Here is a 266,421-nt window from a genome sequence, read left to right as displayed (position 1 = left end):
AAAGCCCAATTGCAACTCTTGAGTTGGTCTCTCTGGCTTCCTCTGTGTTATATCTTGATTCTGAATGTGCTTTTGCTGTTGTCATCTGCCACGATGTGATGCAGTTAAAAGTACCAGAGTAGAGCTAATGCCAGTGCCCTGACCTTGAATCTGCAAGACTGACCTAAGGGCTAGGAGTATAGCTCAGTGGTAGAATGCATGCTTAGCATGTACAAAGCTCTGGTTCAATCTCTAGCACCAAAATCAAAGCAAAACAAAAAGTTGTGAGCTAAATAAGACTTTTTCCTCATAAGTAGGATGATTCATGTATCCTTATAGCAATGAACAACTGACTAATACACAGTGGCATTAAAATTTCATGGGGCAGATTTCAATTAGGAATAACACATCTAAAAATACTTCATGGGTGGGGGCAATAGTATACAAAAAAATAATAATAAAGGACTGATTTAGGGCTGGGGATGTGGCTCAAGCGGTAGCGCGATCACCTGGCATGCGTGCGGCCCCGGTTCGATCCTCAGCACCACATACAAAAACAAAGATGTTGTGTCCGCCAATAACTAAAAAATAAATATTAAAATTCTCTCTCTCTCTCTCTCTCTCTCTCTCTTAAAAAAAGGACTGATTTAGTGGGATAGAGATAGATGCAAGTTTAACTCATAAAGAAGACGAATGTTATAATTACTATTTGCCAGTCTCTTTAGGACTCTCAGTGTTTCTTACAGGTGGTACCCTCCCTTTGATTTAGACACTTTCACAATGAATAGATTTGACCTGTGTAGTTGGGATATTGTAGAAATGACAATGTATAACTTATTTTTCTTTTATTCATGTTTTATTGGTACATTATAGTTGTATATAGTGGTAGCATTTGTTGTTACATATTCATGCATGCCCACAATATAACAATATAAATTGGCCAGTATTATTACCCTTTTCCCCATTTATTAACTCTTGCATCATTTCCTGAGCTTCTAGAGTCCTACTGAGAGAGTCATTGCCTGTCATATCTCTCACCTTTATCCTTTCCTCTACTCTGGTGATCTCCCTTCAATTTTCATGAGATGCCCCCTCACCTTTCTTTTCCTTTTTCCTCTTCTTTTCCTTTCCATGTGTGAAAGAAAATATATTGGGACTGGGATTGTGGCTCAGTGGTAGAGCGCTCACCTAGCATGTGTGAGGCCCTGGGTTCGATCCCCAGCACCACATAAATATAAATAAATAAAATAAAGATATTGTGTCCAACTACAACTAAAAAATAGATATAAAAAAGAAAACATATGACCTTAGATCTTCTAAATTTGACTTATTTTGCTTAACATAATGTTCTCGAGTTCCATCCATTTTTCTACAAATTACATAATTTTATTCTTTTTTATGGCTGAACAAAACTCCATTGTGTATATATACCACATTTTATTTATCCATTCATCCACTAACAGACACTTAGATTGGTTCCATAGTTTGGCTACTGTGGATTGTGCTGCTATAAACATGGGTCTGCATATATCACTGTAGCATGATGACTTTAATTCATTAGGATAAATACCCAAGCTGGGTTATGGTGGTTCCATACCTAGTCTTTTGAGGAACCTCCATACTGATTTCCATTTTAGTTGTATTAATTTAGAATCTTCCCAACCGTGTAAAAGTGTTCTTCTTTTTCCATACCCTCTTCACATCTTTTCTCCACAACTTTGTATTCTTGATGGCTGTCATTCTGGCTGGAATGAAATGAAATCTCAGTGTAGTTTTGATCTGCATTTCCCTAGTTGCTAATGATGTTGAATACTTTCTCATATATTTGTTGGCTATTTGTATTTCTTCTTTTGAGTGTCTCTTTAGTTCATTTGCCCATGTATTAATTGAATTATTTGTTTTCTTGTTAAATTTTTTGAGTTCTGAATATTAATCCTCTGTCAGAAGAGTAGCTATCAAAGATTTCCTCCTATTCTCTAGGTTCTCTCTTCACATTCCTAATTTCTTCCTTTGCTGTGCAGAAGCTTTTTAATTTGATGCCATCCCATTTATTAACTCTTGGCATCATTTCCTGAGCTTTGGGAGTCCTATTGAGAGACTCATTGCCTGTACCTCTATGTTGGAGTTTTGAGCCTATGATTTCTTTTAAGATTTGCATAGTTTCTGGTCTAATTCCTATGTCTTTGATCCATTCTGAGTTTTGTGTAGGGTGAGAGAGAAAGGTCTAGTTTCATTCATTTATATATGGATAACTAATTTCCCCAGTACTATTTGTTTAAAAGGCTTTCTTTTCTCCAGTGTATGCTTTTGGCATCTTTGTCAAAGATCAGATGACTTTATCTGTATATGTTTGTCTCTGTGTCTTCTATTCTGTTCCATTGGTCTATATGCCTGTTTTTATGCCAGTACCATGCAGGTTTTGTTATTATAGTTCTATAGTATAATTTGAAGTCATGTATTATGATCCCTCCAGCATTGCTTTTGGCTTAGAATTGCTTTGGTTATTCTGGATCTTTTATTGTTCCAAATGAATTTTAGGACCATTTTTTCTAGCTCCATGAAGAATTTCATTGGTATTTTAATAGGAATTAATTGATTCATCCATGAACATAGGAGGCCGTTCCATCTTCTTGTGTCTTCTCCAGTTTTTTCCTTCAATGTTCTAAGTTTTCATAATAGTGGTCTTTTACTTACTTGGTTAGATTTATTCCTAGGTGGGTTTATTTTATTTTATTTTTTTTGAGATTATTGTGAAAAGAATTCTTTTCCTCATTTCTTTCTCAGCAGATTCATTGTTGGTTTATATGGAAACTATTGACTTTTGTATGTTGATTTTGTAACCTGCTACTTTGGAAAATTTGTTTATTAGCTCTAACAGTCTTTTGGTGGAGCTTTTTGTATCTTCTAAGTATAGGATCATATCACAGCAAACAGTGATTGCTTGATTTCTTCCTCTCCTATTTTTATCCCTTTTACTTCCTTCTTTTGCCTAATTGCTCAGCTAAAATTTCTAGTACTGTTTTAAATTTTAGATAGCTACAGTAAGAGTGGACATCCTTGTCTTATTCCAGATTATAAAGGAAATGCTTTCAGTTTTTTCCCATTCACCATGATGTTGGATTTGGGTTTTTCATATATATTCTATGAGGTAGTTACCTTCTATCCCTAGTTTCTTCAGTGTTTGTATCATGAATGGGTGCTAAATTTTGTTGAAGTCTTTCTCTGCATCTATTGAGATGAATAAGTGATTTTTGTCCTTAATTCTGTTTATGTGATGGATTACATTTTTTGATTTGTGTATGTTAAATCATACTTTCATCCCTGGGATAAAAACATGTGATCGTGTATGATCTTCTTAATATGTTGTTGAATACAACAATGTATGATTCTTTTTTATCATAGTTGGACATAATACCTTTATTTTATTTATTTATTTTTATGTGGTGCTGAGGATTGAACCCAGTGCTTCACATGTGCTAGGCAAGTACTCTACCTCTGAGCTACAACCCCAGCCCCAACAATGTATGATTTTTGAAGCTTGATCATAAAAGACTTTTTGGCTTCCATCTTTTATCTTTTAGATCACTCTGAGGAAAGCCAGCTGTCAAGCAGAACTGTAAAGATGTACACATGACAAGGAACTAAGACCTTCTGCCAATAGCCTGTACCAATTTGCCCACCATGTAGGTAAGCCATGGAGGAAGCCTTCTGCCCCTCAAATGATATAAGATAACTGGAATCCCAGCTGACATAACCTACAAAAAAACAAAAAACTCTGAGAAAAATCACCCAGTTAAACTACTCCCAATGTCCCAATCCTTAGGAACTGTGAAAAATAGCAAGTTCTCTATTCTTTTAAGTCACTGAGGTTTTGGATAATTTGTTATATATCAATCTATGACTTACAAAATTGTAATATGAATAAATTATTATGCAGTGGTAGAGTCTAATGACCAACTGGGAATATTTGGAAAGCTTGGAGGCATAGAATTTGAACTGGGTCTTGTGAAAAGAGTGGAAGGGCTACATAAAACAAAGGCATTCTGAGTAAAGAGAATACTTAAACAAAGGTAGAAAGAAATAAACAAGTGCTATGGTTTTGATCTTAAATGTCCCCCAAAAGCTCATGTGTTGAGTCTGATCTCCTGGCACTATTAGGTGCTGAGGGCCATTGCCAAGTAGGAATGATGCATCGAAATTTCCTTGCCAGCGTACCCCATGTTAAATGGACTTGCCTTGGAAATTCGCTGTGACATTGCATGTGTGTTTGAGAAAGGTGACCCTGCTCAAGGACGAGGGTGGATCCAGGTTTAGGGTGTATCCTGCAGGTTTTAGGAAGTATCCCGGTTTAGGATAATTTGGGTTTAAGGCGTTCGGGGTTTAAGACAATCTGGGTTTAGGGAAGTTCCAGGTTTAAGGTTATTGCTGCCGGGAATAGGGCGTATCCTGCTGCCTGAGTTCCTGTTGAGTTCTCGTGGAATTGAGAAAGTATTTTGGGACGTGAATTGTGCGGCAGAACTTGGATTTCCCCAGAACGTGTGTATAGAGGCCGGTGTGAGTTCAGGAATAAAGAATTGCTGTTTGAATCTACAAGGTGTGTGGTGGCTCGTGATTCTGTGCCCAGCCAAGACTGCGGCAATTAGGAGGTGTGGAAACTTTAGGGGGTGGGGCCTAGTTGGAGGAGATAGGTCAAGAGTGTGTGTGTGGGGGCAGTTTGAAGAATAAATTGGGATTCTGGCCCCTTTAACTCCCTCACTTTGCTTCTTGACCACCATGAGGTGAGCAGTAACCTTCTCCACATGCTTCTACCAACAGGGCCAAGTGACTATGGAGTGGAGCCTCTGAAATCATGAGGTAAAATAAATCTTTCCTCCTTTAAAACTGATTTTCTTTTTATTTAAAAAATTTTTTTTATTTGTAGTCGGACACAATATCTTTATTTATTTATTTTTATGTGGTGCTGAGGATCGAACCCATTGCCTCACATGTACGAGGCAAGCGCTCTACCACTGAGCTATAGCCCCAGCCTTTAAACTGATTTTCTCAGGCATTTTGTCACAGCAACAGAAAGCTGTCAACACACCAAATCATAGCAATATTTTTACATGATAAGAGACAAAGGGACTTCAGTAATAAACCAAAACAGACTAGTTGGAGCTAATTTAATAAGAATGACCCATAAATCACTTCTGCACTTTAAACCCTTTGATGGTTCTTTTTTTACTTCAATAACTCTTATAAACAAGTCCAAACACTTTATTGTCTGACTCCATTTTATCTTTTTAGTCTCATCTCTAGTCACTTCTCCTAGCTTCTTTCCTATCCCCTTCCAATGTCTGTTATCACAATTCAACCTATAAGTCCCTTTTTTTCACTGACTATTTTATCCCCTTTCTTCAAAGCACACAAACACATACACACAATTTAGGAAAACATTCTGAATGTTCTTATTGTGCACTATATATTCTCTATTATACCATTTATCTTATTGTACTATGATTACCGACTTACTTGCTAGTCCCACACTAAACATTTGTTATGGTTTAGATGTGAGGTGTTCCCCCAAAAGCTCATGTGTAAGACAGTACAAGACAGTTCAGAGGAGAAATGATTGGGTTGTAAGAGTCTTATCCCAATCAGTGATTTAATCCCATGATAGGGATTAACTGCGTGGTAACTGAAGTGTTAGGGTGTGGCTGGAGGAGTTGGGAATTGATGCATGGCTTTGGGTATATATTTGTATCTGTAGAGTAGAAATTCTCTCTGTTTCCTGATCATGATGTTTCCCTCTGCCACACTCTCCCACCATAATGTTCAGCCTCACCTTGAGCCCTGAGGAGTAGAGCCTGCCTTCATGGACTAAGACCTCTGAAACTGTGAGCCCTCAAATAAACTTTTCCTCCTCTATAGTTGTACTATTTCAGTCATTTAGTTGCAGTAGTGAAAAAGCTGACTAAAACAACGTTGAACTGCCTGAGGATCATATCTGTCCTATCCATCAGCATATCCCTTCTCAGTGCTTGATGACACATACTTAGTATGTAATAAATACTTGTTAAAGAACCAAATAAACCCTTTGATAGGACAGAATATGTGACTCTGTCCTTTGATTCTAGCATGCATAATATCATGTCAGATTAAGGCAGGTCACTGACCTCTACAACAGAGGTTAACCAGAGGTGGAGCACAACATGAAGTCTGAATTACCACAGCTTATGGTTTAATCCATCAACCACATATCCACTCAGAAAATGTACTGAACATCTGCATAGATCACATGTGGCTCTAAATTACTCCCTTGCATGACTCAGATGTTGTATGATTGTGTCTCTTTCCTGAAATGTTTTGTCCTAAACCTGATGGACTAGTTTAGCCTTAACTTCTAAGTATCCGATTCTAGTGAATATGGTATAATAGGGACAACTATGATGTATTCCCAAAGAAAATGAAAGTAAGAGAAATATAAAATTAAAATTTCCTATGAAATCAATCCCTTAAATATCAGTTCTCTTAATAATTTCCTTATCCCTTGGAAAATCTTCATAAATCACCATGGTATATATATCCCAGTTTGAAAACATGGCCTTAGAAACTAATCACCCCTCTTCACCTTATTGCCTCAGTATACTGGAAGATGCATAATTTTGTTGTAGAAAAGCATCACAGTATGGTCAATAATTTTCAATCAAAACTTTTTATTTGGATAAAATCACAAAGGAAAATAAACTATTGAAATTTGAAATTAAAACACAATCTCATTTACATTAGAACCAAAAATAAAACACTGAGATATAAATCTAACTAAATACATAAAAGATTTATACGAAGAAAAGTACAAAATTGATAAAAGAAGTCAACTCTAAATAAGTGGAGAGATATTCCACCTACATGGATCAGAAGGCTCAATAGTGTGAAGATATTTTTCCCAACTTGAAATATGGATTCAAAACAATCTCAATTACACTCCAGGCAAGTTATTTTGTGTATATCAGCAAACAAATTCTAAAGCTCAAGTGGAAAGACAGAATTCATAGACTAGCTAACAATATTGGACAACAACAGAGTTAAGGACTGACATATTTCCAGGTTTTAAGATTTAACTATAAAGTTACAATAATGAAGACAGTATATACTGACAAAATAATGGACAAAGTAATCAATGGAATAGAATATAGGACCAAGGAATAGACCCACAAATATAGACAATCAATCTTTGACAAAAGAGCAAATGCAATTCAATGAAGAAAGGATAGTCTTTTCAGCAAATGATACTGAAACCATTGAACACCCACATGATCAAAAATTACCCTAGGCACAGGTCTTCCACAGTGAACAAAAATGTACTCAAATGTAGATAAGACAAAAAATCTGAACATACACTTCACTGAAGTATACAGATGGGAAGTAAGCATATGAGAAGATATGCAGCAACAGATGCCACCAGGAAGTTGCAAATTAAAACAACACTACACACCTATTAGAATGGCCAAATGCAAAAGCCAACACCACCAAATGCTGGCAGGGATGTACAGCAACAGAAACTCATTTATTACTGGTGAGAATGCAAAGGAACATAGATACTTTGGAAAACAGAATGGCAGTTTCTTATAAAATTAAACATGCTTTTATGATACAACACAAAAGGAACACAATTGCTCTTTGGCATTTACTCAAATGAGTTGATAACTTAGGTACACACAAAAAACCTATACACAAATGTTTATAAAGGCCTTATTAATAATTGCCCCAAATGGGAAACAACAAGGATGTCCTTCATTAGGTGAATGCATAAACAAATTGTGGTATCCACCCAGGGGAATATTATTCAGCAACATAAAGAAATGAGCTACCAAGCTATGAAAAGATAGGAAGAAACTTAAAGTTAAAATACATAAAGTTAATTAAAGTAGTCAATCTGAAAAGCTATATATGGCATGATTCCAACTATGGAGACAAAAAGATCACTGTTTGCCAGAGGATGTGGGGAGGTTGGAAGATTTGAATAGGTGCAGCACAAAGTATTTTTTTTTCAGTATTTTTTAAGTTGTTGATAGACATTTATTTATTTATCTATACGTGGTGCTGAGAATTGAACCCAGTGCCTCACACATGCCAGGCAAGTGCGCTACCGCTGAGCCCTAACCCTAGCCCAGCACAAAGTATTTTTTTAAGGCAGTGAAGCTCTGTGAAGAGTTCAGGACATGTAACCTCCCCAAATGCTTTGGCATATTGGTTAGTTTGAACTAAAGGTGCTTGGAAAACAGTAGGTGCAGTAATGGCACTCTGACCTCCTCTATTTCTTCCTGAAAGCAGAAGGTGAAACTCCCATGTGAAAGATGCCCTTTTATACCTGGGAGAAAAAAATATTCTAATCAGGAAAGACAGAGTTGAGGCTGAGAGAAATCTGTACGAACAAACAAAACTAAACCTTATCTTCCTATTACTTTGCCACAATTGCTACTCTTACCTCAACCTAAGGTATAAGCACTTATCTTTGGATGTTCATTTTTCTTGTGATAGTTTCATATACCTATAAATAAAGTTTATATGCCTTTTTCCTGTTAATCTGTTTTATAACAGTCCCAGCTAGAGACCCTACAAGGATGGAGGAAAATTTAACCTTGCCTACATGATATTATAACAGTAAATATATGTCATTATACATTTATCAAAACCTAGAGAATAGGGCCTGGGGTTGTGGCTCAGTGGTAGAGTGCTTGCTGAGCGCATGTGAGGCAATGGGTTTGATTCTCAGCATCATATAAAAATAAATAAATAAAATAAAGGCATTGTGTTCATCTACAACAAAAAAGAATTTAAAAAAAACAGAAAATATACAACACAAAGGTAAACCCAAATGTGTATTATGTACTTTAATTATTTACACCAATATTGCCTTATTGTAATAAATGCACCACACTAATGCAAAATGTTAATAGGGAAAATTGCCTGTAGATAGGAAGTCAGAATATGAGAAAGACATTAATTGAAATTTTCTGCTTGATTTTTTTTGTAAAAGTAAAATTCATCTAAAAATAAAGACTATTATGACTATTAATTGTTTTTTAAAAAATCATACTGGAGGCCAGGAATGGTGGTGCATGTCTATAACCCCAGCGGCTCAGGAAACTGAGCCAGGAGGATCAAAAGCCAGCTTCAACAATTTAGTGAGGCCCTAAGCAACTCAGTGAGCTCCTGTCTGTAAATAAAATACAAAAGAGGGCTGGGGATGTGGCTCATTGGTTAAGTGCTCCTGAGTTCAATCCCCCATACCTATAATCCCAGTGATTTGGGAGGCAGAGAAAGGAAGATAATAAATTTGAGGCTCCCTCAGCAATTTTGCATGGCCCTCAACAACTTAGTGAAACCCTGTCTCAAATCAAAAAATAAAAAGGGATGGGGATGTATCTCAGTGTTAAAGCACCCTGGATTCAATCCCCAGAATCTCACATACACAGACACAGACACACACACACTCACTCTCTCTCTCTTTAATACTTGGAAAGTAGAATAGAACACAAGGACAAAAGAAGAATGATATAAATTTTCCATTTATTTATACTGGGGATTGAACCCAGGGGTGCTTTACCACTGAGCTACATCCCCTGCCCATTTTTATTCTTTTATTTTGAAGCAAGGTCTTGCTAAGTTGCTGAGGCTGGCCTCAAACTTTCTTTCCTCCTGAGTGTTCCAAGTGGCTGGAATCAAAGTGTGTACCACTGTGTCCAGCAATATTTCCTATTTTATTTTTAATATTTTTAAGTTGTTGATATACCTTTATTTTATTTATTTATATGCAGTGTTGAGAATCTGAACCTAGTGCCTCACACATGCCAGGTAAGTGCACTACCGCTGAGCCACAGCCCAAGCCCCAATATTTCCTATTTTAAAGGATAGTTCCTTAACTTTCTTAAATGAATAATGATGAGTATTGAATCATTATGGTATTTGAATTCTAAGTGATAAAACTTTTATTTTAAAAAGTATAAATTTGTGGGCTAGGAATGCAGCTTAGTGGTAGATTGTTTGCCTAGTATATGTGAGGCTCTGAATTCAGTCCCCAAACACACACACATACACACAGATTTGTAAATTTGAAATATTCTAGTAATTATATTCCTTGCAAATATTTTAAACTATGATGAAAACTATGAGGAGGTTAAAAATAGTTTCTCAATATTTTTTTTTCTTTCTAGTACCGGAGATTGAACCCAGGGGCGCTCAACCACTGAGCCACATCCCAGCCCTTTTTTATATTTGATTTTGAGACAAGGTCTCATTGAATTGCTTAGAGTCTCCCTGGTTTTGAACTCATGATCCGTCTTTCTCATCCTCCTGAACCACTGGGATTTCAGAAAGATATTTCTGGTCTTTTTTGGTGGTACATGCCTTCAATCCCCACAGCTCCACTCAGGAGGCAGAAGGAACTCAAGTTCAAAGCTAATCTCAGCAAATTAGGAAGTTTCTAAACAATTTAGCAAGACCCTTTTTCAAAATAAAAAGCAAAAATAGTTGGGGATATAGCCCAGTGGTAAAGCCTCCCTGGGTTCAATCCATATCAAAAAGATCAAAAAACCAAAAAAGCAGTAGCAACTAAAATCTTTGTGAATGATTATTGTCTCTTTCATTAGACAGGTTTTATAACTTTCCACAATTATTTAAAATGTGCTTCAAAAACTTTGACAATATAGAGTTTTACATTCAGATAAGTAAAACGGGATTCGTAGTAAAATGATTTGAAAGCAGGAAGATCTTTCTGCCTTTACATTGTATAGATGGTATTTATTGTGTGGTTTCTACTTGCCAGCTGTTGTTCTGTTCACATAACATGTACTGACTCATTAAGTCCACTCCACTCTATGCACCAGATACTATTATATCCCCATTGTACAGAGCAGGAAATTGTACAGAGAGGAGAGCCAGGTTTTCATTGTAGTCTAATTCCAAAGTTTGAGTCCTTAAGCCTTGTACTATATTACTTCTTGGACAGAAAGACATAGCACAGAAATGTCACTAATGATAGAAAACAGATTATATATGATTCAATCTTTCACAAAATCTTTTCTAAAAGTTGTTTAATCAGCTAATCAAAGATCCCTGTTTACATCAGTAGGGCCAAATTGTTGGCTTGTGTGTTTGTTTCCACATTAATCATGCCACTCACTTCTCTCTAAATGGATTTGCCACCAGTATGAGTCCATGGGCAACTGAGAGAGGGACACTGTATCTCAAAACTGAAAAGGAATGGCTAAAATGCTGGCAACATTAAAACAATTAAAACTGATTATTGCATCAAAGCAAAAAAAAAGTCAATATATGAAATGTGCATTTTATATAACATTCTTGGTCACTTAAAATTTGACATTCATAAATATTTGGCAAATTGTTAGAGAATGCTTTGTTTATATAAACAGAGGGTGATTAAACCATTTCCAACAACTTTTACTGTACTTTGAATAGAGGATTAATGGATTTTTTTTTTCTTTGACACTTTTTCAAAAGAATTAACCTTGGTCACAAGTGGAAAGCTTATAAAATGCCAACTAAAAAATATCTGGAATGTTTCAAATATTAATCTTTAACACCAGTACAGTGCCAGGCATTTCATAAGTAGTCAATAAATATTTCTTGAATAGTCGAAAAGATGAAAATCAGTCTTCTTCAACAGTACTATATGTGACAATGCTAATTAATTATACAACATATGATTAAAAGTATTTTTATAATCTTTTCTTTTGGTTCCAAATTATTTTTAAAGGGGAACCAATGTTTCCTCCTAATGTTGGGTGTTTATTCCTTTTGGTGCTGGGGATCAAACACAGGGCCTGGGCACATGCTAAGTATATGCTCTATCACTGAGCTACACCCTTATTCTTCTCCCTAAAGTTTTAAGTCCTCCTCTAGTGGGCAAAAGCTAAAACAAATTAACGGTAACCATAGAGAGAAATTCCCCTTTGAATTTAGTAATTTTTTCTTGTATTGAAGAATGTTATTGCTGGAGCTGCAGAACTTCTCTGAAGTGAATGTGAGTGTAGAATGAATGAATTCCTTTGGCTGGATACAGAGTTCAGAGGGGTTTAAGAATACATGTATAAAACTATGATAAGCAATGACATTTTGCTAATTTTATTAATTAACTTTAATTAACCTCAATGATGTAGCTATTCCTAAGTCTTGTGATTCAATTATTTTCTGAAAAACAAAACAAAACAAACAAAATTGATGTTTTCTTTTGTTTTCTTGTTGTACTGGAAATCAAACCCTAGCCTGCAGGGCAAGCACTTTGTCAATGAGGTAGCCCTGAGCTCCTCATGCTGTTTATGTAAAAAATTAATTCCTAAATTCCAGTCTCAGGCAGAGACTTAACCACTTAAAACTGTGGGATAAATAATCATATTTCACACATGAGTGATTTTAGATGTTAGGAATCATGAGACTGTGCTATTGACTTCAATTTTTATTGTCTATTTTAAATTTTTAATTGGTGGTACTGATAGTGAATTGTTATTTATTCACACTGACACACATTAATGTATTTGAATAAACCCAAGTAATAATATACATAAAAAGATAAATCTGCTTAAACTTGATTATCTGATTTGACACTTAAACTGTTTGCTCTGTAAGTTACTCCAGAGTGTTTAAAAAAAGGTTTTCTTTATCATGAGATATTAGTAAAAAATTAAAAACAAGGAATCTTAAAGGAGGTCTGGGGCCAGGTGTGGATCTCAGTGGCAGATCTCACAATTAGCACACTGGGGGAACCCAATTTCACTCCCAGCATTAAGGTTAAAAAAATTCTATAATGAATATCATTATTTCTACTATATGTTAATATTTTTAGCATAGATCATTTAATAGCAATTTATCAAGATTTTAACACTGTAAAGTTAGCTGATAAATATCCTAAAATGCAAACGAATGACATTTATTCGGAGTTACTATATTTATGTGTTGATGTGTATGGATATGTATGTACTTGTCTCATTATTCTTAGGAGATGTTTGTCTTGTTTCATGAAGATCTCAAAGGGATAATATGCAGGTAGCTAATCTTAGCTTGATTATATTTTAAGATCATGAAAGCCAATTACACAACATATAAAACTCTAAGTAAAACTAAAACATGTAAACAATAAATAGCTAAGCAACCAGCTAATAACTGGAGTATTAGCTCTGTGCTAAATAGTATTGAAATACAAGTGCTCAGTAGCAAAGGATTATAAATGTATAGCTGAAGTAAAAACATAAAGAAAGATGCAGATTTGAGGTGAATTAGATGCATATCTAGTTTTACTCTTTTCTGAAGCTCCATAAAACAAGTTTCCAAAGATGTTTTAATGAAATTTTTTTACATGTTTAAGAGTACATACACCCATAATCTAGACTCAGTGATTATCAAGACTTTACTGCATTTGCTTTCATTGTTCTTTTTGCCCCCTTTTCTTATTTTCTTAGCCAAAAGATTTAAAAGTGAATCAGACACCATCTCATTTTGTTCCTGTGTACCACAACATCAATCTGTAAGAAAGGACATTTTCTCGCAGGGGTTTTGTTTTGTTGTATTTTTGTGGTGCTGGGGATCAAACCCAGAACCTCACATATTTACACATGCTCTATTTTACTGATGTAAACCCCCCAGCCTAAAGGCTATATATAAAACAATGATGAAACACATATAGAATTGAATTATATATAATATCATATATACATATTTATACTGTGTGTTGAGTATATTTTAGGACATGTTTATACTAAAGGAATATTTGAGAAAAGAATTTATCATTTATTTGAAATTCAAATTTACATGGGCATTCTGTGTTTTATTTGGCAAACTTTCATCGATCTTGTCTTTACCAATAATGGTAATTCCTCAAAATTTCAATATCTAACAATCTACCTCCCCATCACTGCTCTTATAAGCAATTTCTTCCATCCAAACCAAATAATCATTCAACCCCATGGGGACCAACAATGCTCTTATCCTCAACACCTTTACGATATCATGCACCCCTCCCCCAAATCCTCATGTGCCTTCTTAACCATTTTAAATTTCATGGTCAGCCATTTATATTTGCTACCTTACATACATTATAAATTTCTTTGCTTCTCTTTCAACTTTCTTGAACTTGGCTGACTAAATCACAGTTCTGGTTCACTCCCATTTAGCACCTCTGTAATTGACTGTGGTGTGTATATACCGATATATTCAACCAATAAAAGATTATTTTAATTTTAAAATCATAAATGTCACAATGGGCCGGCCCTTGTTGCAACCCATCAATCATGCTGTATTTTGTTAGACTAGTAGTTCTCAAATTTTGGTGCCCAGAACAGCAGCACTAGCTATCTGGCAACTTCTTAGAAATGAAATACTTGGTTAAGCCCCACCTCAGACCTGAATTAGAAAATCTGAGAACAGAGTAAGGAGGAAGAGCATGAGAAGAAGATTAACATTAAACAGGGATGAGAGGTGGGAGGGAAAGGGAGAGCGAAGGGAAATTGCATGGAAATGGAAGGAGACCTTCAGGGTTATACAAAATTACATACAAGAGGAAGTGAGGGGAAAGGGGGAAAAAAAACAAGGGGGAGAAATGAATTACAGTAGATGGAGTAGAGAGAGAAGAGGGGAGGGGAGGGGAGGGGAGGGGGGATAGTAGAGGATAGGAATGGCAGCAGAATACAACAGACACTAGTATGACAATATGTAAATCAGTGGATGTGTAACCGATGTGATTCTGCAATCTGTATATGGGGTAAAAATGGGAGTTCATAACCCACTTAAATCAAAGTGTGAAATATGATATATCAAGAACTATGTAATGTTTTGAACAACCAACAATAAAAATTAAAAAAAAAAAAAAGAAAAAAGAAAATCTGGGCTTGGGGGCACCAGGGATGTAGTATAGAGATAGAATACTTGCCTAGCATATACAAGGCCATGGGTTTGATTCCCAGCAATGGAAAGAAGGGAGGGAAAAAACAGAATCTGGTCAGGCACAGTGGCACACACCTATAATCACTGATTTGGAAGACTAAGTTAGAAGGATTACAAACAAACTCAAGGTCAGCCTAAACAATTAGTGAGACCCTGTTTTAAAAAAATAAAAAGAGCTAGAGATGTGGCTCAGTGGTAAAGCACCCCTGGGTTTCATGTCCAGTACCAAAAAAAAAAAAAAAAAAAAAAAAGGAGGAGGAGAAGAAAAATCTATGCTGGAACCTAGCAATATATGGTTCAACAAATGCTCCATGTGATTCTTTTACACTGGGTCTCAAATATAGCATGTGACAGGATCACATGAAAAGCTTAAGAAACAAATTGCTGCACCCAGCTCTCAGAGTTTTTGAGTCAAGTTCAGGGTGGGACCAAGATTTTGCATTTTTAATAAATTCTCCAGTGATGCTGTTGCTGATGGAGTTGTACTTTGAGAACCTGTAGACCAATCATGCATTTCTTTTTGGCATACTTTTAAAAGTCAAACTTTTAATATCCTTACTGCTCCCTTCAAATGTTTTGTCTATTCGCAAAATGGATTCTCAGCTGATGACCCTGTTTGGTACCTCATTGTCAGAAAATAAAAGCAATCAGAATAGAATTTCCCATGTTCCCACCAGAAATATCTGCCTCATCTGAGCTCCTTGCTCATATACACTATTGAGGTGTATTCCAACACTAACAACCAATTCTTCCATTTTCTGCAGACAGTAATTCATATTCTATAATTCAATTCTGATACTAACTACCTGGAGTTAGTTTTATGTCTTATAAATTAAAGGGTTCAATTCCATTACAAGCCTCCTCTCTAAAGTGGAGGCTTGTAATGGAATTGAACCCTTTAATTTATAAGACATAATATCTTATCAATATATTGTGACAGGGAGGTAGATTGTTAGATATTGATAATAGATCCCAATTGCAAGTCCCTAGTTGCCATTTGTACTTCTGACTGACTGACTGGGACAAAGATCAAATACAGTATATTTCTTATACTACAAGTAACTTATCTCCAGATGCTGGAGATGACCCTTCTATTTTCCTATCTAATGACACCTCTTTCAGTTGGACACTGGATCCTGTCACCTCTGGGCTACACAGGAAATGAATGTAATTAATTTTCCCATCACAATTTCACATCATGAAAATTTCCCTTTCTGCTGGATCTCCCTCAGCATTCACATATGGTATTATTTCTCACTCCTGCAAAACAAACAAAAAAACTCCCCAAGGCCATAATCTTATTTCTTAACCCTATTTCCTCCCTTTAGTTCCAAACTCATTTCTCTCCTTTTATTATAAAACCCCACAAAGGTATTGTCTGTACTTGTTCTTTCCATGTTCATTTCTCTCTATTCCAATCAATGATACCTAAATTGATATTTGAAGGGTCTGTATAAAATTTCTGAGTGGAAAGGGGAGACTGGGCCCAGCAAAGTTACGCAGGAAGATGGGTGCAAGGGGGAAGAATGAAGCAAAGAAATATGATGGGAGATTAAGCTGGAAGTGAACAGGGACTAAACTGGTCAGGCCTTGTGATATGAAATATATTCAGTGATGCACTGCATAGCAATATTTCTGTCAATGATGATCTAAATGTATAAGAGTGGCCCCCATAAGGTTGAAGTATAGTGTAGGTATGTAGTAGACTCTCCCATCTGGGTTGTATATGTCATTATAATATTTGTGCAATGATGGTATCAGCTACAACGCAGGCCTATCCTAAATCCCCTTTCCTGATACACAACTCCCAAGTCCTTGGAATCTTCAAGGTAAGTGTCTTTGTATGCCAATGAGTTGAAGTTACCCTAGATAGCTTCAGGGTGGGCCAGTCACTGGAAAGACCAAGGCAAGATTAGAGGACTGGAACCTTTAGCCCCATCTATCCCCAACATTCAGGAGGGAAGAGGGACTTACAGTTGAGTTGATTACTAATGGTGAATGACTTAATCAATCACGCCTAGGTAAAAAAAAAAAAAAAACAAGAAGACTAGGTTTAGAGAGCTTCTGAAGAGCTAAACACATGGAGATTTCTGAACACATGATTTCTGGAAAGTAGCATATGCAAAGAGGAATGGAGATTCTTTTCCCCTTCCCACATACCTTGCTCTATTTCTTCTGTATCCTTTGTAATATATTTTATAATCTTCATCTGTATCCTTTGTAATATACTTTACAATAAGCTGAAAAACCTAAGTTTACCTGAGTTCTGTGAATTGCCCTATTAAATTAATGGAACCCAGGGAGGGTGTTGTGAAAACTCCAATTTATAACTGGTTGGTCAGAAGCACAGGTAAAACAACTTGGGGCCAGCAATGAGTATTGGAAGTGTTTGGCGGGGGTGAAACTGAGCCTTCAACTTATGTGATCTGATGGTAATTCCAGATGGATAGTATCAGAATTAAATCGAGTTTGGGGACACCCTACTGATGTCCATGGCTGAAGGACGACCTGCTTAGTGTGTGAGGAAAACCCCCACATAATTGGTCATAAAAGTTTTCTATGTTGATTGTTGAGTTTGAATGGATTTGTTTTTTCTGAACTACTTTTAGATAAATTAGGTACTATAAAGGCTTTTTCTGAAGTATTGATGCTGCATAAACCAATTTTAATTTTGGAAAAAAAAATCACTGGCTCTGAAGTAGAAAGGGAATTGATAATAAAATTAGTTCCTGGAAGACCAATTAAGAGTTTGGTACAGTAGAGATGGGTTAAATGAGTTAGTGACAGTGGGGATAGTGAGTCCTTGGAACTCTTTTGAGAGACGTTTGAAAGATAAAATGGTGAGAACTTGGCAATTGAATTTGTTTATTTCTCTGCACTGAAAGGAGCTGGAGTCAATTTTGTAGAGTAAATAATTGGTGAAGCTTCAGTTGAAAAATGATTATATAATTAATAAAAATTCATTATTTTATTATTTACAAAAATGACTTGGGTCTGTGTAGTGTTAGACATCTATAATCCTATTGACTAAGGAGGCCGAGGCAGGTGTGTTGCAAATTCAAGACCAGCCCAGGCAACTTAGTGAGACCTTGTTTCAAAATAAAAACCATTGGGGGGCTGGGGTTGTGGCTCAATAGTAGAGCACTTGCTTAGCATGTGTGAGGCACTGGGTTTGCTTCTCAGCCCCACATATAAATAGATAAATAAAATAAAGGTTCATCAACATCTAGTAAAATATTTTTTAAAAAGCACTGGGGATGTAGCTCAGTGGTAGAGCCTCCCTGGGTTCAATCCTCAACACCTCAAATACACACACAAATAAACAAACAAAAAACAACTTGGTGGTTACACCTTTTGCTTTCACTATCATATCAAAATTTCAAGTATTTTGAAAACTGTATTTTCCTATTACTTGGTAATAGAACCTATTCATAGAATAGGATCTAATTTTTAACTTTTCTTACTTAATCTAGAGATGTGATGCTCTAATCTAAATTGTAAAATTGTTTTTAACATAATGACATGCCAAACCATAGGCTTTTCTTTCTAGGTAAGACTAAGAACTATTTCTCTATAACCTCCTAAAACAATTGTATGAATTAGTTCCTACTGTGGTGTGAATTGTCCCCTAAAGTTCATGTGTTGGAAATTTAATCCTCACACATGCTAGGCAAGCGCTCTACTACTGAGCCACAACCCCAGCACCCCCCCACCCCAAGTGGTTTTTATTTTATTTTGAGACAGGGTCTGACTAAGTTGCCTAGGCTGGTCTTGGGAGATAGGATCTAATAAGAGGTGGTTAGTTCATGAGGACTGATTTCTCTTGGATTAATGGATTAATGTTGTACTCTTAAGAGTAGGTTAGTTATGGTGAAAATGGATTTTTTATAAAAGCAAATTGAGCACTAGAAGTACCAAAAAGGCTCTTGTCAGTTGTGGGCCCCCCAACACCAGACTTCTCAGCCACGAAAATGCAAAATGGTAAGAAATGAATCTCTGTTCTTTATAAATTACCCAGTTCTAGGTTGCCGCAGTCTGGCTGGGCACAAATCACTGAGCCGCCACAAAGCACTTGTATGTTCAAACAGGAAACTTTATTGCCTGAACTCCAACAGCACTCCACGCACACTCCCCGGGAACTCTCCCGAACGCCACCCACGTGGCTCCTCTCCGGGGCACAGCACACCAACCGGAACTCCCTCCACCAGAACTTCCCCAACCAATGCGAAATCCCCAGGAAATCCCCGGGAGAACTCCAGCATCATCTTAATGGCTCACCTCTCAACCATTACTTCTGGCAAAATGCCAGGGGCCATTCCAACTGGCTGTGGCTCTTAACACTAGGTATTGTTTCAGCAGCCCACATAGACTGTGAGAGTACCTCACTACAGAGCTCTCTCTTCCAGAACTCTTTTAAGAAGCCTGGCTATTGCTGTAAATGCAAAGCCTCTATTCAAAGAGCTCATATGCAGGTAGTTGGGATATCCAAATTCTTTTTAGGAAGGATATCTTATCATTAGTGTTGCCTAGAATGGGCTATTGTTTTCATTTACTTGTATAAATGCTTTTATGGGATACAACTTTTGGTGTGTGTGGTGCTGGGGATTGCATTCTTTGTACTTTTGCTGCTGTTGCTCCTTCTCCTTCTCCTTCTCCTCCTCCCCCTCCTCCTCCTCCTCCTCCTCCTCCTCCTCCTCCTCCTCCTCCTCCTCCTCCTCCTTCTTCTTCTTTAGTTTTGAGAATAGAAGATAGTGTTAAGCAAGTACTTTACCATTGAGCTATGCCCTTAGCCCCTATTTTTATTCAATTTGTTATGGTCATTTGGTTAAGGGCCATGATAAAGAAAAGAAAAGAGAAAAAGTTAAAAACTACATAGGATTAGAAAATGGAAATAATGTGAAATTTAGTCCTATTATCGAAAGGAGAGTGAGGAACCAGGAGATAGGCAAGTGAGAAATGAAAGACGGAGATCAGGCAGAGATACACAGGAGAATTTATTTGTCAGAGCTGACAAATAAAGGCACATCTCTCCATAGATGGAGAGAGGCAATACAGGCTTGGGTTCTGCAACTTTTATGGGGCAGGCTCAGGGATTAGAGCCTGGTGGGTCCTAATGTGGTTGGTTAGGGTTGGGTTGGTATGAGGGAGTGGTGAGACTTTCTCAGACATGCCCATGGGCGGGAAAGTGAAATTTTTCTTAAAATGGCGACTGTCACTTAAGATGGCCATCCAGGTGCTAAGCAAGGACCTTACATTCCTCCCTTTTTTGTTTGTTATTGGGCTCCTTAAGGTACAGGGTGTAGGTCAATCTTCTGTAGCCTCTTCCTGCTGGGAAGGGGCAGCATCTGGACCTTGTTAAGTGCGTGTGGTGGTGTATTGAGGCAATGGTGATGGTCAGGAGGTGTCAAGCAATGCTGACTCCAGATGACCCAATTTTGGTGAGGGGTTAGAAGTTCTGTAACAGAAGCTAGTTCATGGTTTGGTTAGAGATCCATTGAACCTGGTCTTGAATAAATATAATGATGCAGGGGGCAAGCATTAGCAAAAGGCTTATGACAAGGAGAGAGGTCAGGAATGGAAGTGCCCACTGGAGAAGGCGTTACTTAGTTGCCATCCTTCAGTCCCAATGGCAGTGGGAAGCCTTGAGGCTTGAAGGAGATCGGAGATAAAGGGGCATTAGTAATTGAAGTTCCCTTCGGGTTAGGAATCCGCAGCCGTCCAAATAGCAGAGTGGGAGAGAAGTATGTGGAAAGCATATTTAGAATCAACGTAGACATTGAGGGAGGCTTCCTTTGCCAAAGTGAAGGCTCTGATGAGGGCAACAGGTTCAGCCTGCTGATTTGATGTATTACTGGGGAGAGGAGCCGCTTCCACAACTGAGGTTAGAGAGACTATAGCATACCCTGCCCCAAGGAACTCCCTCCTGATAGAAGGAGGAGCCATCTGTGAACCATGTGTATGTTGCCTGGAGCAAGAGGCCTTCCTGTATGTTGGAGGGAGTTTCAATGCAGGAATGGGTAAAAGGAGAAGAGGTGGAAGAGTCCTGAGGAGCACCGAGGAGAGTAGCAGGGTTTAAAGGTGAGCATGTGTGGAAAATAAGATTGGGATCTTCTACCAGGGAAACCTGAAGAGATAAAAGGTGACAGGGGGGTAAGGAATGTAAGCCCTTGGAGGTGAGGAATTCCTTTAGGTGGTGGGGAGCCAGGAGGGTGAGTTGGGCCCCAAAGGTGGGTTTCTTTGACTCCTTAATGAGTAGAAAGGCTGTGGCCAAAGTTGGTAGGCAAGGGGAAAGTTAAATTGATACTTTTTCCCCCCTTAGGCCTCTTATCAAGCTTGCTGAGTCTGTCCTTTGTATTTCAATGTTAGCTTCAGGGTCCCTTGTTTGTTTGGAAGTATGTCTCTGGAGGAATACAGAGCTTTATTGGCAAGTAGAAGCTGGGAGTGGGGGCAAGAGGAGCAAAGAGAAGGCGTAGAATGGAGAAAGGAGAAAGCCTGAATTTTCCTGAGAGCTCTCAAAAATTATGAAGATTGGAAGGTTGAATTGGTCGATGGGCCTTTAGATCAGGAGCCAAAACAGAGTGGGGCTAAGTGGTCGAGGAGGCAGCCGAGAGGTGAGTCAGATGGGATTTGGGAGTTCCCCATGCCGAGTTGGAGTCTGGGACTGAGAGAAGGGAGTCACCTGCTACTTCCCTAGTCCCAGGCTTTGCCCGTAGAGAGTCTTGGTTGCTTGGCCAGGGCTTTCATGAGCTCTGCTAAGGAGCTGAAAACCGGAGAGTGAACTTGCCAAGGGGAAGGGATTGGGAGCTCCCCATGGCGAGTTGGAGTAGACTTGCCAATGGGAAGGGATAGGTGAGAATCTTGGTGCTGGGCCAAGATCTAAGTCTAGAGAGGAGACTTGTCACTGCCATCTCTAGGGAGTAGACTTGTGAGGAGGAGGGGAAGGGAAGGGCAAAGTCACTTACCTAAATCAGTCTAGAGTGTGGATGAAGAAGAGCGCTAGGTGAATGGAAGAAGGTGTGTGGTGATTGTCCTGGGCCCTAAGGCCAGGATCCCAAAGCAGCTCAGATTCTCGGAGGGGACAGCAAAGCTGATGGCAGAACGTAATTGAGTCACTGGCATCAATGAAAGAAAAGTGGCACAGGACTAATCACACACACAGCTGGATAAGAAGCAGGTTTATTGTCAGGAACCTGACAATACTGCTCTGCAAAAAGAAAGGGACAGCAGCAGCAAAGAGGGAGAGCAGGTATTGTGATTGGGCCAGAAAATAGAGGAGTTTTTTGAGATGGATGTAAATGGGCTCATGGTGAGAGGCGATAGAAGGACTTGAAACATCCCAGACAGTAGGATCCACCTCTGAAGCGGGTAATGGGAAGGCACTGGCAGACAGAATAGGGGATGGTCCTAAGGTAAGGGTGAGGATCAGGGGAGCGGCAGGTGAGTCTGGATGAAAGCATATATGAGGGGAGAAGGAAAGCATAGCCCCTGACTTTGCAAGGATGTCCCCTCCCATAAGGGAAACAGGGCTCTGTGGAATGACCAAAAAGGAATGGTAAAAATTAGAGAGCCAAAAGCGCAAACAAGGCTAAATATCTGTAATGTGTTGGTAGCAGGCCCCCAGAACTAGTTGAGGACTAAATTTGTAGCCCCGGTGTCTAGGATGAAGGAGACAGGCTTACCTGAAATACACAGAGTTACCATGGATTCCTGTGGAGTGATGGTAATGCTCAGGTGATAGGGACTTGGGCCTCGTCAGTCCTCTGCAGCCAGTCCTAAGAGTTGAAAAGGGGAACCAGAAGGGCTGGATGGCTGGGGGGCCACTATGGGCTCAGAGACAATCAATTGCCCAGTGTCCTTCCTGATGGCACTTAGGACAAGGGCCCGGAGGCTTTCAAGGCTTGGGACATGTACAAGCCAGTGACCCATTTGACTGCATTTAAATCAGGGTCTGGGTGGTCCCAAGAGTCCCTTCTACAGGCCAGTAGAACCAGGGACAGATGCTGAGGCCAGACGGATGGCTTGAGTGAGCATCTGATATTTCTGCTTCCAGGCCTTCTTGTCTCTCCCATATACACTTTAAAGGCCACTCTCAGGACTCCGCTTGGGGAATTAGGGGCCTCCTCTCAAGGCACCTTAGTTTGGCCTTAATATCAGGGAAACTCTGGGAGAGAAGTAGGTCATTAGTAGTTGTCTCCCATCTGGAATCTCAGGGTCCAGATTAGTATATTGTAATAAAGCCTTGGTCAGGTGAATGGTTTTCATTTTTATCTTGGATGACTTCCTGGAGCTTTTCATAATTGATAGCCTATGGGCTGCCTTTCTAAGTCCTGCCATGAGATAAGTAATACATTGGTTTCTACTAGTTATCCTCCAGGCAAATTATAATCCCAATTGGGGTCCGATCAGGGACTGCTTCAGTGCCAAACAGATGGGCAGGGGAGGTCTGATGTACCTCATCAGCGTAATTTCTAGCTTGCTCCCAAACTTGCCTGTGCTCCTCGGGCAGGAGCGTGTTAGACAAGATCATATGGACATAATGGAAGGTCAAATCATATGATTGGGTCAAACACTGAAATTCTTTGATATATGTGGTGGGGCTTGAAGTATAGGACCCAAGCCACTTTTCTATCTGTGAAAGACCTGACAAAGAGAAAGACACGTGAATCCGGATTATACCATCCACCTCAGCCAACTTGAGTAGAGGATACAGAGATGCTGATTGGGCAGTGGCAGCCTATGAGCATGTGGAGGGAGGAGAGAAGGGTGGTGAGGCAGAGGGGCCAAAGGAACAGTTTCTGGGGAGGCTTCATTAGAAAGAGAATCATGGTTTGGTGGGGGCTTATCTGCTGGGATGGAGTCCTGGAGGAGGAGTCCTGGGTAGGATCTTCTGTCCCTTTGGAAACAGGCATAGGGGATGTGAGAGCTAAGAGGACTTGTGTGGGAGAGCAAGAGTTGCAGAGAGGGGGCTTAGAATGTAGAGGAGAAAGCCTGAATGTATGATATCTCTTTTCATTTTCCCTAATGCTCACAATAGTTGAAAAGATCCCAGATAATATTGGAATCTAGAGTGCCGTTAAGCCGCCATTTAGAGTTAGGCCAGATCTGATTGCACAAACAGATAAATTTTTGGGGGGGGGGTTTAGGTCTGGGTTAAGGGAGAGAGAACTTAGGTTACCAGGAGGCAGCCTAGAGGGCTATGGGTGGGAATGGATGAGGAGCCGCCCATAGTAGGAGGTGAATTTAGAGGTGGGGCGTTCCCCAGTCTCTAGTATCACCCAGTCAAGAGGATGGTTATGCTCAGGGAGTCATCACCACCGCTGGGTAAGTGTCGGGGGCAGGGCCCGTAGAGGTGCTTGGGCACCTGGCCAGGACTATGTGGGTGCAGAAGCCATAGAGATTTATCTAAGGCCTAGAGATCTCACCAGGCACAACTCCCAATCACCCACAGTGGTTTTTCTCAAAACCCAGGAATCAAATAAAAGACCACCTATAGACCCAGTCGACAGTTGGGATCAGCCACAGCTGTGAAAGCTGTGGCTGGGAGTGCCAGACGATTGATGGTCACTTCCCAGGACCCATAGGTTGTTTAGGTTGACCGAAGACAGGTGTCTTACCTGAAATGTCCAGTGGTGGGTGCAGAGAGGGCATTTAGCATAATGGAGGGCCTGGTTCCATGATGGAATCTGGATTGGGGCCTGGGGACGCTCAGTGACCCTTGAAGTGGGGCTCGGGCACACCTGGGAACCTGATCCTGGGTTTCAGCACCAATGAAAGGAAAGCAAAGAATTGGGAGACAGGTGAGAGAGAAATGAAAAATGGAGACCAGGTAGAGAGATACACAAGAGGAGAGTTTATTTGTCAGAGCTGACAAATAAAGGCACATCTCTTCATAGACAGAGAGAGGCAAAACAGGCTTGGAGTTTGGGACTTTCATGGGCAGGCTCTGGGATTAGAGCCAGGCGGGTCCTAATGTGAGTGGTGAAGGGTTGGATTGGTATGAGGGAGTGGTGAGACTTTCTCAGAAATGCCCTTGGGTGGGAAAGCAAATTTTTCTTAAAATGGAAACTGTCACTGAAGATGGCTGTCCAGATGCTAAGCAAAAACCTTACTATTATTTTCTAGCAAAAAATGAATTTCAAGGCAATAAATGTAACTTTAGACAAATTAATTTTATTTTACAAAAAATTTTGACGGTTGGTTAAATATTTCTCTCTTTACACCTACCATACACATTAGGTTATTTATAAGGCTCACTGTATAGAAAACGGTATTGGGGCTGATGCTATAGCTCAGAGGCAGAGCACTTGCCTAGCATATGTGAAGCACTGGGCTTGATACTTAGCACCACATTAAAATAAACAAATAAAATAAAGGTATTATGTCCATCTACAACTAGAAAAAATTTTTTAAAAAAGAAAATGATATTGGGGCTGGGGATGTGGCTCAAGCGGTAGTGCGCTCGCCTGGCATGCGTGCGGCCCGGGTTCGATCCTCAGCACCACATACCAACAAAGATGTTGTGTCCGCCGAGAACTAAAAAATAAATATTAAAAAAAATTCTCTCTCTCTCCCCTCTCTCTCCTCTCTCACTCTCTCTAAAAAAAAAAATGATATTGATAATGAACAGGTAGAGATGGACAGTGGGAACATGGAAAATGAGGGGTTAATTCTAAAGACTGAGCCTATGTGCTGTCAATATGTTTTTAAAGAAACAACTTACAGTCATTCTGATCCTGCTATCACTTAAGATAATAGCCCCATAACACATTACTCAAGGGTTGAGGAGTGTTTGCCTAAACTCCTCCTTTGATAAGAAGACAGATTGCCCTTACTGGAGGCTGGAATACTCAATAGCCTCAAGGTCTGCAAAAGAAAGTTCCAGATAAAATCAGTCTGTGCAATCCAAGATGATCAAAGTTGCCTTCAGATTGTTGGCACATTATTTAATCTTATTGTAATTATAAATTTTCACACCTCTGTGTTTCACTTAGACCCTCAGAGTATGACATATGCAATAAGGATTTAGAAATCTGATATAATCCAACTGTCAATCAAGAGCTAGGAGGTGGTACTCAAGTGGGACCCTCTGGAAATTTCCTCTCCTACTCTAAAATAACTGAGTTCACAAAGAAGTGAGTTGTTGATTCTTTAGATGATCCATTTCTTCCTTGAGAGTGCCCCTGTCCTTCTTCTCTCTTCTACTAAACTTTCCTACACCTTCACTACACCTCAGGTCTCCCTTGAAATCTCGTGAAGACACAAGAGCCAAAAGCATAACACAACTTTGGGTTAATATGAATAATCCAGCAGATAGCATGAACACTAATTAAAAGTAGAATGATTAATATTTTGTATAATCATTTGTATTTTGAATGCTTAATAAAGTATGTAATAGCAAATGCAGAAGATACAAGATTATACAGGAGAAAGAAGTCTCCTTCTCATCCCTGTGCCCAGCCATCTTATAATTTCACTCCCTAGATACAGTTCCTCTGTATCTTTGCAGATAGATGGGTCTGTGGGATGAAATAAGGTTCCTTTGCATCAGGGCATGCAGGGAAATAAAGGACTTTCTCATCATACCATCAAGATAAACCATAGACACATATTTAGGCCAATCTCATCTAGGAATATAGCTCAGTGGTAGGTAAAATGCTTGCCTGGCATGGGTGAGGCCCTGGATTTGATACCAAGGTTAAAAAAAAAAAAAAAAAAAAGGCAATACAATGGCAATAAGGAATTTGGTAATTTGTGGAAACACATTTGCAAAGCTGCAAACACCAGGAATATTCCTCACAATTGATTAATACTTTCTTTAAAAAAGAAAAAAGTCTATACATATATTAGTAAATATTTATTAAGTGCTAATATGTAACAATATAAATTCCCACCACCCTCAGATTGTGGATTTTAAGGGTAGTTTGTTAGACCTAAGTAAACACACTATTTTGTAAGAGTTGTTATATGTAAACACGGTCTAGTAAACTTTTGGTTCATTTTCAATTATTTTTCACTACATAAAATAAAACACATTCAGTTTTTATTTTAAAATAGAATTTATTAAATACTATAGTGAATTCCATACATTAAAAATGTTTTTCTTGTCAGTATTGGTACATGATGAATAATTTTAAGGTACTGGTAAATTAACACTTCAAAAAATCTTAAACTTGAAATCATGTTCCATTAGAAAATAAAGCCTAGTAGTGTTATAAAAGTATTGACACTTACATATCAAAGTGTAAAAAAAATTTGAGTGCTTAATAAAGTATATACTAGCAAATAAAATATATAATAGCAAACCACATTACTTTTTCATAAGGTTCTCATTTCAGCAAAATACAACAGAAGGTTAAACAATAGGCAAAAGCCAACTCATTTACATTGACTTGTCTGCCTTACTGGGAAATATTGCAATGTAAGTGGATGAACTATAGATATTTTAAAAATAAGTATATTTCAAAGGAATAGAAAAGCTGTTTACAATACTTTTTGTTTAATCAAAGTACCACATGATGACATTAAATATTCTGCTTTATTTTAGTTGTACCTTATTTGCCACTAAGGTACAACTAAAATAATTTACCCCCCAATGAACATTTTCATATATAAAGGCTGTCCTAAGTATAGAAACACTAAACATGTTAATTTATATTTCCAGTCTTTGCTATATTAAGGCCTATATATTACTGTCAATTTTTTTACCTTAAAAATTCAGTGATCAAACACAATACTCATATTTTAAAGGTTGAATAATTTGACTCAGATCTTTTGAAATTCACAGAGTATTTTTCTTCCAGGAAGCATAAAGTGATTTATAGTCAGCATTTTATTTGCATTACCCTCATATAACCCCCTTTAGAATTATCTTCTAAGGTAAACAGGGCACTGAAAATGAATTTTTTGAACTGTAAAATTGATCATTTATCATCATCTTGAATAAATTCAACTTTTAATCTTACCAATGGAAAACTATAAAGCCTCTTTAAACCAGTACCTCCCACTAGTCTGAAATATAATTCTTATGTTTCTGAAATTTCATTTGGCTATCAGGCTAAAATTGGAGGCCAAACTTAATAAATTAGTTCAAATATTTTTTAGTTAAATATAAAATATTTTTCGGTTATATTTAATGCAGAAATTGAAAGAATGAAGAAAATTGGAAAATACCTTTGTATTTATTATAAATGTATCATTCACCAAAATCTCTAGAGACATGTAACTCAAATATACAAATGACAATAGCAAAGGGGCCCAAATTCTATCAAAAGGGTAATAAACTGCAGTCTCTTACAAGGAATTGTTGATGTAAAAAAAAATCTACAAGCTAGAAGGAAATAAAATATATTAGGATACCAACAAGGTCTTTCCTCATAAGCCTATTTATTTTTGCTGACTTAACTGTATATAGTTGAGGCTTTTGAATATCATAAAGTTTGGATAATTTTGCTTAAAAAGCTGTATTTTGGTAAATATTTTATTGACATTATAAATGAAAATATAGTGGGAGTTTTAAAATGCCACTTAATTTGTTCTTCTCTTTATCAAATGTGCCAAATAAATTAGATTCCTTTGAAAAAATCCAAACTTGATATAAAACAAAGGCAAAATTAAGATCAATTCTTACTTATAAATTGTCATAAATAAGAGGACTCATAACTGTATTAAGTAGAAAGAAGAGTTGACTATAAATGGAGTTTCTCTATTTTCAATTTACTAAGCAAAAGTTAACAAATAAAAGCATCTAATGCTAAATTTAACGCAAACATCAAAGGTCTGATCCATTTTGAAAGACATTAATTTTATCTTTTAATAAGTTAAATTGGTCTTAGAATGAGAGAATAGATTTCTTCACTTTTTTTTAATGTGAAAGGATTTTGCTACGCTGTCCAGGCTAGTCTCAAATACTCCTCTTTCCCCAGTCTCCTGAGCATCTAGGACTACAAGTGTGTGCCATCATGCCTGGCTTCTGTTCACATATTTTGTGTATTATTTCACAGAAATGCAAAATCCTGTTGCTTTTGCAATCACTTGTCATTTAGAAATTTCTTAGAGAAAATAAAAGAAAATGGAAAAACAATGTGCATTTCCAGGAAAATGTTCAAAGCCCCACCTGAGATTTTACAAAGAATGAGAAAAAAGATTTTTCCAAGTTGGAAGTTACAGAGTGAATAACTGGTTCAACCCACTCATTTTGTAGGTGGAAAAACTGAGATACAAAAGTACACTTGTACTTGTATGCTTCCAAGGTTAATAGTTGTTATTTATGGGGAAAAAGTGAAAATTAGAAAAAAGGTAACAGGGAGGGGAAAGGATGTTACACATAGTGAGCCACATATATTAATATATAATTGGATCAGAATTTTTTTTTTAATGATCAAACCTTAACAGCAGCAAAACCAAATTTCAAAGATCAGAAATACCAGCTACATCTTCAAATAATGGTGTACCACTACAAACTAGACTTCAGTTTTTGTGTCCTTTAAATAACTTCTATGTTTCTCTATATCTGGAAAAATATTCTAACACACATTGCAGTCTGAAGTAATTTAGTTTCTCAAGTTTAAAAAAAGGGTTGTAATTTTTTAAAAAAGTATAAAAATGTTTATATTTATTCCCAAATAATATATTTCTAAACTTGGTATGATATGAGGTCCAAATTTTCACTGTTATCTGCCTTCTTGCATGGTCTTAAATACTTTATTTTATAGAGGAGATAAAATATGCCTAATCCTTTAACAAAAAATCTTGCTTTGATAGTTACACTTTGATCTATCATTAGAGTTGAAAGAAATATATTTCACTAAGGAAAATACAGGGATTAATCAAGATTTTTTTTTAGAAAAATATACTGTATACAATACATCTTAGAAATTACACAGACCATATACTTTTATTTAATTCGAAGGCACAACTTTAACATAATTAAAAGTAAATGCGTTTTAATTATCTATGAAATAATTGTCTGTATCAGCTCATAAAAATATATATTTGCAAACACATCATTGAAAATGCTTTTGGATTGTCAATTCAGGAATTGAATTAAAAAGTCAAACTCTTATTTGTAGAAAATCAATAACATTATTGCAGGTCCATATAATATTATTGTTGGGCAATCTGTTCATCAGTAGTTGCTGAGTTTTCTTCATTTGTTGAACAGTCCAGATGGTCCATCATCTAGGCATGAATAAATAAAAGCTGTCAGAAAATGAAAACTTTTAACTTGCCTCCTATATTCAATAATTCAACAAAAGGATTCCTAGTTTCTATAAAAGACACAGTGGGCATACACAGAGGGCTCCATGGAACTAACATTCCTTTTGTAATACTGTTCTGGTTCAATATCCATGCTCATAAGGAGATGGTTAGGGTAATAACAAATTTTTCAGGAAGCCTAAACATGTGACTCAGTGCCAATTTGATAACTGTTTTCTTTGGACCTTCTATTACTTTCATTTTGCAATGTGAATACTGCCCTTCATGGCAATGAAAATTCCACCACAAAAGGAAGATATTTCTGATGCTTATTCTAGGACATAATTCCACTTTATCTACCCATATAAGTGGAAAATCTAAAACTAGATCCAGATGTCACTGTGAGAATACCTACTGGCTCTGGGACAGTGTAATCTTATTGACACCTTGAACTGATCTTAAGATAATTTAAGAATGATACATGGAATTTTTGAAACATTATATAACAAAAATTTCTACTAAAAAACAAACTTGCAGGTACTTAAAGGTCAAATGATACTTGCAAACAAAACCAAGACTATGTTTGCTATATAGACTATTTTAAAAGTATTACCTTTAAGCTTTTCTCAGTTGGTCTTTTCAGCTCTGCCCATATTCCCATAAAAATCGTTTTATATTTGGGAATAAAGGAGAAGAAATTGCTTAACATTTTCAGCAATTTTTACCCTGTTCTTAAGATAAAACTACTTAAAAATAGAAAAAAAAGTATTTATTGTCTTTGGGCTGGAGATGAAACTCAATAGTAGAGCATTTTCCTAGCATGCATAAGGGCCTAGATTTGATCCCCCACCACCATCAACATTAAAAAAAAAAATCTTTATTTTTCGTGAAGATCCTCGAAGACTTTTAGGCTAGCGATTAAATTTTAGTAATGTGATACACTATTTTTGTAAACTGGTTCTAAAAGCTTTAGAACACTAAGTTTTTTTTGAAAAGTAAGAAATGGGGGTTTTCTAAATGGGGGTTTTGGATTTGCCAAATAAACAGAATACAACATGAACTGAGGCTTTCAGTGACAATGTCTCAACCAATGGAGAAAACTTAAAAAGCCCAGACCTGTCAATTCTCTGGGTCATATCAAGTCCCCAGTCAGTTCTGTGGTCCTTATTTGCCAAAGATGTCCCCCGCACCTCCAGATTAATTTAGTTACATGTACACAGGAATTATAGGGAAGAAGGGGGAATAAAGAAATTGGGATGTAGCTCAGTAGGAAAGCACTTGCCCATTATGCATGAAGTCCTGTTTTCCATTCCCAGTATCACAAAAACAAACAAACAAAAAATTAAATACAGGGCTGGGGATGTGGCTCAAGCGGTAGCACGCTCGCCTGGCATGCGTGCGGCTCGCCTGGCATGCGTGCGGCCCGGGTTCGATCCTCAGCACCACATACCAACAAAGATGTTGTGTCCGCCGAGAACTAAAAGATAAATATTAAAAATTCTCTCTCTCTCTCTCTCCCTCTCTCTTAAAAAAATAAATTCATATTAAAAAAATTAAATACAATAAAAAGTTTGGAATTATAATACCGTAGTTCAGAGATATTTATTCTCTTACATATTTCCAGGTTTGTGGTGTTTAAAAATAAATAAATAAAAGCAAAATTAAGACAGGTAACACATATTAAGCACTTCACTATTTGAAATATAAGATGAAACTGCTGAACAGTTAATATTTTTTAAATTCTTTTCATTGTCAATAGACCTTTATTTTATTTATTTATATGCACTGCTGAGAGCCGAACCCAGTGCCTCACACATGCTATGCAAGCTTTGACCCAAGCCCATGAACAGTTCATTTTAGTCACAATTTAAATGAAGAAAGGAAAGGAGAAACATGTGAGGTATATATATATATATCTCCATCCATCCCTTGGGAGAGAAAACTGAAGCAGCACTGAAAGTATGAATGGTGGTAAAAGTCTTTCTTCCACAAGACCTGCTTACTCTCACAACCATCCCTAAAGAAATAAGGGCTTCCATATTCTATGTTATAAAATGTCTCTTCTTCCTAATCCCCAGGCACCTCACCAGCATTAAAATCTTATCACTAAATATAGAAACACGAAGTAAAACACTTTTCAAAGTCAATTTCTTGAGAAGTAAGCATATCTATCCCCTATTCACTTTTCTTTATTGAATTTTCAATAAAACCAGTTTAGAAACAAATAGCAAACTTAAAGTAAGCTTTTAGTAACACATCAACATAGATAATAAAGTTAATTGGCAAAAATGGTATAAATTTTCATAATATTTATACATAGGCAATTTGTAGTTTGGAAAGGTGTCCCTTGAAATTGTGTCAGTTAACCTGGCACTTTCTGATAGCTCTACTTACTTAGAATTGAACCAATCTCCAGAAACAGTCTAACAAAACTCACTGAAGTAGGTAACTGGAGTTGTTGATCCTCAAGCAGAGTCATTCTAAGTATCTCTGTACTCTGACTTTTCAGTTACAGCTTGTGACTTCTAAAAATAAGTAAAGTACTAATGACATTTAACAGAGACAAACTCACTATTTCTTAGACATCAACAAACTGAAAACTTACTACCTACCCAGAGCAGAATAGCCCACCGGAAGTTATATAAATCTAACTTCACTGATTTAATATTAGAAATAAAGAAACAAAAATCCCCTAAGATGGTTCCTCTTAATTGTTCTACATATATCAAAATAATTGTGACTCTGCTTGATTTTTCTCTTTAGAGAAAAATATATTTATTTACATTAATTAGAACTAAGGCTTTGAGTAAAATTGAACCAATGGAACTGAGTCCTGTAGTTCTTGAACCACTTCAGAAAAGGGTCAAAAGGGAAATATAGTATAACTAACTTTGGGCTGTAGAAAAAATAGTTAATATTTCCAAATCAGCATTATTTTAATGATAACCCTATAGAAACATTACTTCTTCTGATGTGAGAAATTCACAGAAAAGGATGACTGTCCTGTTTTCCTCTCCCTCTCTATTCTCACTCACTCTCTGTGAATGCCAATGACATTGTCACATTTCTGTCTGCATCCAGGTCTGTCTCCTGCCCATCAGACCCATTTATTCAACTGACTGTTCTTTCTTTCTTTCTGGTGAGTCTATAAGTACTCTGAAATGTCCAACACTGAATTCACGTCCAGCACTTAACATGTCCAAAATTGAATTCATCATCTTCTTCCCCAAATCTGTTCTGTCGTCCATTCTTTCAACTCTACTTCCTATGCCTCTCCTCATACTGAATCTATCACCAGACACCAATAATTTTGCCTCCAAATTTCTCTTGACATTGTTGACTTTACTTTAATGTGGGTTACAAGACTTTACAGACTCTCACCCTTGCTTCCTTCTCCAGATGTCACCTCCTGTAGCTCCCCTAACCTCCCTCAACATTATAGCCATCCTGAACTTCAGTTCCTAGCATGTGCCATACTCTCTCCCCTCCAAGCCTTTGAAGATTTGGTTCCTTCAAGTTGAACACATGACTCAGCCTTAAAGTTTCAACATAAATTTAACATTCTTTAGAAAACTTTCCCCAAATTGCCTGTGGCCCTGTCCTGACAACACTGGATGTGTTGTCCCAACTCCTTATGAAGTAAACTTCGTTTAAAATGAGAAATGAATTTTGAGACTGACATGAGCCATTCATAGTTAATAGTCCTAAGTCCACATAAAAAATAGTCCACATAAAAAATATTCTAACATGCAGATATGCCTAAATAACATTGATAGAGCATTCATTTCAGGTTAAATGGGTCAAGATTGGCCTTTCTTTAAAATTCCTAGAACAAAACCTTGACACCACAATGTTATGTTTAAGGTTTTTTCTTTATGGAAGTTCCTGATATTCCAGTAAAGTCTGTTTGCATTGAAATTAAGAAGTGTTGAGAAACTCTTTATCTACTGAGGTCAGGACCATCGCACTGAACCCTTAGTGAAGGCACTTAGTGGAGCAGTTACCTCTGCTTTGCCCTATCACAGCAAACTTCCCTCCTCCATCCATCCTTATGCCTGTGTATCAGTGGTCTCATGAACAAAATGAGAGAAATTCTGAGTGGCTGAAATTCTATCAATAAAGAAACAGTTCAAAGTTCATGTCCATCTTGTGGTTGGTCTATAGTGTCATTTGTACTGTTATTTAACAAGAGATAGTTAACACAGGCTATTATAATTAGAAAAAGCACTGGTTTAGAATTCTTCTGGTTAAATCTTGTAATTTCTTTTGAGATTTGGATAAATAATACCTGTGTTGCTTACTTCACAGTGCTGTTGTCTCAATTTATATTAAACTACTTAGAATATGTTTATGGCCACAAGGTTCTTGACTAAGCTAGTAAAATAACTTTTAATTTTTCCATGAAGATGACCCCCACACAGTTTTTTTTTGAGTGTGCGCTAAGGATTAAATCCAGTAACTCACACATACTAAGCAAGAACAGATTTTTTTATTTTTAAAGATTTAAAAAGAAAAAATAAAAGTATATCCTGCAATACATATTCTACTACTAATCTTTGAATGCCACATCCCCCCAAAGAACCTCTTAGCCTTTATTTATTTATTTGTTTATTTATTTATTTATGACAGGATCTCACTGTGTTGCCCAGGCTGGCCTTGAACTGGGCTCAAGTGATCTTCCTGCTTCAGCCTCTTGAGTAGCTGGAACTGCTGGTGTGCATGAGAATACCCTGCTCTTTTTTTTTCCTTTTCCCTGGTAAAAAAGAATCATTGGTATTGACAGAAAAATCATTAGCAGTGTCTGGGATTGAAGCCAGGGCACTTTACTACTCAGCTACAATCGCCAACCCTTTCTATTTTTTACTTTAAGACAGAGTCTCCCTAAGTTGCTCAGGCTGGCCTCAATCTTGCAATCTTCCTGCCTCAGCCTCCTGAGTCCCTGGAATTATAGGTGTTACTGCATCCAGCCTAGCTATAGAATACTATAAGTAGTTTTATATTTCTTTATTTAATAAATGTTTATTGAGCATATCTATGAGATAGGAGTAAGTTATAAAAAGCCTATTCTCATGGCTCCTTGAAAACCAAAATCTTGCCTGGCATGGTGGCACATGCTTATAACCCCAGCAGCTCTGGAGGCTAAGGTAGGAGGATCATAAATTCAAAAACCAGCCTCAGCAACTTAGCGAGATTCTCTCAAAATAAAAAAATACAAAGGGCGAGGATGTCGCTCAGTGGTTAAGCACCCCTGGATTCAATCCCTGGTACCAAAAAGAAAAAAAAAAAAGAAAGAAAGGAAGAAAATCAAAGTCTAGTAGGGAATGCAGTAGTCACTAACAATAAAATGTGATAAATTTATTGGTAATGGTAGGTGACATGGAATCTAGAAATGGGACATCTAGTGCTTGTGAATTCAGGACAGGGCCACAGGCAATTTGGGGAAGGTTTTCTAAAGAATGTTAAATTTATGTTGAAACTTTAAGGCTGAGTCATGTGTTCAACTTGAAGGAACCAAATCTTCAAAGGCTTGGAGGGGAGAGAGTATGGCACATGCTAGGAACTGAAGTTCAGGATGGCTATAATGTTGAGGGAGGTTAGGGGAGCTACAGGAGGTGACATCTGGAGAAGGAAGCAAGGGTGAGAGTCTGTAAAGTCTTGTAACCCACATTAAAGTAAAGTCAACAATGTCAAGAGAAATTTGGAGGCAAAATTATTGGTGTCTGGTGATAGATTCAGTATGAGGAGAGGCATAGGAAGTAGAGTTGAAAGAATGGACAACAGAACAGATTTGGGGAAGAAGATGATGAATTCAATTTTGGACATGTTAAGTGCTGGACGTGAATTCAGTGTTGGACATTTCAGAGTACTTATAGACTCACCAGAAAGAAAGAAAGAACAGTCAGTTGAATAAATGGGTCTGATGGGCAGGAGACAGACCTGGATGCAGACAGAAATGTGACAATGTCATTGGCATTCACAGAGAGTGAGTGAGAATAGAGAGGGAGAGGAAAACACTCAAGAACTGTGACCAAGAAGTTTCTGCCATTAGGGGCACTACTGATTAACTGTGAGGTAAAACAAGACAAGGAAGACAATATGGGGATATTTTGATTAGGGTTGACACAAAATCTTTGTTCAATTTAGAATTTGAACTTGGGGCTGTTAGTGAGAGCAACATCTACTATCTTATAGAATTATATATGTTTCTTGTTATTTTCATCACTGGCCATCTTGTTTTCTTTGATGCCTCCCACGGTTTGATGGTAGTTTTGTCTTGAGTCACCCACCAGGTTTTTGGCATTAGATTGCAATGAGAGGTAAGAACTGATGTTGCAGCAGGTAGACATATATATTCTTCCAGCCAAACTCAGTGAATTATTAAGTATGAGCACATACCTGGTAGCTGCTACCTTTCCAGAATTTTTTCATTTCCTTACGTCTCCAAGCAACAATTGAGGCAGTAATAAGTGTGCAAGGTACTAAATAGAGAAGAGCAGGTTGCCCCCTTTTCATCAGTGTCAGAACAACAAATGTAAGTATCATACCAACAGCATAGGCTGCAAGAAGAATATCAAGCATTAGTTATTTCTACGTGCTACCAAAGGTAGATTTCCTCCATTATAGTTCTTCAAATATTTTTGAGAACACTTTTGTAATGACTTCCTATCATAATTTCACTGTTTTCCTAGATAGTAATGAGCAGAGACAGTCTATAGAACTTTTGAAAAATTTAAAATTGGAAAAATATAATAACTTAAGAAAAAGTACCAATTGTTTCTCATTATTAAGAATGTTGAGTTGTTTACATTTTAAATAACTCAATCTGTACCTATAGGAAGCAAGGGTTGCTTTGAAAAAAATTTTCCTAATACTAAATACATATTTCCTAGGCTTCTTTAATAAGCACACACCAAACATTATGTGAAATTTTCATAACGATTCATGGTTTCCTTATGAACATAAGTTCTCGGACTATTAGAGCTGGAAGGACCTTTGCAGACAGTTTAGTTACTCATTTTAAAAATGAGGAAATGGAGGATAAGGGAAGTAGTGCAGGTGGCTCAGATTTAGGGCAGAAGTGATAAAGCCTCGGGGCTGGGCTCCAGGGGTTGAGCCCTTGCCTAGCACATGCGAGGCCCTGGGTTTGATCCTCAGCACCACATAAAAATAAATAAAATAGGGCTGGGGATGTGGCTCAAGCGGTAGCGCACTTGCCTGGCATGCGTGCGGCCCGGGTTCGATCCTCAGCACCACATACCAACAAAGATGTTGTGTCCGCCGAGAACTAAAAAATAAATATTAAAAATTCTCTCTCTCTCTCTCTCTCCCCTCTCTCACTCTCTCTTTAAAAAAAATAAATAAATAAATAAAATAAAGGTATTGCGTCCAATTACAACTAAAAAATAATTTAAAAAAATAATTGATAAAGTCTCCTATAATCTGTCTCAATGTATTCTTTTTTTTTTTTTTTTAAAGAGTGAGAGAGAGGGAGAGAGAGAGAATTTTAATATTTATTTTTTAGTATTTGGAGGACACAACATCTTTGTTGGTATGTGGTGCTGAGGATCGAACCCAGGCCGCGCGCATGCCAGGCGAGCGCACTACCACTTGAGCCACATCCCCAGCCCCCTCAATGTGTTCTTTAGCCTGTCATGGTCATTAGTACTGAAATCTAACCCATTAATGTCTTTAAGATACCATAATTAGGGGCTGGGGATATGGCTCAAGCGGTAGCGCTCGCCTGGCATGCGTGCGGCCCGGGTTCGATCCTCAGCACCACATACAAAACAAAGATGTTGTGTGCGCCAAAAACTAAAGAATAAATATTGGAATTCTCTCTCGCTCTCTCTCTCTTTAAAAAAAAAAAAAAAAAAGAGTACCATAATTAATGACTGCAGACCAGCTTTCTTATTCCTGTATATTCTTTTCTTTATCTCTAACTTAGGTGTTCTTTCTTGTTGTCAGGATACTAATTCTTAGCAACATCCTTGTCTAGTACTAATATATATTTTTAAAAAAATAAATGATAAAGTATTTTGGAGGGGAGAGTAGAATCTTTATTATTCATTTATTTATTTTTAATGTGGTGCTGAGGATCGAACCCAGTACCTCACACATGTGAGGCAAGTGCTCTATCACTGAGCTACAGCCCCAGCCCACTATATTAATATACATTTTTAGTTTACTGGATTTAATTCCACTGTAGACTTGAAAACTTTGCTAGAACAGCATCTAACTGGCTCTGGTGCAGATCATTTACTTAAGCAAAAAGCGCTTTGGTGTGTGAACTTTAAGATATCCATTTGATATGTTAAGAAATAGTAGGGTATATTTTGGCTTACTTTCTTTTATTAACTCTGTTCTCATTAATAAAAGTAGAGGTTTAAGTGACAATTACCTTTGCTGTTCCAGGTGAGATACTATTGTGTAATAAATTAAAATACAAACTTTGCATACCTTTTTAAAAAAATCTAGTAATAATCAATTTACTGACTATTTGTGTGCCAGGTATTTTAATAAGCATTATACATCTAGTTTTCTTTTTAAGCCACCAAAACCTTGTGATATAAATTGTAAAGTATAATTACCCCTTTTGATAGAAAAATATATATTAATAATTTATGGCAAATAATTAGAATTTGGGACTCCTAAGTTTTAGATCTTTGTCTTTTCTTCAGGCATCCCAATTCAATATATATATATAAAAAGAAGAAACAAAATTTACCAATTATAGAAGAAATATAGTATATAGAAGAAGAACCAGTCTGAACATCAAATCTTCTACAGTATGCAACCAACAGGCCTAAAAAACAAAAATAAAAATTCCACATTATTTCTTTAAAACAACACCAGTAATACAAATTCAATTATTAACTAAGGGGAACAATATATATTGTTCTATATTTCACTTTCCTTTTTGCATTACGAGATCATTAAAGTACCTCAAATTCTGGAAAAGTTTGATATACTGATTTCCAAAATGTAATGCTATATTTTAAAAAGATTCCCTAGGGGCTGGGGTTGTGGCTCAGAAGTAGAGTGCTTGCCTACCATTCGTGAGACACTGGGTTCAATCCTCTGAACCATATAAAAATAAAGTGTGTCCATCTATAACTAAAAAAAAAAAGTTAAAAAAAAGATTCTCTAAACCATTAAACAGTGTTTAAAAACATGATTTTTATTACTTGTTCTTTCATGTTATGGAAAAAAATTTTAAATGTTTCACTACAAAGTATATTGAATAGACAAGTGAGATTACATAAAACGAAAAAGCTTCTGCATAGCCACAGAAATGATCAAGAGTGAAAATATAACCTATGGTATAGGAATACTGAAAATCATACATGTGATAAGAGGTTGATCCAAAATACATGTGGTACTCCCAAAACTCAATGATCAGAAAACATAACCCAATTTTAAAATGGACAAAGGAGGGGCTGGGGTTGTGGCTCAGCAGTAGAGTGCTGGCTTTACACGTGTGAGGTCCTGGGTTTGATCCTCAGCACTACATAAAAATAAATAAATAAAATAAAGGTACTGTGTCCAACAAACTCTAAAAAATAAGAAATATTAAAAAAAATAAAATGGACAAAGGAAGCCGATGTGGCGGCATGTGCCTATAGTTCCAGCTACTTGGGAGGGTATAAAGCAGTATGATCACTTGAGCCCAGAAGTTTGAAGCCAACCTAAGAAACATAGAGAGATTGTCTCAAAAAACAAAACAAAACAAAGGACAAAGGATTTAAATAGACATTTCTCAAAATAAGATATACATGGCCAACAGGTAGATGAAAAAATGTCCAAAATCACAGATCATGAGAGAAATGCAAATCAAAACCACAATGAGATATTACTGCAGAACTGTTAAAATGGCTTACTTAAAAAACTGTGGAGAAAAGGGAATTGCACACTATTGGAGGGAATACAAATGAGTATAGCCATTATAAAAAATGATTATTTGATGTTCCTCAAATAATAGAAAACAGAACTATCATATGATTTAGCAATTCCACTACTGGGTGTATAATAAAGAAAGTGAAATCAGTACGTGAAGAGACATGTGTACTCCCATATTCACTGCAAGATTATTTACAATACCCAAGATGTAAAATCAATCTAAATGTGCATTAATGAATGAACAGATAAAAAATGTGCTATATAGAAAAAAATGAGATATTATAAATCCTTTAAAGAGAAATAAATTCTGTCATTTGTGACAACATAAATCAAACTGGAAGATGTTATGTTAGGCAAAATAAGCCAGGCACAGGACAGATACTGCATGATCTCACTTGCAAGTTGAATCTAAAATAGTTGAGTTTAGCTGGGTGTGGTGGCACATGCCTATAATCCCAGTGGCTCAGGAAGCTGAGGCAGAAGGATCACAAGTTCAAAGCCAGACTCAGAGATCTAGCGAGACCCTAAACAACTTAGCAAAACCCTGTCTCAAAATAAAAAATAAAAAGGGCTAGGGATGTGGTTCAGTGATTAAGTGCCCCCAGATTCAATCCCTGGTATTCACACCTCCCCTCTAAAATTTCCCCAAAACAAAAAATCCCCCCCCCCACACCAAAATCTTGAATTCATACAAGTAGAGAGTAAAATGGGAGTTATCAGGGGCTGGGGTGAGATATTGCTCAAAGGTTAAAAATTTCACTTAAATTGGAGGAATAAAGCTAAGGTTTATTGTACAACATGGTAATGACAGTTACTAGCCCTGTGTTATATTCTTGAAAACTGCTAGGAGTAGACTTTAAGTGTTCTTATCACAAAAAAATTAGTATGTGATGGTGTATGAATTAAAGAAAGACAAAATAAAACTAGTAGTAATTTTAAAAACCAGTATGTGCAGTAATGTATATGTTCATTAGCTTGATTAAGCCATTTCTTAATGCATATGTATTTCAAAACATAAACACAATAAATACATACACATTTTGTCAATTTAAATAATATATATGTAAGTATGTTTAAAAATATACTTAAAAGGCATCAAGGAAGGCAATTTAACTGGGATCAAAAAAGTTTCCTTGGGCTAAAGATATAGTTCAGTTGGTAGAATGCTTGTCTAGTATGTACAAGGCCCTTGGTTCAGTGCCCAGCACAACCACCAAAAATAAAAAATAAAAAAAATAAAAATAGGGCTGGGGATGTGGCTCAAGTGGTAGCGTGCTCGCCTGGCATGCGTGCGACCCGGGTTCGATTCTCAGCACCACATACAAACAAAGATGTTGTGTCCGCCGAAAACTAAAAAATAAATATAAAAAATAAATAAAAATAAAAAAGTCTCCTTCCTGGTACCATAAAATGATTTGGAGTTTTAATATGAAAAATTCAACAATGAAATACAAGCTTTCATTTGTAAACATGAAAATATGCAGACATGATTTATTCCGAACCCATTTCTTATAAGAAATTTATTGAACCTCTCCAAAGAAGAAATCTCATACTGTATTCATTAAGTAAATACTTTATAAAACAACAGAATGACATTTAACCACTTAAAAACCATAGACTAACTGGACTACCTTTACTGGTTGCTTGAATTAATTAGCTTTAGTCTGTCACATAACTAATAAAACAAGTTCTCTGTTATTTTTTACTACATTTGCTGTTTACACATCTCTATGTGTTAAAAAAAAATTGCAACCCTCCTCCTATATTAGAATTCAGCTCTTAACATTGAATCACTGTCAATAACTCTACTCTTGGGGACATATTTCTGTTTGAGATATTTGAGATTTACTGAAAGAATGTGATATTTATATAATATTTTTACCAATTCTATGCCAAAATTTATACATAAAATCTTATAGCACTTAGTATGACACTAAGTCAAAATGATATATTTAAATATCAAGTTTAAAGATATTCAAGAAACTATAAGGTTACTCAATAGAATGTATTCCCTTCCTTATGGATAATATGAATGAAAACTCACTGAACTAAGTTGCTATACTGGACTTCGTCATGTCAACTCATAAGGTATTATTGCTAGCTTTTCTCTCCTGTCTGTACCCACAACCCATACATACACATATGCATAGTTTTAGTAGGTAAACAGAAGGGCTTCTGCAAAAGAAAGCCAGTATTTTTCACTCATTCACAGGTAGTTAGTGCATAAGAAGACTGGAAGAATAGTAAAAAAGGATGAACTTTCAACTGATAGATAAATACTATTAATTACTTCTAAACTATATTATTTTTATGAATATAATCTCAAGATTTTATTCATAATAAACAAGAGATGAATCTTAGACCTGGATCACTGGCCCTTTCCCAGTTCACAATCTCTTAATAGCCAGCATTGTCTTAGACCCACAGATGGGCTCAACACACTCATGCCTCATCACAATCTTGGTAGTTTTAGCCTTCAGAAAATTGGCCACTCTGCTTCCAGTCCTAATACTGCTGTACCTTGGCAGAGAATTTTTGCCTTTTTTGTACTGTATTACTGTATTACTGTTGCTTGTCATAGTTCTTATATAAGTCCAGCAAGTTTTAGGGACATTCACCATATTTGCAAGAGCAGCTATTGGCACAGAAAGCTAAACTGTATCATAACTTGTCTGGGATTAAGTTAATTCAATAAGTAATCCAATAAGGACAATAAGGCACATTTCTGATATCTATAAAGATAAGGTGAGTTCCCTAAAAACTTTCTTTTTATGTTAGAAAGCCATAAAAAATGGTGTTCTATTGTTTCTCCTCTCAAACATGACTTTGTGTAGTATAATTAAACTATTTCCCAAAACGTAACTATTATTAAAAACTAAAAGTAATAGAAAGTGAATGTTTGGCACTGTTATATCCAACTCCTAAAAAGGGTCACAAAATATACTTTATTGGGGAAGGTTAAACTAATCCTAGATGCTTGCTTTAAGATACTTTTGAGCCATGGAAGATCTTACTTGATTTTTACTGTTTGGGCTTTATCTTATATCCCTCAAAATGTTTTTTTCCTACCTTGTTACTGAGTGTAGCTACAGTAGCAGCCAAAAATACTTAATATGGAATAGGTAACTTTTAACCGATACTGTACATGTGATGATTTTTTAACCATCAGTATTTTTTACTAAAATTGTTATAATCACTTACCTGGTACAATAATGTCTCCAAAACCCAATAATGAAACAGGCAGGAGGCACACATGCATTATTGAGAAATAAATCAGCTTTGGTATCTTGATGACTACTGGTAACTGTTGGAAAAAAAAAAGAAAGAAGGAAGGAAGGAAGAAAGAAAGGAAGGGAGGAAAGGAGGGAAGGGAGGGAGAAAGGGAAAACAAGGAAGAAAGAAAGACAGGAAGGAAAACCACCAATGAACCTCTTTCCAATCTTTCTTTCAGAAAGGAAAGACATTAGAATGAAGAACATTTTCAAACTGACATTGAAAAAAAAAATGAAATCAGAGGACATAAACCAAGCACATATATGTGTATGTGTGTATGTATGTATATATATACACACACACACACACACACACACACACATATATATGTATATATATATAAAATATGTATGAGTAGATATATGCATATATGCATATATATGTATGTGTGTATGCATACATATATGTGTAACAAACTCTACATGTAAAGAAAAATTGAAAAATATAAACTTATAGTTTTGGGAAAATGAAATCCAATACTTGTAGGATTAAGCATATTAGTCCACTATACCCACATCTAATTTTTTTTTTTTGTTTTTACCAAGAATAGGACTCAGAATTTGAAATAATTTTTTTTTTTTGGGCAAATCTGGATTTTTTTCCCCCAAAGAAAAGTCTTGTCTCAGAGGGTATGATTTAAAGTCCAATGAACATATCTGAAATACAGTCCTTACTTTCTCATGGGGAGCTGAGGGTTGAGCAGTGGCTTCCTCAAAGTTTCCAACATTCTAGGATGAGACCCAAGTCAATAGGTATTTAATAATCTAGAATAACTAAGAAAAGGGCTACATTTTGTGAGAAATAAGTTTATAATACCTTAACATGCACTACATGACCAATGAATTACACAGGAAGGCAAAAGTTAACTGAATACACATACATTCACTGGACAGGAATTTCTATTTAGTTGCCATTTCTACCTTTTCAGTATTTCCAAAAGGTCCAGCTGCAAGTTCAACCATGATACTCTCACCATTCTAAAGAGAAGGAAGATTAAAGAAGTTTAAAAAGAACAATTTGTCACTATTTACAAATGACTTACACATTATGGTATATGGCTTAAAGTAAAGTAATTGAAAATGGGCTATAGACTGCTTTTTTCAAAACAGTCTCTGTGTGCAAACAGCAAAAATTGAACTAATCACAAACAAAAATCACACTATTACACTTTATTAAACTCAATAATTACCAGAAACTGGAGAAACAAAAAAGGCAGGCACAGATTATTCAAAACTACCATGAGCTCTGGATTGCACTGACATATTAATATCTAACATTTGTAATGGGTTATAAATTTCAAGTATTTTAATCTTTTATTATATAAAAGATTAGTATTTATATTATATACTATGTATTTACATTATATACATAGTATTTATATTATATACTATGTTCTTACTCATTTTCAGCAATATCAGTAAATTTAGTTTTGTAACAAACATAGACCACTTTATTTGAATAAATAGATATTTGACCTTCTGACTATTCACAACAACAAAACAATGAAGCCAAATGTGAAAAGACCCAACCCCACAGAACCTGAAGAGTTTCTCCAGCCTGATGCTGTCCAATTTCAGTGCTGCATGCTATGTTCCAATCAAAACATTTACCTTAGATGAATTTCCCTCCCTGTATCTGGCTAAAGTCTTTTTATGTGTTCTCTGTGAGGAGTTCATTTAAAAGTTTTCTTCTGATAGTCAGGTCTATTGTGAAGAGGGGAAACATTTTGTAGTAGGTTAGATGCATAAAATTCTCACTTTCTGTTTCACAGTATGATAAATATGTCAGCTAAACCTGGTAGATGGAAGATAAATGATGAATTTTAGGAAAATGTGATTGATTAACTATAATATTTTCCATGTGGGTGGGGTGCAAATGAGAAATCACTGGAGTATTTTCAAAGACCTCACTAATAACCTGAACCAAGTAGAAAGATAAAATCCCTAGCTAGGTTTACTTTGGTTCACTATTTACTTGCTATTTAAGACATTTAGTTGAAGATCATCATGGACATCCTCCATACATTCAAAGATATGAGGAAATACTATATGAGAGATACTATAGGGTATATGCTGGTGGATGAAGAAACAATAAGTAAGACAGGCTCTTGGGGAGAAAGGGGAGGGAAGGAAGCATGGGGACAGGAGAGGTAGTGGAATGAGACGAACATCATTACCCTAGATACATGTATGACTGCACATATGGTGTGATGCTACATCATGTACAACCAGAGAAATGAAAAGTTGTGTTGCAAATGTGTACAATGAATCAAAATGCATTCTGCTATCATATATACCTAATTAAAATAAATTAATTAATTTTACAAAAAGACAGGCTCTTATGACTATACACCTACAGCCAGCTGTCCTGCCAACTCACTAGAAAGTCTAGTAATACATGGGTCAAGAACATGTTTAGAATACTGAATATTTAATCCTTCAAATTTACAGTGAATACTACAAAAATAAGCAAACAATTATCTGATTTTCATTTTGAACTACCTATCTATAGCCTTAATAAAAAAAATCAGACTGAGAAGAGTTAATGTAAATCTACAATAGTGAATTCCAAAGATCACTTCAGCTTTTTTTCCACTGTATCAAATTGCTAGAAATCACATTCCTAGTCAGTAGGAACTGAGATGAAAAAAGAACATGAAAATTTTCTTAAGCACATAAGAGAGAAGGCTTAAAGACACCTTTATTATTATACTACACCTTCACATTTCTGAAACCTTGTATACATAGGGAACTGAAATAATTTGCTAGAAGACATGTTTGGCATTCATAAAGTGATATTAAGGTTAAATTGGAAAATTATTTTTAAAAAGTTTACTTATAAGTTACTGTGTGATATACTGTGGGTCCTATAACTATGGACTATCTGCTGACTTATAGGCTTTGTAGAGAGAATGCTACAATTTCATTATAATATTTCTGATGCAGTATCCCATAAAAACATTTTTTAACCAAATAAATTTACACAAATCAGTACAGCTTTAGAAAGACCTGAAGAAGTGTTTCAACAAATCAGCAATTTTACATATCATCCTTAATACCAGTTCTATGCTTTTTTTTTAGATTATTACTGCTCAATGAAGTCAATGAATCAAATGGCTCATCAATAAGGCATGGAAATGTGCTAGTAAAACAGTGTGGGAAGTGATAATTTAAGACAGTTAACTATTATTTGTAACCTAGCTGAAGTTTTAGCTTCCCACAGGGCACATATTTGTCCTTATGCCATCAAAGCAAATATTAGAAGTGCAGATTTTTATAGTGATTTCACAGATGGCAGAATATTTAAAAAAATGATTAAAACCAGTAGGGGCTGGGGAGTGTAGCTCAATGGTAGAGTGCTTGCCTAGTATGTGCAACCTGGGCTGCATCGCCCCCATTACGAATGAGAACAATAATAATAACCAACCACCACCACCTGAGGGGAAGAAAAGAAGTACACATCAAATTCAAAATATGTAAGAGTGACAAAGGAGGAAGAGATGATGTACAAAATAAAATCAGAGAAATTGTAGAAAACTAAATAATAAATAATAACATATTCATGAGACAGGAAAAGGGTCAAAGTAGAAAAACTGGAAAAATAATGGACAACTATATATACCCAATACTTCTTATTTTATTAAGGAGCTAGTTGCAAAGCTAAGAATATATGACCTATGAGCTGCCAGTCATGGCAGCCAGTCTAAGAGAATGGACAAATGGACAGAGGCTAAAAGGATGCTTGTGGCAATGGGTCTATTTTCTCCTGGAGTCAACACTATCCTGGCTTCTAAACACACACCTGGGACCTTTTTAGGCTTAGGTTGGGTTCTTTCAGTTGCAACCAAAAGATGGTGTGGTGGAAAGCTAGCAAGACTTCCTCACATAACGAATTAGGAAATGGAGGCAGAAAGGACCAAGTCACTTACCCAGGGTTACAAAGTTACAGAGTTAAACTCTAGGCTTTCAGACTTCCAGTGCACTGCTCTTTCTTAGAGCTAGGACTTGGGAAATTAAACTAGCAATGACACATTTCTTTCCATACTTCCCCACTGCCTTCTTCCTTCTCTCCTTTCCTTCCCTCACTCCCTTTCTTCCTTTATCCATTCTCCCCTCCCTCTCTCTTTCTCTCTCTTCTTCCCTCCCTCCTTATTGACTATACTCCCTACAGTAGATATTTACTAACTCATGTAAGAAAAATTACTTTCAAAAGAAAGAAAAAATACAAACATTCTCATTATTACATCAGAAGACTTTTTAAAAATCTAACATAAAGAATTAAAGGTTTGGAAATTAATACCCTCTATTAAAATACCCTCTATTAAAAGAGGGTATTTCAGTGACAATTCTCTAAAAAAGAACTGGAACTCAGTGGAAAACATCTGTAAAGTCAATAATCTATAAGCAGATTTAAGATTCTCATGTTTTAACATGCTTCTTCATGGATTAAAAAATGATCATACCTTTGTGATGAATGGTGTTATGAAAACAAAAAATACATCATAGAAGAGGAGAAGGCCTAGAAGTATCACACATGACTGTTGAGGAAAGAAATAAATTTAAAGATCAAATTTCCCATGTCTACATTAAGGGATCAAATTATTTTGCAAATATAAATAAGAACATGAAACACCTTTGAATGCTGTTTTTAAAGGTATATTTTAGTTACTAATATGTGTACTTTTGTTCTACAATCCACATTAGAATCCTTTTCTTCTTTATCCCATTTGTTTAAAAAAAATCACTGAATCAAAGAAATGTTTCCCTGTGACATTTAGTCTGATAAGGATTTTATGAACTGGGCACATTAGATCCATGAGTATTTTAGCTAACAAATCAGTGGTTTCCTTTTCCTGGGGATTAGGATTAATTTCAAAAGGGCATGATAGAGATTTTTGAAAAGAAAAGAGAAATGTTCTATAACTTTAGTGGGATGGTGATTATAAAGTTATACATTTGTAAAATTTCAACAAACAGTATACTAAAGATGGGTGTATTTACTGTTTGAAAATAATATCTTAATAAAGTTGTTTTTTTAAAAGGAAAAATATTTTAACTAGCAAAGTAATATACTTTACCTTGAAGTTGGGTAACTTCAGTGTTTTAATTAAATTCAGACAGAAAGCAATCCCCAAAATATCCTGTAAAATCCAAGCCCACCTAGAATCAAAAGATATTGCCTTATTGTTTTATCCTGCTATGTTTAGATGAAACTTTTCAAAGAAACAGATCACTAAAGTAATATTACTCAATAGCTACGGTTTGACTGCTTGATTATTAAACACCTAGTATGACAGTAACAAAAACCCTGCTTATCCTCTCCATTTAGTAATTCACTGTTCTAGCAGAATAAAGAATACCATTATACTAAGAAAAAGTTGAGGGCTGGGGATGTGGCTCAAGCGGTAGCGCGCTTGCCTGGCATGCGTGCGGCCCGGGTTCGATCCTCGGCACCACATACCAACAAAGATGTTGTGTCCGCCGGGGGAAAAAAAAAAAATTAAAAATTCTCTCTCTCTCTCTCCCCACCCCCCACTCTGTCTTTAAAAAAAAAAAAAAAAAGAAAAAGTTGAAAGGCTACTTCAGGGGAATGTATATAAATCTTTGAGCTTATACATACATTTCTTTCTAGAAAGATAGCTGTTTACTAAGGACACTAGTGTTAGTATACATTCAAACAGCTTGAACATAAAGGAAGTGAGAGCTATGCAACTTTATCAGAAATTGACATACAAAATTATCAATTGGTAATCATACATGAAGCTACCTAAAACTTGTATGAACATTGTTTTCTGAATTTTAAAACATTAAATCTTTTAGATCATTATTACTTTTCTTAGTATGTCATTAAATTAACCTAAGTATATATATATATATTTTTCTGGATTTTCTTCCTGCAAAGGACAGATGTCTTCTACACCCTCTTCTTTCTGCAAATGGACAGGTATCTTGTACATCCTATTCATGTTATCTAACATCAAAGGTACCAAACCATACATATTATTTTGTACCTTGCTCTTCTCTCTTAAAAATATATCTTGAAATCACTGTATATCAATTCATAGAGATCTTCATTCTTTAGAATTATATTATACCCCATTGTGTAGCTATATCACAATTAAGTACATATTTGAAGTTGAGGTACTTGATCATAATTCACATTTCCTTCTCTATATAAACTCAAATCATTAGCATAAGATCTGCTCATTAAAAAGTAGCTTGTTCCCATTGGCTTAGGAGGCTGAGGCAGGAGGATTGCAAGTTCAAAGCTGGCCTCAGTAACTTAGCAAGGCCCCCAAGCAATTAGCGAGACCCTGTCTCTAATAAAATATTAAAAAAAAAAAGGCTGGGGATGTGGCTCAGTGGTTAAGTGCCCCTAGGTTCACCATGTGAATGTAAAAGAAAACAAATTCTATAATAATCATAATGAATAAGTATTATGGCAAGTTACAAAATAATCCATCCTTAAATCTAAAATCAAATACATTGAGTATTCATACCTATCTTCATTTCGAAACACAGCCCAAACAACAGCTACTGCTATGCATAGTCCCGAGAGAAAAATAAGTCTCACTTCAATGCTTTTGCCATGACAAGTAATCCTAAAACACAGATTAAAATATTTTAGTTTGTGCTACCAATGACGTACAATGTTCACTTGGTATAAAAAGTTACCAAATATTAACCAATCACAAGAAGTGACTGAAATAACAATTCAGAAGCCTTTAAACAAATGAGACATAATAGTCAGTGAAAAAGAACTTTTCTGTGGTGATGTGGCTACTGTAGTGGTGACTGTCCACATGTGGCTACTGAATCCTTGAAATGTATGAGACTGGGGAACTAAAACTTAAGTTTTAAAAAATATAACATTAAAATTTAATTAATATAACTTTTTTATTTATAACTTTAATTAATTTAATTTAAACATAAACAGCATAGATCCAACACATATTGGACTACACAGGTTTTAAAATAACACTCTTACTTTTCTATGTATAATATTAAATTACAAATAATAATATAACAACATTTGGCATGAGAGATACATACGTGCATTGTCCACATGGTATATTATGAATTAATGCAGCAAGACAGTTGTACAGACTCATTGCTGATGCTATGCAGAAAATTGCTATCATAACATAAACTAGAAAAAAACAAGAGGAGGTAATGTGAGAAGAAAATATATAAGCAATATTAATTCTTTTGCTTCTTTACTAAATTATGATACTTTCAATCCAGTGAATATATTAGTATCTGAATTAGTTACTAAACTGAATATATTTAGTTCTTGAATTTTAAGAGTGGGTATTTTATGTGTTTTTACATTCCTTTATACATGGATAGGATTGCTTAAAGAGCTGAAGGTGGCCCTGCATTTTTTATCATTTAATAATTAAAGTGACATATGTTAAAGGTTTCTATGAAGTGAGGTATAGATATTTATGAATATTTAATTAAATGTAAGGAATAGAAGAATTAATAAGCCACTAAGAAACATTTTTTTAAATGCAACTTAGAGATGGAAATGAACACTTGCCATAAACACAAACCATGTTATCTACATTTTCCTATGGAAAATTCATCTATAATAACTTGACCTGTGGTAAAACCAAATAGATTTAAACAAAATTCTTTGCTACAATATGATACTCAGGTAGTTAAGATTGATGAGTGTTTTACTATATTATTCATACTTATTTGAGAATTATTTAAAATTAAAGACATTTGTTGGGCATGATGGCACACATCTGTAATCCCAGTGACCTGGGAGGCCAAGGCAGGAGGATTGAGTTTAAAGCCAGCCTCAGAAACTTAGTGACACCCTGTTTCAGCAATAATAAAATAAAATGGGGTGGGAATGTGGCTCTCAATCTCTGGTACAAAAAAAAAAATTATGTATATATATAAAACTTTGCTGATCCTCCTCAAAAATCTCATAATACAAACAAAAATTGCACCTGATTTTTTTGAATTCTACTTAATTTCACAAAACTATAGCTTTATTTGTAAGAGAAAAAGAGAGACTAGTCTAGACACTGCAATTTAGGACTAGCCACTTTCTGACTGGTGATGCTGGATAAATCACTTTTTTAGTCCCTTGATTCTCATGTCTGAAATATAAAATTTAATAATACCTATTTTGGGATTATTGTGAGTATTAGATAACTAATATATATGAAGTGCTTAGAATATTATCTAGCACATAAATAAATTTCATGTTATTATTTTTATTATTGGTTATGTGTGGTAATGTGAGTAGGAAGATAGACTGCCAAGCTGATTTTGGTAAGCCGTCTATCAAAATTGCCTAATCCCAAATTTTAACACACTGGTGGAAATCATGCTTCTTGATGAATTTGAGTGCTTCATTCAATATTGTACTATATCTTAGAAAATGATTAAGTATGAGGAAGAGTTTGGTTAACATAACTCATCTTTGAGCAGCGCTTTGTTAAAACAATGTTTTAAATATAAAATGGCAAGGGCAGCCTCAGCAATTTAGTACAACTCTGTTAGTTAGTATATTAAGAAATGGCAACAATTTTGGCCATAGGAACAATTCTGAGAAAACAAAAACTTGCAACATCGTGACACAAGGTATTGTAAGAGTCATAATTAAATCCTGTGTCCTAGAGTAACTATAAAGCTGAATGATCTTCCTATATCAGAAATTACATTTATAAACAGAATCAACTTTTTAAATAGCAGTGAGTTTAAGAAAATTTCTTACCAAAACTTAAAATGTGCTTTAAGATAGTGTAGAGAATATCTTTCCTGTCCAAAAACCATTGATGTATCAACTGAGGGTCAGACAAAGATTAAAAATTGAAGGCCAGGTATAAGATTACTAAACTCAGCTACTCAATCTCAACATAATATAAAAATAATTTTAGTACTCAATCTCTCAGCAACAGATTGAAATGAGTAATACTTACAATGATTATTTTTTAATCATTGGAATTAATTAATTATGGAATGCTACCAGGCTAATTTTTTATTGTTGTTTTTAATTGGGAATCAAGCCTATTGAATCACATCCCCAGTCCTTTTTAAAAAAAATTTTTTTTTAGTTGTTGATGGACCTTTATTTTTTTTTAATATTTATTTTTTAGTTTTTGGCGGACACAACATCTTTGTTTGAATGTGGTGTTGAGGATCGAACCTGGGCCGCATGCATGCCAGGCGAGCGCACTATAGCTTGAGCCACATCCCCAGCCCCAACGGACCTTTATTTAATTTACTTTTATGTGATGCTTAGAATAGAACCCAATACCTTACATTTGCTAGAAAAGTACTCTACCACTGAGCCACAATCCCAGCCCCAGCCCTTTTAATTTTTTTATTTTAGATAGGGTATCACTAACTTACTGAGACTGGCTTCAAATTTATGATCCTCCTATCTCAGCCTCTGGAGTCACTGGAATTACAGGTATCCCACCATATCCGTCCTGCCTACTTTTTAAATTGCTGCCACAACTCAGGAGTAACTGAACAATAAACTGAAATCAATAGTAGGGCCTCAGTTTTCTGGTCCAGAAATTTATGCTGATCATCTCCAAATAAGCATTTAGTGGTTTTTACAAGGGTTTTTGCTAGTTTTCATCAGGAACACTCCCCTTTTTCCTGGTCTTCCTCCTATTTGTACAGTATACTGGCCAGAAATTGCAAATTTTCACCCTGTCAGACCACTAATATGATTTGTCTAGGGAAAGAGCAAGCTATTTCATTCAGTTCTTACACCTGCCTTCTTAAAGGAAAAAGAGTACCAGTTACTTTCTAGACCATGTAGGCAAGTACCTCTGTGTCTTCATATATGGTATGATCCTAACTGCTTGTGTAAGTAAAACAAAATCTAAGCAATACAGCATCTTGATTTGCAAATTGAAAAAAGGATAAACTACACCTTGGGAGTAAGCAGAGGCAACAAATCAGTAATTTTAATAATCTTTTATTCCATATAGCTAAACATAGCCAACATGAAATCCTTAGTCTGCAACTTAGATAATGGGCTATCATCTCTAATCTGCAGAAAGAGAAATTCAGGAATCAGAGCCATTCTTTCAAGTCATCTATGAACAAGTATTCATATCTCAGAGTAATAGAGATGGAGCACTTTTGGCAAAATATCCAAATTGTTGACTAAAGTTTTTTCAGATAGAATGCTTTAAACAAATAGATAAATCAGGCAAAGTAAATGAAAATAATATATACCAAAAGTAGCAAACATAAAATATAATTTCTTACCCAACCATTTGTAGAAAAAATATAGCAAGACCATCATAACACAGCAGATGACCACAAATATTACAACTGTAAGAGGATTGATAGTTAAATATTCTTCCCTCTTTTTCCTCATTTCTTTATCTTCAGTGTTTGTCACTGCCTTCAAGTTTTCCCTGCATAAACAAACATAGGAACTTTGGCAAAGTTCTACCAAGCACAGTTATTTTAAAAAAAAAATTTTTTAGCTGTAGTTAAACACAATACCTTTATTTTATTTATTTATTTTTATGTGGTGCTGAAGATCAAACCTAGTGCCTCGCACATGCCAGGCCAGTGCTCTACTGCTGAGCCACAACCCCAGCCCCCTTTCCCCACTGAAGTACAGTTATTTTCAAGATCTAACCCCAATTTAGTTTTGATTCTAACTATAAAAACCCCAACATAATTCTACCCTCCAGAGAGGATCTATTCCTAACCACTAACTTTTGAAAAAGCAGCCCCCTCCCAGGCAAAACTATTAAATAGATGATAATTTATTAGATAAATATATTAATATTTGGGGATACAGTAGAGGAAGGGAACTGAGATAGAGAAAGGAGGTATATCATTTGCTGAGCAGTTAAGTGTCATTTGTCAAGTATCATTTGTTGAATCAACTTCATTGTCTCTTCCCAGTTACATGGAACTTACCATATACTTTCCCAGCTCTAGTCCCCTCAATACTGTTCTATTAAACTCTAATTCCCCTTGGATGTGTCCTGGTCCTGCTCTTAAGTCTGGACTCAATACAAACTTTAGGTTAAAAAAAATTAAAGTTTATTTTATCAAACCGCACATTTGCAACTATTTATCTACCAGCATACCACTTTCTTATTAGAAAACTATTTACTGGGATGGCCACCCTGTGACTCCAGGGAGGGTGCCAGGGAAATGGGCAAAGAGAGAGTTGGTACCAAGACACAACAGTACCTATCTTGGAATTGTAGAATTGAATGACAGGGCATTAACACAAATTTCAATAATGTGGTATGTATTGCTAACCTTTGGTATCTGTCATTGCAAACAAATGTAAAGACATTTTTATCACAGAACACATATATATCATAATAATGATTTATACATTCATATTCAGTGTATTAAAAAGCTTTTCTTGGAGCAAAGCTTATACTAGATTTATATCACATTAAAATATTACAATTCACTTTTAAAAAAAACATTGTATTCCCTTAATAAATAATCCTTTTCTGAAACAAAAACAAAAACATTGTACTCAATAAGCTTGAGGGCCACATGCAATAATTGAAGATAACCTTTCTTCTGTGTCATACTGAGGTTATAAAACTTGAGTACTACAATCTCATTGTAATAAGATTTTAACTCTTTGCTAAAAGTCTTTCTTTTTCTCTTTTTATTTCTTTTTTTTTTTTTTTTTGGTGTTAGAACCCAAGACTAGGCAAGTGCTCTACCACTGAGCTACACTCCCAGACCCTCCTTTTATTTATAGGGGGAGGGGCAGGTTCTAAGTTGCTCTGGTTGGCCTTGAACTTGTGATCCTCCTGCCTCTGACTTCTAAGTAGCTAAGACTACAGATGTGCATCACAGTGCTTGGTTTGTAAAAGTTTTTCTATGGAACTAAGGCATCTTTCCTTTTTGCATTAGGTACATCTTTCATTTGGCAGAGTAATTTTGGGTTATGTGGTCTTCTTCTGGTAAATTTCCCCTTCCCTAAGCCTCATTCTCTGTCTTTACTTGATAAATGGTAGTCTGTATGTTTTTAAAAATTCTTGTTATTGGGGTGGGGATGTGGCTCAAGCGGTAGCGCGCTCGCCTGGCATGCGTGCGGCCCGGGTTCGATCCTCAGCACCACATACAAACAAAGATGTTGTGTCCGCCGAGAACTAAAAAATAAACATTAAAAATTCTCTCTCACTCTCTCTCTCTCTCACTCTCCTCTCTCACTCTCTCTTTAAAAAAAAAAAATTCTTGTTATAGAACTTTTTCCTTGATTCAGATTCCCTTATTCCTTATGGCCAGCCCCCTCATATACTTACTTCTTTCTAGCTTTGTTTTGTTCTTAGAATCAGCCCCCTTGATTTTAAAATTCATAATCCTGCAGATATGGGACATCTCTCCCAAACTGGCTATTCAACACAACAAGTCCTTTGTTTCTACCCACTGTCATGTTTCATGAATACAGAAGCTGATATATACTACTCCTCTTCAATCTCCAGTTTTCTTGAGAAGGAGTCTATTCTGACACCTATGTAAGTAAGATTGTTTCTATCTTAAGTACCCCCCAAATGCCAGGTATGAAGGCCTGGTCACCAGCCTGTGGTGCTTTTGGGAGGTGTAGTTCAGTTAGAAGGTAGGCCTAACGGAAAGAAGTTAGGTTATCGAGAGTGTCCGTGTGGGTAATATTGGGACTGGCCACTTCTTTCTCTTTTTCCTCTCTCTCTGTTTCTGGGCCTCTATACCATGTATGTCCCACCATAAAATTTTGCTTTGCCACAGGCCCAAAGCAATAGTACCAAATCACCATGGACTAAAACCTCTGAAACCATGAGCCAAAAATAAATCTTTCCTTCATTTAAACTATCTCAGATATTTTGTAATACAGTTGCAAAGCTAACTAACACAACTTGCTAACTCCAAGTATGGTCCATAGGCAAGCAAAAATCACTGGAGACTTGTTAAAAATGTAGAATTACAGTCCATCCCAAACATACTAAATCGGAATTTGGATTTTAACAAGATATCCAATAGTCAGCATGCATGCTACAGTTTGAGAAATACTACTCTAGAAAAGAAAAAATTTACATAGTAATGGAAGTACAGTGAGAATCTATATAAAATAGTAGGGGCTGGGGATGTGGCTCAAGCGGTAGCGCGCTCGCCTGGCATGCGTGCGGCCCGGGTTCGATCCTCAGCACCACATACCAACAAAGATGTTGTGTCCGCCGAGAACTAAAAAAATAAATATTAAAAAAAAATTCTAATTCTCTCTCTCACTCTCTCTCCTCTCTCACTCTCTCTTGAAAAAAAAAATAAAATAAAATAGTAAAACATGTTTGATCAATCAGTAGCTTTCGGAAAATTATAAAGCTTCATCAAATAATATGGAAGATGATTTTAGAGAGCTTAGAAATATTACATACTGTAATTTATGAAGAAAATTATGAAAAAACCATGCTTATTCACATTAAAAATGTGATATATGTTGAAACAAGCTTTCCAAATATATAACATCAATCTATACATGTTAAACTCTTTTAAGATTTCCCTCTAAATATAAGTTAATCAAATTTTAGTATTTAAGAAATTGCAAATAAGCTCAGCTTCATGTAATTACAAATAAGCCCTTTTTAATAAAACCTATATAGACCAATTCAAAAACTAATATATTATCCTTTATACATAAAATAATATGCTCTTAGCATAGGTTTTCATTCAGAGTTACAAATATGAACTGATCCTTCTATACTGTATTGCCTGTTTTAATCTAGAGCCAAAGGTACAAAAACTGTATGAAGATTGTGTTTAGGTTACTAATAAATAGGAAAATCCAAATTTTATGTACATTTGGAATTTTTATGTGCCTAATATCCTTAGAGTTCCTAAATCAATAAGTACAATGATGAAGCCCTACTGTTGATGACTCAGGCAGAATTAACTGAAAAACTTCCTTTCTTCTCTGCTTATTTTCTTCCAGTGTAAATAAATAGGCACATTAGGAATATTAAGTATTTTTACCTTTCCTGAGAGAGACAATTAAATATATAAGCTGGGTGTGGTGGAGCATGCCTATAATCCCAGTAGCTCAGGAGGCTGAGGCAGGAGGATTTCAAGTTCAAAGCCAGCCTCAGCAAAAGTGAGGTGCTAAATAAGCAACTCAGAGAGACCCTATCTCTAATTAAAATACAAAATGAGGCTGAGGATGTGGCTCAGTGGTTGATGCCCCTAAATACAATCCTTGGTACCCACCCAATACCCCCCAAAACTAAAACCAAAAAACAAATAAGACATGATAGAAGACAAGACCCAAGGTTTTACCAGAATTCAAAACAAATGAATATCCTTTGTGAATGTTGAATTGAGATATTTTGTGCCAAATGAGAGGTAAGTACTTTCCAAAAGGGTTTTAAAAACATTTCTTTTTAGTTGTAGTTGGACACAATACCTTTATTTATTTATTTTTATGTTGTGCAGAGGATCGAATCCAGTGCCTCACATGTGCTAGGTGAGCGCAATACCACTGAGCCACAACCCCAGTCCCCAAAAGAGGGTTTTTTATGTGACTTTAATGTTTCCCTTTCAACAGAAGAGTTAGAGGAAACTATGACTCTCTTCTTCTCAGTGAAAACTTTATATGACTTAAATAAGGACAAACAAAAATCTGGTTTTATTGTCACTATGTTCTGAAGTCAGGGGAAGATTTTAAATGTCATTATATGGTTAAAATAAAATGATTACAATATTTTAAACCATTTATCACAAAACATAAAAGTTTAATTAAACTTACAATTCAATTAGTCCACTCCAGTATCCTCCTAATGCCACAGTGAACACAGCAATTACAAAAATAACCCCTATAGTATAGTCAAAGTTAGGTGACAATGGAGAGTACATTTTTACTGTAATGTCACTTCCAAAAGTCTGAAAGGCAAAAATGACATTTAAAACACAGAAATTCTATTATGGAATATGGCAGCAATCTTCCACATGTCATTTTGGAATGGACACTGTACATCAGTCAAGAAGACTAGACAACATAATATATTTTCTAGCCAAAAATATGAGCATATACTTTGGTTTATAAAATCTCAAAAGTGCAATGTTTCATATAATCATTTTGTTCAGGGATTTAAAATTAAGATACAAAAAAATGACACAAAGAGATTTTAATAGAACTCAAATAAACATTTTTTGTAAAGCCAGCCTTTGAGACACTTTGTGTCAAATGAGAGGCAAGTACTTCCCAAATAAAGACTTCATAGGCTTTTAAGCTTCTTGTTAGCAAATGCACCATAGATAATAATCAAAACTAAGTATCAGAGATTAAAGAGTTAGACCATTTATAAATTTCAGCTACTTTATAATTACTAATGTACCTGTTTCATATCTTTAAAGTCTTTTTTACTTATAAAGGCAATCAGTATTTTCACATCATCAAATTCAGACCTGTTCCCTGAGGGAGGAAACTAAAAGAAAAATACATATTATGAAAACTTATTAACTACTAATATATTTACAGAATAAAAGTGATACAAACTATTCTATTAAGAGTTAACATTATATCTTTCTTTAGCTATAAAACAAAGTTTGGGGAATTCTTTCTTAATATTATGAGTTCTCAAAATAGAATGAATCTTTTTAACGTGAATTTAAGCTAATATATACTATATATGATATCTGTGTATGGTCCATATTCACATACACATGCATATGTGTGTTTGTATATACGCATTCCTAACACAGTCTTTTCTATTCTAAGAATAGAAAACTACAAAACTTTTCAAATAAATGCCTATCAGATCCCAAATGTTTACTGACAAAGAATCCTACCATCAGATTATTTATCTCAGTCTCTAAACCACACACAAGAAAAGTTACTTAATTCCTATAAAATTTCATGTCATGAGCTCCAAAGAAGCCACAGTTTTAAAACTTACTAAGACACTGTTATTGGCAACCAACAATGCTTCGGCACCTCCTTTTTGTGCAATTCTGGCTTTTTCAAGTATATCGCAGGTTCCCCATTGTACCACAACTGCTTTGTTCTTTAGGCCACCAGGTGGAATATCAGAAAGGCTACACAGTGGTGTAGTAGTCAGATTCAGCAAACTAATGGAAGTCTGAAAATAAGAAATGTCTTTAACATGACAAATATCACATATTACCTACAGGCATTCAGTGATAAACACCAGTATCAATTTAATTCAGTGTTCTTTTAGGCACTGGGGTATAGCTTAGTGATGTAGATCATATTCTCAGTATGCATGAGGTCCTAAATTCCATCCTCAGCACTAAGAACAAAAAAGTGCTCTTTTTAATTAGAAATATTTTATGACAAACAATGAGGTTTGGAGGTATTTTAAAATTACACAACTTACTTCTCTCATAGAGAGAAAAACACTTAGCAAAGGCAATAAAATAATAATTATTAATAATGACCCTGTATCTAAATTAGTTCACACACTAAAACGTAATTCTCACTCATTTTCACTTTTCAATAGTTTTATTTTTATAAATAAAAAGTAACTCTGATTTACTTACTGCATTTTCTAGGGTACTTGGAAGCACTGTCCACTGAGGGTTATATAGAATGCAGTAGTCCTTAGATGGTAAATGTGTGCCATTTCCAGATGCATGCAGGACTGCTTCCTGGGCAGCTGTCTAAGACACAAATAATAATTTTCACACTGGCAATAATTGGGCTTTTAATAAAGCTGTTTACATACAGGTTTCACCAAATTTCCTTAAGAGGCTAAGTCTTCCAATGAATTTATTTCTTCTTGGTTTAGAGAATAAAAAGACAGATTGGGAATATGGAAACTATCCACATTTGCCCAGAACTCATTCTTTGAGGAAGACAGGTTATACCAGTCATATTCCAGGGAGGATTCTTGCTATCAGGTAATAACTTCAATCTTGCCTCACAGCCTGAAACTTTCCTCTCCAATCTCCTCTGAGTTATCACTTAATTGTTCATGTTGTATAGAAGAAATAAAAACTTTTTAGTTGTAGATGGACATAATATCTTCATTTTTTATTTATTTGTTTTTATGTGGTGCTGAAGATCGAACCCAGAACCTCATGCATGCAAGGCAAGCGTCCTATCACTGAGCCACAACCCTAGCCCAGAAGAAAAAGTTTTAAATACACTAAAAATCCCTCAACCTATCTTACCTTCTGCATTCTACTACTAACTAGCCTTTAAAAAGTTACATTATTATAAGTACTCTTGAGAAGAGAACCAGCTCAAATTTGATGTAAATTATTTTTATTCAAGTCTTCAAAATTCTGCAGCTCCCTATCCAAAAAGACCAATCCAAAGTTCAAAGTAAGGGAAAGAAAAGGATAAAAGTGATTGAAAAGAATAACTATAGTACGTAGGGATGAGGGACGAGAGAGATTATGAAATGAAGAAATACCCTAAAATGTTTAGAATATCAGGCCACATCACCAATTCTTTCAAACTTGGATCAGTACAGGTTTTTCCTCTTTCCTTCTGTGAGTAAATGTTTCTCTAAAACAATAAGGAAGAAAAAAGAGTGCTTGACAAATAAAGATGATATATCAAGCCTCTGCCATTAATGCCCAAATAGGTTGAATCATATGAAATTACTGATGTTTGACCATTTTTGACCTTGGGAATTTCAAACAAGTCAAACCATTTCAAACTATTCTTAATGAGTATAGAGATGTTCTAATCTATGTTCTCCTACCTGAAATGCTGCTTGAACATTTTTGATTAGAGGACTTTTTGGCATTCTCAGGGCTTCATTTGCTGTTAGTTCTAAGTAAATACAGGGAATTTCTGAGACATAATATCAAACTACACAAGAGTAATTAGATGTTGAAAAGAGAGTTTTTACTCAGCTATATACTTGGTAGCCATGAATGTTATGAGCTGAACCAATGTTATTTTTACTACATGCTACATTTATCCGATTCAATGCCATTGATTCACAAGTGAGGGTTCTGACACTAAAGAAGATACTAATATAACCTACCTAAGGTCATATAGTAGAATTATCTATGAGTCTATCTATATCTGCAGATATACATGAGAGTTGATTAGATTTAGGTTAAACATTTTGGGGAAGAATATTTTATAAGTGAACTGGGCACTTCTTAACTGCATCCAAAAATAAATGGCACATAACATTAGGATTTCCCACCACTAGTGATACTGAGTTTGATTATCAGGTTCAGGCAGTAACTGCAGAATTTCTAAAATGCAAAAGTATTTTTTTCGGGCTGGGGATGTGGCTCAAGCGGTAGCGTGCTCGCCCGGGTTCGATCCTCAGTACCACATACAAGCAAAGATGTTGTGTCCGCCGATAACTAAAAAAAATAAATATTAAAAAAAATTCTCTCTCTCTTTAAAAAAAAAGTATTTTTTTCCCTTTGTGATTGGTAAGTGACCAATCTGTGCCCCATGTGAAGAGTCCAACATCATTTCTCCAGGGTTTTGGCATTCATGATAGGCTTCACCTGAAAATTTTTATATATTATACTAGGAATGGCAAATGGCAAATGATGTCTTTTTAATATTGTTATTCATGAGCTAGTATTCTTCTTCTGTTTTTCTTTTTCTTTTTTAACAGTGCAGGAGACCAAATCCAGAGCCTCACATATGCTAGGCAATTGCTCTGCTACTGAACTAATACCTCCAGCTCTTTTTTGGAGACAGGGTGTCTCACTAAGCTGCCAAAGTTGGTCTCAAACTTGTAATCCTCCTGCCTCAGCCTCCCAAATAGCTGGGATTACAGACAGATGACAATTTGCTTAGCCTTAATATTTTTAAAAGGGCTTTATTGTTCCCCTCTATCACCTTTGTTCAGTATCACCAGAGTCATTTTTTAAAAACAACTCAATGCAGTATAATTAAAATTATTTGTTTGATGTTCAAATTTCCCCAAATTTAGTGAGCTAACTCTTTTAGTTAAGTCTTTATATCCTCTTTAGAAGACCTCATTTGTTTTTCAGGATTTCTTGCTTATTTGGCATAAGATATCCTGGGCTGACTTTGTCCTTCATCTGCTAAAGCCATTCCACAAGTTCCTTTTAGAGAGGAAAGATATTTAGATCAGGATCTGGATTTTAACTGTGCGCACTGTTGCTGAAATGGTATAATCTTTTTATAATTAGTATTCATTAAAAAATATATAGAATCCTGAGTCATATCCTATAGATAAATAAATGCACAGATTAGATTAATGTATAAGGTTATTGACTACAATATTATTCACTTTAGCAAAAAGTAAATCAACAACTTCGACCAGCAAGGGAATGATTACATAACAGTATCTATAGAATGCAGTTATTAAGGGAAACACCTAGATCTATCTCTAGAAACAGATAATGTCCAGTAGTAAGAAAAGCAAGTTCCAGAGAGGCATTTATAGTGCAATCCTATTTTTATGTAAATAATGACTTCTCTAAAAGCCCCTTTATATGTATGTGTGTGTGTATATATATAAATATAAATATATATGCATATATATATCTGTACATATGAATCTGTGTGGAGGAGACACACACACACATCAAAAGAAAAAGTGAGAGGAAAATAAAGGCAAAAGCAAGGGAGAAGGCTGGGGTAGTGAGTACTTGCTTAGCTTATGCAAGGCCCTGGGTTCATCCCCAGCACCACAAAAAAATAAAACAAAACAAAAACCCTAATGATTAGAAGAAGAGAAATTAATAAAAGGAATAATATTCAGGCAAAACAATTGGGTACACACAAAGTTTCTTCCTCTCATCCTCACACTCATTCTTAGGGGTTTCTTTTGTATCTTTCCAAAACTATACATAAACATTTAAGATAAATATATACATATATATTTGTTTACAAATTAGGGTCATGCTATACATACTGCTCTGTAGCTTTTCTAAAATTTAATGTATTGGGTTTTCCATACTGCTAAATATATACTACTCTTGTTATATAACTATAATATTTTGTTTTTTTATACATACAAAACTCTAAAGGATTTTTAAAAAATCTTTAAGTGTCCAAGGAAGAACAAAGATGTTCAAACTGAGTATGATTTACTGCTATAGAGGGATTATTATCTTTTCTATAAGTAAGTGTACAAAATTTGTCAATGATAAATGCAAATCTCATTGATGTATAAATTACTAAGGTAAAACAAATTTTAGTAGAAGACTAATATAAAATATGAAAGTATAAACACATATAATTTTAAAATGGTTAATACTGAATGTGGAGCATCAGTAGGCCTATACAACTTGAGCATTTCCACTACATCTTTAAATATCTTGGTAAAATTTCTCATACATATTGCATGGCTCTAAAAATTCAGTTTGTTACAATAGATATTATGTTATAATATGATAGGTAATGTTATAGAATATATAACATTATAGATAAAATGTTATTTTTTAATATAAAAATAAAAACTCTTGAGGTTTGAAATTAGAGTCCTAGGATAAAATGCCCGTTTCACGATTTACTAGCTATGTTATAAGTCATTTAACTTACCTTAAGTTTCAATATCCTCAGCTTTGAGATGACAATAAACACCTGGACTTCATAAAGTTGTCATAAGGATTAAGATATATTATGCAATTATTTGCAGATATTAAGTTCTTAGTAAATGGTAATTATTACTAATAATACATCTACCACCTAGCCAAGTACTTGTATGATGCAAAAGAAATACAAAAGATTAATGGTTGGAAGATTAATGGTTACTTAGGGCTTAATGAAATGTAAACGTGGAGACTGACAGCTAAAGTGTATGGAGCTTCTTACTTTTTAAATAAGGTTATTTTTATAGCAGTTTTAGGCTCACAGCAAAACTAAACATAAAGTACAGAGTTCCCATATATGCCCTTATCTGACACAAACACAGCCTCCCCTACTATCAACATCCCTCCCATCAGAGTGGTACATTTGTTACAAGATATAAATCTTCATTGACACATCATCACCCAAAGTCCACACTTTGCATTAGGGTTCACTCGTGCTGTTTTTCATTGTTATAATTTGGATCTTAAAGGACTCCCAAAGACCCATATTGCTATATAGGTTTGGTTACCAACCTATCATGTTATTAGGAGGTAGAAAACTTTTAGGAGATGGAAAGAAGCTAGGTCAGAAGGAGTATGGTCTTGAAGAAGATATTGGAACCACAGTCCATTCCACTCCCTCTTTGCTTCCTTGCCACCATGAGGTGAGCAGATTCATTTGCCATGGTGTACTGTCTTGCCACGGGCAACAGGACGAAATGATCATGTACTGAAAACTATGAAACTGTGAGCCAAAATAAATCTTTTATTCTCATAAATTGATTTTTTTTCAGGTATTTCTGTCACAGTCAAAGCTAACACAGAAAATTGGTACTAAGAAGTGGGGTCATTGGTGTTAACTATACCTGATTATGTGGTTCAGAAGCCTTTGGAATTGGTCTACAGGAGGAGTCTCGAAAGTCTGGAGAAGCAGGAAACAGAAAGCTTAAAATGCTGTAAGCTGAGCTTAACTGGTAATTCTGGTGAATGCTCATAAGACCATAATGCCGACAGAAAGGTAGACAGTGAAGGCCAGGTTCACAGGTTTCAGATGGAAATGAGGACTGTACTGCGAATTGGACTGAAAGGTCATTTATGTTACATTTTGATAAAGAACTGGTCTACATGTTGTCCGTGCCCTGAGACTTTGTAGAAGACCCAGTTTAAAGGTTATGGACTAATTAATCTGGCAGAAGTTTTAAAGCAGCACAGCACTGCAGGCTGTGCCATGGGTATTACTGGCTGCTTTTAGCCAAATACATATTTAGAATTGGGAGTAGAAGATAGAGCAGAAAGATTTGAAAAACTTGAAGTTTGGCCAGAAAAGTGTGTTTAAAACTGTGGGGAAATTTAGTATCATTAAAAAGCAGCCAAATAATTTACATAGCAAAGATGCCTGGAGGGCATCTCAGAAATCAGCAGGAACTAAACCATCACAGGCTCAAAGGTGTAAAAGTGTAAACCTTTAACCTGAGAAGTGAGCATTGGAGTACCCCATTTGCACAGGGCCACTAGGGACTATCTCCTCAGGATTCATTTTGTATTCAAGACCTTTGACAGTTCAGCAGTCAGGACACGCTGCAGCCATGATTCAAGACAATCTAGGTATGGCTCCCACTGGCAGCAGACCTTGGCATTGCCCAAATGGTGCTGGTTTTGCTGGCATTGAGAAATGCAAGAGACACGAGGTCACAGAATCTTCCACTGAAATTTCAAAGGAAAGGCTGGGGGCTAGGTAGTGTGTAGTAAAGTCAGGGTCTCTGCAAGCAGCTTGACAGGGTAATGCATAAAGGTGTGAGAGAGAAGCTGAAGATTGAGATGGAGACTCTACGAAGTAAGAAAGACCAGGAATGTGGAATGCCTGCTAAGGAAACTGCAGGCTGAGAGCAGAGCTAGCCCAAGAGAATATTTGTGTTGCAGGGAGCAAAGTCACAGGGGCTGGGCTATCCAAGCCTTTTAGAGCTCATGTATGCTACTGTGTGCCCAGATTCTGAAATTAGACCTAGAGGATTTAATATTTTCCCTGATGGGACCCTTTCTTTCTATGCCCCTATTCTTCCCTGTAGAATGGGACTGTTTATCCTCTGCCACTGTATCTTGGAAATATGTACCTTTCTAATTTCTGTATGTGGTTCACAGTTGAGTTTGCCTTGAGTCTCAGAGGAGATTTTGGATTTGAACTTTTCGCAGTGCTGGAATATTTAAGACTGGGGACTCTTGGAGATGGACTGAATGCATTTTGTGTTGAGAGGGACATGAACCTTTGGAGGCCAGAAGCAAAATGTGATGATTTGGAATTTTTTGCGGGGGAGGTACAAGGGCTGGAACCCAGGGGCACTTAACCGCCAAGCCACATCCCTAGCTCTTTTTACTTATTTTAAGACAGGGTCTCACTAAGTTGCTTAGGGCCTTGCTAAATTGCCGAGGCTGGCTTTGAACTTCCAATCCTCCTGCCTCAGTCTCCTGAGCTGCTGGGTGGTTTGAATCTTAAATGTCCCCCAAAGATCCATATATGCTGCAGGCTTGGTTGCCAACTTGTGGCATTATTAGGAGGAGGAGTCTAGTGGAAGAACATTAGGTCACTGGGAGCATGACCTTAAAGGGGATATATGGATACTGGCCCCTTCTTCTTTTTCTGCTTCTTGACCACCATGAGATAAGCAATTTCTTCTGTTGTGTAGTCTGTGCCAAGATATATTTCCTTGTCAAGGCTCAAAGGTAATAGAGCCAAAGGACCATGAACTAAAACCTATAAAACTATGGCCAAAATAAATCTTTCCTCCTTACAAGATGATTTTTTCTCAGTTATTTTGTTACAGTGATTGAAAGCTACACATCCATTCTATGGGTTTGGACAAATATATAATGACACATACCCACCATTATAGTATTATGCTGAACTGTTTAACTGCTCTAAACAGCCTCTGTACTCTACCTACTGGGTGTCTTTTTTGAAGTGATGAAATGTTCTAAAATTGGCTATGGTTATAGTTATAAATATCTGTGAATATACTAACACTGAATTATATACTTTACATGGGTGAAGTGTTAAGTATGTGGGTTATATCTCAGTAAAGCTGCTACAAAAGGAAATACAAGTCAAGAAATTATACTCTTATTGTGAAGATTAAAAACAATTCTCTAGTTATATTTAACATAATACCCCCTACTCCATTATCCATGCCATCTTTTAGCTCTTCCAGGACTCTACATGTTTTCCAATTTTCACCTGATACATATTAAGCTATTAACCTTTACCCCTGTAAATATTTAATTTCCTCAAAAGCTCTGCCAGATTAGTTATGTATGGTTTTCTTTTTTCTTGAATATTATACTTAGCAATTTGTGTAACCATTTCCTTCTTTTTAGTATACAGATCAATGCTTGCTGAACTTTAATGTTCTTATTAAAGTGTACATTCTGATCCAGCGGGTTTTAATCATGCTTCCTTCTAGCATGATTATGCATTTCTAACAAGCTTCCAGGTGATGCTCTGATGTTGGTCTAAAGTATATGATTAAAGAGTTTATCATGAGTAACAATGAAAGACATTAGTCTTCTAGACAGTACAAGAGTGCTCTTAAGAATTTTTTCAAAAGATGAGAGACACTGCATCTGCAGTTAGCTGATACAACCAAAGTTTGTATTTTGGCAAACAGTTCCCCCATTACTTTCTTTTATTTATTTATTTTTTTTTACTTTTTTTTATTGGTTGTTCACAACATTACAAAGCTCTTGACATATCATATTTCATACATTAGATTGAAGTGGGTTATGAACTCCCAATTTTACCCCAAATGCAGATTGCAGAATCACGTCGGTTACACATCCACAATTTTACATAATGCCCTATTAGTAATTGTTGTATTCTGCTACCTTTCCTATCCCCTACTATCCCCCCTCCCCTTCCCTCACATACTTTCTTTTCTTTTTATGCTGGGGTTGAACCCAGGACTTTGTGCATGGTAAGCATGTGCTCTACCACTGAGCTATACTCCAACCTCCGGTTCCATTTCTTCTATGTGTTCATTTTAAAACTCCTCAGTACATACCACTGGGTCCTGGTGTACCACTCTAGGGTAGCTATCTACTACTCTCATAATCTCAAATGATACCCAGTTCATGTCAAATAAAATCTATTTTCTAAACAAGAATATATAAAGTGGCAATATAATTACTGGTAAATGCAGAGGAGGAACAGTTATATACCCACTACTCTTTAAATGTAGGAAGTATCCTCTTCTTTACAAACATTTTTCTCTTTTACAAAGACATTCATTTTAAATCAATAGCAACAAAAAAAGAATTGAAAGGGGACTCAGAGAAAAAGTAGAGTTGGGACTGTTATGTCTGAATCACACATATTCTAAAATCAGGCCTAAATAACTTTCTGATCACTCTTTCCTCTCTAATAACTTATGTAATCTAGCCAACTTACATTCTTACATTGTTTCCAGTCTTTTTTCCAGTATTCAAGGATTATAAAAATGATGCATTGAAAGTGACCAGACCCAGACACACAGATTATTAAGCATAATCTTAATTACTTAAATAGAGGCTGAGTGGGAGCTAAGGCATCAAATAGAGATTTACAGGGAATCAGAATAGTCTGTGGGCCATGGGAAAAGCAAGGCCAGGATCATTTCTTGCATTTGGAGAATCTGAAACATGTAATACAAAGGCTAAGAGGTACTAGGGTGTGGGGAAGAGACAAGGTAGTAGTCATTCATTCATTCAAGACCCTGCAGTTTATGAGGTGTACAGGAGGCAGTAGAGAACGTCAAGTAAGCATTACTGTAATGGGTATATGTAATGATTAAAGGTAATAAAATTCTTCCTCTCTCTCTCCCTTCCTTTCATTTTAGGAGAAGGGAAGAGACTATACCTGGAGACTTTCTGGCCTAACTTTTGATAAACAGATCCAATTCAGGTGTTTTTATTTATTTGTTTTTTATGGTATCAGCAATCAAACCTAGGGCTTTCTGCATGCCAGGAAAGCTATCCCCCACTAAGCTACATCCCTATTCCTTCTGGTGGTTTTTTAGGAAAAAAAAAATCAAACTTAAACATAACTTTTCCTAGCTTTAAATTTTTTCTTATAAATAAGATTCATAATTCATCGTATCAATCTTGTGTTCTATTTTAGACTCAGAAAAAAATTATAACTGCATAATTCAGTGGAAAACATGTTGAAAGACTTGAGTCTAGTCCCATTTTGGGGGAATTTCTATGATCTGGGACAAGCCAGAATCTTCAAGAGCCTTTTCAGAATTATTTTGCATTTCAAAGGAGATTTACATGTAGCTATTACACTACTGATACACAGCCATGAGTGAATTAGAATGCAGACAATAGGATGAGGAAATTCAGACATCTCAGATGCAAGAAGGTAAGAGAAAAATCATGAAGAACATGAAAGTAAAAGGAGGAATGTGACAAAACCAGACAGCTCAGGCTGCTATAACTGTAGACTGGGTGGCTTAAACAACAGAAATTTGTTTTTTCATGGTTCTGAAGGATGGAATTCTAAGATCAAAGTTCCAGCAGAGTCAGCTTCTGGTGAAGGCTTTTCTCCTACCTAGGAGACAGCAATCTTCTCACAGGGTCCTCATAGTGAGGAGAGAAATTGACTAAACTATCTGTATTTCTTCTTAAGAGGGCATTAATCCTGTCACGAGGGCTCAGGTTCTACCCTCATCTAAACCAAAATTATCTCCCAAAGGCCACACGCCTAAATACTGTCACATTGGAGGTCAGGATTTCAAAAAATTTGGGGGGGACACAATTCAGTTAACAGTAGCTCACCTCTAACTATCAAATTCTTGTCCTCTTACAGACAAAAAATGTTCATTCCATCTCCATAGCCCCCCGAATCTTAACATATTCCAACACAACTCAAAAGCCTATAGTCTGAAGTCTTATTTAAATCTAAATCGGATATGGGTAAGAATCAAGGTATGATACATCCCAAGGTAAAATTATGCTCTAGTTTTGAACCTGTGAAACTAAAAAAAAAAAAAAAAAAAAAAAATTGTTTCTAAAATATAAAGATGGTACCAGCATAGAATTGACATTCTCATTCCAAAAGGAAAGAAATAGAAGGAAAGAAGTGGTGATAGGTATTGACAAAGTCCCAAACTGAGTAAGGCAAATTCTATTAAGTCTTGAGGTTCAAGAATAATCCATGGGCTTGATATCCCATCTTCCAGGCCATGGCTCTCTAGGATGACCCTAACTCTTTAGTTCTGCAGGGAATTGCCTCACAACTTAAGGCAGGTACCTCATGACTCACTGGCTGTTATGCACCCCAAAGACTCTGCGTAGAAGACATCTGACATATTGAAACCAAGGTGACAGACCTAATGATCTCTAAATAGCCTTCACTTTCACTTTTCCCTTTTCTGGTAAAATAGCACATTCATAGCCAAATAGCTCTATTGCATTGTCTTGTCAAATACAAAATGTGTGACAGTCTTTCTTCATTTCATCTCTGTTTCCATCCCCTTCAGTTCAAACCAGCAGTATTTCTGCTTATATAATCCTATAACTCTTCATCAAATGGTTGTTCAACTACATTGTGTTTTTTTCAGAAATATATTTCTCACTTTTAAATATGGATAGGCTAAATATTTTCCAAATCTTCAAGTTCTAGTTCCATTTTGCTTAAAAATTCCTTCTTTTTTTGGAGAGGGTACTTGGGATTGAACTCAGGGCACTCAACCACTGAGCTACATCCCCACTCTATTTTGTACTTTATTTAGAAATGGTCTTACTGAATTGCTTAGTGCTTGGCTGTGGCTGAATCTGGCTCTGAATTTGCAATCCTCCTGCCTCGGCCTCCTGAGTTGCTGGGATTAGAGGCATGTGCGACCATGCCCGGCTAATAATTCCTTCTTCAATTCACTTCTCCTTTCATATTTTACTATAAGAAATCAAGATTAAGCAACCTATTTCTTCATTACTTTAATAAGAAATCTCACATAAATGTTCAATTTTTATCAACATACCTTATAATACAAACAGAGATATGATAAATTGTGGTATAAAAGTGTATTAAGAATTGTAATGCAAAAAAAAAAAATAAGACAGCCCATGTATAATGACATAATTTGGCATGAACATACTTTATATACAGAGATACGAAAAATTGTGCTGTGAATGGATAATTATGATTGTAATGTATTCCTCTATTGTCATGTATGTAAGAAATAAAAATTTTAAAAAATGTTCAATTTTTTCACTCGCTAAGTTCTACCTTCCACAAAACACTAGAACATATCTCAGCTAGGTTCTTTGCTCTTTTTGTCAAAGGCTGCTTTTTATCTACAGTCCAATAACATGATCCTCATTTCCACTTCAGACCTCATCAGAATGGACATTTTGTTCATATTTCTACACACACCTCAAAATTCTTCCAGTGCTTACTCATTATCTACTTCAAAAGTTACTTTTATGTGTTTAGATATTTGTTATAATAGTATCTTTGAGTACTCATTCTTGGCACTAAACGGTGTCTTGGCTCATCCAGCCACAACACAATACCACAGAGTGGTTACATAAACAACAGAAATTATTTTTTCTCCACAGTTTTGGAGGCTGGAAGTATAAGATAAAAGTGCCAGAAGGATTAGTTTCTAGGGTGGGCTCTCCTCCTGGCTTGGAGATAGCCACCTTCACACTGTGTTTTAACATGGTAAGGAGAGAGAACAATATGCTCAGAGCTTCTTCTTAGAAGGGCACTAATTCTATCATGAAGATTCCACCCTGGGGACCCTCACACTGGGGGTTAGGGCTTCAGCATATGGATTTGGGAGGGGTCATATTCATTATATAGCACAGAAGCTTAGCATGTCTTGAGTAACTTGACTGCTTGAGTAACATCTTTCCCCTGGAGATTGGGAGAAGAGGACAGAAAAGAAAGAATTAATTAAAATTATTTGAGTTGGGATAGTGTACAAAAAGAATGTAAATTTTTTTTAAAGAGAGAGAGAAATTTTAATATTTATTTTTCAGTTTTTGGTGGACACAACATCTTTATTTTATTTTTATGTGGTGTTGAGGATCGAACCCAGCACCGCACTCATGCCAGGCAAGCTCGTTACCGCTTGAGCCACATCCCCAGCCCAAGAATGTAAATTTTCAGAGAGATTTTTTTCTTCCTGGGTTCCTAATTATCAGCTCATTTAAGTAGTTCAAACAGCTATGTAATACTTCAAAATCTTTGAAGTAGAGAAAATTTTGATGAAAAACATTATGAGAAATACTGAAGGTTCTTCAGAGAACTTTGAAGCAATTTTAAAAAACAGATACAGATTAAACATCACTTGTTCTCTCTGAAAAAATACCCTATGACTGGGTCCACACTGTGAGATAAAGATCTAATAATTGGGACTGGGGACGGAAAAGCATGAAACAGAATTATGGCAAGGTCAAGACAGAATTAACCACCCAATAGGAACTCTTTTTATTTCTAGACCTAAATGTTTAACATGTTCTAAGATGATCAGAATAAAAGTCAGCTGTGGTAGCTCATGCCTGTATTCCCAGGAAATGCCTGTAATCATAGGACACTGAGGCAGGAGGATAGAAAGTTTGATGCAAGTATGGAGAACTCAGCTAGATCCTATTTCAATATAATAAAAAAAAGGCAGAGATCTAGTTTAATGATAGAGCACTTGCCTAACATGTGCAAGGCCCTGGGTTCAATCCCTAGGACCACCAAACCAACCAACCAAACCAAACCAAATAAAAAAATTAAAACGGCTAAATACGCTATAGCTTAAGTTCAAAATATACAGTGAGATCACTCTGATAGGAAGAAAACAAGATGAGGAGGGCAGGTTAAATGATCTTTAATGGCCTTTCAATACTAAATCCTCTGCCTCTTCTTCAAAAAAGTGGAAATGGTTTTTGAAAATTATGTGCTGTTCTAGATGAAGATGTTGGCCCTGACTAAGGGAAAGAAGAACCAGCTTCAAAAGCCTAGAAAGAAGAAATGAAATGACTGAGTTGGCATCATTAATTCAAATGAACTTAGGCCACCTACAACTATAGTTAGGAAAAAGAAAAAAACAAGGGCTTCAGGGAGAAAATGGTAAAAGACTTCAGATAGTGAGTGCTGGAGGAAAAAACTAGCTATTCATTAAGAAGGAAAGAGAGCTTCTGCTGAGAAAAAGAAAAGGAATGAAAAGAGACCATTTTAGGGGATTGAAGGAAGGAAGCTTCAGGAAGAAAATAAATTCAAAGGCAAACAAACAAGAAAGAATTTAAAATAATAGCTGGAATTGAAAAAGACCTTCACAATTTAAAGATTTTGTCGACTTATTCACAGTCATTAACAGTGCCTGCCATATAATAAACGAACACCAAATACTTGTGGGGTAAAAAACAATGTTACTTAATTCCCACAACAATCTTGGGACTGAAGAGTACAGAACCCAAGATTAATATGGTAAGATATCATACAGAGGTACAATCTTAAATATCCTAAAATCTAGAGTGTGGGAGACACAAGCTAGTTACAATTTAGAACAGGGATAACCTTTAGGTTTGTGAAGCCCATAAAATTGTGAATATTCTCCTTATATTTTTCTGGTGAGAAGTTCAGAGCTTTTGGTAAGAATTTCAATGTGAGTTTATGAGGCTAAATATAGTGGGAATATGTATTATTAGGCTAAATATAGTGGGAATATGAGATTATATCAATATCTACATATAGATATAATCAGCTTAAACAATTCAAATAAAAATTAGTGCAAACACACTTTGCTAAGTTTTATATGTAGGTTTTAAGTTTGTGTACATTTACATACTCTCTGAAATTACTATCCTTTGGATAGATATGATCTGTCTGATTACACAGCAAACACCTCAAAAACCCAGACTAAGGCTGCTACTTTGATATTCATTTTATAATGTATTTTCGCACTCCCTCAAGACAATTTTTATAAGTTCATTCGGGTTTCTAATGTTACCTAGCAAAATTATGAATACATCAAAGGCATTTAACACTTTGTGGCTTAGATTTTCTTAATAAACGTTAAAGCACTTTCATTTTGAATATATTCACTAATTATTATCCTTTAAACTGGAGAGTAGACAAAATATACTCTCAGAGAAGTTACACATTCTAATGGAAAAGAAAGACATACAGCATATAGATCTTATATAAATAACCTTTAAATGTTCTCAACCTGAAACTCCCTAAGTGAAAGCCAATAGGCACAAAATCTGAAACACTGAACAATGACCTCCTAATCACCCACTGAACCTCATATCACTTGATGATTAATTTTAAAACATTATTTTCTGTAATTATGAAAACAAACTTGGGAGCACTTATTGTGTATATTTTCCTTCTCTTAGCTGATATTTCACGCCTTTAAAACAGACAACTGAAAAACCACTAAAGGCATTACTTTGTTATTTTAAGTTATTTTAAATTATTACTATTACAACACAAAACTAAACAAACCCTGACAAAGGAATCACATAGGCCCCCAAAGACTAAGAAGGAACTAAGAGGGATAAGGAAAAACTAAAATAATAATAATAACCAAATAAGCTGAATTAGTGCAATTAAATTAAAAGCGCAGTCCTTGAACCGCTAAGCACTCAGGGGCCTTTATTCACAGGGGAAAGAGGTTAATAGGAGATAAAATGGGCCAGACAATAAAACCCAGATGCCAATTGAAAAAAAAAATGCCTACACAATGAAAAATTAGAGAGGCACCCAGGTCAACGTCGTGTAAGGGATTGCGCGGATATCTTTGATGGGTCGGGAGGGAACAGGGTGATGGAAGAAACAGGGATAAAAAGGAGGCTGGAAGGACGGAATGAGCGGCGGTAGGTGAGGGGAACCAAGAGCGAAAGCAGGCCGCGGAGCGCGGAGCGAGGCCCGGCGGGGCCATGGGGCGGGCGGAGGGGGCTGGGAAGGCGCCCCTGCCCTCCGGGCCCCGCCCCGCCCCGGGGAGGCCCGACGCCCGCCCGCTCGCCCGCCCCACTTACCAGCGGCAGCAGGAAGCCCCACATCAAGGCGGCGGCGGAAGCGGGCAATCTCCCCTGCGGGCCCATCGTACTGGTGGGCGCGCAGCCTCCGCGTCGCTCTGCGGGTGCCTCAGTGGCAGTGTTCGGCCCGGACCGCGCCTGCTGCCGGGGCCGCTACAGCAGCGCGGACTTCCTCTTCCGGCCCCGCCCGGGAGACGCGGAAAGCCCCGCGTGGGGCTCTGAGTCCCAGCGGCGGCCGGCCACGCTCTGCGGGTCTGGGCGTGCCAGTGTCCAGCTGTCTGACCGTCACTCCCGCCAGACCTCGGGCAGGCCAAGGGACCTTCTCAAGCCCTTTCTCCTGGAAGTAACTGCCCAGGTCCTGGAGCCCATCAGTAGTTAGCCCATCAGTAGTTTCTGGCCATTCTAACTCATTAGCCCATCAGTAGTTTCTGGCCATTCTAACTCACACACATACCTCCCAAATGTTCACTCACTCCCAAATGTTGCGACCACCTTATCCAAGCCACCAACGTTTGTCTTTTTCCAAACTGGTCTCAGCCAGCCTCCAGACAGCTCCTTACCCCACGATCCCAGAGTGATCTTTTTAAAAATATAAATCAGATCATGTCATTCTTCATCAGCTTGCATAAAATACAAACTCTAGTTTGGCTGGGCATGGTGGCTTGCACCTGCAGTCCATACATACTACTCTCCCAGCTATTCAAAAGATTGAGGGAGGAGGATCACTTGAGCCCACAACATAGTGAGTCCTCATCTTAAAAAAAAAAAAAAAAAAAAAGAAGCCTAGAAAGTCTACATAATTTGGCCCTGGCCTTCCTCTCCGTTACCATCTTCACTATTTTCCTGTGCATTAAGAAGCACGGTCCTTCTTTGGTCTTTCCTTCCTTCCTTGATCCTTCTGGCCCTATCGCTAGTAGTCCTTTCTGCTAGAATGCCCTTCTCTCTAAAACTCACAATGTATGACTTGTTGGCATTCACTTAGCATAAATGTCACTTCCCCAGAGGGAACTTCCTGACATACCCAATCTAAAGAAGCCTTTAGTTGCGTTCATACCATGATTTATTTTAATTCTCTGCATAGTACTTTTCATTCTCTTACATATCTTTGTTTATCCATCCATTTATTCATTTATTATGTTGCATACCACTTGATAGCAACCAGTGTCCTTACTTTGCTGCTGTATGCCTTACACCTACAAAATCTGGCAAATAGTATATCCTCAAATATTTGTTGGATGACTATTTCATACCAAACACTGCCATCTCCCAGAATGAAGGACACAGATGTGTGAGCCAACACACTTCATAGTGACTCTTTTGTTTGCACAAGGTGCTAAGAAGTATTAAAAGGAGGTATAAATGGGGTGCCAGGAAAGATTCCAGCCTGAGCTGAGTCTAGAAGGGCGAGATAATTTTAGCAAGGCAAAGGGTAGAGGAAGGGGGGCACTTCCAGGAACAGTGAAGCACTAAGGTTAAAGCCAAAAGTGGCATTGGAGGAACTACAAAATTTAAGCTTGGCTGAAGCTGTGACAGATGAAAGATGAAATGTGAGAAGAGGGCAAAAGCCAAATCACAGTAGACTGGGACTGCTTGGGATGTTAGGATTCATCCTGAGTGGTAGAGAGAAAATGAATAGTAAATAGAGCAATGACATACAATTTCTGTTTTGGAAGCTCTCTGTGATTGGCAGGGTGGCAAATGGATTAAAACAAGGCAAGAAGTAGAAGCTGGGAGACCTGTTAGACAACTGTAGAAACTTAACCAAGGCAGCGCAGAGTGAGGATCTGATACAAGAGTATGGCAGAAGAAATGGGGAGGAGAAGATGGATCTGAAAGATCTGGAGCAGATTTTGGTAACTGAGAGGAGGTGGGATAAGAAAGAGGGATGATTCCCAGGATTCTTCCCTGGGCTGTCTATTGAGATGGATTGGCACAAAAAGGGAGGGAATAGCTGAAGGAGGCAAATTACTTCTGGATGTGAGTTTGAAATACTTGTGTAATATTGAAGTGCAAATGTATGTAGGTTATGGCTACTTGGGTTGGTCTGAATCTAGTGTCATGGTAAAGCCAAGAACTTGGGAATCCTGCCTGTCAATCTGGACTCTTCATATGTTCTGGCTTCCAATGGCAAACCAAGTTCCCCTTTTATAAAATGGTTTTGATGAACTGGATGACTTCATCTCTAAATATTCCCTTGAAATGTTTATTCTTGTAGCCCATTGCTTAGTAAGTCTCTAACGTGACTCCTGGAGCTATCTGAAGATTTCTGGGTTTTCTGCTTACATTTTTCTTCACCTTTATTAGTAAAAAATTTGAACTTGCCTGTGTTACAGGCTAGTTTGTGCAGTCTCTCTTTACATAGGTTTTTCATTTGAAAAATGTTGACACCAATATCTGTCCTACCTACCTCATTAGTTGTAAAAATGTCATGATGCCAGGCACAGTGAGTGGTGCATGCTTATAATCCCAGCCACTCAGCAAGAACCTGTCTCAAAATAGAAATAAATAATAAAATTAAAAAGAGCTGGGGATGTAGCCCAATAGCTATGCATCCCTGAGTTCAACCCCCAGTATGAATAAATAAATAAGTAAAAAAAAATCATGAATTATAAAATGTGAATAAAGTTACTCTGAAAATTAAAAGAAAAAGGAGGAATGAGATAGAGAAGGAGAAGAAAAATAGAAGGCTGTGCTCAAAAGTGTTAGCACTGTTGTCATAATTCTTGTTATCAGAATGCTTTTTCCTTGGTCAAAGTCCCTGTGAAGGATGAAGTGAAGAATGAAAGAGTTAATGGAACACTAAAATGTCCTCATTCAATGATTTAACTTCTGGAAAGGCTACTAAGGTTTCTTTGTAGTACACATCTGTTACACATCAATTTCCCTACAAATATTAGAGAGGATGAAGAGTAACTGGATTTTTCTAGTAAATATTTTTCTTCTCTTCAGAAACTATAGAGTAAAATAATATCATTAGATTAAAGATCATTTTGAGCCAACATGGTGGTGTACACCTGTAATCCCAGCTACTCAGGAGGCTGAGGTAGGTAGATCACAAGTTTGAGGCCATCCTCAGCAATTTAGTAAGACATTGTCTCAAAAATAAATAAATGAAAAGGGTGGGCTGGGGTTGTGGCTCATCGGTACAGCACTCGCCTAGCACTTGCGAGTCCCTGGGTTCGATCCTCAGCACCACATAAAAAAATAAATAAACAAAATAAAGGTATTGTGTACAACTAAAAATAAATAAATAAAAATGCTTTCCTCTTTAAAAAAAATGGTAACGATGTAGCTCAGTGATAGAGCACCCCTGGGTTCAATCCCCAGTACCTCCAAAAAACAAAAAATTAGTTGTTTTTTTTTTTTTTTTTTTTTTTTAATTTTTGGTACTGGGTATTGAACCCAGGGGAAGCCTAACCACTGAGCCACATCCCTAGCCCCCCCTTTTTTTTTAGTAGTGAATGGACACAATATCTTCATTTTATTTATTTATTTTTATGTGGTGCTGAGGATCGAATCGGCCACTGAGCCACAACCCCAGCTCCACAAAAAATTAGTTTGATTTGTAAATATACTTAATTAATAGAATTTCTTTTTCCAAAGATAAAAGGATGTTATTTGTTGTCAGAAAATTTCTATTTTCTAGGAAATGAATAAGAAATTTTGGCTTCATTTTACAAAAGAGGAAACTGCCAGGTTGACAGCCAAGGAGAAGGAGCTGAAACCTAGTACCCAGCTCTTCACACTAGATCATTCATACAACCTGTTGTTTGCTAGCACTGAACAGTGTTGTATTTTTAAATTTTTTTGTAGTTGTAGATGGACAGCATGCCTTTATTATATTATTTTTATGTGGTGTTAGGGATCAAACCCAGTGCCTCTCATGTACTAAGCAAGTATTCTGCCACTGAGCTGCAGCCTCAGTCCCTGAATAGTGTATTTTACACAAGGAACACTAAAGAAGAGTGGTAGTAAGCCCCAAATAATTTCCTGGGCAAATGGATAATTACTTTAGTCTAGAACAGTGATTCTCAATCTTGGCTACTTATTAGAACCATACAGGGAACTTAAAAGGATACTGATACTCAGGTCTAGTCCTGCTACCCACCTCCCACCCCCAGATTCAGATCCTAAATTTAATTGGTCTGGATGTGGCCTATGCATCAGGATTATTTCAAAGCTTTCTAGATCATTCTAACACGCAACATTCTAAGAGAAACCGTCTTTTAGCCAAGAATTTTTAAAGTATGACCTCTGGACCAGGTCCCTGATAATGGTGTCAACATCACCTGGGAACTATAAGAAACACAAATTCTTGGGCTGGATCCCAGACTCCCAGATCTCTGGGGTTAGAGCCTAGCAATCTGTTTTAATAAGCCCTAAGTGATCTTAATGTACCCTAAAATTTGAGAACCTTTGGTTTACAGCATTTCCCTATAAGTCTGGCTACATATTAGAATAATCTGAGAAATTAAGATAAAAACAAACCCTATGCTCCAACATTAATGAAACTGGAAGTCAAAATAGATGAATTCATAATTATAGTTAAAGGATTCAATATCTCTCTAAAATTGAAAGAACAAATAGGCAGAAAATCATTAAGGATACAGAAGACTTGGTCTAATTGGCATTTACAAAAAATTTCACTCAACAACTGCATAATTATTTTATTTTTTACTTCTTAGTTGTAGATGGTCACAATATCTTTATCTTATTTATTTCTTTTTATGTGGTTCTGAAGATAAAACTTAGTGCCTCACATGTGCCAGGCAAGCACTCTAACACTGAGGTACAATCCCAGCCCAACAACACATAAATTTGAGTGTATGCAGGACCCTTATTTAAAAAAAAATGTTTTGTTTGGTGTGTATAGGAAGGACCTTTACTAAGTAAATTATTTAGCCATAAAACAAATCTTGATTAATTTAAGAGGGTTCAAATAGTACAAAATATGTTTCCTAACTACAACAGAATTAAATTAGAAATCAGTAACAGAAAAGTAACTGGAAAATCTTCAATTAATTAGAAAGTATACACACATTTCTAAATAACCCATGAGTCAAAGAAGAAATCACAGGGATTTAAGAAAATATTTTGAAGAAAATGTAAACATGACATATCAAAAACTACAGGAAACAAGTAAGGTTAAAAAGTGCTTAAAAACAAATGTGTAGCACTTAACACTTTTAATAGATATATAAACCTTTAAAATCAATGACTTAAACTTTCACCTTAAGAAATTGTAAAAAAAGAGAAAATTGAATTCAAAATGAGCAGAAAAAGTAAATAAAAATATATGAACAGAAATAAATGAAATAGAAAAAAAAAAGGTAGAAAAAAATCAGTGAAGCCGAAAGACCAGCTTTTTAAGAAAACTGATGAAATTGAAGAAACTCTACCCAAACTGATCAGAGAAAAGAAAGGAATAATATCAGTAACAAGAGAAGGGATAGTACTAAAGATCCTAAAGGTATTTTTAAAAGAATAACAAATATCATTAACAACTTTGTGCCAATAAATCTGACTTAAGTGAAATGAAGATATTCTTTTTTTTTTAGAGATGAAGATATTCTTGAAAGACAAAAACTATTGTTTAGGGGTTGGGAGTTGTAGCTCAGAGGTAGAATTCTTGCCTAGTACGTGTGAGGCGCCGGGTTTGATCTTCAGCACCACATAAAGATAAATAAATAAAATAAAGGTATACAAAAAACTAAGGTATAAGAAATAGATATCAGTGATAGTCATATTATCTATAAAAAATAAAATTTGTAATCAAGTGCTGTGGCATGCACCTGCACCTAGCTACCCAGGACACTGAGGAAGGAAGATTGCTTGATCATAGGGGTTTGGAGCCAGCCTTCAGCAAAACAACAATCCCTGTCTCTTAAAAAAACAAAAACCTGCTGTGGTGGTACATGCCTGTGATCTCAGGTAATCCAGAGGCTGAGGCAGTAGGATCCAAGTTCAAGGCCAACTTAAAGCACCCCTGAGTTCAATACCTAGTACAGAAAGAAAGAAACAAGAAAAACAGCAACTTTCCCACAATGAAGGCCCTAGGCCCATTTAACCTCAATAATGAATTTCATCAAATATATAAGGAAGGAAAGAAAAAAACAACTTAAGAGGGAGGAATGTTTCCAAATCATTTTATGAAAACTGCATTACCCTAATGCTAAAACCAGATTAAAAAAAAAAAACTACAGACCAAAATTGTTAATTAGCATAGATGCAAATATCCTTAACAGTTTTAGCAAACTGAATCCAGCAAAACATAAAAATAAAAACATGTCAATTCCAATTAGAGTTCATCCTTAAAATTCAAGATTAGTTCAACATTTGTAAATTAGCTACAAGATCAATATACATATATAGTAGCAACAAACAATAGGAAATTGAAATACCAAATATTTACCAGTACATAAAAAAAATATCTAATACTCAATAATATTTTGGTAAAAGATGTGCAAGATCAAGACAATGAAAACCACAAAACATTGCTTTGAGTAATTAAAGGGGACCTAAATAAATATGGAAGTATCCTATGATTATGGATTGAGAGATTCAGTATCATTCTTTCTAAATAGATTTTTCAAAATAATGCAATCCCAATAAAAACAACAGCTAGCTTTTTTGGTAGGAACTGGCAAGCCAATTCCAAAATTTATACAGAAATACAAAGGAACTAGAATAATCAAAACAATTTTGGGGGAAAAAAAAGAATCAATTTTGAGGATTTAATCACCTGATTTCAATATTTTCTTAAAACTACAGTAATAGAGACAGAGTGGTATTGGTATATATATAGACTACCAAAACAGCAAAGGGAGTCCATAATTAGACTTACACACATGTAGCCAATTGATTTTTTTCAAGAAAGGTGTCAAATAAATTCAATGGAAAAAGGATAATTTTTCAACAAACAACTGCTATTGGAACAACTGGATACCTTCATTCAAAAAAATGAAACTCAATCTTCACCTCTATGTCATATTCTAAACTTCATCCAAAATAGATTAGAGACATAAACGTAAGAGCTAACATTCAAACTTTTCTAAGGGAAAATAAAGGAGAATAAATAATCTTAGTTACCTTAAGATTTCTTTAGTAGGACACAAAAAGAAAAAAAACTATAAAAGAATGAATAAAAATCAATATATTAAACTTCACCAAAATAAAAATTTTGGCTCTTTGGAAGATACTGTTAAGAGAATGAAAGCTCCCCTAGACTGGGAAAAAATATTTACAAAACATGTATTTAACAAAAAACTTGAATCCAGAATATATAAAGAATGCTTATAACTCAGTAAAAAGACAAAAAAAAGAAGAAAATATTTGAATATGTAATTCATCAAAGAATGTGTATGAAGGACATGTAAGCCCATGAAAAGATGCTCAACATTATTAGTCATTCACTAAATACACAGATATCATATACCTGAAAGAATGACTACAATGAGGAGATTTACTTCACCAAGTATTAACAATGAGATGGAGGAATAAAAATTTTCATACACTGCTCATGGAAATGTAAGATAGTATCAGTATTTTGGAAAACTGGCAATTTCGTATAGTTAAACAGATACTTATTATTTGATCCACCTGTTTAATTTCTAGATCTTTTCTCAAAAGAAGTGAGAGTATATGAAATAGAATTATATGTCCATATAAAGATCTACCACGCGGCCTGCACAGTGGTTTCATTAATGAGGTTCTAGGCATAAAGTTAGTTAGAAGAGATCGAAATAAAACACACAAACCAGTTACCTTATTTATATTGCTAGGTCCGAGACGGCTCACCTCTCTGGTTCCCACCTCTAGCCGCCCAGCAGGGCAGCGAGGATTACTCAGGGCTAGCAGGAGAGAGAGAGAGTGAACACGCTGGGGAGTAACCTTTTATTTGGGGAACAAGAGATTCAGGGGAGAATTCCATCCAATGAAGGTTGAGGGGGGGCTGCACTCCAAGGTCAGGGTCAGTGATTGGGTCCCCGGGGTCAGTGGTCAGGCACACCCCCACATGGATGGGCTCTCTCATCAGGAAAGGGTCGGGAAAGCTTTGACACAGCCAGAGCGCCTCAGGCCCTTAACGGGAGTCACCCAATCACGTGTCAGAATGGCTCCCCACATATTCCCCCTTTCTTTTCTTAACAATGAGGCGGCAGTTCACTCTCTGGAGTTCCTGGATTCTTGATTGGAAGACTCGCCATCCTATAGTTACAATACAAAAGAGAATTAACAGCAAAGAGAATAATCCAATAATGTACCAAGCAGAGTGTTTAAGAATATTTCCAGGGTTGAATCCATTTAACTCCTTCAATATTTGGTTAGCCAAAGAAGAAGGATCTGAAAAATCAGCTCTATTATTTTGAATGTCTTGGATATGGTGATGAAGTTCCAGAATATCCAAGCTATTATTACTATTTTGTCAAATACCTAATAAATGGTTTTTAACCTTCTCCCAATCCCAGAGAGAAGCATTGTACTTGGCAGCTGTAACACATACATACTTATAATTAGCATGGCATTTAAGCCTTTCCTTAAATTTTAAGGCTGAAAGTTCATTACCTATGTTTATAACAGTCGCCTCTAAGGCGTTTAATTTAGTCTCAATCCTTTCATCAATATTTACTTGATTACGCAGAGCCTTGGAAGTATTTTGAGCTAAATTATTAAGAAATTTTGCATGCTGAATATTCTGAGACAATGTCAGAGATGCAGAGACAGTTGAGGCAATAAAAGAGACCAGTGCTAAAACACCAACAATTATGACTCCAATAGCACGTTTAGGTCTTGTTAGCTGGGCATGAATTTGCTGTAAGACTTGTAAACCAGCATCAGCATACCATGGCTCTGAAATATTAGCAGGTAATAGAACAAAAGAGGGCTGATGAAGTATCAGCACTCCTTTTCCTCCATTATACCTAGAAATACAATTAGTTAGGTTGCACTTATTACAAGTAACAATATATCTGTCATCTATCCATTTAACTTTTACATTTCCAATAATTAAAACATAAGGAGATTGGACACAGGCTCTTAAGCCATAGCAAGATCCCTCTTTACAGTTCTTGCCAACAAATTTTGGTAAAGGTTTATCTGTAAAATGTAAATATTCTGAGGCAGCAATTAAACGCCAAATATCTCTTTGAACACCTCCTTCACTATAAGTCAAAATATTACTAACAAATCTTGTAGGTGTCATAGCAGAATTTCTTCGTAATTGTCTCTTATCAATTTTTGGAGACCAGTCTAAAATATACCCACTAGCTTTAGACACCTTATGTTGTACAGGAAAGGTATTTACACAATCCATCCATTTAGGAAAGGTGCCAATTTCAATTGTAGAACTATTTGGACAGTGGGGTATCGGTGGAGGTTTTGTAGAAATGACTGGCTTGTTATGGGAAAGTCCCATCTTAATTACTGATCTAGTATTAGGTTTTAAGTCCCCATAAATAGAATTATTTGTCAGTCTAGGCCTACCAATCGCTGTCTTTTCTTCGAATGATACTTTCAGACAGCCAGCATGTTTATCATGTGACCAACACAAAGGTAATTGGGCACTGTAGCCAGAATAATTAAATCTAGTCACATGATTGGGAGTAATATGAGTATCTGTAAATCCTCCCATCATGAATGAGTCATTAGTAAATGCTGGAATAGATTCTCCAGTCCACACAGCTGGGTGTACCAGGGGTGGATCTGGGAAATATGTCCAATAAGTGTCTACTTGATTCCCTTTTACCTGACAGCCCAGTAGGGCAATTACTGTTGTTACCATCAAGACTGGGGTCCTGTATTTCAACGTCTGATTCTTCTTCCTCAGACTGTGAGCCGTGGTCAGATTCTGCACCATTTGGAATTTGGGTTTCTAAACCACGTGGTTGAGAAGAACCCTGAGCCCCTCTAGGAGTCTCTTCCGTATTTTCCTCTCTAGGAAGATCGTTTACCTCTTCTGGAGGGCTCTCTAAGATTAGGGATGTTTCTCCTGCATTATGCTGTTCTGTACAATCTGCCTGCGGGCTAGCATTTTTAACCTTTGACTTGGCCCCTAGTGCCTTTGTTTTTAAACGGCTCAAGGGAAAGGAAATTAACTTAGCCTCAGGCTGATTTTCCATTTGAATAGACTTAACAGCTCTTTGAATGCCCTTTAAAAGGTCTTCAGGGGGCCACGAACTTTGGCCCATATATTAAAAAAGACAAACTTCTAGGGCCGTCCAAGTTTTCTGTATATTTTCTATGCTTCCAGGTATTTCATTAGAAAGACAGACTCTTTGTAACTTCCTTCCTAATTTCTCCCAAGTAAGTAAATTTGGAGACTCTTGTTCACAAAACCAAGGACAATATTCACCTACAATCTTTAAGAATTGTAATAACTGAGTTTTCTTTATCTGTTTTCCTTTCTGATTAATTATACTGTCTAAAATAGTCAGATACATTTCCTTATCCGTAGAAGTAGAATTTCCCATTTTAAGTAATTTAACGTCTCTTTCCTTCAATATTTCCTTCAATGACCCAATTGTCACCTCTTCCTTTATCTTTATTTTTATTCCTTATCTTCCTTTATCTTTATTTTTTTCCTTATCTTTTTAGCGCGCGCTCCCACTCAATCTAACTAATCTAGAATGCCCCACATTGGGCGCCAATTCTACCACGCGGCCTGCGCAGTGGTTTCATTAATGAGGTTCTAGGCATAAAGTTAGTTAGAAGAGATCAAAATAAAACACACAAACCAGTTACCTTATTTATATTGCTAGGTCCGAGACGGCTCACCTCTCTGGTTCCCACCTCTAGCCGCCCAGCAGGGCAGCGAGGATTACTCAGGGCTAGCAGGAGAGAGAGAGAGTGAACACGCCGGGGAGTAGCCTTTTATTTGGGGAACAAGAGATTCAGGGGAGAATTCCATCCAATGAAGGTTGAGGGGGGGCTGCACTCCAAGGTCAGGGTCAGTGATTGGGTCCCCGGGGTCAGTGGTCAGGCACACCCCCACACGGATGGGCTCTCTCATTAGGAAAGGGTCGGGAAAGCTTTGACACAGCCAAAGCGCCTCAGGCCCTTAACGGGAGTTACCCAATCACGTGTCAGAATGGCTCCCCACATAAAGACGTGTACATGATGATCTAAAGCTGTTCTATTTGTAGTAATTCAAAAATGTTAACAATCTGCTATGGTTTAGGTGTGGTTTGCTCCAAGGGTTCCTGTGTTGGAGGTTTGGTCCTTAGTGTAGTGGCGTTGAGGTGGCAGGAACTTTAATGGGGGGCTGGTCCTTAGGTCACTGAGGACATGCCCTCAGAAAGGATTCACGTAGGTCTTGTGGGACTCAGGAGTTAGTTTTCCCTAGAAAGTTTTAATAAAAGAACAATCATGGCCACTTCCCAGCCTCTTTGCCTTTCTTTCTGATGATGTGATCTCTTACTTGCACAGGAGTTCCTGCCATGATGCCATCTGTCATGAGGTTAAATTCTTCTCAAAACTGAGCAGATGCCAGCACCATACCCTTGAACCTCCAGAACTGAGGTTGATACTTAACCTTGGGTATTTAATTATAGTAATGCAAAATCACTAAGAGTGCACCACAGATGAATGAAAATTTAGCCTTTACATATAAGGAATACTACTCAGCAATAAAGATGAATGAATCATTGATGCATATATCAATATAGTTAATCTCATTAATCTGAGTAAACAAAAACAAACCAAAAAGATAGTGTATACTTTGTGATTTCATTTATGTGAAATTCTAGAAATTGCAGTCTTATCTATAGTAACCAGAAGATTAGTATTCCCCTAGGAATGGGTATGAAAGGAAAGATGGGATACATCTTGGAAAAATTTTTATCCTGATTAGAGTGATGCTTGCACAAATATATGCTTACATAAAAATCACGAAATTGTAGGATTTAAGCATGTGCAGTTTATTGTAGGCTAATCATACCTCAACAAAGCTGTAAAAAAACAATAAAAGAATAAATGATATTTTGCCCAGACTTCATCACCAAAAGTTTCCAATTTGATTTGGAGTAAGGCCAGGAAACACACACATACACACACTTGAAATTTTTTTTTAAAGCTGGGGTTTTCTATATTAGCCAGTCTGCCCTCAAAAGAATTGGGGCTTGAGCCAACCTCTTGCCTCAGTTTCCCTGGTGTTTGGGAATATAGGTGCATGCCAATGTGCCCATCTTTCAGTATATTTTAAAAGCTCACTACTATATGTCCAGAGTTGGGAACTCAAAGAATTTCTAGGAGTTTTCAGCAAAGAAGGCAATGGATCAGATCTCATTTCTTTGTTCTTCTCTCAAAGTGGGAAAAAGCTTCCCATCTTCTTTTCTTTTTAAAAAATTTTAATTAACAAATAATAATTGTACATATTTATGGGATACAATGTTTCAATACACACAAATAAATAAATAAATCAGGCTAATTAATATCCCCATCAACTTAAATACTTATCATTTTTATGGTAAGAATTTTAAAGATCTATTCTTTGAGATATTTTGAAATATACATTATCATTTTTATTATCACCATCATCATCATCATTTGCAGTACTGGAGATTAAACCCAGGGATTCCCTACTATTAAACTATATCTCTAGACCTTTTTATTTTTTTATTTTAAGACAGGGTATTGCTAGGTTGCTCAGGCTGCCCTTAAACTTGCAATCCTCCTGCCCTGGCCTTCCAAGTAGCTGGGATTACAGGTGTGCACCACCATACAATACATTATTATTAAACTATAGTCACTAGGCTATGCAACAGATCACCAGAACTTACTAACTTACTGTCTAACTGAAACTTTGAGAAACATCTCCCCTTTCCCCCACTACTCCCTGAACTCTTTCAACTTCTATGAGTTTGAGATTGACTCATTATTTTTTTTACCATACGATTTATTTTTATTTTTTTTAGTCATACATGACAGCAGAATGCATTTTGACATATAATACATACATGGAATGTACATACATCAATCATATTGTCTATTCTATTCTGCTGCCCTTCCTATCCTCCCTACTCCTTCCCTCCTCTCCCATCCTTTCTCTCTATCCAATCTAATGTGACACACTTTTTTTTCTTTTTCTCATCACAACATCATATATGTATTCTGTATAACAATGAGGTTCTCCTTCCATCTTCCATGCAACTCCCCTTCTCCCTCTTTTTACCTCCCACCTCTCTTCCCTATTTAGTGGTAGTCTTCTTCTCATGCTCTTCCTCCCTATCCCATTTTGAGTCACCCTCCTTATATCAGAGAAGACATTCAGCATTTGTTTTTTAGGGATTGGCTAACTTCACTTAGCATAATCTGCTCTAATGCCATCCATTTGCCTGCAAATGCCAGGATCTTGTTATTTTTTAGTGCTGAGTAATATTCCATTGTGTATAAATGCCACATTTTTTAATCCATTCATCTTTTGAAGGGCATCTAGGTTGGTTCCACATTCTAGCTATTGTGAATTGTGCTGCTATAAACATTGATGTGGCTGTGTCCCTGTAGTATGCTCTTTTTAGGTCTTTTGGGTATAGTCCAAGAAGGGGAATAGCTGGGCCAAATGGTGATACCATTCCCAGCTTTCCAAGGAATCTCCATACTGCTTTCCAAATTGGCTGCACCAATTTGCAGTCCCACCAGCAATGTATGAGTGTACCTTTTCCCCTGCATCCTCGCCAGCACTTATTGTTGTTTGAATTCATAATGTCTGCCATTCTTATTGGAGTGAGATGGTATCTTAGAGTAGTTTTAATTTGCATTTCTCTGATGAGATGGTGAGCATTTTTTCATGTATTTGTTGATTGATTGTATATCCTCTTCTGAGAAGTTTCTGTTCAAGTCCTTGGCCCATTTGTTGATTGGGTTATTTGCTTTTTTGTTGTTTAACTTTTTGAGTTCTTTGTATACTCTAGAGATTAGAGCTCTATCTGATGTTTGAGGGGTAAAGATTTGTTTCCAGGATGTAGGCTCACTATTCACCTCACATATTATTTGTCTTGCTGAGAAAAAACTTTTTAGTTTGAATTTGTCCCATTTGTTGATATATGTGATATGATATATGATATAGGTGTCTTATTAAGAAATTTTGGGCCTGCCCACACGTGATGAAGATTAGGGCCAACTTTATCTTCTATTAGACGCAGAGTCTCTGGTCTGATTCCTATTTCCTTGATCCATTTTTAGTTGACTTTTGTGTATTGTGAGAGAAAGGGATTCAATTTCATTTTGTTGCATATGGATTTCCAGTTCTCCCAGCACCATTTGTTGAAGATGCTATCCTTTCTCCATTGCATGGTTTTAGCACCTTTGTCTAATATAAGGTAGTTGTAATTTTGTGGATTTGTCTCTGTGTCCTCTATTTTGTACCATTGTTCTACCAGCCTGTTTTGGTGCCAGTACCATGCTGTTTTTTTTTTTTTTACTATTGCTCTATAGTATAGTTTAAAATCTGGAATTGCAATACCACTAATTTCACTCTTCCTGCTTAGAATTACTTTAGCTATTCTGGGTCTCTTATTTTTCCAGATGAATTTCATGATTGCTTTTTCTATTTCTGCAAGGAATGTCATTGGGATTTTGATGGGAATTGCATTGAATCTGTAAAGTGCTTTTGGTAATATGGCCATCTTAATAATATTAATTCTACCAATCCATGAGCAAGGTAAATCCTTCTATTTTCTAAGGTCTTCTATTTCTTTCTTCAGGGTTCTGTAGTTTTCATTGTATACCTCTTTCACCTCTTTTGTTAAGTTGATTCCCAGGTATTTTATTTTGAGGATATTGTGAATGGAGTAGTTGTCCTCATTTCCATTTCAGATAATTTGTCACTGATATACAGGAATGCCTTTGATTTATTGGTATTGATTTTATATCCTGCCACTTAGCTGAATTCATTTACTAGTTCTAGAAGTTTCTTGGTTGAATTTTTTGGGTCTGCTAGGTATAGGATCATGTCATTGGCAAATAGTGCTAATTTAAGTTCTTCTTTTCCTATATTTATGCCTTTATTTCTTTCGTCTGTCTAATTGCTCTGATAGTGTTTCAAGAACTATGTTGAATAGAAGTGGTGAGAGAGGGCATCCCTGTCTTGTTCCAGATTTTAAAGGGAATGCCTTCAATTTTTCTCCATTTAGAATGATGCTAGCCTGAGGCTTAGCATATATAGCTTTTACCATGTTGAGGTAATTTCCTGTTATCCCTAATTTTTCTAGAGTTTTGAACATAAAGGGATGCTGTGTTTTGTCGAATGCTTTTTCAGGTTCTATTGGGATGATCATATGGTTCTTATCTTTAAGTCTATTGATGTGGTGAATTACATTTATTGATTTCCGTATATTGAACCAGCCTTGCATCCCAGGGATGAATCCCACTTGGTCATGGTGCACGATCTTTTTGATGTGTTTTTGTATTCCATTTGCCAGAATTTTATTGAGGGTTGCATCTAAATTCATTAGGGATATTAGTCTGAAGTTTTCTTTCTTTGAAGTGTCTTTATCTGGTTTTGGAATCAGGGTGATGTTGGCCTCATAGAATGAATTTGGAAGTACTCCCTCTTTTTCTATCTCCTGAAATAGATTGTAGAGTATTTGTATTAGTTCTTCTTTAAAGTTCTTGTAAACCTCTGCTGTATATCCTGGGCTTTTCTTGGTTGGTAGTCTTTTGATGGCTTCTTCTATTTCCTCACTTAATATCGGTCAGTTTAGGTTGTTTATATCATCCTGACTCAATCTGGGTAGTTCATTTGTCTTAAGGAATTTATTGATGCCTTCACTATCCTCTATTTTATTAGAGTATAGGGTTTTAAAATAATTTCTAATTATCTTCTGTATTTCTGAAGTGTCTGTTGTGATGTTGCCTTTTTCATCCCGTAAGCTAGTAATTTGGGTTCTCTCTCTTCTTCTCTTTGTTAGCATGGCTAGTGGTCTATCAATCTTATTTATCTTTTCAAAAACCAACTTTTAGTTTTGTCAATTTTTTTGATTGTTTCTTTCATTTCGATTTCATTGATTTCAGCTCTAATTTTAATTATTTCTTGCCTTCTACTGTATTTGCTGCTGATTTGTTCTTCTTTTTTCTAAGGCTTTGAGGTGTAGTGTGAGGTCATTTATTTGTTGGCTCTTCCTTCTTTTAAGGAATGAACTCCATGAAATGAATTTTCCTCTTAGTACTGCTTTCATAGTGTCCCAGAGATTTCGATATGTTGTTTTCATTTACCTCTAAGAATTTTTAAATTTCCTCTTTGATGTCTTCTGTAACCCTTTGTTCATTCAGTAGCATATTGTTTATTCTCCATGTGATATAGGATTTTTTCTTTCTTATTTTATTATTGATTTCCAATTTCATTCCATTATGATCAGATAAAATGCATGGTAGTATCTCTACTCCTTTGTAATTGCTAAGATTTGCCCTGTGACATAATATATGGTCTGTTTTTGAGAAGGATCCATGTGCTGCTGAGAAGAAAGTGTATCTGCTTGATGTTGGGTGGTATATTCTGTATATATCAATTAAGTCTAAGTTATTAATTGTATTATTGAGCTCTATGATTTCTTTATTCAACTTTTGTTTGGAAGATCTGTCCAGTGGTGAGAGAGGTGTGTTAAAATCTCCCATGATTATTGTGTTGTGGTCTATTTGACTCTTGAACTTGAGAAGAGTTTTTGAAGAACGTAGCTGCACCATTGTTTGGGGCATATATATTAATGATTGTTAAGTCTTGTTGGTGTATTGTTCCCTTGAGCAGTATGTAGTGTCCTTGTTTATTCCTTTTGATTAACTTTGGCTTGAAGTCAATTTTATTTGATACAAGTATGGACACCCCTGCTTGCTTCCAGGATCCGTATGAGTGATATGATTTTTCCTAACTTTTCACCTTCAGTCTGTGTGTGTCTTTTCCTATCAGATGAGTCTCCTGTAGGCAGCATATTGTTGGATCTTTTTTTTAATCCAGTCTACTGGCCTATGTCTTTTGATTGGTGCATTTAAGCCATTAACATTTAGGGTTACTATTGAGATATGGTTTGTATTTCCAGCCATATTTGGTTATTTATGTTACTTAACATGATTTGTTTTTCCTCTTTGATTAGTTTTTCCTTTACTGTACTACCTCCTGCTGTTGGTTTTCATTGTTATTTTTCATTTCCTCTTCCTGTAATGTTTTGCCAAGGATGTTTTGAAGAGCTGGTTTTCTAGCTGCAAATTCTTTTAACTTTTGTTTATCGTGGAAGATTTTTATTTCATCTTCAATCCTGAAGCTTAATTTCGCTGGATACATGATTCTTGGTTGGAACCCTTTTTCTTTATGCGTTTGAAATATGTTGTTCCAGAATCTTCTAGCTTTCAGAGTCTGTGTTGAAAGATCAGCTGTTATTCTGATTGGTTTACCCCCTAAATGTAATCTGCTTCCTCTCTCTTGTGGCTTTTAAGATTCTGAGATTGACTTATTTTTTAAAAAATATTTTTAATTGTAGGTGGACACAATACCTTTATTTTATTAATTTATTTTTATGTGGTGTTGAGGATTGAACCCAGTGCCTCACACATGCTAGGCAAGTGCTCTACCACTGAGCCACAGCCTCAGCCTGAGAATGAGTTTTTAATGTTCTATATATAAATGAAATTATGTGGTATTTGTCTTTCTCTATCTGGCTTATTTCACTTAGCATAATGTCCCCTAAGGTCATCCATATGGTCACAAATGACAGAATATCCTCCTTTGTAAAGGCTGAATAGTATTCCATTGTGTGTATACACTGTATTTAAAAATCTCTTCTCCTGTTATGGGCACTTTAGTTGTTTTCATATCTTGGTTATTGTGTAAAATGCTTCAATAAATATGGAAGTATAGATATCTTTATGACATATTGACTTTATTTCCTTTGGATATATGCCCAGAAATGGGATTGCTGGATCTCCCCAGTTTTCGTTAAATGATTGTGTAGTTGGAATTGGGTACAAGGATCCCTATCTATCTTTGAACCCAACTTCTAGGAAACAATGTGCTTATTGCTCTTTTAGTGACTATAATCAACATTACCATCTCAGTCTTGGTAATTATCTTGCCCTCAGATGAAATAGCTGCTCAGAGTTTCCTGGTAGTATTTTTTCCTCAGAGACTATCTGGCTTTTGTTAAATGCTTTTCCCCTCTGACACCTTTTATAAAGCATTTCTCCTTGAGTGGAATGAATTACTTATAAATGCCTCCTGGTTCACAGATGTGACTAGGAGCAGAAAGGTGAGCTGTAGGCTGTGGTTTCATCACTGTACCTTCTATTTACCTTGTCACATATATTTATTGCTATTTTTGACAGAGTGCCTCCTCTTTGGAATTACGTCAATCAGTGAAACATCCTAGATACTTCCTACATAAGAGGTGGATTAAAATGTTAACTTGAATCACAGAGAGATCTTATAATAAATGGTAGTATCAGGAGAAAGGATTTCACATATCTCACAAGTGAGGGGAGAGCCCATAACCCAAGTTAATAGACCATAATTCAGGTTTTGGTCTTTCTTCTCTCAGAAAGAAAATCTTTATAAACTCTTAACAAGGGAACTTCTTCAATGCAAAGCCATGAAAGCTTTTAATAATGTCTCATAAACTGTTTTTTGTTTCATTTTTAAAAAATTTTTTTATTAGTTGCTCAAAACATTACAATGATCTTGACATATCATACATTTGATTCAAATGGGGTATGAATTCTTATTTTTCCACGTGTACAGATTGCAGTATCACATTGGTTTTACAACCACGTTTATACATACAGCCATACTAGTGTCTATTGTATTCTTCATTTTGTTTTGTTTTGTGGTGGTGGGAATCACACTGAGGGCTTCGTGCCAGCTAGACAAGCACCCCACCACTGAGCTACATCCCCAGCCCATTTTTTTAAAGTTGGCATTCATTGCTTTGTTAAATACATTGTATACATTGTCTAATTTAATTCATTTGAACCAATTTTATGACTTGTTCTCCTATTTTTCAGATGAGAAAATTTAGAGGAAGAACTATGCATATGAAATCTCCCAGCAAAATTTGGGGCAGGAATTTAAACAGTCATTTGGATTACTATTTGTATCATGGTACATACTTATTGAATATTTACTAAATTAAGAAATTTTATTAATAATTTTAAGAAGCTTATGTTGTGGTTTTGAATATTTTTGAGTTCGACTAAATTACCTTTGAAGTATCTAAAAGCATAAATAAGCCTAGGATCTACTTTCAAACAAAATCAGTTTGTATTATTTTTTTCACACTCCTTCCTTACCCATAATTTGGATTTTAACTTGCTTAAAATTCTACAGAAGTATTTGGATGTGGTGGCACATTGCCTGTAATCCCAGTAATACCCAAGGCTGAGACCAGAGGATCTCAAGATTGAGATCAGCCTCAGGAACTCAGTGAGAACCTATCACAAAATTTAAAAAAGGTCAGTGGTGTTTCACAAAAAATAAATATACACATAAATAAGTAAATTACTTAAAGGGATGGGGGTGTAGCTCAGTGGTAGAGCATTTCTGGATTCAATCCCCAGCACCACACACACACACACACACACACACACACACACACACAAATCCAAGAGCTATTCATTGATAATGAGGAAAAAGAAACTTGATTTTCAGATTCAATATTAAATTGGTTTTTTTTTGGGGGGGGGTCATAAAGATTATTAGCAGGGCACAATTGTGCGTGCCTATAATCCCAGCAATGTAGGAGGCTGAGGCAGGAAGACTGAAAGTTCAAGATTAGCTTCAGCAATTTAGTGAGGCTCTAAACAACTTAGCAAAACCCTGTCTCAAAATAATAATAAAAAGGGCTGGGGATGTGGTTTAGGGGTTAAACACACATGGATTCAATCCCCTGTATTCCCCCCACCAAAAAAAAAAAGATTATTAAACACACCCACACACACACACACACACACACACACACACACATTTTAAAGTTATGCAACTTTCTGAGACAATTTTAAGCTACCAAGTGAGTCCTTGATAATAACTTGGATTTTTTTTCCCTTTAGGAAACATTGCTATACTAGATATGAATAAATATAACCTGATACCTACATTAAATAATCTTATAGAGATTTTATGTAGGTACATGTGTATTCTTTTGTATGAATGAATTGTTATGGAAAAAGAGATAACCTATTGTAAACTAGAGTTATATTGTTCTTGATGTTGAGGCATAAACATAGTGCTGTTGTTTGTATCAATCAGTGTGCACTGGTTGATTGAAGATGTTGCTGAGAAAGGAAAATCTTAGTCTGTTTCTAAACTTCTCAGACATAGTAGATTGACTCACATATTACCCCAATCCCCCTCTGGATCCAGATAAATTGACATATTTTTCTTGAGTGAGCACCACAGTCTTATCTATTGGTATGTGGAGAATACTTTCGGCTTTTAAAACCAAAGTTGCATAATTATGGGAGTCTCCAAATTAACAGTCTATACCCAAAGCAAGTAAACACAGTCAGGTACTTTTTGATGGACAAGGATAGTTTTAGATTTCTCAGGAGCCATTTGTTAAGTTCATTTTCACATGAACTTTCTGGCTATATTCTACTGTGGTTCTATGAACTAATTGCCTGCTCAATTGAATCAGAATCAGAATTTTTGACTAACAGTGTAGTTTAAATAATAGCTCCTATTAGCAGTTACAGAATATTTTGACGATAAAACAGGGCTCTTCCCTTCCCCAACAGATCCATAGTAATACCAGTTCTTAAAAATGAATTAATATCTTTAACTAATATTTTGTCAACTGTCTGATTTGGCAGGAATGTTATATTTACAACAGCATGTGACCTCCCCCCGCTGAGTTATTTGCTGAAAATGTAAAGTATATAATTATATTTTCTCATTAACAAGCCTTGCCATTATTAGCCATCCCCTCCTTTTTTTTTTTTTTTTGTTTATCATTAACCTACAACTGGCATTCTGTGTCAGGTGTACATGCCAGAGATCTTGATGATAGGGCCACGTGATATCACCAGCCTAGTTCAGGCATTAGTGTATGACCTGGTCAATAAGTGCAGCCGGTCATTTCCAGCCTCTTGGATCAACTGAGATGGGAATATAGGTTTAAATAAAACTGTATTTAGGGAGGTGACCCACTATCACGAGATATAGACTTAAAGCCATGAGTTTAAAATTCAACAACAAAAGGGTGGAGCTCAGGAAGTAGGGAGGTATGAGAGAAGTATTTTACAACTTATGAGGATAAAACAGCAGAATATATTCTTTCAATTTACTTTTTCTTGAAGTATAATGTACAGACAAGAAAGTGTGCCTGTGTAAGTGTACATTTTGATGAATTTTAAAAAATGAGCACATCTGAGTGACCAGCACCTGCTCAAGAAATAGCATTATGAGTCTGGAGTTAGCTCAGTGGGAGAGCATGTGTTTAGCATGTTTGAGGGACTGGGTTTGATTTCCAGTACCAAAAAACCAAACCAAGCCAAAATAACAAAAAACTACATAACTAGCTCCTCAGAAGTCTTTCTTGTATTCACTGCAAGCTAGTATTTACTCCCAAGAAGTCCTGTTTTCTGACTTCTATCGACATGTATTACTTTTGTCTCTTCTTAAACTTCAGGTTAATAGAATTGTACAGTTTTTACTCTCTTCATCTTGCTTCTCACTTGATATTATATGTTTGTGAAATTCATTCATATTGGCCATTTTCATTGCCATATAGTATTACATTTTATGAATATCCTATAATTTATTGTCCATTGTTTGCTTATGAGCATTTGGATGATTATTATTTCGGTTAATATGAAAAGGAAAAGTACATATTTTAAGTAATGAAAAACTTGATTGTATGAGGCCATCATAAACTTATAAAAACTTGTTTTTCTTATATCTCTGGAAACCTGCAGGCAGGGCCTGTGTTTTACTTGCGGTTTATTTTATCCTTGCTGCATGGTGCAGAGCAGACACAGGTTTGGTTTAACACATATTTTTATAAGATATTAAGTAGTTAATCCAGTGATAGACACTCATCACTTTAAGAACTATTAAATTTTCTGAGAAACAGAACTTGGTCATTATTATTTCTCCTCAGTTTTGTTTCTTGTGTTAATTTACTTTTGAGATGGGGTTTTGCTGTTCCCAGACTGGCCTTGGACTCCTGGATCCAAGGGACCTTCCTGCCTCAGCCTCCCAAGTAGCAGTATGTGCCACTAAATCAGGCTTCCTCAGGCTTAATGAATACAGAAATTGGATGAAAACATTTTCAAAAGGAAAATATATTCCTTGTTTTGTTTTTGTTCTTAAGGAACAGGGCCTAGTGGTGGCACATCCCTGTAATCCCAGTGACTTGAAGGCTGAGGCAGGAGCATCACAAGTTCAAAGCCACCCTCAGCAATTTATCAAGGCACCTAGCAACTCAGTGAGACCCTTTCTCTAAATAAAATATAAAAAAGGGCTGGGGATGTGGCTCAGTGGTTGTGCACCCCTGGATTCAATCCCCAGTACACACACACAGAGAGAGAGAGAGAGAGAGAGAGAGAGAGAGAGAGAGAGAGAGTCTAACCAAGTTGCCCAGGCTGGCTGTAAACTCCTGGGTCCAAGAGATGCTCCTGCCTTAGCCTCACAAGTAGCTAGAATTAGAGGTTTGAGCCATTGCAGAAAATATGCTTTTTTTTTAAAACCATCATTCTTGAAAAGCAGCCTTATGTAGTTGGATTAGATAACTGGGACTATTTTAAAGCCAGATTAAAAATAGATCTGCATCAGGGATGGGGGTGTAGCTCAGTGTTAGAGCATTTGCCTTGCATGCAGGAGGCTCAGGGTTCAATTCTCAATATCAAGCCCACATATAAAGTAAAACTAAAACACATACAAGTACACAGGCAATGCAGAGGAATGGTTGTTGGTGGTAGTAGTGGGTGCTTACTGGAGAAAGAAACATCTGAATTGAGACCTAAAGAAAGAGTGGGAATTATTTAGGTTAAGAAATGGGTAGTAGAAAACAGGAATTCCAGGGAGAGAGAATAGAATGTTCAAAGGGTAGAAGACAGGGAAGAGCTATCTGGATTCTACTACAGAAATTCAGTTTCATTGGAACATTCAGTGAGATCAGGGGAAATGACAAGAGCAAGAGAAAACAGATCTATCTGTAGCAGGGCTGGGATGTAGCTGTGTTAGAGCACTCGCCTTGTATGCAGGAGGCCCTGGGTTCAATCCTGGGTTTGGAGGGACTCAACCCAATTGGTGAATGGGAAAAGACTGGTTCGAGTTGACTGCAAGAACCTTTTAGGGTATTAGCTATAAATATAAATTTTCAGTCCCTATTAAAGATCCTCTTAATCGGAATCCTCAAGGAACCCCTCCAGTAACTAACCCATATTACCCCCTTAGCTGTTATCCAGCTAGGTTTTGACAGCAAAGAATGGATGCAGCTCAATGACGGAGCGCTTGTAAGTGCAAGATCTGAAATTAAACTCCTAGCATAAAAAAATAAAAATAAAAAAGATATTAGAGCATATACAAACCACATAAAGGACTTTCTGAAACAATTCTCCTTTCCTTTAAGGATCAATGTTCCAAAATGCAATTGTTATTGATGGGATTTTTTTATTCTTGGAAATTGATGGTTAAAAAAAAAAAGGTGAAGAAATATACTCAAAGGTCGAGCACTTGGCTCATCTGCAGGTAACTAGAGGATAGGGGACCTTTTGACTACATTTCCTCCTTAGTTACTGATTGACTTAGTCTGTAATGCTATTGGACTGATACCAGAACAGAGCTGAGACCATCTAAATTTTTATCCTTATAGAATACTCTCCTTTATCCCCAATCTCCTTTTTTTTTTTCTCCTGAACAAAACCCAATTAAGTCATTATAAATTTAGGGCCCTCAAGAGAAAACAAAACAAAACCTGAAAGAGCTGTCTATGAGTCACAAAATGAACAGATGTCCCTTTTGCCCCCTGTACCGGCCATTTGACCTGTTTTTTTCCATTATGCCAAGGAGAAACAGGGAAATTTAGAACTTTCCTCATGTATGCCAAAAATATGAGCAGATGACCTGCTTAAATGAGTGATTCTTTAGGAAATCATTCTTTTAATCAATATTTATGCTGTTCCTCTTAGAAGTGCTTTAGCTAGGGGTGTGCAGGAGCTGTCTTGAACTACTGACTGTGCACATAGCTGCCTAACTCTATGTTCAATGACTTCTTGTTGGTAGCTTGAAATTGACCGTAGTAGGAATGTTTACATCATAAAGTTAGGCAAATGCTACAAATCAGAGTGTTGCCCCACCCCACAAAAAGCTGGCTGTTAAATATTCATGCATATACTGCTGACTACAGAAGTAAACCAAATGAAAAATCCTTGCCCCATTCTAGAGGGAGAAATAGACAAAATAAGTAAATGACTTTTCTTAGAAGAATATTAGAAAGGGATAAAAACTAGAGAGAAAGATAAAGTTTGGGGAAAGAGTTAAGGAGTACAGGTGGTGGGGGCATTATGATTCTAAATACAGTAGTTCAGGAAAGACCTCACTGAGACATAATATTTGAGCATTAATTTGAAGAAAGTGAGGGAGCAAGCCATGCAAATAGCTAGAAGAAGAGGTCTAGGCAAAAACAAAACAAAACAAAACAAAACAATAACAACAACAACAACAACAACAAAAACCCCAGCAAATGTAAAGGCTCTGAGGCAGAAATACTGCAATGAACTAGAACTGGAGCTAAGTGAGGGTATAGTGGTAGGAGCAGAGATCCCATAAGTAATGGTTGAAGATGGGGAGGGTTAGGACACCAGATCATGAAGGATCTAGAAGGCCAATGTGAACATTTGAGAGAACTTAGTTTTTTATAAAGTTATCAAATATGTTAGATTCCTTGCTGGATTCAAAGGTGACTTCTGAATTGCTTACTTTTTTAGGGGGGGGCAGTACTGAGGATTAAACTCAGGGGCACTCGACCACTGAGCCACATCCCTAGCCCTGTTTTATATTTTATTTAGAGACAGAATCTCACTGAGTTGCTTAATGCTTAGCTGTTGCTGAGGCTGGCTTTGAACTCTCAATCTTCTTGCCTCAGCTTCCTGAGCTACTGGGATTACAGTCGTGTGCCAATGTGCCTGGCTTGATTTGTTTTCTTTATATTGGTTTAACATTTAGACTTGAGTTGTTCAATCAGGTAGCCATTAGTCAGTTGTGACTATTTGAATTTAAATTAATTAAGCAAAATAAAATCAAGAATTCAGTTTCTCTGTTGCTTGTAATCAGTAGCCACACTTGGCTAATAGCTACCATGTTGGACAGCACAAATACAGTACATTTCCATCACTGCAGAAGGTTCTATTGGACACACTACTTTAGAAAGAAAACCTTGCTGGGGTTAACACAGGCTGGGTCCTCATTCTTAATCTCTTTGTGCATGGTACATTTGCCCTAGCAGACCTTTGGACAAGGATACCTTGGCACAGGAATCCTGGAACCATCTGATTTCTGCTCAGATTGTAAGTTTCTATTCTAGGACCTTATTTCTGAAAGTAGCTTTACATAAAACCTGTAATCTTCTCCAGAGAAGCCTCCAGTTTACTTATACATTCATAAAAAGTGAGTGGTCCCTGGCTATTACCTTGCTTATGCAACCTGTTGTTGTACAAACCAAGGATGGGGTTGATGTAAATTACCGGTCAAAAATGGCCCAAATTATGGCCTAGAGACTTTAATTTATTCATTTATTTATTTAGTGGTTGTTTTTTGAGACTATGGATTCATGTTAAATAGTGATTAAATCTGAGATATAAATTGCTCAAAGGCAAGAAATGCAAAACAATGCCTTAACCTTTTCCTTGAGATAGAATGCTTTGTAGGGTTGACTAGAGGTTGTTCATCCAATCCTCCCCCCATGTTTCCACTATGAGTCGGGTAGGGGGCCATTAAAACTTGGTTATATGACTGGAGACTTTTCTCTAGCTTAGATTATTTGGGCTGAGAAAGCATGGCTACCACCTGTGGTTGCATATGGATACTTCTCTGGGTTGAGGTGGGACTGAATGATCAAGGACATCTTTGGACCTCTCAGGCTTCCCTTATCTGATGCTCTTTTCCCTTATCTCTTAGTCAAAAATGGCTCAGAGTTCTATAGAATGGGCATAAACTCCCTCTAAACTTTCCCTCTGGCAAGAAACTCAGAAGAATTTGTTTATTTTAAAATATAAATGATAAGGTTTAGTGTTTACCTCTCTCATGAGCTTAATTTTGTGGAAACTGACTCAGTCTCCTTGTTGGTTAAGGTCAAAAGAATAAAGCTCTAATTTTGTCAGCTAAACTTCTTTCTATTGTTGAAATAACACCTTGTTTACAGTTAGGGGAACCATACACAGTTTGCCTGGGACAGTCGTGGTTTATACCTATTGCCCTTGCATGTATATTAATACTGCTTTCTTTCACTCTCAAAATACATGGATGAAAAATTAAATAGTTGCTGTATTTTATAGCCCTTTCTGCTTGTAGTCTAGATAATATATGCTAGGCAGAAACTTCTTTAAAAAAATCACTTCCAGGAGTTGGTGTCCTCTAAGAGTCTATATGCCTTTCTATCCTTTTAAAAGTTTCATTCTCAAATTGGAAAGCACCAGGATACAAATGATAAGGCCTAGAATATTATTTTCCCCCAGAAATTGGTTAAATAATACAATAAATCTTGGTCCTTGAATGAAATCCTAAAGGAGTGCATCTTTCCTAGGCTATCCTTGTCAATTTAGTAACCCTATTTTTAAATACTTCCCATTTTTGTTTTTCAGGAAAACATGCTTCCTTCCGTCAATTATTTCTTTATATGGCATTTCAATTGGATTGATTCCATTTTCCACTTCTGGAACTGCAGTGACATTGTTCACAGAATTTTGTCCCTGGGTATCCAATTAGAATTTGTTCCAATATTGCCTTTAGGCCTTATATCTTATAAGAGATAAAGGCCTAGAGTATCTTTCCTCTGTAAAGTTCATTCCAAGCTAATATAGCTTAGAGGCAAACTGGAACACAGTCACTCACAGTGTGCTACACCTGGATGCATATAAATGGCATTTTAAGAGGAAGAAAGCATAAAGCCACAGAGTCATAATGTTCCTTTAGAGCTGGACTATAGCTATAAATAGCACATAATTAAGACACATTTTTAGGTTCTCTAAGTTCCCTATTGGTGTTATGAAAGAATCTTTAAATTCATTTGGATTTTTATATCAGGAGGTATTTTAACTGTTCTCTTCATGGGTACAGATGTTTTTCTTAAATATATTGGTTATACATCTTATAACTTACCTGTATTAAAATCCAGGCCCCAAAAGATTTATCTGGATTTTTTGTTCAGCATTTTATTTAGATTACGGAATTTTGAAATTCAAACTGACCTAAGAATAATCATGATTTTGTTTCTATTGCCCTTTGATTTGAGAGGGCTTGAAATTAACTCACGTAATGTCCTTTAAAGAAAATAGTTAAATCCTAGCATCAAGGTTAACTTAAAAACAACAGTTGACCTGTGCAAACATTCTTTTCCATTTATGAATACACTCCCACCCCCACTTGAAGTGCTTGTTTACTATTCAGTGAGCTAGTTTTCCATTTATACTGTCTTTATCTTAAATGTTATCCCTCAAATGTCAGGGGTTATTTCTAAAACACACAAAAAAAGATATATCTACTTTTATTCCATAAAAACTCCATTGACCAAGAAAATTATACACAGTAGTAATAGCATCAATATGAAAACAATTAGTGCAAATGAGAAATTTATCCATGGTTGAATAACAGCCTAACTCTTCCCAAAGAACTTAATTAGACAAAGAAAATAGTAACTGAATGTAAATAAAAATGAAAATGTATAACCTCCTATCTGAAGGAAAGGAAGTTTGTATTCTAACTAACAGAAAGATGAAATCCAACTTTAATATCTAAAATCTTCCAAACTTATAGTTGTAGGTAGAAAGAGACATGATGTTTGCAGACTAGGATTTCTGGGGTGGATGGGGGCAGCTTTGATAGGTGTCTGGGCCCAAGCTCTTACTCAGCTTTATAGGCTCTTAGATTCAATTTTTTTCAGGAGATCTATCAAATCACAAGAAAACTAAGGAACAAACAGGAATTTTCATGTACTCATTGTTTAACTTAAAATTTGTATGGGTACATATGTATATATAGATAAACATATCTATATATGTGCGTGCCTACATGTGTTAACGTATAGCAATACATTTTGGGTTTTAGGTGCAGAGGGTTGAGTTAATGATATTCTTTAATTATTCACATGTTATTGTTGTTGATTCCAACAGGACCCCTCAGTTCTGTTTATCTATCTACCCATGCATCCATCCATTCCCTTTTTTGTTGTTGTTATTATTATTGGTTTTTGTTTTTGGTAGTAGGGATTGAACCCAAAGGTGCTTTACCACTAAGTTATGTCCCCAGACCTTTTTTCCCTAAGTTGCTTAGGGCCTCACTAAGTTACTGAGCCTGGCCTCAAACTTGCAATCCTCATGCGTCAACCTCACAAGTTGCTGGGATTACAGGTGTGTGCTACCACACCGAGAATTCTCTTTTATCATCATATTCCACTCCCATTCTAGTACTCCTATAGACAATTTAACATATTTAATGCATGTATTTTAATTTGAATGTTATGAAAATTGTTTTATTTTATGTGCTTGTATGTTTACGTATACGAGCAGTATTGCATTACATATCTTTTGTCACTAAGTACTATGTTATAAAGAGCTATTCATGTTTTTATGGTGTAATTTAATTCACTTCATTCAGCCTATTTATTCTTTCAGTAATGGTCATCCAAGTTGCTTTCAACTCCCCAGAACCATAAACAGTGCTTCAGTGAATATCCTCTTGTATATTCCCTGAGAGTCAGTCTAATCCATGTAAACTGATATTACATTTTTTTTGGTACTATTTTTTTTAGTATTTATTTTTTAGTTATAGGTGGACACAATATCTTTATTTTATTTTTATGTGGTGCTGAGGATTGAACCCTGTGCCTCATGCATGGTAGGTGAGCACTCAACTTCTGAGCCACAACTCTGACCCCCTAAAAATTTATTGTTTTTTAGTTGTAGTTAGACACAATATCTTTATTTTATTTTTATGTGGAGCTGAGGATCAAACCCAGGGCCTCACACATGCTAGACAAGCACTCTACCGCTGAGTCACAATGCCAGCCCAGCATTTTTGAAATATTATTTAAAATGTGCTCTTTGCTTCTAAATTACACACACACACACACACACACACACACACACACACACACACACACACATTTGATGTGCGGTTTCACTATGTTGCCCAGGCTGATCTTGAGCTCCTGGACTCAAGTGATCCTCCTACCTCAGCTTCTCGAGTGCTGGGACTACCATCACTGTCTCTGGCTGGTCTGTATTTTTATCTGTTAACTTTATATTTACATAAGTAGCTTTACAATTCACATTTAGGTTTTTAAGTGATCTAGATTCCATATGTGATGTTGGATATGGATTATGTTTTATTTTTTTCCATTCAACAAACCAGTTTTCCCAACATCTCCTAAACAATCTGTTCCTTTCACAATGATTTGCAATTCTACTTTTATAGTATATTAAATTTCAGTTTGGTCATAGATATGTCTCTGAGTTCACTTTGCCCAGATGTTTCTTTCCAATAGGAACTACTTACTCTTAGAGAAACAGAATCTTCTCTGGTAGACTAATCAGAGAATGCATCCTCCATTTCTAGTATCTAATTACCTGGCAAGTCAAATGAAGATGCAGAGATTTCCCCAGTAAGCCTGAAGTCAAGATAAGTCTTTTAAAGGGATAATTTTATGGATATAGATAAACCAGATGAATAATCTCTGTTGCATACAAGAACAGCTATCTGCTGAAGCAGAATCTTTGTGACTAGACAATGCTTATTTGGCTTTTCACCTTTAGGCACCAAACAGATCCATTCCCTTCTTTATAGTGCATTCATTCTTCATCTTGTGACCATGAGGAAATAGCTGAGGATGAAAAAGTAAGCTTGCTTATGATGAAACATCAGAAAGATGAAAAGAATCTGTGTCCTAAAGGAAATTGTATATAGCTGCTGAATCGACCTGGAACCACTTACCTTCAAACCTCTCATTAGGTAGGCAGTAAGTATTCTGGCATAGTGCATGTCAACAGAGTATGTTTAGAACAATCATACTCTAAATTTGCCTTCTGAGATTATTCCAAGTCACATCAGCTGTGGTTGATTCAGCCTAAGGGAGGTGATGCAACTTTGAACTCAGATTGATTAGAATCCTGGCTATGCTATTTCTTAGAACTGGCAGACAGCATATAATGCTCATCTGTGAGCTTTTTTACCTTCTACTTCTCCCACCCCTAATTATATCCAACCTTACGTCTTCCTTGATTGTGTTTTTTTTTTTTCCCAAGCTGGCAATGTGTCCAATCTCAGGGAATAAATCATGTTTGTAGCCACATATAATATGTCATGCTTGGAGCAGAGGTGGCCATCTTGTGACCATGAGGAAATAGCCGAGGATGAAAAAGTAAGCTTGCTTATGATGACACATCAAAAAGATGAAAAGAATCTGTGTCCTAAAGGAAATTGTACAGCTGCTGAATCAACCTGGAACCACTTACCTTCAAACCTCTCATTAGTAGGCAATAAGTATTCTTGTGGCTTAAGCAGTTGCTACTCAAAGTATGGTCTGCAGTCTACCATGGGCATCATTTGGTTGCTTATAATGCAGAACTTCTTCCCTCTTCTTCCATAATAAATTAGAGTCTGAGGTATAACACAATTCCCAAGTGATTATTTTTTAAAAATTCTTTTCTTTTTTAAAATATTTTTTACTTGTAGTTGGACATAATACCTTTATTTTATTTACTTATTTTTATATGGTGCTGAGGATCAAACCTAACGCCAGGCACATGTTAGGCAAGTGCTCTACCGCTGAGCCCCAGCCCCAGCCCCCCAAGTGATTCTTATACACATTAAATTTTGAGAAGCTCTGGTATAAGCTATTACTCATAAGTTTTTATTTCTTGTAATTGAATCCATCCTAATTGATGCTGAGACATTGGTCAAGGCACCCAATAGTATATAAGCCTCAGTTTCCTTACCAGTAAAACAGGGGTGAAAATAATAATATCCACCTTGTAAAAATGCTACCATGATTAAGCAAGTACATAAAATCTACAGTGCAGTGCCTGGCACATGTTAAACACCCATGTTAACTGTCTTTACTGGACTCTTAGTGTGGGTGGTAATACTTGTGTGTAGATGCAATGCTCTGCCCTTCCAGGATGGCAACTGGGTGTTTCCAGGACATCTGAGAGGTGAGGTTTTTATTGTCATTATTGCTGCCAGAAGTGTAGGACAGACTGCTCATAGCACCTGTTTTCCCAAGAATTGACAACTGACAACATGTACCTACAAGCAGCAAGTTTGGTTTTTATTTTCTGTCCTTAAATTGAATAATAGAAGTCATTGTTTAGAAATTACTAGGTCTATTTAGCTGAACAGTAAAAGTACAGGTCAGCTAATGAAAGCAAGGCCCATTAGGAAGGACTGTAGAACAAGAGTGAGATTAAAGAAGGAAGAAATTTTAAAGTTTGCTTACATGGTGACTTTATAGTGGAGCAACTGGCTGGAACCTTTGTAAACCTGCATATTGAGTCATCAAAACTTCAAGATATGGGTAGGTTTGATTTAGCACAATAAAATAATGTGTGCATGATAAGCATATACTAAATATAGTACTATATATCCATATTGCATAAAAATATAAGGCCCTAAAGCCATTAACTTATTTGTACTCTATAATTAAAACATACTTAAAACAAGAAAAGTATCCATTATGGTACTAAATGCCAATGGGGTGGTGGGGGGGGGGGAAGGGAGCCCAGAGGCCCTCTCAACTGTGCCATGTCAGAACCCCTCTGTAAGGTACCACTCAGGCTGGAGAGGAAGGTCAGGAGGACATCTGGCTTAAGGCTCACCCATTCCAGGTAGTCATGGGCCCAAATGCATGTAAGGGTTCTGGCAGCTCAGCAGGACCGAGGGGCTTTAATGAAGGGAAATGGACATAGTTGAAGCACATGGTTGATCTGCTATCTAGGGCCAAGGGTACAGCATGAGTGTGGGAGGCAAATTATGAAAACTCATGACTTCAAACAGAAAACTGGTTCCAGGATGCTTACCATGGTTAATTAATATGAAATGAGCATCTGTAGTAGGACTTTTAGCTCTAGAACAGGACCCACAAGAGCAAAGCAAGTTCTCATTCTTAGGAACTCCTGGTATAATTAGGTATAATTAAACTAAAAAGCCCCAAATCAGGTCTAAGCTGTGTAAGCAGAAATGAAACTCAGGCTCAGGAAGCAGTGCCTGTTACCAGGCCAGGCCACCTCATGGGCATAAGAAATTGCTACTCCTTGGTCCTCCCATGGAAAGCAGTAGCCAAGTCCACGGTAGATCTGTATCAAGAAGGAAGTGTGGCCACCTAGGAGTCCAGTGGTCAGCATGCACACGCAAGGACCTGCTCCTTCAAAACCCTGATGGACTGAGGATGACGACTGGGGTATCCCAAGCTGTTTCAGTGCTTTTTATTCCACCCCTAAATTCGTTAGGGGTGAACAGAAGGCTCTAAATAGAATTAACAATCCAAAATCTCAATGGTTAAATACAATAATTCTTTTTTCTTTCTTTCTTTTCATGTACTGGGGATTGAACCCAGAGGTGCTTTATCATTGAACTACATTCCCAACCCTTTTTTATTTTTATTTTTACACAGAGTCTCAAAAATTGTCCAGGTCGGCCTTGAACTTGAGATCCTCCTGCTCAAACTACCGAGTAGCTGGGATTGCAGGTGTACACCACAGCAATGGCTCACAATAATTATTTCTTGTTCATGTCACAGTCCGGTATGATTTGATTGGGGGTGAAGCAGGTGAAGGTTAACTCCTCAGTCATTCAGGGACTCAAGAGCTAAGTATCTTTCATCTGGTGGCTCTAGTTGTCTTTTGGGGCTTGGAATTCTCTACTTGTTCCTTAGCATCTCATCCAAGGAGTAACAAATGAGGGAGGATTTCAAGGACAGTGTTTTATGGACTGGGCCTGAAGATAGGTACATCAGTTCTGCTTACTTTCCATTGGTGAAAGCTAGTCACCAGACCCTTCCTGGTTGCAAGGCAACTCTTGAATGTTTTCTGGAAGTATGCTAAGGAAGAGAACACAAATGTAAATGAAATAGGTAGCCATTCTGCCATGACAGAAGAACTCAGAGACAGCAGCAGAAGGAAAAAAATGGGAGTGTACAGGTATTATGTTAAAAGGGTTTCCTTTTTAAAAGTTAGTTTACTTACGGGGAAAGACAAGCTATAAGCATGTATTAGTTGGTTGATTCGTTACTGTATTCATTCAATCAATAAAAAGTCTATTGAGTACTGACTCTGCTGAGCATATCATGCTTATTAGTTATTAAATTGTGATATCATGAGATATAATAACATATATGTATACATTTGATTTTCATCCTTGTTTCTTGGCATATAGTCCTTAAAACTCTTGGAGTCTCAGAAGTTGTATCTTTTATATGCTAATAACATGACTGTTGGCAGGGAGTTCCTAAATAGCATTGGGATGGGACAGGTCATCAGAAAGACCAAGACATGACTATAAGGACTAGTTAGAGGGTACACTTGTACATTGTTGGTGGGACTGCAAATTGGTGCGGCCAATTTGGAAAGCAGTATGGCGATTCCTGGGAAAGCTGGGAATGGAACCACCATTTGACCCAGCTATTCCCCTTCTTGGACTATTCCCTGAAGACCTTAAAAGAGCATGCTACAGGGATACTGCCACATCGATGTTCATAGCAGCACAATTCACAATAGCTAGACTGTGGAACCAACCCAGATGCCCTTCAATAGATGAATGGATAAAAAAAATGTGGCATCTATACACAATGGAGTACTACGCAGCAATAAAAAATGACAAAATCATAGAATTTGCAGGGAAATGGATGGCACTAGAGCAGATTATGCTTAGTGAAGCTAGCCAATCCCTAAAAAACAAATACCAAATGTCTTCTTTGATATAATGAGAGCAACTAAGAACAGAACAGGGAGGAAGAGCAGGAAGAAAAGTTTAACATTAAACAGAGACATGAGTCGGGAGGGAAAGGGAAAAAAAAAGGGAAATCACATGGAAATGGAGGGAGACCCTCATTGTTTTACAAAATTATATATAAGAGGTTATGAGGGGAATGGGATAACAAACATGGAGGGAAATGAATTACAGTAGATGGGGTAGAGAGAGAAGATGGGAGGGGAGGGGAGGGGGGATAGTAGGGGATAGGAAAGGTAGCAGAATACAACAGTTACTAATAGGGCATTATGTAAAAATGTGGATATGTAACCCACGTGATTCTGCAATCTGCATTTGGGGTAAAATTGGGAGTTCATAACCCACTTCAATCTAATGTATGAAATATGATATGTCAAGAGCTTTGTAATGTTGTGAACAACCAATAAAAAAAAATAATTTTTTTTTTTTAAAAAAGGACTAGTTAGGACTTTCAGCCCTACCTCCCAAACTCCCAGGAGGGGAGTGGGGCTGAGGATTGAGTTAATCTCCCATGGCCAAGGATTTAATCAATTAAGCCTATGTAATGAAGCCTCCATTAAAAAAAAAAAGAAGAAGAACTGGGTTCAGAGAGCTTCTGGAGAGCTGAACAGTAGAGTGGTGGTTCCCAGAGGGTGAGGCTCTCAGAGGAGGCATGGAACCTCTGTGCTCCTTTCCACATACTTTGCTCTATGCCCCTCTTCCATCTGACTGTTTAACTACATACTTTGTGATCAATGGGGAAATGTAGTTTCTGAGTTCTGTGAACCTGAGGAGGGATTCATGAGAATACCTGGTTTATAGCTAGTGGGTTAGAAGTCTAGGTGACAACCTATTTCTTGTGACTGGCATGTGAAGTGGAGGCAATGTTATGAACTTAAGCCCTCATCCTGTGGGATCTCCAGGTAGATAGTGTCCAAATCAAATTGAATTAGAGGACATCCAGTTGGTATCTGTTCTGGATGTGTTCAGTTGGTGTGTAGGGAAAAACCTATACACATCTGATTTCGGATGTTTTGTGTTAAGTGGTTTCTGTAGTAAAAACACTTTGTTTTTCTTATCTTTAATACAAATATTTATGGAGTACCTACTATTGCAAACAGTGTTCTAGGTGCTGAGACTAGATTGTGAATAAAATAAAACAATGCCATTTTCACTGACTTCTAGTTATTCAGAAGTTAATGAGGGACATAGACATGGAAACAAATAAATATAGTACAAGTCAGTAATGTGAAGGGCTATAGAAAACTAAAGGAAATGATTTCTCAATTCAGCTGGAATGTAGTGGCCTGGGAATAATAATATATTTAGTATTATTGAGCTTTTTCTATGTGCCAAGCAATTTACATCTGTGCTAAGAAATTTGCATATACTATGTTATTTAATCTCTCAATCTTACTTAAGAAAGTTGTAGTCCTCACTCTACATTTGAGGAAATGAAGCAAAAAAGGTTAAATAACTTCCCCAAATTCACTCAATTTGTAAGTGATAGAACTCATGTTTGAGCATTATGTTTAGGGGACTGCTGTAAATTAGGACAGATTAAATTAAGGTATAATGACCAACAACTCTCAAACCTCAGTGACTTAGTACAACAAAAATTCATTCCTCACTTGCATACATTGTTCCAGTAAGGCAGGCAGTGGTCTTGCTCCACACCGCTGCTCAGGGACCCACAGGGCCACTTAAGTTAGAGTGGCAAAATAAGGAAGTCTAGAGAATCAGGCTTTTTATTTGTCTAAACCTGAAACTGACACATATTGACTCCTTTCATAGCTCATTGACGAGAGCTAGTCACATGGTCCTAACTAACTACAACAGGCTGGGCAGTTTATGAGAGAAAATGGAGTATTATGTGTTACGGTCTGCTATCCCTTGCTTTTACTTTATTTTTTTAAATAATAAAGATAGCCAGAAATCATGGCACATGCCTTTAATGCCAGTAACTTAGGAGGCTGAGAGTAGAAGAATGGCAAATTTGAGGTCAGTCTCAGCAACTTCATTAGATGCTCAACAATTCAGTGAGCCCCTGTCTCAAAATATAAAATAAAGGAAATTAGGGATGTAGCTCAGTGGTAGAGTACACCTGGGTTCAATCTTCAGTACCAAAAAGAAATAATAATAACAACAACAACAGCAATAATAAATGTAGAGTGCATCAAAGAGAAAAATTCTGATTTTGACCTAGACCTTGGTGACAAGTCTGATTTTTACTTGTCTCAAGTCATTCTCTCTCTTTTTTTTTTAAAGTTTATTTTTTATTTATTTTATTTTTTTTAAAGAGAGAGTGAGAGAGTAGAGAGAGAGAGAGAATTTTAATATTTATTTTTTAGTTATCGGCGGATACAACATCTTTTTTTTTTTTTTCTTAGACAAGCATTTTATTTTCTGTTTAAAAAATTTTTTATAGTTGTACATGGTCAGCATACCTTTACTTTATTTGCTTATTTTTTTTGTATATGGTGCTAGGGATCGAACCCAGTGCCTCACGCATGCTAGGCAATCACTCTGCCGCTGAGCCCAACCTCAGCCCCTTAGACAAGCATTCTCAAAGAGAAAGAAATATTTTCAATAGAGAAATCTGTGAAACCCAGTCTCCAGGAAGTCCATAAACAAATTATAAGGCTGATAGCTCAGCGCTAAACTGGAGATCCACATGAGCACATTTGGCTTTTCATATACAGGCATCATTTTACATCAACCTGTTCAGCTACCAAAGTCTATTTAGGGTTTTGAATATAGCTGTCATTTCTCACCATTTTGGCCATCTGCTTCCTCCATAAAGCATGTTGAAAAGCCTGTTTCAAGAGTTTTTTTTTTTAATTTTATTTTATTGTTGGTTGTTCAAAACATTACATAGTTCTTATTATACCATATTTCACAGATTGATTCGAGTGTGTTATGAACTCCCATTTTTACCCCGTATACAGATTGCTGTGTCACATCAGTTACATTTCCATTGATTTACAAATTGCCTTTCTAGTGACTGATGTATTCTGCTGTCTATCCCATTCTCCACTGTCCCCTCACCCCTCCCCTCCCCTCCCCTCCCCTTCTCTCTCTCCACCCCCTCTACTATAAATCGTTTCTTCCACTTCTATAATTTTCCTCCTACTCCTCCTTTCCTCTTATATGTAATTGTGTATAACCCTGAGGCTCACCTTCCAATTCCATGCAATTTCCCTTAACTCTCACTTTCCCTCCCGCCTATCATCCCTGTTTAGTGTTATTCTTCTTCTCCAGCTCTTTGTCTCTACCCTGTCCTTGGTTACTCCCCTTATATCAAAGCAGACATTTGACATTTGTTTTTTAAGGATTGGCTAGCTTCACTTAGCATAATCTGCTCTAATGCCATCCATTTCCCTCCAAATTCTATGATTTTGTCATTTCTTATTGCAGAGTAATACTCCATTGTGTATAAATGCCATATTTTTTTAATCCATTCATCTATTGAAGGGCTTTGAACCCGGGCCGCATGCATGCCAGGTGAGCGCGCTACCGCTTGAGCCACATCCCCAGCCCCTCAAGTCATTCCCATTGAAGGATTTCTGGAGGGGCTAGATCAAATTCTAAGTTAAGCCAAGGTTTTGAATCCTTCTGAATAGCAGATAGGACCAGACTTTTAGATCAAACCTCCCTTAGGTACAGAACTGGACCAGTGGGTTCCATGGAACATAAGATCAATGTACGTTGGGTCAAACCCCTTGGCATTTGGATCAGATAAAAGTGTACTAAATAATATAACTTCAGGATATTTTCAGTAATTTCATGAATGTTTTATCATAATATGACTTATGATATTTTAGTTTTTAAATGAAAGTAAAAATGATTTTTTATTTCATTTGTCTATAAATCTTTATTTTATATACCTGAGATTGAACCCAGGGGTACTCAACCACTGAGCCATAATATCCCTACCCCTTTTTATGTTTTATTTTAGACAGGGTCTGGCTAAGTTACTTATAGCCTCACCAAGTTGCTGAGTACAGCCTGTTTGCTTTTTAATCTCATTTTAACAACAATAAAGCAGCAAAATCATCCCCTGGTACTTGTCACTGGTCAGTCACTATACTTAGAAGTTGGTCATTTCATTTAATCCTAGTAAAAAAAAAATTCCCTTGGGTGCTATTATAGTCCCACTTTACATATAAAAAAGTGAAATAACTGTCCAAGATGTCAAGTTGGCATTTGAAACCAGACTGATTTCAGAGTTCAAGCTTTTTCCAGGTTCAAGTAAACCTGGAAGTGCAGTAGACAGGGGGAGAAAAAAATAGATAATTTTTATCTGTTGGAATGTATTGAAATCTGAGCTATCCAATACAATTTTCAAAGAAATTATTTGTCTATTTTAGTAATTCTCCCATGCAGAAAGTGTTCTTGCTGCATACCCTTGGGGATTCCTATTTAAATCCCTGAACCACTGCAAGTGTAGTTAGGCAGAGTCTATTAACATTCTGTAACATGAAATCAGCTGTGACGGTTCTTTCTGCCTCCTGTCATCAGCTTTTCAAGTGTCAGAGAGGTGGCACAACTAGTACTTCCAGTTTATGCTGTCACCAAACAGGAAAAAAATAAAAGTACTCGGAGTACAATGTGCTAGTCAAAGGCAAAAAGATGTTAATTTCTCTCTTTTTTTTTAGACTATTGCAAATATTTTATTACAAATAATTAAATGTCTCCATATGTCTCAAATAGTATCAAACACCATTTCATAACTCTAACACAGAGAAAATAGGCATTCAGTACTTGAACCGAGTGAAAAGTGTTAAATTTCAAGCTTCTGATCACATCACATGGTGACCAGGCAAAGCTTAGATGTCATTTTTACACTTAATACAACTGTGTGTTTCAAACATCTTATCGTCTCAGTGGAGATAAAAGCTTGGATTTCATATTTTAAGTGCAGGAAGTTGAGAGAGATAAAATCCAGTGAAAACACATAGAGAAGAAGAAGAAGGAGAAGGAGAAGGAGAAGGAGAAGAAGAAGGAGGAGAAAATCTAAATTAGTTGTTTATTCAGGGGATAAAGGGAAGAGAAGGCATGGGATTAGGAGCAAAACTGTGACAAGGGCTGGTAGCTATAGATGGCATGTTGTAGCTCTGGAAACTATCTGTCATATGATATTTTAAAATAAACTGGCTTTTGTCTCTTTTGGTATTGTAAACATGTGCTATTTAATATTTTCCAAATTTAAAACTTTTTTTGCAAACAAAATTTAAAGCCTTTAAGACAAATATCCTTCTAAGAAAAAAAGAAAGTCATTTGTTATAAAACTGTGAGGATACCCAAGCAACACCCCACTTAAGATTTGTTAGCATGAACTTGAGAGGTTTTGTCCACTGTTTCTTGCAGTTAAACTGGGTTTTGATGGAACAGGAGCTGCCACTGCCTCCTATGTCTTCAATCTTGTCTTTTTCCACATTCGTCCTGTAAGGAAGACAAAATTGTGTTTTGCCTTTCTCTACCTCTTCTTTGAATTGCTGCACACAGTTCAGGAACGCCACCATTTCATGGTCCAATTTGTTGTCCCAGAAAAACCGCAAACATCCAGAACAATATAATGGCAGCTCCTTAGATTTGTCTGTCAGAGACTCCAGATATGAATGATTTCCACAGGGAATAAGTCAATATCTCTGAAATTTCAGACCCATCTTATTGGCCAGGGCATGAAGCAGCAACACAGTTTGTCCCCAAGAAGCATTAATCTCATTCCATTCCATAGGAACACTGGGCAGATGACCCACCTGAAATTATTAATTGTGCCAAATTATCCACTGTGCCAGACATGGAAGGTCGCATTAAAGATGTTGGTTTTCTTCAGCTTGTCCAGCTGCATCTGGGCATACCGCATCTGATTTTCTAAACTCTTCAGCTCATCATCTAGCTCTAGCTGTTGTCATTTAAGTTCACTATATTCTCTCTGATTCTGAGCTTCCTCCTGATCCAGTCTCTCAGTCTCAGCCTGGACCTTCTCCAGATTTTTTACCACTACCTTGCAGTCTTTTTCACATCTTCCAGCTCCTGGATCAGCCTTTTCTCCTCTAATGCCAGCTCCTTAAGCTCTCTCTGTAGTTGTTCACTGTCATCCTCATTCATTTGCTCTAGGGTATCCAGACAGCATCTGTAGTTCTGACACTCATTTTCAGTGACATTGAGCTGAGTATCCAGGTGGTCTAAAAGTGTATCTGTGCATTCTTCACACAGCTGGTGATCCACATCTGTCTGGCCTGACATGAGGTCAAAAAGGTCCCCAGTGACCTTCAGTTTTTGGCTGAGATTCTCCATAGTGCTACCATCAGATGCTTCCCAGATCAAAGTGAAGCTGTTAGTACTTTCTGTAGACATCATCTACAAATCTGCAAGAGACACCATCCTGGCATTTCAATAAGTGGCTCCTCTCTTGAGTTAGCCTTTTCCTCCAGGTTGTTTCCTGGTTTTGCCTGGGCTGTGGCAAATAATGGAGCTGTGAGCTCTTGGATGGCAACACAGTCCAGAATCTTGAAGCTCGTGTCCAGTTTCAGAGGCTGGATGCAGCACTGGCTATGAAGCTTACCTGTGTGGTGCTGCTAGACATCTTAGACCCCTCCATCCCTGGGGACCCAGAGTCTGCTCTATCACTGGGGCCCAGTAGCATCGAGTCTTGTCCAGAGCGAGGCCTCCTGAACTGCCATCATCCAGTCTTCTTAATTTCTTTTTAATAACACATTTATTCCATTAGGCCAGATATTTACAATGGGAAGTTCAATTCAGTGGTGAATAATTTTTTTTTTAACTTGAGAGATCCAATTTTGTAATTCCAAGTGATCGAACTACACAACAAATGTATTCATTGTGACTAAGCCTTATCAAATGTAACCTTTACAACTAAATTTCCCCAAATAAAAGAATAATTTAACAAACAAGAAAGTAAACTTTAGTGAGAAAGACTTGTTTCCAGTCTGATATTCAGATACTTTCAGAAGATTTTAATTGTTCTGTTTTCTAGTTTTTATTTGCAATGGAAATAGATTCAAAATTTTTATGTCTCTTTCCTGGTTATTTTTTACTGGAACTTAAAATTCTATAGGGATGGAAAAGGGTAGATTGTCAGGGTCCCCAGAATCACAGATTTGTGTTCAGACTGATAACACAGAGGCATTGATGACAAGGGTTCATGGGCTAGATCTTGACGTCCCAACATTGATTGTGGAAACAAGAAGAAGGTAAAGCACATGCTGCCCAGTGACTCTGGTTTCTGGCCCACAACCCTGAGGAGCTGTAAGTGTTCCTCTTCTACTTGGCTGTTTCTGACTTGTATCCTTTATGACTAATAGATTGAGTGTTTCCCTGAGTTCTGTGAGCCATTCTTACAAATGATTGAATCTAAAGAGGAGGTCATGGGAGCCTCCCACTTAGAGCTAGTCTGTCAGAAGCATGGGTAACCACCTGGACTTTGGATTGTTGTTTGATGTAGGGGCAGTCTTGTGGGACTGAGACCTTAACCTGTGGAGTTTGCACTAACTCCTAGTAGTCTGTGTCAGAATTGAGTTAAAATGCAGGACACCAATTGTTGTCCACAGAGATTTGGAGAATTGCTTGGTATGGAGAAAATCCCCACTTATTGGGTGTCAGAAATGTTGAGAGTGGTATAAGTACAGAAAAAAAATGCTTTTCTCTATACATTTGGTGTTTTTCCATTTTTACACCTCCCTTCTCCCTCTTTTTACACCAGCTCTGTCTTATACAATAAGGGAATTTGCATACATGTGTGCTTATAGCCCAGTTTGCACATCCAAGCTCTGTTCACTCAACCTGCCACCCCTGCCCCAAAGTCACTTTTTAACTATTTTTTCAGGTGAGGGTATGTTCACAGGGCACGCTGCCTTTGGGAAAATGGATACTAGAAAGAGGCTGGCTCAGGCTCTAGAAGTTCAGGGCCATTGGGCTGATAATTCTGGGGTCTCATCTAAGTGGAGCATTTTAGAAAGGAGAGGTGTGGGTTTGGGGTGTATTTGTCACTTGCAGACCCTCTTCCCCATACAGAGAGGCATAGTGCAAAAGGGCCAAAGTAGACCCCCTCTAGGCATGGAATCCAGGAGGGAGCTCATTTCTCCTGTGTCTAGGTGGTATTGTCTTTGGGGGTGGATGATTCTACTACTTCTGAGCAAAAATTGAACCAGAATCCCACACTAAAATTGGTAGCCTTGAAGTCTATGGCCAACCTGTCTTGCCCCCTCAGATGTACCATACCGTGACCCAACTACTGGGTGGAGAATATTATAGGGTACATGTTCCTGATTCTCTTGAAGCCCATAAATGCATCCCCCTAAACATGGGGACATGCTTCCCACATAGTTTTTCTCCAATGTTGGCCTATACTTCTCCCACTCCTTGGTGTCTCTTGCTACCTGGGACAATCCAGCAGTTGTTACTTTCAAGACAAGATGGAATGTTGTTTTCTGGTTGTCAGGCAATTTTTTTTTTTTTTAATTCAGGTGGTATAACCCAGGGCCCTGTTCTTGCTAAGCATGCCCTTTACTACTGAGCTACTCCTCCACACCTCAGACCAACTTTTAATTTTGGCCTATAGCATTAAAGTCATTAAACACTGCTGGAGGCAGATTTGGTTACTTTTCTTGGGTGGGAAAGGCAAAAATACCTACAGCCAAAGAAAGACAAAGATTAACATCTTAAACAGTCACCTTACCAGATACACCTTAGCTCCTTCATTTCTTACAACAGTCTTATTGAGGAAATAGAATTTCAGGAAGATTAAGCAACTTCCTTAAGGCCATTAAAGAAGGAGAAGATCAAGAAGTCATTCCCAAGGCTGACTAATTTCAAGGCTTTTGCTTTTTTAACTACTCACACTACTATATTTTTCTTTCTTTCTTTCTTTCTTTCTTTCTTTCTTTCTTTCTTTCTTTCTTTCTTTCATTGATTTTATTTTTTAAAATACATGACAGCGGACTGCATTACAATTCTTATTACAACATATAAAGAACAATTTTTCATATCTTTGTATATAAGGTATGTTCATGCCAATTCATGTCTTTATACATGTACTTTGTTTTTTTTTTGCATTACAATTCTTATTACACATATATACCACAATTGTTCATATCTCTGTATATAAAGTATGTTGACACCCATTTCGTGTCTTCATACATGTACTTTGGATAATGATGTCTATCACATTCCACCATCCTTGCTAATCCCCTGCCCACTCCCTTTCCGTTCCACCCCTCTTCCCTATCTAGAATTCATCTATTCCTCCCATGCTCCCCCTCCCTACCCCACTATGAGTCAGCCTCCTTATATCAGAGAAAACATTCAGCATTTGTTTTTTTGGGATTGGCTAACTTCACTTAGCATTATCTTCTCCAACACCATCCATTTACCTGCAAATGCAATGATTTTATTCTCTTTTATTGCTGAGTAAAATCCCATTGTTATATATGCCACATTTTTTTATCCATTCATCCACTGAAGGGCATCTAGGTTGGCTCCACAGTTTAGCTATAGTGAATTGTGCTGCTATAAACATTGATGTGGCGGTGTCCCTGTAGTATGCTGTTTTTAAGTCCTTTGGGTATAGACCGAGGAGAGGGATAGCTGGGTCAAATGGTGGTTCCATTCCCAGGTTTCCGAGGAATCTCTATACTGTTTTCCATATCTATCACACCCAAGAACTTTGAAGAACACAAATTTGTGAGACTGCAGGCTGAAGTGTGTTATCTTGTGTAGCTGTGCCATTTGTTATGTTTTTTGAGATTCCAGAGTATTACAAAGGATGTAACAAGAATTGAGGCCTGTTAAAAGATGCATTTCTATTATGGGTTGAGTGATGATGTATCAATCAGTACATACAATTCATTTTATCAAGTCATATGCCAGACAGCATCAGGGGATTCATCAATTTGTTTTGCATTGCCTTTTTCGTTCTAAAATACCACTGAGGTTTTCATCAAAAAAAGCAGATATTGGGGCTGGGGTCGTAGCTCAGTGGTAGAGCGCTTGCCTAGCACGTGTGAGTCACTAGGTTTAATCCTCAGCACCACATATACATAAATAAATTAAATAAAGGTATTGTGTCCATCTACAACTAAAAAAAGAAAAATTAAAAAAGAAAAGCAGATGTTCTTTAAAATGTCACCTATAAATAAATTAGAATTGATTGTGAAATATTTGTTCAGTTCTTATTGTTTGTTCATTTCCTTATTCCTATCATGCTTCTCAATGCAGAGCAAACATGTCCTCCTAAAGGGCAGGGCAGAATGATTCCTCTGTTCTAATTTTGTTGATGGTTTATAATGTTCATAGTGAATTTCAAGAATATACACCCAGGGCGAATAATACTTCAAAAATTTAAATCACGGAACACAAAACATTTTCCCCATTATTTTATTGCTAAAATTCAAACACTATTAAATTCAGAGCTTAACTGCCTCACTAGCTGCTGTTAAAAAAAAGAATGGGGGTGGGGAGAATGGGGGGAGCAGGACAAGTGACAAAGAAAGAAGCCAAGCAAGGATGCAGTTTCAGATGAAGTCCTGGCCTAGCCTGATCCCGTGGGAGCTCTGGGACTTGAGTTACACCCCAAGGCTTATCTAACCTTGAGGCATCAGTTAGGCAATGACGATGGTTACCCTGGGGCAATTCTGGGTTTCCCAAAATAATAACAAAGCAGCTTCATTGGAAGGGAACCAAACAGAAGTTGGGAGATGAACCCCAGAACTGATTTTAAAAAACAAAACATCAGAGGGGCTATGGGCAGTGTCTGACAGCGGTGACTGTGCCTCAGACCATCTGCTCAGTAGTTTGTAATTCTTTTACTGTAGGTCTGACTCTGAATCAGCAGACACAAGTCCCATAAATAACCAGTATTTGTGGAGAAAGATACTCTTAGGGCTTTGAACTGTTACAGTAGCCTAAGGAATTAAAAGACCTCCTACCCAAGATTTTTGGGAAGTCAGACTGGCAGGAATATGATCATATCTATATAAAGAGATGTTAAAAAAAAGTTTTAAGCAATTGCTCACTAAGTATATGCCATGCCACCAGCACTGGAGGGAAGGCAAAACATTTATGAGATTTAGACAATTTTTATCTTGGGATTTTTATACTACAGCTGGATAGATGAAATTCACATGCATGAAACTAGTATGCTCAACACCAGATACTATATAATTAAAGGCTGTTGTATTCCAAGAAGAGAAATAGACACCCTTTGGTCATGCTTTTTCAGAGTCTTACAGTATGAATGGTGAATGAGATCAGATCAAGCCCATGCCTGCAGTCATTCAACAAATCTGAGATGTCTTTGTGCCAGTTGATAAGCACATTAGGGCTGATGGCTGGTTACATGTCACAAGATAGTGTGACAAGTACAATAATACAGGAGACACTTTGGGGGATTATTTGGGTACTGTAGTATTTTTTAGTTCAATCCCTGTAGTTCATGGAATCCAAATGTCATGAATTCAAAGATAAGCCATTATTTTATTTTATTTTTCATTGAGAAAGAAAATATCAGTTAAGCAATACAATGCCATCTTTTTATTTTTTCAGTACTGGGATTTGAACTCGGGGCTGCTCTACCACTGATCTATGTACCCAGCGCCACTCCTGTCCTTTTTGTTTTTATTTTAAGACAGGGTCTTTTCAAGTTGTAGAGGCTGACCTCAAACTTGGTGATTCTTTTTTCTCAGCCTCCCTAGTAGCTGGGATTATACGTGTGTGCCACTGTGCCCAGCTTGAAATTTTCTTAATTATAAGGCAATAATTTTTTAAAAGGCTTCAATAAAAAAAGTTCATTTTAGGAGGCTATAGAAGATTGCCTTTCCTTGTAGAGAACAGATAACAGAGGCTCACTTTTCTTTATAGTTCCATATTATTAGTCCTGAGTGTTTCCTAAGGGAAGAGGAAAAGTGATTGATAATAAGAAGGCCTTTGGTTTTTATCTCCTACTGAGGACAATAATAATATTTGAAATAGCAGCCAAATATTCAGGTGCTTGGTATAGATCTGGCCCTGGAATAACTGCTTTTTAACTATTAGTTAATTTAATTCTTTCTTAATCCACTGAATAAAGTATTTGTTTTGTGGCACTGGGGATTGAACCCAAGACTTTGCACATGCTAGGTGAATGCTCTACCACTGAACTGCACTCCCAGTCCAGATAAAGATTTTAGTATCCCCGTTTTACTGACTGGGATTCAAGTCAGTAAGCAATTGGCCTGAAGTCACACTGCTGCTAAGTATCTGAACTGAGATTGGCATGCAGGTGCATCTATCTCTGTTTATGTTTATGTTTTTAACCATTTTGCCAGTAAGTGGTTTGATAAATCCTGATTTCCTGCAAAGGAAAAAAAAATAAGACATTGCATTTCAGTCAGCATTTATCAGTAATGTCTCTTCTTAGGGAGCTTACAGAGAGCAAAACATTGTTTTGCAGACTAAAGAGGAGACTGAGTGACCTATCTTAAACCATGACTATATTCCTGATGTTGCTATTGCATAACTAGTCTTTATACAGTCTTTGCGAATTATACTGCTGGATAATGGATTTTAAATTGCATGTTTAAGTAGACTAAGAACTCTGCAGTTTGTGGGTTACATTTTAGAAACCACAGAATAGATAAGGTGCGCAATTAAAGAGTATGCTTCTTCCAAACCCCTAATTTGTGTTAGGATATTCAATTACCATCCTCTATGTGCAGGCATGACTTTTGATCCAGTAGTGATGCAGTCTGGCCCAGAAGTTTGCAGACTCTGAACTATTTATCAGAAGGTATTACTTAACTTACATCTGACACAACTGTTTATCTTCACAGACAATTTTGGGTTATCTGAATTTAGAAGAGGTTGGCTAATCTTTGATTAACCTGAGGTAATGGCTAGAATTTTAAGATAGAAATGTCAGTTTGCTAGCATCTTAGTCTGATCACTTTATAAACTGAACCATCAAATTTCAACCTTTTTGGTCTCAGGACCCTTTTACACTCAGAAAATATATTAAGGTCCCCAGGACTGGGGATGTAGCTCAGTGGTAGTGTGCCTGCTCAGCATGTGTGAGGCCTTGGGTTCTATCCACAACACTCTGAAAATAAATAGAAAATACTGATGACTCTATTTTTTTTTTTTAAAGAGAGAGTGAGAGAGGAGAGAGAGAGAGAGAGAGAATTTTTAATATTTTTATTTTTTAGTTCTCGGCGGACACAACATCTTTGTTGGTATGTGGTGCTGAGGATCGAACCCGGGCCGCATGCATCCCCTAAAGGACTTTTGTTTATGTGTAGTATAACTGTTGCTATTTACAACTTAGAAATTAAAATAGAGAAAAAAGCATGTTGGCCGTGCTGGAGACTGAACCCAGAGCCTCATACATGTTAGGCAAGGTCTCTACCACTGCTCAACAAAGGCCCTAATATTGCACAGTGAATATCCAAAGCAATCAGATACTCCTTTTGAGGGCATTTGAACTTAAGAAATAAGAGAAATCCTTTGGTATTAGTAAGGAATAGTAGAAACAGAGGTAAAGAGTATCCAGGTCTCCTTAAAATCAGAGTACCAGAGCCTGGGTCAGTGGAGCCCACTGCTAAGCCCAATGATGGGGAGGCTGAGGCAGGAGGATTGCAAGTTAGAGGCCAGCCTGTTAAATTAGAAAGACCCTGTTTCAAAATTTAAAAAAAATTAAAAGGACTAGGGATGTAGCTCAGCAGTACTGTGCCCCTGGGTTCTAGGACTCTATAAATAAATTAATAAGTGAATAAATAAATAAATAAATAATTTCAGAGTACCAGAGCTGGGATTAAGAGGTTAATGTTGCTTTGATGACGACAATGCAATTTAATGTCTTTAAAAGAGTTTCCAGTTCTGGAATTATGTGTCATTATCTATGTGTTATGTTATTATCTCTCAATAAACCATCATAAATTAAGGTAGCTTAAGATGTAAGAGTGTAGTTTACAAAGTCATTTAGCTTGTTTCTGGTCTCTTTCTTTCTTTTTTCTTTCTTTCTTTCTTTCTCTCTTTCTCTCTTTCTCTCTCCTTCCTTCCTTCCTTCCTTCCTTCCTTCCTTCCTTCCTTCCTTCCTTCTTTCTTTCTTTCTTTCTTTTTCTTTCGTGCTGGGGATTAAACCCTAGAGTGCTCTACCACTAAATTGCATCCCCAGCCCTTCTTATTTTTATTTTGTGATAAGGTCTCACAAAGATGCTGAATTTGTGATCCTCTTGCCTCAGATGCCCTTGTAGCTGGGATTATAGCTAGCTCATGTTTCACTATTATGTATAAATAAATTCCTTCATATAACTTTAATTTTCTGTTGATTTTTTTTTGAATTTTTAATATTTTATTTATTTATTTATTTTTAGTTATCGGTGGACACAACATCTTTATTTGTATGTGGTGCTGAGGATCGAACCCAGGCCGCACGCATGCCAGGCAAGCGCGCTACTGCTTGAGCCACATCCCCAGCCCTTCTGTTGATTTTTTACCATAGCAAAAATTCTATAAGTGGTCTTAATGGCTTCAAAAAATAAATACTATTTTTCCACACATGTTGCTATATTATTTCCTAAAAGGAATGTAACAATTTATCAGCAACATTTAAGTCTGAATTTCACTATAATCTCATGTGTTGGTTTTTCCCCTAATTTTATTAGTATACAACTCTAACCTGAAAGTTTTCTTGGTTTATGTTTTTTATTCATATCAAATATTTTTATTAATTTTTTATTTATATGACAGCAGAATGTATTACAATTCTTATTACACATATAGAGCACAATTTTTCATACCTCTGGTTGTATACAAAGTATATTCACACATTCATGTCTTTATACATGTACTTTGGGTATAATGTCCACCACATTCCACCATCATTTCTAACCCCTTACCCTCTCCAAAAAAAAATGAAAGAAAGAAAGAAAAAAGAAAAGCTGGGGATATAGCTCAATTGGTAGAGTGCTTGCCTTGCATGCACAAAGCCCTGGGTTCAATTGCCAGCACTACAAAAAAAATAGTCATATCAACTTTTTTTGAGAAAATTTTTATATTCTTTAGGCAGATACCAAAGTTTTCATGCCCTTTGGATCAGCTGACGTACTTCAAAGCTGTAATTGATGACATCAGAGTCAGCAATGTGTAAATCTTAGATTGCACTTCTTGTATTAATTCACTTACAAACAAAGGCCTGATTATACAAAGACCGAAATATGAAATTGACCAGTTTCAACTAGACATGATTGAACTAGACATGACCTCATCAGTGCCTCAATGAAAGACTACTATGCATTGCATTAATTTTGATCTGAGCAGTAATCAGGATGAAATGATCTCAGAAAGTTTTTGGTTCTCAGACCAATTTTCCACTTGAACCCATTTATAAATGCCAATCCAGTGCTTCTGTGTGCTTCTACTATGATATAGTAGTAGCTTTTATTGGGATGTCTTCAGATTTTATGGTGGTCCTAAAGTTACCTGCTTTGAATAAAGAAAACTCTTCCAATTTTGTCTCGATGATTCCAATGGTTAAGAATTTCCAGCAGTTAGAATTTTTTTCTTTGATCTACTCTCTGGTTTCTTAACATCATCTGTTTTAGATAGGGGGGAAAAAAAGGTAATATGGAAGAACCAAGTTAAGTTGGTAAACTGAGTAGAATCCTTTTTGCCCCACTCTACACATTGAAATCCTGTACCAAACATTTTTTTTTTAATAACTTAAGAAGTACATGTTCAAACTCAAAGCAATCAAGCAAACAAAAATGAAAAACCCTCAAGAAACCTATGGTCACAGCAAGGAGCAGTTCAAGCTTTCCTGCTCATAGAGGGACTCACACCTGCCTCTGCTTTTGAAGTTGGCCAAATCTAGGATGGGAGTTTATACTGCAGCCCTGTGCCTGGTGCCGACAGGGAGCTGAATAGGAACCAGGAAAGCTCAAAGACCCGGAGTGGCTGCAAATGTAAGCCAGCTTGGCATAGATGAAAACAGGATGACCTGAAAGCAATGCTTTCAGGGACTACCTGAGAGTGGGACTACCTGAGAGTGGGATTACCCTAAAACAAGGAAACAAAAAGTAAAGTTTTTGAAATTCAAAACTTGACAATAAAAGTAAGAATAAAACCACCACAGAGCGAGGCTTCCATCACCCGACTATTCATGGACACCACAGAAATTACAAATAGCTGAAGAGAAACCCTCAGACAAAAAAAAAAAAAAAAAAAAAAAAGAAAGAAAGAAAGAAAAGAAAAATAACAAATACATTTTTAAGTTAAAAAAACAATTAACATCTAGATACTTGTTAGTGAAATGGATAATGATGAAAAAAGGAAAAGGCTAATACTTACAAGCTTAATTAGAAAGGAAAAACAACAAATTTACCATTGGGGGGGAAAAAAGTCAGAAAACAGTAGAATAATATCTTCAAAAGACTATGGGTATATCTATACATTTGGGAAATATCCAGATTAAGAATTTGTGATTTAGGATGCTGCTGTTTTTTATTCTATTTTATAAAAGATATTAAAAGATAATTCAGTTTCAAAAGGACTGGGTTTACAGTGGTGGTAGCATAGTGGTAATTGTTGAGGTAGCAATTAGAAGGTTGTTGAATACTTAATAGTCTCAATGCTAAGTATTGTACTGTAACATTCTTGATCCACTTAATCTTCAACACACACAGTATCATCCCCGTAAGGTAAAATGACACAAGCTCACAGTAATTCCTATAGCTTTGAAGTGACAGACCCTGGACAGGAAACCAGATGGTATTAGTAAAGGTGAAAGCTCTTTCTTCAGTAATGAAGACTAGCAGAGGAACAGGTTCGTCAGACATACTCATTCCCTGGATGTGCCTTACTCGAGTTATGGTTTCTCAGCTCTGAAAGTGCAGATTCTATTTTACCTATATTCATCAGATTTATTTTTTCAAATGCTAATCTACTGCTGCATATGTTCCTAGAGAATTAATTTGTATTTAAAAAATCCAACATATTGTTCTATACAACAGAATTGTTCCGAGTATTAATGTATATCTTCTAACGTAAAAATATTTGATTAAAAATACATATAAATTTGTATATTTATGTGTGTATATACATGTAAACATCATTTTATATGTGTATTATGGCTGTAAATATTTTATATGGTACTCATATTGGGAAGTTGTAGATTTTTTCTTTTTTCTATAAATAAATATATGTACAAAAAAACTACCATACTCATATAAAAAAAAAATCTTCAATGTACTGAAGCCTCATTATGACTATGTGGATGTGTTATATTTAATGGTTGACAAAATAAAGATCTAGATTCTTTTTTTTTTAAAGAATTTTTTTAAATCTATTTATTTATTTTTTTTTAAAGAAAGAGTGAGAGAGAGTGAGAAAGAGGGAGAGAGAGAGAGAGAACTTTAATATTTATTTTTCAGTATTTGGTGGACACAGCATCTTTGTCTGTATGTGGTGCTGAGGATCGAACCCCGGCCACACGCATGCCAGGCGAGCGCGCTACCACTTGAGCCACATCCCCAGCCCTTAAAGAATTTTTTTTTTTTTTTAAAGAGAGAGAGAAAGATTGATTTTTTTTAACATTTATTTTTTAGTTCTCGGCGGACACAACATCTTTGTTTGTATGTGGTGCTGAGGATCGAATCTGGGCTGCACGCATGCCAGGCGAGCGCGCTACCACTTGAGCCACATCCCCAGCCCTATAGATTCTTATCAATTATCATTAGGAGTAAGGGCAAAAGGCCTTTCCAGATGTACAACTACTGAGAGTTTATTATCCATGGATAACTTGAAAGAATACCAAACAAATCAGAGAAGGTACTTCAACAAGAAGGAAAGTGAATCCCGAAGAATATGAAGACACAGAGAAGTATTGAACTTGGGGGAAAAGTCACATGTAATTTTTTTTTTAATTTTGCCTTGGGAAATGCATTTGTACTCAACGTCTAATATTATATTGAGAGACAAGTTCTTGTCTCTGCAAATTTTTTTCAATTGACACTGAAGTATAACTGTTATAAGATATATAAAAAACATTTGACTTTCTTAATGTAATGTCCAGACTTGTACCACAAATATTATAAACTCTTAAAAATGAAAATTATACATTCACACAGTCATAAGTAAGCCTATAGTTAGGGGCCAAGTGAAAAGAAGGGTCAGCTTTTAATTTATAATTAACTGTTTAAAATTCCAGTACCTGTTAATGCTTAAAGTGAGATGAGATTCCCAGTATTAATCCAAGATAAATGACTTCAATCTCTAAACATCCTAAACTTAGTCTGAGGTGAGTTGGTCCGATTCCCTTTGACTTTTTGTAACCTTTAACTTCTCTCTTGAATTGAAGGGTTTAAAGAAGATTACAATGCTTGTTGTTGCAAACCTGTATTTCTGTGGTTGTAACAGGCATATTAACAGGTCTGAGGTTGACCTCAACTTTTAAACACCTTATCATTTGATATCTCATTTTGAACATGTTATTTTCTACTTGCTTCTGCCATTAGCATTTTTCTTTGTATGAAGTCAGGTGAGTTACTTCAAGATGAGTTACTTCAAGGTGAAAACAGTTGCTTAAATGAATTTTAGCCACTTCATGCATTGCACAGAGCATTTATTCAGTTAATTTAAGAAATTTTAGTTGACTTAAGAAACTTACTATACTATTTGCCTGATGTTGTGTTTCAACCACGAGATCTCCTAAGATGTTGATAAGGAGGTTATGAATGTAAGACCTGGGCCCTCTCTATGTGAAATAGACAGTTTGTTAGAATCTTGAGAAGCAAGGAACTTGATGGGTCCAGTTTATAGGTGTCTCCATTGACAGACTGGAATAGTTTGGATCTGAGTCGATATGAAAGACCTGTTGACTTTCCAGGGTAAGCAGATGATGTACCAAAATTTATATTTCAGAATAACATAGGTATAAATCTAAACACTATCTGATAATCTGTGCAGTTTTTGCCAATTCTTTGTTACCTACATCAAGGCTATTTACCTATTATGAGAAATAACTTCAGCAGACTTTCAGGCTAAAAATGGAGTCAGCCTGACACTCAGCATGCTGTGTCCTGCCTTCCTTACCATCTGTTAATGTGTCCTTTGGAATGCAAATTTTAACATTTGCCTATCCAAATATAATTAGAAAGATAACATTGCTGTCAAAAATCATAAAATCCAGGATAAATGATTTTCCCTATCGTCATCCTTTTGGCTAAAATCTGCGTTTTTTGACATTATAAACCACTTTTTTTAATGGCTTCTATGACACACCACCATCCTGGTTTTTTTCTTTTTTAATTATAAAAAAAAATACAAGGAAAATACATTTGCAATCTAGTTGTGGGGGAGGACGTTTCAAATAAAATGCAAATGCAATCCATGAGGAAAAATTAGGGCTATGTATGGTTGCATATGTTATTCACAGCACAACCTCAGGGAACCATTTACTTAGATGTTGGTGCTGTATAATATAGTGGCCTGGTGAAAATGAATAGACTTGATGAGACACCATACGCAAATTTTTACATGGAGGACGGAGTAAGAGAAGAAATTTTTAATGTCTAAATTAAACTGAGAATTAATATCCACAATAGCACATTCAGTAGTAATAAAGTACCAACCACAAATATAAGCCAACCACCCAAGTTATTTTAATTTTTTGTAGCCGCATTATAAAATGTGAAAGTAAACATGCAAAATTAATTTTTAAAATATTTTATTTATACAACATATCTGAAATATTATTTTAACATGTAATCAATATGAAGATTATTAATAAAATATTTTGTGTTCTTTGATTTTGTACCAAGTCCTTGAAATTTGGTGAGTATTTTACATTTATAGTACATCTTAATTTGGATAGACCAGATTTAAAATACCCTAGAGTTGCTTTGTGCTAATAACTACTATATTGGACTGCATAGCTCTAGAATATAAATTATGCTTCCACAAATCAACAAGTAAAAGGAAACAACAGAAAAAAAATGGGGAAAGGATATGATCAGCAGTTTATTGAGAGATATTCTATATCTCTAGGAAAAAGTTTGTAAAGTTTACAACTAGATGCAACTTTTTAAAATATTTTTTTAGTTGTGGTTGACACAATACCTACCTTTCTTCCTTCCTTCCTTCCTTCCTTCCTTCCTTCCTTCCTTCCTTCCTTCCTTCCTTCCTTTCTTTCTTTCTTTCTTTCTTTCTTTCTTTCTTTCGTGCTGAGGATCGAACCCAGGGCCTCCGCATGCTCCAGGAGAGCACTCCACTGCTGAGCCCTAGATGCAACTTTTGATCTGTTAAATTGGCAAAAACTAGATGTTATTGGGAATGAAAGTGCACAGAAATGGGGAACTCTCACAATCTGCTGATGGAAATGTAAACTGTTGCAGCCACTCCTTTTCTTTTCATTTTTTTAAAAAATGTTTTATTGTTTTGAGATAAGGTCTCATTATCTCATTGTGTTGCCCAGGCTGGCCTTACAGTCCTGGGCTCAAGTGATCCTCCTGCCTCAGCCTGTCAAGTAGTTTGGGAATTCAGGCCCCCACCCACCCACCACTATTAGTTGTTCCTTTTCTTTCTTTCTTTTTTCTTTTCTGTTTTTTTTTTTTTTTTTTTATACTGGGGATTAAATGTAGGGTGCCTAACCACTGAGATATATCCCCAGCCCTTTTATTTTAATTTTAATTTTATTATTATTATTTTTTGTTCTTTTAAAAAATTGTTCTAATTAGTTACACATAACAGCAGAACACATGTGATTCATTATACACAGATGGAGTACAACTTTTCACTCTCTGAATTACGTGATGTGAGTCACACCATTTGTGCAATCTTACGTGTACCTAGGGCAATGATATTCATCTCATTCCATCATCTTTCCTGCCCCAATGCCCCCTGTTCTCCCATCACTCCCTTCTGCTCAATCCAAAATTCCTCCATTCTTCCCAACTCCACCCCCCATTTTGGATCAGCATCCACTCATCAGAGAAAACATGTGGACTTTGGTTTTTTGGTATTGGCTTACTTTGCTTAGCATGATATTCTCCAGTTCCATCAATTTACCTGCAAATGCCATAATTTCATTCTTTAAGGCTGAGTAATAGTCCATTAGGAATATATACTACAGTTTCTTTATTCTTTCATCTGTTGAAGGGAATCTAGTTTGGTTCCACAATTTAGCTATTGTGAATTGAGCTGCTGTAAACATTGATATGGCTGTGTCACTATAGTATGCTGATTTTAAGACCTTTGGGTAGAGACCAAGGAGTGGGATAGCTGGGTCAAATGGTGGTTCCATTCCAAATTTGAAGTTTTATTTTGAGTCAGGGCCTCACTAAGTTCCTGAGGCTGGCTTTGAACTTGTGATCCTCCTGCCTCAGGCTCCTGAGCTGCTGGGATTATAGGCGTGTGTCACTGCACCTGGCCTGTTGCAATTATTTCTAAATAGCAATTTGGCTTTCTTGTACTTAGAGTAACGAGATGTGAGAAGTGAAAAAAATAATGTAATGAGGTCTGCAGCATAATACCATTTATTTAAATTCAAATACATAAACTCCACAAAACCCCATATATTTTCAGGGACATATACATATTTAAGGATATAAAGGAGCATCTGGGGTAGAGGGATAAAATAGGATCAGGTATAAAAATGAAAAATGTAATACTATTTATGGTAAAAAAAGTTCACAGTTCAGAAGCTTTCATTTTAAATTCCTCAAACTGGCCAAGTGTGGTGGCACACGCCTATAACCCCAGCAACTTAGAGCTGAGGCAGGAAAATGGCCGGTTGGAGGCCAGCCTGGACAACTTAGCAAGACCTTGTCTCAAAATAAAATATAAAAAGAAATAAAAAGGGCTGTAGAAAGTAGCTCAGTGTTAGAGTGCCCCTGGGTTGAATTCCCAGTACCAAAATTAAAAAAAGACTTCCCCAAACCTCCTCTACTGACTCCTTGTGTGTGTGTGTGTGTGTGTGTGTGTGTGTGGTGATGATGGTGGGTGTGCTTCTCCTTTTTCCTCATAATTTAGAGGAGAGTTCTCAACAACTTCTATCTGCTATTTTACATATTCTTTAAGACAGCTTGGTCTGAATTTAACTGTCATCTCTATTCCAAATTCTCCTAAATCTGTCAATCTATTAAGTCCTCCTGAAATACCTCGTCTTCCTGCTGCACATTTTTGCCATCAACTAACCTCAACACTGTAAGCATTGACTTCCCTCCAGTCCAGTTGCTGTTGTCTAGTTTCTAAACTAATTTCTACCACTAACCATTCCTTCAGTCTCTATGAAAAACATTTGGAGTTATCTTTGATTCTCTCCTCTCCTGTGACTTAATATATTGCTATCCTATATCCATCTCCACCCTCTAAAACTAGAGAACCCACTATCTGCTTTCAGATTTTCATTCCTTGTCCCTTCCCAAATCAACAAACCTCCCCAAGGTGCTATTTTTATCACACTGATTCCTTATCCAAATCTTTAATGGTGCCATTGGGGCATTTATTTCCCCTTGACATTTCTGTTCCCTTTGGGGGAATTATCTCTTCCCTTGGGATACAGTTTGGAAAAATGTTAATCTAGTGCTTGTCTTCTACTAAGGGAAGGGTCTGTAACTCAAGCTGGGACTTCAGAATTTGAATTCCTCAGCAGCTTGATAAAGATTCTACACATGATTGGCTATTCTTTCACCTGGCATAGTGCTCTACTTGCTTTAAGACTATTTTTCTAGTTTCTAGTTTTAGTCCTTGGAGACCATCTTAGTGTTTCTAAGCCTGGTTCTCTAGCCTTCCCATTGGCTCTGGGAGTCTTTAGTATTTTTGCAATAAATTCCTGTCTTGAGCTTGCCAGAACTGGTTTCTGATGCTTGTAAGCACCAGGTTCACCCAGGCTCAACTGCTCCTTTCGTCATTATACAAAGTATAATCTTCTCTCCTGGTTCCAGATCCTTCATAATCTGGCCCCAGCCTTATTTTCTCTTATGAAAACCACATTTGGCTGGGTAACTTCCTACTCTGGAAAATGTCATGTTAGTCTTGTTTCTGGAATGACCTACTTTCTTTCACACAACTATATTATTTTACCGATTCCTTCCCAGGATTTGTTTTCATTATGAAATCAAATTTTATGTACTATATTGACTTGTACTATCTTTGAAATCTGTTAGTACTTAGTATATGCTATTAATTTTCCAGTTGGAATCATTTTTTGTATTTATAGGAACATTTGATAGGCCAATCTCTTACCCTCCTCAAACTGTTTTGACAAGGACCTAGTCCCTATTCCATTGTCAGACAACTATAGTTAAGAAGTTTTTCCTAAAAAAAGAAAAAAATTCTTACAAGGAACCTAAATTTCTCATAATTTGTTAATTCCAGTACTGGTTTCAACTTGGCATTTCAGTAAGTTAGGAATATCTCAATTATAGACTCTGTTCTTTAGCTAGTAGCTATTCCTTCCATCTTTGTGTCATCTGAGAATTTGAAGCCTGCTTTTAATGTCTCTATCTAGGTTGTTGGTAAAAATATGAAGGAAAAAAGGGCAAAAGACATGTACTGTATTGAATATGTATATCCAGATACAGTCATTGAGTTGGGAGTGGTGGTGCATGCCTAAAATGCCAACTTCTTGGGAGGTTGAGACAGGAGGATAGTGAATTCGAGGCTAGTGTGGGCAATATAGTGATACCCCGCCTTAAAGAAAACAAACAAACCAAAAAACACCCAAACCAGCAGCTATAAATCACTTAATTCTTTTCATTTTACATATTTTCTAAAATTGGGGGCTCGGGATGTGGCTCAGTGGTAGAACACTTGCCTAGCGTATGTGAGGCCCTGGGTTTGATCCCTAGCATCACAAAAACAAACAAACAAACAAAAAAAACTAGCTTTATCAAAACAATGCTGTAGAAATATTTGTAAAAATTTTCTCTGAAGTTAAGATTCACTGATTTTGGGCTGGGGATATATTTCAACTTGGCATTTCAGTAGATTAGGGATATCTCAATTATAGACTCTGTTCTTTAGCTAGTAGCTATTTCTTCCATCTTTGTGTTAGTTGGTAGAGTGCTTGCCTCACACACTCAAGGCCCACAGTTCAATCCCCAGTACCACACCAAAAAAACAAAACAAACAAGAAAAAAAGATTTACTGAGTTTGTGATATTCTCCTGAGCTATAGATCTAGTTACCCTACTAAAAATAAAATAGGCTATAGTTTGTTCTTAGTGAATCTGTGTCAACTGCTGCTGACTACGACATGCCTTTTTAATGTTTACCACTGTTTAATATCCCACTCTGGACTTTCCTGGTGGTAATTCTCAGGCTTTGTAGTTGGCACTTTCCAGAAGCAACACTTTTCTTCTTTCTGAAAAATCAGAACCTTTGACCATTTCCAGTCTCTTTTTCACTTCTAGTTTTCTCTGAGTTGTTGGTAATAGATGGAGAGAGCTTCATGCTTCTCATGAAGCAGGCTATGGGTCCAGGCACTGGCCTCCCTTTATTAATCATAGGCTCTGGTATCCTCACCACCTATTTTCCCCCAATTTGCACTCCAGCATATATTTTTAAATGATAAAAATTATATGTGTTCATTATCAAACTATTCCAATATTATAGAAATCTACAAAATAAAAGTCCCTCTCCTAATCAACCCTAATGCCCCATGTGAACAGATTGAAATATGTCCTCTAGGTATTTTTTATACATTAATAAACTTTCTTACATAATCTTAAATTGAGGTCATAGCCTATATGTTGTTTCTCACCATGACTATTTTTTCACCTAACAATACATCCATTAACATTGTTCTGTATGAGTCATATAGCACTTTCACATCTTATTTCAGCAGCTACATGGTATTCCTTTTAAATACTGCCAACACTGCACCCTTTACTTGCACCACATGCCCTTCCTTGAGACTAAAGGGGAAACTGCAGGTGCAGAGCTGACAATCTCAGGAAAATAAAGAGGGAAAGGGCTCCTTCTATCTCAGAGGTTCTTAAGTACATAGTCATATGGTTATCTTGATGTGGCAATTTATGATTTATCATTACTTTCACATTTCATTTGATCTTCATGCTCATCTATGATGTAAATAGACCAGACAATTCAATAATTGCTATTTTATACAGTCAGAGACATTAAGTGATTGCCTTATGCCTCACAACTAGTTAGAAGCACCATGAGGTTAAAAATCCATGTCTTCTATCTCCTAGTCCACTGCTAATCGCTTCATAGACAGCTGTTCCCTGTACCTGCATGTGGGAGGAAAATTGGGCCGACTGAAAAAAACTGTAATGATTCAAAGGGAACTTGGGATAATGGTCATAAGGAATGTGCTATGTCAGCCAGTTGGTGTCATGCTGAACAGTATTGGCTTTGGTAGTTTTTTTATATGGTGAGAAACAAAGAGAATGAATGAAAGTCTATCCATGTGTTTCTAGGTGCATCAGTGATTTCTGCTTATGCTGGAGACCATCACAATACCCATATGTAGTCATATCCCTAAGTGTATGGGGCCGGGCTTCTTTACCCTGTCTACACAGTAGAATCACTTGAAGGGGCTTTAGAAAATAACCCCCCTGGTGGCCTCAAATCCCAGGTAGTCTAACTCAGTTGCCTGGGAGCAGGAAGCATCTTGGATGATTCTAACAAGTGGTCAAGGTTAACAACCATGGAATGGCAAGGTAATCTGAATTGTGAGTAAAGTGAAGTTTTACCAAGTTCCGAGGAAGAAATGTTTCCCTTCCTTAACTGCAAATTCAGCCCATCAGAAAGTTTTCTAATTCCTTGAACATTTAAACATAACTCAACCCTGCATAGAACCACATACATAAATGTTTATTCACCAATTGTCCTGACAGTACAATAGTAGAAGATTCCACAATCAGCAAACAGGGAAGGGACAGGAAACAAAAGGCCTCTATTTGAGAATGTGGGTGAGGGAGGAAGTATCATAGAGTAGATAATAAAAATTTCCTTCTTCAGGAAAATTCCAAGAAGTGTGGCCTGATCTTTTAAGTTGACAATAGCCATTGGCATCAGGGAAAATTAGGGAGATTGTTATGCAACCTTTCCAGGGAAAGGGACACTTGTCATCCCAGAGCCTCTATAAGTTCTGTTTGGCCCTAGGTTTACCTTCAGGGATAGAGCAATAGTGCATAGCAGTGTAACTCCTATTTATAGTTCTGGGGTCTCAGACCCAGGAGCCAAAACCATACTCTGAACTTTAGAAGAACTCTTAGGAAACATGGTATCCCCTTAACAGAATTTATTTTTTAACTTGGAGCCAGCTCCCTGAAGAATACATCATGAGTGTATTGAAGCCACTTCTTCTAATAAACCTTAAAGCAAGTTTGTATTCTTTTTATCTATACCAGAAATCATTGAAAAATTTTTAGGTCTTAATAATGCTGGATAAAGATCACTCACAGAGTCCATGAAAGAAAGTTTCAAGAAAATAACTAGAATGTATTTTATTTTTTGGAGATGGGGTCTCACTATGTTACCTACGCTGACACTGAACTCCAGGATCAGCTGATCCTTCTATCTCAGCCTCCCAAGTAGCTAGGACAACAGGTGTAAGCAACTACACTCAGCTTTAGAATCTTCTTCCATAAATATTATAGACTTAAGGAAACATCTTAAAGTGGTACACAGTCTTTATCTCCAGACAGGTACTGTATGTGATTTCTTCCCACATGGAAGAAGAAATCACGAGATATGAAAGCAAAAATATTGAGGAACAAGGGTACTGAATACAAGTAGATGGGAAAAATCTGACAGAAACCAATAGCTCCCAAGATAAAAATAAAAATGGGTAGAGAGGAACAAAAATTAAGCAGGTAGTTTAATAAAAATATAATTATGTGGAACCAGGAATTTTTAAAGACTATTATGTGAGTAAACATCATATTAAAATATACTTATAGGGAGGGTAATCACAACCTGCCTTTCTTTGGGACTGTCCTGATTTTAGCATTGAATATCCCTTGTCTTGGAAAAATACTCAATCCTGGGCAAACTGGGACATTTGCTCACCTTACTTATAAAGACCTATCTACTTGGAGGGTTAATGAAAGTAAGAAAGTCTATTAATTACACACTCAAATTAAAATTGCACATTCAAATTAATTAGAAGGAGAGTTTAATAATGGACTGCTTTAAAAAAGTGTGGGCGGGGCATAGGATTATGGCTCAGAGGTAGAGCACTTGCCTGCCATGTGTCAGGCACTGGGTTCGATCCTCAGCACCACATAAAAATAAAGATATTGTGTCCACCTATAACTAAAAAATAAATACATATATAAAGAAAAGGTGTGGGCAGTATATAGGAAATCCATAGGCAGAGTATAGTACTTCAGGACTGGTAACAGCAGGGCTACACTTACACTCTTGGGCTTAAAGTCGTGATTGCAAGGAGCTGGAGATGGTAGGTAGATGGATTCTTGAAACAGAGGGATATATGAAGCCGTCCACCTGCTTGGGGGCTGAGACCTTTGATGGAGGGACACGTGTAGTACAGCAGTCCTGCAGGGAGTGAGCCATGGCATAAATACTCTGACTTCTCTCTCCTTTCTTCCTCTGATCTGCTGGTGTTTTCCATTGGTCAAGCACAATAAAAAGGAAAGAAGCTTTTGATATGCTTCATCTAGGGCAGGCTTCTGGGATACATAGCAGAATGAGAAAAAGTGGAGGGTATGTGTAAAGGACAAATGAAAAATATCACATGCACACACACACACACACACACACAAAGTGAGTAACTCTAACTAGCTTATCTCTGAAAAGTAAAATGGATAGAGTAGTTGTTGCTCTCTAAAGATTAGGCTTTGGGGAAGGAGAGGTGAATAGAAGGAGGACTTGGGACTCAAAATGTCTAAGAGGCTTTGGGGCTATGAGTCTGACCGACATGAGACACAGCGTATCTGAGACTGCCCTTGAACTCTGAATCCACCTGCTTCTGTTTCCCAGAGTAGTTGCAATGTGGCTCCAGATGGCATCTTATGAACAGTTATGTGCCAGAGGAATGAGAACTGAGGTCCTAAACAGCAAGTTGCTCTAGCCATGGGTACATGGGACTAGATAGAAAACCAGAAGTAGAAACAATAGAGTCTGATTTGTTTGGACCTGCTTTATTTTTCTATTATTGGATACATATTTTTATCAGAATTGCATGATTGCATCTAGATTAGAGATCTTTTAAATAAAGGTACAAAGAATCAGCTTGGCTATGAAGCAATGTTCAACAAGTTTTAAGCAAAGGAGTGAAGCTGAGCATGGTGGTATATACCTGTAATCCAATTATAGTAGGCTGAGGCAGGACCACCACGGGAGTTGTTAATAGCCAGCCCAAGAAACAATGAGAACTATTAAAAGTTAATTAATGATTGGAGAATGCAGGTGTGCATGTTATATCCTGAAAACTTGAACAGTTTATGGCAGCTGCAGACAAATTTGCTTAACCCTTAGGCAGCTGGAAGGATGCTCATGGGATAGAAGATTGAACATGTCATCACTGTAAATACTGTAAAGATCTAAGTATAGTTTTTGGTGCTGGGAATTGAACCCATGAAACTTATTTCAAGTAGAATGGGGTAAGGGAATAAAGATGCCTAATAAAAATCATTAAGGAAAAAAAATGTCTAAGAGAGGTTCCAAATTGTTTAGATCAAGTCTTTCCAAAACAACTTTCTGTGGTGATGAAAGTGTTTCATAACTATGCTGCCCAAACTTAGCTGTTTTTCAACCAAAATCCGGCTAATGGTGCTCAGAATAAAAAATTATTTCATATTTAATTTTAAACAATTTAAACTTTGATAGTCACTCATGGCTTCTATATACCACTGTATTGTCAGTATAGATCCATAGGCAGATGTCATTTTTGTCAATGTACCATGGCTGCTGGATAGAAACCAATATGAATTTAATTTCACAGTTCTTTCAACCTTAACTGCTTTGAAACATTTTGCATTGATGATTTCTTCCTTTTTAAACTGTTCTTTGTATTTGCATACATGGGGGCTCATTTATGGACTGTCAATTCTATTCCATTAATGTATATGTCTGTCCTATCACCAGTACTACAGTATCTTGTTATTATAACTTTGTATAAGTTTTAAAATCTGAGTGTGAGCTCAACTTTGATCTTTTTAAAGAAGATTTTGGTGATTTTAGGTCCTTTACATTTCCATACAAATTTTTAGGTTCACTTTACGTATTTCTGCAAAAAACAAAACAAAACAAGACAAAACAAAAAACCAGCTTGAATTTTGATCAAGTCTGTGTTGGGTTTGTAGATCAGTTTGAGGAGTATTGCTTACTCTTAACAATATTAAATCTTCTGATCCATGGATATGGGATGTCTTGCCACTTAGCTCTTTAAATTTTTCTTTGACAATTTTTATAGTTTTCAGAGTATAAGAAGCTGTGCTATGGTAGTGAAGAGTGGGTTGTTGTTAATAGTGTGTGTCCAGCTTCCCTAATGTACATGAGCTTCATGAGGGAGATGAGACTACTAAGTAATAGTCATGGTTCTCTTTGTATAGAACTAAAGAGTATACATTGAAAAGTAATTCCCTAGGCTTCACTAGTGACTTGGGAATCCATTCTGAGAAAAGGGAAATGGAACATGGTAAATTTATTTGCTTTTCTTATTTCTTCTGCTCTTTTGTAGCTTCTGGGTCCTTTGGGGTAGGGAGGGGTGAAGAGATGACCAATAAATAGGCAAAGTATGGTACTGTTAATAGTTTTCTCTTGGCTGTGGAATGACCTCTGTAATGACAGATAATCAAATGCTCTTTCCTTTGTGGAACACTTTTTTAAAAAAATTTACTTGATTTTATTGTATATAATATTTTATGTGTTTGGTCCCAATGTTGTTCACACTGACTTGAGGGAGATGTTTTGGATTTCTATGCTCAAAGTTGCTCAATTGCTGCTGCTGCTGCTGTTGGTTTTTTTTTTCTTTCAGGATCAAAGTGGGTTCTTTCATCTACAATCTGATTTTTAATTCCTTCTCTGGCAATTCTTTCCTGGATTCTTTGCTTTGCATAACTATATCTACACTGAAACCAGCATCATAAAGTCACTAAGATAAATCCTCCTACTTCAATATCACGTGGTCTTCAAATTCTACTAGTAACTAAAAATGTCTACTAGTAACTAAAAATGTCTACTAGTAACAAAAAATGTCCAAGTCCAGCCACAGCAGATCCTAATGAACCATAAAATATTAAATCCTGTGCAGAGGGAATGTTTTCAACGTCTAAAATTCCTAGGAGCTTAAAGGGCTGGGATAAAATAGAAAAGAACCTTTCCCTTCCCAGACTTGCCCAGGTCCTGCGCTACCGTCATGGGGACCAGTTAGCTCATGGAACACTTTTATGGGTTATTTGGCAACACTTTGGTAATTTCACATACCATTCTGTGCCAAAGTTAATCCCTTCTCCCAGTGACCTTTGGCAATCTCCTCTCACTTTCTGTTTCTAGTTGAATCTCTCTCTCTCTCTCTTTCTCTCCTGGACAGGGCTGGCACTCAGTGGTCAGTTACTCAGACAAATTTCTTTCAGATAGTCCATGCCTGACTACCTGAAGCCAGAGTATCCATTTGATCCAGAGAACTCATATAATTTTGTCTTGCCAGTTAAAGGAATTGCAGTATAACCAGTTCTGACTCCTCTCTTTGTTGTGCTGTCATGGTAGCTCTAGCCAGTCTCCTGCACTCAGACTTCTTCAGATAAGGAGCAGGCATCTGGCCTAAGATTCCTGGGATACTTTAGTTTTCCCAGGAATCCTAGACTCTGATAGTAAGTATCCTGAGGCAGGTCTTAAAAATGTGAATAACTTAGCTGGCATTCACTCAAGGGGCAGGATGCTAATCACTCTTGTTGAACACAATACCAACATCCATCAGTGTTCTTCAGAACTTTACATAGTTTGACTTGGGTATGGTATGAGGGAGAAGAGGGAAAGGAACAGTTTCTGAGAGACTATATGACCCTGTGTAAAGGACTTTAGTCTTCAAGATACTTTACTGCCATCTGCTGGAATATTGTCATAATACTACATAAATCTGTAATAACTGTAATAAATGGTGCCCCCTGGAGTTGTGCAATGTACACGTAGACCAGCTATGAGGAGTGTTCCCAAGAAGAAAAATCTCAATAACCTCTGCTTCTGTGAATTCCCTCAATGACTGTTTTTCCCTCTATATAGAATGTGCATAGATAGAGATTTATATTTGTAAATCCTGCAAGGATGTATCTAACACCTTTCCTCCCAATGTGAGAGTATTTGTGCTTGTTGACTCCAACTCTGTTATTTTAGGTAAAATTCCAAGAAGAATCCCATTTTTCTCCTCATTATTGCCATTTTTTTAGCCATCTGGTAGAAAGACTTCAAAGGTTTTTTTTTTTTCCCAGAATCCAGATGATTATAATGCTTTCAAAGTGAAATACAGAATCTCTATGGTAAACTTTTTCCCAGTTACAGAGTTAGCAATAACCAAATTTACCCTGGTTAGGAACATGTCAAAGAATCTAAGAAGTTCCAGCTATATTTTTGAGCCCAACACATAGTGGATATTTGATAAGTGAATGGGTGAGCGAATGAACGGAGGCCATCTGAGAATGCAGTTCTAATTCATCAGGGTATTTCTCTGAGAATCTGCCCCATAGCATTTGTATTAGTTTCCCAGGGCTGCCAAACTAAAATACTACAAAAACTGGGAGGCTTAAAACAATGGAAATTTATTCTCTCACAGTTCTTGGGACTAAAGTCAAATTCAAGGCATTGGTAGGGTTGGCTCCTCTGGGAGGTTCTAGGGGAGAATTTGTTCTATGTCCCTCTCTTGTCTTCTGGCATTCCATGGTGTGTAGTTGCTTTCGTCTTCACATGGCTTTTCCCTTGCTTATCAAATCTACCTTTTTCCTCCATTTTCTCTTATAGAGACACAATGTACACTATATCTAGGACGACCTCATCCTGAGGCTTCTTTGTTTTGTTTTGTTTTTCTGGTACTAGGGACTGAACCCAGGATTTTGCACATGCTAAGCAAGGGTTCTACCACTGAGTTATATCCCCAGCCCTTTAAATTTAGAGACAAGGTCTTGCTAAATTGTCCCGGCTGGCCTTAAATTTGCAATCCTCCTGCCTCAGTCTCCTGAGTAGCTGGGGTTACAGATGTGCACCACTGTGCCCAGCTCTGAGATTTAAACTATGAAGACCTAATTTCCAACAAGGTCACATTCATAGATATTGGGAGATAGTACTTTGACACATCTTCTTAGTGATCACTGTTCAACCTTCTACGCCAGTGAAAATCACTATTACTGTGGTTCATGCTTGCACCCTACAAGTGAATAACTTTTTCCCATAGCTGCTTTCTAGTAGGATTCTATTTGGTCAGTGCAAGTGTGGCTTTGGCTTTCCAATGATATCATCAGGCATCACGAGGAACACACTCATATCTGCAGCCAACACTACGAAGGTCAGGTTAGGTGTTCAGATCTTGCATGATAACAAGCTAAGGGAAATCATAAACAGAAAATCATCTGGTCCTAATACTTTGAGAGATACGGTTGTCAAATAAATTGAGACATTAAAAAATGCAGTCCATGAAAATATAGAGAAACAAGAGGCATATTAGAAGATTCCTTCTCTATTGCTCAACAGTTTTTCCTGATATTAAGAATTTTAGTCTCCAAATTTCTTTTTTTCCCCAAAGAGAATAAATGTATTCAGTAATGAACACTGCAATAGGAATATGAATGAATGTATCCAAGGAAGCAAAAGAAGATAAAGATTTACAGAGAAAATGAAAAGGGCTACATAAGTTATTTAAAAACAGTTATCCTTGGCTATCAGGACCAATAAGAGTCATCAATCCAAGGTTGGACAGTAAATTGTTGGACAGTGTCCTCACAGTAATATTTTATTACATAAGTTTGTGGTGATCTTTGTGCAAGGTTGTGATTCAAGTAGAGTCTTTTGTGATAGTTCTTGCTATCAAGAATAAATACATGAGATGCCCTTAACTTTATTTGTTTATTTTTGTTAGTGTTTTACAGAAGTGACTTCATTTGGATTGTGACAACTTTCATAATAATCTTTGTTTCCTTTACTCATGCTCTTTATTTTTTCATGTGACTTCAAGTTACTCTCCAGTGTCCTTTCAGTTCAGTTGAAGAATTCCTTTTACTATTTTTTGTAAGTATGATCTACTAAGAAAAAACTCTGACCATTTTAATTTTTCTTTGAATGTCTTAATTTCTTCTTCATTTTTGAAGGACAGTTTTATACCATGTAGTATCCCTGATTGACAGTATTTTTTTTTCTTTTAGCTCTTTGAATATTATAACACTTTTGGTCTTCATGGTTTCCACTGAAAATTAGATGTCCACCATATTGAACATCCCTTTGTACATGATGACTTGCTTCTTTCTGCTTCTTACATTTTGTCTTCTTGTTTGGCTTTCAAGAGTGATTAGGAAGTGTCTAAATGAGGATCTCTTCAATTTTGTTTTTTAATTTTTGAAGTTTTTTGAGATTCTTAGATGAACATTTTGGTGATTTTTTTCAGCAATCTGGGAAGTTCTAAACATTATTTTCTCATTCTTTTGTCCCCTTTCTCTTTCTCCTCTCCTTTTGAGACTCCATTATGCGTTGGTGGGTATACTTCATGATGTACCGTGTCTCTGAGGCTCATCGTTCTTCATCCTTTTTGTGTTTATCAACTAGAAAAATCTCAATTGACCTATTATAAACCACTAAAGGAGAAGGAACTCCAGGTCCACAGAGGGCATTTCTGAAGAAGTGTTTCAAAGATGAAAGTCTCTTTGCAAATATGTTTCTTGAAAGAATAGGATTTCATTTAGAACATGAGCTTTTTTTTCCTGCACCTATAATCCAGCAACTGGGGAGGCTGATGCAGGAGGATTGCAAGTTCAAGGCCAGCCTTGGCAACTTAGCAAGACCTTGTCCCAAAACAAAAAATGAAAAGAACGGTGAATGTAGCTTCACAGTAGAGCACCTTGGGTTCAATCTAGAGTACAGATGGCCAAAGTTGTCATGACTTTCCTGAGTTTAGTTTTTCTTTTTCTCAAAGTGGACCACAATAGAGCAACCTGTACCATTCAGGGAGAGAAGGTGGGAGTTTTCCAAAGCAAAAGGAGCTATGGCAGCTCCCTTTATTCATAACAAATAGCTCTTCTGGTTCAACCCGAGGCAAACTCACTGTCTCTTAACTCTCCTGCAGATGGCTCTCAACAAATTTGCCAGCCACCTAGAATCCTCAGCATGGAAGTCTCTTCAAATTTCTTGAAAGCCTCTACTACAAAAATGAATGAGAAAAAAAATGAATGAGAAAAAAATGAATGAGAAAAAATTGTTCGTAACCACAACTCATGAACTAAAGTTAACCTATCAACATTTTTTTTTTCTCCAAATAGTGGTTTTGATGAGTCTTGTTTTCTTTCATGAGTTGTGTTTCAAGGTGCCTGGAGTGCATCATGCTGAGAAGCTGTATGAGCACAGCAGCTTAGCATGCTCATGTAGTCTATACAGAAGATCCTCAGTCCAATCCAGTTTCTCCATAAGTAATAGCTATTGTTTATTGCCTTTTCCTTTGTCCTTGTTGGTTAAGTTCCTTCTTCATGAAGACCATTCTTCATGGTTGAGTTTTTCTGTTTGTTTTTGTTATTTTTAAGAGCTAGGTTCTCTCTCTCTCTCTATGCCCAGGTGGGCACAAGCAGTCCTCCTGCCTCAGCCTCCTGAGTAGCTTGAATTACAGGAGCCACCACTGTGCCTTTAGATGAAACATTTTATCAAACATACACAAAAATATAAGGAATTCTCATAAAGCCATTGCCAAGATTCTGTAATTATCAACATTGGCCATACTTTTTTTTTTTTTTTGTACCAGAGATTGAACCCAGGGAACTTAATCACTGAGCCACATCCCCAGCCATTTTATATATTTTATTTAGAGACAAGGTCTCACTGAGTTGCTTAGGGCCTTGCTAAATTGCTGAGGCTGGCTTTGAATTTGTGATCCATCCTCCTGAACCATTGGGATTAACAGGCATGTGCCACTGCTTAGTCTGCCCTTTTTCCTGAAATATTTTGAAGAATCTCCTAGATAGACATCATATCATTTAATCCCTATGTCCTTTATCATGTATCTTTAAAAATTATAGGCATTTTCTTACATACCTTACCACAATAGTAATATTATACCCAACAAGAATTCTTCAGTCACCTAATATCTTGACTATATTCAAATTTTCCTTATTATTTAAAAAATTGTTTCTTAGTGTTTTTGGTCTAAATCAGGGTCAAAGAAAGCCCACATTAGATTGTTTTGTATTTTTCAGTCTCTTTTTCTCTAGTATAGAAGAACTGTTGACACTTGGACCAAATAATTGTTGTGGAAAACTGTCCTGTGCATTGTAGGATGTTTAGCAGGATCCTTGGCCTCTGTTCTCTAGATTCCAGCAGCATCTCTCACATTGTGACAATCAAAAACGTATGTTAGCCAGATGTGGTGGTGCACTCCTGTAATCCCAGATGCTTAGGAGGCTGAGGAAGGAGGATCATGAGTTCAAAGCCAGCCTCAGCAATTTTTAGCAAGGCCCTAAGTAACTCAGTGAGACCCTGTCTCTAAATAAAATACAAAAGAGGGCTGAAGATGTGGCTTAGTGGTTAAGTGCCCCAGGATTCACTCCTGGGTAACAAACAAACAAACAAAAGCATATTGTTGCTGGGCAAACAGTGGCACATACTATAATCTCAGAGAGGCTGAGGAAGGAGGATTGTAAATTTGAGGCCAGCCTCAGCAATTTAGCAAGACCTGGTCTCACAGTAAAAAGTAAAAACAGCTGGAGATGTAGCTCATTGTAGAGCATACCTCGATTCAATCCCAAGTATTAAAAATAAAATAAAATTTAAAAGTACATTATCAAAAGTCCCCAGAAGACAAAATTGCTCCTGAATGTGAACACTGATCCAGTACGGTAGTACAGACCCTCTTCTTTTTTATTCCCCTCCCTTCTGTGGTACTGGGAATTGAATCCTTCTTTCCTTCCTTCTACCAGAGAATGAACCCAGGGGTGCTTAACCATTGAGTCACATTTCTAGCCTTTCTTTTTTTCATTTTTTAATTTTGAAATAGGGTCTTGTTAAGTTTCTTAGGACCTTGCTAAATTTCTTTTTTTTTTTAAAGAGAGTGAGAGAGAGAGAGAGAATTTTTTTAATATTTATTTTTTAGTTTTCGGTGGACACAACATCTTTGTATGTGGTGCTGAGGATCGAACCCGGGCCACACGTATGCCAGGCGAGCGCGCTACCGCTTGAGCCACATCCCCAGCCCCCCTTGCTAAATTTCTGAGGCTGGCTTTGAACTTGTGATCCTCCTGCCTCAGCATACTGAGCCACTGGGATTATAGGTATGCACTACAACACTTGCCTTTTTTTTTTAATATTACAATAACTTACAGGAGAAATTAAATGAGTTGTCTTGTAGAAGGTCCCAATTTTGGATTTGTCTGTTCCTTCATAGTACCATCTAACTAAATTACTAAATTAAGAATGCATAAAGATTGGGGCTGAGGCTGTAGCTCAGTGGTAAACCACTTGCCTCACATGTGTGAGGCACTGGGTTCAATCCTCAGAACCACATAAAAATAAATAAAGATATTGTGTGCCATCTACAACTAAAAAATATTTTTAAAAAGAATACATATAGATTTTATTACCTTACTATTTTTTTTTCATTAGATAATAACCCACTGCCTTCTGAAATATGCTGTTCTGGTGAAGAGTTTTTCCTTTTTGAGGGGAGGGTAGGGTATTGAGGATTGAACTCAGGGGTACTCCACCACTGAGCCAGCCCTAGTTTGTATTTTATTTAGAGACAGGGTCTCACTAAGTTGCTTAGTGCCTCACTTTTGCTGAGGCTGGCTTTGAACTCACCATCCTCCTGCTCCGGAGCTGCTGGGATTACAGGGATGTGCTACTGCTCATGGCTTGAAGAGTCTATTTCTGATGTCATTCTCTTACAGGTATCTCTTACATTTCTCTGGTAGTTTTTTTTTTAATTAATAAACTTAACCGTTTAAAGTAGTTTTACGTTCACAGCAGAAAGTACAATGAGTTCTCTTATACCCTCTTTCCTGATGGATGTACAATCCCACCCACTGTGGAAATTCCACAGCACAGTGGTACATTTGTTACAATTGATGAACCTATATTGATACGTCATTATCACCCTAAGTCCATAGTTTACATTAGGAGTCACTCTTGGTGGTGTGCATTCTATAGGTTTTGATAAATATAATGACATATATTCACAATCTTGGTATCCTACAAAGAAGTTTCACTGTGTAAAAATCCTCTTGTGTTCCGCCAGTTCATCCCACCAGCTGCCACAGCCCTTAGAAACCACTTTTATTTTTATAGTCTCCAAAATTTTGCCTTTTCCAGAATGCCTTATGGTTGGAACACATAATACATAGCCTTTTCAGATCATTTCCTTATACTTAGTAATAGGAATTTCAGTTTCCTTCATGTCTTGTCATAATTTGTTAACCAATTTTTTTTCATTGTCTGATTTAGTACAGTTTATTTAACCACTACTTACTGAAGGACAGCTTGGTTGTTTTCAAGTTTTGGCAATTATGTAATCTGTTAGAAACATCTGTGCAGCTTTATGCGCGGACATAATTTTTCAATTCTTTTGGATAAATACCATAAATTCATTGTTGAATTGTATGATAAGAGTATGTTTAGTTTTTAAAGAAACTGCCAAATTATCTTCCAAAGTGCCTGTACCATTTTGCATTCCCACTAGAGAAGAATAAGACTTTCTTGTCAGCATTTAGTGTTGTCAGTTTTTGGATTTTGGCTATTTTAATAGATGTGTAGTTGCTATGGTTTTGATGTTAGATGTCTCCCAAAACCTCATGTGTAAGACAATGCAAGAAGGTATGAAGGTGAAATGATTGGGTTATAAAAGGTTTAACCTAATCAGTATATTAATTCCCTAATAGGGATTAACTTGGTTGTAAATATAGTGTATAGCTAGAGGAGGCAGATCCCTGGGGCATGCCCTTGGAGTTGATATTTTGTCCTTGTTGAGCTGAGCTCACTCTCTCACTGCTTCCTGTTGTCACATTCCCAGTTGCTTTCCTTAGCAATTCACTTCCGCCATAATGTTCTGCCTCATCTCAGGCCCTGAGGAAGGGAGTGAGCCATCTATGGACTGAGACTTCTGTAACTATGAGCCTCCAAATAAACTTTTCCTCCTTTAATTGTTCTTGTCTGGTCTTTTTGGTCACAGCTGCAAGAAAAAAAAGCTGACTTAAACAGTAGTGAAATCTCATGGTTGGTTAATTTTGTTATTTCCTAGATATATGCTTTTGAATATCTTTTCATATACTTACTTTCCATCTGTCTACCTGATGAGGTGGCTCTTTCACTCAATTTTAAATTGGGTTATTTGTTTTCATATTGTTGAGTTTTAAGAGCTCTTTATATATGTGCCTATTACAAATATTTTCTCCCAATCTGGATATTTTTTCTCATTTATTTAATTATTTGATAACTTTTATTAGCTTTGTGGTTTTACTCATATTGATATATGCATTGTGCGGGGCTGGGGATGTGGCTCAAGCGGTAGCGCGCTCGCCTGGCATGCGTGCGGCCCGGGTTCGATCCTCAGCACCACATACAAACAAAGATGTTGTGTCCGCCGAGAACTAGAAAATAAATATTAAAAAAAAATTCTCTCTCTCTCTCTCTCTCTCTCTCTCTCTCTCTCTCTCTCTCTCCTCTCTCTCCTCTCTCACTCTCTCTTAAAAAAAAAGATATATGCATTGTTAAGATTTATGCCTATCTTTGTTTGGCTGCTGTAACAGAAGACTATAGACTAGGAGACTTAAACAACAGGGCATTATTCCCATTGATGTGGGTCCCAACTCCAACTTTTCCAGGCTGGAGCTCCCTTCTAGCACTGGTTCATGCACTCTGGTCTTGTGATGGAAGAGGCAGTCCTGAAAATCTCTGAATCACCTTTGGGATCCATCTTCTCTTTTCTTGAAAAATAGTGAATGTACATAGCTGAATACCTCTATGATTCAATCCTGTAGGGTCTAAGAAGTCTGACAGCTTTCTTCTTTAGTCAAGTTAGTAGTGTTTCTGCTGTTATAATTCTATCTTTATTCCTGGCTTCTGTTGAGATGACTGGTTAGGTTCATGGTTCACGCCCTTATTAATCTCTTTATCAAATCCTTGGTTTGAAATACCCTTCTTGTTTTCTTCTGAAATTATCTTCTCATTTTTGATAATATGAGTTGACTGAGAATTTTTAAATCTTTAAGTTCTTATTCCATTTAGCAGTGGAATTCCATTTTCAATTTATTTCTTGCATTTTACTATAAGTAGTAAGAAGGAAACAAATTGTTCCTTTAATATTTTTCTTAGAGATCTCCTCAATTATATATCTAATTTCATTGCTCATAAATTATACTTTGCAGAGAACACTAGAACATGAACACTATTCAGCCATGTTCTTTGCCTCTTTATTAAGGATAGCCTTTTCTCCATTGTTGAACAATATATTCCTTATTTTCATCTGAGATCTCATCAGAGTGGCTTTACTGTCCATATGTTCACCAAAATTCTGTACATAGTTACTTTTGCATTCTCTAAGGAGATAAAGGCGTTCTTTTCAGCAATTCTCATTTCTCTATAGAAACATCAATAGAACACATATCTAGAAATGTATTTATGGACTGGGGATGTGGCTTAGTACTTTTCGTGTGTGTGTGTGTGTGTGTGTGTGTGTATAGTGTATATATATTTAGTTATATATTTTTTAAAATTTTTTTTAGTTGTCAATGAACCTTTATTTTATTTATTAATACACGGTGCTGAGAATCCAACCTAGTACCTCACACATGCTAGGCAAGCGCTCTGCCACTGAGTCACAATCCCTGCCCTATAATTATATAAATTATACATATAAAATTTAAAAGTATTGTCTCATGTGATTTAAAGACTGAGAATTCCCAAGATCTGCTGTTTGCAAACTGGAGATCCAGAAAAACTACTGGTAAGTAAGGACTTACAAAGTCACAAGAATGAAGTCACAAATTTCTTTAGCCTGTGTGTGTGTGGGGGGAATGTGGGAAACAAGCATGGCAAGTTTCTTCAGACCTGTTGTTATCCTAAGATAATACATCACCCCAGTAAGAGCCTTTTCCTCCTTATCACAATCTCAGCTGGAATGTATAGCATAGTTAAGTGACTGACAACATACCAGTCTAGTGCTATTGTTTTTGACCAATGCAATTATAAAACCAGTTTGCTGTAATTTCCTTCTTATTTTTTTTTTAATCTATAAAAACCCAGAGCCTTCAGGTGCCATTCCAGGAGCACAATTCTGACTTATTCTGAGCAACTAGAGTTTTTGTTACTTCCCTATGTGGCTGTCTTCATTTTGTCTTGCATAAACTCTTTATTCTCACATTTGGTTTGCCTGGACTTGCCTTTTAGATGGACAGTGGTGTAACTTAAAGGCTTTAGAGCTGACAAGTCAATGGTCTAGATTTCAGCCCAATTCTGAAGGCCTGAGAACCAATGCTGAGGGCAAGACAAGACTAAAATTCAGTTCAAACATTAAATTCAATCATCTCTCAATCTCTTGTTATGCTCAGATCCTCAACAGATCGGGTGATGCCCACTCATATTGAGGAGGGTCATCTACATTATTCAGGTCACCAAATGAAAGATTAATCTCTTTAGAAACACTCTCACAGATACCCTAGAACTTATGTTTACCCATATATCTGGGCATACCATGGCTCAATCAAGTTGACACGTACAATTAATCATCATAATATCTAAGTATTTCATTTTGAAAGGGTGATGATGTAAATGTTAATGGGTTTTATTTTTAGATTCCATTTGTTAATTTCTGATGTATAAAACAGTGGTTGACTTTCATATATTAATTTTGTGTCCTGAAATCTTGCTAACTACAGGTTCTTTTTTGTTGATTCTTTTGGATTTTCTATGTGATGATCATGTCATCTGTGAACAAATTCCTTTATTTCATCCAAATCTGTATGCATTTTTATTTTCTTTTTAAAAAATATTATTGCATTAGTTAGAATTCCCAGATATTGAAAAGCAGTGACAAAAGAGCCCATCCTTCCTCGTTCCTGATTTTAGCAGGAAAGCTTCAAGTTTTTCAACATTAAGTATGATGTTTGCTGCAGGTTTTTGGTAGATGTTCTTTATCAAGTTGGATATGTTCCCTTCTAGCTTTCAGTTGCTGAGAATTTTTCTTGATTGTCATAAATGGGTGTTGGGTCGGGTGTGGTGGTATACTCCTATAATCCCAGCGAGTTTGGAGGCTGAGACATGAGGATCACAAGATTGAGGCCAGTCTTAGCGGCTTAACAAGATTCTCAGCAACTTATTGAGACACTCTCTGTCTCAAAATAAAAAAAATTTTAAAAAGTTGGGGATGTAGTTTAGTGGCAAAGCCTCTCAGATTCAATTTTTAACACACATACAAAAAAATGGGTGTTGGATTTTGTTAAATGTTTCTTATGTATCTACTGACATAATCAGGTAATTTTTTTCTTGGTCTATTGATCAACAGATTTAATTAACTAATTTTCAAGTGATGAACTGTTATGCCAGATTTGTGGGACCCCAATAGACCTCCAGGAGCCGAATCCCATGCAATCACACAAGACTCTTTATTGCAAGCTCGAGCCTGGCCTCACAACCTTTCCCAATGCAGCGATCCCAGGGAGTGAGCCTCGTCCTTTGTTCAGTGAGATTTTATAGGTTTTGGGAGGATACTCTATGCGTCACAACATCACACAGCAAATCATTCCATACCGAGGGAGAGTCAAACAACAACTCTTAACATTGATTAGCACATTCACTGGCAGGAACAAGTTGGGTAGGGGTAATTGGTTAGTACAAGAAGGGGATTCCTTTGAACTGATTTGGTTTAGACCATGAGGAGTGTACGTGCTAAACTACATGGTTTCCCAACATGTTATCAACCACCATAAACTACTTGGGGGTCATCTGGCATTCCAGGTATTTTCCCTGTCTCATGCTGATTGGAGGTTGCTATGGGGGGTTGCTATGGGTCCTCACCTAGCCTAACTGAGTCAGGGACACCTGGCTCCTCAGACCTCTCCTGTTATTTACAGACAAACTCAGCAGGTATGTGCTTAGGAGTGCTCTGTAGGTTTTTCCAAGGACAAGGGTCACGCCCCTTCCTTGGACTGGCTTTGCTCTGAGATAGAGGCTGGTTTCTCAAAAATGGAGTCACATTACTTTTTTCAGAACCAGTCTCTATACCTGGAATAAGTCCTGGTTGGTCATGGTATATAATTCTTTTTATGTACTTCTTGATTCAATCTGCCAATGTTTTGTTAAGGATTTTTTTTTTCACTTAAGTTCAGAAGAGGTACATATTAGTCTGTAGTTTTCTTTTGTAATTACTTTATCTGGCTTTGGTTATTAGGATGATGCTAGTTTCATAAAATGAGTTATGAAGATTCCTTATATTCTAGCTTCTGAAATAGATCATAGAAAATTGATCTGATTTCCTATTTTTAACTTTATTCATTTTTCCAGTAATGTCTTGAGGATTTTTTCTTAATGTTTTTCACCACCATGGATTGTCCAGAAGCATTTGTTGTAGTTGTCTAAATATGTCTAATGCTTGAACAGTGAAGTGCTGGTAAATGTTTAACAACTAGAATGGGAGTGGGGACTGAGTTGTGAATTTACCAATTCCCATTGTATAAACACGTTCACTATGTCCTATTTCAAGTTATCAATGTATTTCAAGTTATCAATGTGACATCTTTGAATTCAAAACTTGGAACAGGAGTAGCCCATCCTTGTATTTCAGCCATACAAATATGATAGACATAAATAACCTTACGAGCATAGATAATAATGAAATGTAGTAAAATAACTAGGAAATAATGAGCTTTAACTATTTATTGCTTTTGTTTTTAATATAACTTCTTTTTTGGGGAGGGGTGAATTACCAGGGATTGAACTCAGAGGCACCCAACCACTGAGCCCTATTTTGTATTTTATTTAGAGAGAGGGTCTCACTGAGTTGCTTAGCCCCTCACTTTTGCTGAGGCTGGCTTTGAACTCATCGTCCTTCTGTTGGGATTACATGTGTGCACCACTGCGCCGGCCTGGCTCCTAATATAATCTTCTAGTTAGAAGTTTAGGCAATTTAATTTTTAATAATGGCTAATGCTTGGCTTGTAAATTTTCTGAAAATTTAATAGTTCTTATGAGCTGGACCCAGCATGTTTCTTAAATATGAAAATAATCTCTCTTCAATCCCAGAAAACTCTCAGCCAATTTGTCTTCAATATTATGCCCCAGTTCCCATTCTTTCTGATCTCTCCTGCTCCTTTAATAGGAGGTCTCCTGTACCTCCTATTAAAAGCATGATTATTCTTCTTATTCTAGTTTTCTTTCATATTTTTCTATCTCTCTGTAATGTGTTCTGCTACTTCACATTTATCTCCCAATGTGCCACTTTTCTCCTTGATGATGAAAAGTTTACATTTTAGCCACTTTGAATTCCTTAAAAAATTTCATCCATCATAACCTTTTATTTCCAGAATTTTTATTTGGTCCTTTGAAAAATCTACTTGTTCTTTTTTTCCACATTTTAAAAATGTACATATTGAAGGGATACTTGTTTTTTAAAATATGATACTGTTGTGGCTTTGTGGTATCTATTACTTCATTTATCTCTGAACATTTTAAACCTATTCATTTGATTTTTTTCTCTATTTAAAAAATTTTTAGTTGTTGCATTTCAAATCTATTTCCTCTGTTTATGATTATAGTCAGGTTCCCAGCAGGAAATAGAGGACATAATCAAATTAGGATAGTTTCAGGGAGATTTATTTACAGAAGGACAATTTACAGAGGTGTGACAGGGTACAGGGAAACCACAAAGGATGGTGCAATAGCCTGTGAGTAGCAGCAGTGGAGCCTTTACCTCTCCTTGACCCAAAGAAAGTGAGACAAGGAAAAGTTTATAGATAAGCAGCTCTTGAAGAGAAGATCACTGTTGAGGGACATCACAGCCAACATCTGAAAGAGAGACAATTGGGGAACAAAAACTTGAATTCCACTCACTGATCTTCTGTTAGAGCTTCTTACTGACAGGTCCAACAAGAAGCCAGAGAGCAAGATAACCCATGGTTGCAGTCCAGGCAGGTCTATCATCTGCAACAGAAGGCAGTGGAGGAGGTGGGAGAGTGGTCTGGAGGGACAATGATTGAAGATAAGCAATGCACTTATCTTGTCTTCCCAGGGAGTTGGGAAGGTGGTTTTTGTTTTGTTTTGTTTTTTATGATTTGTAAGTTTTGGCTGTGACTTCATCTTTGGCTGGAGTTGTTTTACATGGGAGTTTCTTGTGCTCTGGATTGGGCGGGTTCTCAGAGAGGAAGTTTAATGTTTTCTTGTTCCTATTCTTATAAGAAACACTGGATTTGGATCTCTTTTCATGTGGGTTTTTCTATTTAGAGTTCCTACACCTTGTAGTATGAATTCAATGACATATTCACAAATGACATAGGCCTGAGTTTCTGATTTCTTTGGATTCATTTGATTCATTGTCCCCCATAGTCATCAGGATTAATTGCCACTTTCCCTGCTGAGAACCATAGTACTTATTTCCTGACTTACTTCAGGAAACAGCCCTTTGTGGCTGTTGGCATTATGTAAGGATTTTGGTTTCAGCTCCCTCTTCAAAAAAAAATTTATTTTAATAAACTATTAAAAATTGTGATCAAATACAAAACAAAATATTTGTTACCTCCCCTTTATGTGAACATTCAAGTGACAGTAATTATATTTGCATTGTTGTCACCATCACCAACATCCATCTCCAAAGCTTTTCATCTTCCCAAACTGAAATTACATACCCATTAAATATAATTCCCCATTCCTTCCTCCTCCCATTTTCTTACAATCACTATTTTATTTTCCTCTTCTGTGAATTTGAATATATTAAGTACCTCAAATAAGTGGAAAAACATACTATTTGTCTTTTTGTGACTGGCTTATTTCGCTTAGCACAATATTCTCAGGGTTCATCCATGATCTTGCAATGACAGAATTTCTTTCCATTTGAAAGATAAATAATATTTTATAATGTGTATATACTACATTTTACTTATCAATTCATCAATTGATGGACACTGGTTGCTTCTTTTCAGGCTTTGTTGGAAATAATGATGCTACACACATGGATGTACAATTAGCTTCCCAGGCTTTATGGATTTAAGACTTAGTGTTCTTTCCTCGTATATCCATCTAAACTCTATCCTTTAGCATAAAAGGTCTATTTCCAATTCCAAAACCCCTCTGGACTGTAGCTTCTGCTCTCACTTTACAGGGTTACTGGGTACAGAAGTGCAGGTTATGTCCTACACAAAGGCACATGGGCAAGGTGAAGCAAGGAACAAAATCAAGTTTGAGCTCCACTCACTAAGTCTTAATTCCATAAACTCAGAGTCTTGGTCCATTTTCTGGTTCAAGAAAAGGCATCTACTGAGTTGACTGCCTTGTCATGCATTTACTTGTCTCTTGATGTGTCTTTTGTTTTCTGTTTCATTTTTGGCATCCTGGTTTTGGTTCTCTTGTTTTTGAACTCATAAACATACTTCATTTTTTTTGTTGCTTTATTTTATTTCTAAGTGTTTGTTGTTTTATGTTATTTCTAAATGTCTTAGTTCAGGCTACTGTAACAAATATACCAGTATTATGGTTTGGATGTGAGGTGTCCCCCAAAAGCTCACCTGAGACAATGCAAGAAGGTTCAGAGGAGAAATGATTGGGTTGTGAGAGTCTTAATTAATCCCCTGACAGAAATTAACTGAGTGCTAACTGAAGTGGTAGTGTGTGGCTGGAGGAAGTGGGATTTGGGGGTGTGACTTTGAGTTATGTATTTTGTGTCTGTGCTTCCTGATCATCATGTAAGCTGTTTCTCTCTGCCATACCCTTCTGCCATGATGTCCTGCCTTACCTTGAGCCCAGAGGAAGGGAGCCTGCTGTTTATGGATTGAGACCTTTGAAACTGTGAGCCCCTAAATAAACTTTGTCTCCTCTATAATTGTGCTGGTTAGTTCTTTTAGTCACATCAGTGAAAAAGCTGACTAAAACAACCATAGACGGAGTAGTTTCAACAATAAATGTTTATTTCTTTTGGTTTTGGAAGCTTTTTGGACACTCAAGATCTATGTGTTGGCTGACCCAAGGTTTGATGAGGGCTTGCTTCTTGATTTGCAGATGGCTATCTTTTTGTTGTATCCTTATTTGGCAGAAAGCAGGGACAGAGGGAGGAAGCTCTATAGTCTCTTCTAATAAGGGCAATCCTGTTCCTGATGACTCTACCCTTAGGATCTAATTACATCCAAAAGACCCCACTTCTAAATACATTCTGCTGGGGATTAGACTTAAATACTTCCATGGGAGGTGGAGGGATGGGGAGGTTGGTGGGTGGGGCAGGACAAAAACATTCAAAACAAGGAGGAAAGACCTTTTCATTGACTGGAAGTTATCACCTTCATTATTTTAAAATACATTCTGTATTTTAAAATAAATTCTCTTCTGTGTATTTTTTATTCTCCCAAATTAGATGGTGGTGGGTAATTATAATAAAAGAAATGGGAGATGGGGTAATTATAATAAAAGGAATGTTAAATTATAAACCTATTAAATCAAGAGCAAAAGGACAAAAGTCAAGTAAGGAGGTATGCATGTAATGTTAGAAACATATTTATGCTAAAATGAGCTACTGAAAAGAGAAAATTCAGCTTCCTATTTTGAAAATCAAGACAAAAAGGGAAATGTGATAGATTGTATTTAGAGCATTTTATTTGGTAATTAATATGTATATAAAATATATCTGATTTTCTGGAATTTCCCCATATAAACATGAATATAAAATTGTATTTGTCCTATAACACAGAGAGGTCTATTATCGGATTATACATAGGCCTGAAGTCAAGGATTATAAGTGCAAGAGTGACTTTTCCATATTTGTGTTCCCATCTCAAGAACCAGACATTCCTGATTTAGACCCAGAATCTAGCCTTGCCTTCCCCTGTTAAAATGCTGTGCTGGTAGCTATGGAAGATGTTTTCTTGCTCAGTCTCCTTGGCTCTACTTGAAGTGGAAGTTGAAGCATTTTGCCTTCAAGGCAAAAGATTTTAATTCTTTCTAGTGCTTTCCCTTACACAATGACCTGGGAAAATAGCCAGATGAATGTTGTTTAACTTGTTTGGGTGAATGTGAAGGTAGAAGCCATAGCCTTAGGATTCTGAACCTGTGAGTGAGGTCAGACCTCAGAAATCAAGTGCTAGTTTTAGGTCCATGGAGTAGCCTAATTTGTTGTTGTTGTTGTCTCGTTGTTTGTTTGTTTTTCTTGGACAAAGAGCATAAGCAGAGAACCTACAGCTGTGAAAACTCCATAGAAGCTTAGCAGCAGGTGCATTTACCTAAACTATTTGGAAAAGAAACTCCAGTCTTTCCCAGTTAAGAGAAAAAGGCCACTCTTTCACTGACCTTTTGCTTGATCTTTAGAACACTCAATTTTGCATAAAATGGCTGATTTCATATTAGCCAAAGTAACAGTGAAATCAACTTGGTAAATGTCAAATTAATACTAAATAGGAAGACTCATCCTAGTGCTAACAAAGGTCAGCATTACCCAAGATGAGATGGATGTGATCAGAAAAAGAAGGACGGACCAAGGGAAAAGAAAAAAAAGATGAGTTAGCTGGATGTGGTGGTGCACACACCTGCAATCCCACCAGGCTGAGGCAGAAGAATTGCAAATTCAAGACCAGACTTAGCCATCAAAAACCTTAGAAATTTAGTGAGACCCTGACTCAAAATTAAAAAAATAAATAAAAATTTTAAAAAGAACTGGGGATGTAGCTCAGTGGTAAAGCACCCTTGGGTTCAATCACCCAGTACCAAAAGAGTCATGTGGTATTTTTGGAATGTGAAAACTGCAATAGTCTACCTTTTCTATGACTTTGTTCCCTGGGGAGCTTGAAGATGCAGAATATGAACTCTCCCAACAATAGCTCACCATTTTGGTTGCTACCCTTAATGGAAGGTCTTGAAACAGACTTTCGAGGGGAAGAGACCAGGATATAATGTGGTCCAGGCTCAGAGAAAGACATCTTATGCACATGTGTCAAAAGATTGAGGATGGGTTAGTAACCTTACACAGGAACTTAGGTCTGTAAGTGTAGCCTCCTTTAAGGACAAAGTAGATTAGGTGTTAGCAATTACCCAGCTCAAACAATTCTAGAGAGACACTAGCCCATTAATGGGACTGCTGCTCTGTCCCTGCCAATCTGCTCCCTCTGTGAATCCCAGCAGAAGCCTAAGTGGAGGTATCCCTCCGCTAGGAATCACATGCTCCTATTAAACTCTTCCCAGAAGTTTACACTGCTTTATAACTTCAGTTTATTACAGTGCCTACCCATAGTGCTAGTGATATTCTCCTCCTAATAAGAATCTTGTATCTTATGCTTACTTTGCTCCCTTCTATACAAATTCCTGTTCATGTACTTTTGGGTTGTGTTTGCATTATACTACCCTCTCCTCTCCTTTCCCAACCAGATTCACAGGCTTGGGTGTGATGTAAGTTCTTTTCCTTTCTAGTTGATTCTTTCTGCCTCCTTTACTCTTCCTTCTCCCCCTCTCCTGCTTTATCACTGGCTTCTCCAGTCTGTTTTCCTCTCTTCCTCCACCTTTGCCCAGTCTTCTAGCGCCCTTTAAGAAGTGTATTTAGCAGGAAGGTCTTTGCACACAGGTATTCATTTCTTCTTTGGCAGTATTTTTAGTTTTTGTACATCTCAGAGAATTCTGCTACAGGGACCTTCCATGGAAGAAAGGCACTAAGGAAAGCAGAGAGGAAGTGGGAAGGGAATGGGAAGGAGAGGGCCCCAGGAGGACCCCAAACAAGCTAACATGGAGCATTTTGGAGTAAACTCTAAAAAAAAATAAATATATGCTTTCACTATTTTACTGCTTACAAAGTGCATTTTTATATTTGTTACCTGATTTGTCTGTGGCATAGATATCCTTTATCACATTTTGCAAATGGGGACCTGGGGTTATAAATTAATATGAACTATAATGATGTAGTTTATAAAGGCAGAGCAGGGATTTGAGGCTTTTGACTTCAGCTCTTTCTCTTCCTCACTACTCCATAAGGCCATGAAAAGTGAGTGGGGTTTGGGTGAACTCAGGGAGAATTCAAGTCATCTTTAAAAGGGCTATGCTTTTCACAAATTTAAAAAGCCAAAAAATCAAGATTTAAGGCCTAAATCATCATGATCAATTTTTCTTGTAGTAACAGAATAATTTAAAAATTAAAAATTAAAAAATTTTTTTTTCAGCAACAAGGAGTGTGAGTCAATCTGCTTAAAGATACATATAACTTTTTAAAACTCCTGCGACATAGGCAGGGAATTAGACTGAATTTCCAAATTGGCAGAAAGCTCTCTTTCTAGAATGACTTCTCTGAACCCTGTGTAGAGGCAGGAAGATGGACATGGAGACCATTTAAGTTTCCTTCAGCAAGGCTGGGTGGTAGACTTATTAGTGGGCCATTTTCATTTTCTGTGATTTCAAAATCGATTGGATTCTATTACTTTGTTTTTGTTCTTTCTGTGTCTTGTGAAGTGTTCCTTCTATCTTAAAGCACCTCTGAAATCACTAGGGCAAACATTCTGAGCAAGGAGCTCACTAAACTTAAGGTCTTTAGACTAGACTGCTGCATCATCACCTTTGGAAAGTAATCTTTTAAAGATACTCTTCAGGCAGGTGAAAAGCCACACAATAACGGATAAAACAGCCAGTCATTTGATCTGTTTTAGCCATTCCGATGAGAAGAGTTTCTGTTAGAAACCTGAGTAGGAAGTTCTGATTAGGAGGCCTCTATTTTGCTAGGCTCCTGCCCCAGTTTAGGAGTCAGTTTGCAATTCCACACACCCAGATGGCTCTGTAATGGGCTACATTACACAGAAAATTCCAACAAAGCATCCGAATGTCTGAGGTAAGAGAGCTCTTTGTAAATTAAGGAGAAAAATAATCAGGAGCATAATCCTGTCCCTAAGCCAAATCTGGATAATGTTAAAAGACTTCTAAATAACACCATCTAACTCTTTCTTTGCCAGAATTACAAGAGTCTACACTGGAAGAGATGTCCCCTGCCACTGCCCCTATAGTAGCAAAGTAAGGAGCTTCAGGAACTTTGGAAAGGTGAATGAAAAAAAAGCGGAACAAGGAAGGTGAAGAGGGAAAATGGTGAGGAAATGCCACACCTTAAAAATAAAATTTTTAAAAAAATGAGAAGTAATTTTAAATTATTTGCTTAAAGAACTTCCTTGGGCTGGGATTGTAGCTCAGGGGTAGAGCGCTCGCCTCGCATGGGCGGGACCCGGGTTCGATCCTCAGCACCACATTAAAATAAAGGCATTGTGTTTTGTCCATCTACACCTAAAAAATAAAATATTAAAAAAAAAGAACTTCCTCGATGCCACCAGGACCTGGACTCAGTTGACACTCCATCTCCACCACCCTACCACCTCATGGTGTCATCACTTCCTCCTTACCCAACCTTCACGCATAGTCCTGGCTGCACCCTCAACTTCTTTGCCCCTCCTTTTGGAGTATGTGTCTGGCAAAATCCTAACTATATTTAAATCCAACTGTCTGCCTGCTTCACATTTAAAAGCATTAGGGGAAAACATGTAGCCATGGAGACTGACTCACTTTAAGTTCATGATCATGTATATCCCATAGCCCTCCATGCTGCCTGTCTATCCCATCACATCACCCATTCCTCTAGATGGTTAGTTGTCATGCCTGCTCCCTCTTTTTACTCTTGGTGGATCATTTTGCTTACTATTTTCTCAATGTGAACAATCAGAGGAGACTTCCATGTGCTCCATTATCCCAGTTGCCTAAGGACTGATATCAGCCCTTGGAAGATGGCCCCAGTATCAACTACATTCTTCTACTCTAGTTATCATTTACTTCAAAGGCAGTATATTTACTGGAAAACCAGAAAGCATCAAGTTAGCACTGTCCCCCGCATGCTCCCTTGGTTGATGTGTCCCTCTCTCTTGGGCTGTTGTGCCTCTTTTGTTTGATACTTCTCAAGTGCATGCAAACCTGTTTAAACTAGGGACCTGCCCCTGGTGGTTCACACACTATCACCTGGGAGGATCTTACTGTACAGACTGCTTTAATTTTCACTATTGTTAATCCTGTCCAGCTGCTACCTAGAACCTTGTCCAAGGTTTTCAGGTGCATGTCCCAAGGGTAGGGTAGGACTATACAGGTTAGCCCATGTGTAAGTCCAGTGAGGACTGCCCTGCTTTCTGCCTCCTCCTCTGATGTCTGCTGGAGGAAGAGACCATGGTAGGTCTTAAAAAAAATATGGTGCATATTAATAATAACTATCATTTATGGAGAATCTATTATGAGCCAGATGTTTCACATGAATTAATTCACTTAATTCTTTTTTTTTATTGTTGGTCGTTCAAAACATTACATAGATCTTAATATATCATATTTCACAGTTTGATTCAAGTGGGTTATGAACTCCCATTTTTACCCCGTATACAGATTGCTGTAACACATCAGTTACACTTCCATTGATTTACATATTGCCATTCTAGTGTCTGATGTATTCTGCTGTCTATCCTATTCTCTACTATCCCCCCTCCCCTCCCCTCCCCACCCCTCCCCTTTTCTCTCTCTACCCCCTCTACTGTAAATCATTTCTTCCACTTGTATTATTCTTCTCTTACCCCTCCTTTCCTCTTATATGTAATTTTGTAAAACCCTGAGGATCACCTTCCATTTCCATGTGATTTTCCTTCTCACTCCCTTTCCCTCCCACCTCTCAACCCTGTTTAATGTTAATCTTCTTCTCAAGCTCTTCATCCCTACCCTGTCCTTGGTTACTCCCCTTATATCAAAGCAGTCATTTGGCATTTGTTTTTTAAGGATTGGCTAGCTTCACTTAGCATAATCTGCTCTAATGCCATCCATTTCCCTCCAAATTCTATGATTTTGTCATTTTTTAATGCAGAGTAATACTCCATTGTGTATAAATGCCACATTTTTTTATCCATTCATCTATTGAAGGGCATCTAGGTTGGTTCCACAATCTTGCTATTGTGAATTGTGCTGCTATGAACATCGATGTAGCAGTGTCCCTGTAGCATGCTCTTATTAGGTCTTTAGGGAATAGACCGAGAAGGGGAATAGCTGGGTCAAATGGTGGTTCCATTCCCAGATTTCCAAGAAATCTCCATACTGCTTTCCAAATTGGCTGCACCAATTTGCAGTCCCACCAACAATGAACAAGTGTACCCTTTTCCCCGCATCCTCTCCAGCACTTGTTGTTGGACTTCATAATGGCTGCCAATCTTACTGGAGTGAGATGGTATCTTAGGGTGGTTTTGATTTGCATTTCTCTGACTGCTAGCGATGGTGAGCATTTTTTCATGTACTTATTGATTGATTGTATGTCCTCCTCTGAGAAGTGTCTGTTCAGGTCCTTGGCCCATTTGTTGATTGGGTTATTTGTTATCTTATTGTCTAATTTTTTGAGTTCTTTGTATACTCTGGATATTAGGGCTCTATCTGAAATGTGTGGAGTAAAGATTTGTTCCCAGGATGTAGGCTCCCTATTTACCTCTCTTATTGTTTCTTTTGCTGAGAAAAAACTTTTTAGTTTGAGTAAGTCCCATTTGTTGATTCTAGTTGTTAACTCTTGCACTATGGGTGTCCTATTGAGGAATTTGGAGCCCGACCCCACAGTATGTAGATCATAGCCAACTTTATCTTCTATCAGACACCGTGTCTCTGATTTAATATCAAGCTCCTTGATCCATTTTGAGTTAACTTTTGTGCATGGCGAGAGAGGGAGAACTTCCAAATACATTCTACGAGGCCAACATCACCCTGATGCCTAAACCAGACAAAGACACTTCAAAGAAAGAAAACTACAGACCAATATCTCTAATGAACCTAGATGCAAAAATCCTCAATAAAATTCTGGCTAATCAGATTCAAAAACATATCAAAAAAATTATACACCATGATCAAGTAGGATTCATCCCTGGGATGCAAGGCTGGTTCAATATACGGAAATCAATAAATGTTATTCACCACATCAATAGACTTAAAAATAAGAACCATATGATCATCTCGATAGATGCAGAAAAAGCATTTGACAAAGTACAGCATCCCTTTATGTTCAAAACTCTAGAAAAATTAGGGATAACAGGATCATACCTAAACACTGTAAAAGCAATCTATGATAAGCCACAGGCCAGCATCATTCTGAATGGAGAAAAATTGAAGGCATTCCCTCTAAGATCTGGTACAAGACAGGGATGCCCTCTCTCACCACTTCTGTTCAACATAGTCCTCGAAACACTGGCCAGAGCAATTAGACAGACGAAAGAAATTAAAGGCATAAAAATAGGAAAAGAAGAACTTAAATTATCACTATTTGCAGATGACATGATTCTATACCTAGCAGACCCAAAAGGGTCTACAAAGAAACTATTAGAGCTAATAAATGAATTCAGCAAAGTGGCAGGATATAAAATCAACACGCATAAATCAAAGGCATTCCTGTATATCAGCGACAAATCCTCTGAAACGGAAATGAGGACAACTACTCCATTCACAATATCCCCCCCCAAAATAAAATACTTGGGAATCAACCTAACAAAAGAGGTGAAAGAGGTATACAATGAAAACTACAGAACCCTAAAAAGAGACATAGAAGAAGACCTCAGAAGATGGAAAAATATACCCTGCTCATGGATAGGCAGAACTAACATCATCAAAATGGCGATATTACCAAAAGTTCTCTATAAGTTCAATGCTATCCCAATCAAAATCCCAACAGCATTTCTTGTAGAAATAGATAAAACAATCATGAAATTCATATGGAATAATAAAAGACCCAGAATAGCAAAAACAATGCTAAGCAGGAAGTGTGAATCAGGCGGTATAGTGATACCAGACTTCAAATTATACTACAGAGCAATAGTAACAAAAACAGCATGGTACTGGTACCAAAACAGGCGGGTGGACCAATGGTACAGAATAGAGGACACAGTAACCAATCCACAAAACTACAACTATCTTATATTTGATAAAGGGGCTAAAAGCATGCAATGGAGGAAGGATAGCATCTTCAACAAATGGTGCTGGGAAAACTGGAAATCCATTTGCATCAAAATGAAACTGAATTCTCACAGTTGCATTCTAAGGTGAGTTTAATTATCCTTACTTAATAGATGAGAAACTAAGACTCAGATTGTGTGATGTGCTGAAGCCTCAGTGTTAAATTAATAAAGGATGGAGCCTTCACTCACACTGAAGTGTGCCTGAGTTCGAAACCTGTGTTTCTTTCATAACATCTATCCATTTATGTCCAAATGAGAGCTTAGAGTTCACTGAAGACCCTCAGCATCACTCTGAAGATTTCCTAGAATGCTGTGAGCTACTCAATCTTTAATTTCTTCTTTCAAGTCTCATAATGTTTATTAACATATCCAGTCATATAAAACCAGGTTATGAACAAGATCTGATAAATTAAAATTCTTATCAAACCAGGTTATGAACAAGATATAATAAATTACATTTTTTATCTATTTTCATTTCCACTTGGAGGTATAACAGGCCTCTCAAAATTGACATACACCAAACCAAACTCCTGAGGACCACTATACCTCATATGTTCTTCCTCAATTAAATGGCAACTCCATTCTTCCAGACGCTCCAGCAAAAATAACTTGGTGTCATGTTTAAGTCTTCTCTTTCTGTCATAGAACATCAAGAAATCTTGAAGGTTCTACCTCTAAAACATATTAAAACCTATTTCTTATTGCTGCTCTTACTTTGAGCCTAGTTTCATTTTCTTTTGGTCTGAATGATTGCAAAAACTTGTTTCCTGACTATATTCATGTCCCTCTACAGCTTTTATTCAGTATTACAATCCAGAGCAAGCCTTTAAGACAAAAGTCAGGTCATATAGTTCTTCTGCTCAGTATCACTGACCAGCTTCTCATTTTACTCAAAATAAAACTTAAAGTCCTTATAATGGCTTACAAGGCTATATATCTTATTGATTCTCCTTCCCTTTCTGAACTATTTCCTACTTCTCTCCACTAATCTCACTTAGTTGAGCTATACTAATCTCCTTGTTTTCCTCAAACACGATGACTACCTCTGTCTCAGGACTGTGCTCCCTCATTTTTTTTTTTTTGCAGATCTTTACTCAAATAGTACTTTATTAGCAAGGCTGCCCCTTTACCAACCATAGTGGCTAATGTCCCAAAATGGCTACGTCTTCTGGCATTCACAGCCTACTATGGCTTTCTCCCTTGTAATCTAGTGAGCACTGTCACTTGTTTTGATCAATAGAATGTTGTGGAGGTCAGGTCATAAGTAGCCTTAAAGTTTTTGCCTAGATTTCTTCAGGGGAAGCAACCAGCATATATGAAGCCTGACTACTCAATCCCTACAGTGAGAAAGCCCAAAACAGCCTTGTGGAAAGGTCACGGAGACAGAGTGAAGTCTGGCCAGACCCAGTTGTTCCAACCTTCCTAGCTCCTTCCCAGCTGAGGGGCCAGCCATATGAATTAAGAAGACATTTCAAATGTCTAGCCAGGTCAATTCTTTAGCTAACTCCAGCCTCAGTTACCATATTCCTGCAACTGTGTGAAGACCCCCAAATTAGAACCACCCAGTCCACCTACAAAATCATCATACATTTTGCCATAAACCAATAGGACTTTGGGTGTTTTGTTGCAGCAATGAATATCTGGAACAGAGGTCAAGGTAAGTTCCATCCCTCTCCCATTCATAATGATACTCTATCTCCTCCTTACCTTACTTTGTTTTCCTCCTATCACCTCCTTGCTTACTGTGCATTTACCTATTTGTTATCATCTTCTTGTCACAACTGGAATATAAACTTTGGGAAGGCCGAGACTTTATCACTAGTGCCTGGAAGTCAGGCTTAAGGTAATCCCTCAACAAATATTTGTGGAATGATTGTATACATTTAGTTTATTTTGTTGTTTACTTTTTCTAAATATAACATACCCCAAAAAAGAAATGACTGAAATTAAATAGCCCATGCATGTAGTCTTCCCTCTTAGGAGGACATCATCTAAAATACTTTGCCTTCCCATTGAAGCATACTTTCCAAGGAGGAAGGCTCTATCCCTTTAATACATACGATTATGTATTAAACCCTGGAGAAAGGGACTATAGAAGTGTAATAGACTGAATGTCTGTGTTCCTTCCTCCTTTCTCCAGAAGTATCAAAACAAAAAACGTAAACAAAGCTAATTGCTGGAACATATTTATGCTAGCATTTTTTCCACAGTGTAATTGAAATGAGATCTTGAACTGTTAAACAACACCAACAAAATTCTTGTTAAAATTGGTATATTCTTGAAGAAATAAGTGTGAATAGAGAAAACAGCCCACTCTGGAGCTAGGGTGTCATTCCATGTAAAGTAAGGATGAATTTTGAACACCTGCCACTTCCTGGGCCTCAGTTTCAGACTTCCAAATAGCACCTTCTTAGGTAAGAATGCTTATTTTCCCTGAGCACAAGTAACAGGAATGCATAATCATTTAGACTTTGATAGAAAGAAAAGAGACACTGCTTCCACCTCAAAAATGACGCAGCAGGCAGAGATAACGTAAAGGCTCAGAAGCTTACAATAATTGCATTACCAACAAGAACATCTAGCTAGCTTCTCTGTTGAAATATCTACAGTTAGGCTTTCTGTGTGTTCTCCATGACCCAGGTCTATGAATCTTACTTTTTGGCAATTATCTCAGTTGGGTCACTTCCTGAGGACAAAGGGTAACTACAATTTCTACTTCTTTCTAGATTGAAAAACATTCTAGCTTTGCCACAATAGCTTTTTCAAAAATTTTTTGGTCCCCTGCCTCCACCTTGCTACATTAATCTTATAGTAAAATCTGTGCATCCTGTTCAAATAATCCCATTCAAAAGATTAGAAAACTAGATTTAAAGAGGCTAAAGATCAACTAGGATAAGAGTCAAATCTTCAGGTATAAACTCCATTAGTTCTCCATTGTAGAACACTATAAAATTAAATTATTATAAACTCTCAAAGACTTTGAAAGACATTTCTTAATGAGGTCAAGGCTGAACATGGCTCTTTATATTTTTTCTGAGGAAAAAAACTAACATCAAATCTCTACTCAACTATAGCTGGAAAAATAAATATTGATCTAGTTTCCTCCTGTAAATTCTGAATTTGAGTTCACAGGAACTTACAGTTAAAAGCAAACTTTAACTTAATCTAAATCCATCATAAGTTATAATTAAAAACTCAAAATAGGTTATTTAAAACATTTGTGTGTGTGTGTGTGTGTGTGTGTGTGTGTGTGTGTGTGAGGGATTGAACCACTGTGCACATGTGCTAGGGGTACTTAACATGTGCCAGGGGTACTTAACCACTGAGCAACATCCCTGGCCCTTTTTGTTTTCAATTTGAGACAGGCTCTTGCTAAATTGCTTAGGGCCTCATTAAGTTGCTGAGTCTGGCTTTGAACTTGTGTCCTTCTGCCTCTGTCTCCTGAGTTCCTGGGATTACAGGCCTGCACCACTATTCCCAGATACAAAAAAAGTATCTTTAGATAATTTCACACATTATTAGTAAATGACTCTCTTAAAACAAATTGGAATTTGTTTTAAGAATAAGATATATTGAGGTCACTGGTACTTTTTATGTTAATAGCAAAATTTAAAAGTTTTAAATATATGTTAAAAAGAAAGTCAAAAAGGTTATTTCAGAAGGACTGTGAAAATAGAGTGAATGTTTTGGCTTTCATAATAGGTTTGGATTTGTTTTATAGATTCTTCCCAGTAATTAGACTTAGGGTTTAGATTAACTCATGTGACTCTCTTATAAAAACAGAAGTTTTAGCCAAGCACTAACATGCAAAATAAAAACAAAAACTTTTTTTTCCCTTCAGGGGCTAGCTGCGCTACAGTTGGAAGTTCAGTAATGCATCTACACATACATGGTAATTAAATCTTGATTCTAACAAACTTCAAGTTAATTTTTAATGACTTTTTATGACTGGGTAATAAATTGTATGTAAATGAGTCATGGATGGAGACCTTAGTTTATATAAAATGTCAAAAAAACAGTACTGATTGATTATCTAAAAAGCAAGAGGCCTTGGAGATGGATCTATTCTAGATCTAACTCAATTGCCATAGGTCCCTAGTTAAGTCATTCAGTTTCTTTGGGCCATTTCCTCATCTGTAAAATATAAGAATTATGTTTGGTAATTGTAATTAATGTCTGTGTAGTGTTTAAGTCTCCAAAGTTCTTTTCTATATATGATTTAACTTAGGGAATTTTCATAATTCTATGAAGTAAGGACAGATACTGTTACCCTTATTAAGAAGATGGAGAAACTGAAGCTCATAAAGGCTTAAAGGTACAACCAAAGACACCGATTGTAAATAGTAGAGCTAGGATTCAGACTCGGAGGTTCAGGCATGATTCTGTGTAGGCAGGTACCATACCAACTACCTTTAAAAGTCTGATATAATAGGTTGTGTTTAGTCATTATTCAATTATAACCAGACTCTTAAAATACCTTTAACACTATTCAACTGGTACAACGTGTTCTCTAGCCTGCAGGACTGAATGCTCTTATGGTTCTAGTGCAGGAGGATCCAATTAAATACTAAGTTAATAGCCAACTTTATAGCCAAGCTAATAGAAAAGCCACATTACACTGGCTCCGTCTTGTCAAACCAGGCACTTTTAAGATGTCATGCTGATTTATGTCCCCTGATATTCACTGGAATCACTGGATTACTGCAAAAATGAATTCTCCCATTTCTGTTACTAACATGTGTTAATAAGAGTCACCAGGCACAATGGCACATGTCTGTAATCCCAGCGGCTCTGGAGGCTGAGGGAGGAGGATTGTGAATTCAAAGCCAGCCTCAGCAAAAGTGAGGCACTAAGCAACTCAATGAAACCCTGTCTCCAAATTTAAAAATATCTATCTATCTATCTATCTATCTATCTATCTATCTATCTATCTGCCTGTGCTGGAAGGTGTGGCTCAGTAGTTAAGTGTGCCTGGGTTCAATCCCAGGTACAAAAAAAAAAAAAAAAAAAAGTCACAATAGTAGCCAGAACACTTTGGAAATAATGTAAACAGTATTTAAGAAATGATGCTATCAAGGAGTCTTTACATTCTCTCCTCAGATATTTAACTTCAGGCATTTGCTAATTCTTAACAAGGCATTATTTCAGAAGTTCTTTTAAATTTTTTATTTGTTCTTTTTAGTTATACATGACAGTGGAATGTATTTTGATATATTATACATGTATGAAGTATAACTTCCCATTCTTGTGGTTGTACATGATATGGAGTTACACTGGTTGTGTATGCATATATGAACATAGAAAAGTTACGTCTGATTCATTCTACTGTCTTTCTGATTATTTTAGCAGTTCTTGATTTCCATTTTAAGTCAAGTCAAATATTATACTCATTTACATTTGCATAGCATACTTTTGCATTTTTCAAAGTGCTTTCACATTTATTTGATCTCATCTGGATTTAAATGGTTGAAATTGTTCTCTGTGGTCTCCAAATCAGTTATTTATTTATTTATTCTCTAGTTTTCTGTTTTATGCCATCAGGGCATTACAAAAGCTAAAGAATGAACATGACAGGCATGTCATAGAACTTTCACAAAGATAACAGAATTAATTCTAAGGGGGTTCATCCACCCCAAATTAATATGGCTTGAAGCCAAGAATAGCAAGGACAACAAAATAAAGTAAAATGTTTCAAAAGTGATAAATCAATCTAATAAAATATAACCAAGATACAGTCATCAAATGTGCAATTTCAAAGGATAAGCACAAGTTGGTTGGAATTGGTGAGACAATATTTGTAGTAGAAATGCCAACAGAATTTGAGGATGCAGGAGAAGGCCTAAATAAGCTTTACCAAAACCCATGATATTCAAAGTAAGAAAAGATGTGGAGTGACGTTAATACTTAGGTGTCATGGTTTTATCAATAGTTATTTTCATAATGAAGTTTAAAGCTTATTTTAATATGTTAGTTTTTCTTTTTATAAAGAAGAAACATATCCTAGTATTTACTTGGGAAAAAAATATCTGGAGGCACATATAACACCACTGTATTAGCAGAAACTGTCAGGGAAAAAAATTCTCATTTGTATGGATCTTAATTCGATCTGATGCAGAAGTTTCCAAATATTCTTGAAATATGTGTGAAAGTGTTCTCCTTTTAAAATTACAGCTGGAGAGCTACCGATTTGCTTGTACACTTACTGTCACTTGAGGCATTCTAAGTCAAGGTGCTTTAATCATGGGTCTATCAAAAATTGCCTCTCCTATGAATTGTGATGGATGAGGGAGAAAGAAGAGAGGAGAGAATAAGATGAAAAAGTCACATTATGGAGGATAAAATATTATTGTCATTAATTTAATTTATCCAGGAACAGAGTGAGTAACATTTTAAGTTTAATGCCACTCTTGGTATGTTTCAGAACGCTCAGGGCTTCCTTACCATTTGATATCTGGAAGGACTCCTAGAAAAAGCCTAATTTGGCTTATAGCCACTTTAGGACCATCCTGGTTCTGGGGCCTAGTTGTCTTCTTTCTCCTTCCACTCTGGATGCAGTTATGTAGCCATCTAGTGACAGGGTTGGGAATTGCAGCTTCCCTCCAGTTCTGGGGAAACCTGTCAATTCACCCTGTGAATTCAGATATGAAATGAGAGAAATTAGGTGGGCAAACCTCCCCTAACAGAGACCATCTAAATGACATACTGTGCAAATATGTCTTATCTCTCCTTGTTTAAGCATCTCTCACATGGAGTCGTAAATTCTCATGTTATCTTATAGGGTGACCAAGGAGATACAATGAAATTATATAAGCTGGAACAACATCAATGTATTTTTCAAAATCACTATTGTTTTTGTTAGCTAAACCCTTGGAATAGGCCACTGAAGAGCCTTCTTATGTGAAAGTCAGTTATAGAATCAGAAATGTCAAGCAAGACTTGATAAATTCACAGTCTAAACCCTTTATTTCAAGAATGGGGAAACCTTGAGGGCATTATATTAAGTGAAACAAGACAGTTACAAAAGAGCAAAAATGTATGATTTGACTTACAGGAAATAACTCAAGTAGTCATTTATAGAAAGTAGAATGTGATTTCTAGGTCCTAGGGGTAAAGACAAATGGGGAATTATTGTTTAAAGTAGAGAGTTCCAAGGGCTGGGATGTAGCTCAGTGGTAGAACACTTGCCTAGCATGTGCTAAGGTCCTGGGTTCAATCCCTGGTACTGTGCTCCACCCTCCCACCCCCAAACCCCCCGAAAAAAAACTCACAATGGAACATGAAAAATTGGTATTCTAAGAGTTTCAGTATGGGAGGATCAAAAAGTCCTGGAAATGGGTGATTGTGATGGCTGCACAACAATGTGAATTAATACCACTGAACAGCACACTTAAAGTGGTTAAGTACCATGACACATGACTGAATCAGGTTCACTCCGTGTGAATTGGGCTGGCAACTAAAAACCATACAAACACAGAAAATACCTTTTTGGGAGTGCAATAACAGCTCCATGGCCTCAGCTTCCAAAAGGGAGGCAAGAGAAAGGTAAGAGAGGCAGGCAAGAGAGAGTGAGCATTCTGCGAACCCTGGATTTTATTGGGGAATAAGGCAGAGAGGTAATATTACAAGATAATAAGGGGTTGGGTTTCGGAGAGTGAAGTCTTGCTTGGTGATATCTTTTTTTTAGGTTTGACTACTTAAATATTTATTTATTTATTTTTAATTGATTTTATTTTTTTAAATACATGACAGCGGAATGCATTACAATTTTTATTATACATACAGAGCACATTTTTTCACATCTGTTTGTATATAAAGTATGTTCATACCAATTCATGTCTTCACACATGTACTTTGGATAATGATGTCCATCACATTCCACCATCATTGCTAACCCTTTGCCCCCTCTCCCCACTCCCACCCTTCTGCCTTACTAGTGGGACTGCAAATTGGTGCAGCCAATATGGAAAACAGTATGGAGATTCCTTGGAAAACTGGGAATGGAACCACCATTTTACCCAGCTATTCCTCTCCTCGATATGTACCCAAAGGACTTAAAAACAGCATATTACAGGGACACAGCCACATCAATGTTTATAGCAGCACAATTCACAATAGCTAAACTGTGGAACCAACCTAGATTCCCTTCAGTAGAGGCATGGATAAAAAAAAATGTGGCATATATACACAATGGAATATTACCCAGTAATAAAAGAGAATAAAATCATGGCATTTGCAGGTAAATGGATGGAGCTGGAGAAGATAATGCTAAGTGAAGTTAGCCAGTCCCAAAAAGACAAATGCCAAACGTTTTCTCTGATATGAGGTGATTGATTCATAGTGGGGTAGGGAGGGGGAGCATGGAAGGAATAGAGTTTGGAGGGGTGATGTCTCGGGGTCAGTAGTTTGATGGACATCTTGGAAAGTCACACCTATCTCAGGTGCTGTGTGGGGATCATAGGCAGAGTGAGCAAAAAGGACACATATGTATATGCACAGCCCAGTCAGAACAGCAACATCAGTCCATTTCCATCATATGCTCAATGCACACAGCTCACACACACAGCCCATGGCTGGCTCACCACAGCTAAGATAGTACATTTTATCTTATATGTATTTTATCACATTTAGGAAAAAGGGCACAGAATGCAATGGAGAATGAAAAGCTCTTGTAGAATCATACACAATATGACATAGATCTTTCTTTCTGCAATAGGGATTGGAACCAGTGATACTTTACTACTGAGCTTCAACCCCAGTCCTTTTAAAAATTATTATTATTATTATTATTATTATTATTATTTTGAGACAGGATCTCGCTTGCTTAGGGCCTCATTAGGTTAGTGAAGCTAGCTTCGAACTTGTGATCCTTCTGCCTCAGTCTCCCTAGTCCTGAGATTACAGATGTGGGCCACTGTGTCCATTTTGACAAAGATAATTCTTATAATGTTGAGCAAAAGAGTCCAGACATAAAAAGGTGCACACAGTGTGATTCTACCTGAATAATCCCTGGGTTAAAAGTCAGGACAACTTAGCAACTCAGTGAGACCCCATCTCTAAATAAAATATAAAAAAGGGCTAGGGATGTAGCTCAGTAATTAAGTACCCCTTGTTTCAATCCTCATTACCAAGAAAAAAAAAGACACTGGGGAGGCAGGAACTGAGGTACCATGCGTTTCCAGGACTAGTCATGTTTCTGTTTCTTGAATAAGGAGTATTTACTTTTTGTAAATATTGATTGCACTGTATATTTATAATCTGGGCGGTTTTCTGTAAGTATGTTGATTTGGTTCATTTTATTTAAAGGGACATAGGTACACTGAACGGGAAGCCCCATGGTAATTAAGAAATTTTAAATCTTCATAGGAGGGAAGGTTGAAATATTTGAGTATGGGCAAAGTAGTTTGTGGTCTTCAGATATCTGAAAGAGTGAAAGAAGGAAATCACACAGCAAAATGGATAAACACTGACTTCAGAGCCTGATGTAATTGGACATGAACCCTGGCTCTGCCACTTACAGGGGTGAATTATGTCCTTCTATCAAGTCTCACTTTCTACATTTGTAAAATGGAATTAGTACTAACTACCTTGCTGGCTTACTTTTCAAGATTAGTGATAATGTATTCAACATTCTTAACCTGGGCCCTAACTTATAGGAGGTGCTCAATAAGTGGTAGAAATTATTTTTAGAAGAAAACTAAATACTGTAAAAGATGGGTCACACCTCCATGAGGCACTATAATATGTATTGAAATATTGGTCCCTTTTAACTTCTAGAATCTATGATTCTTTGTATCTTTCCATGTAACTTTCTCATGATCAAATAGCTACTACGTGGCAAGACCTTCTCCTTAAATGCTTTAAGCAAGAGTGTTATTAGAATCAAGTTATTGATGATAAGAGCTAAGTGGGTAATCCCATCAGCAAAACTCAGGCCCTGAGGTTAGGACCCTGTTCCTTTAAATTTTGAGTGGGTTCTGAAAAAGTTCAAAGAAGGAAACACCTGAGAAGAGTGTTCAAGTGATGGGCTATGAAGAGAAATGTTACAGCTTGTGGATACCAGGTTTCTATGGGGGTGGTGGAGGAGATTGTTTCTAAAAAGTTGATTAAGGAAAGCTGGGCATGGTATCGCATACCTGAAATCCCAGCAATTCCAGAGGCTGAAGCAGGAGGATTCCAAGGTCAAGGACAGCCTCAGCAATTTAGTGAGATCCTGCCTCAAAGATAAAAAGGGCTGGGTATGTAGTATTGATAAAGTGCCCCTGGATTCAATCCCTAGTATACAGAAATAAGCAAACAAACAAATAAATAGCTAAATGGAAAAACTTGAAGACAAGCTTAGTCTGCCTCACTATTTTTCAGGGTCCAACCCTTACTGGTTAAATTAATCATTAGATGGAAATAAGAGATGCTACTCTGAAAATTGTTTTCTTTACTTGTAGGCAAAAGCAATGGACTTAGTCCACAAAGGTGAGAGAAACCTGGGTAGTATTTTGGCCTAAATTTTTCCAGACCCCTCTTCTTACTGAGTCAAGACTTCTGAACCCTTACACATTTTCAAAGGAAATGTCATGCTGGTTCCTGGCTTTTCAACTTCTACATAGGCTCCCTTCCCAGCCTCTGTTGAATATTCCTGCCCTGGACTTATGTATGTCCTGGAAACAAGAAGAGTCTCTATGACAAGAGGCGAGAGGAAACAAACACCTAGAACAGTCTCTCTTTGGGGCCTTACACACACAAGTCAGACTGAGTGTGTACTTTGAACTCCTTTGAATTTGTTTATCACCCACAGCTTCTCAAATGTTGTGTTGTGGCCCTTGAAACTTTTAGATTGGATGAAAACTAGGGGGTATGAATTTAGCTCACTATAGGTTTGGCCTTAGCCAAGGGGGTAAAATAATAGCAGGTTCCTTCTGTCCATAGCAACTTATTTTAGCAGCTTCTGTCTTCAGACTAAAGGCCTTGGTAGACACCAACACGTCAGCTCAAACCCACACAAAAACCTCAGGTTTTAGTCATAGGTCTCATTAGGATGTTACATCATTTCTTAGTTTACCAGAGACATTTCCTAAAACACAGAGACCCACTGCGAGCTTCAGCCTAAAAATATTTGGGACTGTTCAGCCTATGATGCTGTCTAATAGATTTCCTTGTTTGGGTTTCCCATTGACAGATTTTTTTTTCCTTTTATCTTGGACAGTGGGCTTGTCTCTTGCATAGGTGGAATACAAAGCAGTTGCTTATTTTTGAGATTCCCAAGCCACCTTCAAGTATACAACACCAGAATCCTGCAGGAAATGATGCCACACTCAAGATGAGTAATAGGAGGAAAGTATGATAAAAGACTACTTACAAAGGTAAATGGAGTTTGGGGAAGCAAGAAGGGATTGGGTTATTTATATCCCGGGGTTAGTTACTGTGAGCAGAGGAAAGGGAGTTGTAGTTCCTTACAGCTGTGGTTCTCAAACTTCAATGTGCATCAGATCACTTGGACAACTTGTTCAAATGCAGACCCCACTCCTCTGCAGTTCCTGCAGGGGGTATGACTAGAGTATTTGTATTTTCCACAGAATTCCTGAATGACAATGCTACTGGTCTGGGAAAACTATGTACTTGATAGAGATGAGTCAAGCCAGGCAAGGTGGTGCACACCTTTAATCCCAGTGATTTGGGAGGCTGAGGCAGGAGGATCATAAGTTTGAAGCCAACTTCTACAATTCAGCAGAATTGCCTTAAAAAAAAAGATTGGGGATGTAGCTCAGTAGTAGAGTGCCTCTGGGTTCAATTCATGATATTAAATAAATAAATAGATAGATAGATAGATAGATAGGTAAATAAATAGGCGGGCTGTAGATGTAGCTCAGTGGTAAAGCACCCTTGGGTTTAATTCCTGTTACTACTGCACAAAGGAGAGAGTAGATGAGGCTAACTCAAGGAGACCCAGCAGGGAGGGCACCAGAGAAATTTAACCCAATCAGCCAAATCTCCCTCCTGTTCAATTCCCTTTGTTGCTCTTCGTCAATCAAATTTAACCAGCAGCCAAAAGCAAGGGAGCCCATTGATGGAATTCAGGCAATTCAGCCTCCAGGACACACACTGGAGTTGAGAGTAGTTTGGAGGAGCAAATGGAAAATACCCAACACTTTCACTCCAAAATATCTTCTAGAACCTTTTCGCCATTTGTTCATACTACCTTGTTTCTATTGTTCTAATGTTCAGTGTACATGAACATTCATATGTATAATATGTGATTTTCACAGTAACCCTAAAGGGTAGGCAGGAACCATGTTTATGTTCATTTATAAATAAGAAAACCAAAGCTCAACATGGTAAAGGCTGAGCATTTTATAAAACCTGGGACTTTACAAGTTTTTTTTGGGTCCCAGTTTAAGACTCTTGCCATCACTTTACACATCAGACACAAGGAAATAGTTAAGTGACACTGACCTCCCCCATTCCAATCTTCTGAGAAGCTGTCTAGTCCTCCCTCAGAGCCTGGTGTGAATTCCCCTTAAGTTGCATTTTTTCCCTTGGAAGAAGTGGCATCTTTCCTTGACTGAGGAACTCAATCCTTGCTCAAGGGCATACAGCTAACTTAGCCCCCTGCTAGAGTCATTTTTTTTTGTATTAGTCTTTGGTTTTCAAACTTTGATTGTCAAAGCTACTTCAAGTCTTGATTAGGGAGCTTTGAAGAGACCAATTAATACAGCCAGAGCCCCTCTGATTCAGAACATCTTGAGAAATTAACGCAAGAAAAAAATAGTTGGAGATAAAATCCTCAGAGAGGTGAGGCCAAAGCCAAAAAGTCATTTATCAGGGTTCACAATCAGACTTTTAACACTTGTCCTCAGACCTTCTGGGGAGGCAGGAGGGCCCCAGTGCACTGGAGGCTGGGGTGGGGGTATGGAATGCACTTCCTTAGATGGCAAGCTAGTCCCAGGAAAGAGATGAAAAAAGGGGCAAGTGCGCTTAGTTCCTTCCCTGGTGGCCCAGTAAGACTGTAACATCAATAATGATTACACCACTTTATTTCTGTCGCCCTATTTGAGATTAGCTTTACTCTGCAAAACTGCCCCTTGTAAAGTTATTCTTTGTTTTCCCCTTTGCTCAATATTGTAACTTTTAAAAGCCCCTTTAAATGGCTGAGATATTACCTATTAGAGGCAACTATTCCAGGAAAAGGGGAAAAAGAGGGAAAAAACTGGTCCCCTGACTTCCTAATGTAAACTTTTTCTCTTTTTTTTAAAAAAATAATTTTGTTTTAGTTATAGTTGGACACGATACCTTTATTTTATTTTTATGTGGTGCTGAGGATCGAACCCAGCACGTGCTAGGTGTGCGCTGTAACCACTGAGCCACAACTTCAGTCCCCTTTTTTTAGTTTTATAGAAACTAGAACACCTGGTAGTCTTCAAATAACATCAACATGTAACCAAGGAATTGCTAATCCTGTTCTCTAATTAAAAGAAGAATAATGTTTAACTGCATGAAAATAATGTCTTATCTAAAGGATTATAGGACTGGCCCAGGAGCTAATGTCCTTTGTAAGCACAGGACCCTTCCACTAAAGGAAAAAAAAGCATGCCCTGAAGATGTGTAAATCAGCGCACAGCCTTCCTGTCCATCACCTCACTCTCCCATTCAACCTCCTCACAAAACCCTCTTCACTTACCTGAATTTTCTGAAATGGCTATGAGGATGACAGTCTGGCTATTTTCCTGTTAACTAGTTTATTGTAATAAAACCTGATTTCCTTCCCACTCTCATCTCTCGAATATTGGCTGTTTTGTGGCAGGCAGAACCAAACCTTGTTTGGTGACAAGATGAATCACTCCTTCCTGGAGAAGTGATCGAGGAAAGAACAGAAGCTAAATGTTCTCGTCAACAATCTTGTGAATTAGAAGTATCCATTTTATGGATCTGAGAAAGTGAGAAGGCTTCCTTCAATAGGGATGCTCTTGGCAGTGTACAAAAACTACAGATGCAATTAATTCTGTCAAACGATGTAGGAACTGTAGCTTTTAAATACTTGATTCTCTGGGGCTGGGGATGTGGCTCAAGCGGTAGCGGGCTCACCTGGCATGCGTGCGGCCCGGGTTCGATCCTCAGCACCACATACCAACAAAGATGTTGTGTCCGCCAAAAACCAAAAAATAAATAAATAAATTAAAAAAAAAATAAATAAATACTTGATTCTCATTTGTGCAGTGTTGGGCTTCAGTAGTACTATTGCCTTTTGGGGATGTTACTTTTGTTTTAAATTTAATTCATTTCTGATTTCTTGACCACTTCCTACAATACTCTGGATCAGGACCCTTTTAGATGCTTTGTTCCCATCCTTCTGGGAAGGTCCCAGCTTACCCTTTCTGGAATGTATCTCTTTTCCTTGTCCTCAATCTAGTAGACTATTGGGAAAAGTTTTTACAAAGATTTTCTGGGAACTAGATTTTTAAAATGAGTGCATGTGGGAAAATACTCTCCAAGCATGCAGGGGGCTCTGTTTTTGCCTCTACTTATTTTTTAAGCTCCTTGGGGAAAAGAAAATATTACAGGGCAAATCTCTTTACAAGTAGCTCAACAAGATGGTCTAAATACATAGTAATGAACAGAATTTTGTTTCATGGATTGTGACTTGAACTACATTAGACATAAGCTGGGCTGTGAACAATTTTGGCTCAATAGATGTTGTACAGGAATTTACCCAGTAAATTCAGATTTCTTCCAGCTAATGTTTTTACCAGGCTGATTCAGGCTGGAGAGCAGGAGTGGGAAAATACTGAGGACAGAGTCTGTGTTGGCTTGAGGTCAAGGCAGGGGAAAGAAAACACAGGCAGAGGTCTGTGTGAAATGTGAATCTGAGTCATGGAAGGAGAGAAGAAAATAGCATGTGTCATCCTGAAAAAGCTCTTCTTAGGCCGTTTCTTTTGGCTATAACTGCTGCCTCTCCCCTGGAGAGCTTCACTTGGCTCTCCATGATGCATTTTCAGACTTAAAAGTAAGCCACCTTCAAGAAATTCCCTCCTTCTTTCAAGAAGAAAAATACAAGGAAATGGAGAGTTCTGGTTTCTAAAGAACCTGGATTAGAATTAGCACTCAGATAGTGCTCCAGCTGGGAATGGAGCTGGGAATGTCTTCAGTCATGACCCAGTCTTGCTCCTCTGGCGCCCCCTTGGGCATAGGAGGGGGACTGTATTCTTTAAAGTTGCCAAATCCCCACCACTGCAGTACCTAGAACACCACCAGTAGTGATAAAGTAGGCCTTGCCTCTCCACTTGGAAAGCTTCCTGACCACCTGCTCACTATTCCTAAGGCTTTTCTCTGGGCACCATTTACAGACCTTCCTCAATGTATTACTATTATTGTTTTTTTTCTAAATGAATTCTATGACTGCATTAATTTCTGGTCAATAAGTCCCAGAAAGATCCTATAGCAAATTGTAAATCAATATGAATCAGCATTTCAAAATTCACAAAGCTTTTTTAATGGTTTTATTGAAGTACATTGTACATATCATAAAACTTCACTATTGTAAGTGTATGGCCAATGGTTTTTCAATTAATTTATAGTGTTGTGCAATCGTTGTCACAGTGCAGTGTTAGAACATTTCCACACTCCAGAAAGCTCCCTATCTGCAGTCAGTTCTCACTTTCACTTTCAGTCTTAGGCAACTATCAATATGCTTTCTGCCTACTGATGGGCCTTTGCTGGTCATTTCATATAAATGGACTAACACAACATTTAGTCTGTTGTGACTGGCTTCTTTCACATAGTATAATGTTTTCAAGGTAGACACATTTGTAGCATGTTATCAGCGCTTTACTTCTTTTGAATAACAAGTCCATTGTATGGATATACCATATTTTCTCTATTCATTCATCAGTTTTTGGATATTTGGGTTGTTTTCAGCTTTTGTCTATTGTGAATAATGCTACTGTGAATATTTACTCCAGTACTGCACTGTCTTGATGACTGTGGTTTACAGTAACTTTTGGTGAGTTGCTGCATCTTTGGAAAGTGGCACCACCATGATTTCTTTTACTGATTTTTGACGTAGCAGGCATTCATCCAGTAAGGTGCAAGGCTTTTTAGATCTTTCAGCTATTTTATGCCCTTCTTCAGCCAATGCAATGAACACAATAATTTAACCTGCAGTAAGATGCATTAGTGAGGTTTTCATTCTACTTTCAGAAGTGTTTATAACAAAGCATTGGTTTTTATAAAGTTTGTCATGTCTATGTTTAAAATACTAAATTCTCCCTGTTCTTTAAACTCTGATAATACCTCCACTAAACTGGCTCCATAACAGTATTTGGAAATATTCTATTAAATAAGATACAATAAGGTAGGGGCTGGGGATGTGGATCCAAGTGGTAGCGTGCTCGCCTGGCATGTGTGCTGCCCCGGTTCGATCCTCATCACCACATACAAACAAAGATGTTGTGTTTGCCGAAAACTAAAAAAAAAAAAAAAATATTAAAAAAAAGATACAATAAGGTAAATGATAAACATCTCCAAAGCCAAGGGAAAGAAACCTTTGTGATACTTTCCTTTCTTACAGTTTTGCACAGATTTCTCGAGTCAGATAATTCTCTGATATTGATGTTAGCATCATTTACAAAATTCATTTTTAAATGTGAAAAAGTTAGAAAGCAAATCTTCTAATTTCCCTTTTTTTAGCCAATAAAAATCCTAAATTTGAAAATTATAAACAAAATTTATTTTGGGATAAAATATCAAATTCTAAAAGAAATTGAGTTTCAGATAAAGTTGAAATATTTAGAAAAATTTCCAAGAAATTTAAAAAACAAAACAACAAAACAAAAAATGACTCTTGCAAAACAAGTCAACAAGCAGACCTTTTTTTCTCGAATTCCTGCTCAGGTACAAGAACAATTTCAGGATTTCAGAAAAACCCACATATTGGAGTATAAGGAGGTTTCAGAGATGAGAGCTGGTTCAAAAGAAAGCCTGAAAAAATACACTAAGATACTGAGGACAGTTAACCTCTGCAAACGCTCATATTTATACCTTTAACCTAGTACCTTGGAAGCACACACATTTCAGCAGCTAACAAAGCGATCATGTGTCATCTAGCCTCTTGAGAGTTCCAGAAAACTAGAATGAAAACTGCAAATAACATTTAAGTACTATTATAAATATCATTTTTACTTGGGGGATTTCCTGAAAGGGTCTCAGGGCCCCTCAGAATTCACCAGACCATATTTTGAGAATCATTGTCTTAGATTCTGCTCTAGTTAGGAGCTGGGGTAGTAGCTATGACTAGAATATTCTCTGTAGAGAGAGGTAAATATTATGTAGGGGCAACTGTGATCAGTTCTAAAATGGAAAAGAAAGCAGAGTTGTGAGAGGAGGCACAGGGAGACCTCTCCTGGCCTGCCAAGTAAGCAGGCGGTTGAGAAAAGTGACCTTTAGACTGCGGCGGGCAGAGTAGGAGTCTGCAGAGTCACACCGCCCACGTCCCCGCGTCACCTCCAGACGACCCAGGATACAGGATAGGGGAGGGCGGGGAACCACCCTGGCAGTCCCCCGGGCGGCCGCGCTGTCAGTCAACACCTTGGGTGTGTCCCGCCGCGCACAACGCCAGGACCCACGTGGAGCCGCTTCTTGGGGTGCCGCAGTGGGAGGGGCCGTGTGTCCGCAGTTTGCAGACCCTGAGGGGTGGCCGACCTCGGGCGTCCCTAAAGAGGCTGGCGGAGATAGCTAAGGAGAAAGGGGCTAAGCAGACTTACAGGCCCCGAGAGGCTTCCTCAGGAGGACTCACAATTGCGTGGGCTCTGACGCTGTCATCAAAACCGCGAGCTTCGGACACCTGTCAGCTTCCACTGGTGGCCAGCCTCTGGGCGCCAGCTCGGGGAGACTCTGTTCCCGTGGACTCTTGCGCCCTCCGGCGGCCTCTCCCGAGAACGACACTTTGTTTGAACACGCGGGACGCGAATAAAGATTTCTTCTTCAAAATGCAGGAAGTGCCTACGGAGGCCGAGCCGTTGGGGGAGGCAGGGCATGAAGCCGGGCGGTGACCCGAGCGCGGTTGGCGGCGGAGATGAGCGACATAGTGGAGAAGACGCTGACGGCGCTGCCGGGACTGTTTCTGCAGAACCAGCCGGCTGGCGGGCCTGCGGCCCCCAAGGCGTCCTTCTCCTCGAGGCTGGGCGGCCTAGTCCGCGGCATTACCGCTCTCACTTCCAAGCACGTAGGTGCCCAGCGGGCCGGGAGGCCGGGAGGCCGGGGCGCGGGGGAGGCCCGCGGCGAGGGTCAGCGCCCGCGCTCCCGCGGGGATCAGGGGACTGCCTGTGTGGACCCGTCCTGCAGTCTGTCTGGAAGGTTCACTCTCTTACCCGGACTGACAGCAGAGAGGCCGGGTTTCTGCTGCTGGCCCTGAATCTGACTCATTCCGATCTGGGGGCAAATTTGTTTAACCTCCGACCCTTTGTATGTTTTCTCAGTGTTTAAGTGGAAGAGTGCCAATACAAATGTTATAAGTTGTTGTGAGGACTAGATGAAATGTCAAAATGTGAAAATACCCAGTGCGTTGGAAGTGTCGGGCACTGTTCACTTACAAAGTTTGGTTCCCTGCTCAGTTTGCTCTGCTCCCCAGTCCCTTCTCCTGGTAGACATCATGGACCTTAACCTGCCACTCTGTGCCATCTGAGCCTGCTGTTGATATCTCTGGGGATGGGGGAGCTTGAGGTTCTTAGGCTAAATCAGTGGGTTGGACCAAAGAATACCATCAATAATACCACCCCCTTATTCTTCCAAACTAAAATATTTGCTGAGTAAGTCTGTGCTTCAGATGAGCTTTGAGAATGAGCAGTTATAATAAGTTGTTAAAATTCCTTTGGGGCTGGGGTATAGCACAGTTGGTAGAATGCTTGCCTTACATGCTCAAAGCTGTGGGTTCAATCTCCAGCACCAAAATAAATAAAGTAAAATAAAATAAAATTCCCATAGACTTTTGGTAGTTACATGGATTGTGTAAGATTCTGATTCAAAACCTCAAAGGAGTTGATATCTTAAAAACAAGAGTTTTGTCATAATTTGTTCAACAGATACTTATGAAGCAAGGTTATGTGTTAGACACTGAGGACAACAGTAAAATACATTCCCTCTCCCAAGGACTTGGTCATTCATTTTGGGTTTAGGAAGAGATGACTACAATGCAAGATAAGTGCCAGGAAAGAAGAAGAAGAAGAAGGAAAAAAAAAAAAAAAGCAAAGTGCTCTGAAAGTTTAAAAGGTAGTCTGAAACTGTAGATAGCTGTGTGGCAGTACTTCACTGGTAGTTCTGGGTTAACTGTCTAATGAACACCTGCTAATTTCATGTGTAATTTAAAGATAACATTATATTAGCTTAAAATGGGGCCAATTTTTAACTGCTTAAGGAGATATACAGTGCAAACATTGAAAGTGACCACACTGGTGTTTTTGATATAAAAAGTGAGAGAAACAATGTGGGGAACCTGCCTTCTTACCCTATGCAAAAAGTCTTCTTTAAGGGGAAGATGTGAGACTCTTATGCTGGCCAGAACATGGAAAATTTTTTTCTGCTTTCTCTCCATTTTTAGGTTTTTTTTTTTTTTTTTTTTTTTTTTTAGCATTTTCCGCCAAATAGGTTTTTAAAGGGACAGTAACTGAGTGAAAAGATGAGAAATGGTAGGTTAGCCTGGAAACATTTATTCTCTGGAGGGATGATTTTGAGGGTTGGAGAAATGAGTATCTTTAGGTAGATCTTAAGCACATAATATTTATAACTCACTTTTAAGATCATGTTTCCTTTTAATTATTATGTTTTATTTTTCCCTTGATAATATGTTTACAGCTTGAAAAGACAGTTATTTAAGCATTTAATTATTTTCACTGTTTTAGGAAGAAGAGAAATTAATCCAGCAGGAATTGAATAGTCTGAAAGCAACTGTTTCTGCTCCTACTACCACACTCGTAAGTTTTTATAGTCAGTGTCAAACATTTGGATTTGAAATCTGATCCAATATGGATGGATTCAATCTTGATATCTGACTGATATTTCTAAAATTTAATTTAATTATATCAAAATCAGTTATATATTGTAGCAAGTCAGACTAACTTAGGTTTTTTCATTGACTGGCTGCATTAGAAGCAGACTTGCCTGCCTTTGTCAAGTCGGGACAAATGTAATGGTAATTGCGGAAGTACAACAATCTTCATAGGACTCCAGTACTTATCATATTGTGTACTTGGAAAAGGCTAAGGTATTATCATTTAAAAATATCTTTGGACCTAAATTGATATATTACAAATTTTTCTTGTTTTTTTTTTTTTTTTTTGGTGGTACTGGGAATTTGAACCCAGGGCTTCATTCATGCTGAAGCTCATGCTCTACATTGAGCTGTATCTTCTGCTCTTACATTGTAGATCTTTAATTTTGATACTATACCTTTTGGAGTATAGGTTGGCTGACCAAGTAGAATAATTGTTTTCTTGCTATGAAACCTAGTATATGGCATATTAGTTAAATCAACTTCTAGTTGTTTTTAAACTTGGTTCTATATAATTTGATTTTTCAAACAGCATTCCTTTAGCAACTGTATTAGGGGGCTTCTGAATATGCAGGCCACTGTGAGGCTATTTCCACATAGTTAGATTAAAATATAGGCTTTTGTTGTTATCATTATTATTACTATTTTTAATTGACATATTATGATTTTATAACTTTATGGGATATGGTATGATAATTCAGTGTTTGTATGTTATGTGTAATGCCAGGTTTTAAAAAAATTATTTATTTTTGTGGTGCCTCTCAAATGCTAGATAAGTGCTTTGCCACTGAGCTGAATATCCAGCCAGCCCTTGTTTCTTTTTAATGAGATTTTTTTCCCAAACAACATTTATTCAGCAAATATTTAATAAGTGCCTTTTATGTTTAAGTCACTGTGGGGATGGATGTTTTCTCTCCCCTCAATAAAAATATCAAGATAATCATTTTACATGAGCGCATTAGATTTTCATTTTCTATAATTGGTATTACTGTATACAGTTTTTGTTGCTAAAAGATATAAACCTAGTGTTGGGTAGAACTTAAGATTAATAGGTAGAAGTTCAGGAGTCAGAATTTGGAAGGATGATGGTATAATGATGGCCATCCTGCTCTGGGCATACCTCAGAGTAGTCTGTTTCTAAGGTGATCATGTAGAGGTAGGATGATTGTTAGAGAAATTGTAAAGAGAATTCCTGCATTGGCAAATGTACTTTCTTCTCTAAATATAAGAAAATAGTAATGTAGGCAGTAATTTTGCTTAAATAAAGATCATTATGACTTTAGGAAAACCGAGGTAAACCATTTGTGGCAAAGCTCACCTATAATCCCAGAGACTCTGGAAGCTGAGGCAGGAGAATTGCAAGTTTGAGGCCTTCTCAAAATAAAAAAAATAAATAAAAGGACTGGGGATGGGGATGTAGCTCAGTGATAAAAATCCTCTGGGTTCAGTCTCCAGTAACTAACTAACAAACAAACTGAGGTAATGTTACAAATTCAGAGTTAAAATTTAATGGCTTATGTTAATGCTTTCATTCCTAATTGATATAGAAGTCTTTGAAGAAGGACTTCTAGTATCATTTAAGTTTCTCTTAGTATTTAGTAGTCTTAATTAATATGTTAATTATCTTTTTCTGCTTTAAGTACAAGTGACCTATATTAAATCTCATTTCCCTGAGATTTTTTTATGGTTTCTCATTGAGCTCTTTATATACAAATGCAACCTACATATGGAATATTAAACATTACCATCCTTGCTTTAAAATATTTTACTGTTTCCTAAGCATTTTGTAACTTAGTAATCCTATAATATGCTAACTCTTAATTTTTAGACATTAAAACAAATGGAAACATTTTGTATTTTATTTCTGATTAATTTTTGCTATATATATTTATTTTATTTTTATTAGCTCTAATCATTTGCTGTAAATACTAGAAAGTAAATATTGTCATACTAATAAAACAAATGTGTAAATCTCTTAAAAATTTTGTTTATATTGTAGATATTGAAAGACCCCCTTAAAAATTAAATATTGGAATGAGTATTAAGTGCTTCTCAGTTCATAATAATTGTATATTTAAAAATACCTATAAAGTAGACTATTATAAATTATTTGTAGCATAATAATTCTGAAAAATGTTGGGGTGCAATTTGATTTTTTTTAATATCTTTATTTTATTTTATTTTAATTTTTTTTAAAAGAGTGATAGTGGGAGAGAGAGAGAGAATTTTTAATATTTATTTTTTAGTTATCGGTGGACACAACATCGTTGTTTGTATGTGGTGCTGAGGATCGAACCCGGGCCGCATGCATGCCAGACGAGCGCGCTATCGCTCGAGCCACATCCCCAGCCCCAATATCTTTATTTTATTGATTTATTTTTATGTGGAGTTGAGGATTGAACCCAGTGCCTCAGGCATGCAAGACAAGTGCTCTACCACTGAGCTACAAACCCAGCCCTGCAATTTGATTTTTAAATATGAAAAATGTTTTCATTAGAAATTATTAACAATTTGTAATTTTTGAATGTTTTAACAAAGTATATTAAAATTGACATGCTGCATTTTAGATGCCAAGTAAGATTATGGATGAAATTTTATCAAGGGACCGCATGTATCACATTATAACTAAAGTTTACACTATTAGCACATAGAAATAGTGATAGTTGGCTTATTTTGTAGAATCACTACCAACAAAATATTTGAAATGATTTTGCTAAAATTGATACTATTGGTAATTAAGATGGGGTTCAAATTTGATATTAGGTGATCAATTTTTGATATATAATTATGTTTTCAGTGCCAGAATAGAAGGATTTTCCTTTTAAATGACTAGAAAACACACACACACAAACTTAGAACATTCTATTTCTTTATATAGTGACTGGATATTTTGCATTTCAGAAAATGATGAAGGAATGTATGGTGAGACTTATATATTGTGAAATGCTTGGATATGATGCTTCTTTTGGCTATATACATGCAATCAAGTTGGCTCAACAAGGAAACCTCTTAGAAAAAAGAGTAGGTATGTATGCGTTTAAGACTTTCCTACTTTAATGATGCCCTTAAAGTTTCATCTACTATATAAAATGAATGATGGCAGGTATGTAGTATGTTTTTAGAATATTGCATTATAATTTCCAAAGCCTGAAAAGATAATATTTCAGAAATTCAAAGCCTATTAATGAAAATTGGTTTTCCTAATTCATAGAATTTTGAATAGTTACAGCATTTTGGTGATTAGATAACTAACTATATATATTTGTCAAATCTCATTGAGCTATAACTTAAAATTGGTGAATTTTCTTAAATGGGCGGATTTTTTTAAGGTAAATTATACCTTAAAAAAGCTTATTTGAAGAACTTTGTCTAATCTTATCAGTTTAATGGTTAGAAACGTTTCTTTATAAAATCAAAAACTTAAATTGACTAGAATAATTTTAAATATCCTGTTCTCACTTTCCAAATGTTAGCTATGAGGATTAGAGGTATCTTTTAAAAAGTTTTGTCCCTGTTGTCATCCTGTAGGGCTTTTAGGAAAAATTCTCTCAATGACTTCAGTCTTCCATTTCATAAAGGCTCAGTTTTATATCAGAATCTTCAGAAGGGACATGTTAGCATAGGGATGCATTGTTCGGACTTGGGAGTCCTTTTTATTTTTGAGACAGGGTCTCACTAAGTTACTGAGACTGGCCTTGAACTTGGGATCCTCCTTCTTCAGCCTCCTGAGTCCCTGGGATTATAGGCATGCACCACTGTGTCCGTGCCTTCTTCATAAGTTATATTCACCTGTGCTATTGGATGATGGTGAGGGAGTGATAGATGTCTGGGTTTACAGATTCTGAGATTGTATGCATAAAATGTTCCATTTGTTGAACTCCATTTCACTTCCAATACTTTTTTATCTTATAGATTTGTTGTGTTCTTTTCTTCAACTAGAATGTCCTCTGACATCCTGTTTCTCCCTTTTCATATTCCAAATCAAGTTTTAACAGTTCTAAGATCACCCAGGTGGCTCCTATAGTCTGTTACCTTATGGTGTTGTCTTTTCATATATGAATGTCTTAGTTTTTGAACTAATTAGAAGCTTTCTAAAGGCAGGACTTTGTTTGTTATTAAAGTAGTCTTTATTAGTAACTACAAAATTTTTTTAAACATATGAAAGTGAAATTTTTACAAACAAAGATGTTGTGTCCGCCGAGAACTAAGAAATAAATATTAAAAATTCTCTCTCTCTCTCTCTCTCTCTCTCCTCTCTCACTCTCTCTTTAAAAAAAAAAAAAAAAAAAAAGAAAGTGAAATTTTATTCTACTAGTGTTTTATTTCACATAGACTTGCAGAACCCTTCTTGTCATATTCAGGGTCACCCTACACTTTGAAAATTCACCTCAATAAGAGTTTTATATGTCTCAAGTCTTTTTAAGTGATGTCACTCTTGTATTTGGAGTTTTTTTTTTTAAATTTTTAATTTTTTTCCCTAAGAAGGAAAAGATAAAAAAGGAGCTTTCAACAATTGTTGAGCATTTGGGGAAAATGAAAACCAACTTCATTTTTTTTCATTTTAAGGAGAACCATGTTAGATGTGAATACATTTGGAAATGTCCAAAATTCAGCTATAAGAAGAGACAGTGATGGCAGATTACAGGCAGAAGTCTGGTATTTCTTTGCCTCCTCTTCTTCTGATTTTTTTTTTTTTTTTTTTTTTTGCTTCTCTGCCCTCATAATTTTTTTTTTAAAACTCTTCAAGTTTAAATTGTAGTTTATTCCCTTTGCATGTTATTTCACAGCACTTAAAAAAAATATGATATCCTTCTTAGAGGTAGCTATTTTTTTGTTAAGGACTCTGGAAAACAGATTGAAAGAAATCAAACCTCAATTGTGGACTTTTGGCTTGAGTGGCAAAGATGTTATGAGTAGAAAGTCTTCTTAGAGGTTGTCTACTTATAAAATTTATTCAGTATTCATAGAATAGATATGATAGGTGTCCACTGTATGTTAGGTGCTGCAGTCAGACATATGTATTTTTTTCCATTTTGAGAATCCCTTGCAGTGGTAGAGTGGAGGATAGAGACAAACATAGAAATTAGTAGTCACATTATGATGTCGTAATTGCCTTCATGAAGGGATGCCACACGTTGTACTCATGTAGTCAGGCATAAGAACAATTATGAAAACCTCAATTTCTTTGGTTTCTGAGGCTTAGAGGAGAATGTGCTTATTAGATTTCATATGAGCATTCTGTAACGAAATCACTTAGAACCTGTTTAAATATTGCATGGCTAGAGTTTAGTTAGAATTAGATTTGGTCCTGCCAATTTCCTTTGGCTTCCTTTGGCATGAAGATGGGCTTTATACTTGCTCTTCTTTATTATTTGGCTGATTTCCATATTAGCTCAGGCAGGAAATTTTGAAAATAATAAATGTTGGATAGTTGGTATAATTATTTTGTGCAGCTATTGCTACATTCTGCGTTTTAGATTTATATGTAATTTTTTTTCATTTTCAAATTTTATTTAAAATTTTTTCTTTTTTGTTGCTGGGTCTTGTGCATTCTCTATCACTGAGCTGTACCCCTAGCCTCTAATTTTTTTCTGTTCATTTATTTTAAATTGGTGAATTATAATTGTACATAAACGTGGGATTCACTTTCTATGTTAATGCATGCACGTAGCACAGTTTGGTTGATTTCATCCCTAATACTTTCCCTTTTCTTCCCCTTCTTCCTCTCTCTCTATTCTCTTCCTCTACTTTCATGTCTGTTCTTAAACTATATAGAGCATTACACAGCATTGCATAGTTAAGACTTTATAAAAGTGTATAATCAAATAATACTCACTTTCATCTCTAGCCCCACTACCCAGTTTGTACCGTACTCTCATAGGTGACTATTTTCTTCTTTTTTTTTTCCACATTTTTGTTGGTGAATTATAGTTGTACATAATAATGGAATTTGTTGTTAAATATTCATACTTGCACACAATATAACAATGTAATTTGGCCAATATCCATCCCCAGCACTTCCCCCTTTCTCCCTACTTCCAACCCTTGGTCCCTTTCCTCTACTGATTTCTTCCTTTGGTTTTCATGAAATATGCACCCACCTTTATTTTCCTTTTCCCTCTCTAGCTTCTGCATGGGAGAGAAAACATATGACCCTTGACCTTCTGAATTTGATTTATTTTGCTTAATGTGATGGTTTCTGGTTCCACTCATTTTCCTATATAAATGGCATAATTTCATTTTTCTTTTTTTATTTTATTTTTATTTTATTTCTTACATACATGACAATAGTGGAATGCATTACAATCATAATTATACATTCACAACACCATTTTTCGTTAACTCTGTATATAAAGTATGTTCACTCCAAATTATGCCAATATACATGAGCTGTCTTCTTCTTTTCTTCTTCTTCTTCTTATTTTTGCATTACAATTCTTAATACACCTTTATACCAGAATTTATCATATCTCTGATTGTATATAAGGTATGTTGACACCAAATTCACATCTTCATACATGTATTTGTATAATGATGAGGGTCTCCTTCCACCATCCATGCTATTCCCCTTCTCCCTTCCTTTCCCTTCCACCCGTATTCCCTATCTAGAGGTAATCTTCCTCCCTTGCCCTCCCTCCCAACCCCATTTTGAGTCACCCCCCCCCCCCCCTTATATCAGAGAAGATATTTGGCATTTGTTTTTTTGGGATTGACTAACTTCACTTAGCGTAATCTTCTCTAATGCCATCCATTTCCCTGAAAATGCCATGATCTTATTCTTTTTTATTGCTGAGTAATATTCCATTGTGTATAAATGCCATATATTTTTTTTTTTATCCATTCATCCACTGAAGGACATCTAGGTTGGCTCCACAGTTTAGCTATTGTGAATCAATGCTATAAACATTGATGTGGCTGTGTCCCTGTAGTATGCTGTTTTTAGGTCCTTTGGGTATAGTCCGAGAAGAGGAATAGCTGAGTCAAATGGTGGTTCCATTCCCAGCTTTTCAAGGAATCTCCATACTGCTTTCCAAATTGGCTGAACCAATTTGCAGTCCCACCAGCAGTATATGAGTGTACCTTTTTCCCCGCATCCTCGCCACTATTTTCATTAATATCTGATTAATCTTTCTGTTGTTTCTTTTTTTTTAAATATTTATTTTTTAGGTGTAGATGCGCACAACACAATGTGTTTATTTTTATGTGGTGCTGAGGATTGAACCCGGGTCCCGCCCATGCTAGGAGAGCGCTCTACCACTGAGCCACAATCCCAGCCCCTCCATTGTTTCTTTTAGAAAAAAAAAACAAAACAGACACTCAACTGTTACAAAAGGCAGCATGTTACATACACTGTCTCTTATACAAAAGAACATATTATATGGGTTATTCTATACTATAGTTTTTAAAAATTTTGATGGTTTATCATCTGTTTAAATGTTTTTTTTAATTGATGCATTTATACTTTATTTTGATGTTGTCATACTTTTATATAGTTGCATAATTTTCATTGGGTGGACATTACATATTTTTTTCAATTTGGTCCCTCTTGGACACATGGATTGTTTTTGACTTTTACTTATAAATGATGTCACAGTAGATAATATTATACATGTATTATTTCATAATTATGAAAGCTTATCTTAAATGAGATCTCAGAGTCATTTTTGCTGAGATTCATGATCTTTAGGAAAATATTTTCTTGCCAATGAGAGAGCATATATCCACAGGCATCAGATACTCTTAGTGTATACTATTGAATGAAAATATTTTTTTTAAAGATAGGATTTAAACCTTCTGTAAAACTTCACTCTGGTACTATTGCCTCATCTATTCTCCTGGGATTGAACTGATTCAATTTTTAAGTTATATTTTGAGACAGGGTCTCACTAAGTTGCCCAGGCTGGCCTTGAGCTGTTTGTTCATCTTCCTGTTTAGACTCTTGAGTCCCTGAGGATTACAGGTATATGCTGCTTTACCTCATCATCCTGGGATTTCTAAGGCCAGCTTTGATGTTTTCTCTGGTGGAGAATGCCTTCCTGTGATTCAAGTGAATAATGTTGAATAAATAAATTTTAGTATCTATTAAGTCAGACATCTATTAAGTGCCTTATCTTTTGAGATAATATTTATCTTCATTTTAAATGAGAAACATAAGGCTTGGAAAGGTCAAGTCATTTGTTCAAGGTCACAGAACAAAATGGTGGAGCCAGAATGTGAACCTAAATTTCTGAGTCAAAGTCTTATATTAATATTATTATTTTATAACTCAATCTTAGTCGTATCAAATTTACTTCATAATCATAGCTATTATTGTTTGCTTTAAAATTTTTTCATTTTATGAGATACATAGTATTTTCCTGTTTTTTTTAATTAATTTTTTTTTTTTTTTTTTTTTTTAGTTGTAGATGGCACAAAATATTTATTTATTTATTTTTATGTGGTGCTGAGGATCGAACCCAGTGCCTCACACGTGGAAAGCAAGTGCTCTACCACTGAGGTATACCCCTGTTCTTTGATTGTTTAAAAAGTTAGGATATTCTTTGTAATGGATAGAATCAAGGTTTTCTTGAGATGATCTTTGGAGTTTTGGGCCTTCATATGGGTGACTTGTGAACAAGTGAGTTCTCAGCATCTCATAAGAATTAATCTCTGTTTTAAGTGCTCTCTGGGGTTTTCCTAATCTGTTTTAGTATCTATTAAGTTTTTTTTTTTTGGTCTTTCTCTCTTATGATTGTGAGAGAAATAACTCTGCTTCTCTGTCAGTGAAGATGTTACTATCAGTCATGCTGCTGCTTCTTGGCTGTGAGAACGGTTTCTCCTGTTGCACAACAGAGACAGTATTGTTCCTAGGTAATGATGGAAATAGTTAATATTAGATTCTCTAATGACATGTTTGAAAGAGTTGAATAAAAAACAATGGTAACACATAGAGAGGCAGTACACATTGTTTGACTCTGACTTTTTGGGTTTGAATCATGTCTACACCATATAATAGCTGTAGGCCTTAGGAAATTACCTCTTTTTTGGTCTTATTGTTATATTGGCATAAGAATAATACCTACTCTTATAGTGTTGATTCAAGAATTAAATAAGGTTTTTGTAAAGTACTTGATCCAGAGTTAACTGTTTAATAATGTTATTGTCAACATGAAAGGTGACACAGAAAATGACATGAATTATGTGGATTCCAGGTGTACGACATTTGTTATGCTATTAATGTATTTCCTCAATCCTAAAATATACTTTTTAATGTTTTAATATTATTAAAATAGCAATGCTTATTTCAGCCAATGAATACATCTAATTGGTAGACAGTGTTTCTTTCCTTTGCAGTTATTATTCATTCAACAGTGTGTTTTTAATAAGGTATTATGTGTGTGACTGAATATATGATTTACATTATGTGGGCTGATATTAGGTGGCTTATTCAGTAATGCAAATAACCAGAAACTCACTAATAATTGCAATAATTATTTGTTTTTGAATAATTATATATTTGGCTATAAGATAGAGAATGTTTTGATTGATAGTATAGAAATTTCATAAGAGACATAGAAGGCATATTTTAATGTTATTTAAATGCTTTAAGTTGGCACTCATCTGTGAAATATATAATTTTTTTTTTTTTTTTTTGTACCAGGGATTGAACCTAGGGGCACTTAACCATTGAACCATATCCCCATCTCTATTTATTTATTTATTTTTAATTTTGAGAGGTCTTGCTAAGTTAATAGGTAAGTTGCTGAGGCTGGCTTTGAACTTGCCATCCTCCTGCCTCAGCATCCTGAGCTGCTGGGATTATAGGCATGTGTCACATGCCTGGTGAAATATGTATTTTGAAAAACTTCGGGATGAAGAATACCTGAAATCTTTGTTACTGAAGTGTTTTAACCTCATATTTTCAGTTTGTTTTTATGTTTACCTTTAACTGATTATTTGACTAAAACTTGGAATTTAGTATTGCTTTGTTTAATTTCTTGGGGAAAATTTTCTTGGGAAAAAAATTTTTTTATAGGTAGTAATTAGACCTTTCCTTTTAATTTTTATGTAGGTTATTTGGCTGTTTCTTTATTTCTACATGAAAACCATGAACTGTTGCTTCTCCTTGTGAATACAGTAGTAAAGGTACCGTATTGTATATTGGTTAATATGAAGTCTTCAGTTATTCCTGCTGGCACCTGATGTTTCTCCTCAATTATATTGAGTTAAATAATTTTGGAAAATAGGTGGGCTTAGAAAGATAATTTAGATTAGTTTCTGCATTTGTAAAGTGGGGATAAATAATAGAACTTATAATGTTGTAAGGATTAAGGGAAACACTGAAGTACTAGCTGCTGCTGTTGCATCTGCTTTTGTTGTTTTTATTATTATTTCATTTTGAAATGCACTTTTGGAATTATAATCCAGATTGCTAGACTCTTAGACAGAAGCACTTTCCATGCTACTATTTTTTCTCTTTAGGTTCAATCTAAAGGGATATAGATACAAGTGTCTTTATAGGATATAGCTATAACTGTCTTTAAAATCCAAAAATTCATTTTAAATGGCAATAGAATTTATTGGGTAACTGACTTGTACAGATAAAAACACAGTTTAATCTACCCTCACAAAATTTTGTTCTAAGCTTCTAATTAAAATTAATAATGAAATATAATTGAATTGTTGAGCTTTTTCCTTTTGTGTCCATTTTGATATGTGAGAGTGTGTTTATGTGAGGAATTTTCTGAATTTTAAATCATATACTAAAGTTGGAATAGCTTAAATTTTTTCTTTAAAAAATATATTTTGAAATTCTATTAGGATGATTTATCTACCTTGTACATAAGTAAATATAGAGGAACATATTTATTTTATTGTATAAATTTTAGAATTTTGCAATTGTATAAAATTGTAGTAATTGCATAGAATTATTTCCTTTTAACTTTGTACTAATTATTAAATGAGGAAAATTCATAAAATGTTCTGTTACTGGTTTGGAAAAGTTTTCAATCTATAATAAAGGTGACTAGTTTGACCAGTATCAGAACAGAAATAGTTTCCTTTTGTATCAGCTGCTTTTTTGCTGTCTTTATCTACTGACAATAAAGGCATAAGAAATAAATAGGGTTATGCCTATAAAATTACATAAGTCTGAATGTACAAATTAATTATACATCAGGAGAAAATTACTAAGTATATAGGACCATTTCAGTGTTGAGTTAGCATCCCTAGTTTCAGAATTTATACTGAATATTTTCTTTGCTTAATAATTATGCTAGGACTTACAGAGCACTAACCTGGTAGAAGTATGTATGGCACTTACTATCGTCAGCCAGATTTTCCCTCGAGAAATGATTCCAGCTGTTCTTCCATTAATAGAAGATAAACTTCAGCATTCCAAGTAAGTAAATTCTTTGGGCATAGACGTCTACACCTTTTAGCTTATATTTTATACTCTAAAAATGTTATTATAATGTAAACAGAGTGCTAATAGAATAGAGAATATTCTTTGGCAGGTGTAACACAGAAGTCTCCAATAGAATTATCATTGTTTTTGTGTGTGTTTAGAAGAATGTTCTGTAGCTTTCTGAAGTTAAATTGAGAGACAGTAAGCCTCGGTATCAGGAATCCTTTGCTTTTTTCCCAATTCTACGTGGTCTTATTTTTCCCTTGGCTACATGGAGTTGGCAAAGTTCCTTAGTTCTCATATAGTTGTTTTTGAATATAGAGTGAAATAATAGAAAACTTTTGAAATAGTTCCAGTGCTATGAATACAAAGCTTCAGTGTATTTTTTCCCTCATTTAAAAGTTTAGTGTATTGGAAAGATGCTTTTTATATTAAAAAATCACAATGTTCAAATTCTGATTTACAGCAGGATATATCCAAATAAACATTACTTGTAGTATTTTGGTAATCTGCTTTTATAAGATTCCTTCACTCTATTTTTTTTTTAAATTATATATATATTTTTAGTTGTATATGGATCTATATTCGGTGCCGAGAATTGAACTCAGTGCCTCACACTTGCTGGGCAAGTACTTTATCACTAAGTCACAGCCCCAGTCCAAGATTCCTTCAGTTTCTACTCACTTTTTCACCACACTTAACTCATTTTTTAAATCACTTTTTCACCACACTTAGTTTGTTTTGACTAAGCTCCTAACTTCAAAATCTTTAAAGTAAGTAAAAAGGGCTGGGTGCTGTGACCCTTGCCTATAATCCTAGAGACTTGGGAGGCTGAAACAGGAGCATTCCAAGTTTGAGGCCAGCTTTAACATTGCAAGGCCCCTTGGCAACTTAATGAAACCCTGTCTCAAAATGAAAAAGTCTGGGAGTATAGCTCAGTGTTAAAGTGCCCTTGGGTTCATTTCCCAGTGCTACTAAAAAAATAAAATAAAAATAAAATTAGAGAAAAGTTTGCAATCATTTTCCTTCTTTCTTTGTGATTACAGTATTTGATTTCCACTCTCTTTTTTTTTTTTTTTTGTAATACTAGGGATTGTATCCAGTGCATGCTAGGCAAGTTGTCTACTGCTGAGATAATCTCCAGTTGTATACACATACACTTTTCTTTTGATACTGGGAATTGAACCCAGGGACACTTAACCATTGAACCACATCCCCAGCCCTTTTTATTTATTTATTTATTTTTGAGACAGGGTCTTACTAGCTAAGTTGCTTAGGGCCTTGCTAAATTGCTGAGGCTGGCTTTTGAACTTGTTATCCTCCTGGTTCAGCCTCCTAAGTTGCTAGAATTATAGGCACACACTACCTTGCCTGGTGATACACATACATTCTTTTTTTTTTTTTTTTTAGTATTTTTATAAAAATTTAATTTCTTTTTTTACACAAATGGAGCACAGCTTTTCATTTTTCTGGTTGTACATGATTATATTCTTGATGAAGATTTTCTGTTACTCATATGTTTATTTCCTATGCTTTAAGTCAATGTTTTTAATGTTCTAAGATAGTAAAAATGTCTTGTATTTTATATTATTTAGGAAATCTTGGATTATTAATCTTCCAGCTAAAATGATAGTATTCACTAAGAACTATAGAATAACATCAGAAGGTTTTCAGACTTTTTAATTATGTTTTATATATTAAGTTTGTTTAGGAAGAAAAAGGGTGATTATGGGCATTTGGTTGTTGGAAGTAAAATATAGGTTGATTTGATTGTAGCAGCTGTTATTTGTGTAATTTTTTCTTTTCGCCACCACTCTTTTGTGGTGACCATACTTATTGACCATTTTTTTGGAAATCATTCTATGAATTAAAAGGCCACTTGTCAATATTTTCCTTATTGCTTCCCATCTAGTTTAATTTCAGATCATGGCTAAAGTTTAGACTTTTTAAAACTCTATTTCTGCAGTTTATGGCTATACCTAACTCTGTGCTAAGCAGTGAAGAGTTAAAGAATATGGAATAGAACTATGGGTAAGTCAGTAGATGTCACAGAGGTGTGAGACAGGCTTGGGCTCAACTTTTAAATCCCTGCCTATATTTCAATATACCAATCCCAGATCCAAGTCTCTTGATGTCTTGTGTTACAGTACTACCACTTAGGGCTAGCCTTAGGGATTCTTGAGCCTTTTCAGAATTTATAATTCTTTTCCCTCACCTTGTTTACTTAATCTCTGCCAGAATTAATATTGGATAACATCGATTGGCAATATATTTGTATATAGTTTGCAGTTACCAAAGTATTAAACTAATGGCAAATATGTTGCTAATCTGCTTTTTTTCTTTTTAATGTGAGAATAATTTATGTGTCATAGTTTACTTAGGTAGATAATGAGTTGTTTATTAAGTAGAATTTAGCAGATGCTGGATGACCACTTGTTAGGAATCTTGCATGCCTGTAATCCCAGCAGCTTAGGAGGCTGAGGCAGGAGGATCTTGAGTTCATAGCCAGCTTCAACAATTTAATGATGCCCAAGCAACTCAGCGAGACCCTGTCTCTAAATAAAATGTAAAAAAGGGCTGGGGATGTGGCTCAGTGGTTGTGTGCCCCTGGGTTCAATCCCTAGTACCAAAAAAAAAAAAAAAAAAAAAAGAAGAAATTCTTCAGTGGAACATCAGGGATTGCATTGAATAATCTCTATGATTTTAGGTAATATAAATATATGTTAAGGAACACTTGAAATTTAAGTTCTTCATTTTTGACATGTTTGCTGTTACTGTGATCACTGCTAGTGTAGTCTACAAATATGGGATATGTAGAAATAGACATGAGAATAACAAGTAATATATTTCATTGGAAACTATGTCAAGAATATAAGATAAAGAGCTGAGTGCAGTAGTGTCCATCTATAATCCCAGTTATAGCTACTTGGCTAAGGCAGGAGGACTATGAGCAATGTAGGGAGACCTGTCTGAAATAACAAGAATTGAAAGAAAAGAGGGGCTTTGGGGATGTAACTTGGTGATAAAGTGCTTGCCTAGTATGTATGATGTCCTGAATTTGGTCTCCAGAGTATTTGGGGTTGGCTTGCCCATGATTTAAAAAAAAAAAAATTGTAATATTAATGAAGAGATTTTAATATTACTGACTGAAATTACCTATTACTGATTTAAACTTAACATTGGCTGTTTTCTCAATTTCTAAAGATAAGGGTTTTAAAAATGAAATCAGGGAACTTAGAAATTTTTCTTATTTTAACTGATTTCAAAAGTAATACATGCATCTTATTAAAAAGTTCCATAACTAGAAATTTTTTTAACATGGACAGTTAAAGTCTTTTCAGGTCTTAACTCCGAAAGATAATTACTTTTTACAGTTCGACATATTAGAATAAGGACATTAATAATAAATGTATCATTCAGTATTTTTTTTAGATTAAGGTAATAGTTGACATTTTGAAATCATCTGGCACATAATATTTTCAACTAAGAGCCTGATGATTCAGATTATCTTGTTTAGATTTTATTTTTTTTATCCATAGGGAGATTATACGAAGAAAAGCTGTTCTGGCATTATACAAATTCTATCTCATTGCTCCTAATCAAGTACAACATATCCACATTAAGTTTCGGAAGGCACTTTGTGACAGAGATGTTGGGGTCATGGCTGCTTCTTTGCACATTTACCTTAGGATGATTAAGGTAAGTTGGAAATTTCAGCAAGTACTGAGTAGTTAGCCTGAGAAAAATGTAATTGTATAATTAAAAGAGGAGTCAGATGTTTCAGCAAAATGCTTAATTAACATTTTAGGCTATTATTGACTTTTTATTTATTTATTTATTTTTTAAAATTTTTTTTTAGAGAGAGAGAATCTTAACATTTATTCATTTTTTTCAGTTTTTGGGGGACACAACATCTTTGTTTGTATGTGGTGCTGAGGATCGAACCCGGGCCGCACGCATGCCAGGCAAGCGCGCTACCGCCTGAGCCACACCCCCAGCCCTATTATTGACTTTTTAATAGTGAGTTTTACAAGTTGTTGGTAACATGAATTGTAGGCACATTATAGAATTGGACTTTTAAAAATGCCTACAATTTTTTCATTTTCCTGAAGAAATATGGAAAAATGATAGCTTTGGAAAGTGATTTGAATTTCCAGATTTGTGGTTTTTCAAGCAGTGGTTCTTTTTTATATAGCCTCAAGGGCTGTATAGCAGTTTTTAGAAATGAGGAAGCCAGTGTGGGTTGTGTCAGGTATAGACTACAGTGTTGACTATGTCATCAGATGAGGAAAGAGGGTTGAATGGTATGGTAAGAAATTTTTGTAAATGATGATGATGGGTTTATACTAATTCTTTCTCATTGTATTGCCTGAAATGTTTTGTGTTCAAAATCACATATCTTTGTGAGAGATTTCACAAGCACCTATAACAACAAAATGAAATATGCTGTTGAATTCACTCAGAATTGTGGAACCAAAGCTTGTCTTTTATGCATTATACTCCAAAATAGTATGGTGTAAATAGATGCTTGGTACTAGACATATTTGATATTAAATCTTCTCTTCCTTCTAACTAAAATTTGAAAGAGTTGTATTTCCCTTCCAAAATTTGTCCTTGATATCTAATAAAAATTACAATGAAGAATCTAATGTTCATTTTAAATAGTGTTTATTTAATTTGACCAGTCCAAGAGATTAGTCAGATAATCAAGGCACTCTCATTCAGAAATAGAAGTATGTTTATATACTATGTGGCTAATTAAATTTTTGATTGACAGCTCACTGCTATTGGGGACTTTGAACATTTAAATAGTCTTGGCTTTGCTCTTCTGTGAGAGTGAAGTCTTTTGTACAGAGCTGAGAGCTTGCAGATAGGCCTTATTTTTCATACAAAATAGTGGTATTACTGCCCCTTTTCAGTATGCCTTTTTTTTTTTTTTTTACTTTTTATTGCTAGTATTGGCTAATAAGAGGATTCTATTGAAAGACATAATTTTAAGAACTTTGAAATGTGATTAAACTATATGTAGGAAAAATTAGGGAGTGTGGAGCTTTTCTGGGGATGATTTAACTTTGAATCAGGTAGCCAGAGGAATTTCACTGTGGAAGAAATTATATATGCACTCTTTCATTAAGTGTGAACATAAGCTTCTAAGTGTGCATGTTTAAGTTAGGTTCCAGATGGCATTTCAACCAGGTCTGTTTTATATTTGATGAGACTTTATTATTAATAGAAAGTTTCTTTTTTTGGGTATAGGAGAATTCATCTGCATATAAAGACTTGACTGGGAGTTTTGTAACTATTTTAAAACAAGTAGTTGGAGGAAAACTCCCAGTAGATTTCAATTACCACAGTGTACCAGCACCATGGTTACAAATCCAGCTCTTGAGAATACTGGGACTTCTAGGAAAAGACGATCAAAGGTAAACTTCTAAGTAAGTTATTTAATGATCTTATACCATATGATAATCTTAGGCTTTTTAGTCATCTAGAGGCTTCATGATAAACCAGATTCTGATACTTTTTGCTTTGATTTCTAATAGTTAATAAACCAGTGAAAGAAGTAAATAAATTCTTTTAGGTTGCTGACGTAGTCCTGGTACCCAGCTTATCCAAATACTCCCTATTGTGAAAGGTAACTGGAGTGTAGACTTCCATGCAAAGCTTTCTTTCTTTTTTTTAATTTTTATTTTTTAAAATATTTACTTTTTAGTTTTTTTAGGTGGACACAATATCTTTATTTTATTTTTATGTGGTGCTGAGGATTGAACCCAGAGCCTCACACATGCCAGGTGAGCGCGCTACCACTTGAGCCACATTCCCATCCTCTTTATATATATATAAATTTAGTTGTAGATTTCACACAATATCTTTATTTTACTTATTTATTTTTATGTGGTACTAAGGATCGAACCTAGTGCCTCATGCATGCAAGGCAAGCACTCTACCACTGAGCTACAGACTCAGCCTGTAAGCTTTCTTAATTTTTCTAGTAGAGATTGCAAAACTTTCTGCAAAGGACCAGGCAATATTTTAGACTATGTGTGCCATAGGTGTTGCAGCTACTCCATTTTGCCGTTACAGCGTGAAAGCAGCCACGGAGAGTACCTAAATGAGTGAGCATGACTGTGTTCCAAGAAAATATGGATTTAAAAACTTAAATTTTATATAGTCTTTACATAATAAAATATTATCCTTCTGATTTTTTTCCCCAACCATTAAAAAAATGTAAGAACTATTCTTAGCGTACAGCCATTAAAAAACAGGTGTTTTGCCAGATGAGGCCTGTGGGCTGTAGTTTGCCAACTTTTGCTCTAGTTGGATGTGAGAGCTTCACTTTTTAAATTCATGTTTTGAATCATTTTTTTCAGTCAGTGACATATGTCAAAGTTTTTATGGCTATCTTTCCAACTATATGTATTTTTGGTAACTTTAAATTTTGCCATACTTTTTTCTTTTGGTACAGGGGATTGAACCCAGGGGCACTTAACCACTGAGCCACATCCTCAGCCCTTTTTATTTTAATTAATTAATTAATTAATTAATTATTTTTTTTGGTGGTGCTGGGGATTGAACCTAGGGCCTTGTATATGTGAGGCAAGCACTATACCAACTGAACTATATATCCCAGCCCTATTTATTTTAATTTTGAGACAGGGTTAAGTTGCTTAGGGCCTGGCTAAGTGATGAGGCTTATTTTGAACTTTTGATCCTCCCTCCTGCCTCAGCCTCCTGAGCTGCTGGGAATATAGGTGTGCCCCACCATGCCCTGCTACCATACTTTTCAAATTTACAAACTTTCTAAGTTTCAAGAATAGTACTGGGTACAAGGAGGTCCCTTATACCCTGTTCTTAGATCAGTAGTTCTTTATATTTGCTTTATTATTCTCTTTCGTTGGGTACATATTATTTTTATTTTTAAAATTTTTTTCTGAGTTGTTCAAGAGCAGTTTGATTACATTTTAGTATATATATATATATTTTTAAGGTACTGGGGATTGAACTCAGGGGCACTGAACCATGGAGCCATATCCCCAGCCCTCTTTTGTGTTTTATTTAGAGATAGGGTCTCACTGAGTTGCTTAGCGCCTTGCCATTGCTGAAGCTGTCTTTGAATTTGTGATCCTCCTATCTCAGCCTCCCAAGCCACTGGGATTACAGGCATGTACCACCGCACCTGGCTACATTTTAGTTTTTTTTTAGAGCATTATATTTTATTGGTATAAAAGAAACTTATGCCATCATATATTGTTAGGAGGCATTTAATGAATTTATTTACTAATTCCTTAAGTCATTATCTTCTTTTCTTCATGGATGAAGATTGGTAATACCTGTTGTTGTGGAACGTTTGTATAATAAAATGAGAGATTTTAGAATATGGTTCTAGATTCTTATTATTGGATATTTATATGTTAAGACGGAATGAAAATACATGTACTTAAAATTAAATTTTATAGCTCTGTATTTGGAATGAGAAGACAAATTTTTGAAGGAAAATGTAAAATATTCACGATATCTAATATATATAGCCCTAGGTTACTTTGATTTTTGTTTGTTTTATAGCTTGGTTTCTCAGCAAGACCACTGTATGTAACATGTGCTCACTGTTTTTTGCCCCCATTAGTGTTTTTCTAATTTGTAAAACATACAAAAATACCAGCTCAGAGGCAATAGTTTTCACATTGGTCTCTTGGCAAGAACTTTTCTCCTGGAGACTTGGTGTCAGAGTGCTAGGATTTCATAGGCATTGCATTTTAATTTATTTTTAATAATCTGTCTCAACTCAGTTATGGTTACTGTAATCAATAATCACAGAGAAACGTGAGTGGTACAAATCTGTTAATTTTACAAAACATATCTTTATTTTTAATATAAATGAAAGTTAAAAATTTTCTCACTAGAGAACCTTATTGCTGTTAAGGGAAAGACTAGTATTTGGATATTTTAAAAATGACAAACTGATTAAAAAACAGATAATAGACTATCTAGAATTATCTGGATATGTCAGGTATTACTATAGAAATTTAAAACAGGTGGAAATATTTTGTTGCAAAGGAAATGTAAAAGATAATGTGTTTGATCAAATAACCTAGTTTGTCAACATAGAATAGGTGAAGAAAGAGTTGATTAATTTATACATATATCTCTTCATTGACTTATTAGTCAACTTTGATAAAGTGGAAGTTCTACTTGTGAAAAGAGCAAATGAAATCTTTTGGAAGTGAAATTTGTATAACTTCACCATAAAATGAATTTCTTTCACTTCTCTTCTGTAGATCCTCAGTTTTAAAGAGAGAAGTTTGAAAAACTATGTTTTATTGGTTTAGAATACTATAATTCTACTGCAAATAAAATGTCTTTTAAACAGGACAAGTGAATTAATGTATGATGTTCTTGATGAATCCTTACGAAGAGCTGAGTTAAATCACAATGTCACTTATGGTAGGTAATGTATGTATATGTTATTTTAATGACTAATGGTGTTTTTTTAATACTATAGCTAAATCTGTGATTAATAAACCATAAATTCCAGTAAAATTTTTTGCATTACTTTTATGGTACTTCTTTGGGTTTAAATAAGTAATAAATTTTACTTATTTATTTAAAATAAAAAATAAAATTTAATTTTATTAATTTAATTTAAATAAGTAAATAGCAATAATTTGAAATTTTGGCATATTCTAAATATGGACCTAAATTCATTATACTTTGTGTTTTCATTGAAAACATTAATCAAATATCTAATTGATTGCAGGGATAACTATAAGTCTGTTGCATGTTTTGTGAAAGTTTATATTTGAAGAAAGTTTTTAAGTAGTCAATTACTCGTCAAGTAATTAAATTTCTGTTATTTGTCAGGCCCCATACAAGGTGCTTGGAATACAGCCGTGAATAAAACAGTATTATCATGGGGCTTACAGACTACATAGATGGGAATGGAAAGGTGTTGTAAAATGTTACAGGAGAGACTTACTTGGTATTCTGGTAGAATATAGCAGCTAGTCTTGACAAGTAGGAGAATAGGAAGGTTTTCCTGAGAAGTGGTGCTTAAGAAGACATCTGTAGGATGAGTAGGATATAGATAAAAATACATAGCTGTAGAGTAATAATGTTATTTTGTGGCAATAAATGTTATATTTGACTTCAAAAGGTAAGTTGGAGGAGAAGGGTAGACAACTGAGAAAGTAACCAAGAAACATTCAGCCAGAGAGAGGAACTATTCTTTTTTGACCCGTCTGTGAAAGATCAGTGAAGAAATTTAGATTCTTGTAGTTGTTTAAAAATGGAAAAAAAAAAAAAAACTGTTTAAATTTTGTGTGCTTTAGAGGAGATCAGTAGAAGGGGTACTGAGAGATAATATCTCAAATGAGAATATATTTTTAATCTGGTAAAATAAAGTTGTTTCTCTGCATCTAGAAGGGATTGATTCCAGGACTCCCCACCCATGGCCCACTTACCTCAGCCCCAACCCCAACCCCAGCTGAGCTTCCTGGATGCTCAAGTCCATTACCTAAAGTGGCATGGTGTTTGTAGGTAACTTTTGCGCATGTTCCCACATACTTTAAATCATCTCTAAATTACCTATAATACCTAATAGAATGTAAATGCTATGTAAATAGTTGTTATACTATATTGTTTGGGGAATAATGGCAAAAAAAAAACACCCTTATACGTTCAGTACAGATTCAGATTTTTATTTTCAAATGATTTTGATCTGCAGCTGGTTGAATCTGTAGATGTAGAACTCATAGATGTGGAACATGTGGGTACAGAGGACCTACTGTACCATGAAGTAGCAGTTTAGCAGCATTACTTGTGAGGCAGGAGGATTGTGAGTTCAAAGCCATCCTTAGCAAAAGCAAGGTGCTAAGCAACTCAGTGAGACCCTGTTTCTAAAAAAAATTCAAAATAGGGCTGGGGATGTGGCTTAGTGGTCAAGTGCCCCTGAAATCAATCCCTGGTACCCTTTCCACCCCCCGAGAAAAAGTTGTTTGACAAGTATTATAAGGAGAAAGGATTCTGAGACTAATTCAGAAAAATAATGAATATGATAGTGAATTGGAATAGTTGTATATGTGTGTGTGTATTGTCCTCCCCCCCCCCCCAGGTTCTGGGAATTGAACCCAGGGCATTTTACATTCCCTGTCCTTTTTATTTTATTTATTTTTTTAATTTGATGCAAGGTCTTGCTAAGTTAAACCGGCTGATCTCAAAGTTGAGATCCCTTTGCCCCACTTTCCCTAGTAGGTGGGATTATAGGCCTGTGCCACTGCCCTTGGTTGGAATAGTAAATTTTGAAGGAGAGATTTATATTTTGTATGTACAAATGGTAATTAAGGCAATATGAGTACTTTATTCATTTGTTCAACCTGTATTTATTTGAAGACCTGTGCAATTAAAATTTGATATGTTTTAAACAAGGTATTGATTGAGGAGAGAGTTGTTGGGACTATGTCTTCCTCTGTGTTAGGTGTAGGAGATAAAGGAAGAATACAGTAGACACAGTTCTCCCCTTATGAGTGCATGTTATAATGAATTGATGATATTATCTAGGTTCTAGCTATACAATAAGAATAAGGGGATACAGATGAGGATGACCCTTACTGAGGCAGATGATTCAGTTAAGAGGTGTCAGAAGATTCAACAAAGTGTCAGCTTCTTTTCAGCCAGTTGAAGTAAATGGAAATGTTTTGTCTGTGATGTAATCAGTGTCCAGGATAGGGTTTGAAAGACTCTTAAAGAATTTTGTTTAAAAGTTAGTTTAGAGGGCTGGGGTTGGAGGTCAGTGGTAGCACACTTGCCTGGCATGTGTGAGGCAATGGGTTTGATTCTCAGCACCACATACAAATAAATAAAGGTCTATCAACAACTAAAAAAAAAAAAATTAGTTTAGACTCTGCTTTTTTTTTTTTTGGCAGAAAGTTTAAAAAATATATATATATAATTGACATTTCAGCTTTAATTTTTTTATTTTTTGAATAGGTAATATATGCACATGGTTCAAAATTCAAAAGATACAAAAGGGTATACAATGAACAGTAAGTCTCTTTCCTACCCTTATCATCCACCACCCAGTTCCCCTTCCTGGAGATAATTACTATTATCTATTCCTTTTGACTTGGAGAATACTGTATACCCGAGGAAATACTTTTTATTGTTCTCCACTAGGACCCTTTTGTTTCTTTTGCTTGGTCCAACACCAACAATTTTTATATTTATAGGTTGTTGGTTCAGTGTTTAACCTTCCCACCAAGACCTTAGAGTTTCTGTTGTTTTATTTTCTTTAGCTTTTCATTGTTATGTTTTCCCCATATTTGTATTGATAGTTTATAGTTTACATTGATAGCATCATTGGTAGAGTATTATCTAATAATCTAATTTAAGTATTGTTTAAAAAATGTGATTTTTAAATTATAAGCTTCATAAGGCAGGGATTATGTCTGTCTAATTGACCAGCATATTCCAGTATTTGGCACTGGGTTAATCAATGATTAATATGCTTTATTTAGAGGAAGAGAAAGTTAATTACTTATCTAATTCGGTTTCAGTTTCAGTATTTTCTAAACTATATTTTTATAGAAGTTCCATCATTATAACTTATCTTAGTGTCAAATCAAGAAATAAAGTATATCAAAGACATTTATTGGGTATCTGCTGTGTGCCAGGCATTGTATAAAGTGGTATAGAAGATATGAAGAGGTATAAGCTGTAGTTTTTTTTAAGGAATTTATAGTATAATGGAAAAGATAGCTTATTCATGAAAGTATATACCAGTATTAGGCAGAAAGTGAAGGGGTAATACAGGGAATAAATTTTATAGCAGTTCATAGGTGGTAGAGATCACTATGGGCTTGAGGGCAAAGATGAACATTAGTAGATTTGGTAGGATCCTGAAAAGTTGGTGGGATTTAGATAGGCAAAAGGGAGGTTGAAGGGGCTTCTAGGCAGAGGGACATTTGAGAAGGTATAGAACTGGGGATGTTTAATACCGTTTCAGAGAACAGCATTCTGAATGATGACCATGGTGGGGAGCAGTGGAAAGCTGATATTGTGAAGTTCCTCTCATGGCAGCCAAATAAGTTTGGACTTATAAATCTGGAGCTATGAGAAATTTGGGGGCAGAGTGATGCTGAAATGAGAATGGCATTTTTTGGAAACTTGTAATTTGGGAGAAATATATACAATGCAGTATAAGGGACAGAGTCATCAAAAGTAGATATTAAGCACTTTCCCCTGTTTTTTTTTTCCCACTGACTTTACCTGAAAACCTGGGTATTAATAATGTAAGAAAAATATGACTCAGGAAGATGGAGAAAAAATGTCAGGCTGGTTGGGAACCTTGAGGCACAAGGAAAGACACAGTGTTGAATATTCTGGGTTTTCTTTTTGCTTCAATACCTCTACTGGGTACTGGAGAGCCAGCAATCTGGAAATACCAATAAGCACAGGAAAAAATCCCAAACAACCAAGAAGAAAAGGCCAAAACTAGCAAGACAGAAAACTTGCCGACAATAAATGTTCTATTCTAGCCAAGTATTACACAGAAAAAAGTGACTACCAACCAGTGAAAGTCAAGTGGAGACCCAAGATTTCCATTCTCACCAGTTAGAATGAGGTACCCCAACCTCCGACTTTCCCTATTAGGTAGTGGTAGAGGAACCCTAGAAGGAAGCTAGAATTTTACTCCTGTTAGGCAGGGATTAAGGCCCCAATCTCCTGCATTTTGAGTGGAAGCAGTGTGGCAATGCTGGATTTTATATCCACCCGGTACTCTGTCTGCTGGGGTTGTGTTAAAAGAAGCCTGATGGAGTCAGGGCTTTCACCGCTGATCACTGACAATGAGGTTAACCCCCTCTCAGTATTAGTGGAGTCCTTATTGGGAGTAATAATGAGGTACCCCTTCTTCTCACAGGCGGGTGATATGAGCAGATAACCCTCTTACCCAGTATGACAAGGAGTATCTCCTTCTCCACATGTCAAAGGAGGCAGAATGGAGAACTTGGACTTCCACTCATGTTGGGCAGTTCCTCACTCTCCCCTGCCGGAATGGTATTAGTAGATAGAGATTTAAAGTGAAAGTGCAGTCCAGTCTGAAGGATAAGGTACCAGAAAAACTTCAAATTTTGTCTGAATATAATCCAACCCAAAATATCACTGATAAAATTAGTGTTGTGAATGTTAGAACATTATTTTTAATTTAGTAAATTTTACTTGGTATTTGAATTAGGACCTGGGTTACAACTGAAGAGTAAACAAAGTTCTATGATGTGTTTTTAAGTTTAGAAATCCTTAGAAGCACATTCATTTTTTAACCACTGCAAAGAGGAGATAGCAAGTAGCCGCTCTTTCAATTATGGACTTAGCTGTAGGTGGGAAAATAATTTAAAAGTCCATTGAATTGATTTTCAACCCAATTATGCCTGGGGAGACTAATAATATCTATAATTTTTGAACTATTAATTTTTCCTAGCATCTCAGAAATCTTATGAGCATCTCTATATATAAGAGTTTGGATTTTAGGTAGGTAATGACATGTTTTAGTTAGTAAAACATATTTGATACTTAGGAGAGTTCTCAATAGCAGGTGACTGCAAAGAAAAATTTGTTAGTTATAATGGAAAACAGATTATTGTCATTTTTAACCTTACTTAGGGCTGCCATGACAGTTCAGGGTTTGGCAATTTTTAATTTTTTTTTAACACGGGAGACTAGGACAGTAAATATTTCAGGCAGGTCACATAGATTTCTTTTTCTTTTTTTTTTTTTTATTGGTTGTTCACAACGTTACAAAGCACTTGACATATCATACTTCATACATTAGACTGAAGTGGGTTATGAACTCCCAATTTTACCCCAAATGCAGATTGCAGAGTCACATCGGTTACACATCCACAATTTTACATAATGCCCTATTGGTAATTGTTGTACTCTGCTCCCTTTCCTATCCCCCACTATCCCCCCTCCCCTCCCCTCCCTTTTAGATTTCTATTGTATATTCTTTTTGGGTTTTCTTTTTATACAATATTTTAATAATATGTAAATAATTTTTAGTTCTTAGGCCTATAAAAATAGACTGAAGGCTGAATTGTGTACGTTTGCCCATTCCTGACTTAGGTAGTTAGTGGATTGATCAAAGTCCTCTTTGTCTATTTTATTTAGTTCACAAAATCAAAGTCATCTCCCCCCTCCCCATGCAGAATAAAGTACATCCTCTGAATATGCAAAGTATCTTTAAGTTTATTTAACTTACTGTATAGTATTTATGTTAGAGTCCTTGATAAAGAATAATTCAAATCCTCATTTTTTCCTCTATGGGATAGATTATGTATTTTTTTTTTGGTAAAATTTGTGTATTAATTGATAGTCAACATAGTATAAAACATAGCAAGTTGAATACTCATAATGTATCTTATACATGAAGAAAGTATCTGATTGTTATTTTTTAAGCTTTTAGAAATAAAGAGTAATTCTGTTGACACTTGATATGCTTCAGTTTGTGGTACAACTATTTTTAAGTTGCCTGATTCTGTGCCTTCTCTGTGTATCATTTCTGATACTATGATTCCGTGGTACTTACGGGACTTAATGATGTCTCAGTGATTCTTCTCCATTGCAAAACTCCAACTTGTCAACTCACATTTAAAAGAATTTGAGGGGCTGGGATTGTGGCTCAGTGGTAGAGCTTGCCTAGCACGGGCGGGACCCGGGTTTGATCCTCAGCACCACATAAAAAAAAAATAAAGGCATTGTGTTGTGTCCATCTACACCTAAAAAATAAAAAAAATTAAAAATTAAAAAAATAAAAGAATCTGAAAACATCTTAGTGTCCACTTTGATCACTGTAGACTAATGACTGTATTGGGAAATTAAATTTTGACAGTATCAAGATGTATACTAGACTGTTCTACATATTTGAAGTTAATTTTAAAGTAGCCTGAACATTTTAAAATAGTGACCCTATCTTTGTCAATGTTAGAGTACCCTAAAATGATTATATTGAAATAAACTACAGATGCAATTTCTGTGTATGTGGTAGAAACTACATGTGAATAAACTATTTTTAAAGCAGTCAATGAGTGTTAGAAAGATCTATTTATACACCAATTATGAATATATTACTTAAGTGCCTATTACAATATGAACTTCTTGAGGATAGGGGTTTTTCTTCTCTGTTTTGTTCATTGCTGTATTTATGGTACTAATACCACGTCTGGCACATAGGAGATGTTCAGTAAATATTTGTTGCATGAATGAATGTATCATTCTTATCATTAGTAATGTAATTTTCTTTAAATTGTACTATAATAACTTAATCCTAATAACTCTATAAGCCTGGAAATAGTAAAGGTACTTTCTTTGAAATTTTTCCATAAAAAAATTTTTGACTAAAGCTGAATTTTCAGTTAGTTTTTTTTATTACAAGTTCTACACAAATATGTTCATGTATTGTACCTAATATATCTTCCATTTTTATGTTTTCTTTCTCTAGCTATTCTGTTTGAATGCGTACATACAGTCTATTCTATTTATCCTAAGTCAGAATTACTTGAGAAGGCTGCTAAGTGCATTGGAAAATTTGTTCTCTCCCCTAAAATCAATCTTAAATATTTAGGTAAGGTAATTGATTCTTTTGATGGAAGTTATAGAGAACTTTTGAAATTTTTTGGATACTTGTTTGAAGTCACTTCATGTAATGTAATTTTTGTTTCTAGGACTGAAGGCTCTTACCTATGTTATTCAACAGGATCCTACTCTGGCTCTTCAGCACCAGATGACAATAATTGAATGCTTAGACCATCCTGATCCCATTATTAAGAGAGAGGTAAATGGGTATTTTGAATAATGCACTTGAAGTGTTAAAATTTTAAAACTCTTTGTTGGTATTTTGGAGAGAGATTAAAGTAGTGGGTAGTGTGTGTATTTTATGTATTTTAACTTTTGTATATATTCTACTGAAATGTAAGTAACATTTTAAAAAAGTATCATCAATGTCTGTAGGAATGTTTTTAAATTAATGAGTTGGAGAGGTTAGTTCTAATTATCTGTATGGGTTCATTAATATCTTTTTGGCTTAAGCATTATACCAATAGAGACCTGAATTCTAGTCCTAGGTCTTATGGTTACAATATAAGATGTATTCCTATTACATACGTTATAATTTATGATGGTTAATATTTTTCCATTATTTTCTTTTACTTCTGTAAAATGAGTTAGTTAATTCACTTAGGTAAGAATATTGAAAGAATGAAGATATCCATAAAATGATTTGAACTTCTTGGAAGAAAAGGTATAATTTTGTACTTAGTTTTGTTTCTTCAGAACTAAGTGTGTAATAGTTTTACATAATAGTGGGATTCATTATGGCCTAATGATACATTCTTACAGCATAATTTCATCAGTTTTATTCCCCAGTATCTCCCCTTATCCTCCTCTGGTCCCTTTCCTCTACCCGACTGGTCTCCCTTCTGTTTTCATGAGATTGTCCCCCCCCCCCCCCCCCCCCCCCGCTTTTTTCTCTCTAGCTTCTACGTCTGGGAGTAAATGTTTATGTACTTAGTTCTGTTTCAACTCTTTCCTTTTGTAAAATTATTTCAGTGTTCCATTGGGTGTCAGTATAAATATTTCTATTAATTCTCATGTAGAGAAATCACTCTGTAGCTTCATTTCAAAGAGTATCTTCATTTAAAAGGCTATTTAACTCCACAAAAGAGTTAAGAAGAATGCAAAGTTTTATTTTGATCTTAAAAATAATAAAGGTTAAAAAAAAGGATATACTAAACTTTCATCTAATAAGCTCTATTGTTATCTCTCAAGATAACAATAGAGCTTATTAGATGAATAATTGTAATTTTAAAAAATTACGAATTTTTAATTTTAAAAGGCATTTTGAAACAAAAATATTGAGAAGTTTACCCTCTTATTCGTACCTAAGTATATATTAACATGTGAAACACATATATTTATTCTTTTTTTGGGGGGAGGGTAGCAAGTATTGAACTCAGGGGCACTCAACCACTGAGCCACATCCCCAGTTCTATTTTGTATTTTATTTAGAAACAAGGTTTCACTGAGTTGCTTAGCATCTCACTTTTTACAGAGGCTGGCTTTGAAGTCATTATCCTCCTGCCTCAGTCTCCTGAGCCTCTGGGATTACAGGTGTGTGCCATCGTGCCTGGCATATTCATATTTTTAATCATCTGAAAATTGTTACCTGTCACCTCCCTTGAATGAATCTGAGAAGTTTGCAGATGTACAAATTTCTGCTTGCAGGCATTGTAGAAAAATGAAAAGGCTCCAGGGACAACAAAATAAAAAAATAATTATACAGTCCTTTTGCTATACCAGATATACAACATGTGTTTTCTTTGTGTGATTAACTACTAATGGGGTTTAGTTGAACAGGGCTGACTTATAGTTTTCTTATTAATATATGCAATTATTGGATTCTCATTTAGAAATGAGACTTAGAAAATAGGCAACTTTCAAAATTACCAGGTCTAATCTGTTTGATCAATTGCTTGCAGTGAGGAGAGTAGTTCAAATTCTTTGGAGAAGATATTGAGTATCAGTGGTTACCCACAGAGGGTATTGTTGTACTTTCTTCACAATGCCTTTGTTACTTTTAACTTCTGTTAATAGTGACATGGCAAGAGCTTTGTTTTTTGGGCATGGAGTGATCTGTTATATGAGAAGGGATTCCTTTTCACATGGTTTTATTATTTTTCTTCCCATAGGGAGAAAAAAGGCAAGAATGAGTTATCAAGGATAAACAGAAAAAACCTCCAGCCATATAATTTCTCACATAGTACTCCCTTCCAGATTGGAAATGCCAAATTAAAGTCTTAGAGTAAGAAAGAAATTAAGTGTAGATTATTTAATAACATAAAACATACAGTTTGGAATCCACAGAGAGCATATCTGAAACAGTTTAATAGAGTGAGAGCTATTGATAATGGAGAACTATATGTTTATAGATTTTAAATGAAATTAGGCATTAACTAAAACAACTTAGAACACATTTCAAAATGTATTATCATTTGTACTAGAAATCCTGGCTGTAAGGATTGAAAAATCAGAAAGAGCCCTAAAGATATTTTAACATGTTTGATAACTAGGATAGATGGAAATTCTTTTGTAGATAATATTTTTGGCCCTAAAACACCAGTAAATGATGCTTTCTCAGTATTGCCTTTGGACATATTGATTGGACTCACTGATTTCTGGGAGTTATGTTTTAGAATCTTAATTTAGGGACTTGGAAAGCCAGCCAAATGGGATATAGTTCTTCTTTAGAATGACATTTGCAAATAAATGGGTGTTCTCAAGACTATCATGTTAAATGAAATAAGCCAATCCCCAAAAGCTAAAGGTTAATGTTTTTGCTGATATGTGGAAGCTAACCCACAATAAGAGGGGAGTGGGGAAGAATAGATATTCAATAGATTGTTAGACAAAGGGGAATGAAGGGAAGGGAGGGGGGACAGGAAAAGGAAAGACAATGGAATGAATCCAAAATAATTTTCCTATGTACATATATTAATACACCATAATGAATCCCACCAATAAAATAAAAAAATTCTTCCTTGATATTTGAGATTCTGAATGTAAGCCTTGCTACATTTGAACCAGTTGAACTATCAGTCTTTGTCTATCCATTAGAGACCATTTGCCCTCAACTTCCATGCATTTAAGTGCTGTTTTTTGTTGTTTGAGTAGTGCTGAATAGTTTGTGACACTGAATTTATAAACACACACACACACTCTCTCTATAGATACATGTGTGCCTACGCATACAACCATAGACATAAGTAATGTACATTTAACATTTAAGAGCTGTTACAGTTTTAGAAAATATATTACAAACCTTTTAACTTTTTAGTTTTTGCATTTTCTATCATAGAAATGTCATATCTCAATTATCTCAATAGAAAATATTTACATTTTGAGATTGATCACAGTTTACTTTTTGACAATATAATTTTACTTTTTTTTTGGTAGTACTGGGAATTGAGCTAGGACCTTATTCATGCCAGGCAAACACACTCACTGAGTTGCATCCCCCTGCTCCCCATCCCTCTTTTATTATTTGATTTTTTTTTCTTTTTTTTTTTATTGGTTGTTCAAAACATATTATTTGATTTTTGAGACAAGCTCTTGATAAGTTGCCCAGGCTGACCTCAAATATGCAACTCAGCCTCTGCCTTCCAAGTAGTTGGGAGTTGAGGCATGTGCCACCACACCCAGCTAATTTTTACTTAAGCTTTTTTTTAGTTAAAATTTGTATTTCTTGATCATCTGTTAACTTATTGTCAATAGTAGATCTATATAAAAGTGGAATAATCAACTATTTAATAAAAATATTATTATGTTTATTAATGTTATCATGCATAGTTTTGTAATATTGTTTTTATTTCTCTTCCTTAAATAGACTCTGGAACTTCTTTACAGAATTACAAATGCACAGAATGTAACAGTTATTGTCCAGAAGATGCTTGAATATTTACATCAGAGCAAAGAAGAGTATATCATTGTCAATTTGGTTGGCAAAATAGCTGAGCTGGCTGAGAAATATCCTTTGTTTGGATCAGGAGTCATAAAATACCTTTAGTTATGCAGTAACTTTAAAATGATCGGTATATATATGATTTTTGCAAGTTGAGGTCAGAGACCCATCAATAACTTGCATTCTTGATGCTTAAGTCTGTCATTGTCTAGTTAGGAATTTATGTAGACTTCTTGGAGGATGGCTTTTTCCCTGGTTTCTTTTATTCAGGTGGTTAGTATTTTGAGCAGGAAAACATAGGAGCCACTACCTCGTTTGTTCATTCGTTTGTATGTTTGTTCTTTCTCTCTCTTTTCCCTTGTTTTTCTTTTTCTTTCTCTCTGTCTCTTCTCATTCTCTCTCTTTCTCTCATGATGATTTATCATTCAGTCTTTTCTTATCTTTGACTTTCTACTGAGCTTCTTTTTCTGAGTAAAAGTTCTTGTTTTGGGGTAGGAGAGGATAAAGTGGAGGGTCAGGATTCTAAAATGCATTTTTATGGTACTGTTTACATTGGGAATTGTCACAATAAAGTAGTTGAAAACTCCACTCATAATTTACTTTTTTTTCCAATCCTTTTTTAAAAGTCAGAGGAACTTTGTAAGTCATGAGGATATTGCATTCTTTTAAAGATGTCTGTTATTCTAAGAGAGAAATAATGAATAATGCTAATTAAATTATCTTGGAAGTTGTTTAAGTGTAGTTTTTTTTTTAAAGAGAGAGAGAGAGAGGAGAGAGAGAGAGAGAGAGAGAATTTTTAATATTTATTTTTTAGTTCTCGGCGGACACAACATCTTTTGTTGGTATGTGGTGCTGAGGATCGAACCCGGGCCGCACCCATGCCAGGCGAGCGCGCTACCGCTTGAGCCACATCCCCAGCCCCTGTTTAAGTGTAGTTTAATCCAGACAGTGATACAGCACTGGCCAGCAGCAGAATGATAGAATTTTAGAACTGATGAGGAACATATTAGAAAAGAAGTTAAATAAATTATTCAAGTAGACTTCACAACATTTAACCTCTCTGAAGTGTGCATGACTTTCCTTTATTTATTTGTTCCTAGTTAGCTAGTTCATTTCTTTCATTTACTTATTGAATACCTATTATGTGTAAGCCTAGTGCTAGATAAAATAAATGCAGTTTATTAAATAGACTTTATTGAGCAGACATTTTACATAAAAGTTGGGACATAGAACATTTATAGCAGAGGTTAAAGATAAAGATAAACTGGTCTTTTGTTTGTTTGTTTTTGTTTCTGGTAAAAAAGATTGCTACAGAAAGATAATTTCAGTTTGAAAGTGTGCTTGTTCTTAACACTGTGGACACATATGCTCCTGATAATGCATGGTTTATTCAAACAATGAATGCTGTGTTTTCAGTGGGAGGAGATGTAATGCATCCTGATATTCCCAATAACTTCCTGAGACTGCTAGCAGAAGGTTGGTAAAGATTTTAAAATTAAATGTTTTTCATTATGGCGTCATTAGGGAATTTAGTGGAAATTAAAATGGTATATCAATTTCTTTGTAGGTTTTGATGATGAAACAGAAGATCAGCAATTGAGGCTTTATGCAGTTCAGTCTTATCTTACTTTACTAGATATGGAAAATGCATTTTATCCACAGAGATTTCTTCAAGTTATGAGTTGGGTGAGCAATTTACGTTATATAATAAATTTTTATAAAAACCAAATATTACCATATTTTCCCCCAGAAATCATTCAGTTCTACTCAGCTAATTGCTTCAGATATCTTTTTTTTCCCAAGTTACCATCTATCAGTTAACTATTTATTTATCTCTTCTTTCTCTCTGCCATCTTACTTGTTTGGTCTTCTAAATATGGGTGGTTATTGAGATATCTGTGTTTACAGTATGTTTTTTATGTAAACAGTATGTTTTTTGAATATGTGAATACTTACATATCTTTTATATATTAGCTTTCTGTAACTATATAACAATGTTACCACAAATTTAGTGGTTTATAAAAACAGATTTATTCAACCTTTGGTTTTTTGGGATTGCCTTATTTCGCTTAGCATGATTTTCTCCATATCCATCCATTTACTAGCGAATGTTGTAAAGTCATTCTTTCTTTCTTTATTCTACTGTTATGTATTACTAAGAAGAAACAATAAAATAAAATTTAAAAAACACCCACAGATTTATAATATCATAGTTTATTTTCTCATCTGTGGGAAAGTTGAAATTTAGCTTCCCAGTTAACATTCTTAACTATATTTGCTTTACTACAACTGTATCTATTTTTATATCTAGGTCAGTCTGCCTATATACAGTGTGTTTACTGAGCCATTTAAAATTGAATTGCCTTAGAGAAATGCAAATTAAAATTACACTGAGATTTTTATCTCACTTCAGTCAGAATGGCAGGTGTCAAGAGTACAAGTAACAATGAATGTTGGTAAGAATGTGAGGGAAAAGGTACACTTATACGTTGCAGGTGGGAATGCAAATTGGTACAACCACTCTGGAAAGCAGTATGGAGATACCTTAGAAAAATTGGAATGGAACCATCATTTGACTCAGTTATCCTACTCCTCGGTATATACCCAAAGACTTAAAATCAGCATATTATAGTGATGTGGCCACATCAGTGTTGCTTGATTCACAATAGCTAGGCTATGGAACCAACCTAGGTACCCTTCAACAGATGAATGGATAAAGGAACTATGGTACATATACACAATGGAATATTAGCCATAAAGAAGAACAAAATTATGGCATTTGATAGTAAATGGATGGAACTAGAGACTATCATGCTAAGTGAAATAAGCCAATCCCCCCAAACTAAAGGTCAGATGTTCTCTCTGATGTATGTATGCTGACTCACAATGTGGGGAGAGGAGATGGAGGTTCACCAGATTGGACAGGGGGCAGTGAGGAGAAGGTAGGGGGAATGGGAATAGGAAAGACAGTAGAATGAATTAGACATAACTTTCCTATGTTCATGTATAAATACATGACCAGTGTAACTCCACATCATGTACAACCACAAAAATGGGAAATTATACTCCATGTATGTATGATATGTCATTCCACTGTCATGTACAACTAAAAAGAACAAATAAAAAAATTTAAAAAATTGAATTGCAGATAGCATGACAGTTTACTTCTAAAAATTCTATTTGAATTTCTTAAGAATGAGATTAATTATACAGGATAATGGATCTTATTTATTTTACTGATAATCCTTCTTGAATTAATGGATATATTTGGTGATCATTAATTTTTTTTCCTCCATGAACATAGCATGTCACTTTATTTAGATTGTCTAATTTCTTCTTATACCATGTAATTCTTATACATGTTTCTACACTTGGTTCATTTTCTTTAGAGCACTTTTAAATGTATGATATTTAAAATTTTGGTTTCCATGTGTTTGTTGCTGATATATACAGATTTTTCATATTTTGATCTTTTGGTTGCACTCGTTTAGTGTTCTAGCAGTTTTTTAAATTATAGATTCTTTGAGAGCTTGTTAGAATTTTTGTATCTATGTTTATGAGGTATATTAGTCTGTTGTATTCTATATTGTTTTTTGGTATTCTATTTGGTTTTGGTATTAAGGTGTATAAAATGTGTAGAATTGCTGTTAATTTTTCTTTAGAAATTTGAAGAACTGAGCTCAGTGGCCCATGCCTATAATCCCAGTGGCTTGAGTAGCTGAGGCAGAGTATTGCAGGTTCAAAGCCAGCTTTAGCAATTTAGTGAGGCACTAAGCAACTTAATGAGAACCTGTCTTAAAATAAAATAAAAAGGGATGGGGATATGGTTCAGTAGTAAAGGTGCCCCTGGGTTCAATCCCTGGTACCAAAAACAAAAAGTTCCAAAATATCATTTAGGAAAGATCTTTTATTCCCTGAATTATCATTTTATGGTTCATATAACAGTGTCACCTGAGTAAGTTAGATGTAAGAAAAGAAAAAGGATATGTAACATAGATCAGTGTTCCTCAAAGTCTGTTCTGTGGACCATCTATATCAAAATTGCCAATACTTGTCCGAATATATACCCTTGATCCTTACCACAGCCATTCTAAATTAGAATATCTGAGGATAGACTGGGAATCTGTATTTTATGAAATATCTCAGGTGACTCTCATGCATATTAGTATGTAAGAACCACTGATTTAAATTTTTATAGGAAAGTGCTTGTAAAAACTGGCAACTAACTCTGAAAGTTCAGAAGAAAATCAAGTTACAAAAGTATCTTATATATTGTTAATGACAAGGATGTGGAAAATATTTTTGTATTGAGTTCAGTTCTTTTGTATTGAGCATATAATTCTTGGTATTTTTTAAAATTTTGAACCAAAAAACTACAATGGTTTCTTTAGTAATTCTTTCACCATGAAAGTATGTTTAATCTAGATTAAATTCACTTTGTTTTAGGTTTCTGCATGTGTATTACTGTATAACTTGGTATCTGTGTATGTAATCTTTGTTTTATCCATAGGTGTTAGGAGAGTATTCCTACCTCTTAGAAAAGGAAAAGCCAGAGGATGTTATAACTAGGCTTTACAAGTTACTTATGAATGACTCCATTTCTTCAGAAACAAAAGCCTGGCTGTTTGCTGCTGTGATCAAGTTGACACCCCAAGCACATTCTTCTAATCTAGTTGAGAGGTTAATCCAGGAATTTACCATATCTTTGGATACTTGTATGAGACAGCATGCATTTGAATTAAAATATTTGCATGAAAATATAGAACTTATGAAGAGTTTGTTTCCAGTTGATAAGAGTTGTGAAGAAATGGTGGTAAGACATCTGTGTTTGATCTTTTAAAAATTGTGTTGTCTAAACAGTAATTCTTGCATTTGTGATATATATATATATGGAATATATCAAAATATAATTTTCTGTAGCATTCAGAATGAAGGTTGTAGTTTTCTCACATTAGTAGGGGAGAGAATTTGAGAACTTCCATTTAGTGTAGATTCTAAATTGTCAGGAAGAAAAGAGTATCTCTTCTGAAGAATGGTAGTAAAAATATTTATATCCTGTGACAGACTCTTTTAATATATAATATTTCATGAATTTCCTTTATTTTTATCTCCTTTGAAATTCTATAGGTCATTTTAGTCATGCTCTTTTCTTTGAGATTATTTAAAAAAAAGAAAAAGTGATTCTTAATTTCATTTTGTTCATTTCCTATCTAAATACTGCTTTGGAACCTGATCACCTTTACTTTTCTCATCTACTTTGACCTGCCATGCCTTTCTTTTTTTTTTTTTTTTCCATTCCCCCACCCCTGCCATGCCTTTCAATCTCTAGTTGTCAGTTACTGTTCACCTTCTTAATTCATATTATCCCTTCCTTCAGATTGGTGTAAAGCAGAAAATTTCTAAAAGGAAGCCAGATTTGTTAAGTTTTGGTGCATTAGCTGTCATATAATTGAGAAAGAGAAGAGGTTATGCCTATCCTCACTAATATTCCCACTAATTTTGACTCAGGTTTTTATATCATTTTAATTTTGAACATTTTTAATGTTTTTCCATAGCATCTGAAAAACAAAGGCCTTTCTTTAGCATTTATTAGGCATTCTAGATACTCTCATTAAATGATGAGTGAATATACTATCCATAGTATTTCATTATGTGTAGCTACACTTTTCTTTTCCCCCAATAAAAGATAACAATGATGACACACCCCCATCTCTGAAGAATTTCAGTGAAACTAAACCTTTCCAAATTCAGAGTGTGAGGTGCCACTTGTACATTAAGTTTTAAGTCAGGAGAAGCAAATCAGTGGTTATTTCTGCTATATCTTTTTCTCATCCCTTTACCTTCACTTTGGTCATCTTTATAATTTCTTCACTGTGGGGAGACTGATTAAAGGGCCCCCAATGATGTTCATGTTTTAATCCTAGGAAACTATATGTCTTACCTTAATTGTTAAAATGTTGTGAATGTTATAAAATTAAGTATTTTGTGACAGGAAGGTTATCCTAGGTTATCGAGGTAGTCATGCTGTAATATAATCACAAGGGTTAGAGAAGGCAAAGTAGTAATAGAAGCAAATATTGGAATGATGTGGCCTCAAGCCAAGGAATACAGGCAGTCTAGAGAAAAACTCAGAGAGACAAGGAAACAAGGAATGGATTCTCCCCTGGAGGATCCAGAAGGCTCTGCCAACACCATTGATTTTAGTCCCTGGCAGTTACTCTAACTCATACCAGGGATGTCTATCTCTTCTTATAGGTTATAGATCCTCTGAAGGTTTGAAACTCTGTATTCCTTTGTCTTAATCATAGCAGTTGATATTATACATATTAGATATTATACATATTAGATATTCAAAAATATTCTGCTATGCAGCAAAATTGATAATAACTGCAAATGTTTTAAGTTGATTCATAGCTAGGTGATCTGATGATATATTTCAGAAAGTGAGAGAATTGGGTAGCATTTTTAGAATTAAAGCTTCTGTTTTTAGCTTAAATATTTTTAGGATATATGTGCTAAAATTATTTATGTCAATATACTGTTTAGAGTAAATTTTGTAATTCCAAATTTTTACTAAATTTTTATGTAGGTAGATGCTTCCTTATCTTTTCTCGATGGTTTTGTGGCTGAAGGACTCAGTCAGGGGGCAGCACCTTATAAACCTCACCACCAACGCCAAGAGGAAAAGCTTTCTCAGGAAAAAGGTGATTTTTCATGAGTTTATAACATGCTAGCTTGTAGAGATCTAAATTTTTTAATGTAATTGATATTAAAGAACAAGGGATATTTACTTTTTATTATCCTTCTTTAAATCTGTTGTGATTTGTTTACCCCACCTGGTTTTCAGAACTCAAAAATAAAGTCACAAAGCTCAGATCAAAACTACAAGATCCATATATAGAAATGCCCAAGGTGTGACCACCATTCTGGAATTTTCAAAGAACTGGAAGGTGAAATTATACTGGTCACTGTCCTGGATAGCTGACACATTAGTGTGAGCAGTCTGTGAAAGTTTCAGGAAAAAACCCTGATTAGTATGGAAAACATTAGTAGAGAAAACATTCGGCATTTGTTTTTTTGGGATTGGCTAACTTCACTTAACATTTATCTGCAAATGCCATGATCTTATTTTCTTTTATTGTTGAGTAATATTCTATTGTGTATATATGCCACATTTTTAATCCATTCATCAACTGAGGGGCATCTAGGTTGGTTCCACAGTTTAGCTATTGTGAATTGTGCTGCTATAAACATTGATGTGGCTGTGTCCCTGTAGTATGCCATTTTTAAGTCTTAAGGCTTTAATTTTTAAAAGTCTATTTTCATGTTATTTTTTTGGGGTAAGAACACAACATGAAATCTCTCCTAATTTTAAAGTGTGCAATACACTATTGTTGCCTTATAGAAACAGTATTGTACAGCAGATCTCTAGTGCATATTCATCTTGCTTTACTGTAATTTATACCTGTTGATTAGTAACTCTTCATTTTCTCTTCTCCACTATTTCATTCTTCAGGTCTATGAATTTGATACCCTATATATAAGTGAAATCATACAGTGTATGTCTTTCTGTAACTAGCTTATTTCCTTAAGATAATATCCTCCATGTTATACATTGCAGAATTTCCTTCTTTTTTTAAGGCTTAAAAAATATTCCTTTGTATGTTCTATATGTCTTTCTTTATTCTAGTGCAATATCATTTTGAGTATTGTAGTTTGGCAATAGATTTTCAAGTCAGGCTATGTGACACCTCCAGCTTTATACTACTTTCTCAAGATTGGTTTGATTATTTACTTCACTGATAAGTTCTACCAAACATTTAAAGAATAATTAAGGACAATTTTCTCAAACTCTTCTAAAAATTAGAAGAGGAGGAAACACTTCAAAACTCCCTTTATGAGACCAACATTACCCTGATACCAAAGCCAGACAAAGATGCCACAAAAAAGGAAAACAATAGGCCAATATTCTTTATGAATATAGGTACAGAAATCCTAAACAAAATACTAGCACACCAAATCCAGCAATATATTAAAGGATCATATACCACAGCTAAGTAGGAAATCCCACTGGTATGCAAAATCAATTAATAAGATATACTATATTCACAGAGTAAAGGATAAAAGTCACATGATTGTTTCAATAGATATAGGAAAGGCAATTGTCAAAATTCACCACTCTTTCATGATAAAAACTTGCAATAAACTAGAAATAGAAGAAAATACCTCAGTATAATAAAGGCCATATATGAAAATCACACAGCTAACATTAATTAAGCTTTTCCTTTAAAATCAGGAATAAGGCAAGGATGTCCATTTTCCTTATGTCTAGTCAAGATAGTATTAGGAATCCTAGCTATATTGGTATGAGAAAGAGTGGAGGGGAGAAGAAGGAAAGAAGGGAAGAAGCGAGAGAAGGAGGGAGAAAGGAAGGGAGGGAGGGTGGTTTGAAGGAAGGAAATAAATCCAATTTGGAAAGGAAGAAGTAAAATTGACCGTATTCTCAGACAATGGGATCTTGAAACCCTGAAGTGTCCATAAAGAAAATCTTAGTACTAATAAACAAATACAGGAAAGTTGCATGATACAAAATCAATATACAAAAATCAGTTGCACTTCTGTGTACTACACTAATTTGAAAGGGAAATTAGGAAAGTAGCTTTATTTATAGTACCCCCTCCAAAAGATAAAATACCTAGGAATAAACTAAAGGAGGTAAAATATTGTATATGAAAAACTATAAAACATTAATGATAAATCAAACAACACAAATAAATAGAAAGACATCCTTTGTTCATGGACTGGAAAGTTCATGTTAAAAGTTCATACTACTCAAAGTGATTTGCAGATTCAGTGCAATCCTGATCTTCTGAGGCATTTGATGTGTTATTTAGTAATAGCTAGTGGCCTAGAATATTCAAGCAGTTTCTTTCCTTAGTAACTCCTTCTGTATTAATAGAATATATGGGGGGGGGGTAAAGTTTTGAATTACAATTGCCCAATCTATATACTTCACATAAAGATCCATGACATCCAGGACATAGAGTGAAAGTCTCTTGGAGTTCCACGGTGGAGACATGATCCAGTTTTTGCTCAGTTTCTTTATTTTCATATATCTGGGAGTCATCAGTCATCATTACTGAAGTCAAGAGTCAGGTAGGGAAGGGGAGGTAGAATGGGAAAACTAATTCTTGACACTGCTTGTTTCTTCCTTAAAATAAGTTAAATAGCTAATGCAAATGTAATAGATAGTCCTGAATTCTCCAAGCTGATGCAGTCCTTTCTCAAGTAATTTTTTCCCCATAGAATCATCATTATAAATGAGAGTAAGCTCTCAAATTAGCATCTTCCAAATCTGTTTTTCAAAAGTTCCTTAATGCAAAATTGAAATTCCATGAGCTTAGACTATTATAGAAAAGAAAATTGGCTATGAGATAGGACGTAGCAAGTACTTAATAAATATATGTGGAATAAGTTATAAAATTAGGTATCTTAGAATTGTGGCTGTAAGTAAAATTATGTATCTTAGAATTATGATATGATAGGGGAAAATAATTTTTTTCTCATGAAGAGTTAATTCTGAAATCCTTCACATATCAGTCAGTTCTGATACTGATGATTTTTAAGAAATCATTTGTAGAGAGCTATATTTAAATTATTAAATGTAGCTTTAATAAGTGATACTTAGCTCTTGTGGATAGAAAAATGTCCAGTTTATATATTTAAACTCCAGGAAACTAAGAACTGGCAAAATCTCTGAGATCTGTAGGCAATAAAATTTATAAAATTTATTACCAATTTTAGTTTTTACCTAAGGAAAGCATGTAGGAATCAGTGTAGATTACTTAATAAAACATTATTTAAAAATGTTGTAGTCCTAGTGTTGAATAACACTAGAAATAGTAAGGGGAAATAGCAGTATAATTTCTTATCTGTTGAACTGTGGCTTTTAGAAAATCATGTCAAATCACGTTGTTAGTCTCAAATAAATAAACAGTTAAATAATTTAAATTACTTGAGTAACTTAAATAAGTAAAATTAAATAATAATAGTAGCTGAGTATAGTCAGAGAAGTATAGCCAAATGACCAAGGTATAAAAGAATTGAAGTGTGAAGTAAAATAAAGAAATGTATATATAATACAGTCTTCTAAAGCATGAAGATACAAAGAGGTTAATATTGAATTACTTATACCCAGAATAGTTTATACTATATTTTCTCAAACCCGTATTACTTAACTCCCAACTCTAAGGATTCTATTTTTAGCTTATACTTTGTCTTCTGCATGAATTTCCCTTTGCCCTCATTCTCTGTTTTCACTTCTCTATATTCAGACTTGTAGTTTGGATGTCTTCTTTCTTTTATCTCTTTCTGTAGACCATTATTCTTCTGCTGCTCCCCATATGCACATCTAGTTAACTTCTCAAAATCTTTGCCTGTTTTAGTCATTCATCATTGTATGAATCTTGGGGGGAGCTTTCACTAAAGAATGAAAGAACCGTGGCTTGAATTTCTTTCTCAAACTTGAGCCTTTCCATATTTCCTTAGATGACAATCTTTAGTCTTAGAATAGAAATTTATCTGTGTGCTTTTCAGATTTTGTCCTTACTCATATCTAATTTTCTCCTCTCTCGAACTCCTTGCCTTTAATTTTGAACTTCTTTCGCTTAAATTTTGGTGTTTTATTTTTTGTTGTTGTTGTTGTAGATGGACATAATATCTTTATTTTTATTTATTTATTTTCCTGTGGTGCTGAGGATCGAACCAAGGGCCTCACACGTGTGAGGCAAGTGCTCTGCCACTGAGCTACAACCCCAGCCCAAACTCTGTTTTTAATAGTGTGTAGACAACATTTCTTGAGTCTTGAGCTAGGTACTGTTATTGAAGTGTTAATGCAGAGGCTGATTACTGACTATCATAGATGATATTAAGAGGAGGCTGGAATTGGATAGCAGGTTAAATTGGATCATTGAAAAGCTTAGGATGAGAGGATATTTGGACTGAAAAGGACTTTAAAGAAATTTACACAAATATGATTATGAATCAGAATCACAATGTGTGTTTTTTTTTTTTTTAATTAGTACCAGGGATTGAACCCAAGGGCACTTAACCACTGAGCCACATTCCTAGCCCTTAGAGAAAGGGTCTTTGCTAAGTTGCTAAGTACCTCACTAAGTTGCTGAGACTGGCTTTGAATTTGAGAACCTTCTGCCGAGTCATTTTTTTCTTAATGAGGCATGTTTTTGAGCTCTCCTTATATATATTTTCTGTATCTGAGTCTTTGAAAGCTTAGTTACATTTATAAAAAGATTGTTAGGAGATTCTATGAAGTTAGCTTGATCCTGGTTATCAGATCAGCATTTATAAACTGTTGAACTGGTCCTACCTCTTTACAGACAAATAAAAAAGGTCTTAGTCACATAATTTAACATTAGGCCTACATCAAGAACTCCTGTCTCTTAATTATTAGCTCCCCCTCCTTTAGCCCATGTACACTGATTCCCTTTCTGTGTCATTCATTTAGCTAACAAGCATTTATTTAGTACTCTTTGGATTAGGTGTTGTTTCATTTGGAGGAGACTGTATAATATAATAGTTGAAAGTACAGCTCTCTAGGATAAAGGTGTAGCTCAGTGATAGAGATCAATGGTCAATGAAATTATGGACAGCAACCACGTTGCAGTCTAGTCAGCAGGAAAGAGGGAAGAGAAGAAGAAATTGTTTTCCCTTTCAGAAGAACTCCTCCCAGAAATTGCACACAAAATGTATGCATAATTTCATTGACCAGTGAAATTAATAATTTCAAGACCCTGAGTTCTATCCCCAGCAAACAACAGCGCCCCCCCACCCTCCCAAAAAAGAGTATATCTCTGGAGCTAGAGTGTCTGAATTTGTATCTGGCTTTGTCATTTCCTACATTTGTAATCTGAGATAAGTTTGTGACAAACTCTGCCACAGTTTCCTCATTTGTTAAATGTGGACAATAATTTCAGAAGTTGATATTTTCTAACATACTTTTTATGGCTTAAGAAAGTCCTTTTTGTTATAATCTATACAGTTGCAGAAGATAAGTTTGCCAGTTAGGATGAGGTTTAACTAATTAGGATGTTAAAAACAAAAAAACACACACAAATAATATGGGGCCCCCAAAAGAAATAGGTATCCTGGAATTGATAGCTTCATAAGTATAAAAAGCTCAAGCTCCACCTCTTTTGCTGTGCTGGCATCCTGTGTGACTTCATGATCCAAGGTGATTGCCTGCACTCCAGTAACTAGTTGCAGTCTAGCCAGAAGGAAAGAGGGAAGAAGAGAAGTGATTGATTTCCCTTTCAGGAAGACTTCTTTAAGAAGTTGCATACAAAATGTATGCGTAATTTTATTGACCAGGAATCCAATCACATGGCCATAAGGTCTAGAAATGTCTCTTTTCTGGCTTGCTATGTACTTAGCCAAGTATTGAAAGGTAATGGAGATTGGTGTTTGCTCTGCCATAATAACAATTTTGAACAATTCATAATTGTTAAATTCATGGCTCCTATTGAATTCATTTAGGTTATACAGATTCAAAAGAATCAGAACTTGAGTAAGTTTTTTTGTCAGTAAGAGATTTCATATTGAGGGCTTTATCAGTTCATTTGAATGTGCCTAGTAATATTTTATTAAACAAAACATGGTCCTTTCTTCATTTATAGCTCATTAAATTTTTTTTTTGTGAGAGTGGCAGTTTTTCAGTAGACCTAATTTATCTGTTGTCTTTTCTAATTAAATTATCTTTTAGCTTCTAAGGGAGGTAAAAATATAAAAATGAAGGAATAATTTATCTCTAATCACCTAGTATATGAACACTTACAGTAAATGCTCAATAAATGGTAGTTACTTTATTATTACTTTCTTTTTTGTGTGTATGTGTGTGAGAATAGGGATTGAATCCAGGGTCTTGTGAATACTAGGCAGGCACTTTACCACTGAGCTATGTCTCCAGGTTCCTTTTAAATTATATTTTGAGACAAGGTCTTGCTAAAATTGCTGAGACTGGCTTAACTTGTGATTCTTCTGTCTCAGCCTCCTGAGTAGCTGAGATTATGGATATGTGCTGCCACTCCCAGCTATTTTATTATTATTATTACAAATATATGATTGTATCATTTCCAAAGCCCTATGTAGTTTAAAAATTGTTACTGGAGTTCAGTGTTCAATTATTTCCGTATTGAATGGAAACTGATATTTTTTTCTTTCTTTTTTTTTAAATATAAACCTATTATTTAAAAATTCTAGTTCTCAATTTTGAACCGTATGGACTCTCCTTTTCCTCATCTGGCTTCACTGGACGACAGTCTCCTGCTGGAATTTCTCTTGGTTCAGATGTATCTGGGAATAGTGCTGAGACAGGGCTCAAAGAGTAAGTTCTTTTTATTAAAATTGAGAACATGGAAGTATTTAAATGTCTTTTAGCATTTGAAGCATTTGCTTTCTGCCACTGCTTTGTGTCATCTGGATTATTATTTCCTTATTTTATGATGACTTCCAAGAAGTTTATTGTTCCATTGGTTTTCAAGAAATTCAGAGAGAGGCTCATTTGTGATAATGTGTTTTAATATAATAGCATTGAAGAGTTCCTAAAAGTCCCATAAATTCTGTATGGGCTGTTTTATCAGTGGTTTCTATTTATTGCTCTCAAGGTACTAATATTGTACAGCATTTCCTTATACTATAAGAGCTAACCTAACTTTCAAAATAGATGTGTTTAAACTTTACACATAGTAGTAATGTGTATATTATTATTGTATACTGTAAATTTTTAAGAAGCATATCAGATGTTGTGTACCCTGGTATTAAGTGTATTATTCTACATTTTTCATAATTTATTTATGTTATTCTTCTGATAAATGCTGCTTATAACCATTTCATTAGAATATTGACAGGTATAGAGATGAACATAAAATGAAGTGAATGACTAATTGAGGAAGCAGAGGGGCAAGGGAAGGAGAGACAGAAACTATCCAAACTCAGGGAGAAACTTACAGAGTCCCTTTCACTTACATAACAGGTTAAAGCCTCTGCTATTTTAGAACTAAACAAGGATCTAGGGGATGTGACAGGGCCTTGTAAATCCTCTACTACCTGTACCACCCTCAGAGAAAAGTTATTTGGCAAGACTGCTAAGAAATTATGTGTGTTATATTATTGTGAAATGGAACATGAGAAATGAATTTAAAATTTCTTTTCAAAGAAGATCATAATTCACATATTATTTCAGATTGGGAACCTGTGTGTTAAATCAGTAAGATGAATCAGCTTTAGAGGGAAGACAGATACTCTTTTGTAGTCCCTGGCAAACTGAGCATAAATAAATAGCAAGCCTAATTTAGAATTTCTTACCTATAAGTCCTTTACTAAATAGAACCTTGCCTTAAGTGTGAATTCCTAGAGCTAAGTTAAAGTATACCTCTAATCTTTTGAGTGGTTACTGGTTTAGATTTTACATCTGGGTTTCTGAATGGTCTGATTAAAAATGAAACAAAGACACAATATATAAAACCATGTATAATTGTGTTGTCAAAATCTAGGCAAAGATGACTCACGTTTAAAAAAATTCCTTTACAGTATGTTTCATATCATTAAGAGGCATATTTTATGTATTAAATGGTTTTATGTTGCTTGCACTTATTTTCCCACTTTTTAGACTGTCTGTAATAATGCACAGCAAAATGTGTTGATAATAGGCATGTATACAGATGAAGTAATTGAGAAAAATCTTTAAAATAGTTTAGGACTCCTTTTACACTCTTTTGTCCCCCATTTCCCATTTTGCCTGCTGATATGGATTGGATTCCCTGGGGAGCACATTCTGCAATGGCATTTAGTTTGTAGAATATTAAGTGGGTGCCCTTGGGATCCACATCTGTAGAAGGAAAGGGAAAGAAGCAGGTTTGGGCAGACAAAGAGGTAATGTAGTACCAATGACAGCCCCAGCTGATCCCATGGGAAGTTTTGGAGTTAGAATGACCTTTCAGAATTAGTTGTCTTGAGCTGGGCCAAGATGATTGACCACAACTTTATACTTCTGTTCATTAGTAATTGGATATGGGCTGCCCTGGTAGGAGCATGATCTTTGGTAAGGTAGCCTTTTGCAGCTGATTCAATCCCTGAACAGACTGAGATCTGGGCATTTTCAGCAGTTGGGCAACAGTCCTTTATTGAAGGCATCCATCACATCTTTTTTTTTCTTTTTTAAACTAATATTTGAGTCATTTATCAATAAATAATTTATGGACACCTGTTCTTGTTGTTTTTGTTTCGTAAATAATTAAAGGGAATATTTTGGTTAAAGGGGGTACAGAGGTATTGTAAACCCAGCTGTGGGTATTCATGATTGCCCTAGAAGTGCTTGCTTTTGAGTATCCTAGAGGTATGAGAGGTCATTTTAGTGATTCTCATGATCAGTTTTGGATCTGCTTATGGCAAGGACAACCAGTTTTCTTCCAAGAGGTTTACTATTATTGTTTTTTTTATTTGTTCTAATTAGGTATATATGATAGCAGAATGCATTTTAATTCATTGTACACAAATGGAGCACAACTTTTCATTTCTCTGGTTGAACAATATGTAGAGTTCCACTCTATATACGGTCTACATGTACCTAGGGTAATGATGTCCATCTCATTCAACCATCTTTCCTGCCCTCATAACCTCTCCTCTTCACTTCCTTCCCTTTGCCCAATCAAAGTTCCTCCATTCTTCCCACCTCTCCACCCCCATTATGGATCAGCATTCACTTATCAGAGAAAACTCCTGGCCTTTGGGTTTTTTGGGATGGGCTTACTTCACTTAGCTTCATGTTCTCCAACTCCATCTATTTACCTGCAAATGCCATAATTTTATTCTCTTTTAATGCTGAGTAATATTCCATTGTATATATATAACACAGTTTCTTTATCCATTCATCTCTTGAAGGGCATCTAGGTTCATTCCACAATTTAGATATTGTGAATTGAGCAGCTATAAACATTAATGTGGATGTGTCACTGTAGTATGCTGATTTGAAGTCCTTTGGGTAAAGACTGAGGAGTGGGATAGCTGGGTCAAATGGTGGTTCCATTCCAAGTTTTCTAAGGAATCTCCATACTGCTTTTCAGATTGGTTGCAATTTTTTTTGCAGTGCCACCAGCAATGTGTGAGTGTACCTTTTCCCCCCACATCCTCACCAATTTCTTTTTATTATTTTTGTTCTCGTTGTATTGGACAAAAATAATAAAAAGAAAATACATTTCAACTCATTGTACACAAATGGAGCACAACTTTTCATTTCTCTTGTTGTTCATGAAGCAGAGTCACACCTCATGTAGTCATACATGTACATGTAATGATGTTTGTCTTCCAAGAGGTTTTTTAGATAACTTCTTTTCCCTATCTTTTAAAAACTTTGTATAAATCTATGCTGTACCTGAAAGAAAAGGGGGAAATGAAGATATTTTTAAAGGAATATCTCTCAGTAAAAATCATGAGGAGAAATGAACCAATACTCTGTAAGAAATGATTTATTAGCTTTCAGTTTTCCCTTCAACTACTTACTACCTAATAGTATCAGTATGAAATATTACTACCTATTATTTTTAATTAGTTTAGTACAGAAAACCAAATTGATCATGATTCCAGAAAATTAGATGCAAGTAATAAAATGAGTACAAATATTTTTGAGCATTTTTAAAAGATTAAATTTAGCATCTACTCTATTTTGTAATATAAATTTATAAAGTGCTATTAGAAACATGACAGATGAGCCAAGTACAAAGACTTTTTTTTTCTTGCTTTCCCCCCTCCACAGATTTATTGAGATGTAATTGGCAAGTAAAAATTGCATATATTTAAGGTATACGACATGGTGTTTTTGATAATGTATTTACATTGTGGAATGATTACCACAGTCCAGTAATTAACAGATACATGCAGTTTTGTGAGAATAATAGAGACAGTCTGGCTACTTCTACCTGTGCTTATGATTGTATTAGTTAGTCCAGATTCACAGTTGTAACTTTTGGGAAAACATTAGGTTAGTTTGTATGCTAAATTTGACTCTGGTGTTTTTGCAGAGATACCATGTCTTAGCTTTTTGAATTGAGCACCTGGCTTCTAATCAGCATTTTAATTTTTCTTCAACTCAGCTGTAAAAAATTCCTAAGTCTCGTGCTTTTTCCTAAAATCTTTTTTCTTATGTAAACAAATTTTTTTTTTTTTTTTTGGTGTGTGTGTGTGTGTGTTGCTAGGAATTGAACCCAGGGTCTCGAACATCCTAGGCTGGCACTCTGCCACTAAACTATAACACCAGCCTTCTTTTCATTTTTACAAAATGACATTTATAATAGTTGAAAATGTAGTTAGTGTTCACATTAAGAAAACATTTTGGATTAAAAGTAAATTTGTACATAGGAGTGTATTTGAATAGTATTTTTTTTTGCTTTCATCAAGATTTTATTTAGTGAATTTATGTTTATGAATTATTATTTTGTGAATTTAGGCTTAATCCTTTTATATAGCTAAGAAACTTAAGAGTCATTTCTGATTTTATTCCATCAGAATTAAAGATATTTTTGAAATGTCAATGGAGAAGAGGAATTGATTTATAGTACTTCTATTTTTGTACAACTTATTCAAGCAATTAAATGAAAATTAAATGATCTGAGGTTTTTAAAACTAAGTTTGGAGTTCTGTTACATTAAATTCTTTGGTTTGAGGGTGGGGAGGCTGGCCATAACTAAAATGAAATCTAATGATCTAGGTTTTCTTCTGGTATATAAAATATAATACTAAAGCTGCTTTTAAAAGGCCATTGGCAATAAAACACATTGAAAAAAAATTACTCCAGAAAGTAACTATTTGACAGTTATTAAGTTTACTTGCTTTCCTTATCTATTTCCCTAGAACAAGTAGCTTGAAGCTAGAAGGTATAAAGAAATTGTGGGGAAAAGAGGGCTATCTTCCTAAGAAGGAAAGCAAAATTGGTGATGAAGTGGAAGCTCCACCTATTCCTCAAGAGAATTTAACAATAGAGAATATGGATCAAGTTATAACAAAAAGGGATCAGTCTCAAGTGCTTACACAATCTAAAGAGGAGAAAGAAAAGCAGCTGTTGGCTTCATCATTATTTGTTGGGCTAGGATCAGAAGGTACAATCAATTTGGTAAGTAATCAGTTATGCTCCTCAAAGAGTTTGTGTTTCCTGTTATTGGCTCCTCGTAGTTACTGGCTTTCATCTATATACATGGCGAGAAGTGGCCTCCCTGGCTTTCATCATCTTCTGAACTCCATAGCGACCAGTAACATACCTTTTATGTCTCTGAGGAGGAAATCTGGTCAGCTTAAGCCAGGTGTTCTCTCCGGTCCTGTCAGCTAGGGCAAGAATCAGGGTCCAAGTAAAGCTACACATGTGACTATGGGTATTACCACCCCTGTGGGTGAGTAGGACAGTTTACTAAAGGAAGGAGGCTTGATTGAAATATTGTTAATAATAATAGAAAACAATACTGAATGTGTGCAAAAAGTACATCTCAAAGTGGAATTTTAATAGTGAAAAATAGGAATCATTTTAGATAGACGTCTAACTGTAGGAGAGTGGTTACATAAATTATATTCTCTCAGAATATTTTTCAGCCACTAAAATGATCAGAATTGCATTGTGAAATAAAAATACTTTTGGTATGTTAAACAAAAAATGCAGTGTATAAAGTTTTATTTATATCTTGTTTAGAGCTTTATGTAAAGAAAATAAAATTGTTGAGGCTAGAAGGAACTATATGATATTTTGATAATGATAATTAGATATTAGGATTATGATGATTTTTACAATGTCTTTTGCTGACATTATTTTCATAATAAAAGAATGAAAGTTGTAGTAAAAGACAGGTGCTGGTTCTGAGCAAGCAGGAGAAGAATCTATACCATATAAAATTAGCATGTATCCTTTTGCCTCTCAACCCCAACCTTTTCCGTGTTGCTAGCAGAAAGCAGACAGGATTGGGACTAACTGGATATGCTCTTACTGTATCATACCTGATTGATGACTGCTTTTCTTCAGCAGTTTTTTTTTTTTCTAATGTTTAAAGCTCTTAGTTAAATAAATATTCATGTCATCCTTTTTTTTTTTTTTTTTTTTTGTACCGGGGATTGAAAGCAGGGGCACTTAATCAGTGAGCCACATCCCCAGCCTTGGTTTGTATTTTATTTAGAGACAGGGTATCACTGAGTTGCTTAGCACCTTGCTTTTGCTGAGTCTAACCTTGAACTCACCTTCCTGTCTCAGTCTCCGGAGCCATTGTCATGTATTCTATTTTAATTAGTTCTTATTTGTAGGCCTGTGGTCTATTGTAAGTTTTGTTTTTTTTTTTTTTTCATGTTATTGTAAGCATCAAAGTTTACTTTTTCGGCTTCACCTTTTTTATTTCACTTTTATTTTTAAGACGTTTTTGTCTGGACATACAGTGCTATGCTTTTTATGTATTGTAATGATGATGCCCTCTGGCTTCTATAGCTTCTAATTAATAGCAGATTGACAGTGCAGAAGAAAGCATTAGACACAAACAAACAAAAAAAGGAACAGAGTGACCTGAGGGACAGTGTCAGGTAATCTAATATACATCTAATTTGAATCCCATAACTACCAAAAATGGAAAATTTTTCCTCACTTCCTCCCTTCTTCCATTTCCCCTCTGTTTTTTTTTTTTTTTTTGTGTGTGTGTGTGTGTGTGTGTTAATGGAATGTTCTTCTTTGACAACTTCTCAATTGGGAGATATGAAATAAACTCAATCTGTTGAGAATTGGAAGGTGTTGGGGCTTGAGAGGGATAGAGAAAGTATGAAAAGGGAAGTAAAATTCTGGTTAATTAGAATCATGTGAAGAGCTACCTTCACATGCAGTGTTGAAGCCCCCAGGAGCATGGAGACACTGAGAACACTGCTAGTCTGCTGACTAATTCTAGGTTCTAGAGGCCAATATACACTTATACCATGATTGTCCTTAAATAGATTTTTAGACCATTCCTCAGGGTTAGATCAGTTTGCCATTGCTGTCTTCTCAGTCTGTGGCAAACATTGCTAATCAGTTACAGAATTTTTTCCTGCTGAGTTTTTCAGTCAGCCTCTGCCATTTGATTCTTCAGGTAAAATCAGCTTTTCTTCCCTGTTTATTAACTCATTGACTGTGAAATCACAATTATTATAGATTACTAAATCAGGGTTTGGAACATCCTTTTATTGAGGGTAACTTAGGCTTCTGCAAGACAACTCTGGGGAAAAAAGGTATGTGTGTGTGTGTGGGGGTGCTGAGTTTCTCACAATTATTAATTTATACAATTATTTTGAATATTCTGAAATCTAGCAAGTTTTTAGGAATTGTTCATGACTGACTTTTTGACCTTATTTCTTTTTCTAATTTTATGTTTTTAATGAGAAACAAGGTTTAACTAATAGTTTAAAGTTATGTAGCTGTCACAATTTTAGGGCTTAACATTTTATTCATCTCTGATTTTTTTTTTTGTTAATCTATGCTTTAGATAGAATTTTAGCAAGTGAGTAAATTACTCACCTGAAATTATAGAAGAATCTTTAAAACTCATGACTAGTAAAATATTTTTTTATATTATTATTATGTTTTATTTTTGTAGCTGGGAAAAGCAGACACAGTGTCTCACAAGTTCAGAAGGAAATCAAAAGGCAAGGAAGCCCAAAGTGAAGAAACAACCAGTGCTCATAGTGTGACCTGTTCTTCCCTTAGTTCTTTATCAAAGGTGACCTGTGAAAATAATTACTTGAATACTTTGCAAGGGAAAGAAGACAAAGAATTCAAGAAATTTTCTTTCAGCTCACAACTTTTGGATTCTGAGTCTCTCACAGAACTGCCCTTGGTTGAGAAACTCTCAGATTGCAGCCTGTCTGCACCTTCTTTGTTTGCTGATAATGACATGGAAATTTTTCATCCTCCTCCATCTACTGCAGCTTCAGTTGCCAAAGGAATATCTTTAGCTTCTTCTTTGTTGGAAGAAACTACTGAGTACATGCATTCAAATCTTATGGAGGTCTGTAATAATGAAGCTGTATCAATATCTTCTTACAAGATTTGGAAAGATGATTGTTTGTTAATGGTCTGGTCAGTTGCTAGTAAGAGTGGCTCCGAATTGAAAAGTGCTAACTTAGAAATTTTTCCTGCAGAAAATTTCAAGGTAAGACAATAAATGTTTTATCATTCTACCTTAAATGGATAGTGCTTACTTAGTGTTTCTGCTGTTGGCTTGTCTGATGGTTTGTAAATTTTGTCCACATCCTTCTTACCTCTTTAATAAAAACAGGTAAGAGATGTGATAATTTTTTTATTGTTCTGAGTAGGGACAAAATATTCAAAAGAGACAAGGAAGCATAATAATGATTTTATTGGGAAAGGCCATAGAAACAAAGCGAGTTTAGATAAAGCACAGCAAAGAATGTAGGCTTTTGACTCATACTGCTTGACTTAGATCTTGCTTCTACAGCTTATTGTTATCTGTGTTACATGATCAAGACATTTAGCAGTTTTGTGCCTCAGCTTCCTTTTGTTAACAGTATATGCCTGTTATTGTGAGGATTAAACGAGTTAATATCTATAAGTGATACAGCAATAAATGGCACATGAAAATTTTTTAAAAAATTATTTTCAATATATATTTTGTGGTTCTTTCTTCCTGCACTCTTTAAATATCTCATTTACTCTTTTTGTAATTTTTTTCAATACTTTAAAAATTTTTTTATTAGTTATTGTTGGACCTTTATTTATTTTGCTTATATGTGGTGCTGAGAATTGAACCCTAGTGCCTCACACATGCTAGGCAAGTGCCCTACCACTGAGTCACAACTCTAGCCTCATCAACACTAATTTTTAAATTAATTAATTTATTTATCTAATTAGGTATATATGACAGTAGAATGCATTTTGATTCATTGTACACAAATGGAGCACAACTTTTCATTTCTCTGGTTGTATAATATGTAGAGTTGCACCATATGTGTGGTCATACATGTACCTAGGGTAAATGATATCCATCTCATTTCACCATCTTTCCTGCCCCCATGTCTCCTCCCCTCCTCTCCCTCCCCTTTGCTCAATCAAAATTCCTCTATTTTTTCCATTCCGACCACCCCCAGCATCCACTTATCAGAGAGAACATTGGCTTTTGTTTTTTGGGGATGGACTTGTTTCGCTTAGCATCATATTCTCCAACTCCATCCATTTACCTGCAAATGCCATAATTTTATTCTCTTTTAATGCTGAGTAATATTCCATTGTGTATATACAACACAGTTTCTTTATCCATTCATCTATTGAAGGGCATCTAGGTTCATTCCACAGTTTAGATATTGTGAATTGAGCAGCTATAAACATCAATGTGGATGCATCACTTAACATGCTGATTTGAAGTTCTTTGGGTAAAGACTGAAGAGTGGAATAGCTGGGTCAAATGGTGGTTCCATTCCAAGTTTTCTAAGGAATCTCCATACTGCTTTCCAGATTGGCTGCACCAATTTGCAGTGCCACCAGCAATGTATGAGTGTACCTTTTCCCCTATATCCTTGCCAACACTTTATTGTTGTTTGTATTCTTGATAACTGTCATTCTGACTGGCATGAGATAAAATCTTAGAGTAGGGTTCTGAACAGACACTTTTCAGAAGAAAATATACAGTCGATCAACAAATATATGAAAAAATGTTCAAAATTCCTAGTATTTGGAGAAATGCAAATCAAAACTACTATACAATTTCATTTACTCTTATCAAATTCATAGATTTAATAAAACAAAACTAAACATCAAAGAGTAAGAATATAGTGTTTACTATCTACTTTTTTTCCTTTACTTATGTATTACTTCTTACTGAGTGTTCAGGCAACTGTTCTGTTGCTTCTGCAGCTCCAAAAGACTACCATTGTGATTTCTGGAAGTATGTTTACTTGCATTAGCGTATAGATGTCCTTGGTGGAGTTGCAGTGAAGTTTGACCAGTATATCTGTCTTCCACAAAACTGACCCAGTTTCCTCTATGAGTTAGAATGGGTTGAAAGAGGTATGGTCTGATCCACTGACCAGGGCAGAAGTTCTTGACTGTAGATGTACATTTGAATCACTAGTGGAATATGAAAAAAAAATAAAATAAAACCCAAGATAAAACCTATTCCGGTTGCCTGAACCCTACCAGCTTGAGTAAGTGTAGAGAATGAGAATGTAAGAAATCTGTATTATTGTTATTTTAAGAACTCTTCCAGCTTTAAAAATCTGGTGCCAGCAGCTAGGAATATAGCTTAGTGGTAGAATGCTTGCCTGGTATGCATGAGGCCCTGAGTTCAATCCACAATACTTGAAAAAAAAAAAAAAAAAAAAAGAATCTGGGCCCAGCCAGGATTGAGAGCCACCAGACTAGAATTTAGTACTCTTTTGCTCACCATCTCTAGCAATCAGAGAAATGCAAATCAAAACCACCCTAAGATACCATCTCACTCCAGTAAGATTGGCAGCCATTATGAAGTCAAACAACAACAAGTGTTGGCGGGGATGTGGGGAAAAGGGTACACTTGTACACTGCTGGTGGGGCTGCAAAATGGTGAGGCCAATTTGGAAAGCAGTATGGAGATTCCTGGGAAAGCTGGGAATGGATCCACCATTTGTCCCAGCTATCGCACTTCTCGGACTATTCCCTGAGGACCTTAAAAAAGCGCTCTATAGGGATACGGCTGCATCAATGATTATAGCGGCACAATTCACAATAGCTAGACTGTGGAACCAATCTAGATGCCCCTCAATAGATGAATGGATAAAAAAAATGTGGCATCTATACACAATGGAGTATTATGCAGCACTAAGAAATGACAAAATCATAGAATTTTCAGGGAAATGGATGGCATTAGAGCAGATTATGCTGAGCGAAGCTAGCCAAGCCCTAAAAAACAAATGCCAAATGTCTGCTTTGATATAAAGAGAACAACTAAGAACAGAACAGGAAGGAAGAGCATGAGGAAAAGACTACAGTAAACAAAGACGAATGGGGGGAGAGAAATGGAGAGAGAAGGGAAAGCATATGGAAATGGTAGGAGACCTTCAATGATACATAAAATTATAAGAGGTTATGAGGGGCAAGGGGGAGGGAAAAAAAAGGGAGAGAATTGAACAACAGCAGGGTAGGTAGAGAGGGAAGATGGGAGGGGAGGGGAGGGGGGATAGTAGGGGATAGGAAAGGTAGCAGAATACAACAGTCACTAATATGGCATTATGTAAAAATGTGAATATGTAACAGATGTGATTCTGCAATCTGTATTTGGGGTGAAAATGGGAGTTCAAAACACAATTTGAGTCATATGTATGAAAGATATATCATGAGCTATGTAATGCTTTAAATAATCAATAAAAAAAAATTTAAAAAAAAGACAAAAAAATTATACCTGGGTTTTAACTGTAATGCTGCTTGTGAACATAATCTTGGCCTGTATAGTACTATGCTAGTGTGTTGTCAGTCATCTTCATAATGTAGTTTATTAGCTTCTTACATTAGTATCTTTTTTACCATTTCAATTAAATAGAAAATTGATGTTCATATAATAGAGGTATTGATCCTTATTTTAATACTTTTATTACTTTTATTTAAAGATCACTGAACAACTTGGATGTTGTTTGCCTGTAATGGAAGCAGAAAGCACCAGAAACTTTCAATACAGTGTACAGTTGGAAAAGCCTTTTACAGAAGGAAATCTTTCTGGCTTTATAAATTATCAATTGATGGATACTCATTCTATTCAGCTGGAATTTTCCATAAATTTATCACTGTTAGATTTCATTAGGTAAGTATTTTCTGGAATGTTAATTTAGTCATTCTTTCAGCAAATATTTTTTAGGCTTTTTTTCCCCTAGACGGAGGCACTAAACTAAATGCTGGGCAATAGAACAATTAAAAACTGAACACAGCCCCTATCTTCAGAGTGCTTTTAGTGTAGGGAGGAGACATTGAACAATCACATAAATATATGTTATTATGACTTGTGCTGTTAAGAGAAAACAAATGGCATAATGAGAGATTATACTGTGACATCTGATTTAGGTTGGGGTTGGTTGGTGATCTTGAGAAACTTCTGAAAGGAAGTAATATCTAAACTGGAATAATGTCATAGATTCTGCATGACTTTTTAGGCTTTTAAAATTTCATTTGTATTTCATTCATTTAATCAGTTTTTCATAAAGTCAGTTTGTTAAGCTCTAGAGATTGGTAAGAAAATTACCCAACACAGTTATTAAAGTTTATTAACATAGCATTTGTGTTATATTAGGCAGTGTATAGATTTATTAAAATAATTGAAAATAGTTTCTTAGCTCTTCTTCTCTAATTTAGTTTTATAAATATACTGTTTTTTAATGTTTTCAAAAATGAAGGCTGCCTGAACCAAGAATGCAGAATGCCTGTGAATATTCATACAATTTTTTAATCTCCACGCATCCAGTTATGTTACACTGCTATAATTTTTGTCCGTTCCTTAAAATTTTTTAATAAAAAATTTGTTTATCAATCTTTCAAAGAGGGTTTATGTGCATGGTGTTGTATAAGGTAAAATCTAGCCTTAGAAGATCTTCTATTCTGGGACTGTGAAAGTATTTTTCATGATGAACATTAGTAAGAAGAAGTACAATATGTGTCACACAAACAGTTGTTTGGTAGAAACTGATAAAATCCTCTGTATCTTTAAAAGTATCTTTTTTTCCCCTTAAATGTAAAATCAATGCTTATGAAAATTCAAATGCCATGGAAAAATATAAGTTGAAAGTGAAAGTTTCCAATAATAATCCCATCCCCTAAGAAACCCATTGTTAACTATATTATCTTTAGTGTCATAACTATTTTTTAAAAATTTTTTTGGTTGTAGATGGACACAATAACTTTATTTGTTTTATTTTTTTTTTGTGGTGCCCGGGATAGAACCTAATGCCTCATGCATGCTAGGCAAGCACTCTACCACTGAGCCACAACTCCAGCCCCTCATAACTATTTTTAAAACCATATTTGTTTAAATTCTTTTTCTTGGTCTAATTTAGTTAAGACACTATATCTTTGTATTCATACTCTTTTACCTGGCTTTGTTAGAATATCACATCAACCCCAAACAAAAGAGTACTCGAAAGAAAGGTTTTATTTTATATTTGAATGATTCATGAAATTACTTGGTAAAATTTTACTGGAATGACTAATATCCAGAAAAAGAGAAAATCAAGTGGTTTATTGAAAAGACATTTGCAATTTAATAATATCTTCTGCTTTCAGTGTTTTCATTAGGTGGAGGATGACAGTAAGCATTCTAATTATATTTGGTTTAAAAACATAAATTTTGTGGGACCCAGATTTATAGTGATTATATTTTATTTCCATGAGTTTTTAAAAATGTGTTTAGAAGAATTTTATTCTAATGCACACAAATCTAATTTTAAAAATTATTTTCAGACCATTAAAAATCTCAACTGAAGACTTTGGCAAACTCTGGTTATCCTTTGCAAATGATGTGAAGCAAAATATAAAAACATCAGAATCTCAAGCTGCTCTGCCTTCTGCCCTAAAAACACTGCAACAGAAACTGAGACTTCATGTTATTGACATTATAGGTTCGTAGAATTATGTAAAGGCAATCTTGTGTTTATAGGAGCTTTCTTATAATCAGAACTCAAGTCGTTCAAGTGTCAGATTGCTTGGAGTTTTATTTACTATTATGAGGGTTTTCAGATGAGTGTGTTTTTTAGATTGCATTAGAAATTTTTTATTGAAAAATTCACATAACATAAAATTTACTATTTTATCCATTTTTAAATTTATAAGTTCAGTGGCATTAAGTACATTCACATTGTTATGCAACCATCTGACATCCATCTCTAGAACTTTTTAATATTCCCCAACTGAAACTGTATTCATTAAACATTAATTCCCCATTTCCCCTTCCTTCTTCAGTCCCTGGCAACTACCATTCTGCTTTATGACTTTATGAATTTGACTACTTTAGATATATTAGATTAACAGAGTCATATAATATTTGTCCTTTGTATCTGGCTTATTTCACTTAGCATAATGTCTTCAAGCTTAATTCATATAGTTGCATATGTCAGAATTTCTTTCCTTCTTGGTTTTGAATACTATTCTACTACATGAATATACCTCATTTTTATTATTTCATTTGTTAGTGTACACATGGGTTATTTTCTTTTTTGATTTTTATGAATAATGCTGCTATGAACATAGATGTAGAGATATCTGTTCATGTCCCTATTTTCAGTTCTTTTGGTTATATAGCAAGAGTGGTATTGCTGGATCACATGTGAATTCCATATGCATGCCTGCCTGCTGCCTGCCTGCCTGCCTTCCTGTACTAGGGATTAAACCTGGGGCTTTGCACTTGCTAGGCAAGTGCTTTACCACGGATACCTCCTGCTTTCTTTTCTTTTTTAAATTTTTATTTTAGACAGGGTCTAGCTGAATTGCCCAGCCTGGCCTTAAACTTGTGATCCTCTTGCCTTAATTTCTTGAGTAACAGAGATTATAGGACCAGCTATCCATATTTAATTTTTTGAGGAATCACCACATCATCTTCATAGCAACCGTACCATTTTACATTTCCATTAGCAATACATAGGGGTTCCAGTTTTTCTACATCTTTATCAACACTTGTTATTTTTTTAAAAAAATAATTGCCATCCATTAGATCTGAAGTAATATCTCATTTTAGATTTGATTTATATTTTCCTAGTAATGAGTGATGTTGAGCATCTTTTTGTGTCTCATTGCTCATTTGTGTATCTTCTTGGGAGAAATGTCCATTTAAGTCCTTTTATATTAAAAAAATTTTTCATTTTTGTTTTATTTTAGGCAATGAAGGGCTATTGGCCTGTCAGATGCTCCCATCCATTCCCTGCTTACTGCATTGCCGAGTTCATACTAATGTAATAGCTCTGTGGTTCAGATCCTCTTGCTCTGCTCTTCCGGACTATTTATCATATCAGTGTCAAAAGGTGATGGAGGGATCCTAGCAGAAGCTCTGCTTAATTTTACTCTATCAAGATACATGGTTTACATATATAAACTTATTTACCAAAGTAAAAAGAACTCATGGTACTTTTAATGCAAATGGGGATTATTACAAGTTGTGGTTTATGTATTTTCTTTTTGATTTCTGGTCAAGAAAGATCCCCAAGAAACTGTATCCCTAACCTTTTACTCAGGATTGTACAGTATGTTTGTGTCCCCAAAAGTGACCTAATCTAATATTATAAAATGCTAATGATTTATATATCATTTAGTGTAGAGGGATTGAAAATATTTATTTTGTTACAAATAATTTTATAGTAAGTTACTCTAGCTTTAGCTAATTTATAGTAAAGACAAGACTTGGTTCTCTGCATTAATGGAGGGGAGACATGAAATTGATAATCCCAAACCTAATTAATATTTGGCTTTGCAATGCAGTGTGTTTGTTGGTAGATAAATTGATACTTTCAGTTATGTTTTGCTTATGTCAGTTGGTATAGCACATGTAGGAGATACACAAGCATGCTGGATATTGGGGAAATTCAGTCTCATATTTTTTACTATTATTAACTTGTTAAACATAATTCCAGATTATTTGGCTATAAAATCAGTCTGTTTTCCTTTTGTGCTTATTTTAAAATTTAAAGAGAATCATTGTATTCTTATTTTTAAAACTCAGCCATTTACAAAGTATTATCATATAGAAACAAAACCCAGAGAGCACAATATGAAAGCAAACAATATAAAGACTTTTTGGTATAACAAATATCTTAGTCAGTTACCATTTAGGTCCTTGTGGCAAATCAGAATTTGTGACTAGAGTATAAATGGTGAAACTCATCTTTCCTGGCCTTTGAGTCCACTAGTACTCAATGGATATAGCTAAAGCAGTGACCAGCTAAGTATATCATATAGGTTCTTCAGTAAAATATAATCATTTTCATGTTATAGTGTGCCTATATGGCCTCTGTCAGAATTGTTATCAGTAAAAGAGGTTGTGACTAGTATGAATGATGGACCAAAATCTTGAGATTGTACATTTACTGAAGTAGTATTTTATAAAACCTATGGTGCTGTGGAAAATATTTATTGTTTCACTTTTTCTGACACTTCACCGTGGAGACTATTCAGGTAATACAGTTTTAAGTCATTGCATTAATACTCTGAGAAGTGGTACTTTTATCACCCAGGTCGGGCATTCTGGTTTTAGATGATCTCATCAACCATATCTGGTAAAGATGCTGAGGGGATTCCCCAGAGCTGATAGATTTCATTAGTCATTTGTGTGTAGAACAAAAGCAAAAACTATTTTTTAAAATTAATGTTTAAGTTATTCATTTAGATGTAACATCTTATTAATTTCACTCTTAAAAACATGCAGTAAAACCTTGCTAGAAGAGCAATAAGTGACTGGAATTTCCTGCATGATCAGTTCTTCCTTTTGAATAGAAGATCAGATTTGTTCAGCACTGTCATAATGAGGGGAATGTGCTGACTCTGGGGTTGTGGTGAACACTGGTAGTTAGCCTCATCAGTCTCTTCTTTGTTCCTGCCTGTCAGCAGCATCCCCTATACCTTACCTGATCCTTTTTGTTTTTTTGACAAATAGAAAGGAAATGCTACCACTTTGCAAGTAATGCAGCCTTTTGTGCAGGAGGTGCTCCAATTTTTTGTGTCCTAACTTATATATGTTTGCATGGTTCCTGAGGCTGGGTCAGGTATGGAGTGATAAGGGTAAGATGCTAGGGAGCATGTGAACAGCTCTCAGGGAGAGATTACAATCAGTTTTCTGCTGCTCTGTTGCAGGTTGTGTTCAGGAGCGGCAGCAGCAGTTGTCATGCGACATGCTTAGCATACAGAGCTGTCTAGTGTTGGGAAATGTATAATGATGGTAGGTCTAGGAGTTGGAGCAGGATTTTGCCAAAAAGAACATGGTATTACTTTTGTTCTTTTTGAACTCTCTAAATAAAAAGCAGAGTAATAGGGTTTCTACTGAAATGTTTAGAGAATGTTTACAATTTTTATATTTTTATGATTTTTAAAAGCAAATAACAATAATAGAAAAGATTAGATATTAAATGACTTTAGATCAGTATATATTCTACCTAAACTCATTGAATGTTTTTAAGTTCTAAATCAGGCATCATCAATCTTTTTTGCATTATAGGGGATGTGATCATAAAATAGGGAAAATGATTTTTGTGGATAGAGTCAGTCTCTTTATGTTATAGCCATAATTTAGTCAGTGAAAGGACAACATCTGAGATAAGAGCTGTGGGAGGGATACTCAGCTATTTGAATTGCTGAGATTAGAAATAGCATCTAGTTTGAACCTGGAAAAAAATAAGGAAAGACAGGAAAGCCTTAAGAGGCTGTGGAAGAAGAAGGGTGAGACTCCCATCAGAAGGGTTCTTGGGGATTCAGGCAGATGAGAGGCTCAGGGTTTGAAAGTGGACCCTGAATTAGGGTCCTGCTCAAGAAACTACAGGGGGAGGCTGAGCAGTTACCAAGTGCTAATGTGCCAAGCATACCAAGCACAGCATATGCTCTGCAAAGGAGCATTATTTTAAACAAGATTCTATTGTCATTTACCAAAACAATTGTGGTAGACCTGCAGTATATTGTTTTTATTTTTTCTTTATTTTTATTTCATGTCATTAATATTTTAAAATATTGAGCTGTTTGTCTAATTTTTTTATGGATAAACATGGTCTTTGTCTCATGATTATAAGCCACTGGAAGTACAAAGAACGTATTCATGTGTCTTTAAGGTGTTTTGCTGTGTTAAAATTTTAGGAAAAACCCAAGTGAATAACAATTTAAGAGCCATTTATTACCTTATTTTGGAGTTGAATTCTGTAATTTAAAAAAGTTCAGTTAAACATAATAAATACTAAGTGATCTATACTTTTCTTTGGTCTATATGTTCTTCATTATTTAAATAGCTGAATTATCTATCTGATAAGTGATTTGGTAGGCATCAGCAAGAAAAACAAACAAACAAACCAGAAGTAATTAGAGTGGGATGAAAACAATAGTTACTAATAACAGCCTCCAAAGAACCTAAAAAATAAAAATAACTCTTCAGTATGATGATACTGGGCTTCAGACAGATTAGAGTGTGGACTGATTCTCAGGATGTTTGTCTATATCCCTTCTTTCATCCTAGGCTGGCCACAGCATTTAAAGTTGCCCTTTCTTTATGGACACTTCAATATGTAAAATACAAGTAAATCAGTTAGAAACTTATTAACCAAAGAATCTGAGTGTCCTAGCCATCTCTTCATTGTGTATCCTAAAGCACAAAGCTAGATTAGAAATGGAGTTTAAATCCATTGATTTATGCCTCTTGTTGGCTACACTGTATAGCAGGAAAAAACTTGAAGCTCTATCTTTTGTGTACTAAAGAAAAAAGAAGTTTAAATGTACCCTGCCCACTGTTGTAAATGAAAAGAAAATGGGTCAGGGTTAATGATTGCATGATAGTTAATTTGTTTATGTGTTTGCATAATGAGATTTAAACAGTTTTTTTTTTTTAGGAGTGTGTGTGTGTGTGTGTGTGTGTGTGCACGCACATGCGTGCATGCAAATGTGAGCATGTACGTTTTTTTTTAAAATAAAGCTTATTATTTAATGTTAGAGAAGTTAATTTCCACAGCAAAATTGAGAGGATGGTGGTATAGAGATTTCCCATAACCCTCTCCTGACTTTTAAAGCTTTCCCCATTGTCAACACCTGCCAATAGAGTGATACAGTTGATCAACCTGCCTTGACACATTATCACCCAAGGTCTATCCTCTACATTAGGATTCACCTTTGGCATATTTTCTGTAGGTTTCAATAATTGTATAACAACATATATCCATCATTATGGTATCATACAAAGTATTTTCACTGCCCTAAAAATTTCCTGTGCTCCATCTCTCACAGTTTTGCGTTTTCCACAATGTCATATAGTTGGAGTCACAAAGTATGTATAGTTTTTTCAGATCATTTCTTTTTTTTTTTTTTTTTTTTAAAGAGAGGAAAGGGGGGAGAGAGAGAGAGAGAGAGAGAGAGAGAGAGAGAGAGAGAGAGAGAGAGAGAAAGAATTTATTTATTTATTTATTTTAGTTCTCGGCAGACACAACATTTTTGTTTGTATGTGGTGCTGAGGATCGAACCCAGGCCGCGCGCATGCCAGGCGAGCGCGCTACCGCTTGAGCCACATCCCCAGCCCCTTCAGATCATTTCTTTCACATAATAGTATGCATTTTAGTTTCTTCACATGTCTTTTCATGGTTTGATTGCTCATTAATTTTTTGGTGCTAAAAAAATCCATTGTCTGGATGTACCACAGCTTTTTAATCCACTCACCTCACCTACTGAAGAACATTTTGTTTGTTTCCAAGTTTTATCAGTTTTGAATAAAGTTGCTATAAAAATCTGTGTGTAGATTTTTATTTGAACATGTGTTTTCAATCCTTGAGTAATAGTAAAGAACAAAACTGCTGGATTGTATGGTAAAAGTATGTTTAGTTTTGTGACAAACTGCCAAACTCTATTCCAAAGTGGCTATGCCATCTTGCATTCCCAACAACAATGAACTAAAGTTTTTATTACTTGCCTTGTCAGCATTTGGTGGTATCAGTTGTTTGAATTTTGGCTATTCTAATAAGTGTATGTGATGTCTCATTTTATTTTCCATTTCCCTTATGACATAATATGTCAATCATCTTTTTGTGTGCTTATGTATGATCTATATCTTTGGTGATAGCCTATTATGGTCGTTGGCCCATTTTAGCCATTTCTTATTATTAAGTTTGAGCTCTTTGTACATTTTGGGTGACAGTCTCCTTTATCAGATGTGTCTTTGTCCATATTTTCTCTCAATCTGATTGTCTTTTTGATAGCCTTTTGTAGAGCAGAAATGTTTAATTTTACTTAAACCCAGCTTATTGTTTCTTTCATGTATCATGCCTTGGTGTTGTATCTAAAAACTCATTACCAAATATATAGACTTTCTCCTATGTTATATTCTGTTGAGTTTTATAGTTTTTCATTTTACTTTTAGGTTTGTGATCCATTTTGAGTTAATTTTTGTGAAGGGTGTAACGTCTGTATCTAGATTTTTTTTTTTTTCCTGTTTGAGAATGTTCAGTTGGTCCATTATCATTGAAAGGGTCTGGCATGTTTTCTCCATTATATTGCATTTGCTTCTTTGTTAAAATCAGTTAACTATTTTTTTAATGTCTAATCTCTATTCTGCCTCACTGATATATTATTCCGGTTTCTTGCTTTGCCAGTAGGATATTATATTGATTACTGTTGCTTTATAGGAAGTCTTGAAGTCAGAAGTGTCAGTTCTCTAGCTTTGTTCTCCTTCAGTATTGTATGGCCATTCTGGGTCTTTGCCTCTCCATATAAAGTTTAGAATCAATTTGTCAATACCCATAAAATAACTTGCTGGAATTTTGAATTGGATTGCACTGGTTCCAAAGATCAAGTCAGGAAGAAGAGACATACTGACAGTGTTTAAATCATCTTATCTGGAAACACAGAATGGTCTCCATTTATTTATTTTCTCTTTGATTTATTTCATCAGAGTTTTGTCACTTTTCTTATAAGGATCTTGTTCATACTTTGTTAGATTTACATTTAAGCATTCATTTTTGGGGGGTGCTAATTGTAAGCGGCGTCATGTTTTAATTTCAAATTCTTTTTCATTGCTGACATATAGGAAAGCAATCGACTTTTGTGTATTAACCTGTATCTTACAACCTAGCTCTAATAGCTAGTTAGTTTCAGGGTTTTTGTTGCTATTCTTTTTGTTGATTCATTTGGATTTTTTGCATAAATGATCATTCTAAAACAAAGACAGTTTTTTTTTCCTTCTCAGTATACCTTTTATTATCTTTCTCCTTTTTTTTAACTTCCTTCTTTCCTTCCTTCCTTCCCCCCTCTCTCTCCCTCCCTCCCTCCCCCTCCCCCTTCCTTCCTTCCTTCCTTCCTTCCTTCCTTCCTTCCTTCCTTCCTTCCTTCCTTCCTTCCTTCCTTCCTTCTTTTCTCTTTCTTTTTTATCTGTATTATACTAGCTAGGACTTCCAGTATAATGTTGAAAAGCATTGGTGAGAAGGGACATTTTGCCGTTTTCTTGATCTTCGTGGGAAAGCTTCTGGTTTCTCACCATTAAGTTTAATGCCAGTTGCAGATTTTTTGGTAGATATTCTTTTTGTAGATATTCTTTTTAAGTTGAGGAAATTCCTGTTTCTTCCTAGTTAACTGAAAGTTTTTATCACAGGCATTGGGTTTTCTAACATGCTTTTTCTGCAGCTATTGATGTGATTATGTAATTTTCCTCTTTAGTCTGTTGATGTTATGAGTTAAATACTAATTAACTTTTGAAATCAGCCTCACATACTTAGGATAGAACCTACTTGGTTATAGTGTATAATTCTTTTATATTCTTGGGTTTGATTTGTTGATTTTTTAAAAAAAATCCATGTTCATAACAGATATTGGTCTGAAGTTTTCTTGTAATATCTTTGCCTGGTTTTAGTGTTAAGTAATGCTGTTCTCGTACAATGAGTTAAGATATAGGCTTTCTGCTCTTATCTTCTGGAAGAGATTATAGAGAACAGGTGTAACTACTTGAATGTCGGGTTGAAATCATCTGTGAAACTATCTGGGCCTAGTGTTTTCTGTTTTGGAAGTTTTATTAGTTATCAGTTCAGTCTCTTTTTAATAGACATAAATCTATTCAGATTGTTTTTATATTTCAAGGAATTGTCTCATTTTCTCTAGGTTTTCCAATTTGTGGGTGAACTTTCATAATATTTCTTTTTGTGGTCCTTTTAATGTCCAGGGAATCTTTAGTCATAGTCCCTCTTTTATTTCTGGTATTAGTAACTTATGTCCTCTCTTTTTCTTTGTGATATGTAAATTTTTATGTCCCTTTTACCTATTATACAATAGGCACTCAGCAATAGACACTTGGTTTATTAAATGAATGACTGTAAAAAAACTTGTCTTCTCAAAATAAGTAATCTGGGATCAGGTAATATGCAAGAATTAGTAATCTTAACTCTAAATAGCTAATGTCAGTCTAAAAATTCATTACTTGTTTTAAATGTAGTTTCATCTTTTATAAGGTTTACTTTCATGAGGAGATGGGATGATCATTGCTTATAGATTGAGGACAGGACCATAGGCAATTTGGGGAAGGTTTCCTAAAAATGTAATCCTGTGTCTCTCCTAAAAGTTAAGTGATCTGATTTTTAGATATAAGTCAATGGAAAAGGGTTTCATATAGCTTATGCTAATTTGTGCCAGGTGAGAGAAAAAAAACATGATTGCATGATAGAATGGTTACAAGCATGGAGATGGGAGATTTTTCAGAACAAGAATTCAGGCTATTTTGGGGAAATTCAGCAAACTCTAAGAGAGGATAGGAAAACAATTCAGAAGTTTACCACAGGAATTTAACAACAACAACAAAAAATTCCTAGAGTGTGAAAACTATAGTGAATGAACTGAAAAATACAGTGGAGAGCCTCAATAGCAGAATTATCAAGCAGAAGAAAGAATCAGTGAACTTGAAGTCAGTCTAGCTGAAAATACACAGAGGAGAACAAAGGAAAAAAGATGAAGAGAAATGAACAAACAAGATTCATTCAACAACTTCAAGAAAGTAAACCTAAGGATCACTGGCATTCAACAGAGACTTGAAAATAAAAAAGGGTAGAAAGTTTGTTCAAGGAAGTAACAACAGAAAACTTTCTAAGCCTGGAGAAAGAAAAATATTCAGGTAGAGGAAGGTCAGATGTCACAAGATTCAACCCAGATATCACTGCCCCATGACATGTTGTAATGAAATATGTAAAAGGTCAAGAGCAGTAGAGGATTCAGAACACAGCAAAAAACATAAAATTCACTCAATATACCCAGGAAGAGACTTCCCAGAGGAAACTTTGTAAGTCAGGAAGGAGTGAGCAGTGTGCTGAAGGGGAAAATAACCTCTTAACCAAGACTATTATACCCATTGAAGGTATTCTGTAGAATTGAAGGGGAGAGAAGGACTTTTCTAGACAAACAGAATCTGAGAGAATTCATGATGAAAAGATTTCTTCTGCAGGGAATGCTAAAGGGGGTTCTCCAAACTGAAGGAAAGGATGCTAACATGATAAAAAAAAAAAATCTAAAAGTGTAAAATGGACTGGTAAGTAAGTATATAGAGAAATTCAGAATTCTCTGATACAATAAATATTATATGTAATCCACTTATAGCCTTAATATGAAGACTAAAAGACAAAACTACTCAAAGGATTTTAACTGTAAAACTTGTTAAGGGACAGGCAACACAAAAAGATGGAAATTGTTCTATCAAAATTGCATAAGTTGGAGTCTGTGTTTGGGGCTTCTAGAGGAAAATTACCTAATCACAAAAAAAGACATTTAAGAGAGAGTGAAAGGAAGAGATGATCTATAAAACAACCAGGAAAGCAACAAAATGGCAGTAGTAAGTCCTTACTTATCATTAATTACCTTGAATGTAAATTGATTGGATGCTCAAATTAAAAGACATAGAGCTGCTGAATGGGTTAAAAAAAAAAAAAAAAAACAAGAACCAATGATATGCTATCTAAAAGAAATTCACTTCACCTATAAGGTCATGAATCTGCCGGAAAGTGAAGGAATGAGAAGAAAATTCTATGCAAATGGAAACCTTTCAAACAAGAGTAGAAGTAGCTATCCTCACATCAGACAAAATAGTCTTTAACTCAAAAACTGTAAAAACAGATAAAGGGATCAATATGATGAGAGGACATAACAATTATATATGCCCAACCTTGGAACACTGAAATATATAAAGGCAAATAGGAACAGACACAAGGGAGAGAGAGAGAGGACAAAAGAATAATAGTAGATTACATCAGCACCTCACTTTAATTAGTGTGTAGATTATCTATACAGAAAATCAACATTAACAAACTTCTGAGTTAAATAGCATTCTAGACCAAATGGACCTAACAGACATCTATAGAATGTTTCATTCAATCGCTGAAGAATACACATTCTTCTCAACAGCACAGAGAACATTCTCCAGGAAAGACCATTTGTTTATCTATAAAACAAGCTTCAATGAATTGTTTAAAATTGAAGTCATATCAAGTAACTGTTCTGATTACATTAACTAATAATAGGAGGAATGGTGAAAACCATGCAAATAACATGGTAGTGAAGCAACATCTTCCTGAATGACCAATATGTTAATGAAAAACAAAGGATATTTGAAGACTCCTTGAGACAAGTGAAAATAGAAACACAATAATCAAAACGTATGTGACACAATGAAAGTAGTCCTAACCGAAAAATTTATAGCAGTAAACATGTGCATTAAAATAGTAGAAAGTGACAGTAGAATGACTCAGACATAACTTTCCTATGTTCATATATGAATATACCACCAATGAAATACTACTTTTATTTATTGATATGTGGTACTGAGGATTTAACCCATTGCCTCATACATGCTAGGCAAGTGCTCTCCATCATGTACAACCATAGGAATAGAATAAGTAATACTCCATGTATGTATAATATGTCAAGAGTACACTCTACTATCATGTATATCTGAAAAGAACAAATAAATATCAAAATAGGAAAAAATATAATAACTGGAACACAGTTTAAGAATCTAGCTATCTTCTATTAAACCAAAGATATTTGCCAGAAAAAAAAGTAGAAAGCTCTAAAATAAACAAGCTAAAAATCTGCCTCAAGGAAATAGACAAGAACAAACTAAATCCAAAAGCAGTAGCAAAGACATTATAATAAAGATCAGAGCAGAAGTAAATGAAATAGACACTTTGAAAATGATACAAGAGAATAACAAAATGGCTTTTTGAAAAGACAAAGTTGATAAATGCTTACCTTGTTGAGAACAAAGAGAAAAAAACCTCAAATCAGAGATGGAAAGGAAAACATTACAATGGATACTATAGAAATGCAAAGGATTTAAGAGATAATTTCAAATAACTGTATGCCAATAAATTGAAAATCCTAGAAGAAAGAATAAACTCCTGAGCACACACAACTACTATAGTTGAACCATGAACAGAGAACCTGAACAGACCTATAATGAGTAACAAAATTGAATTAATCAGCAATAATAGTCTTCCTTCAAAGAAAAGCCCAGGGTCCAGTGGCTTCACTGCTGAATTCTGCCAATCATTCAAAGATGAACTAATACTGTTTCTTTCCAAACTATCCTTAAAAATTGAAGAGGAAAGAATTCTTTCCAAATTCATTACAAAGACAGCATAACCCCGATGCTAAAACCAGACAGGGACATAACCAAAAAGGAAAATGACACAACAATGTACCTGACAAACAGATTGAAAAATTCTCAACAAGATACTAGTGAGCTGAATTCAACAGCACATTAAAAAAGATCATTGTAATGGAGGTATAGCTCTGTGGTAGAGCACTTAGTAGCATGTATGAGGCCTGGGTTTGATCCCAGCACCACAAAAAGAGAGAAAAAAATCAATTTACCATCAAGTGGTATCCCAAGTGCATCCCAAGTGCATCCCAAGGATGCAGAGACAACATTAAAAAAATCAATAAATGTGATATGCCATCTCAATAGGATCAAGGATAAAAATCATATGATAATTTAAATTTTTTTAAGTTGTAGATGGACACAATACCTTTATTTTATTTATTTATTGATATGTGGTGTTGAGGATTTAACCCAGTGCCTCACACATGCTAGGCAAATGCTCTACCACTGAGCCACAACTCCAGCCCCATATGATAATTTTTATAGTCATAAAAGTTTTGATAAGATTAAACATCCACTTATGATAAATAAGTAAAGCTTAACAAATTAAGGGAAAGAATCTCCTGACAATAAAGTTCGTATACAATAAACCCAAGTGAATGTTATACTGAATTGGGAAAAGCTGAAAGGTTTTTCTCTAAGATCTGAGATAAGATAAAGAAGCCTACTTTTACTGCCTCTATTTTATTCAGTATAGGACTGGAAGTTCTAGCCAGAGCAATTAGGCAAAAGAAAGAAAGGATATCCATATTGTGCCTGTTCGAAGATTACATGAGATTCCACAAAAAATGGTTAAAATTAATAGATTCAATAGAACTGCAGAATGCAAAATCAACATACAAAAATCAGTAGTTTCTATGTCAGTAGCAAGCTATCTGAAAAATCAAGAAAGCATGAACAAATAACCAACCGAGATATAAATTTAACCAAGAAGGTGAAAGATCTTTACAATGCAAACTATAAATATTGACAAAAGAACCTGAAGAGGATACAAATAACTGGAACCATATCCTATGTTTGTAAATTGGAAAAGTTAATATTGTTAAATGTCTATACTACCCAAGGTGATGTATACATTCAATAAATCTCTATTAAAATACCCCTGTCATACTTCACTGAGATAGGAAAACAATCCTAAAATTTATATGGTACCACAAAAGATCCTCAATATTCAAAGCAATCTTAAATAAAAAGAACAGTGTTGGAAGCATCAAACTCCTTGATTTCAAAATGTACTACAAAGCTATAGTAACCAAAACCGCATGGTCCTGTCATCAAAAATAGACATGCTGGGCACAGTGGTGCATGCCTGTAATCCTAACAACTTGGGAGGCCCCTGATGATGAAGCTTGAGCAACTTTCTATAAAGTGGAATCATTGTTTCAACCTGGATTGTTTCTTATATTATTAATCTGTGTTGTATCTTCTTTGGAGAATACAAGGGCTGCCAGACTACCAGTACCTATGGAGACAGATATCAGTTGCTCAGCTTTGATTTCTCCCTTTTCCTATTAAACCATCCACAAGATGTGATAGTTTGTATTATTGTTTCATTCTTCTTTCTCCTTCCATTATTATTAGTGTAGCCAATAAAATATTAGTAAATATAATGTGAATAGAGGTCTTAAATGTCTATGTGATTCTATAATTGTGATTCTCCATGAGAATATAATATGCTGGTAATTGCAGCTCTTTCAATGGCATTAATCGGAGCTGAACCCAATTTACAACTTCAAGGCTGGATCTTAACTCTGGAGCCCAGAGCCCTCTAGCACTGCTGTCTTGATGTAGAGTTACCTACCAAGCCAGTTGCATCAGCTAAACATAGTTGACCTGCACGCAGATCTATGAACATGAGAAAAAATGCTTTTTGTTGTTACCGCTGAGTTCTTCTAATGGTTTATTATATAGGATTGTTGTAGCATTAGCTGAGGAGTACATGAGATTGCCTTTGCCTTTGACTTCATTTGCCTGTATGAACTCAGGAAGCCAACATTTACCTGCAGTTGTATATTTATAATTATAATAACTTATAATTCTGATCTAATTAGTTCTGACCTTGAACAGATTCCTTTTCTTTCTTGGATTTAGTTTTCAGCTTTGAAAGGTAAAGGGAGAGATAGGACCAGAATAGATTTTACATCCTCATTTGTTCTGAAATTCAGAGTCTCAGGGCTGCTTCAAGTAAATCAAGACTTTTCTGTCACAGATTGTGTTCCTGACTCTTTCTTCTAAAATGTCTGTCTTAGTTCAAGGAGATTATTCTTCTCCCTATTGTCAAGTGGGGGACAGATTGTTCCACATTTCTCTAGAACAATGTGGAAGAACATTCTCTTACTCATGGAGTTTCAGCATAATTCACTGGATCTTTATTTCTTAAATTTTTTATTTATAGATGGATACCTTTATTTATTTATATGTGGTGCTGAGGATTGAACCCACTGCCTCACACATGCTAAGCAAGCACTCTACCACTGAGTTACACCCCAACCCAATTTACTGAATCTTAATGTTCAATGGAATCATTTTTTTCATGGCCATTTTTTTTTTTTTTTTTTTTTTTGCTGTGCAGGAGATCTGGCCTTCAGTTGTTCGTACTCTGATCAGACATTGATCAGCTCTAATCTGTAAAATACTACAGTTGTGACAACTATGTCCACATGCTCTTCCATATTTCTTGGCTCCATTGTAATTGGACTTTCCATGTGACTATGTGACTGAGTTCTCACCAATTCTGTTCTAATGGATGTTGGTGGAAATGGTGTGCACAATTTTTAGGCATGGCCCCTAAAATATTTTGCCTGCCTTCACTCTATTAGGTGGCTAGATGGAGAGAATCTAGTGAGACTTCAAAAGGGAGAGGATGGGTGTTGCTAACTGGAAGGAGTTTGAGTTCCTGAATAGAGCAGAGTCTCTTTCCTTGTCGACTTCCCTAGATTATACCCTTAAGTAAAAATAAGTTTTAGTTGGGTCAGTCATTGAGATTTGGGGATTTGATACAACACTAGCACTACCCTGAATAATTCAACTGCTTAGACCCATGTTCAGTATGTTAGCCAATAGCCACAGGTGGTAAGAGAGCACTTGAAATGTGGCTAGTTAGAATTGAGATGTTTTCTAAGTATAAAATAAACATTGGATTTTAAGGATTTAGTACAAAAAGAATGGAAAATATTTAAAAATCTTAATGTTATTGAAACTATAATATTTGGGTTATATTTTGTTAAAATATATTATTAAAATTAGTTTCACCTCTTTCTTTTTATTTTTGATATAACCACTAGAAAATTTAAAGTTAGTGTGACTTGTGATTTTATTTCTGTTGGACAGTGCTGCCTCTGATATTATTATTAATTTCTTCTTCCTTTTTTTTTTTTTAGTGCTGGGAATTGAACCCAGGGTCTACTGCATACTAGGCAAGCATTCTACCACTGAGCCACATCCCCAGCCCTCTCACCTTCCAACCAAGACCTCAATGTATATTCCCACAAAAATCAAATATAGGGAGAAAAATCAGTGACTGTTCTTTCCTTATGACTAATTCTAACCTTAAATTATGCTATACTTAAACTTTAATGGCAGTTCAGAGGGCATTGTACTTTCAAAGGAAGAATTAACTCTTCCCTCTACTCCAGAAGAGTTTAATATGTATTTGTTCTCCTCTTTACCCCCTTTCTATATCTAACTTTTCTTTTTATCTAGTGTGGTATTAATCTGATCCAGTGTGTTCTTCACTTTAGATACCATATTTTTTCATCTCTAGAGATTCCATTTAGGTATTTTTAATATCTTCACTGCCTCCATCATGCTCATGTTTTCATCTCCTTTCATAAATATACGGAATGTTTGTTTGCTTCTGCAGTGCTGAAGATTGAACCCAGGGCTTCACACATGTGAGGTAAGCATTCTATAACTCAACTACACCCCAGGATGTGGATTGTATTTTTAATTGCTATTTTCTTAATGTCCTGGTTTGATAATCTATCATCTCTGTCATTTCTATTGATGCATTTTCTCCTGATTATTGGTCATATTTTCCTGCGTTTTTACATGCCTGGTAATTTTTTTTACTAGATGCCAGACATTATGAATTTTATGTTATTGTGTGCTGAATTTTATTGTACTCTTTTATGTTTGGGTACACAATTGAATTACTTGCAATAAGTTGTATAATTTTAAGACTTGTCTTTTGGCTTTATTATCTGGGTCTAGAGCAGCCTTAAATTTATTCCCACTAGGGCACTACCCTTCTGAGATGTCCCCTGTATCATGGGGATACTTTGATTGTTGGATACAAACTATTTCCATCCCCAATTCTAGTCACCCTGGTTTTCCTGAACTCTTCAGATTTCTCCTTTCTGTGCTGTGCCCTAGAAACTGCTTCCAGGAAGTGCTCTGGGATGGCCAAATAGTTTGCCTTGCTTTTTTCCTTCTCTTAGGGGGATCCTATACTGGTTGTTTTTCACTGTCTGAAAATCATGATTTCATAAAGTTTCTTCATTTTCGTAGTTGTTTTAAGACTAGAGGGCAAATCCAGTTCTTGTCACTCTTAGCCATAAGATATAGAGCTCTAACCAGGTTTTAATTTCACAAAGAAGTCATTAAGAAGCAAATGTCACTCTGTATAGACACAGAATACTACTTTGTTGTTTTGATTTGACCAGGTTATTGAAGATAATGCAGCAAAAATTAGGTAGGTGCAATTATCTCAAAAGAAGAGCCCCTAATTGTGACAACTCATGTTGGATTAAGAAAACTAATTGAAGAGGAATTCTTATATCTTCCCATCAGAATAAGGTCTCTGAAGGTTTGCATAAAGAGATACCTATGCAGAAGGGCACAAGAGCAGAAGCCTTTGCTGGAGCAGCTCAAGGCTGAGAACTCTGTGGTAGACCAGTCTGAGCTGACCTATCAGAATTGTGAGTGGTATTTGAGAATGTTCTTTGTGAGAGAATACTGTGTACTCTGGATTACTGATTTGGACTACTGATTTACACAGCAATAATTTTTCAGGGGGAAGAGAAGACAGGGTGGCTGTTTCTTAAATAAATTTTCCCTCTGTGGACATTAAACTTCTAAATGTGGAAAATTATGGCATGCTCCTGTACTGCCCAGCAGTATTCCTTCTTTACTTCTTCCCCAGATGTTAAGGGTGTGAGTCGGTAAAGGATATTTTTAAAGAGTCATCCCTTCTATGCTCTAGATGTTATCAGTACTGGCATGTTCCTTTGTTAATTTTTTTTTTTAATGAAGTGATTCTTGACTAAATCTTTTCTTGGTTTAATATCATTGACTGAGTTCTTCTCATGAACTTGGTCACAAAACTCATTGTAGGTAGGTCCTTTGTGCACATAGGAGCAGGAATGACACAGTTCATCACTTCCTCTTCTGTGATCACGATGTTACAATCTATCTCATCTCTCTTCTCTTGGATTCAAGACTTAGCTTCAGAATCTTTCCTATCATAATACTTCACGCACTCACTACTAGTTAACCTGAATTGCCACTCAAAATGAAACCTATTGCCCTCTCTGTCTTTTGTGTGAAATCAATTTATAACAACCTCCCTTACATTAGGAGATTCCAAACTTGTAGATTGCAAGTTTATTTCAGAGTCACTTCTCCATATGATTTATCTACTATCTATAATGACATTCTAAAAGGCCTCCAAGGAAATGTAAATTCTTATCACAACACGGAAACATTAAATGCAACTGAGTTAGAAGCTGTTCTAAACAGTATCATGCATGTCTTAATTTCCCCCAAATTTTGTAACACAGATATTATTTTCCTATTTTCTTGATGAAAAATAGGCCTAGAGGGTTTAAGTGACTTGTCTGAGGTCATATAGGTATTTAGTAATGGAGTCAGGACTTGCACTGGGATTTTATAATCTTTCTTGAATATCCTCTGCCTTTTTTTCTTATTTCATTTTTCTTTTCTTTTTTTTTTTCTTCCACACCTCTTGGCTTTGATGAGGAGCAGCTGGCCTTTTGGGAGCTCTGCCAATAAGAGGGTATCCTAATGTCTTGAGCAGATTGACAAGTCACAGCCTGTCACAGAGAAGGATTCTTTTTCTCCTGAAAAGATGAATTTTGCTTTTTCTTTTCCTGGTTACTTGTGGACTTAAAGCCATTCTGACTGCCAAAAGTCCAGCTAGAATAAGGAAAATTGAGAGATTGCAGTAACTTGTTTATTGTTTTAGATTAATTTGGTAGTTGAGTTGGGAAATTAAATAATGCTGTGATTATTTTATTTTATTGAAATACATGATTGTGAAGCCAGAGGAAAACTATTTTCAGCAAGTTAATCACTGATGATTAATTATTTACTGGCATTTTTTGTAGTATTGTAGTAACAATAATCACCCCAAATAAGCAGATAAATTCAGCATAAATATGTAGACACATCTACCCATGTATATACGTATATTTAATGAAATAAATGTGTTTGATATTATTAACCATCTTATTTATATGAAATATCTTTTCAAAGTTAATAAATTATTTCAGCCACATAAACTTGAGACCCTCTAAATAAAATATTTTTCAGTCAAAGTGCCACAATTAGCCTCCAACAGGGCACAGTATGAAAAAATCAGACTACTGGGCCCTGTCTAGTGTCCTGGGAGCCATCCCAGGGCAGCAGGAACCCCTGGAGTTCAGGGCCAACTGTCTGAGGCTGGAGCTGAGGCTGGTGTTAGACCAAATGCAGTTTTTCTGTCTGATTCAGGGCTTCATGGCTGCCAATCCCAGAGCCTCAGAGAGGAGAGGGTTCAAGTACCAGTTATGCTAGGCTTCCCATTATTCTCCAGAGACCAAACAATAAAGAACAGAAGGGACATAACCCTTGGGGATTTCAGCTGCATGAAAAGATCATAGAGCTAAAAAGTGAAGGTAATCTTTCCTCCACCCTTCCTCTTTTCTTTGTTTCCTTCTTTACATCATTTAGGTACCTGGGCAATGCCATTTGCCCTAGAGAGTTTCCAGTTTGGGGAAATTACATAACGACCATTCCTGAATGGCTAATTGCTGTGGGGACACAGATAACTGTGGGAACACTGCTAGGTGTTCAGAGGGGATCATCTTCTCAGTAAAGATGTGGTGTTCTGCTTAGTGCTCCATGTTTTGGTGCATGGTACAGAGGACCTGGACTAATTTTTTTTTTTAATTGAATAGTGTGACCATATAACTTAGGGTGGAAATTAAGACACTTATGGAAGTGAATAAGAGTTTTTTAATGAACTTTATGTTTAACTTTTTGAGCAATAGCCATACCCTTTTCCATAGCAGCTATACCATTTTGTATTCCCACCAGCCAATTTCTCTGTCTCCTTATCAACACTTGTTATTGTCCATTATTTTTATTGCATTTATCCTAGTGGGTGTGAAATAATAGCTCATTGTGGTTTTGGTTTGTATTTTTCTACTTCTGTTTTCACATGCTCAGCATCATATCTTATTTGAAGAAATGTCTATAGAATCCTATGCCTATATTTTAATTAGATAATTTGGTCTTTTGAGTTTTTGTATATTCTATATATTAGACCCTTAATAGATGTATGATTTACAGATAGTTCCCTCATTCTTTGGGCTCTCTTTTTGCTTTATTATTTTTTAAATTTTTTTTGTAGTTGTAGATGGACAGAATGCCTTTATTTTGCTTTTTAATTTTTTTATATGGTACTAAGTATTGAACCCAGTGCCTCACACATGCTAGGCAAGCGCTCTGCCACTGAGCTACAGCCCCAGCCCCTCTTTTTGCTTTCTTAATGAGGTCCTTTGAAGCAAAAAGTATTACATTTTGATTACATCTAGTTTATTTTTTGTTTGATAGTATCTTTGGTGTCATATTTAAGAAATCATTGCTTAATCCAAGTTAATGCAGATTTTCACCTGTACTTCCTTATAAGAGTTTTAGTTTCCGTGCTTATATTTAAGTATTTGATTAATTTTGTGTTTCTATTTGTATTATAAAGCAGAGACCCAGATGTATTCTTCCCATGTAGGTATCCAGTTGTCCCAGCACCATTTGTTGAAGGATTATTATTTCCTCATTGAATGGCCTTGGTACCTTTGCCAAAAATCAATTGACCATAAATATTTGGATTTATTGGTTGGACTCTCAATTCTGCCTCATTCTTTCATACATCTGTCCTTGTGCCACACGATCTTGATTATTGTAGCTTTGGAGTAGCTTTGGAATTGGGACATATGAGTCCTCCAACTTTTTGTCTTGGTTGTTCTGTGTTCCTTGCAATTTCATATGATATTTTTGGTTTCTGTCCATTTCTCAAAAACAAAAGTAGATAAAGATTCTGCTCAATCTGTGGGTTAATTTGTGGAATATTGCCATTTTAATAGTCTTAAATCTTCTAATCCATGACTATGTCTTTGCATTTAATGTCTTTAATTTCTTTCAATGATGTTTTGTAGTTTTTATTACATAAGTCTTGTACCTTGTTGGTTAATTTATTCCTAAGTGTTTTATTTTATTTTTTTGTGGTGCTAGGGATTTAACCCAGAGCAAGCATTCTACCAACTGAACTATATCCCCAGCCCTATTTTATTCTTTTTGATGTTCTTGTAAATTTAATTGTTTCATTAATTTCATTTTCAGATTGGTCATTGCTAGTGTATAGAAAACAACTGATTTTTGTATATTCATCTTATATACTGAAACTTAGATGAAATAATTTATTATTAATTATGGTAGATTTTTTTTGTTTGCTTGTTTTGTTTTAGAGTAGGTTCTTTAGAAGTTTCTATATGTAAGATGTCAATTAAAAATAGAGATAAGTTTTCTTTTTTCCCAATCTGAGTGACTTTTTTTTCTTGCATAATTGCCCTGACTAGAACCTCCAATACAATATTAAATAAAAGCAGTGAAAGTGGGCAACCCTTGCTTTGTTCTTGAACTTCGAGGGATAGCTTTCAGTCTTTCTTAACTGCTGGGTTTTTCGTGGTTTTCTTGATCAGATTGTGAAAGTTTCCTTCTACTCTTAGTCTCCTGAGTGTATTTATCATGATATAATGTTGGATTTTGTCAAATCCTTTTTTCTGTATCTATTGATAACCACATTTTGATACAAACCTCAAAAACTCGTTTTTTTTGCATTTCATTTAAGGATGCTCTGATAAAAGATTTCCAATTAATTTAGAACAAATTTGGAGATTGTTTTATGTAAAAGTTCAGTGTCACTCAGGATACTTAAGTTGATTTCAAAAGTATTCCTTAGAAGTTTGGACTTTCTGAAATGTAATTGATGATATATAGTAAAAAGTTTGAACTGTCATACTGAAGCATTTAAAAACATTTTTTTATAAAAAAAATCTTGCACTCTGAATATATAAAGTATATACAAATTTTAATTAGTCGATACTTTGGTAGTATATCATAATTTATAATATAATTTTAAATATATTTATAATTAAAAATTATGTACACAATGAATTATAAGTAAACTTTTGATTATTAGAGTCATAATTTGATATGCACATTAGTTTTTTTTTGATTGATTGTTCAAAACATTACAGAGCTCATGATATATCATCTTTCATACATTAGACTCAATTGGGTTTTGAACTCCCATTTTTACCCCAAATACAGATTGCAGAATCACAACTGTTACATACTCACATTATTACATAATGGCATATTAGTGACTGTTGTATTCTGCTACCTTTCCTATCCCCTACTATCCCCCCTCCCCTCCCCGCCCCTCCCATCTTCCCTCTCTACCTCCTCTGCTGTTGTTCAATTCTCTCCCCTTTTTCCCCCCTCCCCCTTGCCCCTCATAACCTCTTATAATTTTGTGTATCATTGAAGGTCTCCTACCATTTCCATATGCTTTCCCTTCTCTCTCCCTTTCTCTCCCCCCATTTGTCTTTATTTACTGTAGTCTTTTCCTCATGCTCTTCCTTCCTGTTCTGTTCTTAGTTGCTCTCTTTATATCAAAGAAGACATTTGGCATTTGTTTTTTAGGGCTTGGCTAGCTTCACTTAGCATAATCTGCTCTAATGCCATCCATTTCCCTGAAAATTCTATGATTTTGTCATTTCTTAGTGCTGCATAATACTCCATTGTGTATAGTTGCCACATTTTTTTTTATCCATTCATGTATTGAAGGGCATCTAGGTTGGTTCCACAGTCTAGCTATTGTGAATTGTGTCGCTATAATCATTGATGTGGCCGTATCCCTATAGTGCGCTCTTTTAAGGTCCTCAGGGAATAGTCCGAGAAGGGCGATAGCTGGGTCAAATGGTGGATCCATTCCCAGCTTTCCCAGGAATCTCCATACTGCTATCCAAATTGGCCTCACCAATTTGCAGTCCCACCAGCAGTGTCAAGTGTACCCTTTTCCCCACATCCTCGCCAACACTTATTGTTGTTTGACTTCATAATGGCTGCCAATCTTACTGGAGTGAGATGGTATCTTAGGGTGGTTTTGATTTGCATTTCTCTGATTGCTAGAGATGGTGAGCATTTTTTCATGTACTTGTTGATTGATTGTATGTCCTCCTCTGAGAAGTGTCTGTTCAGGTACTTGGCCCATTTGTTGATTGGGTTATTTGCTATCTTATTGTTTAATTTTTTGAGTTCTTTGTATATTCTGGATATTAGGGCTCTATCTGAGGTATGAGGGGTAAAAATTTGTTCCCAGGATGTAGGCTCTCTATTTACCTCTTTTATTGTTTCCCTTGCTGAGAAAAAACTTTTTAGTTTAAGTAAGTCCCATTTGTTTATTCTTGTTATTAACTCTTGGGCTATGGGCGTCCTATTAAGGAATTTGGAGCCCGACCCCACTATATGTAGATCGGAGCCAACTTTTTCTTCTATCAGACGCAGCGTCTCTGATTTGATATCTAGCTCCTTGATCCATTTTGAGTTAACTTTTGTGGATGGTGAGAGAAAGGGATTCAATTTCATTTTGTTGCATATGGATTTCCAATTTTCCCAGCACCATTTGTTGAAGATGCTATCCTTCCTCCATTGCATGTTTTTAGCCCCTTTATCAAATATAAGATAGTTGTAACTTTGTGGATTAGTCTCTGTGTCTTCTATTCTGTACCATTGGTCCACCTGCCTGTTTTGGTACCAGTACCATGCTGTTTTTGTTACTATTGCTTTGTAGTACAGTTTGAACTCTGGTATCGCTATACCTCCAGATTCATATTTCCTTCTTAGAATTGCTTTTGCTATTCTGGGTCTTTTGTTTTTCCATATGAATTTCATGATTGCTTTATCTATTTCTACAAGAAATGCCATTGGGATTTTGATTGGCATCGCATTAAACCTGTAGAGAACTTTGGGTAATATCGCCATTTTGATGATGTTAGTTCTGCCTATCCATGAACAGGGTACATTTTTCCATCTTCTGAGATCTTCTTCTATCTCTCTCTTTAGGGTTCTGTAGTTTTCATTGTATAAATCTTTCACCTCTTTTGTTAGGTTGATTCCTAAGTATCTTATTTTCTTTGAGGATATTGTGAATGGAGTGGTTTTCCTTATTTCCATTTCAGAGGTTTTGTTGCTGATATACAGGAATGCCTTTGATTTATGCGTGTTGATTTTATAACCTGCCACTTTGCTGAATTCATTTATTAACTCTAGCAGCTTCTTTGTAGACCCTTTTGGGTCTGTTAAGTATATTATCATGTCATCCGCAAATAGCGATAATTTAATTTCTTCTTTTCCTATTTTTATGCCTTTAATTTCTTTTGTCTGTCTAATTGCTCTGGCTAGTACTTTGAGAACTAAATTGAATAGGAGTGGTGATAGAGGGCATCCCTGTCTTGTTCCAGATTTTAGAGGGAATGCCTTCAGTTTTTCTCCATTTAGGATGAGGCTAGCCTGAGGTTTAGCATATATAGCTTTTACAATGTTGAGGTAAGTTCCTGTTATCCCTAGTTTTTCTAATGTTTTGAACATAAAGGGATGATGTACTTTGTCAAATGCTTTTTCTGCATCTATCGAGATGATCATGTGGTTCTTGTCTTTAAGTCTATTGATGTGGTGAATAGCATTTATTGATTTCTGTATATTGAACCAGCCTTGCATCCCAGGGATGAATCCTACTTGATCATGGTGCACAAGTTTTTTGATATGTTCTTGTATTCGATTCACCAGAATTTTATTGAGAATTTTTGCATCCAAGTTCATTAGAGATATTGGTCTGTAGTTTTCTTTCTCTGAAGTGTCATTGTCTGGTTTTGGGATCAGAGTGATGTTGGCCTCATAGAATGAATTTGGAAGAGCTCCTTCATTTTCTATTTCTTGAAATAGCTTGAAAAGTATTGGTATTAATTCTTCTTTGAAGGTTTTGTAGAACTCCGCTGTATACCCATCCGGCCCAGGGCTTTTCTTGGTTGGTAGTCTTTTGATAGCTTCTTCTATTTCTTCCTTTGTTATTGGTCTGTTTAAATTGTGTGTGTCTTCCTTTCTCAATCTGGGCATATCATATGCCTTAAGAAATTTATCGATATCTTCACTATCTTCTATTTTATTGGACTATAGGGTTTCAAAATACTTTCTAATTATCTTCTGTATTTCTGTAGTATCTGTTGTGATATTGCCTTTTTTATCCCATATGTTGGTAATTTGAGTTCTCTCTCTTCTTCTCTTCGTTAGCATGGCTAAGGGCCTGTCTATCTTATTTATTTTTTCAAAGAACCAACTTTTAGTTTTATCAATTTTTTCAATGGTTTTTTTCGTTTCAATTTCGTTGATTTCTGCTCTAATTTTAATTATTTCTTGTCTTCTACTGTTATTTTTTGCTGTTGTTTTGCTCTTCCTTTTCTAGGTTTTTGAGGTGTAGTGTGAGTTCATTTATTTGTTGGTTTTTTTCTTTTTTTGAGGAAAGAACTCCAAGAAATGAATTTCCCTCTTAAAACTGCTTTCATTGTGTCCCATAGATTCCGGTATGTTGTGTCTGTATTATCATTTGTCTCTAAGAATTTTTTCATCTCCTCCTTTATGTCTTCTGTAACCCATTGATCATTCAGTAACATATTGTTCATTTTCCATGTGATGTAGGATTTTTCCTTCCTTCTTTTATCATTGATTTCCAATTTCATTCCATTGTGATGAGATGTGGTGCATGGTATTATCTCCACGCCTTTATACTTACTAAGAGTTGCCTTGTGGCATAATATATGGTCTTTCTATGAGTAGGATCCATGTGCTGCTGAGAAGAACGTGTATCCACTTGATGATGGTTGATATATTCTATATATGTCGGTTAAGTCTAGGTTATTGATTGTGCTGTTGAGTTCTATAGTTTCTTTATTCAGTTTTTGTCTAGAGGATCTGTCTAATGGCGAGAGCGGTGTGTTGAAGTCACCCATAATTATTGTGTTGTCTATTTGACTCTTGAACTTGAGGAGAGTTTGTTTTATGAATGTTGCAGCTCCATTGTTTGGTGCATACAAATTGATAATTGTTATGTCTTGTTGGTGGATGGTTCCTTTTAACAGTATATAGTGTCCTTCTTTATCCTTCTTGATTAGCTTAGGTTTAAAGTTGATTTTATTCGATATGAGTATGGCCACTCCTGCTTGCTTCCGAGGGCCATGTGAGTGGTATGATTTTTCCCAACCTTTTACCTTCAGCCTGTGTATGTCTTTTCCTATCATATGAGTCTCTTTAAGGCAGCATATTGTTGGATTTATTTTTTTGATCCAGGTTACTAGCCTATGTCTCTTGATTGGTGAGTTTAGGCCATTAACATTTAAGGTTAAATTGAGATATGATTTGTACTTCCAGTCATGCTTCTTTATTTATTTATTTTAGTTTGGCTGGTTTTACTTTTTGGTTATTTTCCTCCCCCTTTATTGAGATACCTCCTGCTGTTAGTTTTGGGCACTATTTTTCAATTCCTCTTCTTGTAGTATTTTGCTCAAAATGCTTTGCAGT

At 36.0% G+C, this 266,421-nt stretch overlaps 2 protein-coding genes, 1 long non-coding RNA gene and 1 pseudogene across 5 annotated transcripts; 2 read left to right on the top strand and 2 right to left on the bottom strand.

Moving 5' to 3' along the window:
* Window positions 1–28,821: 28,821 nt before the first annotated feature.
* SPPL2A (signal peptide peptidase like 2A) lies at window positions 28,822–75,057 on the bottom strand. Of its 2 annotated transcripts, XM_081292587.1 has the most exons (16): window positions 74,778–75,057; window positions 59,784–59,903; window positions 59,180–59,362; window positions 58,619–58,708; window positions 58,030–58,163; window positions 53,532–53,683; window positions 50,334–50,430; window positions 49,781–49,882; window positions 48,359–48,440; window positions 47,744–47,818; window positions 44,202–44,258; window positions 43,956–44,009; window positions 43,210–43,312; window positions 38,837–38,914; window positions 36,508–36,668; window positions 28,822–30,093 (listed from the first exon to the last, which is right to left on the bottom strand). In XM_081292587.1, the coding sequence occupies exons 1-16, from the start codon at window positions 74,841–74,843 to the stop codon at window positions 30,019–30,021; spliced, it is 1,629 nt and encodes a 542-aa protein (XP_081148713.1). In that variant the 5' UTR covers window positions 74,844–75,057; the 3' UTR covers window positions 28,822–30,018. The 2 variants fall into 2 exon arrangements, with proteins under 2 accessions (XP_081148713.1, XP_081148714.1); XM_081292588.1 differs by lacking the exon at window positions 43,956–44,009 and having other exon boundaries at window positions 74,778–75,056.
* A 1,476-nt stretch (window positions 75,058–76,533) lies between these two features.
* LOC308647969 lies at window positions 76,534–174,550 on the top strand. Its single transcript, XR_014021748.1, has 3 exons — window positions 76,534–76,630; window positions 167,043–167,093; window positions 174,399–174,550. It is a non-coding gene; the product is annotated as an uncharacterized lncRNA (long non-coding RNA).
* LOC308648483 (beclin-1-like) lies at window positions 114,039–115,492 on the bottom strand (annotated as a pseudogene). Its single transcript has one exon. The product of its transcript is annotated as a beclin-1-like (transcript).
* A 6,555-nt stretch (window positions 174,551–181,105) lies between the features above and the next one.
* Window positions 181,106–245,084, top strand: AP4E1 (adaptor related protein complex 4 subunit epsilon 1). Its single transcript, XM_081292590.1, has 21 exons — window positions 181,106–181,409; window positions 183,082–183,153; window positions 186,132–186,255; window positions 193,282–193,355; window positions 194,489–194,610; window positions 198,156–198,315; window positions 199,873–200,039; window positions 202,985–203,058; window positions 210,107–210,229; window positions 210,330–210,439; window positions 214,046–214,177; window positions 215,449–215,596; window positions 215,688–215,806; window positions 218,631–218,933; window positions 220,710–220,824; window positions 227,396–227,519; window positions 232,040–232,298; window positions 234,778–235,332; window positions 238,778–238,968; window positions 240,615–240,772; window positions 242,025–245,084. Exons 1-21 carry the CDS (start codon window positions 181,260–181,262, stop codon window positions 242,183–242,185), a joined length of 3,441 nt encoding a protein of 1,146 aa, XP_081148716.1. The 5' UTR covers window positions 181,106–181,259; the 3' UTR covers window positions 242,186–245,084.
* The last annotated feature ends 21,337 nt before the right edge of the window (window positions 245,085–266,421 follow it).

Source organism: Spermophilus citellus (genome assembly GCF_964194105.1).
Source record: "Spermophilus citellus genome assembly, chromosome: 4".
NCBI lineage: Eukaryota > Metazoa > Chordata > Mammalia > Rodentia > Sciuridae > Spermophilus > Spermophilus citellus.
This window is presented reverse-complemented; position numbering and strand designations above follow the sequence as displayed.

Excerpts from the sequence above, each read along its gene's own strand:
- SPPL2A (XM_081292587.1), bottom strand. The coding sequence starts at position 74,843 with ATGGGCCCGCAGGGGAGATTGCCCGCTTCCGCCGCCGCCTTGATGTGG. Across the intron at positions 50,431-53,531 it reads TTTTTTCTACAAATGGTTGG|TTTATGTTATGATAGCAATT; the intron begins GTAAGAAATTAT and ends GTTTTTTTCTAG. Across the intron at positions 44,259-47,743 it reads TAACACCATTCATCACAAAG|AATGGTGAGAGTATCATGGT; the intron begins GTATGATCATTT and ends CCTTCTCTTTAG.
- AP4E1 (XM_081292590.1), top strand. The coding sequence starts at position 181,260 with ATGAGCGACATAGTGGAGAAGACGCTGACGGCGCTGCCGGGACTGTTT. Across the intron at positions 186,256-193,281 it reads CCTCTTAGAAAAAAGAGTAG|GTTATTTGGCTGTTTCTTTA; the intron begins GTATGTATGCGT and ends ATTTTTATGTAG. Across the intron at positions 232,299-234,777 it reads CAGAAGGTACAATCAATTTG|CTGGGAAAAGCAGACACAGT; the intron begins GTAAGTAATCAG and ends TTATTTTTGTAG.